The sequence below is a fragment of the Callospermophilus lateralis genome, chromosome 1, assembly GCF_048772815.1.
Source record: "Callospermophilus lateralis isolate mCalLat2 chromosome 1, mCalLat2.hap1, whole genome shotgun sequence".
NCBI classification, from domain to species: Eukaryota; Metazoa; Chordata; class Mammalia; order Rodentia; family Sciuridae; genus Callospermophilus; species Callospermophilus lateralis.
In genome coordinates this window covers 144,970,025-145,251,731 of record NC_135305.1, presented here as the reverse complement: position 1 = coordinate 145,251,731, position 281,707 = coordinate 144,970,025, and the positions used below count along the sequence as shown (strand labels likewise).

The 281,707-nt window shown below is 53.1% G+C and overlaps 5 protein-coding genes and 2 non-coding genes across 21 annotated transcripts; 3 read left to right on the top strand and 4 right to left on the bottom strand.

Annotated features, from left to right (window-relative positions):
* The first annotated feature begins 71,451 nt into the window (after positions 1 to 71,451).
* Positions 71,452 to 119,256, top strand: Fam222a (family with sequence similarity 222 member A). The gene is made up of 3 exons (XM_077105220.1): positions 71,452 to 71,951; positions 96,771 to 96,896; positions 116,894 to 119,256. The coding sequence occupies exons 2-3, from the start codon at positions 96,815 to 96,817 to the stop codon at positions 118,141 to 118,143; spliced, it is 1,332 nt and encodes a 443-aa protein (XP_076961335.1). The 5' UTR covers positions 71,452 to 71,951; positions 96,771 to 96,814; the 3' UTR covers positions 118,144 to 119,256.
* Positions 108,828 to 108,900, bottom strand: Trnaa-cgc (transfer RNA alanine (anticodon CGC)). The gene has a single exon. It is a non-coding gene; the product is annotated as a tRNA-Ala (tRNA).
* A 7,750-nt stretch (positions 119,257 to 127,006) lies between the features above and the next one.
* On the bottom strand, positions 127,007 to 151,216 carry Trpv4 (transient receptor potential cation channel subfamily V member 4). 2 transcript variants are annotated; one of them, XM_077105215.1, is made up of 15 exons: positions 150,817 to 151,216; positions 145,927 to 146,099; positions 141,478 to 141,630; positions 140,524 to 140,664; positions 139,585 to 139,883; positions 137,892 to 138,071; positions 136,190 to 136,348; positions 135,884 to 135,976; positions 135,594 to 135,667; positions 134,680 to 134,845; positions 134,485 to 134,551; positions 131,891 to 132,207; positions 129,807 to 129,934; positions 128,144 to 128,265; positions 127,007 to 127,666 (listed from the first exon to the last, which is right to left on the bottom strand). In XM_077105215.1, the coding sequence occupies exons 1-15, from the start codon at positions 151,200 to 151,202 to the stop codon at positions 127,509 to 127,511; spliced, it is 2,616 nt and encodes an 871-aa protein (XP_076961330.1). In that variant the 5' UTR covers positions 151,203 to 151,216; the 3' UTR covers positions 127,007 to 127,508. The 2 variants fall into 2 exon arrangements, with proteins under 2 accessions (XP_076961330.1, XP_076961332.1); XM_077105217.1 differs by lacking the exon at positions 135,884 to 135,976.
* Positions 151,217 to 164,853: 13,637 nt separating this feature from the next.
* On the top strand, positions 164,854 to 164,925 carry Trnag-acc (transfer RNA glycine (anticodon ACC)). Its single transcript has one exon. It is a non-coding gene; the product is annotated as a tRNA-Gly (tRNA).
* Positions 164,926 to 169,748: 4,823 nt separating this feature from the next.
* On the bottom strand, positions 169,749 to 194,336 carry Gltp (glycolipid transfer protein). The gene is made up of 5 exons (XM_077105214.1): positions 194,124 to 194,336; positions 177,204 to 177,262; positions 175,944 to 176,077; positions 172,931 to 173,081; positions 169,749 to 170,907 (listed from the first exon to the last, which is right to left on the bottom strand). The coding sequence occupies exons 1-5, from the start codon at positions 194,224 to 194,226 to the stop codon at positions 170,725 to 170,727; spliced, it is 630 nt and encodes a 209-aa protein (XP_076961329.1). The 5' UTR covers positions 194,227 to 194,336; the 3' UTR covers positions 169,749 to 170,724.
* A 13,421-nt stretch (positions 194,337 to 207,757) lies between these two features.
* On the top strand, positions 207,758 to 224,048 carry Tchp (trichoplein keratin filament binding). Its single transcript, XM_077105213.1, has 13 exons — positions 207,758 to 207,876; positions 208,635 to 208,828; positions 209,726 to 209,936; positions 210,521 to 210,577; positions 212,140 to 212,208; positions 212,470 to 212,643; positions 213,431 to 213,543; positions 213,727 to 213,793; positions 215,588 to 215,760; positions 217,370 to 217,451; positions 219,378 to 219,563; positions 220,069 to 220,212; positions 221,014 to 224,048. Exons 2-13 carry the CDS (start codon positions 208,635 to 208,637, stop codon positions 221,044 to 221,046), a joined length of 1,503 nt encoding a protein of 500 aa, XP_076961328.1. The 5' UTR covers positions 207,758 to 207,876; the 3' UTR covers positions 221,047 to 224,048.
* Positions 224,049 to 230,328: 6,280 nt separating this feature from the next.
* Positions 230,329 to 281,292, bottom strand: Git2 (GIT ArfGAP 2). 14 transcript variants are annotated; one of them, XM_077108844.1, is made up of 20 exons: positions 281,112 to 281,292; positions 276,904 to 277,037; positions 274,932 to 275,044; positions 274,218 to 274,323; positions 272,223 to 272,309; positions 271,982 to 272,112; positions 269,187 to 269,281; positions 261,392 to 261,437; positions 260,068 to 260,119; positions 256,772 to 256,844; positions 256,422 to 256,519; positions 254,794 to 254,905; positions 250,921 to 251,063; positions 248,816 to 248,965; positions 245,049 to 245,297; positions 243,271 to 243,360; positions 239,436 to 239,518; positions 238,696 to 238,884; positions 234,515 to 234,578; positions 230,329 to 233,606 (listed from the first exon to the last, which is right to left on the bottom strand). In XM_077108844.1, the coding sequence occupies exons 1-20, from the start codon at positions 281,161 to 281,163 to the stop codon at positions 233,394 to 233,396; spliced, it is 2,280 nt and encodes a 759-aa protein (XP_076964959.1). In that variant the 5' UTR covers positions 281,164 to 281,292; the 3' UTR covers positions 230,329 to 233,393. The 14 variants fall into 14 exon arrangements, with proteins under 14 accessions (XP_076964959.1, XP_076964961.1, XP_076964960.1 ...); XM_077108846.1 differs by having other exon boundaries at positions 248,861 to 248,965; XM_077108845.1 differs by having other exon boundaries at positions 260,068 to 260,116.
* Between the last annotated feature and the right edge of the window lie 415 nt (positions 281,293 to 281,707).

Sequence of the window (281,707 nt, the reverse complement as noted above, 5' to 3'; positions counted from 1 at the left end):
ACAGCCAGTGCTGCTGCCCCTCCCCACCCCCTGCAGAGATGGCACCTAGCCCACTGCCCTCTTGGCCAGGTCGGGGACAATTGGCAGTGGAGCTGCACTGCCTCTGCGGCCTGTGTTTCCAGGCCACCCCTGAGACTCAGGTTGCTGTGACCTCCCTGGCTCCGGCCCGGGTCTCTCGTTGGGAGACAGGGCTGCGGTGACCGTGCCCGATCTCTCCCAGAGAACGCTGCTCGCGAGCTGCCTGCTGGGAGGGCGCCCCTGGTCAGTGGCCGGGCGGGTCCTGCCTTCAGGGTGGCCTGGCGCCCATTGGTCCCTCTGCCTTGCGGGGGCGGTTCCATTCTCGTTGGTGGGGGCCTTGGCTCCCTTCCCCAGCCCCCCCTGGCGTCCGGCTAGTTCTGGTCAGGGCTTCGGTGGTCTCTTGGCACCACTTGCCAGTAGGGGCCGAGGGACTAGGCTCTGGGTCACCGCTTCCGTAGTGGGCGTCTTTAGCTGTAATATCAGAAAGTCGTTCCCCGTTGGGGGACAGCGAGGACACTAAAAAGAAAACACAGATGAACAAAAGTAAGAACAGCAAGGCCCCAAGTCGTCCCCACGCGGAGGTCTCCGAGGAGCGCCCTCCTCCTTTCCCGGGACACGCGTGGTGCTGCTCAATACGCCAGATCCCGCTGTGAGGGCCCCTTGGCGACCCCTGTGGCTGTTCAGGATTGACGACAGTTCACCTCCAGTGCCCAGGTGTGGCCACCTTGCCCCGGTTAACCCTGAGTGTCCAGAACCCTGTGCAGAGCCACTGTCTGGCTCTCACAACCCCGAGTTCTCTTTTACTCCAACACGCAGCCCAACGAGCTGCCCCGCCCACATCACGCCCCGTCCACGCCACGCCCACAGCACGCCACGCCCACATCACGCCCCGCCCTGCCCACGCCCTCCACACTCCGCCTTCCTGCCACGGCTTGCTCAAGACCCAGGCCACATCCTGCAGGACGTCCTTCTGCCCTGGCCGTCAGAATCGGACCCTCTGGAGCTCCCGCAGAGCTGACGGCCAGCTTTGCTGAGCACCTACCATGTGCCCAACCTGGGCCGCTGGTTCCTGGGCCTCATCCCTGGGACTCCTCAGTCCACTGAGGTGGTTACATTCTGTGCCCGTTCGGCTGGTGCGTCAACCCAGGCCCAGGGCAGTGACTTATCCAGGGTCACCAGGCCAGCACGTGGCAAAGCTGGACGTGAATGCAGGTCTGAGTACTTCAGATCTGCTCTCAGCCTGGATTCTGGGCTGTTTCCTTGGGGCAAAGAACCGTGACCTCCCAAGTCCCCCTTGTCCAGTTGACATGATTGAATGGCCACATTGATCCCAGTGGCACTGGCCCAGCTCACCCCCCCCCCCGCCCCCCTGGCCCTGCTGCCTTGCACACCCGGGCCCCCTGTGGCCCTGCCCACCCGATCACAGGCACGCGGACCCAACTGCCAAAGAGCATCAGGGGACTGTCATGCCAAAGAGCATCAGGGACTGCCTGGAGCCACCGCCTCCCACCACCAAGGGAGACCGCACAGCACAGCATCTTCTCAGAACTGAAACAAAGTGCCCTCGCCCCAGCGTCAATGTCAGTTGCTGGCATTAGAATCCAAAACACTGGGGTCAGGAGGACTCCTGGGCTGCCACATCCCCTTTCTTACCTTTGGTTCTGTCATAGCTGGGGTGTCACAGGAAGAGCATCCAAAGGCCAGCGACCCGTCCGTCTCAGGGCCTGGCATGGCACCTCGTGGCTGCGTGTCTCAGAGCAGGGATTTCTGCCCACCTCTGTGCCCTGGGTCTCAGTTTCCTCGAATGCCACATCCCAGGCAGGTGTCCTCAGACTCGATCCCGTGACAATCCCACGGCACAGGCACCGCAGGACCACGATGCCCGGTCCGAGGCCCCAGGCCAGGTGCGGGTTGGACTGACGATGCTGCAGGCTTTAGTGTTGGCGCCCGCGTGTCTCCTCCCGTGGCATCTTGGGTAGCAGCAGCCACCCGGCTGTTCCTCAGATGGTACGAATGGACCCACCAAGTGGGTAAAGTCCCCAAGTCCTGTGTCAGCCCAGCTGCATCTGCTGAGACGGGAGCTCCAACACCGCTGGGTTTCCACGCATCTTGGATGGTGGGCCTGACTCTCTCCCGCTCTGTGGAGAAGCAGACGGACAGACACCCCCTCAGACGGCTCCAGGTACTTGCCTGGCTTTGAACCCCTTGGGTCCAGCTGCCCACAGCAGGGTCTGACCAGAGCTGGCCTCTGTCACTGGGATACAAGGTGCTGGGCTGACTGGTGTGGGCAGAGGGGGAGGACCCTGGGACCTGGGGCCACTCACGCATCCTGAACACCTGGGGTGCTGGGTCAAGCCCGGGGAAAGGGCGAGCTATTAAATCAAGCTGGGGTCTTCCATCTGATGTATTTAATTTTGGGGGGGGTTATCTGGGATTGAACCCAGGGGCACTCGACCACTGAGCCCCATCCCCAGCCCTACTTTGTATTTTATTTAGAGACAGGGTCTCCCTGAGTTGCTCAGGGCCTCGCTTTTGCTGAGGCTAGTTTTGCACTCTGATCCTCCTGCCTCAGCCTCCCGGGCCGCTGGGGTGACAGGTGTGCACCACTGCACCCACTGTTTACCTTTTTCCCTCCACAGACCTCGTACTATGACAGACAGGCTTTTGGGGATGGACCCCATCTCCAGCCACCAGGTTCCTTCTCCTGGGGCTCTGGGCACAGGGACAGGAGCAGGGGCCTCAGCCGAAGGACAGCAGAGGGTTCCTCCTCCCAGACCACCCTCTTCCCTCCAAGCATTGGGAGGAGGCCGGAGGCCTGAGTGCAGGAATCTGCCAACAGAGCAAGGGACAAAGTGGCCACACGGCCTCTTGTGACTGTTCTGCCGGATGCCCATCCCGCTCCCTCTGGCTGCAAGATCAACTGCGACTGTTATACAATGTCTCAAATCTGATAAGGAAAGCGTCCATTTTGAGCCATTTGCAGAGTGTGGACGGAGGCCCAGGTGTCCCCCTGGATGCTGATAGGGCACCAAGGCTGTCCTGGGACGAGCCTGGCCTCCTGGGGCCCATTGGGCCTCCTTCTTGCACAGGGAAAGGAGCTGCCCGCTGCCCCACCACCTCCTACTCTTCAGCTCACAAACACCACTGGTCAGCACGTGCTAAATGCACACCTACTGTGTCCAGGGGCTGGGTGAGGCCCCAGGGAATTGAGGTGATAACTAGAGCTGCTCCTTCCCTCACAGGCATGTTAGCTCCTGGTCCTGGAGGCTTTCAGGCCAGTTCCCTCCACCTATACCCAGAGCCAGCCCAGGAGGAAAGTGTGTAAGTCCCCCAAAAGGAAGTCCCTGGTGTAGACCCTGAGTCTGGTCTGTGGACTCTAGAGTGCCCTTCCTGGGACACCCTGGCTGCCTTTGCCCCATATGGGTGGGTAAGCATTTGTCAGAGAAGATAGGCAAACAGGATGCGGATCAGGGAAGGAGAGGACAGGATGGCTTGCTGTGTGATCTGAGGCAACTCTCTTGCCTTCTCTGGGCCTGTTTCCCTATCCATAGAAACAATGATGTCTGTTGGCTGTGCCAGGACCTTTGCCCTCATGTCTTCTTTCAACCCTCCCAGGGGTTGGTATTTTGTAGGCTCTGGGCTCAGATGGATCTGATCCTGTCTCATAGTCCACCCGTTTCCGGCTGTGGGACCACATCCCCTCCCTGCGGTCTGTGATATGGGAAAACCTGTGAATGATGAGTGTCTGACGTGGACCCTGGAGCCTGGCACAGAGGGGGAGCTCCAGTAAATGAGGGCTGTCGCTATTCTCAGAGGAGGGGACACTGAGGCTCAGACAGGGGACATGACGGCTTCGAGATGGCTGAGCTGGAATTGGAGCCCAGGAGCGTCTGGCCCCAAAGCCCAGGGCCTTGCTGACCTGTGCTGCCCCGGGGGGTGAAGGTCTTTGGGAAGAGCCAGCCCTGCAGCCCCAGGGGCTCCGATGACAAGGTGCACTTGTCCCCACTGCCTCAGACACTGCGGTCCCCAGGCCCACAGCACCGGCCGGTCATTACCAGGGGCCTGGGGGGGTCGTGACCTTGGGGACAGAGGCTCCCCTGGAGCCCGGCGGCTGCCTTCTGTTGCCAAGGAGGCCACATCTGCTCCACGCCCTTTTGACTTTCCCGCATCTGCCTCCGAGGCAAGTCCACTATTTGAGAAGGGACGTCATCCATCAGGACTGTCCCTCAAGAGCCACCATGTCCCAAGCTCTGTGGGTGGGAAACCGAGGCACGGAGCCAGGAAGGGCCTGCCGTGGCCACTCAGCAGGTTTGCAGCAGAGCTGGGGCCTCAAGCCACGCGTGCCTGACGCCTGGGGTGCCGGGCTAAGCTCGGGAAAGGGCAGGGGCTCCTCATATGTCCCCACTGGCCCAGGAGAGGCCCGTGCCTACACTGTGACCTCAGGGAGCTCTGGGCAGAGCCGGCCCAGGAGGGTGGCAGGCAGGAGTCCCCTGGCTCTGCTGGGAAGTGGCGGGGTGGGATGGAGGAGGGGCAAGAATCGGACCCGGCTTCTCTCCATACTTCTACCTCATGGTGCAGGAGAGCCGGCAGGCTCCTGTGATGCTGTGTGGCACGGGGGCAGTGGCTTCCCGTCTCTGGTGCAGGAGAGCCGGCAGGCTCCTGTGATGCTGTGTGGCACGGGGGCAGTGGCTTCCCGTCTCTGGATCTCGCTTGCCGTTTCTGAGGCTGTCATTTCCCGCTCTGGGGCTGTGACCTGGTCTTGTTCCCCAGGGCCACGGCCACCACTCCGAGGAAGTCTACCTGTTCTGGGGTCTGGAGTCAGCAGGTGACCCAGAGAAGTCAGGCTGGGGAAGGCGCCCAGGTGGCCCATGGCTCCTGCCACTGTCGCCCCTGGGGGAGGGGGCACCTGCCACCCGTCCTGCTGTCTAGCTGTGGGTTCTGTGGTGCAGGACAGAACCCCGGGCCTCCACAGGCTGGGCAAGCCATCTACCTCTGAGCCACCCCCAGCCCCATATGTAGTTTTAAAACAGGATTCCAAAGTCTGAATGTTCTAGGACAATTTAGTTTTTATTTACACATTTATAGGTTCTTGCTGCCCTGGGGGATGGAACCCAGGGCCACTCTACCACAGAGCCACATTCCAGCCCCTTTTTATTTATTTTTTTTAACTTTGAAACGGAATCTTGCTGAATTGCCGAGGCCGACCTCGAGCTTGCGATCCTCCTGCCTGGGCCTCCGGAGTTGCTGGGATCCCAGGTGTGCAGCACGGCACGGGGCTAAGGTTTAGTTTTTAGGTGATGCCGAGCCAGAAAGGAAAGCCGGCTAAGAGAACCGGGTGTGGTGGCACCCGCCCCTGAAATGCCAGCGACTGGGGAGGCTGACGCAGGAGGACTGCAAGTGCGAAGCCCACCTGGGCCATGGAGGGAGACGCTGTCTACAATCAGGCAACGAGAAAGAGCTGGGCTGGGGCTGGGGCTCAGAGGCAGAGGCCCCCGGGTTCAGTCCCCAGGTCGGGCCGTGCTGCAGACTGTAAAGGGCCTGGGGTTGAGACTTCCTCGGAGACCCCCGGGGGCTGGGGGGGGGACCTGACCCCTCCCGGGTCCGCCCACCCCTGGGAGCCCTGAGTCGGCAGGCAGCAGGGGCGCCAGGGCCGGCCGCCGTCCCCAGGAGGCACAGATGGCATTTTTTTCCATCAGTGTCAGCGTTGGCTTCCTTCTGCTCTGATGAATAGACTCTAAAGAGGCAGTGACATTATTGGAGATAACAGAGGGAGCCGAAAGAGGGTCAGCCGCGAGGGAGGGACGGAGGTAAAGGGGAGGCCCGAGGGGGCGGGCGCCCTGGCTGGGGTCCCCTGTCCCGGACGGTGGCCCCTCCCCGGCCTGGCTCCCTGCACTGGGGCTGCCCTGGGCCCGGCTGGGCGGGGGAGGCCGACAGCTGTGCCAGGCCTGCGTCCCCGTCCCTCCCCGCTGCCCACTGACCATTCCGCCCTTTCAATTCGATTCAATTAGGGCTGCCGGTCGGAAGCTTGTCTCCTCCGATATCCAGCCTGACTGACAGGGGATTAGTGCTGTCTGTGGACACACACTCTCTGGCTGCTCGCTGCCGGCACAGCCCAGGGACCCGGGTGATTTATGGAGCTGGCCACAGGACTGTCCCTCTGGGAACTGCTTCCTTTGGAGGGTGGGCTGGGGACCCTGTTCTCTGATGTTCCTCTTCTTGATCCTGGGGCCTGAGGGCCGGAGGAGGGGGACCAGAAGAAGAGCACGAATAGAACTGAGTTCAAATTCCAACTCTCCCCCTGGGCAGCTGTGTGATATCAGGCAAGAAACATCACCTCTCTGAGCCTGTTTCTTCATCTAGAAAATGAAGGCGACTCATGGGGCATCGTGGGTTCAGAGTGGGGTGGCGGGCATTTAGCTCTGCCTTTGGGAAGGCTACATGGCAGTGCAGGAGCTACAAAATAAGTAGGGGGTCACTCCCATGGCGGGGGCTGGGGAGTCCTTTGGAGTGATGACCTGAAGTCCCCAGGCCTAAGAACTGTCCTCATTTGGGGACATGTGCTCATCTGCACCCCTTCCTCGCACCCTTTACCCGATCTTCGTTGGGGGAAGCATGGCCCTGGGGAAGGGTAGGTGTGGACATTTATCAAATCCAGTGCATTCAAAAATGGCCACTTTTGGGGCTGGGGTTGTGGCTCAGTGGTAGAGCACTCCCCTAGCACGGCAGGACCCGGGTTCGATCCTCAGCACCACATAAAAATAAAGGCATTGTGTTGTGTCCATCTACACCTAAAAAATAAATATCTTTTAAAAAAATGGCCACTACTTATAAATATGGGGTCGCCTGTGTCCTCCGTGCCACACTGCACACGGGTGACCTCATCGGTTCTCACAATAGTTGCCACTGGTCCTGCCTCCATCCTCCAGAAGAGAAAACTGAGGCTCAGACAGGGGCTGGGGCTTGGCCAGCGTCCCCCAGTCATGAAGAGGTGGACTGGGACTGAACCCGGGTCCCCGAGGTCAAACACCTGCTAATCCGTCGGACACTGCTGTGGGGCAGACACTTTGTCCCTGACAGCCCGAGACATGGGTATTCTGTCCCTCATTTTGCAGGAGGGAAAGTCGAGGCCCGAGGGGGGCATGGCCCAGTCTGTTGCGGGAGAGCCGGATGGAAACCCAGGGAGGTTTGCCTCGGTTCACGTCCATTTGTCATCTCCGTCTCCTGGTTTCTACCCCAGCTCACGTCTCAGGATTGTTCCAGATTTGTATTAAGTTGTAGGTGGACAGTGAAAGGTCATACCGACCGCCCAGGAGTGAGTGAGTCGCCCCTGCTGGTAAGGGAGATGCCACCTCGGGAGGAGAAAATAAAAATACGTAAAGAGTCACAAGAAGGGTGGGTCGTCGGAGCAGCCTGTGAGGAACCCAGGGTTTCTACTTGTCGCTGGATCCTTGTAACTCTCATTCTGGAGAGAAGTGCTCATGATCATCATCGCAATGACAACGCGTCAGTCATTGTCATGGTGACAATGATCCCGCAAATCCAGTCCCGTGTCGTGGGTCTTGCTGTTCCCACTTCACAGATGAGGACGATGAGGCTCAGAGAGATGAAGTGACGCGTCTGAGGCCAGGTCCTCTAATCCAAAGCAGGTTGCTGTCCTCTGGCCCTGGACGATCCCTCAGAGTGTCCTGAGCAGCAGGTGGTCTGACCTGAGTCGAAATTTTTTCCTGGGGAAGCTTCTCGTCCAAGGCCTGAGACTGACGGAGGCACTGGTCTCGGGGTCCCCGGGGGGTGAAGGGGACCCATCTCTGCCCTCCAGGGTCTGCAGATCGGAGCCAGCTGAGCAAACTGGCGGTCACCATGAGGAGCAGGCTGTTCCCAGGGAACCCCAGGAGGAAGAGGGGTGCAGGTCCCAGCCTGCAGCGGGATTGAGGAGGGCTTCCTGGAGGAGGGGGCAGTGGGCCAGGGCTGAGGGGGGCTGTCCCAGGGGCAGAGAAACTGGGAGCCACCAACGGCTCCGGGTCTAGATGGAGCCTGTCGTGCGAGGTGGCCTGGACCTGCCCGGAGCCGAGTCCATCCCCGGGGCCCCCGGTGGGTGTCAGGGTGGGAGGGTCCTCTGGCTGTGCTTGGTGCCTGGGGGGCAGCAGGGGAGACGCATTAGGAGGTGCGAGGCACCCTGGCTGCACGGGGGCATGAAGGTCACAAGGAGACGAGGTGACCAGCTGGGGGTCCCATTGGTCCTGTTGAGAGAGTGGGCAGGGCCATGTCCCAGCACCATCAGGAGGGGATGGGCTCGCGGTTCTGAGGCTGGACGCCCGCTCCCTCTGCGACACCCAGTGACGTCCTTCCTTGCCCACCCCTGGCTCAGAGGGACGGACGCCAGGAGAGTCGGGGAGTCCAGCGGCAGCCCCCCGCCGGCTTGGCATGTGGGCAGGGCAGCTGTCCCCGAGCGCCTCCCCAGAGGCTGTTCTCCCAAAGAAGGTGTGGATGCCAGCAGGTGCCTGTCACCCGCTCCCCGCGCCGAGTCCCAACTGTCAGAACAAGTGAAGTAGTCATCGCCTAGCTCCGCGCTCGAGACTTTATTGGCAGTTTCATTGTCACCCAAAACCCCTCTTTTTCTCGGCGGGCACGTTCCTCAGGTGGGGGCAGGCGAGGAGGCAGGGCGGGCTCCTGACTCGGGCTTTGGCTGGTGGTGGTGCCAGTGTCCCTGGCCTGGGGTCCCTGGGGACAGAAGACCCCCAGAGTGGGTTCCGCTCCAGGTGTGGCTGGCTCAGCGCCCCTCCAGGGGACAAAGGGAGGTGAGAGACAAGAGGGTGGGCCCCACAAGGGCCCTGGAAACACAGGAGCTGGACAGGGCAGCCCAGCCCTGCAGCCCTCCTGGTGGGCATCCTGGTGGGCATCCGGGAGGGCTCCCTGTGATGGATCAGAGCTCAGGGACGGGCACCCCAGGGCCAGCCTTCCCCCTGCAGGTCGGATGGGCAGGGGGCTTCCATTGGCTGAGGCTAAGCCTGGGAGAGCAGAACCTGCAGAGGTGGGTGCTGTCAAGATACTCTTATTTTTTAAGCATGTTTGTGGTGCTGGGATCGAACCCGGGGACACTCTCCCACTGAGCTACATTCCCATTCCTTTTTAATTTAATTTAATTTTTTTTTTTGAGACAGGAACTTGCTAAGTTGCTGAGGGCCTTGCTGAGTTGCCCCAGCTGGCCTCCAACTTGCAATCCTCCTGCCTCAGCCTCCCGAGTTGCTGAGATTACAGGTGTGCACCGCTGTGTCCAGGTGCAAGACCCTGACTTTACTGATGAGGAGATTGAGGATCCCAGGTGTGAGGTAGCCTGGCCCCGTGACCACAGTGGAGAGTTGGCAGGGCCCAGGTTTGACCTTGACCCTCCACGCCTGGCTGTGACCCCACCTCTCAGGTTAGTGGGAAGCCTGTGGATGATAACGTGTCACTGCGGCGCTGAGCACGTGGGGGAAAGCCATCTGTCTTTATTGTTGTCAGCCTGGGTGACATCCGGCTTCTCCGCCACTGTCCCAAGGACTCCCTGGATGTCCCTGGGTGGTGACATGGGGCGGCCCATGTGACTCCAAGGTCATGGAGTGAGCTCAGGGGTTGCTCTGGACCCCCCCAGGGGTTCGTCCTGCTCCAAGCTGTGGCCCTGCCTCTGCACCCCTTTCCTGCCCCCGGCAGGGCCACAGGCTCCTCTCCATGTCCGACCAGTGCCACTGGGAAACTGAGCCCCAGAGACCGGCCTCTTGCCAAGGGCCACGGAGCTGGCAGGCAGAAGAGTCTCTGGAGCCAGTGACATCAGGTTCCGGTGCCGACACCGGCCTCAGAGACGCCTTTGCCAAATCTCCTAAAGCATCAGTTTCCAAGATCAGACGAGATGGGACACATTCAGACCCAATCTCCTCTGGATAATGGGACCATAAAGGATTTTTCCCCGTAAGGTTGAAGGGGCCAAGTGACATTGCTCAGAAAACACTGGAACACGGAGAAGACAAGAATATGAGCGTCTAAAAGACTCCTCATCCATCTCAGACCCCAAGCCCTTTTGGGGTGCAAGAGGAAACGGAGGCCCAGAGAGGACAGGGGGGTCCTTGTCGCCACCCCTCCATGCAGATGCCCGTGCCTGGGCCTCTGGACGCCTGGTCCAGCCCTCCCGCCCCCCGGCTGCCTTCCACGCCCCTCTCCCTACATCTCCGGCCCCTGGTGGCTTCAAGAGCCGCGCCCCGGGCCCACAGCGAGGAGTGCCACTCTCCTCTCCCCGGCACACTGAAGGTTTTGAAAGTTAAAGTATTACCGTGGGCTTTGTTGTTGCCTAACTACGACAGACAAATTGAGAACCAGTTGTCAAAATGTCAGCGCACAACAGATCAACATGCAAAACGAGTCGCGGTGCTCGGTGGTGTATAATTAAACAAAAAATCCCTTTTAGAAATTTCAGCGAGCGTTGGTTCCACTTTATATTTGTCTGTGTGATTAATAAAGGCGGCTAATTTTCAGACTTTAAAAACAGCCAGAAAATAGCTCCTAATTACATATTAGGTTCCTCGCGGCCCCCGCTGAGCTCCGCCGGCATTGGTGGGCCGTAGAATTTGGCACAGCTTTAATTGCCTTCTGAGCATCATCTAATTTTAGTTAAATGTAATGTAATCAGCAGCAGATGTCTGAAATAAAATATGAATTATGAATATGATGAAATTTCATTCTTGAATAAAAAAGTAATTTGCTATTTAGTTCATTAAAGTCTTAGAGGTTTATTGGGAGCAGGTAGAGAGAGCCTGGTGAGGTTGTGTCTTCGGTGATATCCAGGAGAGAGACAGAGACCCCCCAAAGGGATGCAAAGCTTCATCCAGGGGCACCCAGTTACGATTCATTGCGCTGGGACCTGGGGGAGGCCTTGGGGGGCCCCTGAGTTCACCTGGACTCCCCCAGGCCCTTCGATGTGGGGCCAGAGCTTTGGGATTGAGAGCAGGGAGCCTTGGGGACTCTGAGCCCCAAACTGCCCCTGCTTCCTGCCAGGGACGGGTGCCACTGGCTTCTGACAGCAGGGAGCGGCGGTCAGCATGGCAGGCCCTGAGTGCTCGGGGATCTGGGCTCCGTGACCTTGGACCTGGGCCTCAGTTGCCCTTTCTATAAAATGGAGAAAATGGTGGAACCCGTCAGACACTCCAGGCGCCGGGAACATGGCAAAACCCCTGCTGAATGTCAGCAGCTGCTGAAGCTTCTCCTGTTGGTTTAGAGGTCACCCAGAATCTGTATTAAAATGCCTCCTTTGTCTTGTCTTGGAGATGCAGAGATTGCAAACTCTATTTTGTCTTTCAGCTGAGGCTCAGGGAGGAGAAAAATCCACCCGCTGCCGTCGCACAGCCAGTCAGTGCCAGACTTGGGGTCTGAGCCCAGGGCCATCCTTCCCCAGGGCTCTCTGCGGCATCCCCAGGTGCCGGGGAGTGAGCTGGCGGGGGGCCTGGGTGGGGTGTCCTGTCCCCAGCTGGAGGCATAGAGAGGCAAGAGAGGGGCAGGTGGTGGGCCGAAGGGCGAGGCTGGCCTCCTGGGCTCTGCCAAACGCTGCTCCAGGCAGGTTAGGGGATGGAGGCTGCCTCCGCAGCCCCCTGTCCACACCAACCAATAATTTCCTGCAATTATCTGGAAAAGATTAATTAGCAAACTGCTCTACTGACTGGAGGCTGCCCCAGCTGATCAATAACTTGAGAGTCTCCAGGGGGCCGGGGGGAGGAGCAGAACTGGGAAACGGGCAGGAGGTCCCACCCCAGGGTTCTGAGCCTCATGTCACCGCCCCGGGCACAGCCGGTCATCTTCCCAGGCCAGGCCTGAGTCTGCACCACCCCTGGTGACTCTGGTCCCTCTGCCTCGCTGGTCCCCGGTCTCCCCACGTGGACCGGGTGCCGGCTGCCCCAGCTCAGAGTCTGCTCCCGCTCCCTGAGATTCTGGGAGGAAAGACTTCCCCCTGGACTTGGCTTCCCTTTGTGGCGAGGCATCGTTCTGGGGACCAAGGAAGCCTGTCAGTCTCTGGCGGGGTGTCCCTTGGCCACTCTAGTACCTGCACAGAGCAGATGGGCAGTAAGTGAAAGTCGCTGTCACAGGAGCTTCTAGAACCCGACACACCAGCCCCAGCTTCCTGCAGCACCTGGCGTTTCCCCCTGGGCTGCTGTCCCCGCAGGGTCCAGAGAGTTTGGTCAAGGGTTCTGTGAACACAGGCCCAAACCAGCCAGAGAAGGTGAGGACCTTCCCTCAGGACCTCCCGACACCCCCCCCCCAGACTGAGGGGGCAGAAGTGGGGTCACCAGAGCCCAGCGGAGCTAGAGCCATGGTGGGGTGGCACTGGGCACTTGGTGGGGAGGGGGAGCTGTGGTCACCGAGGAACAAGATACTGCCAGGAGGCCACAGGGACATCAGCAGAGTGGGGAGGAGTCCCCGGAGCCCTCCCTCCTCCCGCCCAGCCTCCCACAGACAAGCCTGGTGGAATGAGAGGCCAGGGGCCCCCAGGGAGGGCCCAGAGCTGGGCAGGGAGGGGATTAGACGGTGGTCGGGTCACCACAGCCCCTCTTGGCTGGAGCTGGGATCAATGTTCTAGGGGGAGGCTTCGGGGTGGCAGCAGGCAGCAGGGGTCCAAGCGGGCCTGGGCCTCACCCAGGGTGCCCACGCTGGGGTCTCTCCTCAGGCTTCTTCCCTTCCCAGGGGCCTCCGCTGGCCCCTGAGAGACCCTCACCTTGCACTCAGGGCTCTGGAAACTGGTCTGCAGCAGATGCCGGGGACAGCTAGGAAGGCCCGGTGCCCACCCTGCGTGCTTGCTCTCCCCGGCTGGGATGACCTCAGGCTGCCGGGGAACACCAGCAGGTCCCTGCCTAAGGCATCTCCGTCCTCCCCTTCCGCCCTCCTCCTCCTCAGCCTCCGGTGGCGTCGGCCATTCATTAGACAGTGACTGGATCCCTGCCCGGTGCCAGGCCTGCATGGGGCCCTGGCCCAAGCTGCAGAGAAGCCGAGACTCATTTGTCCCGCCGTGAAACCTGTCTGAGCAGCCCCAGGTCAGGACACACGGTGGCCCACGAGGCTCAGGGAGGACCCCGACGCACCAGTGTCTGGAATTCGGTTGCTGATGGGGTGGGTAGCGACGGCCGGATGTGGGTCAGAAGAGAAAGAGCCCCCCGCTGTATTGTCAGCCTGGGACCTAAGAGGCTGTCCATCAAGGGCGGGGGCGGGGCTTGGCGTCCAAGACCCCAGTGCCAGAGCGGCCCAGGCCTGGGCGGAGGGATGGGGGCGGCCGGGCTGCGCAGGTGCCTGCCCCTCCGCTCACCCCTCTCGGGACCACCTCCCAGCCTGTCACCTCCCAGTGGGACCCCAGGGCGCCTGCTTGCCGCCCCCACCCCCCCCAGCCACTCCCAGGCCCCGGGTCAGCTGCCTGTCCCTGCTCCATTCATCAAGGGCATGACAGCTAAAATTCATTTGAAGATGAAGAAAGTGCCCGCTAATCCGTTCTGCGAGACATTGATAGACCAGCAGCTCGGGGAGGATTGCAGAGCTGTAATGAAATTAGGCTACAACTGCTGGCGGATTGCAGATAATTGCCCTTGTCTGTCACTAGGAATAACATCTCCCCAATCCAACACAATGATTGCTCAAGTTGCAGGAATTTCTTTTCTTTTCTTTCTTTCTCTCTTTTCTTTAAAGAAAAAAAAAAAGAGAGAGCGAGTCGAGGCCAATCCAGGGCGTGGAAGCTTTGCTTGGGCAGCCCCTGGATCAGAAGGGGGTGGGGGACACCACTAAGGCCTGATGACCTCCCTGCAGCCTCAGCCGGAGGGACGCAGGGGCAAGAGGAGGAGCTGAATCATAGTCCAAGACCTTCTCCCCTCAGCCTGAGTTGTCCTTGGATGTCCCCAGCAGCATCTTCCAGGTGGCAAGGACTTAGATGGAGAGTGGGGAACAGAGGAGACTGGGGGAGCAGGCACGGCTCTGGGTTTTCACGGGGCAGGGTCTGCTTGGAAAGAGGGTCCTGGGACTCATGCTCAAGCCGCACCTGCAGGGATGTTGGGCCGATGTTAATTCCCCATATAAGGGGATGGATTATGGGGGGTCCAGACACCTGGCTTAGGCACTCACAGGCTTCTTGGGCTGCAGGTGTGATCAGCAGGTCGTTGGCTCTCAGTCAGTTACACAGGCTGAAAAACAGCCCAGAGAGTCCAGTGTCAGCACCGGCTCGTTTGGATGTCAGCCTGACGGCCTTCTGGCAGATCAGCGGTACCGCAGGTGTGAGGTCAGCGTCACTGGATGATGTCAGAGAGCCCTGGGAAGTCAGCATCACGCGAGGTTCCGATGTCAGCAGCCTGCAAGGTCTGAGTGTCCTGCCCACAGGAGGTTGGAATTCCAACTTCACTTGACACAGGAGAAAACTTCAGTCCCCGGACGTGGTGGAGTGACTTGCCCAGGGTCCCCCAGCAAGAAGGAGCCTAGATGAAGTTCCATGGAGATCACACTTTGGTCTTGTTGACCCACCCTCTCCTCCAGCCTGCGTCCAGGGAGCTGGTGAGGACGTGCCCAGGTTCTGGGCTGCGCATCAGGAAGTCCCAGAATTCAGTGACCCCTGATCTCGAGTTGGTGTCATGGGTCCCAGCCATCGACAGAGCGACCGTCCCCCTGTTGGGGACTCACCATGGCCAGGCAAGGTGCTGTCAAGGAGGCCAGGCTGTAAGGAGAGTCCAGTGGGCTGCAGGTTCAGGGGGGAGGCAGGTCCCCCCTGAGGGCTCTTGTTTGAAAAGTCTTCCATAAGACGGCAGCCTCTGGGAGCGCGGGGTGGGCAGGGTGTGGGAGACAGCGCCCCCACGTGGACAGGAGGCCCAGGTTCTTCAGGTCCTTCCATCCATCAGATGGCACCTGCCCCTCCCCACATCCTGGGAGCCCCAAGACCATCACCCTGGACCAGGTACCTCCCGGGATCCTGAAGTCCCTTTCGGAGGCTCTGGAAGGTCAAAACGATTTTTATAATAACGCTGAGGCGCCATTCGCCTTTCCCGCTGTTGATATTCTGCATCCATGCTGCAAAAGTAATAGAGGGCCAGAACTCCTGACCTCGTGACGAACGCCAAGCCACCCAGCCGTCACAGAAATCATGTCCTTTTCCCCAACCCTCTCTCAGTTAAAAAAAAAAAAACACTTTCACTTAAGAACGTCCTCGATGAGAGGAAAAACGTTATTAATTTTCAAAAATCGCTACTGCTTTTAAATGTTCTGTGAGACAGAATGGAAAGCAGCCCCAGGAAACCCCTCCACCGTCCTGCTGGTGGCCCGAGGAAGGTGGCGGCCCCTGTCCTGAGCCACACCAGCCCCCGCCCCCCCGACTTTGTACGGAATGGCATTTTTTTTTTTTTAATTGAAAGAAGGACCCACAAACAAACTCCAGCCTTTCAGACTTGGATATCTGTCAGATATTTTCTCCGAAATGAACAAAGTTGCCTGTCAAATGACAGTATTTGTTGCCAACGATAAAATTTGACTTTCAAGCGAAAATTAGAATTTTGGAGATCTTGTATCTGCCACCGTGAGTTTGACAGCTTCCTACTTACATACTTTCCCCGAAGAGATGGGTGGTAATATTAGCGACGGTGGCTTTTTTTATACCGTATTTTGAAATCTGTCAGCATTTGGAAGAGCTGCAAACCTCGGGGGAAAAACAGCTCATAGTTTCCCCAATGACCAGTGCACCATGTCCCAGAGAGAATGACGGAGCCCATCAGGGGGCAAGATGGACGGGGGGGGGGGGGTGTCACTGAACGAGCTGTGGAGATCAATCGTGTGGTTTCAGAGGCCGCATTGTACCAAGCCACCAGGAAACTGCTACCGATAGAGTTTTGGTCTAGTATCAACAAGAATAGCCACACTTATCTAGAGGATAAGTGGGGGTCCTGTTCCTGTTCAAGCTGCAGATGAAGCCTGATAGTCTTCATGCAGGTCAACCAAACCCACGTGGCCCCGCAACGTGGAGGCAGGGCAGACAGGGGAGTCCAGCATGTTCTGCGAGGCCAGACATCTGCACAATTGTGAATCCATGCACGAACCCCCTTTTCCAGGGGCAGAAACTGAGTCTTAGAAGAGGCAGAGCTGACCAGGCCTTGGGTCCAATCCCAGTCCCCGCCGGACCTCCACGACCCCGTCTGGTCTTCCAGAATCTGAAGGGCAAAGGCGGATTCTTCTAATGTCCCCCGCCCGAGCATCTGGGAGGTGAGGCCAGCACAGAGCCAGACCTGACCCCTCAGCCCTGTGATGTTCCTGTCCAGGGTGGATGGGGGACAGGTCCTGGGTGGCTGGCAGCCAGGCCTAGGTCCCCAGGCCTGGCACGGAGATGACCAGGGCCGTTTGGGGTAATGGATGGCGGGTGGGTGGCGGCCGGGTGAATGAGTGTGCGGGCCCCGGCCCGTAATGCCTCACACGCCGGGTCTGGCACGGGTAATTTACTGCCACCGACATAACATATTTCACTTCCCATCGCCCCGATGAAGATTAGTTGTGTTTGAAAGTGGCTGAGTACACAGTCAATGCTGCTTAAACGTTTACAGTCAACTGAGCACAGATAATGCCCCCTCCGAACATGTGTCCGCGCCTCCTGCAGCTTGGGGAGGGGCTGGGAGAGGGGGCAGGGGGGTCCCCTCCCCAGGAAGGGGCTGCAGCTGCCACAGCAGAGAGCCAGGCAGCGGGGAGGGAGGGATGGGGAGCTGGGGACTGGGCTGAGATCTATGAATTCCTGGAACCCCCCCCCCCACCTTTTTCAGGTTATCTTTTTAAATCATTCATTCAACAAACATTTCCCTGGGACTGGCCAAGGACATCTGTGGCCTTTGGGTCCAGAGAGAGTTCAGAGCCATGATTTTATTTGATCCCAATAACATCCCTAGCAGGGAGGGTTTATCCCCAGTTTCCAAAGGAAAGGAAACGAAGGCTCAGAGAGGCTGAGTGGCTTTCCTGAGGTCACACAGCTGGTTCCAGGTGGGGTCAGGATTTGAACTCAGACCTGATGGAGTTTCTGAGTCTTGAATTCTCCTTGGTGGCCCTTGAGCTGTGGGCTGGGTTGGACTGGGTCGCTCAGTCCAGCAAGGACTCCAGGGCTCTTGAGCAAACCTGACACTCACACCTGGATCTCTCAAGCTCAGGTTGAGCAGCCTGGGTCAGCCCACCAGGCTGCATCCAGGATCAGAGGGGCCTCGTGCACCCTCCCGGGGACCTGCCAAGCCTGGTCCACACTCAGTGCCTTCCAACACCCCTCCCAGGCGCCTGGAGGGCCTCCCATCACTGACAGGTTTGTCCTGGGAAGATGGACGTTGGGGTGGGGGAATCAGAGACCCTTCCAGACCCCGGAAATAGACTCGGGCAGTCGGAGGAGGGGATTTGGGACCCCCAGTGTGGCCAGGAGGGGACGGACTTCTGGAGGACACAGTTCCCCAGCCTCGCCCAGTCCCTTCCCCGAGGAGGGGCTCGCTGGCTGCTAAGACGCAGGTGGCCTGGGTCCCCTGGGGTGGGACACGCAGCCAGCCTTGTTCCTGGGGGGTGGGTGAGTGGTCTGGGTCCCTCCCTTCTGCTCTGCTCTCCCCACGACTGAGACCCGGCCAAGGAGGCCGTGCTGGTGCCCACGTCCAGGGCCCGGGGTGGAGAACTGGAGAGCGGCCGAGGGTCACCTGAGGTGGGGCCTTCCGAGGCACATTGCCCTAGGGAGCCTGGTGGGCAGGGCAGCCCGTCCCAGGCCTTCCTCAGGGAGGACCCTGAGGCCCAGCTGGGAGGGGACACACCCAGGGGTTGGGCCAGGATCCAGCCCCAGGTGTGGGTCCCCCGGGAGGTCCTGGCCCTGTGGGGTGAGGGGACCTGTGTGTGTGGCCTGGCCGCACCCTTGAGAGGCAGCGTGTGTCTCGCACCCCGTGGGACACCGTCTCTGGACATCACGCCAGCGGAGGCCATAGGACACTGTTGTCTGGGGCGAACTGTCAGGGTGACAGGCTGTTGGTCCATGTCTCGGGGACTCTGGTGGATGACCCTGTTGTCTGTGTGACACAGTGTATTCGTATCAGTGTGACCCTGCTGCCTGGCCCCAGCGGGAGCAGGGATGCTGCCCAACAGTGTCCACGTGGTGCTGCCCGGAGCTGCGGTCCCCTCTGCTTCTGTGTCACGGCCGATCTCTGTCTGCAAGGAACTGCCCAGGTGACCCAGCCAGTCCTCAGGGCACCGTAGGTCACACTGTGTGACACGTACCCTGTGCACCCACACCGCCAGGGTCACACCGTTCACCCATTGTGTGTCTGTGTGACCCTGTTCATCTGTCTGTGTGACACCAACTGGGTGAACATTGTGTGTCTCTGTGACACAGTTTATCAGTCCATGACCCTGGGTGACTTGTGGGTGTCTGTGTGACTGTCCATCTGTCTCCATGGCCTGCTCATGTCTCTGCCACAATGTGCATTGTGCACCCCCGTAGACCACTCTCAGATGCAGATCCCTGTCCAGCCCCCCCCCCCATCACACAGCCAAAGCCTCATGTTCTAGAACAAGAACCCAGGACTGTCTGTGAGCCTGGCTGGTAACCCCTTGCTGTGTGACCTTAGGAATATTGCTGAACTTCTCTGGGCTGAGACATGAGATGACCTCAGCAAGGGCTTTGATGGTTTGGAAGGGTGGCAAGAAAATCAGTGTCCTGCAGTGGGGCGAGCTCCTCCGTGTACAGAGGCTGCCGCTGCTAGAAGTGATAAGATGGCAGCTGCCGTCCCAGCCCAGTGTCCAGTCAAACCCTGTCCACTGCCGCTCCTCGGGGGCGGAGACAGGTTCACAGAGGACACACGGCTTGTGTTGAGCCCAAATGGGGAGAGAGCGACGATGCTAGGACCAGACCCCCCCAGAATACCCTCTGGGTTCCCACCTGATCCAGTGTGGGCGGGGCGTGGCGGGCGTTACCTCCCCTCTTACAGATGGGGAAACTGAGGCTGGGGAGGGAACAGCCCCTAACCCTACTCCCCACTCCTCCCCGATCTCCTTACCATCCTGAGTGCAAACCACACGGCTGGTTGAGGGGAGGTTCCGACAGGCAAAGAGAGAGGCCCTTGGGGACAAAGGGCCCCTGTGGCCACACAATGGTGACAACCAAAGCCAGATGACGGGCACTGGGCTTCAGGAGCAGCCCCGGCCCACCTCGTCTCCTCTGCACAATGGGAGCCTGTGCAGCCAGGACCACAATGGCACCCTGTGTTGGAGGCCCCCTCCCCGCACCCTCCGGGACAGGAGAGGGTCACGCAGCCTGTGCCTGGCCTGGGAGCAAGGGCGGGGCGGGGCCAGCAGACACGGGGGGATGGACAGGCCACTCAGGTGGCATCTGGAAGGCCTCTCTCTTGGCCCAAGCACCCCACCCTCAGTAGCTTTCACCCTGCCTCAAGGTACAGCCATCTCTCGGCTCCCTGTCCCCAGCCAAGTCCGTCCCATCTCAGGGTCTCACTTGTCCATCTGTAGGATGGAGACGACAGACCTGGGCAGAGGGGCCACGAGGGTTCAGTACGGGAGGCACGTTGAGTGACATGTGGCAGTGGCGGGAGGTGTGTGCGTTCCTTTCATGACGGATGGATGGATGGATGGATGGGAGAATAGATGAATGAAGGGGACATGTGGTGGATGGGGGGATAATGGATGGTGGGTGGAAAGATGGGTGGGTGGACAGACAGGTGGACTGTGGGGGTGGGTGGAGGGATGAATGAATGAATGGATGAGAGATGAGTGGATGGGTGGGCGGGTGGATGAGTGGATGAGTGGGTGGGTGGAGGGATGAATGAATGAATGAGAGATGAGTGGATGGATCGGCAAGTGGATGAGTAGATGGGTGGGAGGGTGGATGGATGAATGGATGGGTGGATGGATGGTGATGGAGGTGTGGATGGTGGGTGGGTGGATGGATGGATAGATGATGGGTGGATGGATAGATGATGGGTGGATGGGTGGATGGTGGATGGGTGGGTGGATGTGTGGGTGGATGGTGGATGGATGGATGGATGGTGGATGGAGGTGTGGATGGTGAGTGGGTGGATGGTGAATGGGTGGGTAGATGGGTGGACGGTGGATGGATGGTGGATGGATGGATGGATGATGGTGGATGGATGGACGGTGGGTGGACGGTGGATGGACAGTGGATGGATGGTGGATGGATGGATGGATGGACGGTGGATGGACAGTGGATGGATGGTGGATGGTGGGTGGGTGGATGGTGGATGGGTGGATGGTGGATGGGTGGGTGGATGGTGGGTGGATGTGTGGGTGGATGGTGGATGGATGGACGGTGGATGGTGAGTGGATGGATGGGTGGATGGTGAATGGGTGGGTGGATGTGTGGGTGGATGGTGGATGGACGGTGGATGGACAGTGGATGGATGGTGGATGGATGGATGGATGGTGGATGGATGGATGGTGGATGGATGGATGGACGGTGGATGGATGGATGGTGGTGGATGGATGGACGGTGGATGGATGGATGATGGTGGGAGAGAGCTGACTGGAAGAATGGATGGGTGGGGGAACGTACGAGAGGAGGGTCTGGGTGGAGGGAGAGATGGCTGATTGGTCAGGAAGCCCCCCAGGGTGAGGCACCCTAATCAGAAAGAGGGTTCTGTGTCTTCTGAAGGGCAGGCAGGGGGCATGTCTCTGCTCCAAACCCCCAGCCCTGGGTCCCCACGGAGCCTGGTGCCAGAGATGTGCTGCAGCAGCCAAGGCAGTCCCCAGAGCCCTGGGGCTTCCGTCCCTCCAGGCCCCTCTAGTGAAAGGCACGGGGACTCCGGTCCCTCTCCACCTTGACAAGGGCGGCCTAGACAAGAGACTTGGCATCAGGCGGCCGTGGTCCGAGCGCCAGCCCTGGCCCTTACTGTCAGTGTACCTCTGGGCCACGTCTTCCCTTCCGGGAGACAGAGTCCTTGACCCTGTAACCTGGGGATCATCTCTCCAGGTGTTTGGGCAGCGGCAGGTGGTGGAGATGGTGCCCCTGGCACACAGTGGGCGCACAGCAGGCGCACAGTAGGTGCAGGGCTGGAGGGTGAGGCGGGGGTGGATCGTGGTGGCAGGGAGGGGACTCAGGGCCTGACTAATGGCCTCCGGAACCGTCCTACGGCCCCACCTCCCATCCTCTGGCCCCTAGTCGAAGAGGCCAAGGGACATTCCATCATTTAAAGAGCAGAAGCCGCAGACTCTCAACCCTCGGCCGCCTCTTAGGCTGAATTACTGAAAAGGGCTTTTTAATTAAAACCAAGAAGTTGGGGACAGGTTCATATCCGTGATTCAGGGCCGGGCTCCGCGGCCTCCCACGGTCTCATTTCTCTCTGCTCACGTCTCCCCTCGGCCTGATCTATATTGTGAAAATCCTGCGTGAAAAACGGGCCCAGCTGCTCCAGTGGAGCCGTAAATATCCGCCCTTCCTGGCTCTGGTCCCCTGTTTAGGGACACTTAGAGGCTTTTAAATGCTGCTTGAGACGCCCCGGAGAGGTCTCATTAAAAGTCGGTCTCACCTTTTCCCACTGCTGGGGTTAACGCTCCGGGGGCACCAGAGGGTGGCTGGGACGTGGTGGGGACCAGGTCAGGGGACCTCAGCTGTGCCGGCCGGGGACAGGTCCCTCCTCACAAGCCTGGGGCTCTTCCTGAGCCTTTGTCCTGTCCCTTTCTTCCTGTGAAGGTGTCACTGTCCTAAGCACCTGGCTGGATTCCTGGGGTGCCTTCCTGTCCCATCCTGGTGCTCCTCCAGCCGTGGGTACATTTCTTGGGACCCTGTCCTGGGCCCGGGCTGGGGTAGGGTCTGCTGTGACCCCCAAACGCTCCTGCGTTGGAGTCTGATCCCCAGCTCACCCGCTGACCGTATTTCGAGGTGGCCTTCGGGGCTAGTTTGGGTCACCCGGAATCCCAAGGACGGGGGCCCCCAGGGGGGCATTAGTAGCTTTATAAAAAGAGGAGGAGCGACCTGAGCGGGCACACTTGTGCCCCCGTGCCACGTTCCCATGTCACAAGGAGGACCTTGCCAAGTGCCGGAGCCGTGCGTTGGGCTTCCCAGCCTCCAGAGCAGGGGCCAGATGCCCCTCCACTCCTTACGTAGCCTCTCCCGGTCCCCAGAGTGGGTCAGGGTCCCTCCCTTACGTCTTGTCTTGATGGTAGTAGCAGTGCCACCCGGAGAGCCGTCTTCCTGCAGGTAGAGGCTGTGTCTTGCTCCCCACCATGTCCCCAACCCCAGCGTGGGGCCTGGGCGCTGTAAGCCCTTAGCAGGGGGACAGGCTGGTGAGCCGGGGGTCACTGGCAGCCCCGCCACCTCCTGGCTGGGTCCCGTGGCCCTGCCGAGCTCCGGTGAGACGGTCTGAAGAGCTGGGGGGGCCCCCGGACAGTCTGTCCCTTCACCTTAGGGACGGGATGTGCATCGGAGAGACTCTGGGCAGGGGACTGGCCACGGAGGTAGTGGGTTTAGTGAGACTAATTCGCAGACCCTCTAAAAGGTGTCGGAGAAGGACATGGATCAGGGTTTTCAGTGCGTTTGGTTTTGCAACGGGACCCACTCCAACTGCAGAACGTGTCTGGACATTTCCCCAAGAGGAGGCCCCCACGGCACCCAGACCCGCAGACGCACAGGTCCTCGAGCCGCCCTGCGTCATGGGTTCGCCCAGCGCCCGTCGAGGAAGCCATCCCCACAGTCACGTGTCTCACGGAGGGACGTTCTCAGGGGCCTCCTTTCTGAGGCTGAGTGACATTCCACGGTGGCTCGGTTTGCTTGTCCAGCCAGCAGTCAGGGGACACTTGGTTCCTGGAGGCCTGGCGTGGACAAGGGGAGACACCGAGGAGCGCCACGGCTGAGTCTGTGGGTTTTGTGACAGCGTTTTGGCAGATCCCAAGCTTCCCGGTGGCCTCCGGCTGGTGAGGAGGGGCTGTGCTGGGAGGTGGGGACGGGGTGGGGAGCCCAGAGGAGACGGGGGGGGCTGCTTTGGGGTTAGGGGTGGCCCCATCTCTGAGCCTCGACTTCCCCATCTGCTGAAGGTGCCATCGAGGAGCTTCCCAGAGCTGGGGGGGACACGCGGAAGGACAATTCGGAGGGAGAAGGCTCACGAAAGCCACTTGTCCTCACCAGGTGTGGGAAGGGGCTGGAAATGCAGGGTCAACTGTCGGGGGCCGCCAGGGCTCCTGCCTTCGGGAATGGTGTGGTAGGTGCCAGGCCCTCTGGGCACTGACCCTGTGGGTCTGCGAGGGAGGTGACCTTGGGATACCAGATGAGGAATCTGACGCAAAGTCACTTGCGGGGGTCCCAGGGCCCGGCCCCCAGCCTGCAGGGGTGACACCAGGACCAGGCTCTGATGCCGTGTGAGGGCCCCGGGGGCCGGGACGGCACTGGCTGATCCCCTGGCGTGGGCCCAGGGCCCAGGGCAGCTCCTGGCACAAAGCGGGCACTCGGTCACTTTTCTGAGAAGATGCCCATCTTCTCCTCTTCTGCTTTCTCTTCTGCGAGTGGCTGACGTCTGAGGGCTGAGCCTCTGAGAGCGGCTGGGGTGAGCGCCCCAGGGTGCCCGCTCTGCCTAGAGGTGACTTCCCTCTTTCCAGCTGCTGGGGCCAATCACTGGAGTCAGAAGTTCTCATCTCCCCGGGTCCTGAGGCCACCCGTGGGGGTGCCCCTCGGGGGAATCCCTCACTGATCCCAGGCTCCGGGTGCCTACGCGGATCTGGGTCCTGGTCCTTCTGCCACAGGGCCCCCCTGAGCAGCCTTGGTAAATCCCCCTCTGCCCAGCCCCGAGGGGCCACCTGCGTGACGGGGACGACCGTGCTGCTGCCCGGCATCGCTGTGGTGGGGGGACCAGGTACCTGCTGTACTTGTCCTGGGTGGGCGTCCCGTGGCTCAAATGCACCAAGCCTCAGTTTCCCCATCTATAAAATGGGAGCATAATGGTCCCCGGCCCGAGTGGTGTGAAGACCTCTGTGTGGTGGCCCCGCCATGCCTGGCTCATAGCACAACGCAGGGAAGGTGTGCAGAGGTGGCCTTGAGACCTGGGGGGTGGGGACAGGTCTGGGGATGTGCCATGCAGCGCACCAAGGCGGGAATGGTTTAGCGGGGAAACAGAGACAGACAGAACAGCACCGTCCTGTCTCCTCTAGGGGAAGCCAAGAGTGACTGACACAGACCCCAGACCCCCCGAGGCCAGGCCCGCGGGACCCCTCGCCCGTGGGGCCGGCAGGTGGGCGTGTGGGAGGGTGGTCCGTAGGTGCTGCCCGGGGCCGGGGTTGGAGCAAGTCCCCCATTTGTGTCACTTTCCAATCTGCCGCAAGGAATCAAAGGCTCTGACGGCCTGTTAGTGCCCACCCTCCAGGGACCACTCAATGTCCCCAGCTCTGTGACAATGGGCATAATTAAGGTGTCAGGGCGTCATTTACCCTTCCAGAGGCGGGCTGGCATCTTCAGCCTCTTCAATGAGATGCAGAGAGGGGGCAGAGGGGGCCGCGCACCAGGGGCCTGCAGGTCCTCTCCGGGACCAGGGGGCCATTTCTCCCAGGAGGCTTTGCTGACCCCAGGGAAAGGAGGCACCCAGGGGGCGGGTGGGTGGACGGGTCTCCGTGTGGCCTGGGAGGAGAGGAGCGGGAGGACCAAGGACAGGTGGGAGGGCTGCACCAGCTGGTTCCCGGGACCCAGCCCCACCCCACGGGGGCCTCGCTCTGTCCCTGAAGGAAGGCCACACGTGCCGCCTTGGCAGAGAGCAAAACCCAATAGATACTTAAACTGAGGCCTCGCGGAGGCCCCAGGGAGGCCTGGAGGGGGGCTGGTGGGTGTCCAGCCTCCGTGGGGGGAGGGCTGGACCAGATCCTGGTGAGGTGAGGAGTGATTGGTGGTGGGAAGGCACTGGAAAGATGTCCCAGGCTACTGGGTAGACAACAGGTGGCGGTGGGGTGGGGACAAGTTTGAGCCACCGGATGTGGGTACAGTCTTCATGAGGGACAGCGTAGCCCTACCTAGATCTGGGGCCATGGACAAGGAGACTTGGGAGACAGGACACGCTGGTCAGCGGGGCCGTTCCCCCCATTGCCACTGTATGAGTTTGCTCGAGCTGCTATAACAAAGAACCCCGCAGAAGGTGGTTTCAATCAACAGTGATTTATCCCCTCAAGGTCCTGGAAGCCAGAGTTGGAAATCAAGAGGCCAACAGGATCAGTCCCTCCTGGAGCCCCCGAGGTCAAAGCCATGTTGTGTTTCCCCTAGTCTCTGATGGTTGCTGCTAATCAATCCTTGGCATTCCTCAGCTTGAAGGTGCGTTTCCCCAGCCTCTGCCTCCGATGTCACGTGGCTCCGTCTCTGCATCTGTGCTCACATTTCCCTTCCCTTTTAAGGACACCAGTCATTGGATCAGAGCCCACCCTAATCTAGTATGACCTCATCTTAACCAGATCCCATCTGCGAAGACCTGTCTGAGCTCATGGGTGCTGCTGTAACAAAATGCCACAGACTGGGTAATTTATAAAGAACAGACGGTTTTTCCTTATGGTCCCGGGGTTGGGGAGTCCAACATCAAGGGGCTCCTCTGTGTGACGAGGGCTGCTCTCTGCGTCCAGCGTGGTGCCCTGCTGGTGTGCTCTCTGGAAGGAAAGAACACTCTGTCGTCACGTGGCACAAAGGGACAGGAGGACGAGGAAGCTCTTGATCCCACCGTGCGCCCTTTTGTAAAGGGGTCAGTCCTACTCAAGAGCCCTTGTGACCTCCACACACATCCTGAAGGTCACCTAACACCGTTGGCCGTGGGGATGAAGTTTCAACATGAATCTTGGAGGTAACACCGTCACTCAAACCCTATTTCCAAATAAGGTCACATTTACCAGGGGACCCGGCTTTGACATATCTTTGGAGGAGGCACAGTTCCACCCGCAGCAGCCACTGTCACCCGGGCTGTCACCCCATTGCTAGAAGCTTCTGAGAAGCACCCGTCTCAGCTCTTTGTCGCTCTGACAAATCCCGAGGAAAACCCCTTAGAGGAGGAGAGGTGTATTTGGCTCGCGGCTTTAGAGAGTCAGTGGGTGGCCAGTGGCTCCATAGCTCTGGACAGGACGAGAGGCCGAGGGGTGTGGTGCTGGCCCCAGAACTGGACCAGGGAAGGGAGCAGGCTGGAGGGGGAGGCTCAGCCTCTGCCCGTCCTGCCCTCCTTCCCTGGCATCCGGGTGGATCCAGCAAGGAGCCGTGGCATCTGGCGCCTGTGTAAACGGAGCGTAAATTAGCTTTAACAACCACATCTGGGGCCGCCAAACGGCTGTCTGCTTCCTGCCAGACCCTGGGTGGGCTGGGGTGGGTGGAGGGCCGAGGGTGGTCCGCGGCAGGCCCCAAACCCCCACCGCCAGCTTCACTTTCTCTCCAGAAGGTTCCAGGATAGAAATGTGGCTGTGCTCATGGCGCCCTGGGCCCCGGCTCAAGGATCTCTTCCTTGATTGGGGAATTGTTGGTGCGACACGGGGCCCTGGACAGGGCAGGCGTCCTGGGCACTGAGGCGCTTCCTGCCCAGAGGGGAAGGTGGCCGCGCAGCAGCTGGACCTGGCAGCCAACTGTGGTGGGTGTCCTAAGAGACTGAGGTCACCAGGAGATGGACCTCCTGGGGGAGGTGGCTTTGGGGACTCTCTCTCAGAGAACAGAAATCATGTCCATCGGGTTCATGCTGAATCCCGGCCCCCAGCAGGGCCGGACACACCACTGCTGCCCCCGCGGGGTCGTTGAGTGACTGTGGATTGAAGGATGGGCAGGTTCTCGACAGGCGGTCATCCCCACGAGGGCAGTCAACCTGGCTGAGGGCCCAGAGCCCTGAGGTGTCCACAGAAAGAGCCATTGGAGGAACCTCAGTTAGGAGAAGGAGCCCGTGGCTAGGAATCAGGCGGGTCTGAGGGCATCCTGGCCCCACCACAGGCACACTTGCTGTGCAAATCTTGGCAGATTTCTTAACCTCTCTGATCTGCTGCTTTCTCCTCTCCAGAGTGGACCCCCAAGTGACTTAGGTCTGCTAAATACATCTGGAGGTGGTTCTTCTCCCCCCGCTTTTTATTACAGAATTTTTTTAAACGTGCAGGAAAGTAGAACCCAGTCATCAACTCCCAGGCACCAATCACCCAACAACAACCAATATGTTTCCAACCTCCTTCGAAGACACGGAACCTGCTGTCTCAACTCTGTGCAGAGCGAGGACAGCGTGAAGCCCTGGCCACGCTGGGCCTCCACCCTCCCAGAGAGAAAGCAGGGTTATGAAGGTCCTGAGCCACGCTGCGGGGTCAAGGCCTCAGCCAGGGAAGGTTCTGGAAGGAGGCACCTCTAGGGCTGAATTCTAGGGAGGAGGTGCTCCAGGTGGAGAGGACGGTCCAAGGTGGACTTAGGGTCAGGGACTGGATGAAGATCCCCGAGCCCAGCCCCATGGGCGTGGTGGGAGGAGCAGGAACGGGGGCCAGGAGGGCCGGAGAGGCCACCCAGCCTCAGAGGCACAGGACAGGTGCCGCCGTCCCCCGGAGCAGTGGGCACCATGGGAGGGGTAGGTAGAGTGTCCCCTGGCCAAAGGGACTTTGCTGTTGTCACTCCGTGAAGGACTCTGAGATGGGGCTTTGTCCTTGATGATCTGAATAGGCTCCGTACCCTCACAAGGGGAGGGAGCCAGGAGGGCCAGAGCCGGGGACCAGGTGACAAGAGTGACCTGGGTCATAAGTCAAGGCAGGCGGGTGGCCGCTAGAGGCTGGGACCCAGGAGGGAGGCAGAGCCTTCAGGGGGAGCAGAGTTGGCACCTGGACCCGAGTCCCATCAGACCCACGGGGGCTTCTGTGACGGGTACCTTGGCACCAGGCCACGGGGTGCCAAAGAGCTGGTCAGTGTCCCGGTGGGCAGGCCCGTGGGGGTGTCCTGGAGGAGACTCCTGCCTCTGCCCCCTCCCCGGGCGGCTGCCAGCGAGCGTGGCTCTGCTGTAAGGTCTTTATCGGGAATGTCGCCTAATGCATTCAGATCAAACAATAGCGCCTCATGCATCATCCCTGCCAGAGGCCACCTCCGCTAGGACAAGCACAGTCCATTACCCTGACGGGCGCAGGCCGTGCACACAGCAGATAACAGGTCCCCGCTGTGCAGGGGCTGTGCAGGGGCACACGGGCGGGAGCTGTCACCGGCCCGGAGAGAGCCTGGGCAGCCAGGGCCTGGGTGACTGAGGTTCCGACCTGATAAAGCCGTAGATAGGACGTTGGCCGAGAGCCTGGCTCTGCGTCCCCTGGGAAGCGAGTCCACCTCCCTGAGCCTCCTTGCCCCGTTGTCTCCATTTGTAAAAGGAGAGTTGATGACACGTGTGGGCTGGGGCGAGGCTCAGAGGTAGGGCACCCCCCTGGCCTGCGCCAGGCTCTGGGTTCCATTCCCAGACGGCAAGGAGGGAGAGAACAGGACTTGTCCCTCACGGGGTTATTGGGGGCTAAGGAAAAGAACCCTCCACCGGCACCGTGGTGCCCACCTGTCATCCCAGCGCCTCGGGAGGCTGAGGCAGGAGGATCTCCAGTTCCAAGCCAGCCTCAGCAACAGCAAGGCCCTGAGCAACTCAGCGAGACCCCGTCTGTAAGTAAAATACAGAATCGGGCTGGGGATGGCGTCTTGATGGACAGGCTCCCACCGCGGGGGCAGGTGGCTCACTCCAGCACTCTGGGTGGGCCGTGCGCGGGTGGCCTGGTGGCTTTGCAGGAGGACTCAGGGCCCAGGAATGTTGGGGCTACGGGCACTGTGTCCAGGGGGCACATGGATGGGCAGTGCTCTTGCTGATCGCGTCCCCCCAAATTCATACGTCAATGCCCCGACCCCCTGGGACTTAAGGACGCAACTGCCTTTGGAGAAATAATCTAATGATCTTTCAAGAGCTAATGTCTTGGCTAGAATCTTTTTTTTTTTTTTCAAACTGGGGATTGAAAGCAGGACGCTCAACCACTGGGCCACATCCCCAGCCCTTTTTATATTTTATTTAGTGACAGAGTCTCACTGAGTTGCTTAGGGCCTCACTGAGTTTCTGAGGCTGGCTTTGAATTCGAGATCCTCCTGCCTCAGCCTCCCCAGCCGCCGGGATGACAGGGGTGAGATCTCCGAATGCTGTTGCACTGGAGTTCAGATGAGCAGAAGCTTTAGGGGGCGCGGCCTGGTTAGAGGAAGGGCGGTTCGTGCAGGGGCCACTGGGACCCCAGGCTCTGCCTCTTTCTTCCACTTCCCGACAGTCCCCAAGGTGAGCCGCTGTCCTTCACTGTGCTCTCTCCATCTACAGGGCCAAGGGACAGGGACTGGAACCATGAGTCAAAATAAACCTTTGCTCCTTTTAAGTCATAGTTATTTGTCACAGTGATGAAAAGCGAGCACAGCTAATGTCCCATGAGGTCTTGGGGTGGGCCCTCATCCAATATGGCTGGCATCCTCCTCCAGAGAAGATGCCAGAAGGTGGTCATCCCCAAGCCAGGGAGAGAGGCCCAGAAGGAGCGGCCCCTGCCACCTCCAGAACCGTGAGAGAATAGATCTACGGTTGCAGCCACAGCTGGCAGCCTAGGGGAGGGGTCACCCTGGCCGGCCCTCCCCCTGCTCATCCCTGCAGAGGATCTTTCTGACCCCTTGATCGGTCTCTTTCACGTCAGCCTGTTTCCTTCTCCTCTGTGCGCTGTGCTAGCCCTTCCTGCATTGAAATGCGGTTAGTGACGGCAGGAACATGGTCTGTCTGGTTCGCCACTGTCCCCGGGTCCACAGTGATGTTTCACTCACAGTCGGGCTCCGCGGGGTTTTGGTTAGTCTGCATCAGTGCAGGGGTGGCGTCTGACCACCAGATGCCCGGTGAGGAAGCTTTATCTCCCAGGCACATGGTAAACCCTTGAGAGCATTTGAAAGCATTCTCTCTGTTCCTTCATTGAACACTTACTATGCACAGTCCAGGTGTGTAGTAGGTGTTCAATAAATCATTATAAAGGAAGAAAAAGGTCTGGAGGGAAATCTGTCCGCATTCATTTGCTGTGGGTGGGGGGTTTTCCTCTGCTTTTCCCCTGGGAAGTTGGAGGCTGTGGATGTGCTTTAAGTTTATGGATTTCCCCACTCCAACCTCTGCTGGGAGAGGTGGCCCGCTGGGTGCTGGGTGCTGGGTGCTGGGTGCTGGGTGCTGGGGAGGCGGATTCCCATTACCTGGATCAGGAAATACAAAGGGCTGTCGGGTCCTCCCGGAGGAACTGGGAGAAGAGATGAATTAGATTATTTCTGAGTCACCGAGGATCAAATCCAGGACCAGGGAGAATCTGCGGGTGCCCCTGAAGGGGGCTGGTGACACGGGAGCCCAGGATGGGGACCCAGGAGGACCTTGGAGCCTGCTAGTTTCAGGTCGGCACTAAGAGCTTTTCATCATCAGCTCATGGAATCCGCACCCGCCAGGCGGCTGGGTGGGGGGTAACAGATGGGGCCTGTCCCCTGGGCTCAAGTCCCGGCCCCCACTTGCTGGCTGGGGGACGCTCTCATGCTGACCTCCCGCGGCGGCTGCACAAGGGCTGGGTGGGAGGCCTGGTGGCCTGAGTCGGAATCACAGCTCAGGCCGTTCACAGGACGTGCCTGTGCCCCCCCCCCCTCACCTCGTCACTGTCACACGGGGCTCTTTACGTAATGGAGAGCTTTGGGTCCCGTAACAGAAATGGCAGCTTGATCCTTGCTGATCCATTTTACAGACGACGGACAGGGACAGAACCGGCAGCTGGCACCAGCTCAAGGCTGGGGGCCCCTGTCGAGTCCAGATGGGCATCCGCCAGTCAGAGGGGGACGGGCCTGGGGAAGCCAGGGCAGGGCCAGTCCCCTCCTCTGGGCCCAGAAGTGGAGAGTCCCATGGCCATTGGTCCCTGGGCCCGAGCCCCAGAGGGACGGGGCGGGGTGATGGGGTGGTGCTGGGACCCAGAGGCAGGAAGGGGGCCTGGCCTCTAGGGTTTGATGAAAGACTCCAGTGAGTGTGTCTGACGGGACTCGTCCCCAGGGCGGGCGACAGGGGATCCCAAAGCCCAGCTGTGGCCCAGGGTCAGAGGCTGGGGGGCAGGGAGCACCCCCTGGAGCTCCTGGGCGGGAGGCCGGCTTCCTGGAGATGCCGCCATACATCACGCGGCCGCCTTCCCGCGGCACCGGCCGGGCTGACAGCAGCCATTTATCTGAATGTCACTGCAGTAAACTGGCGCAGGGCGGGGTGCGCAGGGCGGGGCTGGGGACCGGGAGGGGGCAGGGGTGCCCCTGGGAGTTTCCCAGAGGCCCGGGTCTTGGTGAGGTGTGTGGGGGGTCTTACAGGCTGCCGGGGGAGGAGGGGCCACCGTGTCACCAGGTGGCACCTGCTGGCACCTCCTGCCTTCTTGCTGGGACCCTGGGGGTGGGACTGGAGAGGACTTAGGGGGGGTCTGGGTGCTGTCCCCAGGAGCCACTGTGAGGGGAGGGAGGCGAAGCCGCAAACCCTCCTCAGTCCAGGCACAGAACCTGAAGTTTGGAGCCACAATCCTGGTGTCCTTTCCTAGGCAAAGAATATTTACCCCTCAAGAACACTTTCCGGGCTCCGGAGCCACGGGACATAGTCCCTGTGGTTCGCAAAATCACACAACCCAAAATAAAAACTCACCACCATCGGGTGCCGTGGTTCACACCTGTAATCTCAGCGGCTCGGAGGCTGAGGCAGGAGGATTACAGATTCAAAGTAAGCCTCAACAACTCAGTGAGACCCTGTCTCTAAATAAAACATAAAAAGGGCTAGGGATGTGGCCTAGTGGTTAAACACCCCTGCGTTCAATCTCTGGTACCAAAAATAAATAAATAAATAAATAAAAACCCACCAACCATTACCATCAGCTGTGTGACCTTGGGCAAGTGACTTGATCTCTCTGTGCCTCAGTCTTCCTTTGCAAATTGACAGTAATGGCCACTCCATGGAGCCATGTGAGGGTGAGGGAAGCTAACGGACCATAGCAAGTACCTGATAAGTCTTGTTGGTGTTGCTGTCATTACTAATGCTACAGTATATGGGGGTCCTAAGAGGCAATAACAGGGGGAGCTGAGAAAGACTTGAAGGACAATTGAGGTTTGTATGGGGGTAGGGGGTAAAAGCCTTTCAAGCAAAGGCAGAGGTAGCATGGGCAAAGGTCCTGGGGTAGGAAGGAGCAAGACTGCATTTAGGAGCTAAAGGGAAGTCAGAGGGTTGAGCTATGAGCATATTCCCTGGGCAAGTACCTAAGCCTTGGCTTCTCAGTCTGTTAAACAGTGTCACAGCAGGACCTCTGTTCTTGGAGGCTGTGAGAGTCAATGATAGGACGTGTTTAAATGGCATCGTATGAGTTCTCATTGACACTGGCTTATAGGATGGTTGTATTCCCAGTTCCAAATCCAGGGAGGCCCAATTCACTTTCTGACACCCCACTTTGGGGCTGGAAAGGACCCCAGGAACTTTCACTTTATAGGCAGAAGCAGAGAGGACTTGGGAGACCCACTGAAAGGGGAATAGCCTCCATGGGGTGGGGGGTGCGCGGTGGGATCAGAAGGGGAGGGGGCTGAGGCTGGGGCTGAACCCTGATTCCCAGGCAAACTTCGCGGCTGTGGGGTTTGGTGTGAAGGATCCCAACTGCAGGAGTCCAGTCTTCTCACCTGTGAAAGGGCCGGCAGCGGAGGCCAGGCAGGAGGGCAGGAGGGGAAAACAAGGCCGGCAGCCCCGTGTCGCCTGGTCTTCCAGCTTCTCAGGAGGAGATGGCACCTCCCCCTCGTGTTAGACATGGATACAAGCTCTGGAAAAGCACAGGAGAGTTCGCCGCCTCGGGTGCACGGAAATGCATTCAGTAGGTGCTCAGTAGTGGGGTCTCTTTCCCTAGGGGAAGCTCTGGCTCTTCCTCCTCTTCTGTCTGTCCCCAGTCCCCAGAGCTTCCCATCTTTCTGCCCCCACCTGCCTGCTTGGAGTCGCACCTCCCAAGACCAGGCGGGAACCCAGGACCAGACCCAGAACCCTCCAGGCCAGGAAGGGGAGAAGCCCACCCAGACCCGAGCCCCGCCCCCAAGACCCCAAGTCCCGCCCACCCCACCAGACCCGAGCCCCGCCCACCCAGACCCGAGCCCCGCCCACCCGGACCCGAGCCCCGCCCCCAGACCCGAGCCCCGCCCACCAAGACCCGAGCCCCGCCCGCCCAGACCCAAGCCCCGCCCGCCCAGACCCAAGCCCCGCCCACCCAGACCCCAAGCCACGCCCGCCACGCCCAGGCCCGAGCCCCGCCCACCCGGACCCGAGCCCCGCCCCCAGGCCCCAAGCCCCGCCCGCCCAGACCCGAGCCCCGCCCGCCCAGACCCGAGCCCCGCCCACCCACCCAGACCCAAGCCCCGCCCACCCACCAGACCCAAGCCCCGCCCACCCACCAGACCCAAGCCCCGCCCACCCCACCCCTCCTGTCGGCCCAGGGACCAGGATCAAGAGATACGCAGGTGGCACCTGTCGCTACTGTCACCGCTGCTACTGCTGCTCCCTCCTGACTGTGGCATGAGGAAACCCCAGGAGCCAGGTGACACAATTCCCTGGGGCCTGCAGCTGCCTCGGGGGAGGCGGCTGTGACTCAGAGGCGGACCCGGCTCAGACGCCTGCAAGGTGGGGGACGCAGGTCTGCTGGCCTGCCACTGAGCCTTCTGTGAGAACTTCCTGCCATCGAGACTTGGAGCAGGGAGGTTGAAACCTGGGGCAGAAGCCACTCCCGTCCTTCCCTGTCCCCTGGGTGACGGAAAGAGGATGGCTCTGCAGGCCTGAGAGCTGTGTGCCCATTCTGGTCTGCCACTTACTGCGTGTCCTCAGACAAGTCACTGACCCTCTCTGGGCCTCGGTTGCGTCATCTGTAAAATGGGAATAAACTGGTCACCAATGTTGAATGAAAACTTACATAAATTGCCTGGTTCATAAAGAGGGTTTAAAAAGGTGTTTTATCTGCCCTCATTTCAAAAAGGCTTAGAAGAGGCTTACAAACACCCACCACCAAGCAGGAAATACCCAGATAAGGGGATGGGGTGACTGGCCGGTAGGAGAAGGTCCATTCTGATTTCCGGCAGGGGACACTGTACACGGGATCAGAGTTTCCTGGCAGAGAAAGGGGACTGTAATCAGTCGCTTAAGAGAAGCAATGGACTTTTCTTAGGGTGACAGGTGAGTCGTTTCTGGGAGTCTTCAAAAATGAGCTTGTAGGAAGGAAAGTGTTCATTCGCTTTCCTCTCTACTCCCTCCTGTCCCCCCACACCTCTGCCCAGTTTCTGAAGATGAAAGCAGTCTCTACCGCTGTGCAGCCTCGGGGTGGAATCCTGGCTCTTCTGAGCCTCAGTCTCCTGCTCTGTAAAATGGAGCCATGATGAGACCCCCTGGCCAGGTCGCCCTGAGTAGTCCTGGAGGAATCTTCTGGAAAGAGCTTGCAGCAGTGCTTCGCACACAGTAAGTGCTCAATAAATGGCGGCTGCCATTCTTTACAGCAGGAGCTCAGCAAACGTGCAGCGCTGGCTCTCAGGAGGGGAGCCACGCATCCCCCCCCACCTCCCGCCCTCCCTCCCGCGCTTCTCGGCAGCCCCCCCCCCGCCCCCCCAGCGCACGGAAGCTGCGTGTGTGTTTAATCAATTCCACGGTTTGTGGCAGCCAAAAAGCCCAGGTTAATGGAACAGAGCCGGGTCCCCCGCGATTTCCAAACCCTCCTTGAAAGGCCTCGGCTTGCTCCCGAGCAGCCGCTGGGAAGCCGCAGCCTCCACTCCGGGAGGAGAAATTGAATAATTGATGCAATTTGAATAACACTAGGATTTGTAATGATATTGAAATGTAAAGATAAAAAGGGGCGGGAATGGGCGACGCGCGAGGAAGGGGAAAGTTGTTAATCGGCACTTAGGGCCGGCGTGGGGGGCTCCCTGCGAGCGGAGGCCTTGCAGAGGGGAGGCTGGGGAGGAGGGAGGCTGGGAGACCTCCACCCCACGAGGGGGAAAACCATCTTCATAAATAAGAGGCGGAAATTTCTCCCGACTCAGCAGCGCTAACAGTTAGAGAGTGGATAATTATTTAAATGCCAAATCATTCCGTTCATTAGAATCCCAAATCATCTCAGAAGAAACTGATTGCCCAGCGCAGAACCGCGGAGGGGGCGGGGCGGCAGGAAACCAGGTGAGCCCCTCCCCAGCCTCCATCCAGGCCAGGGCGGCAGGAGAGGGTGCAGGTACCTCCATTCCGGTGTAAAATTATAATGCACCAATTAAAAAATAATTAAAATGTGGGCTCAGATGCCACACAGAGCTGGTTCAAGTCCAGGGTCTGATACCTCCCCGCTGTGGACATTTACCATCTGCCTCTGAGCCCCAGTTTACCCAGCTGAAAAAATGGGCCGACATGAGGGTCTTCTTTGTAGGCAGTGAGTGTCAGCTGCTGTGACAGAGGTTCCCTAACTTACAGTGGGCAGGGCCACGCCCCCCCAAGCCCAGCATGTGTGGAACCCTGTGGTTAGGTTGACAATGACTTGAATACACCCGACCTACAAAGTACCCCGACTTAGCGGGCTCACCTTCAACACACTCAGACACTCACATCCGCCCACAGTTGGGCAAAGCCATCTAACATCACGTCTCTTTGGTGTAGCCAGATGTGGTGGTGCACAGCTGTAATCCCAGCAGCTCCGGAGGCTGAGGCAGGAGGATTGCAAGTTTGAGGCCAGTCTCAGCAACTTAGCAGGGCCTTGAGCAACTTAGTGAGACCCTGGCTCAAAATAAAAAATAAAAAGGGCGGAGAATGTGGCTCAGTGGCAGAGCTCCCCTGGGTCCAATTCCCAGTACCCATCATCATCATCATCATCATCATCATGGAAAAGTCCATAAAGTTTAAAAAAAAATGTTCAGTGGGACCTTTGTAAATTGGGGACCTTCTGTGTCTGTGGCAGAGGGGCCTCACCCACGGTGCCATCAGCTGCTGACATGGGTCCAGGAAGGAGGCAGCTGGGCTGGGGAGGCTGGGAGCCCAGGCTGAAGCCCTTCTCCCTCTTTCTTATGGGTGGGAGCTGAGGCAAGAGGCGGAGCTTAAAGCCCAAGCTGGGGACAGAGCCAGGGACCCCAAGCACACATGCAGCCTAAAAGCCTCTGCAAGTCCCCAATGCCCAGCAGGATGTGACTGCCCTCGGGGTGCCTGGAGGCCTCCCAGTGGACCCCAGCCAGGCCCCAGAGTGACATCCTGTCCCTGGATGTCACAGGGCCGGTCAGTCGGTGACAATTCAGTTATGCAACAGGCTCTGGGCTGGCTGGTGCCCCTCCCTGCACGGAGAGCCAGGCTGCGCCCCACTCACACACAAGTGGGGGTCCTGGGGCCAGGCTCTGCTGGGACAGGAGGTCCCCAAATGTGCAAGCAGGATGCACTCAGGAGCTCTCCATATGTCAAGGCCAGCAGCAGCAAGAGGACCGCAGGCTGTGCCCGGGCCACCCTGTCTGTGGGCGCGGTCCCCGTCAGGCCCTGTGCTGAGCATTGCCCCGTGACAGGGACAGAGGGCACACTGAGGCCCCGAGAGGGCAGGCAGAGCGTTCCTGCTGCCCCAGAGCTGGGGGGCCAGGGCCTAAAGCGCCTGCCTGCAGGAGGAGTCTCAGAGGAGTCTGGGGGCTCCCAAGTCCCCCCGGCTGCCAGCACGGTGGCTCTGGGGGGCAGGTCCAGGTGCACCCACAGAGCCATGGAGGGCTGCTGGGATTCTCAGCCTGCACCCCCGCTCTCCGCCTTCCCCTGAGCCTCAGTTCCTCCCTGGTCCCAGCCCAGTGCCCTGACCACCCTGCCCCACCCTCCCTGTGGCCTCCTGGTCACTGCAGGGAGCTGTTTGGGCGCCTCTTCTTCCCCAACTCCTTCCACGGGACTGCTTGGGGCCACTTGCCAAGTCTAAGAAACTTGGGGAACCAGCCACAGGACTCTGGTGGGCCCCCTGCTTGCTAAGGGTCACCCTAGGACCTACGGGCAGTGGTTGGGGTTGGGACCAGGCCCGCCCAGGTACCCTTAACTAGATTCGAGACATTAACTGAGTATTTGAGTGGCCCTTTCCCGGTGTGCAGCTCTATAGGCTGAGGCAGCGCCCCCTCCGTTCCCAGGGGATCCCTGCGGAAGCCCTGGAGCCAGAACCAGCCAGAGGTCGGGGAGCCTGTCCGCGGGGCTGTGTGAACTGGATCCATTCCTTCCCGTCTCTGAGTACAGATGGAGCCTTCAATCCTTCCTAGGATTATTAGGATTACCCCAGGGCCTGGCATACAGTAGGTGCTGAATAAGTGTTTAGTAGTATTTGCAAGGTGAGCTGCCCTTAGTGCTGCTGCAGACGGCGGGCTGTTTGTCACCACTGCAGACTCCCGGGCCCCCCCTGGCACAGTGGTCGGCTAGTCCTGGGCCTCGGAGCATGCACTTGTGACATGCTGAGTCCCAGCTGTCACTGCCCAGAGCCGAGGCTCAGTAGGTAGCCCTTGGGCTGAAGTGGGAAGAGAGAGAAGTGTTCGTTCTGGGGTGTCTGGGAGGAGTGAGGGGGATGCAGAGCGTGGCATGCAGTAGGTGTTTAATAAATGACATCCCCTTCCCCCACCCTGTGCCTTCGGGGGGCAGGGGGCGCTGAGGATCTCTCCTGCAGGGTAGGGGCAGGGTGGTGGCTTGTCCTGCCCCAGGGGAGCCTCGTCAGCAGGACCTGCCGCAGATCGATCTTTCCCCCCATTTTCGCGGGGCGTCAGCATCTCCTGGGAGGGCGGGAAATGCCGGCGTCAGCACGCGGCCCCCGCCAGACACCGCTGCTCTTTATTAATTAACTGCCAGATGTTAGTTTTGCATCTTTTATCAGAGGGAGCTTTGTCACGGGGACCTCCTCTGTCAGGCCATTAGGGAGAGGCAGGGAAGCATCCCGGGGGGGCCCCGTGATTGGCAGGAGCTGGGGGGGGCCAGAAACTAGACATGTGCCCCTCCCCCCTGGGGCACACAGCCCCGGCCGCAGCATCCCCTACCCTGGTGGCACCCCACGCCTCCTGGGAGGTGCACCTGGCAGCCACTGGGTCCTTCAAAGAAGGTCCAGGAAGCGGCTAGTCGTGGGCCAGTCCCCTGGGCCGCCGTGGGGAGCAGAGCACCCCCAGACCCACAGCCAGGACCCAGGGAGCCCAGATCCACAGCGTTATCAGAAACTGGGACCTGTGTCACGGAGGAAGGGCGCAGAGCAGGCTGAGGACCTGATTTAGATGGAGCAGTGTCCCTGGGGAGGGACATTTAACTGGAGTCCTGAAGAAGAAGCCAGGGGCAGAAGGCTCCACACAGAGGGCAAGGCGGGGCAAAGGCCCTGGGGTCCAGCCACGGCTTGAGAAGGACATGACACTCACCGGTACTTACAGAGTGCCAGGCAGGAGGCAGATGGGACAGGTCTTGGGGCGGCATGGGATGTTGAGGTGAGGAGGGAGGGGCCCAGGGGACTCTAAGAGTTCCTCACTGCAGCCACATCTCGGTGGCCTCCCGTCCTCGACACTCTGCAAGACTGGAACCACGAGTCATCTGCATTCAGCAGACACAGAAATGGAGGCCCAGAGACATGCAGTAGCATGCTCGAGGTCACCCAGCAGGAGAGGCGGGTCCTGCGTGGAACCTGTGTCTTTCCTATGAACAGCTGCCCACGCCTGTGTTGTCCTCCCCAGTGACATGGCCAAGGCCACAGGGCGGAGCAGAGGGGCCACAGCTGAGCTGACCGGGCAGAAGGTCAGTGGTCCCAGTCCCGGCTGCCCAGCCCACTGGCCCCAGGCCCTTGACTCATCGCGGGCACCGTGAATCCAGAGGGGGTCGGGTTTGTGTTGCTCCCAGTGCAGGGGCGCCCTCAGCCTGGTCATTACTTTCTTCCTGATGCACTCGCCATCTGATAAGCAGGAGATCACTTCTCCCCCAGGTCAGTTCCCGATTTGCATATAATAAATACCACCCCCAGGAAGCGTGCGCACACGTGAGGGTGGGGGGTGGGAAACGGGGCTCATGTCTTATTTATGAGAAATAAACAAGAGAGCAAGCTGCCGCATCAACCCACGTTTAATCTGGCTCTTACCCTCTTGACTCTAATCATGCAGGGCTGCGAGTGTGTGTGTGTGTGTGTGTGTGCACGCGTGTGTGTGCACAGGCTTCAGGGGATGCCCCCGCCAAGAGCTTCATCCCACCCCGGTCCAGGGTAATGGCTGGGGACATAGCCTGCCTTAAAGGACTTCTGACCCCAGGGACCCTGGGGACCCACCCATGCTCCTCCAGAGGTAGTCTGGAAATCCTGACTTAAGGTGTGGGAAGAAGGAGACGTTTGCTCACGCCAACACAACTTTAAAGAAGCGAAAGTTATTTTTTAAAAAAATATTACTGAAATACACCAGGTGAAGTGGTGCGCACCTGTCATCCCAGCGGCTTGGGAGGCTGAGGCAGGAGGATGGCGAGTTCAAAGCCAGCCTCAGCAAAAGTGAGGCCCTAAGCAACTCAGTGAGACCCTGTCTCTAAATAAAATACAAAATAGAGCTGGGGATGGGGCTCAGTGTTGAGTGCTCCAAGTTCAATCCCTGGACCAAAAAATACACACACACACACACACACACATCCAAAAAAAAAAAAAAAAACTGAAATAAGACTGAACCATTAAAAGTATTTGAAACAAGAAGAAATATACATGGCACATCATTAGCGGCAGTTCTGTTTGTGACATTGAACACCACGAATTTTTCAGCAAGATCGGGAAACAAAATTGGAGAAAAGGGGGAAAAAATAAAATCCACCAAACACTGCATTGGGAATTAAAGCCCTAAGCTCATCCTTGCCAGAGCCAAGACCTGGAAATCTGTCTGGAGTCCCAGTCTGGCTGTCCACTGGGTTCCTTGGTTCTTAAAGTTGCATGTGCTGGGGCTGAAATGCCCAAGTTGGCTCTTCCACTCACACACCTGATGCCTGGGTTCGGGGACTGGGGTGGCTGGGCTGCACATGTCCTGTGTCTCCATGTGGCCTCTCCCCCTCACCAGCTTGGGCTTCCTCACAACATGGCGGACTCAGCGTCATCAGGCCTCTGACTGAGTGGGTGGCTCCCACCAGAGGCATCCTTCCCAAGTCTCTGCTGTGTGTTCTGTTCTGGTGGGCTCCTTGGTTTTTAAAGAATACATTGATTTCGTGCAAACAGAAGTGATAGGTGTGTGGTGCAAAATCTCAAGAGAAAAATGCAAAGATTAGAGCAAAAAGAAGAAATTGCTCAAAATTCCAACAGCCACAATTAAACATTTAGTGAACCTCAGCCAACAATCTTTCTATGAGCCGGGGGTGGTAGTGCAAACCTGTAATCCCAGCGACTCCGGAGGCTGAGTCAGGAGGATTGCAAGTTCAAGGCCAGCAAAACAGACCCCACCTCAAAGTAAAAGTAAAAAGCACTGGGGAGGCATCTCAGTGGTAAAGTGCCCCTGGGTTCAATCCCCGAGACCCCCCACCAAAAAGTAATTTTTCTACAATAAAGTTAAATAAAGAAGAATGGATGGATGGATGGACAGACAAATGGGTGGGTGGGTGGATGGGTGATGGGTGGATGGATGGATGAATGGATGGGTGATGGGTGATGGGTGGAGGGATGGATGGGTGATGGGTGAATGGATGATGGGTAATGGGTGGATGGGTGGATGGATGGATGGACGGGTAGGTGATGGGTGGATGGGTGATGGACGGGTGGATGGATGGATGGGTGATGGGTGGATGGGTGGGTGGGTGATGGATGGATGGGTGATGGGTGATGGGTGATGGGTGGGTGGAGGGTGGGTGATGAGTGAATGGGTGATGGGTGATGGGTGATGGGTGGGTGGATGGTAGGTGGATGTAGTGAATAACTAAATGGAGAGAGGAAAAGATAGAAAGATGAAAATAATCTTGACTATTGTGCATTCTACGAGTTGGGGAAGGAGGCAAATAAGTTTCTGTGGAGGCCAGAAAAATGTCAGAGCCCTGCCTGCGAGACCCTTGCTCCTGCCTCTCAGTGCCTGACGAGATGTTGGAATCTTCTGGAAACGGACCACTTCCTTCAGTGAATCATCTAGAGGAGGTGTTTGGGAGCTCAGCGCCTCACAGGACCAGGACGGGTCACCCCCTACCAGGCTGCATACAGTCCCCTGCCTGGGTCTTCTCAGAACTCCAGCTCTTCCTCCTCCCTGTCCACAAGGTGAAGTCCAGCGATGACAACTATCGCCCCCACCACAGTGACCACAGCACTGTCATCACCACCATCGTTGCTACGGTTGCTATTGATATCGCTTCCACCGCCATTATCATTTCCTAGTATTGGGAAGTACCATGGATCGCAAGGTTGGGCCACCTCTGGCCACCTCGCAGGGCCTCTGTCACCCTGCAGGAAGGAGGCCTCGCATCAGCCCGAGAGGGTCTCTTGGCAGAGGCCAGTTCCAGGCACACTGTCAAAGGTGGCTGGGGACACAGAGCTCTCAAGACACAGGGCAGCGGGCCTCTTTCTGCCCCCGTTGACCCGTCCTCTATATTGACTTTGATCTGGACTGTGCCCTGGCCCCCGGGGTCCCACCTGTCCGGGGGGCTGGTGCAGGAGGCCGGGCCTCCGACGGACACCCCCAGACCCGAGGAGCAGGCTTTCTGGTGCGCATTGATCTCTCATCACCACCGGTGACAGTCGCGGTGAGCAGTTCACGATTACGAATCCTCGTTAACAGAGCAGCGGGAGATATTTCACTTGAAAAAGAAGAGAAAACGCAAAGGTGTCATCACGGGGGAGGCCGAGGGCTGAGACCGGCCTTCCAAGGGGACAGAGCAGAGGCTGCGGGAGTAGAGGAGCCAGGCGCTCAGGTGCCCCCCGTGGTCAGGGCCTCCTTCCCACACACAGCGAGGAGGAGAGCCGGACCTGGATGATGCTGTCCGTGGCGCCCTCTTAAAAAGCCGGTGAAACTGGACGTGCCCCTCATTCCGGCCTCCTGTCGGCTTTCCGTGACTATAACACATCTCCCGGAACATCAACAGGAAAGGTTTATCTGGGCTCACGGCTTCAGAGTGTTGGTCCCTGGTCTCTTTGGCCCTATGGACTTTGGGCCCCCTCCCGATGGCCAAGAAGCAAAAGAAAGACAGGAAGAGACCAAGGTCCACTGTCCTCATTGGGGCACATTCCTAATGACCCCAGAACTCCCAGTGGCCCCACCTTTTAAAGGTTCTCCCCCTCCCAATAATTCCAAGGGCTGGGGACCCTAGAGGCCTTGGGGGACACTTATCCAGACCATCGCAAGACTGAATAAGTGAAAATTATAATACGTCCATTTCAGAGGAGTACTAGGCAGCTAGGAAAAAGGAGGCAGCATTATGTGAGAAGAATGTAGGACCAGTTAGCGCAGTGGTGTGCTACCACCGATGTTCAGGAAACCATCTATGTGGTCCGTGTGCAGTTGTGGCGGGGGGTGGCTCGGTGGTAAAGTGCTTGCTCAGCATCCCGAGGCCCTGGGTTATGCCATCCTCAGTACCTTGAGAAAAACAAAGATATTTAAGGGTTTGTGCAAAGAGTTACACCAAAAAAACTATTCACAGTGGTATTCTCTGGCGAGCGAGATTGCAGAAGTTTTGATCTTCATTTCCTGTGCTTTTGTAATTTACTTGCCTTTTCTCTGGGTGTAATATTACTTTGATAATTTTAGAAGCTGAAACATAGTAAATGCTCGTTTGAAAAGGGATACATCACAATTTTCCTTTAGATCCTTCTCCGTTGCTGGAATATTTTTTTTTTCAACCAACCATTATGTCTGTAAATATGAATGCAATCCAGAGTTTAAAAACAAAAAACAGAAAAGCCTAGGCTTTGGTGTCAAGCCAACCTGATTCTTGTTTTCAGATCTTTCCTTGGCTCGCTGGGTGACGTTAGGCAAATCACTTGACCTCTCTGAGTACCGGTTTCCCGTGCAGTAAAATTGGATCTTAATGGGAAGTGAGAGCAAGCCTGCGGTGGAGAGTAGCTTTATCATGATAATCATTATCCTCCCCTCAAGGGAGAGAGCGAACCCTCGTATGTCATCCTCCTGGGTGAATTAACGCCATCCTCGCCACAGACTCTGAGGAGCTATTTAAAATGTTGTCGACGGGGGTCCCGAGGAAGTTTCTAGAAATGTAATTCAGTTAGAAGTGAAATCCTGGGTGGAGACCCTGGGGGTGGGGGACATTTTACAAGCGTTTGAACTTGACGTTTATACCCAGAGCTCTTCTGCACCCGGCCCCACCCCAACTTGGTGACAGTGACCTTCCTCTGGGGAGATCATCCCACCCCGTCCCCTGCACCAGAGGTGGCATGGCCCCAGGCATCCTCCAGCCACAGGGAGAGGTTCAGGGGCCAGATCGTGGCTACTAGGGGCCAACTGAAGAGAAAGAAAAGGTCCTTGTCCCCCTGGACTTGAGCCTGAGATATAGGTGCGGTCAGCCTAGAGCTGCCAGAGGCCACCCTCAGAGCCTAATGAAGCCAATACTGTCAAAGATGGATCTGAGGGACAGACCTGGTGACAACTGGAGAAAGCCCCTGATCACACTGTGCCTGAAGCTGTCTCTTTGAAGTTTTTTTTTCTTTCATGTAGGAATCATCATGTTCCAGCCATTTAGGTTTTCTGCCACTTGCCCCCCCAAAAGTTAAATGATGTATTTAGTTATAAAATCAGTTAGGAATCACGACAAAGGCACTTTGACAGATAGAAACATTTGAAATCAAAAGTTCGGGCTGATAGCCACTGTCTTATCTCAGGTCTGCATCCAACTTCTTCCTACTTGGCTTTGGTTGCCCAGTATCAAGAAGATCTCGATGCTCGGTGAGGGTCTGGTGTAGGGCTTCGGAGCCAGACTTCAGAGAAGGACCGTCTGAGTGGAAGTACTCAGAAGCTGTGGGTTGTGGGAGAAGTTGCTTGACCTCTCTGAGCCTCCGTTTCCTAGCGCTGATTTCACTGGATGGTTGGGAGAAGCTGAGGTGATCTCCGTGAAAACACTTAGCTAGCGCCTGACACCTGGTTTGGGAAGACTCTCATTAATATTCTGCCACAGTCACTCTCTCCGGAGCACCTGGGTGCCACCCTGGGCTGACAGCGTCACCAGAATGAAACCTGCTAAGTTGGCTTCATTGATAAGCATCCGGGGTCGGCGGGGAACACCTTAATAAGCACCCTGGCCACTGCGCACCTCTGGCTTCGGGCATTGCTGATAGTGACCTCCGACCGCGCTGGCCGGGGAGGGGAATCGCTAGAGAAGTTTTGGGGACATGAGTTGAGCTCCACCTGTGGACCGGGCCGGCCCTGAGCAGGAACAGGGGGCTGGGGGAGGCTGAGGTCCCCACCAACTCAGAGTGGGCACCCACACACCATCTTGCTAAGGACACTCTCTGCCAGTCTCCTGGGAACGGTTGTCATTTTTAAAAGAAGGTCCAAGGTCAACGCTTAGTACTACGGAGTGGTTTCTAAGGTGGACCCTTGGGCACCTTTGCATCTTCCCTGTCCCATGGGGGCAGAGTAAGGGGAAGGGACATGTCCCGCCCATCTCCCTATGGGGGGCTTCAGACCACGGCAACAGTACTGAAGAGGCCAGTTAAGCCGCGGACATGTGATCTCATTTCTTCTCACCTGGGGAGAGGTTTGGAGGTGGACAGTCCTGCCCATTATCCTCCCACATTCCCACACATTCACCAGGACTCCTAGTCCTGCTCCACCCACAGACTGGAGAGCCGGGGTGGGTACCAGGGACAGGGAGGCAGGTCAGTGGAGAGGTCTGCACAGACAGCCCGTGGTCCGTGCTGGGAGACGGCTTCAGGGAAGAGCAACCGTAGGCCCTGGAAGGTCCCAGCCACCTGGAACGGAGGAAGATCTCTTCACCGAGCATTTTCTGTGCCTAATGAGGATGGCAGCATTGATTAATGCCTGCTGGGTGGCGCACCTGGCTCAGCCCTCCCTGAATTTCTGCGGGGCGGTAGGGATCCTCACTTGGCCATTTTGATACGAAGCTTGAGGCTCAGAGGAGCAAAATCTCTCCCCCAAACGGCGGCCTGGCTGGGCTCGGAGGTCCTCCCGCCTCCTGCCACCCCTCTTCCCCAGGCCTCCCCAGACCTCCAAAGCGGTTCCTACCCATTTCACAGACAGGGAAACAGAGGTCCCCAGAGGCACCCTGGACCTAGCCCCTAGCATCAGGCTGACCAGGACCCCCCTGCCCAGTGCCGGGGACCTCCAGTCCTGGGGACTCCCCTGTCGCTGAGGAGACAGACTGGGTCCTCGGGGGTCCATTTCCGGCTCAGGGGACAGTGTGCCCCGTGGAGGAAGCAGGCTGCAGACCCCCCTCTTCCCCTGCAGCCCCCTGAATCTCTCCCCACCCCCCACAGGTGCCGCTGCGGTAGCAGATGAATCATTATGTCCTTCTCTTTAAGTGACATGGAAAATGCTTGAAAAATGAAAAGACACCCACACGTCATTTGTGTTCGATGTGTGTGTGTCGCTCTTGACAAAGTCCTCAAGGACTGTGAGTTGTGGGAGAAGTGGCTTGACCTCTCTGAGCCTAGGGATTTAACCTAGGACTCCCCAGCCTCAGGTTCAATTCAGGCCTCCCTCCTGGAGGCTGGCAAGGCTCACGGGGGCGAATGGGCCCTTCCTGCCCCACCCACCCCACACACCTCCCCTGGCCCTCTGCTCCTCCCCGGCCCGCCCACCTCTCTCTTCTCTCTTCCCCGAGAGCCCTGTGGGTGCCCTGCGCGGACAGGCCGTTTATAAAGGCGTGTTTACTGCAAAGTGATAGTACCTGGAGGCTGTTGAATTACTGATCCGTGTAGATCTAGGACGGGGCAGGCCTGGAAAGGACCTTTGGTCCAGACTTTGCTCCATGCCTCAGAGAAGGCAAGGGTTCCAGCCCTCCGGGGCTCAGCCCGTGCCCAGCCAAGGCCTGGGCAGTGGCCACAAGGGGTGGTGTGGGTTGGCAGTTAGACCCTGGCTCACTGGCCCCCGGGAACAGTAGTGGGAAGGGAGACTAGCTTTGCTCTGACCATTCCTGGTCTTGCTGCCCCACCGTGGCTGGTGCCTGCCTTCTCCCAGGCAGGGCGCCAGGCCTGGGGTCACAGAGATGGATGGATTTCTCCCAGTGCTTGGGCTAGGGGAGGTATATATGTCCTTATGCAGAGAGAAATGATAGCCAGACTCCAAGTGCAGAAGTGGGACTTCCAAGGCTACAACCGCAAAGACACTGCGGCCTCTGTCAATGCCCTCTTTGATCATTTGCTTCGCGGGGGGGGGGGGGGGGGGAGCCAGCCACCATATTGTGAGGACCCTCAAGCAGCCCCGAGGAGTCTCCTCACATGGGGAAAATGAAGAGTCACCTGGGGGACTGGATCCTCTAGCCCCCAGGTTAGGTTTCAGATGGCTGCAGCCCCGACCAGCATCATGACGGCAACCTCAGCAGACTCCAAGCCAGGGCCTCTCCAGTAAGCCACTCCAGCTGCTCAACCCACAGAAACGCTCAAGATACTAAATATTTATTATGTGAAGTCCCTCGTTTTCAGAGTGATAATTAACTCATGCAACCTCCAGGGGAAAGGATACATAAAAAAGCCTGATAAATAGGGAACACAGATCATCATGGTAAGAACATGTCTAGTCAGCCAGGCATGGTGGTACATGCCTGTAATCCCAGCAACTCAAGAGACGGAGGCAGGAGGATTGAAAGTTCAAGGCCAGCACTTGCAATTTAGCAAGGCCCTCGCAACTTAGCGAGATCCTGTGTCGAAATTTAAAAAAAACAAAATGGGCTAGGTATGTAGCTCAGTGGCCAAGTGCCCCTGGGTTCAATCCCTAGTTTGAAAAGAAAGGCCATAGAGTCACAAAATTATGTTTTATCTATCTATCATCTATGTATCTATGTATGTATGTATCTATCTAATATATAGATACACAGATTGATATAGATATGGATATAATGATGATATATTTTTTATATATGATATAATCACAATAAATGTGAATGAGTTAAATTCATTAATTAAAAGAACAAATATTATTTTCTTCTTTTTTCATAATAATCACATGAGATAGGCATTATTTTACCCATTTTACAGATAAAGAAGTTGAGGCTTAAAATAGGCAAGAAAGTTGCCCCACCCATCCCAATTCAAGAATGGTAGGATTGGGATTCAAACCTAGGCTCTTCCGACTGTACAGCCCAGACTTTTACCACCCTACTGTATTATTATTATTCCCTTTGGGTAGAAACAGAACCAGAGTCTCAGAAAGGGTGAGTGATTTGCCCAGGGTCACCCTGTAACTTGATTCAAAGGTAGAGACAGAGCCAGGCATCTGGCTTCTTGTCTGGTGTCTGCCCAATGGCCTTTTGAGTTCTGCAATCAAAGCACATAGATGTGTGTGTGTGTGGGGGGTCCTGTGTCTCTCTGCTGGTTTAGAATAGCTGAGCCCCTTGCGCATGGCCAGAGACGCCCTATGAGGCCAGTGGGTAGGGCCTCCTCCAGGGAGGATGCCTGCACAAAGCAATATGCAGGGGTGCAGGGCCAGGGGGGTGGCTCGATGCATTGAGCTGAGCTCCAGTAATTACATCAAGGCCAGCAGTGTAATTTGTATCTGGGTGATGAATGTCTGTGTTTTCGGGCCTGATTGCCCTATTTACATTTGGAATTTGCTGATCTATTATTAATGTCTCCTGGAGGCCAAGACCATGTTTATGCAGCTGGGGAGCCCCAAGCCCCTGGATCCAGGGGGATGAGCTCTTAGGTCCTGGCTCCCCAGAGCTCACACCACTCCCTCCTTGTGTGACCCTGGCCTTCCCACAGCTCTCTTCAACCTACTGGCAGGGAGGCTGGCCTGGACTGAGATCTTTACCACCTTGCCAAGACCTGTACACTCACTCTGATGTGCATACGCTCAGGCAGGGCAATTGCACACACACTCACAGGTACACAGGCACCCGCATCCTGTATGCCCACAGCACCTGCACGCTAACATGTTGTACATGAAATGCATGTGCATGGGTGTGCAAAGCCCATGTGTGCGTGCACAGCTAGGTGTGTACACGTGCACATGCACCCCAGCCTTACACCTGCGACGCTGGGAGCAGCCCAGCAGACTGCCAAGGACTGACCTGAGTGGTAATGGCTGGATCCATGGACATGGGCCCAGATGGCACTGCCCAACTCTGCCACTTACCAGCTGTGTGACCTGGAGCAGTTTACTTCACCACTCTGAGCACTTCATCTCTCCTTAGGTAAGATGGGGATGCTAACCTCACCCATCTCACAGGATGGTGCACGGTAAGCAGGAGACACTTACTTGCTTTGTCATTGCCTATTGTCACTTACGTGCCTTTAAGGTAGTGCTCCTTTTGTTGAAGGGATCAACATGCTCTTTTCCCATGTAACACACACACACAAGTGCACATGCATGCGTGCACACACACAGTCCCCGGCCTTTCCCTGCCCCCCTTCCACACCTTCGGGTCCATCGAGCTCCGCCCGCCGTCTCTTCCCTCTGAGCCCTCACACCTCTGGTCCACCTTGAGGCTGCAGTCAGGGGGACAGTGCTGCACGTGCAGTCCCCAGGCTAAGAATCAGAACCAAGCTGTGCCTCCCGTGGGCCTGTTGGCAGCAGGGCCCTGGGGTCATGCTAAGCCTCAGTTTCACGGGGGTGGGGTGGGGGGTGGGGTGGGGACTGCTCTTGGGCGGATGGCCACTAGTGGGGGCGCAGAGCGTAGGAGGTCAGCGTGCTCTTTCCCTGGGCTGAGCCCTGCTGGGAACAGGTTGTGGGGGAGTGACTGCACTGTCATGCAAATGAGCATGCAAATTAAGTTGATTCTCTGAGACAGGGAAGCCGGAGACCCCCTCCCCTCTCCACCCAGCTGTTTGCTTAAAGGCGCAGCAGCTGCATAAGAGCGCTGGGCAGGGAATCCGGAGACGTGTTCCAGGGATAGTAAGCACGAGGACAGTGTATTGCAATCATACCCCACTCGCACATGCAGGGACACCCGCACTCTTCTCTGGCGACTTCATGCAAACATGGGCATGCACCCATGAACATGCGGATGCCCCAGGCGCAGCCCCGCCGAAGAGCTGGAACTTGGAGGAGGTGTCACCGTGTAGCCTGGCCTGAGTCTCTGCACGTCTTTAAGCCTCAGTTTCCATCCTCGTAAATAAAATGCAAGGAGCCACAGCTGTCCCCTATTTGGTTGTAGTGAGGCTGAATGAGGCAATGGATGGCAGGCTATGACCACGGTGCTTGGTATACAGGAAGCACTTAATAAATGGCAGCCATATTATAAGTGAAACCAAGGGTACTCCACCATTGAGCTACATGCCTCCCCCAGGGGCCGCTTCTTATTTTGAGACAGGCTGGCCTGGAACTCGAGATCCTCCTGCCTCAGCCTCCTGAGGAGCTGGGATTACAAGCGTTGGCCACCTCGCCCCCCTTCCAATCCGTTTGGATCTCCTGTCAGGTCCTCGTAGGCAGGAAGTGGAGACAAAACTCAGGCTCAAGGTCACTCAGGACGCGAACTTGGGTCTGTTTGACTCTGGCCTTTAGTGTCTAAGCTCCGGTGTCTCCCGGGGAAGGAAAGCACAGAGACGTGGGTCTGCACACGGCCAGGCCGCCTGGCAGCAGAAGCCTCCCGGGCTCCTGGGGACCCTGGGAGGGAGCTCGTGGCCCGTGGAGCCACAGCAAGAATGCCCTTTGCGCCCTCCCGAAAAGGCCCCGCCGGGTTTCCCGCGACGCAGGGGAAGGTCGCTGCAAGCGCATTAAGTAAGGCCATCAATTTGTCATGAAGGTCTGGAAATGAACGGAGCCCTTATCATTTATGGATGGAATAATGAAGCCACGACTCTCAGCGGGCTCACCCAGGCCTGCGTTTGGATGCCAGGCGCTGCCAGCAGATGCGCTGGGGACCAATTTGGAGCCTTCGCTTGTCAACCCCTAACCCAGCGGCTCTCACACCAGCCCGGGGGCGCCGAGTCCCCGCCTGCCGCCAGGGAGCTGCCAGCTCTGCCATAGGGCTGCCCCGCCCCCGTGATGTCATAAAAGCCTTGGCCAATCCCAGGGCGACTCTGCCTGACGCCCCGCCCACGTGTGGGCGTGCCCACCTCCTCAGAGGTGGTGGGACGGGCTCCTTGGGACCAAAAGAGGCCCAGAGATGTGAAAGGAATTTGTGGGGAATTTGGCCCAACCTGGGTTCAAGTTGTGACTCTGTCATGCTTCGGCTGTGCGTCTCCGGGCTAGTCACTTCTCATCTCTGAGTCACATGCCTGTAATCCCCCTGGCTCAGGAGGCTGAGGCAGGAGGATTGCGTGTTCAAAGCCAGCCTCAAAAACTTAGCAAGGCCCTAAGTAACTCAGTGAGACCCTGTCTCTAAATAAAATACACAATAGGGCTGGGGATGGGGCTCGGTGGCCGAGTGTCCCTGAGTTCAATCCCTGGTACCCCCCTCTTCCCACAAATAAAAGGGTAAAACAGCCAGGTGTGGTAGCGTACCCCTGGAATACCAGCGACTCAGGGACTGAGGCAGAAGGATCCCAAGTTTGAGGCCAGCCTCAACAACTTAGCAAGGCCTTAAGTTTGTGAGACCATGCCTCAACAACAAAAAAAGAAAGAAAGAAGAAAATTAAAAAACGCCCCTGGGTTCAATCCCCTGCCCAAAACAAAACCATGGCCAAAATAATGTCTCCATGGGTTGTATGTGGGATCAAATTAAATAATAACTATAAAATACTCTGTGAGGGTGTGGCATGCAGTACGTACTCCACAGATCCAATATCTCATTGCTTTCTCCCAACGGAAAGGTCAGGCAGTACTTCAAAGTTCAGAGAGGCAATGAGACCTGACCAAGGCTGCACAGCAAGTGAGCACCTTCTTGCTTTCCTCTGGCTGGTCATCGGTCACTCAAGACGGGGCTCAGCCCATTTCCCAACAGAAGACTGAGGCCTCTGTCCCTTCCCTGCCCCCAGGTCAGTAGAGAAGAGAGATCATGGTAAAGGGGATCATAATTGGGAACCTCTCTAGAGCTCTGGCCGTGGACCGGACACCGGCCTAGGTGCCGGGCAGTCATGGTTCCATCTTGTTCTCCAAGCCACCATCAGAAGTGGGCATCATTGCTTTTCTTCCCATTTTAAAGGTGAGGAAGTTGAGGCTTTTGCTTGCTCAGCCCCTTGAGCTGAGCCACTCGGTTAACAAGTGGGATTTGCGGGAATTCCTGGGCCCCGGGGGTGCTCGGCCTGGGGAAGACGGTGAGTCAAAGACTGTTTGGACTGTGGGCTCCTGTCACATGGGGAGCTCTGGCTTGGATGTCCATCCTCCCTGAATGGGTTGGAGCCCCGTGTCTCACAGACGGGAAGACTGAGACGCAGCCACAGCGCTCCCTCCGCCCCTGTTTCCTGGGCTCCGGGCCATCCCGGGTGGACACCAGGGTTGGTGGGATCAGAGGTGGCCTGTGCCACCTGCCGGGGGAAAGGTCTGGACCCTCGCGCCTTCTCACCCCACCTACCCTCCGTCGCTATGGCAACCGCGCAGGTGAGCCTCATGGCTGCTAATCCTCTAATTACCAGCCACCTCTTCAATCGGCTGTAATTACTTTGGGGACACAGTTAACCTCTCATTAGGAACGCACGGCCGCTTTCTCCAAAAGCGCAGCAGTGACATGCCTAGTAATTTACCGCCCCGGCTCCCGGGGCCGCTTTGTGTTTAACTCGGGCACCATCGCATCCCTGTCATTACTCCAGCCTGGTTGTCATGACGATTAATCATTCAATCCCTCATCAGCAACTTTTGCCAAATGTCACCCGGCTCCCGATCAAAATCCATCCTGCGGCCCGACACTGGGGGACTAATGACTTGGAAATAGGCTTCCCGATTCCCGAGAGCGTTTCCCCCAAGACCCGCCGTCAGCCCCCTCCAGGAAAGGGAGAGGGGGAGCCGAGCCCCGGGGTACGCTGGGGGCTGGGGGCTCCCTGGGTGCCAGGTGCCTGAGGGACACGGGTAGGTTTCCCCTGGTGGAGACCCACTTCCTGGGAGGGGAAACTGAGGCTCCGGGGGAGCTGAGATTCTTACACTGGCTCCAGGACGGAGCTCCTCCTATTGGACCTTGGGAATCCTGAGCCTCTCCACACCAGCACTCCTCCAGCCGGAGTCTAGCATGGAGCTGGCCCAGGACGCTCAGGGCACAGAGCCTTAGGACAGCCCTGGCTTATTCACAGTAGGGAGCCCAGCCCGGGGGGAGCAGCTGACTGTCACAACACCTGTGCCTGAGCAACCTGCAGCCACACTGCCTCACAGCACCTCAGGATCTGGATGGAGGAGATGGAGATTGTTAGTCGTCAGGCCAAGAAATTATCTGCACTGAGAAATTCTTTTTTTTTTTTTTTTTTTTTGGTCCTGGGGATTGAACTCAGGGGCACTCAACCACTGAGCCCCCTCCCCAGCCCTATTTTGCATTTTATTTAGAGACAGGGTCTCACTGAGTTGCTTAAGGCCTCGCTTTTGCTGAGGCTGGCTTTGAACTGGAGATCCTCCTGCCTCAGCCTCCTGAGCCGCTGGGATGACAGGTGTGCGCCATGGTGCCCGGCTTCGCTGAGATCTTTGACCTAGGCTCCTGGGGCTTCATGCTGATGTCAGTGTGTGAATTGCTCCTCTAACACATTTCCCTCAGCTTCCCCCACATCCCTACTCTGTTGACGGGAACACAGAGGCCCAGAGAGTTCCAGAGCAAGGCAGGGTGGGGACCACAGGTTCCCGCAGGAGAGACCACCAGACAAGGAGGGTCGCGCAGGCTGCAGGCTGCGGGGTGCACCACCCCAGGTTTTTTTGAGGACAAGGACATGCCGGGCACCCCCCTCTAGGTCCTGCTAGATGAAGGGGGACATTTTTTTCCTCCTTCACAAAGGCCTCCGTCCCGGGTCCCCAGGCTCCTGAGGACACCCAGCCCCCGCCCTGCTGGAGGACTCTGTCTGAGGCTCCTCCCAGGACGGTCCCTGGCTGCGCCTCCAGCCTGTGTGAGACGTCATGACGGCACGTGTAAAGGGCATTCGCAGACTGTCACAGCAGCCACACGGTATTAGCACATGGCTCTGCCTTCATCCTGCAGTCACCACAGTCCCCGGGCTGAGCGCTTCCCAAGGGGTCATCTTGGAGGTCCAGGTTGCAGAAGTCTCCCGATGGGGACCCGGGGTGGGGACGATGGTGGGATCCGACTCCCAGAGGCCTGGAGATGCGCGTGGCTTTGTGGAGGCTCAGCAAAGAGCTGAGCGGACAGTTAGGAAACGTGAGCGGTTCACCTGGTTCCGCCGGACCTTCTGTAGGGGAGGAGCTGACCTTTATCTGGCATCGGATCCTGTGCCAGGTGCCCTTGAAGGTCACCTTGTGTATACCCCATGGCCACACCCAGAAATACTATTCCCCACTCCTTCACCGAGGCTCAGAGGGGAAGGTGTCCTGCCAGGGTCCTTTCAGCAACTGAGTGACAGCTGTAGGATCCAAATCAAGGCCTGAGCAGGGCGCCGTGGCCTACGCCTGTAACCTCAGTGACTCGGGAGGCTGAGGCAGGAGGATCACCAGTTCAAAGCCAGCCTCAGCAAAAGAGAGGCCCTAAGCAACTCAGGGAGACCCTGTCTCTAAATAAAATGCAAAATAGGGCTGGGGATGGGGCTCAGGGGTCGAGTGCCCCTGGGTTCAATCCCTGGTACCCACCCCCAGAAAAGAAAAATCAAATCAAGACCTGTGGTCCCCGAACTTGGCCTTTTCCATGTATGATGTTGCCGGCTTGGAAAATGCTTTGATTGGCTTTCTGCCAATAGATGATATAGCCTGGAAAGTAATTCCCTAAAACCTCCAGCCCACAGAAAGTTACTGGCCCCCAGCTCTGCTCAGCAGGGCTTCCAATGGCCCCCTGCAGTCCCAACGTAGCAGTAAGTGAGATGATAATAAATATTTTGCATTTCCATCCAAGTTCTCCTCTGATTCTTTGTAACAAACGGGGGGGGGGGGGGGGGGATGAGAACCATTAGGCCTATTTGAGAGAGTTCAGAACTAAGGCCCAGAGAGGGAAAGCAACTTGTCCAAGGCTCCACAGCAAGTCTGGCAAAGAAGCCGGATGAACTACCCTTGTCTCCTGGTTCATCCCCAGACCTGGTTATTTTCCACAAGCCCCTGAGAAAGATGTCCTGGAGCCTGTGCTGGGGGAGACGGAGCAGGCAGACACTCCCGGGGTGCTTCCTGCCCTCCCACCTGCCTGGTGGGCGGTGTGACCTCTGCTTTATCTAAAGGCCCCCAGACAGCAGGACGGGCAGCCTCTGACTGGTGAGCAAATCCCTGGCTGAGCGGGTCATATTTTATCCAGGACACCACCTGCCAGCTCATTTGCTCACAGATACAGGTGCTTCATCAGGGAGGAATTAGCGGTGACTTAGCCCAGAGACCTGGGCGGACAGAGGGGGTGGGGCCGCACGGGGGGGGGGGGGGGGGGGCGGTGCAGGAAGCGGGGTGCTGTGTGGGAGGTCCCCAGCTCCTGCCAGGCCCCCCTCACTTAGGGCTGCTCTGGAGCCAGAGCAGGAGTCGAGGCCCGAGGCCTCGCTGAGTCAGGGGAAGCCCATCCGGGTGCCCAGCCTCATCCAGATTCTGCAAGTTCCCCAAGGCTCCGCGCCAAGATCCCCGTTTCCTGAAGGTTCCCAAGTTTTCCTCTCACTGTGCCAAGGGTAATGATCTGTAAATGGACCAGCCCCAGGGCAAGTGTTGATGCCCACGACCTCAGATACGTGGCCTCCTTTAATCCAAACCAAGAAACAGCGCGCGTTTTTAAATGCCCATTTTACACATCGAGAAAACTGAGGCTCAGAAACACGGAGACACTGGCCACACGGAGTCTGGGACCCCAGTCTCTCTGATCTCAGATCTCTCCTCCCTAGCAGGACCTAGTGCCACCCCCAGGCCGGTCTCCAAACCCTAACCTTTGCTTTTTCAAAGATTATTTACTTGTTTATCTAATTTGCTTTTCTTTCTTTCTTCAAAAAAAAAATTTTTTTTTTCTTTCCTGTAGTGCTGGGGATGGAATCCAGGGCCTCACTCATGCCAGGCAAGTGCTCTCCCTCTGAGCTACACCCCTGCGTCCTTTTTATGTTTCATTTTGAGACAAGGGCTCACTAAGTTGCTGAGGCTGGCCTCCAACTTGATCCTCCTGCCTCAGCCTCCCAAGGACCTGGGATCACAGGCGTGTGCCACCATGCCTGGCTTCCAAATAATTTTTTAATTTCAGATTTGCATTATATAAACAGTACAGTTTCCAAACACTCCGCACCCAGTTCCCCCTGTTATTGACATCTTACAATGGAATGGTCCTTTGGTCATAGGAATGGACCCATCTTGATGTGCGCTTGGTTAGCCCAGGACACGTCTGCCCTCTGTACCTCCTTCTCCTTCCCCTCGGCCCTCCCTGGAGGATCTTTGTGTCATACTTGAGCTCATCCCCTCCTCGGCTGCACCTCCTAAAGGACTCTGGCTCAGTCCTTCCTTGGTTTATCAGCTTTTCCCAAAACAATCTGCTCTCAGGCCGTCTCATTCCATGGGGTCTCAACAGACAGTCCTCTTAAAGTCGTTTCTGGAAGCAAGGCATTTGAGGTCCCAGGGTCAGAGACGAGATCTGGACTGCAGGACGTGTCAGATCGTCTAAGGTGCTAATGATGGGAGTCGGCTAGATTAACCCCTGAGCCCCATCCCCAGCCCTTTATATATTTTATTTAGAGACAGGGTCTCATTGAGTTGCTTAGGGCCTCACTTTGCTGAGGCTGGCCTTGAACTTGCAATCCTCCTGCCTCGGCCTCCTGAGTCACTGGAATGACAGGCGTGTGGCCCGGCGAATGTAAGTGTCTGTACCCCTGGATTTCCCACAAGGCCCTGGGTCTGCAGCCCCTTAGTCGCCCCTCGTGCTGGGCTCCAGCAGGCCGGTGGGAAAATGACAGACACCTAGAGGGACCTGGGAAGAGGAAGGCGACAGCCCAGGATGGTCACCTCTCTTCATCCCTGCTCCCAGCTCCAGAGGGCTCCCGGCTGACAGAGGGCAGGACCCAGGAAGCCAAGAGCAGGGCGACTTGAGACCAGATGTGCCCGTGCACACGTCTGCGCCCGCCCTGGTGAGAGTGCGTGTGCGCACGTTTAAAGATAGAGCGTGTTTAATATAGCTGCCTGGGTCGCTTCCAGAAAATGATTTGAAGTAGTTGACATTAAAAAAAAAAAAAAAAAAAAAAAAAAGATGCTGCCTAGTTAAAATTATACCATTAAAATTAGAAATAAAATACAAGGTCTGAGTATAAAGGGAACTGAGAGCAGAGTGGTTGCTGGCTCTCACCTCTGTGGGGGGAGCCGGGGAAAGGCCGGTGCGCTCAGGCAGGGGTGAGCAGCGTGCACCCCAACGGGCTACGCTCTCCGCCTGGCTTCTCTCTGCTGTTCCTAGTCATACAAGATCCACCTGTTCCCCTGGAGGATATTTAAAAGAGCCAACTGATATGGCACACACCTGGCATCCCGGCTACTTGGGGAGGCTGAGGAGGGAGGATCGCCTGTTTGAGGCTAGCTTGGGCAAATTAACAAAAAGTAAAAAAGTGGTGGCATGCCCCTGGGTTAACTGTCCAGTATGATGTGTGTGTGTGTGTGGGGGGATTAATTATTTAAAAAGCACCTTTTTGCCAGGTATGGTGGCTGGTGCACGCAACTGTAATCACAGAACTTGGAGGCTGAGGCAGGAGGATTGCCAAGTTCAAAGCTAGCCTCAGCAACTTAGCAAGGCCCTGTCTCAAAATAAAAAATAAAATTAATGGGGCTGGGGATGTGGCTCAAGCAGTAGTGCGCTCGCCTGGCATGTGTGCGGCCCGGGTTCGATCCTCAGCACCACATACAAACAAAGATGTTGTGTCTGCCGAAAACTAAAAAATAAAATATTAAAATTCTCTCTCTCTCTCTCTCTCTCTCTCTCTCTCTCTCTCTCTCTCTCTAAAAAAAAAAAAAAAAGAAAGAAAAGAAAAATTAAATAAAAAAAAAACACAGTCTTGGGATGTGGCTCAATGGAGAGATGGATTCAATCTCAGGGTTCAATCCCCAATACCAAAAAATAAAAAGCACCTTCTATCTATTTATTTCTTTATTCCTTTTAGAACGTATTTGTTTTTTCCTACCAGCATTGGAGAAGACAAATGATATCAGAAAGCCTACCAAGGTAAATGAGAGCATTTATGTGTAAACTGATCCTGAGCTTCCTAGCAGCCATGGGAAAAGAGAAAACAGATTAGTTTTCCTTGTGTGATTTCAACTAGGCGGCTTTTTTTTTTTTTTTTTTTTTTTTTTTTTTAATGTTAAAAAGCAAAGCACAAAGGAAGTAAAACCATGAGCTTTTAAGAAAGAGATTGTCCTCGGGTGCTGCATCCTGAGCGGATGTTCTCTGGAGCCTTCTAGATTCCACGCCGCATGGAACGGTCTTGGCCAGTGTGATGGAGTAGCTTCTGGACAACAGACTGGCCTTCCCCCGATTCTCTCTCACACCAGCCCTCTGCTCAGGGCTCCAATCAGCCTGGGCGCTGGGGGCCAGTTCTGAGGAAAGAGTGACTGTATCGGACTTGATCCAGACTCCAAGCCTCGGTGATCCAAGGGCAGAGGCTGGATGTCCTCTGCAAGTTGCAGCAGATAAGACCCTGGCAGCCTTGGGAACCTCTCCCCGTGGCTCAGGACCCAACCAGCGAAGCCAGGCCTCTGATTTCCTTCTGGAAAGTCACAGTCAGGGCCGTTGCAAACCAGAGAAGGCCTCAGTCAAATCTGCTAGGGTGAGTTTTGATGCCAGTCAATCAAGACTCTCAAGTCCTGCCGGCTCAAAGGCACAAGCCTCCCGGGAGGCTGAGGCAGGAGGATGGCAAGTTCAAGGCCAGCCTCAGCCATTTAGCCAGGCCTTCGGCAACTGAGCGAGACCCTGTTTCAAAAATCAAAAAAACTCAGGTCCTGGGTCTGTCACTAGCTGTGTGACCCTGGGTAAGTCTCCGAGCCTCCTGAGGAGTCTCCTGATTTTAAGCTCCTAGTTTGATGTAGTTTTCATGCACCACCCCAGTCACAAGGGGGAACACTTCCCCCCAATCCCCCCCACCCCGGGTTCCCAGCTTTGCCTCTTTCTGACTTCCAGCCCTAAGAAAGGAAGTGGGCAGAGCCCTGGCTCCCCTGGAGGGCTGCCGAGGCACCAAGTGCCCCTGAGAATGACCTTGTCCACCCTTGCAGAGGGTGAGGGTCCCCCTTTGGCAAACCAGGGAAGAGATGCTCAGAGACGGGCAGGACCTGGCCAAGGTCACACAGCGCAGACCCGGGGAAAGCCGGGACTCCTCCTCCTCCTCCCCGGATCTCAGCGACGGAGCCGCTTGGAGGTCCTGCAAGATTCAGAGGGAGCCAGGAAGAAGCCACGGCGAAGAGGTCAAGCCACTGGGGACGAGGGGACACAGCTGGGCAGGGACACCCTGTCTACTCACTGGGGAAGAGCAGGGAGCCCGGAGCACCCCCCATTTCTCTGGACGACCTATGAGGGTCCATCTGCCCGCTGTCCCTGTGAGCAAGCCCCAGCTGACTTCAGGGTAGGGACAAACTCAGTCCCGCCCCCAGCAGGGGGACCTCAGGGGCGGGAGGAAGGGATCGTGTAGTTTCTGGAAACCCCTGATGTACCCACGGCTGGGCTGGGAGCCGCAAGACGGCAGCCTCCTGAGAGACGGAGGGGAGACCAGAGAGGCCCGGGGTGCGCCTGGGGCCGGAGGAATGGGCCCGGGGAGGAGGCCCCCAGGCCCTGGCCAGGGCTCAGAGGCCTGTTGGAGGGGGGCTGAGGGCGGCTGCCTACCAGGAGGGGACTTCAAAGAGTCCCCTGATCCCTGTGACATTTCCAGACCCAAGAGTTTGCTTCCTTATGCTGCAGATCAAAGCTCAGAGCTTTACAGATAACCCTCCGTAAAAGCCCAGGGGTTTGTAGAGTTAAACCATAAGTCAGGCATTTGGGGCAGGAGAGAGGACCAGGGACTAGCTAGCCCCCGGCCTGCTCTGTGTCACCGGATGTCCCCCACCTCAAACCCCCGGGAGGGCCAAGAGCTGGAAGGCCAGAGGGCAGGAGCCTGGGTGGCCTGGGTGGGACTTGAAGCCCCACAGCCACTCCCTGCAACGCCTTGACACACACCTCCTGGAGCTGGCCGTCCATTCATCAAACATTGGTCACTTGTTCACCCGTGTGGGTCAGCCAGTCAATCAACAAACGTCTCCTGATGCTGTTCCCGTGCAAGGCCCCTGACCAAGGCACGGCTGGGGTTAGAATCTCTGCATCCCCCACGGACAGCTGTTTCAGAGCCTGATCTGTAAAATGGGGTAGAGGGGGGTTTGCAGCGAGGGTGGGAATACCCAGTGCCTGGCACATAGTAGATGCTCAGTAAATGACTCTAATCCGTTTCGCTTTTCTTCCGGGAGATTCCCAAGAGGAGCTCAGCACCGGTGTAGGAGGAGCCAAGGGGGCAGCTGGGGAGGGCCCCTGGCCCCCATGGACGTGAGGTTGGGAGGTGGGGGAGACCCTAGGCCGCCTTCGGGGCCAAGGAGGTGAGCGCACTTGGGCTGGGACCAACCAGTTCTGGCTCAGTCCAGACTGGCTCTCCTGCTGCTCCCGTGGGTGCCAGAGGTGGGCAGCCCAGGGCCAGCGTCTCCCGGTGCCGCTCTGACACGGCCATCGGGGAAAGCAAATGAGCCCCCCGGAGCTGAGAGGCCGCTCTGTGTCGGGGGGATTCAGATGTCCTGCTGCCACGGAGCTGCCGCCCGCCCGGTGGCTCTCTGCAGACAGATGGGGTGGGGAGCCAGGAGAGACGGGGTGCGGGGAGCTCGGTTCCTTGCTCTGGTCATTCAGTGACTGGTGAGTCACTGGTCCAACCAGCCTTTAGCAGGCCTACCACAGCCAGGGGGCCCTGAGGCTCAGAGAGGTTGAGTGATTTTCTCAAGGCCACACAGCTAAGGCCTTTTGATTCCAGATCTTCCCGGTGAGCTGTTTATCTGGGGGCCCTCCCAAAGCTCCCGGGTTGCCCCCTTCTTGGTAAGTCACCCGCCCTCACTGAGCCTTAGTGTTCTCATCTGCAGAATGGGAGCCCTGGGGGGCTGAGCGAGCCCCGGGCACGTCCCTCAACCCCACCAGCAAACTCACAGCCACATCTCCCCCGACCTAAAGAGGGCAGGTGGCCTGGAAGCAGTGGTCTCTGGGGAAGGCACAGCCACAAACTTTGTCCCAATTAGGGCAGAGACAATGGGAGCCCCCGGGGCTGTCTGGCCTAGTTGGCAGCAGACCCCGGGGAACGGTGCCAGCTGCGTTGAGACCATCTCAGGATTCAGGAAAGACCGCCAGGGTGTCCTCCAAGCCAGAGTCGGGACCCGTCCATCCGTGGCCGGAGGGTGGCCTCAGACGCCAGGCCTGCGCCGGGCGCCTCTCGGGATGCCTCCGCTGGCTCCTCTCGTGGGCTCAGCACCTCAGGGCCCAGTTGCCAGGGGTCCCCCTGAGGATGGGGTCGGGGAGCGCCCACCGGGCCTCGGCATGTTGCAAGCAGTTCTTGAGGAGAACCCTGATGACCGGGGTCTGAGTTCCCCCATTTGGAAATCAAAGATGATGCAGCCCACCCCACAGGCAGGGCACGGGCCCTCCCTGACCCTCAGTTTCCTCTTCTGTAAAGTGGTCTGCATCTGACTTGCCCGTTAGTGGAAGAGTTAACCGCCCAGTCCTAACGGTAGTGCACAACTATTGAGCACTGACTGTGTGCTAGTGTTGGGGACTCTGCAGGGTGACTTTCCGTTCCCGGTGACCTGGGGAGGAGGTGGTTTCTGCCACTTTCTGGGTTTTACACCTGAGCAGACAGTGGTTCCGGGAGGTGAAGGACTCGTCCAAACACAGACCCAAGGCTTGGCCGGGGGAGGCCCCAGAGGTGAGCTGTGGTTTCCTCTCCCTTCTCCCTCACTCTCTCCGCCCTTTCTTCTAGCATCTTCTAGCTCCATCTGGACAATGACAATGGGGGGTCCTTTCCAAGTCCTCCTGGCCCCCCGGGTCCTGGCAGCGGGGCTGAGGTTGGCCTGAGGCTGCCATCTTTCTTAGGGCACCGGGGATGCCAGCTTATCATGTGACCCTGGGCGAGGGGCAGGTCCTCGGTGACAGGATCTGGCGTTCCCAAGAGCACCCCCGTCCCCGCCCTGGCGCACCAGCCCCCCAGAGCCGCTGAGCGGTTTCCTGCGGCCGCAGCCTCGTTCATCATTCCGAGGGGGCGTCGCTGCTGTGAGTTCCCCGGGGACAGCTCACCAGGGCCCCATCTGATTGAAATCCAGGCCCAGCCAACACTCGGCGTGGGAAATGGCCGCCTGGAACCCGGAATGAATAACACGGCGGGCAGGAGGCACAGATCTGCCGCTAATTACGGCACATCCTGACTAAATGGGGTGCGCAGAGAGAGAGCTCAGCTCAGAAGACGAATCGGCCGAGGGCTGCGCGGCCAGCCGCCCTCCTCCTCAGTCTCTCCTCAGAGGGGCACAGGACAGGGCCTTGGCTCAATCTACCGCTGGCTCAGCCTCCGCCACCCTCCGTCTGCGCCTCAGTTTCTCCTTCTGCAAATTGGGTGGATGTGGAGAGGCCAAGGGTGCTCTGAGCGGGTGGCACCGCCGCTGATGGTGACCAGCACTAGGCACTGGAGTGCTGTGGGTCATTGTCACTGCACGTGGTGGCAGAAGGCTCAGCCCTGGACAGGGCCCACGCTGTCCGCCCCCCCTCCCCCGCCCCCCCCCCCCCCCGCAGCCGCCTGTAAGTCCTGCTAGAGGTCTCTGTGCTGGCCGTCACAGATGCCACCTGGTCATTTCCTTGAGCAAAGCCACACCAGGATGGAGGGCCCAGGGGAGGCAGGGAGGAGGGAGAACCATCCTGGAAAAGTTTAAATCAATTAACTCCCTTCCAGAAAGCCGGCTGGGAGATGGAATGGAGAAAGGATGGCTCTTCTCCCCAGGACTAAATGACACAGCCCAGGCCCAGAGAGGAACCGGGACACAGGCTCGGGGGCCCTATTTTGGATGGCCTATGTGGCCTTGGGAAAGTCTCGGTCCTTCTCTGAGCCTCCGATTCCCCACTTAGAAGGAGATGGCATGAACCAGCGTCCGGAGTGGCTAATGGGTGGCACCCCTCCCCCACCCCTCCCTTGCCGGTGGCAGGCAACAGAGGTTGGGTTTACGACTTGGCCCCCAAGACCTGCGCTAGCATGGGGCCAATCCTCAGCACAGAGTTCTTATTGCTATTAGAGACCGGGCGTCCACCATGGCCCTGATGACAGAGACCAACATTCCCTGAGAGCCGCCAGCCGAGCTCTGTCCTGCCTGATCTCATCTATTAACTCTCTGCAACGTCGTGACCCTCAAACGAGGCAGTTATGGTGAACCTTATTTTAGAGAGGAGGAAGCCAAGATCAGAGAGGGGAAGAGACAGACCTAAGGTCACACAGCGAATTAATGATGGGGTCAGAATTTGAACCCACGCCCCTGTCTTACCTAAAATGATCCAGAGGAGTAAAGGCACCCCTGTCTTCTCTTACCATGGGAAGTCTGGGAAGAGCGCCACCATTTCTCCACGCGAAGGTCTGTGCCATTTATGCAGCACACGTTGTCCGCTCAGGGCTGTGATCATACTCATTTTCCAGATTGGGGACTGAGGCTCCAAGGGGCGGTGGGGGTCTAGCCAAGGTCATGTGGCTGATTATTTGGGAGGGGTGGGGTCAGATGGCTCCGGTCTTCATCTCCCACCCGTCCTTGTCCCTGTAAGAGCCCCGGGGGATGGTGCCCATTATCCTGGGAATCGGCGGCGCCCCGCCCAGGACCATGTGGACTGAGTGGCCGGTCCATCCTAGAGGAGCGCTGAGTTCAGGGCCCACCCCAGCCCTCCCACACCGCCAGGCTTCAGAGGCCTGAGCTGAATCCCTGTCCCCGTCCTTGGCTGACGCACCTACTCTGGCTACGTGACCTCTCCCCTCTGCTCTTGGCCCCGGATGACCCTCAGGGTTTCTGATCAGGGTCCAAATCCATCATTCCCGGGTGGACTGACCCAGTCCCGCACCCCCCATCCATCTTCCTAATGCAGCCTCGGCGAAGGGGGAGGGGCTGGCCTGAACGGGAGGGTACGGTCCCACTCCGGGAGTCCTCGCCCAGCGTCCCCAGGGCACCTCCACACCCCCACTCCCCACCTGCAGAGCACCACTGACCCCAGCAGACAAGAGACCCCCCCTAGGCAGAGGGCTGTCCTCGGTAGGCGCTGGGGTCTGGAGACGCTCCACCCAGTGCCTCCCTCTCTGAGCCCCCGACGGAGGGTTCTAGAAGCCGCAGAGGGAAACTGTCCTCAGGCCAGCAGCCACTGGCTCCTTGTGACCTGGAATCAATGTCTTCCACTCCCTGGGCCTCAGCTTCCCCATGGGTGACAGGAGAAGTTTGAGCCAGTAGCTCTCCAGCCTTTACGGTTGGAGTACCGTTGCTGGAACTGTAGAAACCTACCTTCTTTTCAAACAAGCTCCTAGTGTGAACGCCAATATGGAAAGGATGAACTGCGACCTGCCTGGGCTGAAGCCGGCTGCCCCGGGGTGGGGTGGACCCCAGAGCAGCTCTCTTTTCCTCTGCCCTTGGCCCAGCCACCAACCCAGGACCCCTGAGGCATCTTCTAGGACCCGAAGTTTCCTAGAGAGATTTTGAAAATACAGGAAGAGCTATTATCCGTCAGACCCTCCATCATGAAGGTGCTCAAACAGAAGGCAAAGTCAAAGATGCTTCCAACAAACACTTAGATACCCCCCGCCTGGGGCCCCCCGTCAACACGGAACTGTACTCACTTTGTCGGGTTAGGGCACCCTCTCAGCTCCCCCCCCATACGTGACTCAGGTCTGTGCTGGGAGCACGGAGTCCTCGTGCGAAGCTCTGGGAATGGGGCCGTCAAGACCAGCTGCTGTAACAAGCAGGCCCGGGCGTGTGGGCTGAACTCAAGAAGAGGTCGTTTCTCATGCTACGGTTCAAGGCCTGGGCCCCCGGTCAACAGGTGGGCAGCTTTCTCCCGCAGGTGATTCAGGGGTCCAGGCTCTGTCTGTCTTGTGGCCCTGCCCTTGAAGGGTGATCCTCCTCCTCCTGGAGTGGGTGGGGAGGCCGGGGGACAAGAGGCACCCCTTCAACCACGCTGTCCTGCCTTTCATTGGCAAGAGCACCCATTCCGCCCCGGGGCAAGGTGGCCGTCTCTGCCTTATCCACTGTGGCTGTAGGCCCTGTCCCCACATCCTGAATCATCTGTCATCCCCCAGGGGCTACTGCACGCCCAATCAGAGGGGGCCTGTCCAGCTCTTCAGAGGGGTTTAACTTTGCCCAACAAAAACATATTAAGCATCCCAGCAGCTTGGGAGGCTGAGGCAGGAGGATCAGGAGGAGTTCAAAGCCAGCCTCAGCAACTTAGCGAGGGCCTGATCAACTTAGCGAGTTGATAAAATGTCAAAAAGTGCTGGTGAGGTGGCTCAGTGGTTAAGCAACCCCGGGTTCAGTCCCTGGTACCACTAGATAAATAAATAAACATTAAGCTTTTACTAAATACCTTTGCATCTTTCTGCTCCATCAGGGTGGCTGCTGGACCCTGTCGTGAAAGAGACACAAGCTAGAAAAGAATTCGTTGGTCCCTCAGTTCTGCGTGTCCCCTCATTTCCTCCACATCGACTGGCCCATGAAGTTGGTGCTGTGATTCTTGCCATTTTACAGCACAGGAAGCTGAGGCTCAGAGAGGTAAGGTGACCAACCCGAGGTCACACAGGCGTTTGGTTTCACATCCCAGCCTATTGAACCGATTTCAGGCACACTGTGACGTTATCAGTGGTTTTGATGGCTGACCATATAGGCAGCAGGACTGGTCCTCATCACAAGGATGGTTTGAAAGGCGATAGGAAGGTCCTCTCCGTTAACAATGGCTTGATGGTATTTTAAGGCGTCTTTGAGTGATCATGGTTTACAAAACGGCTGCCAACAGTTCAGCAGATGCTGTCACTACTGGATCCCAGCCAGAAGGGGGCAAGGGCAGGGCACTTTCCTGCAGTACTCTGGGTCTGAGCCCAGGACTCAGGATCCAGTAGGTACCCCCGGGGGGCGGGGGGCGCTGGGCAGGAAGTAGGGACCCGGCCTATTGACCATGGAGGGCCCAATCAATGCTATCTCCTCAGGCCATGCCTAGGCAGCCATCGATTTCCCCGGCTGCTGTTAAGCCCCTGTTTATGTAACGCCTGAACTTTGCACAACTGAACCGTTTAGTGTGCGGAGAGGCCCGTTACCATGAACACCAGCCGTGCCTGGCAGCGGGGGCCGGGCTCCCTGTGTTACTGGCCGGCACTGAGTGCGTCTCAACCTTGATAAGTCAACGACTTTTTGTACCAAAGGAGATCTCCCAGGAGGGCTTGGAGGCACCCGGGAGGGCCCCGCTGCCCTTTCCAGGTCAGAGGGGAGGAGGGGTGGGCGGGGGCTTTAATCCCCTGGAAGCCTCCCTGCCACTCAGAGCCGGGAGGACCAGGCCCGGCTGGCCAGGGGACAGAGCCCGCCTTGGGCATCGGGTGGGGCGGGGACCACCCCGTCTCCAGCCCCTGTTCCTGGGGTGCTAAGGCCTCGGGCGCAGCCACTGCATGGCACAGAGACCCTCCAGGATTCAGAGCCAGGCTCCACCCGCTTGGGAGCTGTGACTTTGAGCAACGCCATGGACATCGGCCGGCGAGTCCACTCGTGGGCCTGCTGCCAGGTGGATAGGTCCTGTAGTCACAGCAGCTGGGGCCGTGCCTGGTCCCCAGCGGATGGTGGAGGGATGTGACTGGTATCGTGGGTCCATATATTTTACGATAATGGCTATTGGTTGTGTCTGCAGATGCCAACAGGCTTGGGAAGTGCTCTGCTCCTTATGGTCCTTGAGATGGGCAGGGCTGAGGGCAACAGCCCCGATTTTCAGAGCGGGGAAAGGGAATTGAGTTGTCTCGTCTGGGGGGGTCCCATGATCAGAGGGTGGCGCAGGCCGGAAGAACCACGCTTCCTAACTCCCAGCCGGAGGTTCTTTCAAACTCAAAAACACAAACAGAGGAATACCTCGCTTGAGTTGCGGGTTCTCAAGTCTCCAGTCCGAGATGCGTGACAGACATCACCAATCAAGGGCAGCACCGTCCCCCTGAGCTGTGTTTGAAATGGGGCTCACATAGAACTCTATGCCCCCTGCCAAAGGCTCTGGGTTCAAGTTCCACCTCTGGCCCCCACTCACTGTGTGACCTCAGACAAGTTCCTTCCCCTCTCTGGGCTTGCTGATTCCCCACAATGAAACAAGAGGGACATTTAATGTTTCCTGGATTCTCTGAAGGGGTCTCCCAGGGTGAAGGGGCCCCTCACTACTTCCAGGTTCCCACCCCTGTCTCCCTCTTGGATCCCCCCCTACCTTCTCCGACAACCTACTGTGTGTCAGTAAATGGGCAGGGTGTTCGGAACACCTTGCAGAGAAGAAATGACCAAGAGTCTCTTTCAGAACGGAGCCGAGACAAGGAGACCCCAAAATGAGCCGAGCCAGAAGGGCTCAAGAGGCAACGAGGGCCAGGGAGGAGGAGATGGCTGAGGGAAAGACCCCGGATGGGAGTAATCAGGGAGGGCTTAGGAAGGGAACAGTTTGTCCCCGGCCTTTAACTGGAAATGGCACAACAGCTCAAAACAGCCCAGAGAAGGCTGCAGTGGCTGGAGGGGGTGCGGGTGGGCTGTGGGTGGGAACCGTGGCAGGGGTCTGAACCTCCGGCTGCCTGGGCCTCCTCAGTCCCTCGCCACTGCCTTTCCTCCCTTGGTCTCCTGTCCCCAAGCCCCGGAGGCCCGCCCCCGCCCCCAGAGGGGCTCCAGGCTCTGGGGGGCAGGGCTGGTGGATGACAAGGTTACACGTGCCCCTTTTCTCTGGGAGCAGCATAAAGAGCTCTTTCTTTCCTGCTTATTAATAGCTCTGATTAAATTATCTCTGAGCAACCTGCGTGGTGTGCACCATGGGGGCCGGCTCCCTCCAGGCTCTGGCCTAGATTACCAGGGCAGGTGAGGTGACGGGGGCGGGGGAGGCTGGGCCAGGTCTGTCCCCCACCAGGAGCAAGCCCCGGCTTTCTTGGCTCTCCCGAGACCCTGCTCAGCCTCGGACCCCCACCCCCTGCTCTTGGGAACCTCTCTGGGTCCCTCCGTTGGAGTGCCAGGCCTTTGAAGGGGCAGGTCCCCTGCTGGGGACACACCTCTTTCCCCACATCACCTGTCCTCTGCTGGGTTAGGTCCCTGAATGACCCCTGGTTAGTTTCTTTGTCTACGTCCCCATGAAACCGAAGTTCTGTAAGACCTCTTTTTGGACCAGGTCGCTGTAGAATCCCCCTGTGTCTGACACCAAGTGGTTTCTTAGGAAATAGATGGACAAAGGAATTAGCAGACGTGGTTGGACAGTGCCAGGCCTCAGGGAGGGCGTGACTACTGGTCCCTAGGTGGGAGGGCGGGAAGCCAGGCGCCAGACCCCGCCGCCCAGAGCCGTGCCTATGTGGCAATCCAGCCTGCTTCACCGATGGGGGAAACTGGGCACAGAGAGGGGGCGTCACACGGCTGGTGACCCAGGCCATCGGATTCCACTCCCTCCTCTTCTTCATGTTCCTCCTCTGGAAGAAAAGAAGGTGGGGGTCAGGGAAGGCCTCCCAGAGGGAGCGAAGCCCTCACCTCAATCTGAGGGAGGCGCATCCTAGATGGTGGGCACCCCGTGCAAAGTGCCAGAGTCACACGGGAGCCTGGGTAGATGGTTCAGCAAGGTTGGTGTTGGGGGCACCAGGCGACGGTGAGGAATGAAGTATCCTCCGTCCCCCTATCCTTCTGGGGCCTCTTGACCCCTGTGGGAGTCAGTGATCGGGCTGCTTCATGGACTGTGGCAGATGCACATTAACAGTCTCCAATCACATAATGCAGAAGTACTTTTTTTTTTTTTTTTTGGCCCTCGACCACTGAGCCCCATCCCCATCCCTATTTGGTATTTTATTTAGAGACAGGGTCTCACTGAGCTGCTTAGGGTTTGAACTTGGGATCCTCCTGCCTCAGCCTCCTGAGCTGCTGGGATGACAGGTGTGCGTCACCACGCCCAGCCATGCAGAATTGCTGGACACAATCAAGAACAAAGGCATGGGGCTCTACCCTCAGGGAGGCAGGTGTCTTGAGGGGCTGTGAATGTGTGTTTGGGGGGGCATAAATGTCGGCCCCTGGTGGAGCCTCTTCTGGTGCATCCACTTGCCTGGGGGCTGGGGGAGGCAACTGGAAGACACCTCTCTACCCAGGTAGCTACCTTCCAACTAAAATCCCACCATTAGCACAAAGTGGACTCCCCAATCTTCAGAGAAGGGGGTCCTTCCAGATCTTGTGAACCCCTGGTTGTCAGCCCTGTCTACACTTTGAAATCTTGGGGAGACCTTTGGAAACGACTGACCCCCCCCCCCCCAGAAAGGCTGATAAGCAAACTGAAGTTCAGAAAAGAGGAGAATCTTGTCCTCTTAGTGGCTGTCACGGGATGCAATAAATCAAGGTCCCGGGAACTGGTGTTTGGGACCCAGTTCTGTCATTGTGTGACCTTGGGCAAATCAGGTGGCCTTCTTCTGATATGTGACTAGTAATCCTATGTCCCTCACAAGTTTGCTGTGAGAGTCAAAGGAGAAGGGAGTGTGTTGCGTAAATAGCAGGGAACACACACCCAGCACCTAGTAGGTGTCCGTCCAGTCACTGTGACCTACAACAGGAAAAAACAAAAAAATCCCAGACTTTGGAAAGATGAGGGTGAGACCCTGCCGGCTCTTTTTCTTTCCAGGTTTTGGTTGACAGTGTCCCTCCTCCTCCGGTCCCCAGCTTGAATCGGGTCCCCCTACCTGTCCACGCCCGGGGTCCACCCAGCGAGTCGCCAGGCAACCGGCCCTGACGTCAAGGCAGCTCTGGCAGCTGGCCCGGACCTGGAGCCGCTGGAGGTCGGGTCACATTTCCAGGTAAATCCCCGCCCCCAACCCCTCCCGCACTGAGGGTGGCCAGGGCGAGGGCCGGGAGCGGAGAAATAGAGCGGGCACCGGGGCCAGGAGCTGGAACCCGCATGCGTGGCGGCTCCTGGCCTAGATAAGGTGGTGGGTGGCCTACTTGGGCCGGCCTCCGAGGTCCCCGGCGGGTTCCAGGCAGGTGCGGGATGAGTCCTGAAAGTAGGCTAGGGCCCCATTGTAATCAGCACGTCCTGCTGGATACACTCCCCGGCCCTCCAAAATGGAAGAGCCCTGCTGGCATTTCTTAAGCACTTCTAGTGTCCTTTGCATGCAAGAATCCATTCCGACCTCAGACAAGTTTATACAGTAGGAATTAAGATATCCTATTCCCCCCCCCCCTCATTTTGCAGACAAGAAATGGAGACACGGAGCCATGAAGATAAATGGTCCAAGCTGACAGCTAGAATGGGCAGGGCTTGAGTCCCACTCAGGTTCTGTGGGATGCTGGGCGTCACCCCTGCCCCCAACTTGCTGGTGTGGTGGACTCTTAGCAACCCATAGATCTGCCACTCCCAGGACTCAGTGTCTCCATCTGTAAGTGGGAGCCAGTTTTATACAGGCCATGCATAGCCGTCAGGCAGACCAGGTCAGGACTTCCGCAGCCGCTTAGAAAGTGAAAACCACTGCAGAGTTTGACAGACCCAAATCTGGACCTCAGGTTGACGTGACTCTGTGCCTTGGTTTCCTAGTCTGTCAAGTGAAAGAAAATACCAGGGCCCTGCCAAGGTGATGGCACACATCCGTAGCCCAGGCACCCGAGGGGCTGAGGCAGAATGGATGGCTTGAGCCCCGTAGGCAGCTTGAGAGCAGCCTGGGCACCAAAGCAAAACTCCCTCTCAAAAAATGCAAAGAAAGAAAAGAGCAAAGAGTTCAAAAAGAAAAGAATCCAGGATGCATAGCTTATAAAGAGCTGAGCTAAAGAGCTCAGCTCACTGCATATTGTGTATGCAATTAATGCTCCACAGACCTCAGCTCTGAGGCCAAAAACCAACGCTGCCCAAATTGTGCCCTGATAAAAAAACACTTAAGGACACTTCGCATCTTAGGATCTCAGTTTCTTCTGTAAGTTGGGAGTATGATCACAATGCCTACCATATCAGTTTTCTCATCTGTAAAATGGGCGTGGTAATACCTATCTCAGACGATTGTGAGGAATAAGTATGTACCGTGCTATGTAAGTGTGGTAGCTACTGTTACTGACTGGTATTAGTGTCAGTGCTGGGGACTGAACGCAGGACCTTGCCCACCTATGCGGTACCATCGAGCTACCCTCCTGACATGTTTTGTGATTATTTTTAACACATTCCTCATAGGGTTGTTCCCAAGGTTAAATTAAACAATGCAGATAATGTACTTAGCATAGAGTCTTGCCTCAAATATGAGCTCTATAAATGGTAATTAGTTTTTCCATGCCAGGTTCCTTGACAAAGGGACTACAAGTACCAGCATGCCCTGAGCCCCTAGTCGGGTCCCCTCCACCCGGTGTTAGCGCGCTGCACGCCGGGAGTTGCAGTCCTCGAGAGGCAGGTCCCGCCTTGTCCCAGCTTGGGGGAGGAGGTTGGAGAGCCGCCCTGCCGGCCTTTGAATTTTGCCGCGAAAAGCGCGCGTGGCGCCCCTCGGCCCCGCCCCCTGGAGGACGCTGCGCCGCGTCACCGTGGTAACCGCCTCTTGGCCCCCGCTGATTGGGCTGGGATGCGGGGGGCGGGTCGGGGGCGAGACGCTGCGGCGGCCGCCGGCGCTCGCGCCTGTCAGTCGGGCCAGAGCGGAGCAGCGGGCAGCAGTGCCGGGCCGGCACCTCCGCCGAGAGGCTGCGCGCGCCGGCCGGGGGAGGCGGAGAGCCGGGCCCGCCGCCTGCGGGGCGCGGCGCGCGGCACCCGGCCCTGAAGCAAGGCGAGACGCCCGCGCGCACCAGGCGGCGCGAGGCTGCGGCCCCGGGAGCCCCCGCGCGGCGCCCCGGGCCATGGGCGCGTGAGAACCCGGCGCGCGCCGCCCCTGCTGCAGTTCGCGAGCTCGCACGCTCGGTGCAGAGTCCCCCGGGCCGTCTCCGCTTCCGCCCTGCGCCACCTGGACTTGCTATTCCTTGGCGCCGAGGCCCCTGAGGCTGCATCCGAGCCTCCGACACCCGCTGCCGCCCGCCACCGCTGCTCGCCGGCTTCCCCTCCCCCCACACCCGGGGCCGGGAGCCGGAGGAGGAGGGGCCCGTGCATTCTCGCCGCTGCTCTTTGCAACCTGCGGGGGCCGGTGCATGCCTGGCGAGGAACCGGGGCCGCTGCAGGTGCGTGCAATCCCGGGAGGAGACGACCCCACCCCCACCCCCCAGCGAACCCGGGGGCTGCGAGCGGCGGGCGGGCTGGCGAGCGAGAGGAAGCAACAAAGACAGGCTGCAGCTGGGGCTGGCGAGAGGGGCCGCGGCCGCCCGGCTCCCTGCGCGGACGAAGAGGGCGCCCTGGGAGCGGCGCGGGGCGAGCTGCAGAGGTGAGCGGGGCCCCGAGGGGAGGCGCAGCGCCTCCCGCCGGACGCGGCGAGCACAGACTCCGGCGAGGATGCGCAGCCTGAGCGCCCTTGCGGCCCGGGTCCCGGGCGAAAGCGACCCTCGCTGAGCAGAGAACCTCCCAGCCCCGACTTCGGACGGCGCGCTCCGGAGTCTGGATAGCTCTCACCGACAGCGTCCCTTCCCACCCGGAGAGAAGCATCGGTCCCCGAGCGGGGCTTCCTCGGGCAGCCTCTGCCACCTCTGCATGGCTGCAACCTGTCGAGTGGAGCATAGAGGCCGCTGAGATCGGGTGCCCTACGACCCCCTGGCTGATCGGGTGAGTTGCGAGGGGCGGGATTCCGGGCTAGAGCTGGGGGCACCTCTTGATATCAGGGCAGCCCGACTAGACCTAAAGGGGACCTATATTGTTGGGGGTGCTGCGCCCCTAGCCTGTCCCTTTCCCTTCCACCCACAACTTGTTTGAACTGGTCAGCTGACTTGAGTGGAGGCTGGGGTCCCCTGGTGTCCCCCGGGACTAAGGTAGTGCAGATGGCAGAGAGGAAAGGTCACTCCACCCATAAAGCTAACAGACAAAGGTAGTGGCTCCAATGTCTGAAAATTCCCTGGGAACTCCCGCGTCTTGGAGGAAATGAGGGGGCACCCAGGTTGGGACAGCATTGAGGGTCTCCACAGCATCGTCTGAGATCTTAAAAGGGAGGATCAGAAGGAAGGTATGAGGTCCTGGCCACGGTGGCTACACAGAAGATTTTGCCCTCTGTGGACGGACAGTAGGGTTCCCCCCATTCTGACAAGTGTTCCAATAAATAACTTGCAGAGAGACCTGGTGTTCAGTGGCCCTGGGAGGAGACGTCACTGCCCAGCCTCTGATGTCACTGGAGTGGTAATGGCAATGAGACTTGCCTTGACCCAAGGCTGGAGGAAGCAGGGCCAGATGCCTTTGGGTAGTGGAGAGGTAAAGGCTGACTCCCCCACCCTAGCAGTCTTCTGACCTAAATCCCCAGCCACCACATGAGGTGGGGGAGGGAGACCGTGCCAGCTGTCCCTGCTGATGCTCCTCCCTCCAAGGACAGGTATTTAGAACTTTGCCCATGTAGAGTGGCAGTGCCTGGGGGTTTGGGACTCCCAGATAGAGTGACTTCTGCTTTCAAACAAGGTGCTGAAGAGGACACCTCCCTGAACCCCACCATATACCTAGCCAGCAGGCTAAAGCTCCCGGGGTCCCTAGAGAGATGCGGGCCCTCAGCCTTCCAGCAGGCCACTTCCGCTCAGGAAAATGTGAATGCCTGCTCCCAGCCGGGGAAGGTGCAGAGGAGCCGCTGCCTGCCATGCTCCAAGTCCAGGGGATCCCCTGCTGTCCAACCCCAAGGGAAAGGGCTTGGCCCAGCCTGCCCCACGCTCCCTTTGGTGTTTAAGATGATTTCGACCAGCCTAGTGTGATTGATGCTCATTACGTGAACAGAGGACAGGTCAGTGTTAAGGTCTGCATCTGTCTCGGCCAGGGCCAGTTTAGATGAGCAGAGGGCACCCACCCTGTTTTCCCCTCCCACTGACACTGGCCCTGTGTTTGCAAAGCCCCGGAGAACCCCCAGCCAGCTTCCTGCTGGGGGCTCTGAGATTCTACCATGTCCCTTCCAGCAGTTACTGCCAGCGTCAGCTGTGGGTGCAACTGCTGTGACCACATTTCTAGGAAAAGGTTTGAAAACCGTGTCATTGCTTCAGCAGTGTGGGGCGGGGTGAGAGCCGAGAAGGGTATGTGGGGGGCCATTCTTAGAAGCGAGGCCCCTGTCTCCGTGCAGTGAGCATTTCCCCTGCTCTCCTACCAGATTAACAGATCTAATAAATAGACCTGTCGGAACTGCTTTTGGGGGCTTGGCAGGGAGATGGTATTTCCAGCTGAAATGGTGTCGTTAAACACACAAGCTTCAGAGGACAGAGGAGCAATAGCAGATTGGGGGAGATGTGGGCAGAAGGGCTGTTTGCACTGCCTCTCGACGCTTCCCAGTTTAGAAACAAACTCAGAGTGTGCGCCAGAGATCCACAAACAGGCAGGGGGAGGCCCTCCGTCGAGTGTTTACACTTCCTCAGCCAAGGCGGAGGGAAGGGCTGTCAGAATTGGGCAATTCCTTCTGTTCCCTTCCCTTGGCTCCCTGGGCTTGGCAGTCGGTGCCAGACGAGGAACGGGGTGGGGAGTACCGGCTTCTCCCGCGTCTCCCTGTGCGCCAGGCATTTTACTCCAGGATCTCCGTGAAGTGGCTTATGAGCTGTGGCCCATTTGATAGCTGAGGAAACTAAGGCTCAAATCAAGAAAGGGATGGTCTACAGGTGCTCATCCAGGTAGCTGCAGAGGTTTGGCCCTGAATTGCCCTGGCTCCAGATCTCCAGGACCTCCCCGCCCTCTTGCATGGGTCCAGGGAAGCTTCCCCTGCTTGCTGGAAAGGAGTCCGTGCAAGAATTAGGAGCTCTTGGTAATGGAGGGAGGCTGGCTCCACCAGGATGCCTTGTCCACACCAAAACCCAGGTTTCAATCCTGGTTCCCCCTGACCTGCAGGCCAGTGTTGGGCAGAATGGCAGCTTCTGTCCTGGCCTTGTAGGCGGCCTGCCCCCTAACCCTGGAGCCCTCTCCAGCCCTGGAGAGAGGAACGAGTGGCCCAGAGCCTCCCTGCCAGGGAGAGCTGGGAGAGCCCACCTAGGCCACTTTGTCATCTGCCTTTCTGGGTTCGTTTGGAGGGGGTGGTGAGGCCACCCTCAGCCATCCCAGGGACCCTGTTGGTGGGTGGAGCCGGTGGGGAGGCAGGGATGCAGACAGCAGGGACCCCAGACCTGAGTGGGAGGGGCCCCGTGGAGCGGGTGCCATATGAGTCTCCAAAAGGACCCCTAGGGCTGCTCCAGTCAGTGAGAGGGGCTGGGAGCAGCGGAGATGCCTGTGGGCCCTGAGCCTGCTGAGCTCAGTGGGGACGGGGTGGCCAGGAGGGGTGTCCTGGAGCTCGGGTCACAGGGGAGGTTTAAGCAGGGAAGGCTCCCTCCACAGGGACTGTCACCCTGGACACCTTTTGGGCCAGAAAGGGAGCTCTCCTCAGTCCTCTGGGCAGTCTCCTCTCAAGGTTGGCTTCCCATGCCGTCCCCAGTAATCCTTCTCACTTGGCTAATTCCGCATAAGCGCCTCCACGTTCCTCTGAGCCTCCAGGTTGCTCTGCACCAGGACCTGAACTGGGCCAGGCCCGTTTGCTTACACCCCTTGTAGAGAAACCTGAGGCTCCCTGGTGAGCAGTGGCTCCCAGGAACCCTGCCCCGCACTTGCTGACTGTGTGACCTTGGGTGAGGAGCAGCTGCTAACAGCACCCATTGCTGAGGGTTATGATGAGGATTCAACTGAGGGCTTAGTACAGGCTGCAGCATGCAGTAAGCGCTCCATAAATGCACAGCCTCATGGCTCCTCTTAGCTTTATCCTCAGAACAGGGCCTTGAATGACTGTTCCCAGTGAAAGGTGGTAGGCTTCAGCCCAAGGCAGGCACCTACCTTCCCTCTGGCCTGCTCTGCACCAGGGCACCTCCAGTCACCCGGGGGCCCCCACGTGGTGCGCACACGTGGCGCCCATCTGAGTTCTGGCGGGCCCCTCCCCAGGCTCCTCGGCCTCCCTTCCCTCCTGGCCCGAGGCGAGCCAGCAGCTCATATTCATGAACCGTAATTCAATCAGGCGGCGACTCCTCTGGGCCCGGGCGGGGGTGAGAACGAGGAGGCGCGCACAAAAGGGCCGCTTTATTACCTCCCGCGGGCCCGGGAATTGCGGCTCTCCCCCGGCAGCGGCCGGAGCCGCCTTTATTGTGTTAACCCATTTGCGTGTCAAGAGCTATTGTGCGCTTTCCCCGCCTGTGCGGGCGCCGGGGAGGAGGGCTGCGCGGCGCTGCCGGCCGGTCACCTCCGCGGGCGCCGCCCGCCGCCCTGATTGGTTGCTAAGTGATTTGCATCCAAGGTAATCACTTTTATCTCAGAAGGATGTCGACTATAATTATAAGCTACTGACATCTTTTGAAATCTGCCTAATGACTATTTTAGTCTGCCCGGGCTGGGGGTGGGGAGGCGGGTTCTGAGGGGGAGGGGGATGCTGAGGGGGGGATGGATTCCTTCCACCTGGACCATTGATTCCCCAGTTGCCAGAGACATCTGAGGCCCTGGAACAAAAGGCCAGGAGGCTGAAGGGGAGCTGGCATTCCTGTGGGCGGAGTTAGTGCCATTTTAGAGATGGGGAAGTGGAGGCCTTGGGAAGGAGCCACCTGCCAAGAAGACCCAGCCTACCTCGTGGGCTGCTCTCCTAGTTGGGGAACAGACGGGAACAGTGTGATGGTGCCTGGGTAGAGGGCAGTGGTCGGGTACCTCCCGGGGTGTGGGTATCCCCGTTTTACTAGGGAGGAAATGGGCACAGGGTAGGCATGTCACTGCCCAAGGTCACACAGCCAGCAGAATGAGGTCAGGGTGGAAGGGGTGGCATGGGCAGCCCCGGGGTCCAGCTACCCTGCCTCTTTCCTGCTTCCTGTTGTCCAGCCCGGCCATGGTACCCAGGTGCTGGCCATGGTCAGGTGGCAAAGCTCTGAGGGCCCACATCCTCCCTGCAGCCAGCTGGGCCCCTGGGCAGAACGGGCGTGGGGCTGGGAGGAGGGGAGGCTGCGGCTGGGTTCTGAGGACTGAGTGGATTTGCCCCCGTGGATGGATGAGGAAAGGCAGGGGGAGCTTGTCAAAGGGCAGAGGTCAAAAGGGTGACAAGCCAGGAGGTACTGGGTCCTTGAGTGCCAAGCTCAGGAGCGGATGTGGTCCAGAGGAGGAGGAGGACACCTCTCAGAGGCCAGGCCATTAAGTTGTGCTGGGGGAAGGGCTGCCCTATGCCTGGGTGCTGGGTGCTGTCGAGTCAGCAGGGGGCTTGGAACGCTCTCAGACCTGGGCTCCCACCCTGTCGATGCCTGTGTGTCCTCAGACAAGTTACCTCACCTCTCTGGTCCCTGGTTTCCTCGCTTGTTGAAGAGGGTGATTGCAGTCGCCTTATGGGTTTCCAGATGGGAAGACCTTGTGTGTCTAGTTCCTTTGAGCTCTGGGGACACAGAGGGACAGAGAGGAAGGGAGGGGCTCAGCAAGCTGGGTGACATGGGCTCAGACACAGGCCCTGGCCATCCCCCTGGCCCCACAGCAAGTCACTGTTCCAGCTGCAGCAGCTGTTTGGGGCCCTGGGAGCCCCTGCTATTGTGCAGAGAGCACAGGGGACAAAGGCCTGGGAGGTCAGGGGCCAGGCCATAGCTGGCTGTGAACAGGCTCCCCTGGACAGGGACTTAATGACACAGAACGTAATGACCCAGAATCCACGGGGAGAAGGGCCTCCCTTGGAGGAAGAGTGGCGGGGGAGGTCAGCCACCAGCTGTCTGCCCCGGGATTCACTGCCAGGGCAGGGACACCTGCCTCCAAAGTCCAGGCCTGAACTGGGCACTGGAGGAGGCTGAGATGGTGGTCCCCCCCAGGCCTGAATTTGGGGCCCCATCTCTGTGTGACCTCAGTCCCCCAGTTTGTCAGATGGGCCCAGGGTCCACCTGGGAGGGCTGTGAGGCGTGGCAGTGCAGAGAGGAAGTGGGCAGGAGCCAGGAATGGCTATTTCTGCTCTTTATGCGTGCATTCATTCAGAGGTTTGCTGCTCCGTGCCCGGCTCCCTGCCAGGTGCTGGGGACACAGAGATGAACCAGAGCCCCAGTTACTTTGAAAGGTGGCATGCACCGAGGGCGAGGCTACAGACAGAGTGGAGGGGGCAGATCCACCACAGAGGAGTCCACCGTGTGCGGCCAGGAGCAGGGACCCAGCAGGGATGTGGTCCCTGCCCTTGGGGACCCCGGACTCTCAAAGTAGGCTAGAAATTGGGAGGTGGAAGCCTACTACTACCTGGGTGACCATGCAGGCTCCCCGACGGGGGAGGCACTTGGAATGGCTGGCTTTGGGACTCCCTTTAAACACTTGCCTATTATGAGAATCACGGGACACTGTTGACATGTACTGTGGGCCACCGAGCTCCCTGCCCTGGCGTTTTGTTCTCATTTAATCCTCTAGCACTCTGCGGTGGGTGTGTTTATTCCTATTGTGTAAAGGAAGAAACGGAGGCTCAGCAAGATGAAGTTACCACCCAGATCCTGGGCCACATGACAAGGTCAACACACTCCCCTTCATTGTCCCCAGGACTTTGGCCTCTCTTCCTCCTCTGAGGGCACTGAACATTTTTTGTGGGGAGAGGCAGGTAACCAGGGATTGAACTCAGGGGCACTCAGCCACTGAGCCCCTCCCCAGCCCTATGTTGTATTTTATTTAGAGACAGGGTCTCCCTGAGTGGCTTAGGGCCTCACTGTAGCTGAAGCTGGCTTTGAACTCGCCATCCTCCTGCCTCAGCCTCCTGAGCTGCTGGAATGACAGGGGTGTGGCACTGCACCTAGTTTAGGGCACTGAACTTGAGAGGTGCTATTCTGGGAGGGTCCTTGAGCAGGCACTGAGGGAGACCTGTTTTGGGTCAGCTGTCTCCTTTGTGAGCTGCATGCCTTAGAATAAGTCACCCCCACCTGACCCCAGCCTCAGCCATGTCCTTCCGGAGACATCAGCTGATGGCAAGTCCAGGCAGGCGTGACCTCCCTGATACTGCTGTGCCCTTGACAGACATTGCCAATCAATTGCTGCCCTCTTCCCTCGCTGAGTTCCTCCCCTGACCTTGGGTTCTCTCCAGGGCTCTGGGCAGGCAGCACCAATCAATCAGCAAGGCCTATGAGCTGAAACTCTCGCCTGCCTGGCCTTGATGAGCTCCCGGGTCCCTCTGCCACCTTCATGTGGTTTGGAGGACCAGAGTAATCATAGCAAGGGAATCTGGGGAGGTCTCTAAGGATACGAGTGGTTCTTCAGCCACGAAAACCATTGAAGTATGAGAGTCAATTACCATTCTCCAGTTCTGACTCAGGTCTGTCCACGTGCAGATTTCTGGAGTTTATTTGCAGTTAGCATTCATTGAGCTGCTCCTGAGAGAGAGGTCCTTGATGGGCGCCCTCTGACTCCCCGTCTACAGAGCCTCTCGGCATCTCTAGCCCACGGAGAGATGAGGAAACCAAGGCTCAGCATGGTTAAGCAGAATAGGTTTGTGAACCCGCGGAGCGGCTGAACTGGCCTTCAAACTTGTCTCAGAGTCCCCAGCCTGGGGGTGGCAAGCCTGGACAAGGTGTCGGTCCTTGTGACGCCCTGAGGGCTGGTGGGCTTCTAGCAGACAGAGCTGGGCAGGGTGGCCTGGGTGGAGGTAAGAGCCCAAGAGGCAGAGCAGCAAGTGTTTCTGTCGAGGACCATCGTGTGGCCTGACGTGGCCAGGATGTGGCGAGAGGGGACTTTGGAAAGATCCACAGCTGTCCTTGGCATTTGGACTTTGCCCACTCACCATAAGGTGCCACAGCTGCTGTTTGAACAGAGGAGCCATGCGGTCCCTTCTGAGAATCTCTGAACCCAGGGTGGGGGGCGTGGGGCTACCTGCCTCTGACCTACTGGGATGTTAGCCTGGAACGCAGTAGGTAGGTGCCCCAAAAGTGTCTGTTCAAAAAGAATGAATGCTCCCCTGACTAAGATGCTCCTGACCTGCCTCCCCAGGGGCTCAGCTGCCAGGAGGGAGAGAGACCAGGGTTCCTTTCTCCAGGGACAGTGGAGCAGCAGGCCTGGTGGTGAGGGACACGCCGGTACCCTGGCAGGAGCTCCCCTCTCAGCACTCTGCTGCTCCCCGAGACCCTTCCAGACCTTCCTGTGGGCTGGCCACGCCTCACTGGCCACGCCTGGCGGGCAGCGTGGGCCCAGTGCTTAGGGGGATGAAAGATGAAGGTTCGTGACCATTTTTTAACTCAATAAAGGGAGAGACAAGCGGCAGGCTGCAGGCTGGAGATATAATTAGTTCGCAGCAGTGGCGCTTTCTTGATTTAGCTTCTGCGAGAACAAGACAAGGATGTTATACCCAATTAGCAGTAACATCCAGTCGGAGCCTCAATAGGTGAGATAACAAGCTATTTTTATGACTTTTCTTTCCCAGCTTGGAGGGGGCGGGGGAAGGGGGCATGAGGGCCTTATTTCTTTTCATCGGGGAACAATTATGAGCGATCTCAGGATTTCCCAAATCCAAATGATGCATTTGTTAACCCAAACAAGCAAGCCTCCCAGGGCAGCAGCGGCTGGGGTGGCCAGCGGGCATTTTGAGCCCAGGGGGTGCGGCCCCTCGTCCACTTTCTGGGAGCCCCGGGAGAAGGCTGCCATAGTTTGACTGGGGAGATTCAGCTACTCGGAGATTCTTAGTGCCTGCCTTGATGGCCCTACCTGCCTTCAAAGGGACGCAGGAGGCAGGATGGATTTTTCTAGGGGTGAGGGAGGAGCCAGTTCTGGCCCTTGGCGCCCTTCCTGGTACTGCCCTCAATCGCTTCTGCCAACTGGGCCAGAGGTTCTGGCTCTTCCACCCAGAACCTGCCAGGGCACTCTGCCTGGTGAGCCCCTATCATGGCGTGCGCTGCCTACCCACCCTCCTGCCTGTCCTGGGTCCCAGATCTGTCCCCTGGCAGGTCCCGAGTGTGATTAGCTGCACTCTCTCCACGCTCATTACCCCACAGCCGGGCACCCCGCGCCGGCCAAGTCCCCGCTGGGCAGGGAAGCCCTGCCAAGCCCCACCTCACTGCCTGGCTGTACCCGACTTGGGGCGAAGGCCAAGGGATGCCCAGAGAGGGGAGCTGGCCCGGCTGCTACCACACCCCCCCCCCCCCCGTGCCAGGACCCCATCCCCGCCCCCCCAGCAGGTTGGTCCTGAGGAATCTTGCGTCGGCCGCCTTGTCCCGTGCCGCCTCTGTCACTGCGGAGCTCATGGTTCAGATAACTGACAAATCCAGCCATGCAAAGTGGGAGTTTAATTGCAAACAGTTTTTATGGATCATGGGCCCATCTGTGCCACCATATGCAAGAGGGAAAAGTGCCCCCCTCCCCCCCCATCTCACTCTCAGACTAACTCCAAAAAAATATGGCAGCCTTTTCTGAGGGCTTCCAGAAGGCAGGATATTTTTTTTTTTTTTCTGGCTGGAGCCAAGCACAGAGCAAGTGCCTTCCCAGAAGTGAGACCTTCTCTGGGCCTGGGCCTGGCCGGCCTCAGCCTTTCCCAGGCACCTGGCTGATGCTCTTCCCGCGGCCTCAGCCTGGGGAGCAGCACTGGGTGGAGATGTATGAATGACCGGGGTTGGAGGAGGGGCACGTCTTGGCAGACCTCCCTCTGAGGCTGTAGCCTGGGTTCAACCCCCCGCAGTGCCGCGTGCCAGCCAGGTGACTTCAGACTGTCTCTCTCTCTGCCTCAGTTCCTCTCTCCGTCCGTCAGGGGTGAGAGCCGATGGAGTGCTGCCCTTGGGGTGCCTTTGTAGCTGTCCTCTCCCCCCCGCCATGAGGCTGGGGGCCTTGTGAGTGGGGGTCCTTGCTTTGTTCCCTGGGACATCCCAGGCCCCTGATGAGGACCCGCCATGGCTGTGGGAACACCTGAGGGAGTGAATGAGCGAGGGAGGGGACACGGGCCCTTGGCTGGCCAGCGATTCAGGGATCCTACTGCCTTTCTCTCTGGAGTCTGCGGGGTCGTGAACTCCATTCCCCCCGGGAGGAAAGCCAAAGCTCCGGGACAGTAAGGGACTCTCTCAAGGTCATGCAGCTGAGGAGAAGCCAGAGCTGGGACTGGAAGCCTGGTCTAAGTGACTTCTGGCTGCCCAGGTCCTGCCCTGCACATTACAGGTGAGGAGGGTCAGGCTCAAAGTTGGGGAGGGACTCGGCCCAGGTCACACAACAAGGAAACGGCAGTCAGGATTCGTGGGGGTCCTTCCTGTCCCTGTCGTACAGATGAGGAAACGAAGACCCTGTCACCACGGAGCCAGGCCAGACTTGCTCCGCCTCTCTCCTTTCCCTGCCCCCTCCCCTGGGCCTGGGCCTGGGCCTGGGGGCTTCACCATGAGCCTTATAAACTGGCAGCTTGGGAGTGCGGCAGCCAGGCCCTGGGCAGGAGTCCCTGTTCCCCACTTGGGCACTTGGTACAGCCCACCCACAGCAGGTGGCAGGCAGAGTGGGGCAGGGGCTGCATCCCCCGGCCCGGAGGAGCACAGGCCTATTCCCCGCCCGGTGGTGATCACCAGTTCCTGTTGTAATCATTAAAACTATTAGAAGGAAACGTTCGCTTGAAGCAAGTGTCAGGCTCCGAGTTGTGCTTTGTAAACGCTCACAATTAATGCCAATCAGGCCCGGAAAAAAGCCGGCCCGGAACCCTGTCTGTTTCGTCTCATTTGTCAGCTGGTGCGCGCCATGTTGCACATTTTCATACAATTGCTATAAACATAAAAGGGAAACTCCACAGTGTTCCCGGGCGCCCGGATGGTGCGCGCAGGCTTAATGACTTGGTGTTCCGCTGTGCACTTGGCCGCCCCGAGCAGGTGGCAGGGAGGGAGGGGGACTTTGTGTGGCAGGATGGGGACTCCTGGAGTCAGCCAGGGAGGTGAGCTGGGGGGGACCTGGGCCTCTTACCACACACTCTGCAGGCTGTGTGGCCCCCAGAGCCTAGGACATCTGGAAAGAGTCGGTAAGCTCTTCACATAGAATAGCGGGTCCACCAGGCCTGGCCGTGAGTCCCCTAGGATGTCCCCTAGGATGATCGCTCAGGGTTTGTTGCTGCCCCGTCACATCAGGCACCTACCAACAGGGCTTTGGTTTTCCCCTGTGCACTGGGGGGGCAGCCCAGGGGTCAGGATTTCAAGCCAGCGGGGGCCTGGGAGCATCACCGGATTGTCTTACATGGTTGCTGCCTAAACTCTTTGAGGGCAAACCGTCCCTCTGAGCTACAGGGAGCGCGAGTCCATAACCACCGTACCACCCTGCCTCATCCTCCCAGAGTAGCCGTGGGTTTAGGAGGAGATGAAAGAGCTACAAGTCCCAGCACACAGTAGGTGTTTAATAAACAGTAGCCCCTGTCGTCCCACTGCCTGGAGATGGCCTGAGGCAGAAGAGACCTCAGAGCCTCAGGGTCAGCACCAACAGACGTGGACCTTGCCCGGGTGGAGGGTGGGGATAGAGGGATCTAGAAAGGGGTACTGTCTCCCTTCCCAGGAGGCTGGGCCCACAGCCTTCTGGGGTGGGACTGAGGAAGGAGATGCTGAGGACATGGCTGGTCAGTCCCCAGGGCTTCCTGCCCACCATCCCTTTCCAAATTTCACACCAAGCCCCTCATCATCTCTCTGAACCCCCTGTCGGTCCAGAAGGTTGGCCACGTTGCTGTCACAGTCCCCACTGTACAGATGAGGAAACCGAGGTCCAAACCAAGTCACAGGTACACAGCTACCAGGTGGAGCTGGGGGCAGAGCCGCACCTAGGCTTGGCACCCCGGAGTCTTTCCTGCCTCGCTAACCTGGGCGTGAGGCCTCGCCACACATCTGTGGTCTCCCTTCTGAGCTTTCGGCTCTCTGTGGACAGGGTCCTCTGAGGCCAGCCTGGCCCGGCAAGGACACACTGGCCTTTGTGTAGGCTCCGGCCAGGCTGGGCAGCCAGCAGAGTAGGAGAGGGTGGTGTGGCCTGCTGGCTGGGACAAATGCACACAGCAGGAATAGAGGCCCCTTTGTGTGGCTCTTCGTGGGGGAGGGGGTGCTGCCAGCTGCCACCCCGTGTGACCGGGGAAGCCCGAGCCCTCTGTAAGGTCGCCCCCCAGCCCCAGGGGACCATCCAGGAAGCCTGTCCTCTCTGCCACTTCCTGCTCTTGTGTGTGGTCCTCTTGTTTGGCGGGCTGGCTGTGAGAGGAGCTTCAGGCGGCCACTCACCTGCTCTGCTGTGGGCCCACTGTGTGCCGGCAGGGACCAGGCACTCCGCAGGCCCTGATAGTGAGGTGCAGTAGTCGCTCCTACGGACTAAGACACCGAGGTCTTGTGCAGAGCGTGGCTCACAGTAGGCCTTCAACAAAGTCCCAGCAAAGATGTGGGCAGCCCCGGCCCCCACCTAGGGGGAGAAACAGGCCAGTGACCAGGACGCGTGTCCAGAGGGGGTCTGACACTTTCACAGTCTCTTGGGGCTCCTAGGGCCCGGTTGCAGATGAGGAGGGACCCTCAGAGAGCCAGGGACCCGCTGGGCTTCCGCAGCTCCTGAGCCCGAGAGCCCAAGGCCAAGGCCAAGGCCAAGGCAGGTGCACCTGGCCCTGGGAATCAGGGCCTCGGTGCTTTCAAAGCTGACAGTTTTCTTCCCCAAGAGACCTCGCAATGAGAATTTGAGGTAGGATTTTAGTTTTGTTGGTTTTTTTTCTTTTTAATGTTGGCAACCACTTTTTTTTCTTTTTTTTTTTTTTTTTAATGCAGCAACAGCAAAGAAAGACGTGTGTGGGCAGGGATTCCCGTGGTGCTTGGGCGAGGGGCATGTCGGGGGTCCCCGATGGCTCGTCTTCCCCATCCCCGGCCAGAAAGAGCCCTCAGAAGCCACTTGCACCCCCGGAGCCCCTCCTCACACCCCTTCCCTGCCTGAGGCAGGAGGCAGGGCCCGCGCCCGCGAGGGCACCACCCAAATAGCTATAATCAGCAGCCTCGCCAAGACTTCAAACTCACCCAATTATCCTGCGAGGGAAAAAAAACACAAAATGAAAACAAATTAACATGTTTGCATAGAAGCCGCCGCGGCAACACACACAGACGCGCACGCACGCTGGTGCTGGCGCGCGCCCCAGCCAGGCTGGGAGGCACCGCCGCCATCCTGTCCCCGGGCCTGGCACCCACCTGGACCACGCAAGCCCAGTGACCAGATTGGCCCTGAACTTGGGGCCACCGGTTTCCTGATTCTTTTCCTGCCGCGCTGGGGACGGAGCCAGGACCCGTGCGCGGGAGGCGAGTGGCCCTGCACGGAGCCCGTGCCCTGCCCTTCAATCGCTGCCTTTTTTCTACCTGACAAACTTGGGTGTAGGCTGGAGTCCCTCCGCGCTGAGCTGGAGCTAGGTGTACCGTGAGCCCCGCTATGCAGATGGAGACGCGGAAGCCCAGAGAGGCTAGTGGGCCCGCCCTGTGCTGCCCAGCCCGCAAAGAGAAGAGCTGGCAGGGGCGCAGCCTAGACGGTCCAGCGCCGGAGTCTCTACTGTGACAGTTGTGTCTTCTGGGTGGCTCCTTGTCTGTGGGTGATGTGCCAAAGCTACAGCCTGACCTTGGAGGCCCCTCCGTCCTGTGGCCCTCTCTCAATCACCCGGGAGCCCACTTCTGCCCTGCAGGTGGCCCTCCTCTGGTCACGGTCCTCATGTGGGGTCAACTCCTCGCTCCAGCCCGTCCTTACCAGGTGGCTTTGGGCTCTGGCTTCCCCTCGGTGCCCTGCTGGGTGCCTTTCAGCTCTGTACCAGGCACTGGAATACTCTTCAGAGGGGCTCAGGTGTCCCCTTTCCTGGCCTGGGGACAGCCCCTCTCCTCAGGGCTCTGTGAAGCTCCGTCTGGCCCAGGGTTGGGGGTGCTGGGCTCCTGCCTGTGCATCCCTACGTGTCTGACTCTTCTGTCCCCAGCCTGGCATGCTCAGGGACTCGGTGGGGTCTGGCGAGCGTGCCCCTCGGAGCCCTCTCCCTGCCCTTGCCTGAGCGTGCCTGGGGCCTTGTCCCTGGGGGTTGGAGAAAAACTGCAGCAATGGGCGGAGGCTTGGGTCCTGGAGCTCGAGGGTCCGCAGCCGCCCTGCCCCGTGCTCTGTGAGACTCTGGGCAGACCCCTTCAGCTTTCTCAGCCCCATGCTCTCACCTGTGATCCAGACCAGTGACAAACAGGCACCACGCCCTGCACAATCTGTTCTGGCCTCGTTCCCACCCTGGCCACCGAGGGAGGCGTGGCTGGAAGGACCATCGGGGACAGTCCCTCCTGGGGCTAGAGTAAGGCCAGCAGGATGCTATTGTGGTGGTGACCTCTGGGTGGCCCCTTTGACATCGGCCTGTTGGCCTAGAGTTATGCCAGCAGCCACTCAGGGCAGGGCAGTTGTCAAAGGTGACCCAATGCCCACCCCAGGAGGGGCCACCCCTGTCCTGTGGGACAAGTCCTCAGTTGGAACCCAGCCCACCCTCAGCCTGGCCATGTCCTGGCTCTAGAGCTCCAAAGACCCAGGTTCCCATCCAGACCCCAGGAGGTAGCCAGGGACAATCCCTTTTCTCTCCTCCCTGAGCCCCTGCTGCCCCCAAGAGGACAGGAGCCCTGAATAAACAAATATCGGGCTTAGTGCCTGGTGTGCTGAGGCACAGCACCCAGCGGCCCTGCCCAGGCCTCGTGAAGTGGAGGCCCTTTCCCTCTTCCAGAAGTTTCTGGACCCTGAGCCTCCGTGACACAGCCAGGGGCTGGGGTATGCACCACCTCCTGCCCCCTGCCCCACTGCAGGTAACCAGGGCTGAGAGGAGGCTCTTGCCCACCACTGAGAGCCCGGCCCACCGCCCGCCTTGATGAGTGCTCTCAGGTCTGGGGGGCCTGGGGTTCCCAGGGGGTGTGTGTGGGGGGGGTGTCAGGTCAAGCTGGAGGGAGGCCAAGAGCCAGACCAGGTGACCAGAAGAACTGTGAGCCCTGGGCCACACAAGGGGCCAGGAGGACAGAGGTCCCGACCCTTCCCTCTGTTGACCCCCTGGGATTTATCAAGCATCCGCTGGGGGAGCCGCGTGGCCTGGCTTCCTCGATGCCGGTCCCCTGGGTGAGCCGTGAGGCCTCTCTGGAGTCAGTGTGCTCACACAGGGCTTCGGTGGCAGTCACAGCAAGGTAAGGTTCAGTGCCAGGTGCCTGAGAGCCCCCCATCCTGAGAGTAGGACAGGGGCCGCTTCCAAAAGTGACTGTGGAGCTGGGCACCGTGGGGTGGCCCTCTCCGATCCACCCTTCTGAGGCTGTGGAAAAGAGGATTCTTCTTCCGTCCCATTATGAAAGTAGTATTCAGAAATGACAAGCTTTGCTTCATGTTGGGGACATGCTGCCAGGTGCTGGGCATTTGGGCAGTGTCTGGTCTCACCTTGGGTAAGTGACCAGCCTGGACAGGCGGGCTCCGTGTGCTGGAGTGACCAAGCCCATGTCTTCCCCGGGCTCGGGCACGTTCTGAAGTGGACTCGGAGCCACCTGCCCAGCAGCCCGGCCGTGGGTGCGGAGCAGCCGTTGTGTGCACACGTCTGAGCCTGTCTCTTCCACATCAGGTCATTTGTAACCGTCACCAGGCAGTCGGGCCGTCGCTGATCCAATCTTGGCTTTGTGCTGTCGCAGCCGTTTTTCTGCGCCGGGCTGATTTTCAAAGGAGGCCCATCTTCTGGCCCACTTTTCAGAAGCAGGGGGTGGACCGGGGAGCTGTGTGTGCGTGTGAGTACGGGTGAGCACGTGCATCCGCCCTCCTCCTCCTCTGAATGCCCAGAGTGGGATTTGGGGTGAGGTAGGCAGACAGGGTCCCCCCAGGCCTGCTGCCTCCACTGTCACCCCAGCCCCTACCACCTGGCCACTTGAGCACCTACTGTGTGCCCCGCTTGCTGACACAGCAGAGTCTGTGCTCTGGTGGAGGAGAGATACTCAGCCCCTCATCAATAAAATATTCAAGGTAACGACAGTGAATGAGCCACAATGGTGACGGAGTAATGGCTGGGCAGAGGCTGCCAGTCCACAGGGTGGTCAAGGAGGGCCTCTTGGAGGAGGTGATGTTTGAGATGAGGCATGAATGAGGAGATGGGGCTGGCATAGAGCGTGGAGGGTGGTGGTCAGTGGGCAGTGTTGGGGACAGTACAGCCATGCACTGACCACAGGTGGTTACTGAGCAAGTGCGGGGAGGCTGAACTGAGGTGCCCTGTGGGTATATAGTGCACCCTGGATTCCAGAGATGTAGTATGAAAAGAAGCACACAGAATGTCTCATTGATAACTGGGAACATCGATGACATCTTGAGGGGGTACTAATTTGGACCTATTGAGTTAAATAAGATACATTATTAGATTTAACTTTCTGCTAGAAAATTTCTGTGTGGGGTTCCTTCTACTGTGTATTTTCATTGGCCAGCACTGGCATCAAGACAGAAACGTAAGTGCAAAGGCCCTGGGGTGGGACTGAGGTTGTCCTATTAGAGGATCAGAAGACCCAGTGTGGCTGAGCAGAACTAGTAAGGAGACAGGGACAGTGCAGGTAGGGGGTGGGGACGGGGTTCCCATGGGGCCTCCGAGGATATTGTTACAAATGCCAGGAAGGGAGTTTTGAGTGGAGAGGGATGTGAGACACATATGACCCTCCAGGGTGGGGAAGGGCGTGGAGGCCAGGAGCCCCTGGTCTCTGGACAGCAGGGTTCTGTGGCAGAAAGCATTGCTTCCTGAAAAGCTCAACACTTCCTGGTGCTCCTGGGTTTCTGGGACTTACGTTCCTTCTCCTCCCACCTGTCCCCTCTCCTCCCCCGCAGCTGCTCCCTGTCACATCAGTGAATTTACCATGAGCACCAGCCTCCTGTCAGGTGGTCAGAGGTTGAATCCCTTTTGAAACGTCCCTAAAGATAACCAGAACACAAGTGTGCGTGTGCGCTGCAGAGAAACAACAAACACAGACAGGCGCAGAGAAGAAAAATGGAACCCCCAAGATGAATGGTCCCGCGGTGGGCAGCGGCAGACGGTCGGCCCTGCACCCCAGCACTTTGTAAACCGCGTGCTCTGTGGATGGGTGACACATGGAGGGGTCAGAGACACCCCGCCAGCTCACAGCCAGGGCGAGGGCTGGAGTCTGGCCCGTATTCGAGGGATGCGTGTTTGGCCCTCAGAGGTTTAGAGACAAAATTGGAGGAGACCACTCCAGGGCTGGCGCTGACCTTGAGCCTCTGTCCAAAGCCTGCATCCGTCTTTCTCCCAGCCCCAGAAGCGTCTGTTGGCCTTGGCTTTGGGCTACAAGTCAGAGCTAGCCCTTCCCAGCCTCTGTCCCACTGTCAGCTGTCTGTCCTCCGGACACTGCTGGACCTTTCCTCCCCAGGGCCCAGTCTCCCCTCCCCTGGGTGTCTGAACCCTTACCTTCCTGCCTTCATCAGCTCCCTGCCGTGGCCCTGGAGGCCGCTCCCGCCCTGCCTCTCCTCCCGGGTACGGCTGTCATTCTCCAGGTGGAGCGTGGGTTACGTGAGGTGGCATCTGTAGAGTGCGGAGCCCGTGGGGAACACTAAAAATAAAGATCAGCGCTCACTCTTGCTCTTACTACCATCCTGCCTCCTTCCCCGCTGCCTGGTTTAACCCTGAACTGTGGGTGCAGGGTGGGGGGGGTGGCTGGGACACTGAGCCCCTCCTGCTCTGTCTCACCTTTGCCCTCTGCACAAGGTGCTCCGTCTTTGGGGACCCCTTACACCTGGTCTCACCTGATTACACATTTGTTTTGGTCTCTGTTGACATGTTGCTCCCCCAGAAAGGTCCATGCCCTCCCAGAAATCTGGATGGGGGGGCCCCTTCCTGCCAAGCCCCCGCAGCCCCCATTGTGGCCTCACAGCACGGTATTTGGTTTTAATTCCCAGCTTCCTCCACCTTTTTGGGAAGGTGAAGATGGAGACTTGGCTGCCACTTTTCACGCAAGGGCCGAGACCAGGACTAGGAGAGGGGGTGCCTCTCTAAGCTTCCCACCTTGGGGTCTGGCTCCCGGAAAAGGTGCGTCTTAGGAGGTAACAGCTGGGTAGGAGGCTGAGATCTGGGTCCCCTCCCCCGCCAACCAGAACCTGCAAGCAGAGGCTCCTTATATGGGAATGAGGAGTCCCCGCTTCCACGCCAGTGGCCACGACTGCCCCCCAGCCCTGGAGGGGCTATCGAGCATTCCTATGAGACCCCGATTCCTATACCGAGTCTCTCCCTGCCCTAAGGCAGCACTGAGGGCTCGGGGGTCTCTGCCTCTGGAGTTGGGGGCTCCACCTGGATGAGGTGCTTTCAGCCCCTCACCTGGAAGGCGGGTCCTGCTGCAGCCCAAGCCGTCCCGGTGCCTCCCCACTCCTTTCTGTCCATCCTCCGTGTGCTCCCCATGGGGTGCTCCCGTCATCTTTGCTCCCTCCTCCCTCCTTCCTGCTCGCCAGCTGAGAATGATCCCACGTGATGCTAGAAATGGCTACCCTTTGCCACGAGGACCTGGCCCTGTGTGTACAAGTTCCTGGTCAGAAGTCAGCCTCCTTTCCAGATACAGAAACTGAGGCTCGGAGATGATGGAGGGATGTGCCCCAAACAAGAGTTCAGGGATAAAGCTGGGGTTGAGGCAGAGGAGCGGGCTCAGGCGTCTGGCTCCAAAGCCCGGGACTGGATGCTGTCACCCTCCTTGTGAGGCAGCTGGGGTGTCCCCCCCTTGACACCCCTGGGCCGGGCCGATAGTCCCATCATGGCCCCCGTCTCCTTCCCGCCTTCCGACGGCTCTCACCCCATCAGGATCTGTGACTGCCCAGCATGTGCACAGGACCTGGCACACAGTAGGTGCTTGTCAGGCCACCATCACATCCCCGGCTAGTTCCCATGATGAGCGAGGTCCCCGTGCTCCCGGACCCACCCCTTCTTGGCATGGTGGCTGGGAGCTGGCCGTGGTGCTGAAGGGCTGTGGGACAGCCGCCCACCCCCCAGAGCCAGCCCTGTGTCCCATCCTTCCTGAGCCCACCTACCCGTCAGGAGCTGTGTTTCTGGAACCTACAAAGCACAGGCACTGGGTCAGCCTTGGGAGCCGGTGCAGGCAGGGTCAGGAGGCCACATGAGGAGGAATCCGCCCCGGCCCCGTCCTAACACACTCCCCTGCACATGGATCTTAGGAGCCCTGAGGACCCTGGGCTTCCGTGGACGCTCAGGTGGATTCTTAAGGGGGAGGGACTGCACAAGCCATGGCCAGTAAGCGAGCCTCACCCCCCGGGGATGCCCCACTGAGGACCCAGGCTGCGGCCAGAATTCAGGATTGCCACCATAGTGTTTGCTCATCTCTCTGGCCCGGAGCCGCCAGCACCTCTAGCTCTAGTGCCCAGCCCAGACCCAGGCCGCGGTGGGCCTTGGGGGCTTGGATGCAGCAGTAACTTGTGGGGAGATGAGGCCTCGGGTTGAAGGGCACAGTGCTCCCCCACACCAACCTTAAAAGAGAGTAAAAAATCCCCTTCTGGTGCTGCGGCCCAAATAGCGGTGGGAAATAATCACTTTTCACAGGCCCCTTATCCACGGCCAAGCCCTGCAGTGCCCGTGTGACTTGAAGATTCCCCGGCTGGAGAGATCAGGAGAGGGGTTAAAGAAAATTACCCTGGCCTCCTCCATGCTAATGTAATCTCTAACCAGATCTGCCTAGCCGCAGCTCAAATTGCTTTTTAGATTAACATTTAATTATTAACAGGGTCCCCTGGCAGGCCTGGGGCTCTCAGAACAGGGATGGGGGAGGGAGCCACAGGAGGGAGTGGGGGTGGGGTGGGCTTCAGCTCTGGCTGCCTTGCAGAGACAGGGTGAGTGGGGCGGGGAGAGGGGAGGGAGGAAGGAGAGGGTGAGGGGTCAGGCCAGGAGCAAGACAGACAGACAGACGGCTGGAAAGGAGGAGAGAGACATAGGGGCAGGGTTGGAGCCAGAAAGAGGAAGAAGTAGAGGGTGATCTTCCCATCGTGGGAACCCCAGAGGGGGCGGGGAAGGGACTGTGCACCGAGATTCCCAATGACTTTTTTTTGGGGGGGTGGGTACTGGGGATTGACCACTGAGCCACACCCCAACCCTATTTTGTATTTTATTTAGAGACAGGGTCTCACTGAGTTGCTTAGCGCCTCACTGTTGATGAGGCTGGCTTTGAACTGGCGATCCTCCTGCCTCAGCCTCCTGAGCCTCTGGGATGACAGGTGTGCACCACCGTGCCTGGCCCAGTGACATTATTGGGCCAGGATCCTGCACCCTTTCTTCCTTGGCACGGGAAGGCTGGTTTCTGGCCCTTTGCTGTTCAGACAGGGCTGTGCTTTCTGAAGGTTTGTGCTGGTTCAGCTCATGGTACAAGGACCCCACCAGAGATGTGACCCCCTCGGGTCATATGGCCAGGGCTGACCCAGATCCTGCCTGTGTTCTCCTCCCAGGCTCAGGCCCCCCACAGCACTTCAGGATCTACCCTAAGTTTGGGGACAGCTGGTGGCCAGGCCAGGGGATGGAGGCGGGTGGGTGCAGGTTGGGAGGCCCTCGGGCCTAGGCCGAATTTCTCTTTCACTCAAATCCTCACTGGCCACTCGGCTTCCTGTACGAGCCTCTGGGTTGTCCCGACTTCTTGTCCCATCTTCACTTCCAATTCTAAGCCTCTCAAAGGTAGGGACCGCAGCCACGTGTGGTGACCCACGTCTGTAACCCCAGTGACTCGGGAGTCTGCAGCAGGAGGCTCACAAGTTTGAGACCAGCCTGGACAACTTAGTGAGACCCTGTCTCAAAAAACTAAAAAGGGGCTGGGGATGTGGCTGGGGTAGAGCACCCCGGGTTCAGTCTCCAGTACCACCAAAAATTAAAAAGGAAGGAAGAAGGGCACTACGTTTAGAATCCTGAGGGTACGCCCGTGCTGTGGGTCGCGTCTGAGAGCCCAGTGGTGACATCCTCAGTGTCGGCTGGCTCTCTGCCCACCCAGGGTCAGTTAGGGAGGCAGAGACTCAGATGATGTGGTTTCCTCAAGGTCACTCGGCCAATAGGAACCCCCATGCTGGCTAGTGACACAGGACCTCTGGGGCCAGCTCTCCTCTCTGGGCTCCGAGTCCTGTGGGACACCAGGAGGGGCCTGGTTCGACCTTCCTGTCAGCCATAGCCGGTCTTTGGCCTGGCTGTGGAGCCTGGCTGCTCTGGGGACAAGGGGGAGGGGGAGGGCTGAAAGTGAAGGCCACAGCCTTGTCCTGCTGCCTGCTCCAAGGACAGCCCAGCCTGGCTGGGAGACCAGTCGCTAATCTGTGGACCTAAGGGCAAGTCCCGCCCACCCAGTGCCCCGGGACAATGCGGGGGGCGGGAGGGAAAGTCCGTTTTCACCTGGAGCTGGATTGAGCCGTGGAGGGTCAGTTCTCCTGGGGTACTGCCCTGGGGCCCTCTGGCAGGACACTCTTGGCTTCCACGATGCATGGCACGGCTTGGCCTCCAGAGGTGCTTGGCGAGTGTCTGCCACCTCAGTGGAGGGGTGAGTGAGCGTGTGCATGGGTGTGGAAGAGCCAGGGCCTGGGCCTTGCTGTCTTAGGATTTTTTCGGGGAGGGGTGGGATGCTGGGGGTTGACCCAGGGTCGCTCCACCGCTGAGCTACGGCCCCCAGGCCTTTCATTTTATTTTGAGACAGGGTCTCACCAAGTTGCTGAGGCTGGCCTCGAACTGGTGACCCTCCTGCCCGAGCCTCCTGAATCAGTGAGATTACGGGCCTGTGCCACCTGCCCTCGGCTTCCTCTCAGTTCGGCCGTGCCCAGCGCACTGTGCCCTGGCTACCTCAGAGCTGTGTGACCTTGTACAGATTGCTTCCCTGGTCTGGGCCCATTTCCTCATCTGTGAAATGGGGCTAAAGATGGACACCTCCCCCCCTGCAGAGCCTGCTATGGGGATGCAGCCAGAAGAGGGCCCCGCGCATGTGGGGCGTGGCCCAGGGGGGACATTGGGAAATGCTCGCTGTCCGTATTAGTACCAAGGTGCACATTGCTATTTCTGAACTTCCCCCTCCCGCTGGTTGGGGGGCTCCCGGACACCCCCTGCAGCCAGACAGGCAGAGAGAGGTGACAAAAGACAGTCAGGACCAAAGGCCCCAATTCCCTGTTCTTTTAATAAAAATCAAGATGGCCCGCAGACACCCCTCTCTCGCTCATTGTTCTGCCAAGGCAGGCAGCAGACCGTCCCTCCTTGGACGTGGGAAGTTCCTTCCTTTCTTCCCCGTCCCCTGTCACATTTCCTTTATCTAAATCCTCAGCTATGAAAGGGCGTATCGACCGCTGGGGGCGTTATCTGGTGGAGGGGACCTTTTCCTCGGTGTCTCCGCGATAAGTCGTCTTATCAGCCCCCGTGTCAGGGACGGTGCCAAAGCATTCTAATCATTGAGGCTTGCGACGTTTTTCCTCCCTCCCTCTCACCCCGCTTTTTATTATTAAAGCCACAAAAGACCTTGAGCTTATAAACAGTCTGATGTGCAGATAGGATCTCAAAATGAGCAGCTCTCTGGATGGTCCCCAGCAAAGCTGGGGGAGAAATGAACCCATGTGGGGAAACTGGGAGACTGGCAATCTGCAGTTGGGATGGTGCCAGGCAGTGAGGGGGATAGGGTGGGGTCAAAAAGATCATGAGGGCTTTAAGCGCCCACCCAGTCCTGTCTCTGGCTTGCTGTGTGGCCTTGTACAGAAGGCTTGGCTTCTCTGGGCCTCAGTTACTTCACGTGCAAATGATCAATTCATTGATGGAGCCATTCAGTCGACACCTGTTTATTAAATGATTACTCTCTGCCAGGTGCAGGGGACAGGAAAACAAATAAGACACGCACAGTCCAGTAGCCAGAAACAGATGTGAAAACTGGCCATTACAACGGGGTGTGATTAGGGCTGTTTTGGGAGGACCCAGAAGGGGGGGGGAGCCGAGCCAGGATGGGTCTGAGCGGCAGTGCAGTCCACCCAGGGACCACACAGGTGACTGTCTGGAGGCCTGGGTGGCTGGCAGAGGCCAGGGAGACAGGTGGGCAGGCCTAGGGCCCTGCGTGCCCAGTGGAGACGGTCAGGCTGGGTTTGAGGCCCAGGAGAAGTTCCGGCTTGTCTGGCTTGTAGGTGTCGGGATGTCGGTGTCCACTGGTGTTCCGTTGGGACTGCCCTGGAAAGGCCAGCTGAGGCCTCCTCCCAGAAATCCCTCTGGCCCCTGAGCTGTTGCCTGGTCCCCATCGCTGTCTGCACTGCCTGGGCGTCCACTGCCCACTGGCAGCCCCCAGACAACCAGAGCCCCTAGGGTGCGGCCTGAGCATGCTGCGGGGTGGTCCCTGCAGCACTGGGGCCGGGTCTGGAGAGGGACTGAGTTTCTGGCACCTGGTGAACAGCTGCAGGTAGAAAGAAAATGACCTGGGGGTCCAGAGGGACCCTGGAGTGACTTCAACAAGCCAGAGAGGGGCAGTAGCCCTCCTGGGGTCGCTGAAGGGCTGGGATGGAGGACACTCCGTTTCCAGCCCAGGTCCACGGCCAGCGCCTTCCTCCCCCGCCCAGCACTGCCCACCGTGGGCGGCAGCAGAGCCTCCTGGTGAAGGGCAGGCTCCCCGTGCTGCTCTGGGTGCCCTGGGCTGGGCATTGTCCCTCTCTGGTCTGCGTTTCCCATTTGTTAGAAGGGCGGGCGCAGGCTGGCTTGCTCGGGCTCTCCCCCAGCGCCTGCACAGGAGGGCAAGAGGTGGCCACCTCTTGGAGCGGAGGTGGCTGCCCAGCCTCCCTGTGGACCTCCTCCCTGCAGGTGCCCAGGAGGGTGTTGCCGCCCGGGAGCTGTGCAGGGCCCCGAGTGGGTGCAGAAGCCCAGCTCTGGGTAGGGCGGAGCGTGCCTGGCTGTGTCCTCCAGGCCTGTGTCCAGGGACACCGGAGCAGTGGCCCAAGCCAGGCCTGCTCCCGCCACCTGCTCACGTCCCAGGTCCCAGAGGGAGCGGTGCCACAGTCAAGGACTTTCCTCCGCCATCAGCCCACTTCAGTCCCTTTTGAAACCGTGTCATTGCTGCCTGATTGTAATGGCATATTTTAAAATTACCAGAAATCACAGCCGGGAAGTGGATACTGCGGCTCTGAGGGCCTCGCTGGCGATCCGGAGGGGGAGGCTCCCCCCCTCCCCCACGCCACCCCCACTCTCTGTCTCTTTTTTTTTTTGAGACAGTAATAGGAGAAAATTGGTTTTGAAACTGAATAAAAGTCCCTTTCAGAGGAAATCATTTCTTTCAGGGTACCTTGGCTGAAAGTAAAATAGAACATAATGAAAGGTGGTTACTGATTGTCTTTCACGTACCAAGAGGCCGGGGACAGACGGAGGCTGCCACCGTCTCGGGGAAATACAAGATTGGAATAATTGCGCCCTAACAAGGAGCTTGTTGTGAAATTAGTATCTTAAGAAAGTGGCGAGAAAAGGCTTCTCCTCATGAATACTTCATTATTAGAAGAAAGCGGCGGGATTTGGGGCTCAGACACCTGTTTAGTATTAAATAACTCCCCTCTCTCCCTGCGGCGCCCCCTCCCCTCCTTTCCTTCTCTTTTCAAACCAACATGAGGGTGGAGGTGACCTGGCCCAGCTGCTAGGGACCTAGCCTGGGAGGGGGTGGCCTGCCTGGGTGGCCCTAGGGGTGTCCTAGGTTGAGCTCACACCTGGACCCGCCTTCTCCACAGCAGGGACGGAGGGAGGGAGGGAGGACGGGGCCTGGCAGGAGAACGTCCACCTCTCCTGGTGGCCCACCAGGGAGGCCTGTCCACACCCCGCTCCTCAGGGGCTCCGGGAACGTGCCTCAGCCTCCAGTGTCCAGTGTCCAGCCCGTCTGGCCGCCACCTCCCGGGTAAGACTGCCTGGCAGAGCAGGGCTGCCGTGGGTGACCCTTCCCTTCCCGTTGGGGTGAGGCCCTCTGGCAGAGGGTGACAGAGATTGGGCTCAGAGCAGCCTTGGGGGCCTGTGGAGCCACCAGGTACCCCCCAGCCTCCAACATCCAAAGATCTCCACTCCGGTGGCCCTGGGAGAATCCCCCAGGTAGGGACCAGACCAACACTTGGACCAAGTGGGACGGTGAGAGCCCCTGGGGTTTCCTGGGCAGCCCTGGGTAGATTCCAGAGATGAGCAGATGCAGGGAGCGTCCCTCCCCTGGGTCAGCGGACACGCAGGGTCACGTGCAGCTGGAGTCCACCACCAGCCAGGACAGGACAGCCTGCCTTGGGACACACAGGGCAAGGATCTGCCCCATCTGGGGGCTGTCGGGGCAGCCCGCTAGAGGAGGGGACCTGCAGAGGCACATCTGCCTCGTCCTGGAGGGAGACACCACCCAGGAGGCCAGGGTGCTTTGTGTCAGCCCCTGAGGCCGCAGGAGAGCTTCCAGGTGCGCGGCCTGGTCTCACTTGCCCATGGGGAAGGGATGTCTGCCTTGAGTCTCCGCCGTCTTGCAGGATGCTGGGAGGGTGGTGGAGGTGGGCGGGGGGTTGTCCTCCAATGACAAGCACCTCGTCTCCTCCCCACAGGGACCCTGCTGCAGAGCGCACCTGGCGGGGACCCCGGCACAGCCATGCTGGCCTGTCTGCAGAGGACCCAGAACCCTCCCGGCCAACACCTGGCCTGCCCAAGCAGGAGCCTGGAGCTGCGCAAGTGTGAGTGTCCTCTCCCAGCCTCCGCGCCCTCTTCCTCTGCCTGCTCTGAGTCCACGGGCTTGCTTTCTGTTCCTCGGGCTTCCATGAAGCAGGTCCTGGCCTAGGAATGCCATTTGCCCCCCTGATGCCAGCCAACCCCCTCTTTTTGGGGATTGAATTCAGGGGGCACGCGACCCCTGAGCCATGTCCCCAGCCCTACTTTGTACTTTATTTAGAGACAGGGTCTCACTGAGTTGCTTAGGGTCTTGCTGTTGCTGAGGCTGGCTTTGAACCGGTGATCCTCCTGCCTCAGCCTCCCGAGCTGCTGGGATAACAGGCATGAGCCACTGTGCCCATCTACCCAACCCCATCTTAAAGCCTGTGTGTTCTCTGAGGCCTCTAGGCCTTTGCCCATGCTCTGCTGCCCCCTGTGGGGGGTCTCCCTCCCCACAGTGACACCCACTCCCACGGGGCATGGCCTAATCTCCCTCCCTGAAGACTCTCTTCCCCGCACCCGCACCGAGGCCCAACCTCGTTCTGGGACCCACCGCCCAGCACGTCTGTGTGGCTCTCTCTCATTTTCCTGCATTAACAGAAGGTAGCACAGCTTTGCAGCCAGAATCATCCTGGACAGGAGCCCAGCCCCGGGCCTCTCTCATTGGCTGTGTGGTCTTGAGCATGTCCTTTCCCTGGGTCTGGCTTTGTCAATGTATCAATTAGAGAGCTGAACGTAGTGACCTTCAGGGGGTCTGTCCTCCTTGATCATGGAGCACCAGGTTACTAAACTCTCTGACACTTTTTAGCCTCTACAGGGTTTTTTTTTTTTTTTTTTAATTTTTGAAGTACCTGGAAACAATTCAAAACAGGGAGATTTGCATAAAGAGCTGGATTTCTAGTGTTTCCTGAAAAACATCAGAGGATCTGGTAACATAGGCCTGTGCAGCTGCTGGTTAGAGCTCAGCTGCTGCCTCTTGCCATTCATCTCCAGCTCGCCACAGTCCCCACCGCGCCCTATCGCTTCTCCTAGAGCTAGAGTTGGTTGCCACATGACGCTTTACATTTTTCTTGTATCTGTTCATCTCTAGATGAGGTGACCTTCTTGTCCAGTATTCACAAGGAAGGAAGGGGTGTGCAGACAGAGCTTCCCTCTGCCAGAGGTGGCCAGTGCCATCCGCTTCCTGCGTGTCCTCCCAGATGTGCCGTGTCCCAGCAGATGTGTGTGCGTGAATGTTTTACACATCGTCTTGCACCCTGCTTCTTCTTTTTTTAATACTTTTTTTTAGTTGTAGATGAACACAGTACCTTTATTATTTTATGTGGTGCTGAGGATCGAACCCAGGACCTTATATGTGTGAGGCAAGTGCTCCGCCACCGAGCCCCAGCCCCAGCTCTGCACCCCACTTCATTCTTATATGTCCGCTTCTAAAAAGCTTCTTCATTCTTTTGCTGCATAGTTCTCCCTGGCAAGGGTGGACCATAGTTTATTTGGCCAGTCTTCTATGTAGACGTGCCCCACCCATTGCCATTTTGAAGAATGTGGCAATAAACCCCTGTGTCACAGGCTGTGAATGCACTGCACATACTGGGGTGGAGGTGTGTGCCTTTATGATTTTGGCAGATGTGGTCTGATATCTTTAGATGTCATTCCCACAGACACTCATCTCCTCGGTCCATGTTTTCAACTGGGGGTTGTCTTGTCCTTTCTTATTGATTTGTAGGAGCTCTTTGTATATTATGGAATTAGACCTCTGTCTTGTCATTTGTCTTTGGTTCCACCACGGAGGAATTTTCTTTAAGAAGTGAGATCTGTCAGTATTTCCTTTTATGGCTTCTGGATTTTGCATCACATTTACCAAGTCCTTCCTCCAGCTAAAATAGTAACAATAATTATTGTTAGGACAATATAATAATAGTAATAATAATTATTATCATTATTATTTGAGAGGAGGTTTCAAACTTGTGGGCTTAAGTGATCCCCCCACCTCAGCCTCCCGAGTATCTGGGATGCAGGTGCATACCACCATGCCCAACTTGAGATTATTATTAAAAAAAAAAAAGGAAGAATCCCCTCAAGTTTTCTTCTAGTTCTGAGCCCCATCCCCAGCCCTATTTTGTATTTTACTTAGAGACAGCGTCTCACTGAGTTGCTTAGGGCCTCGCTGTTGCTGAGGCTGGCTTTGAAATCGTGGTCCTCCTGCCTCAGCCTCCTGAGATATTGGGATTACAGGTGTGCGCCACCGTGTCCGGCTCTCTTATGTTTTTTTTTTTTTTTTAAATATAAGATCTATATATTTTCAAAAGCTTCATCTATTTTTTTTTAAAGAATGATACTCAAGGGGCTGGGGATGTGGCTCAAGCGGTAGCGCACTCGCCTGGCATGCGTGCGGCCCGGGTTCGATCCTCAGAACCACATACAAACAAAGATGTTGTGTCCGCCAAAAACTAAAGAAATAAATATTAAAAATTCAAAAAAAAAAAAAGAATGATACTCAAGAAGAGTCATCAGAGGGTATTGATGAGAAAGGGACTGGAACAAGCAAATGCTGAAGAGACTGTTTTGTTGTTGTTGTTTTTTAAAGAGAGAGAGAGAGAGAGAGAATTTTTTTAATATTTATTTTTTAGTTTTCGGCGGACACAACATCTTTGTTTGTACATGGTGCTGAGGATCGAACCCAGGCCGCACGCATGCCAGGCGAGTGCGCTACCGCTTGAGCCATATCCCCAGCCCACTTCGTCCATTTTTTATGGTATTTTAAAAAAATACCTGGTCTCTGTTTTGTGATTTATCTGGTATGAAGGGTGTGACGTGGATCTCACTGGATTCAGATATCAGTGCGACGCTGTTTTAATTACTGTGGTGTTATAATATGTTTGAACAACTGAGCGGCTTTATTAAGATAGGATTCACATACCATTTACCCATTTGAGGTGTCACAACTCCGTGGTTTTAGTATGCATCGAATGGTGGACATCAACACTATTTTGGAACATTTTTATAACAAGAAGAAACTCCATGCCCATGGACAGCTTCCCCTTGTCCCCCACCTGCCCCCTCTTGCTCTACAGATTTCCCAATTCTGAACTTTCCTAAGTGTGAACTCAGATTGTTTGTGGTCTTTTTGGCTCCTGGCTTCTTTGACTTAGGGTGATGGGTTTTTTTTAAATATTTATTTTTTTAGTTTTAGGTGGACACAATATCTTTATTTTACATTTATGTGGTGCTGAGGATCGGACCCAGTGCCTCATGCATGCTGGGCGAACGCTCTACCACTGAGCCCCAGCCCCAGCCCCAAGGGTGATGTTTTTAAGACTCACCCAGGTTGAGTGGGTAGATAATACATTTTTAAAATTATTTATTTTATGTGGTGCTGAGGATCACCCAGGGCTTCACACGTGCTAGGTGAGCGCTCTACCGCTGAGACCCAGCCCCAGCCCTATAATACATTATAATATATGGTGGAGCTTGTTGCTCCCTGTTATTCCCACCTCCGAATCTCCTGCTGTATTTATTTTCCCATCTAGACTTTGGAATCCATTTACCGAGGAAAAAACCAAAAATCCTGTTTTTTACTGGTATTACATTATACTTACAGATGAATCTGGGAAGAAATGTCCATTTTACAAGGCCATCTTTTCCTCCAAGAATGTGCTACGCCTTTCGGTTTTATTTGGAATTCCTTTTAATGTTTGCCTCATTTAGATCTTGCACATTTTCTGGTTATGTTCACTTCTGCATAGGTTTAGCTTTTTTTGATTAATTTTCTTCTTCCATAAGTGGAGGCTGTTTCTATGAAGGCTGTTAACTTCGGCCACTTTACTGAATTCTTTTTATTGTTTATAATGGCTTTTCAATTTTGTCTCTGGGGTTTTCAGGGTATCACTGCAAATGATAAATTTGCCTACTGCTTTGTTCTATCCCTTCATTTCTTTGTTTTATTTAATAGGGTTGGCTGCTACCCCTGGAACAGTGAAAGTAATGGTGGTAATGGACATTCTTACTTTGCAGTTCTAGATGTGTCTCCCTTGAGGAAATGTGACTTTGGGCAGGTATTTTATTGGATGAAGTAAGTCTTCATCCTGTCCTGTTTTGTCAAGGTGTATTAAAATCAAAAGCATATGTTGAACTTTGCCAAATGATTTTTTCATTTTATGAAAATGAACATGCGGTTTCTTTAATCTATTAATATGAAGGATACTACTAGAGTTTTTCATATTGAACCATCCTTGCATTCCTGGTTGAACTCCACTTGGTCATGGGACCTTTATTTTTATTTTTTATTTTTTTATAAAATACTTGCTGGGTTGGGCTTGTTATTTTACACAAATTTTTTGCTTCAGTTTTATCAGAGATTGTTATTTTTCTGAAGTGATTTTTTGTTGGGTTTTGGTGTCTGCAGTCTTTTCCCTGTGCTTTGGGACAACTTGAATAGACATGAGATGATCTGTTCTTTAAAGGTTGGTTGGTTCCCCCATGAAAGTGTCTGGAGTAGTGCATTTATTTCGGTGGGTTGGTAGCTCCTTGTTGATGCCTTCTATGTCTTCTGCAATAATTGGTTAGTTTTAGTTGTCCTACTGCCTCTTGAATGAACTTGGTAAATCATGTTTGTCTTAAAAACTATCTATTTTATTCAGGTATGTATGTGTGTATGCATGTATGTCTTTTTGTAGTCCTAGGGACTGAACCCAGTCCCTTGCACATGCTACTACTAAACTACATCCTCAGCCCTTTTTATTTTGAGACAGGGTCTCACTAAGTTGCCTAGGCTGGCCCGGGGCTTGCAGTCCTCCTGCCTCAGCCTCCCCAGTGGCTGGGATCATGGGCGTGCACCACCATTCCCCACTCGAGTTTTCAAATTTGTTTGCATGAGACTAAACAAAGTAATTTTTTTCAGTTCTTTTAAGTGGTGATTTTACCCTTCTCTCTTTCGTTCTTCCTTATTTTTAGTACTGGGTGTCAAACTGAGGACCTTGCACATGCTAGGCAAGCCCTTTATCTCTGGACTACATCCCCAGCCCCATCTTAATTCCTTTATTGTGTATTTTGTGCTTTGTTCTCATTTTTCTTGATTGGGTCAGTTAGCTAATGATATTATCCATATCCCTTCCCCAAAGATCCATCTTCAGGATTTTTTTTTTTTTAGTAATTATCTTTTTTTTGTTTGTAATTCATAAATTTATACTTTTAGCTCTATTAAGACTTTCCTTCTGTTTTCTTTTAAATTTTATTAAGTCACTTAAAACTTTATAGTTATAAACAGAAAAAAAACAAAACAGGAAAAATTAAGGCTGTCTCGGAGCCCTTTAGCCATGTCCTGTAGGTTCTCATACGTAATGTTTTCAATTTCATCGTTTTCTAGATACTTCAACATTTTGGTTTAAGACTCATTTGAGCCCCACACGTCTGTTTAGGTAGTAGATGCTTTTCAACGTCTCTGATTTCCAGCATTTTCTTTTATTTTGTATTATGAACAAAGAGTCTTATCTATTTCTGCTTGTTTGGAACTTTATGGAAGTTTTCTGTGTGAGTAAGTGTTATTTAGTGCTTAACTATCAGGGCCTTAGATCCATATTGTATTTTATGCTTTTTGCCCTGGATTCAGTATTATCCATTAAAATGGCATCCTGGCCAGGTGTGGTGCTGTAGGCCTGTAACCCCAGCTACTCAGTAGGCTGAGACAGGAGGAGAGCAAGTTTGGGGCCAGGATTGGCAACTTGGTGAGACCCTGCCTCAAAATAAAAAATGAAAAGGGGGCTGGGGATGTAGCTCAGTGGTGGAGCACCTCTGGGTTCAATCCCTGGTACTAAAGGCGGAAACAAAAAATAGGAACCTCTACTGTTTTATTACATTTTTCTTGAAATCATTGCCAATCCTTTTATCTCAGCCTTTCTGAATTAAGTGTGACTTGTGTACTATAGAATGGGATTCAACTTTGTGATCCAATCTAAGTACCTTTTCCCCTTTATATATATATATTATTTTTTAGGTGTAGATGGACACAAATAACAATGCCTTTATTTTTATGTGGTGCTGAGGATCAAACCCGGGTCCCGTCCATGCCTGGTGAGCGCTCTACCGCTGAGCCACAATCCCAGCCCTTTTCCCCCTTTTAATAGGAGAGTTTAGCCCATTTACATTTATTGCTGTGACAGATGTCTGGTCCTAAGTCAATCATCATGTACTTTGAGTTCAGAAGCTTCTCACTTCGTGATCTGTGTTCTCTGCTTGGTTTCGTGTACCTCCCCGCCATAGGGCAGGTTGGTGCTTTTGTTCTGGTAGCGTGATTTTAAATAACTTTCCCTGAGACAGACAAAATGATGAAATCAGTGTCCTGCATTTTCCTCTTGACTTTGTGTTTTTAAACCTCTGTTACCTGACCTCAGCTTGAAAGGATCCCGTTTGATCCTGGCTGCTAAAGATGAAGGTATCATCTACTTTGCCACCCCCCTGGAGCCCCGGCCTTTCCCTTTGGTGTCAGTGGTGCCATTACTGCCTTATTCTCAGGGCTTAGAAAGTGGGCAGTTGGCTACATCCCCACACCTGCCTCCATCTCAGTCTCCTTGATGAATAAGCTCGGTGCTTGCCGCGGCTCCGTGTGACATCCTGTTGTTCCAAGTGGGCCCTCCCGTGTGTAGCCGAAGCCTCCTGTGAACACCACTCCCGCCCATGTGGAATGTTCTGTTTCTCGTCTTTCTACTTGAACAGGTAAAAAGAAGAAGTTGTTGGTGGGTCACTTGGTTTCCTTGAGGATTTTGTATTCCTCGTTCTACTGCCTTCATGTTGCAAGGGAGAAGTTGAAGCTGATTTTTCCTCCTTGAACTCGATTTGGATCTTTCTGTACCTTTCACGGCCAGTTACTTCACTAGGATACTCTTGGGGTTAATCACCTTGGAGTCTGTTTCCTGTGGAACATGGTACTGTGCCCCTTGAGCCTGTGAACCCGGGGCTTGTACTATTCCGTTGAAGACCCTGGTTATATGCTGGCTGTCTTTCACTTGTCTTCCCTGGGGGACCCCCTTCTGAGTAAGCCTAACTCCCACTTCCTTTTCATTTTAACTCATTTTTTTAAATGTATTTTGATTAGGTCCTATGCTGGTCCAATATTAATTACTTTTCCTTTGGGGGAAGTGAGTTTTTCCCAGCCCTGCTATGTGCAGGAGGTTCGGGTTGAGGAAAGGCCAGAGCCATGTCCTGGAGTTCTCCTCAGGACTATGTGTGAAACTCATTCATTCCTTATTTCCCTCCAGTCGCCTCAGAGACAAATAGGTTCCCACAAACATGGCTTCTCTGTGTGATTTCTTGTGCAGCCCCCTCCTCTGTTCCAAGCCAATTGGGTCTGTCACCAGCCAATCCACCCCTACTTTTGCTGCTACCAATAAAGGGTTTAGGTTTTATATCTCGGGGTGACTTCTTTTTGAAGCCTGTAGCTGCAGGGTCTTTCCGCTGCTGGTTCCCGCAGCCTCACCTGACCTCTGTTGCTGTTTGGAGCTTATTCACCTTGTTGGTTTAGGGGTTTATCAGTATTTTGCCGCAGGGCTTAAAGAATGACGTTTGACTATATGTTTGCTGATGAGCATTGAGGTTATTTCTAGTCTCTCAGATTGAGTCCAGGGTGCTCTACCACTGAACTCCATCCCCAGCCCTTTCTATATTTTATTCCGAGACAGGTTCTCACCAAATTGCTGAGGCTGGCCTCAAACTCTCAAACTGTTGATCTTCCTGCCTCAGCCTCCCTTATTGCTGGGATTACACATGTAGACCACACCCAGCTTCTCTCAGTACTCTAAACATCTTTGTGCACAATAATTGTGCAAAAAAAAAAAATAATAATTCTCCCAGGAGGAACTCCCTGCCTCCAAGAGTCATCGCGTTTCACCCTGGTTGCTGCCGTCCGGCTGTCAGGGCCTCCCCACCTTGCCTTGCCTTTTGCTTCTGGAAGCTGGAGACAGGAGCTGAGCCTCGTGACTTGGGCTGGACCTTCCCTTCTGCTCCCAGGCTGGAACCAGAGAGCGTGAAGGGTCACCACCCCGAGCTCGGGTCCTTTCTCATCTCTGCGCTGATTGGAAAAGACAGACTCTGCCTGTAATTGAAAAGCACAGGAAAGAGGGAGGGAGGAAGGGAGAGACGCAAATTGAATCCAGCGCCCCGCTGCCGGTCAGTGCCTGGACACTGGGCGGAGGAGGCTCCTGCCCCTTTCTTCTGGGCATGACCCTGGGGTGGATGGAGACCTCTTGCCCTGGGCAGAACCAGGCAGGCAGGAAGGGCCAGCCCTGCCGCTTCCCACCAAGGGAGAACAGTCTACCAGGCCTTGGGCAGGTCGGTCGGCCTCCTGGGGCCTGTGTTCCCCCTTCAGAGGGTCAGGCCATCAGAGGGTCAGATAGGGTGAAGCAGACAAGCCACCCAGCTGTGCCCATCTGTGGTGACAATGGCTAAAGGTCAGCTGGAGAAGGGGGCACTCTGAGACCCCGTCCTCCTTTTCCTATAAAATGGGGATCAGAGCAGTGGACCACACAGAGCTCCCGAGGACCAGCTTCCAGGCATGCCCAGAGCATGGCGAACCAGACCCGGCCGCAGGTCACACCTCTGGGAGCTGAAGGTGCCTCATCTGTGTGGCCAGGAGCCTATTCCAGGTGACCAAAGAAAGTGACCTGGAGAAAAAGAAGGAAAAATTCAGAGACAGGGGAAGTCCCTTCCCTCCCTACCTCAGGCCTCACGCTCCTCCCAGCTGGCCAGAGGCCCGGGGTCCCAGGCAGGGTCTACCCACCCCTGGGACAGAAAATGATTGATTTCAGCTGCTTCAGAACTTCCCACTGATAAATATTTGGCTTTCTCATCGTGGTGTTAATACACAAACTGTGAGTCACCACTGCTGAAAGACAGGCTGCGCAGAGCCCCAGGGAGGCACAGGGGCCGTGGACGGGGATCCAGGGACTGGTCTCTTCCGCATCCAAGGGGGCTGGGGGTGGGGCAGCCGCCCAAGAGGCAGGTGGGAGCTTCCTCTGTCCTCTGCTGCACTCAGGCGGTGGTGCGGCCCTCCAGCCTCAGTTGCTCCTCAGTAGGTGGGGGGCGCACACCTGCCTCCCCCCGGTGACCCCCAGGGCACGGGCTTGCAGGCTGAGACAGGTCTAGGGGTCAAATCTTGGCTGTGCTGAATGGGCACCTGCATGGTCTTGGGCAGGTGAGCGGCTGGGCCTCAGTTTCCTCGGCCATGATGTGAGGACAGGCACGGAAAGGAGAGCCCGCGGGCAGCCAGCCCCAGTGCGTGTCTACCCACCCCCAGGGCTGGGAGCCCAGCCCAATGCCCGCACTCAACAGGGGGACGTGGGGCTCCCTGACCCATCTCTCATCCTCAGTGATTAGACCAAGGCCAGCTCATGCCCAGCGCCCACCCTCCCCTGACCCCTGCCCTACAGGCCCCCGAAGCCCCCAGCTGGAGCTACTGCCCAAGGGAACCAGAGCCCCTGAGCATCTGAGCAGGGCCAATGCTTCCAGCTACACTAATAAAATATGGAAGAAAGGGGGCCATTTGAATTCCAGTAAAATTCAGAACAAACCTTGGCCTCTGCAGCAGATTTGATGATGTAACTGCTACCAAGTGCAGCCCGAGGGCCCCACCCAGCCCCACTGCAGGAGGAGGGCCGAACCCCCACCTGTGACCTCACAACTGAAAATAAGCTCTGAGCCAAGCCCACCGAGAGGGCAGGCAGCCTCCCTCATCTGCCACAGTGTCGAGCCACATCCACTAACCAGTACACCTGAGCAGAGATCCACGTCACTGCCTGTCCACACCGCAGGAGTCCCAGCCAGCACAGCAAGACAGGAAAAGTGAATTAAAAGATGGAAGGATCAGCCGGGCAAGGTGGTGCACACCTGTCATCCCAGCAGCCTGGGAGGCTGAGGCAGGAGGATCGCCAATTCAAAGCCAGCCTCAGTAACAGTGAGGCCCTAAGCAACTCAGTGAGACCCTGTCTCTAAATAGGATACAAAATAGGGATCAGAAAACTATTTGCCTAGGGAACCCAAGAGAATGAGACTTCAGCCAGATCATGAGACCAACATACGAACACAATCGCACTGTACCACAGAGGTGGGCACACATTCCGTGCAGAGTACATACTTTCAGCCTTGCAGGGCATTTAGTCTCTGGTAGGATGTATTAAAGCTTTGGGGTCCAGCAGGAGACAGGCATAGACTCCATAAATGAACTGTGGGTGTGGCTGTGTTCTAATAAAACTTTATTGACACAAACTGGTTGCAGGCTGGAGTTGGAGTTTCTATTCTTTCCACCAAGTCATGCAATCTCTCCACTCTGAAATTCAGGAACATTTTCACAACCCCCAGAACTATTAAGTGGTCACTCCCCATTTCTCCCCAGCCCCCTCAGCCCCAGGCAACCTTTGAGTCTCTACAAAATTGTCTGTTCTGGACACTTCTACACTCATTCCTTTATCATTTCCAAAGTTCATCCACATCATGGTGTGTATCAGCTCGTCCTTCCTTCTTATTGATGAATAATTCTGTTATATGGTTATGCCATGTTTTATTTATCAGTTGATGGACTCTTTTGCTGTTTGTTTTACTTTCGTGGCTGTTGTGAATTACGCTGGGAACATTTGTGTACAGGTTTCCTATGGATGTATGTCTTCATTTATCTTGTGTATGTACCTAGGAGTGGATCCGCCAGCTCACGCGGTCACAGTTGACTTTCTGAGCAGGCGCCAGGTCTTCTCCAGAATGGCTGCCCCTTTGCCTTCCCAGCACAGGAGGAGCTGTTTCTGCACACCTTCACCCACACGCGGTATCCTCTGCCCTTTGTTTTATGCCATCTTAGTGGGTGTGAGGTGGCGTCTCAGTGTGGTTTGAATTCACGTTTCCCTAATGGCTGAGGAGGTTGAACCCAGGGGCACTCACTTGACCACGGAGCCGCATCCCCAGTCCTTTTTACTTCTTCATTCAGAGACAGAGTCTTGTGAAGTTGCTGAGGCTGGCCTTGAACTTGTGATCCTCCTGTCTCAGCCTCTTGAGTGGCTGGGATCACAGGTGTGGGCCACCATCCCTGACTGGTCGCCCCTTTTTAATTCAGGTCTCTTTCTTATCAGGTTATAGAAGGTCTTCATATCTTCTAGATACAAGTCCTAGATCACACACCTGATTCCTAAATATTCTCTCCCGTTCTGGGGTGATCTTCTGCATTTTCTTCGTGGTACCCTCCGAAGCACAAGTCTTTAATTTGGATGACGTTGAAATGTCACTGGTCACTTGGGTTTTTAGCATTTTATCTAAGAAGGCTTTGTATGATCCAAGGTCCTGAAGATGAACCCCAGTGGACCCCGTGTTTTCTCCCAAGAGTTTTCCAGGTTCAGATCCTCCCTTTAGGTCTTTGATAGACTTGGGGTTAACTTGTGGGTGTGGTGTAGGAAGGCAGCCCACTTCCTTCTGTTACGCGTGGACACAGTCGTCCCAGCACCCTTCCTAAACCTTGGCACACATCGCCGTGAGGGTGACGGTTTATTTCTGGGTTCTCTGTTCCAGTGTTCTCCGTTCCTGTCTCTATGTCTTGATGAGTGAGATTCTGCAGTCAGTTTGAAGGTGAGAAGGTGTGATTCCTCCGACTTTGTTGTGGGTCCCGTGAATTTTAGGATCAGTTTGTCGATTTCTGCTAAGAGGCCTGGTGAGGTTCAAAGAGGGGTTGCCCTGGGTCTGTAGATGAACCAAGCCTTCCAATTCACGTCGACAAGGCATCCTCCCACTTATTTAAGTTTTCAGATAACATCTTGCTCTTCTTTTGTTGAAATTCATTTGTACTTTATTATTTTTGATGCTATTGTAAATGAAATTGGTTCTTTCTTTTTTTTCTTTTTGGACTGGGGATCAAATTCAGGGCCCTGTGCATGCTGGGCAAGAGCTCTGCTACTGAGTCACAGCCCCAGCCCCGGGATTATTTCTTTTCTTTTTGGTGGTGCTGGGGATTGAACCCAGGGCCTTGTGCATGCGAGGCAAGCGCTCTACCGACTGAGCTACATCCCCAGCCCATTTCCTTAATTTCATTTTTTAATTGCTCGGTGCGAGTGTGTAGACGATGCAGTTCATCTTTGTGTCGTGACCTTGTGTCCTGCAGCCTCGTGGGACTTGTGTATTCGAATGGTGTTTGCACCTGTGGCTAGAGATGGCCTTCCTCCTTCCCTTCTCATAGGAGGGTCCTTCCTTGCTTTTCATCTGATCGCCCTGGCAACGGAAGCCCCCTGCGGCACACGTGGGACACCAGGTGTCTCTGTCTCCCTCCTCATTCCGGAGGCCACATTCAGACTTTGACCATTAGGTATGAAGTCGGCCGTGGGGTTCTCCCAGGGTGTCGGTGTCTGTGACTTGGAAGGATGTGGAGGGGGACATGCTTTTGCTGCCTCCACTGAAGTGACCGTGTGGTAGCTGCCCTTTATTTCTGTGGATCTGGTGTTACCTTCATTGATTTTTTGATGTTGAATCAACCTTACATTCCTGGGACAAGTCCCACTTGGTCACGGTGTGTAGTTCTTTCTATGTGACTGGATCTGGTTTGCTGGTACGTTGTGGATTTTTCTCTCTCACAACGCAGAGAGGTTTTATGTATATATACAGTTTTTTGTGGGGGGGAGAGGGCCTTCTGTTTGGGTATTAAGGTAGTAATGCTGGGTTCACAGGGTCACTTTAAGAGTGTTTCCTCTTCTCTTTGGGGGAAGAGTTTATAAAGAACTGGTGATAATTCTTCTTTAAACCCTTGATAGAATTCGCCAGCGAACCCATCCTGGCCGGGGCTTTGCGTGGTGGTGGGTAGTGTTTTGATTTCTAATTCATGCTCTTGCTATTAGGTCTGTTCTGATTTCCTGTCTCTCAAGTCAGCTTTGGTAGTTTAGGCCTAGGAATGTGTCCATTTCATCTAAGTTCCTGGTATAACATTTAAAATTGTGATAAAATAAGTCAGCAGAAGACGTAAATGGCATTTGTACAGAAAAATAAAAGTTTATTCAATGGTATTTTTAAAAGGCCTAAATAAACTTAGACGTGTGCCATGCTCAGGGACAGAGATCCAAGATAGAAAAATGTTCAATGTAACCCCTACATTTGTTATTGTTGTTGTTGTTTTGGTAACAGGAATTAAACCAGGGGCACTTACTCACTGAGCCACATTTCCAGCCTTTTTAGATTTTATTTAGAGACAGGGTCTTGATAAAGTTACTTAGGGCCTCACTAAGTTGCTGAGGCTGGCTTTGAACTCACAATCCTCCCGCCTCAGCCTCCTGAGCTGCTGGGATGACAGGTGTGCACCACGGCGCCCGGCCTCTGAGCCCTATGTCTTAGCTGTGCGTGTGTGTGTGTGTGTGTGTGTGTGTGTGACTTGAAAAGCTCACTCTGAAGTTGAGAAGGAAAGACCTAAAGTCCAGCGTGGCACTCTTGACAAGGTACGGGCTGGGTGTTGGGCTTTACTGCCGTGGCTGAAGGGGGGACAGAGCAGGACCCACAGCCACAGTGAGCTCCGTCTAGGAGTAAGTGGGCCCCACAGGTCACGGGAATGCACCCCAGTGCTGAGACAACTGGTTGTCCTTCGGGAATAAGTGACAGTGGAGCCTCCCTCGCACCGTACACACGCAGAAACCCCAGCCAGACAGCAGACCTCCCCCTTGTGGAAGGACAAGGGTGGAGAGTGTCATCCCCAGGGTGGGGCGTGCGTCCAAGAGGAGAGAGAGGCCACAACTAAAGGACGCGTCAGACCACATGAACACTCGAGAGAGGCCACACATCGAGAGGTGTCCACAACACTGCCACGGACTGCCTCCCGGGAAAGAGCCCCAGAAAGAGAAGGATGGACCCAGAGGTGGCTGGAGCCTGAGGCCGGGTGGGCGGGGAAGACAGAGGTGCCAGGCCCACACAGGCGTGGAGGGAGACGGGGTGACATATGGCCAAGGGGGCAGAGACCAGGCAGCATGGATCCCTGATCACTGGGAAAGGGGGAGGGGGATCTCCACAACCGAGCCCAGGCGAGGGCTGAAAGTCAGGCCAAGAAGGACAGGAGCACCCCCAGGCTCCCCTACAGGGTCCCTCGGCCACCCCAGGGCTCTGGCTGGCCTCGGGGTGAGGAGGCGTGTGTGGGTGTGAGCGGGTGTCTGGGCACCCCTGCAGCCTCTGTGTGTGCAGGGTCCCTGAATGTCCGGGCACATGTCTGGGCAGCGGCCTCTGCTGAGCACCTTCTGTATACCAGCCTTCTGACACACACGCTCATTCGATCTTCTCTCCTTCCCCAGGGGAGCAGAGGGCTGTGGTCACTTCCCAGAGGTCCCCTTCTGGTAACTGGAACACCTGGATTCAAACCAGGTCTGACCCTCAGACCACTACCCAGGTCAGAGGGCTGGGTGGGCAGTCCCTGGGACATCCAAGGGCTGAGGAGCCGCCCTGCCACTCCAGCAGCGGCCAGAGAACAGCTGCGTCTGCCCTGGCCAGGCAGCCCCCCTCCCCCTCCCGGGCGACCTCATTAGGGATTCTGCTGGTGCCACCAGCTAATTAGTGTCACATTAATTGAGCATTCAGGAGGCTGCCACCTCCAAGGGCGGAGTGTCACCACGAAGGGGAATGCAGATGTGGGGCCGCTTCTCCCTGGGGGCTGGGGCCAGGCCCTGTGCCCAGGGGCCCCTTCTGTCCTGAAGCCTGAGACACTCTCGCTCCCCCGTTTCAAATAACACCCCGTGTGTCTTGGCGAGCCTTCATGGAGGAGGCAACAGGTCTGAACACCTACTATGTGCCACACACACCTGTTATTGTCTCCTCCTGTGGGAAAGTGACAGGCAGCCCCGCTACACCCAAGGACCTGAGGTCACCCAGGGAACTGCTGCTCCGGGGTCACGCTCTGTGAGCCAGTGGGAGCCAGGGGGCCACAGAGCCATCCAAGAGGTGGCTCCGGAGCCTGCAGCTCGCCACTCCCAGTCCTGGGACCTTGGGCTAGGGACTTGTCCCCTCTGAGCCTCAGTCTGCTTCTCTGTCACTTGGGGCCAGCTCCAGAACGTGCCTCGCAGGGTCAAGAGGGCTGGACAGAGCACGCCTCTCCCTGGAGGGACAGACCCAGGTCCATGGCAGGTACCTCGGTCCCCAGGGGACAGCGGGGCCAGGAATGCTGCTTGCCCTTGGTGAGCAGGTTCAGCAGCCCTGTGACACAGCCACCCCTTCGTCCTTCTTGCAGATGAGGACTGGAGGCTCCCCTGCCCAAGGTGACCCAGAGCAAGTGGCAGAACCGTGACTGGACTCCAACGGAGCTCAGCTTCTCACCACCCACCCCCTCCCCCTCAGCCTCCAGCAGGCAGCCATGCAGCCAGCCCCCTCCCCTTCTCCCTGTGGCGACATTAAATCCCACTCAGAGGGCTGGTTTTAATTGGCTTAATATACTTGTTAATAACCGCGTCTATTTAACGCACCTGTAAAAGGCCCATAACATTAACTTAATGGCGGTGACGATCCGCGGCACTTCCAGCCAGCCTTTTACATTTCCTGACAAGCCCTTAATGGGGGCCTCGGTGGGCAGAGACGGTCGGGGCCTGGTTCACAGCCGGGCACCTTGGTTTCTGCACACCCCAGTCCTCGTTCTTTCTCTCTCCAAGTCACAGTGCGCCCTCCAGGGGCCTGAAGGGGAGGTGGCACCGAGGGAGGTCTGAGCCCCGCAGCCCAAGGTGGTGGTGGTGGTGGCTTCAGTAAAACCAACACCAGCAACACCCACGGTGCCCATGGGCCTAGGGACCAAGCCAGGCCAGCCCTTTACGCTCCCCAGGAAGCCCCCGCCCCCAGCAAGGTCAGCAGCAGCACTGACCCATTTTACACAAGAGAAAACTGAGGCTCAGAGAGGGGGCATTCACACGACCGAGGTCACACAGCAAGTGCGTAGCTGAGCTGGGATTTGAACCAGGTCTGTGACTAGAAGTCTGCATGCCACCCCACCCCTCAGGTGTCGTAAGGCCATCTGCCACAGCCTCTCCTCTGCCCTGGGCAGAAGGGGCAGCTGGAGTGGCCAGCAGGCTGCTCGATGCCAAGGGTTAAGGAGGATGTTTGGAAGAGGGCCAGATGCAGAGGTTAAGAGCATCCCCTCCCCCAGGACCCAGGGGGATGTCCCCCATCCTGAGTCAGTAGTGGTCATAGCTGGCCACTGGTGATGACAGAGAGGCAAAGATGAAATTCCCTTCCGCCTTGGGATGCTCTGCCGCTCCTCGGGTGGCCCCTGTTGGCCCGGGGGGCTGTTTCCTTCAAGTCCCGGTTCCACCTTGGAGAGGGAGGGAGGGAGACCAACGCCTCTCTCCACCCACCTGCCCCACCTGAGCCTGGGAAAGCTCACTCTGGTACCCATCCAGTCCCTGCTGCTAGCCGACTGGGGGGCCCCTCCCCCATCACCAGCCGGGTCCTGTGACCTGGCTCTTCCCCAGCCCGGGCTCCTCCATGGGGTCCACGCCCAGGTCCCCACAGTGCCCCGAGGTCCCCACACCTCTAGTCTGCCTCCAGCCGTCACCCCAGTCGCATGGGCTTTACAGCGGGCTGTGGAAGTCACGTCACTTCTAGGCTCTTCAGTGGAATCCAGTGGCCCCGCCAGTTCACGATCAAGTCAGAGGGCCAGGCTCCGCTCTGCGGGAGTCACATCAGTCACTCGTCCTTCCTGCTCGGTCCGTTGGCGGGATGGATGCTGTCCCCCACCCCCAGATGCCAGCTCCACCAGGCAGGGGGGTTTCATCGGCTTTGATGGGTGCTGGTCCCCGAGGCCCAGTATGCTGCCCGCATGCAGGGGGAGCAGGAGATGGCAGGTGGGGCCTGGGGGACAGCTGCTGGGGCACAGGGAGCGGCGGGATGGTGTACCTGGTCGTGGCCTCGCCATTCGTTCACCGTGGTGTCCTTGAGCATCTGCTTCTTCCTGGGAGCACTGGGGACTCAGCGGTGCACAGCAAGCCAGCACAGGAGTCTGGAGGGTGTGGGGGACCGCTGGGGTCTGTCCAGGCAGGACTCTGCTCCAGGCCGCCAGCGGGGCGGGGCAGGGCAGGGCAGGGGCCTGGGCAGCAGTGACAGCTGCCTGACTGGGGGGCTTCCAGCGGGTCACCTTCCTGCCTCCGCCAGCCCCTGGGCTGACTCTGGTCCTTTTAATTCCGTTGAAGAGTGAGGCTCAGGAGTCACCCGGCTCTCCGTGGGCCCTGCCTGGGTTGGGCAGGGTGACTGTGGCCCAGAGGACATGGGTCCCAGCTCCGCTCTGCTGGCTGTGTGGGAAACCTGGTGTCCTTGGCTCATCTGTAAAGTGGAGACCCTGGGTGTCATCTCTTCTGTGTGGCAGGTGACTCCAGAGCTCGGAGGCTTAAAACGGCAGCCATCCTCTGCTCTCTCCCTTGCCTTGAGTGGCTTGGCGTCTCTCAGGAGGGTACGGTCAGCACGTCACCCAGCGCTGCCCTCTGACCTGGAGACCAGAGGCCTCCACTCATCTCCCTGTGGGCCTTCCCCTAAGCAAGTGATGCAGGCAGAGCCACAGGCAGCCACGACATCTCTTGTGACCAAGCCCCGGCAGCCACACGCCCCCATCCTCCGTGTTCCGGCCACACGGTTCACCAGCCCTGCTTGGCGTGGGTCCGGGGTGCCACACGAGCGCGTGAATTCAGGGGTCAGAATCACTGGGCAGTGGTGGGTCTCGGGGGTCAGTTCCCGAATGCCAGGACCTGTTTCCTATCTGTGACCCCCCAGAGCTGCCAAGTCCTCCAAACAAGAGCCACCAAGAAGAGTCCTGGGCACAGAGGCTGGCATCTGTACGTGCCTGCCAAATGGCACCATGTCCTGGCACCACGGTCATCTCCCACAGGAGCCAGAGGGTCCGCACCCCCCTGCAGGAGCCCAGCTGGGCAGGTGGGCAGGATGTCCCTTCCTTGAATGAGTGGAGGCCGGGAACACTGGTCGCTTCCTTCCCCCTTCTTAAGGTCTTAAACACCTAATTTATTCCATCCATTAGATAGATTTTGTAGATTTAATCATTTTCACAGTTGGTGGCTCATTGGATACTCAAGATAAACTCCAAATGGAAGTATAATGGTGAGGACAAATGAGTTTTCACACCACAACAGCAGAAACTTGCTTGGGAAGAGACTTTAAGAGGAACGAAAATACATACAGATATAATTTTTTCCCCGGCAGCTGGTTTTGCTGACTCTAGTCGGGTTACCACAGCTAATTTCACCAGTTTTGTTCATCTGTAAAATTGCATAAAAGTGACATTTTTGTGCTCATTATAGCAACTGCTGATTTATGGCTGGCAAATGAAGAACGGGTCCCTTTTTTGAGGGACTCTCCGAGCGGCGCTAAGTGTCCATGAAATTGCTTGTATAATGTAGTTTAAATCCAATCTCGGAGAAAGATTCCCCCGTTGGCCAAAGTGACATTTCCATTCTCCACACTGAGTTTATTTGAGGCCACTTAGGAGGGGGCTGCCCCAGGCAGGGTCGGGATGGGGACCCACCGTGGGCTCACCTGCCCTGCCCGGGTTAGGACAGAAGGACACGGCCCCAGCCCCTGCGCGGTGTGTGATGCCACTTCCTTCCCTTCCTGCTGCCGGACTCCGCCCATGGCTGCCCGCTGCCCCCAGGCAGGGCTTCTCCATCCCGCTCCCACTGACATTTGGAGCTCGGGGGTCCTGGTGTGTGTGGGGGGGTCTGTGCTGTGCATTGTGGGACATGTGTCTACCCACCAGACGCCAGCAGCACCTCCACCCCCTGCTGTGACAACCAGACACCTCTCCAGATGTCACCAGTGTACCCCTGCAGCGAGACCCACTGCCCCCTGTGAGAGCCCCTCCCTGGCACCTCTCCGTCCCTCCTCCCACACAAGCCTTCTCTGGCCTTTGCGCTCATCCTAGGTTACTTACGGTACCCACCCGGGATGTCCTCCCTCGCCTCTGGACCTCTGCCCTGCCATGTCCACCCCCCCATCTCCATCCCCTCCCTCCTCACCCCTGCCACTGTGGCTTCAGCCCTTCACTGGGATGCCATTCCCTCTGGAGAGCTGCCTGCCCCCCTGGCTGGGTCCACTCCCTTAGCCCATGCGCCTCCAGGGCCAGCATTTCACTCAGATCAACTGGGAGCCGGCAAGCAGGGGAGGCTCCGGGAGGACCAGTGAGGAGGCCGGCAGTGGCAGGGTCTGCAGCAACAGCCCCGCCTGCGCCACCTGGAAGGGCAGCACGAGCCCCTTGCTCTGCAGAGGGGTATTAACAGCACCAGGTTCCGCTAAAACTGCCCCCTCACAGGTAGCCTTAACAGTAGCATTGCACTATCTTACAGATGAGGAAACCAAGGTCCAGAGTGGTGACCTCATTCCTCCAGGTCACCATGCAGACCCATTCCACAGGCGGGGAAACTGAGGCTCGGCTGGGTAGCCAGCTTGCCCAGGGCCACACAGTCCCATCCAACCCCAGAGCCCAGGGTCTTTCCATCTCATGCAGCCCCTGTCCCTACTACCTCGGCCCTGGGAGGCTGTGAGCTGCACTCAGAGATGTCTCGGGACCCAGAAGGGGCTGTAGAGGGGTGGGGAGCTCCACCCATCATGACCCGCTCCCCTGGGGCAGGGCCAGTTGTGCCCACCCACTGCTAATAGCAGTGAAGGAGTGACGGGGCCCAGATGAATCTCACCAACAGCGTTAAGTGACACAGGCACTAGACACCAGCGACACCAGGTGCAGTGTGGGGCTCCAACTCATCATAGACGGAAACCAGAAAAGAGCAGCCTGTCCTGTTAGGGCTCAGGAAGACTTGGGTGTGGCTGGGGACTTCAGGGGACGCAGGAATCTCTGGGATCCTGGCAGTGCCACCTGTCACCTGGGTGTGCTCCATTTGTGACAGTCCGCCAAGCCCATGAGGCCTGCACTTTCGGTACATCACAGCTTTAATTTTGGAAGGAGTGAACAGACAGGGCAAGGGGGCTGGGCGGCCCCTGGCTGTCGTGGGCAGCAGGAGGGTGCAGTCTCTGGGCCTCACCTGTGCCTTTGTCCCCGCAGGTGAGACGGTGGCCAGCTCCATGCATTCCTCCCGCTACCCGAGCCCGGCCGAGCTGGACGCCTACGCCGAGAAGGTGGCCAACAGCCCGCTGTCCATCAAGATCTTCCCCACCAACATCCGGGTGCCGCAGCACAAGCACCTCAGCCGCACGGTCAACGGCTACGACACCAGCGGCCAGCGCTACAGCCCCTACCCACCGCACAGCAGCGGCTACCAGGGCCTGCTGGCCATCGTCAAGGCCGCCGTGTCCTCCTCCAGCGGGGCCGCACCCGCCGGGCCGGCCAAGGGCGTGCTCAAGAGCGCAGAAGGCAAGCGGACCAAGCTGTCGCCTGCCACCGTGCAGGTGGGCATTGCGCCCTACCCAGCCCCCAGCACTCTGGGGCCCCTCGCCTACCCCAAGCCCCCCGAGGCGCCTGCCCCGCCACCCAGCCTGCCCGCAGCGGCCACCACGGCCTCGGTGATCCCCCTGCCCGGCCGCGGGCTGCCCCTGCCGCCCTCCAACCTGCCCTCCATCCACAGCATCCTCTACCAGCTCAACCAGCAGTGCCAGGCCCCCGGCGCTGCACCCGCCGCCTGTCAGGGTGTGGCCGTCCCCCACCCGAGCCCGGCCAAGCACGGCCCGGTGCCCAGCTTCCCCAGCATGGCCTACTCGGCCACCGCGGGGCTGCCCGACTGCCGCAAGGGCGCCGAGCTGGGCCCGGGAGCCACGCCGGCCCTGACCTTGGCGGGGGCCACCAAGCCCGCAGGCTACGCCGACGGCGGCCTGGACTACCTGCTGTGGCCCCAGAAGCCGCCCCCGCCGCCGCAGCCCCTGCGCGCCTACAGCAGCAGCAGCGCGGCGGCCAGCAAGTCCCCCGAGGCGTGCGGCGGGCGGGCCTACGAGGGGCTGCCCGCCGGCTTCGCCGTGGGCCAGTACTTTGCCGCCCCCTGGAACAGCGTGCTGGTGACCCCCACCAGCGACTGCTACAACCCGGCGGCCGCCGCGGCGGTGGCGGTGACTGAGCTGGGGCCCGGGACGGCGCGCGAGCTGGCGGGGCCCGCGGCCGACGGCCTCTCGGGCCTGCCCAGCAAGAGCGTGTGCAACACGTCGGTGCTGAGCAGCAGCCTGCAGTCCCTGGAGTACCTCATCAACGACATCCGGCCGCCCTGCATCAAGGAGCAGATGCTGGGCAAGGGCTACGAGACGGTGGCCGTGCCCCGGCTGCTCGACCACCAGCACGCCCACATCCGCCTGCCCGTCTACAGATAAGGCCGCCCGGCGCATGCGCGGACTGACGGACGGACGGGGCGGGACGCAGGCTGCAGTCGGGTCAGGGGCGGGGTCAGGAGCCGGCCCTGCGCCCGCAGAGTCCGCAGGGAAGCCCGGCCCGCTGCTGCCTCGGTGCCGCGCACCCGGAGAGGCAGGATGACCTCGGAGGCCCCACCCCATCGGCCACCCCAGGACACGGGGAGGGGCCGGGGATGGCCGGGGATGTCCATGCCTCCCTCCACCCAGGCCGGCAGAGGCAGGGGGAGAGAAGCCACCTCCACGCAGGAATGGCTCTTTCTGGGTCTCTAGAAGAGGGGCTCAGACGACCAGGGTGGGGTGCAGGAGGAAATGGGGTGCTCCAGAGTCTCTTCCCACAGTCTCCTGGAAAAAGGAGCAAAGGGGGGCTTTAGGAAGTCATGGGATCCAAAGGGTCCCCCTGCCACTTGATCCAGGTGAAGACCACTCCCACCCCAGAGTCCCACCTCAGTCCCTCCTCCCTCAGACTCCCCCCCCCCCGATTTCTTCTTAATAGAATTGCAGCCCCCCCCCCCCCCCCCCCGACACACACACCATTCTCTGTACCCTGGACCGACATCTACCCCCTTCCCTCCAATACATCTTATAGGGCTGCTGGGCACAGTTGTGCAAGCTGAGCACTGCACAGGGGACCTCCTTCGAGGACACCACCTGCATCTTAGATTTGTATATTTATCACAGTTTTCTGCATCCTGAGGAAGAGGCACCATGGGGGCTGGCGAGAGGGACCCCACTTACCTTCTTTGGAGGGGAGTTTCCCGGGAACCAGCGAGGGGGCAGCCTACTGATTGTATTTGGGAGAGCCCATCCAACTCCTTTCTGGCAGACTGGCCTCCAGGGCCTGGCCCCCTCAATCATGGGGGGAAGGGGGGCAGGGGTCCCCAGTAAGTCCCCAAGGCCTGAAGTCCCACACGTCTCAGCCCTCCTGGCGCTCGGCCCGGTACTGTATCTCTCCAAGGCCTGTTCAAGCACTAAGTGCATTTACGAATCTCTGAGAATGTTTTTTTTTTATACTAAAATTGACCATTATATTCTACTGTGAGAAGTGCGCTCCGCACTATATTGTTTTAAAAATGAAGAGAAAGAAAAAAAAAAGAGGAAAACGCAGAGTGGTGTCTGCGCCGTCCGCTTGCTTTGGAGCTCTGGGTTGTGCTGGCTCTTTCTTCCTGCCCTTGGGGATGAAGGGGGCTGTGTCCTCCCTGGGGAACAGCCCAGGGAACTCCTGCCATGCCTGGAGCTGGTTTGGGGAGCCTCAAAACCACCTTGCAAGCCGGGAGGTGTCTGAGAGTGAGAAGCTGAGGCTCAGAGACATGCAGTGATCTGCCCAAGGTCACACAGCAAGTCTGCACGTCTTGCTTCTGCTTCCCCAGGCTCTTCTCCCCTGGGCTTAGCAGCCCAACATCTGGGCCAGGAAAACTCAGAACCTCCCCCAGTCTGAAGCCAGGCATCCCTCTTCTGTGTGGGGCCCTGTGGCCAACTAGTAAGTTCAATGCAGAGGAGGGAGCGTCCACCTCCCCAAGACCAGGCCCCCAAGTCTGGCAGCACAAGGAGCCAGTCCCCAGGAGGGTACTGGGCTCCAGACACCGGGTTCTCCAGCAGCTGCCCAGCCTCCGTGGAGGGGGAAACAGAGGCTTTGGGAGGAAGCAGCTGCTTTGGGTAAGACCCAGGCCCTTGGAAGCCGGTCAGTGAGGCAGCCCAGCACCCAGCCAAGAGGCAGAGCTGGGGGGGCCTGGGAAGGAGCATGATAGTGCATGATTAGCCTCGGCCCCGGATGCCAAAGGACTTTAGAGCCACTCATTTGTATCTCACAACCACCCTTGACATCGCACCCATTTACACATGGGACACAGAGGACCTGTGGCCACCATCAGGGCCAGCCCAGTGCCAGCTTGTTCTCTGGTTCACCCAGAACCCACCCATCCCGGGCCCACCTGGAGAAGGGCAGAGGCAAGACCGCAGCTGAGCTCATGGCCAGGTCCCTTGCATCCGAAGGTCTGGGCAGCCCACCCACTTACATCTTGGAAAACCTCCTGGCCTTGCCAGGGTCTGTACCTGCCCCGACATGGACTCCCTGGGTGCCTCAGTCTCCCCATCTGAACCCTCTGGCACGGGTGCTGTTCCAGCATGTCTAGTCCTGCCCGGTATTTCTACAGTCCCTGGGGATTAGAGGGCAGGACGTTGTTGCTGTCACCAGCACAGCCCACGGCTCGTGCAAACAGCCGGGGCACCGGGCTCAGAGCTGAACAGCACCTAATCCTCTCAGTCACTCAGCACGGCATGCTGCACGGTCGTGCTTTACACGCGAGGTCCCGAGGGCTGGAGAGGGGCCGTCACTTTGTCCAGCTGAGGGCAAGGACGGAGAAGCAGCTGGCAGAGGACACAGGCCTGTCCAGTTCCCAGCCTGAGCTCTCGATTGCCACGCTCTGCAGACGACGTAAATTCCCAGCCCCTGCCCGTGGCCGGTTCAGCTCCAGAAGCCAGGCCCATGGGTCCGCAGCCCGGGCACCCCAACATCAGGCTGATGAAGGGGCTCCCTGGCCCAACCCTCCTACGGAGCCGCACCCTTCTGTGTCAACCCCCACGTCCTCCTCCCCAGGGAACCCTCCTGGGCTCACAGCCTCGGTAGCCAGGGGTGCCCGCACCTAACGTCACTATTCCTAACATGTCCCAACTCGGCCACCAGGAGATGGCCCGGTCTTCTGGCAATCAGAGCTGCCCCAGAGCAGAGGGGGCCCCAGGAGCAGATGGCAGTGGAGGGACCTGAGTCAGCAGGCACCCACTTTTCCAGGGTGGCTCCCTGTTTTCTGGACTCGGATCCATGTCTTAGACCTGTCCCCCAGGAAGCCAGGACAAGTTCAGACTCCCGAACTTGACCTCCAAAAAGCAAGACCTTGAACTAGCGCCGTTTGGCCTCAACTCCAAGCCGGAGACCCAGGAGCTCCCGTGAGGTCCCACGGGGCTGCGTGGCCTCTGAGCCGCCAGGAGCTCTCCGAGGGGCGTGGCCCGCTCCCAGGGGCGTGGCCCGCTCCGGCCCGACCCCTGGAAGGTGAGGCTACAGCAGGTGATTTTCTCTTTAAATCGCCACATCACCAGCTTACCAGAGTGGCAGCGGGGTGGGGGGAGGCAACAAAACTGTCCTCGGCATCCCGCCACCACCACACGTGACCCTGGATAACTTGGGGGACCTCTTAGAGCCTCAATTTCTAGATCTATCAGAGGCAGAGGTGGCCCCTGAATTAGTACAGTGAGAAGGGTCTCCCCAAGGGCACTGGGGCTGAGTGGCCAGACCGAGCTAGTCTGCCCCCGTGAGCAATGTGGCTTGGGCGAAGTGATGGGGACCCTAGCCACCTCTTTGTCAACTGCAACCTGAGGCTGATCAACACATGAACCCAACCCACCATGGCTACAATATCTTTTTTTTTTTTTTTGTACTGAGGATTGAACCCAGGGTGCTCTACCACTGAGCCACACCCCCAGCCCTTTTTATTTCAAGTCAGGGTCTCACTACTTTGCTGAGGCTGGCCTTGAACTTGCCATCCTCCTGCTTCAGCCTCCCGAGTAGCTGCAATTACAGGTGTGAGCCACCAGGGGGAACCTGACAACCTTACAATTTTTGGACTTTACAGGGGTGCAAGAGCCGCAGGCGTTCAGTGGAAACTACTTTGAATTCTGACTCTCCTCCCCCAGTAGACTTGAGGAAACGGAGTTCCTTCTCTTCGGGACTCAGTTTCCCCAGTTGCAAGGATGGGGTTTATTTCTGGGACTGCCACATCCTAACTGGTCTTCATCCACCACCTTAAGGGAGGCACCAAGCAGGGGAAGACCCTCGGGGAGAGTGAGGAAACCCACCATTGAGAAGTGGGGGGTGAATACCCCTATTTTGAAAAAGAAAAAAAAACTGAGGTTCAGAGAGAGGAGGCAACTTGTCCAAGGACACACAGCAGTTTGATCCTCCAGAGGCGAGTTTAGGCCACCTTCTGTCCTTCTTGGGGATGGGGGTATTTCCTGGGTCTCACAGACTCAGCTCACCTAAGAAGGAGCTCAGGAAGCTTCTTTCTGACGAGGTCCCCAAGTTCCAAGTTCCCCTCAGGTCTCTTCTGCCGAGGCCCCCAGGTGTGACCGCAGCGACCCCTGGTGGCCAATCTCCAGATCTCAGCAGCCCCGCCCGATGGCGGAAGGGCAGATCCGTGGGAGTGCGGGTGCCTTTGCACGTGGTGCTGAGAGCAAGCAAGACCCTCTGACCTCACGATCCGACCCCTGCTCCCCCACTAAGGACCTCAGGGTGCTGAGAGCTGTGCTCTGGGTTGAGTCCCAGCTCCACCCACCCTAACACAAGGCCCTCTGTAGAGAAATGGCAAGTGGACACGTTTGGAGAGGCCATCGACACTCAAAAACAATCCTACCACCCCCAGAAAATTCATATTAAGGCACTCTCGGTGCATATCAGGCCTCACTTTCTTCAACTGTAAAATGGAGGTAAAAATTCTGAGCTTGCATCTGTATGATTTTAGCTAATAGAAAGTCCTGATTCAATTTATTCTCTCAAGTAATCATAAGAAGATATAAAGTCAGGTGGCCAAAAGATGGCTAAATTCAGGAGCTCATTAATGTCATCAAGGGCCCAAGTTCTTTTCATTCTTCTGTTTTGCGGATCCTCCTCATGGCCACAACATAACTGCTGCAGTTCCAGGCATCACATCACATCAGACCTGACAATTTCGAGGAAAGAAAACAAGTTTCTTTTCCTTTATTCTTTGACTTTCCCAGAGTTTCCCCTCTCCTAGTAGACGTGTCCTCTTCTCTCATGGATCAGAACTGAGACATGAATGCCAGCACCAAGCACAGCACCTAACACAAGGCAGGTGCCTGATCGGGGTTCATCGGCTTCCTCCTTTCTGAGATTCCCTTGAGAATACAACACCTCCTGGGCTGGAGCTCCCTGGTCGGGGGGGGGGGGGTCCCCACTGCCCACGCCTCTCCCATCCCATCCTGTGCTCCATCACCACCCTCGTTTTTTGTCTCTATCTCAAAATCCTGGGATGAGCCTTTGTTCTCCATTGTCCCCAGTGACCTTGGATTCCTAAAAACCAAAGGCAGGAGGCGTTGGGTTCACACAGAAATTCTTCTGCCAAGAAGCCAAACGTTAATCACAGCCTGAACAGAATGATCCCCGTACCCCGGGAATCTGGGCGAGGCGTGGGGACTGACTGCCCACCGCACAGGACCACATCCAGGAACGTCAGAGGCACCGCTCAGCGTGGCTGTTCATCATCACGGCTTTTGATCAAATAAAAAAAAAAAAATCCGCAGCATTCCTCTAACACAATCCTAACAGCAGCGAGTCAACAGAGGGCGCGTGAGGAGGAACGCTTGGCAGCATGACCTGGGAATCCCCGAGTCTGTCTCTCCGGATGGGACCCCTTTGTTTTTGACTCGGGCACCACTGATGATCTCCCAGGGTGCTTTAAACTCAGGAGGGAAAAACCCTCCTGTCAAGCCCGACACACAAGTGCCTCATCATTATCAGACACACCCACGCGCACTTAATGAGAGACCCTTGTGGACGGCAGCCAGGGGCGCATTCAAAGGCAAAGGGCACAGAAGACAAGCTGGCAGGGACTTGGGAAAGGTGGCAGGTGACAGCCAGGGTCTTGGCCACAGAAGTGACGGGGCCGTCACCTGTCACCCCTCACCTCCCCAGCGTGCCTGGGCTCGAATCCCGCCAGTGTCGATTACCAGTGGGATGTCCCTGCTCTGCTGGGGCGGGGGAGGCAGGCATGTCCACTAACATCCCAACAGTCACACAGGTCACATGATCAAGCGCAGGGGCGGGAGACTAGGCTGTGACCCAGCCAGAGGGCAGCACCAAGGTGGGACTTTTAGGGGTGGGAGTGAAAAGAGGAGTGGGAGACTGGGGCTGCTGATGCCACCTAGAGCGGTTAGTACCATTTCGACTTTCCCTAGGGAGCCTCGTCCGGCTGCTTTCTGTGCCTGCAGGATACGAAAAGCCAGTTCCACCCCAGCTCTAGAGGTGACCAAGTAACTCAAGTCTGACCAGACAAAATTCTGCTTCCCGGGAAACAGTGACTGGTTCAGAATAGACACGTGGGTGAGGGATGTGGCTGGCAAGCACTCTCGAAACAGAGTCCAGTCCTCAGCACCCACACATACACACAAAAAGTAAACACGGGACCCCAGCGGGTCTGGTAAGAGGCAGAGAACAAAGCTGACCAAGGAAGAAATAGACACAGGTGATAAATTAGTCCTGATGACCTCATTCAAGCCCCTAGATCCAGCCCTACCTGAAGCTACACATGCCTTGATGCTAATTTGTATTCAGATTCCTTGTCAAATGCAAAAACAAAACAAACAAAGTGACTGACTAATGCCTGTGGGCAGGGATAGAGACTGTATTAAGAGTTCCAACTTTATAGTGTCACTCTGGCTTAAATGAGCTTATATATGTAGAAGCACTAAGGTCAAGCCTGAGACACCTGAGGAGTTCATACAGTGCAAGTGGGTTTTTATCAGCTATTAGAAAATACATGAGTGAGCAATTAAGAAGGGGACAATGGGGAGGAGTCATGGAGGAGGAGAGGAGTCCACACCTGGACTCAAATCTGCATTTACCCTGAATGGGTCATTGCACCTCTCTGTGACTTGTTCATAAAGGGAATGAAACCTCTTATTCCCTACCTGCCAGGATTATTCAAAAGACTGACTGAATGAGGCGTAGTGGCACACGCCTGTCATCCCAGTGGCTTGGGAGGCTGAGGCAGGAGGATAGTCAGTTCAAAGCCAGCCTCAGCAAAAGTGAGGCCCTAAGCAACTCAGTGAGACCTGTCTCTAAAGAAAATACAAAATAGGGCTGGGGGTGGGGCTCAGTGTGTGAGTGCCCCTGAATTCAATCCCTGGGACCCCTCCCCATTAAACACAAAACTTTCCTTGAGGGCACTACTTAATCTCGAGAAACAGAGCTTGCATCAAACAGCTCTTATAACTGAAAAGAAAAAGAAATTCAAATGTTTTAAACCACTCTGTTCTTCCAGAAGTTCAAAGCCAAAAGATCTTTCACTATTTAAAACAGAGATTATTTAAAGAAAATTTAAAATAAAACCCAGAAGCACCAAACTGAGACCTTGACATAATCAGGAGACACGGATAATTGAAAAAAAAAATAGGTTTTTAAAATGCAATTTTGGAACAATGTGTCACCTGAAGATATTTTGGCATATAACCAGTACATGTCTACAATGGGAAAGGGCATTTTAAAGATCTTACTGGACTTAAATCTCAAAGACTTGAAAACTTTTAAATTCTCTTAAAAGCTATTGAGTCATAGATAATTAAAACTAAAATCCTCAAATTTTTTTAATTTGAAAAAAGTTGATATATGGCTAAAAGTGCATTCATAGGAAAATTCATAGCCCAAATTATTTCACTGTAAAAGCACAAATTTTGCACTGAAGAAGTCACTGTATCTCGGGGTTGGGAGGCCTTTTGACCCTGTGGGTAGGCCCAGGTCATGGGCCCCTAAAAAAGTAACCTATTGATGGCTCCACAGTGAGCCTCAGACCTTCTTGGTGACAGTGAGGGCAGACACTGTTGGTTGGCCAGGCAATCTGGGCATTGTCCTGCATCACAGAGCTCAGGCCTGTCCAGGGTCACCTCCTTCCTCCATTTGCCATCTGCTTCTTTAGGCCAGTTGCTACTTGCTGTCTGGCACCTGGCTGGAGCATGAAACAGATGGCAAACTCTGGCCAACAGCAGGAGAGGGGAGAGGAGCTGAGGAACTGTGGGGAAAGTTTCCTTCTCTATAGACAGAGAGAAAGGGGGAGCCAGCTCCCCTCCTTCCTATGGATACAATTGGATCTGGGGCTCCACCTTGGTCCCCGAGGGAAGCCAGTGTGAGGGAATTCCCGTCCCTCTTCTCTAGCATCCACCTTCCAGGAAAGACCCAGGCCGCCATCTTGTCTTCTGACCAACCCAGGGCAAGCGTCCAGCACCAACAACTCAGGCAGGAGAGTGTTCCCTTCCCAGGGATTGAGGAAAAAGGAAACTGGAGTTCTTTATTTTTTTTGGGGGGGGGCGGTAGGTGGGGATTGAACCACTGAGCCCCATCCCCAGCCCTATTTTGTGTTTTATTTAGAGACAGGGTCTCCCTGAGTTGCTTAGGGCCTCACTTTTGCTGAGGCTGGCTTTGAACTTGCGATCCTCCTGCCTCAGCCTCCCGAGTGGCTGGGATGACAGCTGTGTGCCCCATGATGACAGGTGTGTGCCCCATGCCCGGCCATGAAATCTCCTTTCTGTCCCAGGGTCCTTCCATGCTCCTCGGACTCAGAGCCCAGGGGTCCCTACCTGGATCCTTCCTGAAGCCTGACCCTGACTCGTCTGTCACCTCCAGAGCATGACCTACCACTGTCACCATTCTGGTCCGGGCTCCCGGTGATCTGGGGAGGATGGGCCAGGGGGGCCGCCCCACTCCCCTGGCCACGGAACCTGTTCCCTGGAGGAGAGCCTCGGCCGGCCGCCCCGGGCAGGGGGATGAGAGCTGGGTCCTTGGGGAGCTGGTCCCTTCCCCCCGAGCTTGGTACCTTTGTCCCTAGCTGCCCAACCACCACTCAGTCTCACCCCCATCTCGCAGGTCACCACGACCACCACCGCACCATGGCCGGTCCAGTCCCATACCGCTGATACCTAATGCCACCTGATCCCTCCAGCAGGGCAGCGTCTACTCTCCTGCTCCCTAGTGTCACCCCCGGGCCGGTCACCGTCGCCCCACGCCCGCCACTGGGCCCGCCATCTCCACCATCAGTGAGTGGACGTTTATTGAGCACCGACAAATCCCAGACCCTAGAACACACAGAGGGCTCCGCCCCACCCCAGGGCCCGACCCCCGCGGTAGGTGCTGGTGCGTGGAGGGTGGGGCTGGGGGCGTGGGCGGTGGGCGTGGCCGGCAGTGCACCTGCAGCCAGGTGCTGAGGCCTCAGGGTTCCGGTGCAGGACAGGGTTGGGGGGGTGGCACATGGCTTTCCTGAGAGGACAGCAATAAATAATGGAGAGGGGAACAGGTCTGCCCCTCTGGGTGGAGGTGACTCCATGGGAGTGAGACAGGCGGCCAGGAGCCCGTCCCCAGGGGCAGGCAGAGGGGGACAGGAGCCTGGGGACCAGAGGGTCCTGGGGCCTCCCAGCATCTCCATCAGCCCTCGCCTCTAGGAGTCATGGGAGGGTGTGGGGACACCTGGGAGGAGCTGAAATGCAGGTGGACAAGGGCAGGTGAAGGGCGGGATCGGGCTGCAGGTGGGAGACCCCAACCCCGCCCGCGGCCCCTAGAGGGGTGCATCGTCAGTCCTCCACTTGGGGGGATAACTCTGCTGGTGGCTGTCGCAGCTGGGGTTCCCCAGGTTGTCCAGAGGCACCACCACCTCATCCGGGCTCGAGTTCTTGTTCAGCTCCACCACGCGGGGCACCACGGAGGACCAGCGATCTGGGCAGGAGGCACAGCGGGGGAGCGGGGGAGCTCGGTGGGGCTCGGCACGTGTATGGAGCACCTACGTGAACTGGGCACTCCCGATCTCACGGGGGATTATTATGCCCATCTTATAGGAGGTAGAAACTGAGGCTCAGAGAGGTCAAGGCTGTGATGGAGGATTGCACAGGAATGCAAAGAGGAACCAGGCTCCAAGTCCAGGTCAGAACGCCAAGTGCCCAAACTCCAGGTTTGGTGGAAAACAAGGGTTCTCCACCCTGGGGCTGGCCCAGGGGCTCATCTTGCCTCCCGGGGCCAGTTTGCATCTGGGTGTAGGGAGAGCCAGGATGAAGCCACAAAGACCGGGCAAAGCAGCAGAAGAAACCCACCGGCAGCCCATCCCACAGCCCCATCCTGTAGACCCTGAGTCCAAGCTGGGGCCAGGGCCCTCTGGGCACATTGTGACAAGCCTGGCGGGCCCTCGGCCTTGCTCACCCCTGCGCAGGCGGCCCACGGTGTGCGAGAAGCCGTAGTACTGGTAGGTCTCGCTCTTGCCTGGATCCTCATTGATGATGCCCAAGTTCTGGTTCCAGTGAGACCAGTTCACCTCGTCCACCCTGGTGGGGCCGAAGAAGAGGGTTGGGGAGACCCGCCCCAGACTTGGCAGCACCCCTCCTGCTGTTTTTCCGACTGTGGAGAGGCACATGCCTGACTGGGTTCCCATCATTGTAAGCGCACAGTTGGGCACATTCCCGGGGCTCTGGCACCAGTGCTCCTACCTACTTCCCAGACCTTCCCACCGCTCCAAACAGAAGCTCTCCGCCTAGTCAGCAGTAACTCCCCGTGACCCCTCCCCGAGCCCCTGGCAGCCCTGGGTCTGCTGCGCGGCCGCTGCCCCCCACCCCAGCACCCTGCCTTCGCTCTCTGGTTTGCCCCAGTTCCCAGCCCGCTCTGTGGCCTCTGCTGAGCATGCGCACGGGCCCTGGGCGGGGCCTTCCTACCTAATCCGCTGTCTGTTTTACGGTGTTTGCCTCCTCTGGGAGCTTCCTACAAGTGCCATCATACAACCTGTGGCCTTTTGTGTCTGGCCTCTTTATCTGGCATTATGTTTTCCAGACACATTCACGCTGTAACAGGTATTTGAACTTCACTCTTTTTGAAGGCCAAATAATATTCCAGTGTGTGAATGTACCACATTTTGTTCATTCATTCATTCATAGATAGACATGCTGCTTGATATTTTTACTTCTTATTGGAAAACTCTGGTAAAGTCAGATTACAACCTCTTGGGTCAAATTAACCCAAATGGGTTTTTTTTTTTTTAACATCATTTTAAAAATTATTTCTCATACAATCTCTATTTTTTTATTTTTATTTTTTAGCAACTACCACGTCAGAACTTGGCAAAGAAGATGCATTTCTGGTTCCTCCTGTTTTACCGATGAGGAACTGGAGGCAGTTTGGGCGGCTTCTGCCAGGTCACAAAGCTGGTAAGTTAAAGGGTCAGGATTTGAACTTTGGGTTCAGCCTCAGCAGAACTGAGCAGCTGACTTAGGAGGTAGTTGCCTTTGTCCCCATATCACGGATGAGGAAACTGACTCTGCCTGATTCCAAATATCGCCCTTAGCTTCTCTGCTGTCAGTCACCAAGGAACGAGTCATTTTAGAAGAAAATACCACGGTGGGGGGCTCCCCGAGGAAGCCCGCATTCTGCGTCCCCTGGAGTAGGGGCCGCTCTCCACGTCCCTGGAGGATGCCCACTCCCGGGTTTCCCCGCTAAGCCCTGGCGCTGAAGTCCCCCGGTTGTTTGTGGATTGGGGACGGTGCCCTGAGGTCAGACGAGGCTGGGTCTCTGCTGTCCTGCCCCCGCGAGGGTCAGAGGTGCCCTCGGCATCCAGACCATGCCCGGCGTCTGATGCTGACCAGCACCTCCCACAGGCTGCACAGCTGGCCAGGGAGGTGGCACCATCATGGTCCCCAATCCACAGATAAGAACCTGAGGCCAAGGGAAGCCAACCAGTTTGCCCAAGTTCACGGGGTGGGACCCTCGGGGGGCGCTGAGCAGGGCCCCTATGGCTCCGGAGGTCTCAGTGGAGGAAGAGGCCGCGGGAGCCTCGACCTCCCAGGACCACTGGGCTCTCCCGCCCGCGCCGCCTCACCTGAAGCACCACCTGCGGTCGGGAGTGCCATCGGAGCTCTTGCCCACGGTCACCATCTCCCCGGAGCGGAAGGCCTTCCTCAGGAACACGGGGAAGGAGCGCTCGATGTCCAGGATGGTGGTGGCCCACTGCGGAGAGGGAGGCGGGGGCGGGATGCAGGGGGGCCAGCCAGCCGCACCCACTGCCCTAAAGGCAGAAAAGGGGGTGACAGGCCACGGTGGGCAGAGAACTAAGCCTTCCAGTCCCTACTGTCCCTAGGAAGGAGCTTTGTAAACTCAAACACCTAAAGTGGCCGGGGCGCAGTGGCGCACGCCTGTCATCCCAGCGGCTGGGGAGGCTGAGGCAGGAGGATCGCCAGTGCAAAGCCAGCCTCAGCAACAGCGAGGCCCTAAGCAACTCAGGGAAACCCTGTCTCTAAATAAAGTACAAATAGGGCTGAGGATGGGGCTCAGGGGTCGAGTGCCCCTGGGTTCAATCCCCAGTACCCCCCTCCACCCGGCAACCCAATACCCAGCACAGGCAGGAAGGCCCCGCCCAGGGCCCGTGCGCATGCTCAGCAGAGGCCACAGGGAGGGCTGGGAACTGGGCAAACCAGAGCGCGAGTGCAGGGTGCAGGGTGCAGGGGTGGGGGGGGGCGGGCAGCGGCCGCTTAGCGGAGCCAGGGCTGCCCACTGCTCACAGAGGGTCAGAGCTTTTTGAATTTTTATATGGAGTCTCTTCATTTTTAAAATGTTGCATTCACCTTTTTTTTTTTTAAATATGGAAAAAATGAACCTTGGGTGGTGGGATCCAGTTCCCATCTCATGGGTTACACTCGGCGGGGAAACTGAGGCCCAGTGGAGTTCATGGTTGGGTCAAAGTTCCGGGGTGGGCCCCACCACGTCCCCTCACACTCAGACCCAAGAGGACAGACGACCTTGGTCTTTGCTTCTTAGTTTTTTTGGTACCAGGGATGGAAGGCCGGGCACCTGACCACTGGGCCACACCCCAGCCCTTTGATTTATTTTTAAATTTTGAGACAGGGTCTCCCTAAGTTGCTGAAACTGGCCTCGGACTTGTGATCCCCTGCCTCAGCTGGAATCACAGCCAGCTGCTGACCGTGGTGTTTAGACTTTTTTTAAAATACCTTTATTTTATTCATTTATTCATTTTTATGCGGTGCTGAGGATCAAACCCAGGGCCTGGCACATGCTAGGTGAGCGCTCTACCACTGAACCCCAGCCCCTGACCATGGTCCCAGTGTTTCGGGGGCTGTTTCCTTGAAGCCCTGAGTCAATGTGAATGTGGGTGCTCTGGGGCTTTTGGATTTTTTTTTTTTAATTTTAGGGTTAGGTGAATTCGTGGGGGTGGGACCCCCCTGTTGGCATTAGTGGCTCTTTAAGGAGAGACCCCAACTTGCATGCTTGCTCTATCTCGCCCCGTGGTGACCTCCGCCATGTCATGACCCAGCAGGAAGGCCCTCACCAGGCACAGCGCCATGCTCTTGGACTTGCCAGACTCCAGAGCTGTGAGCCAAATTTAATTCTATTCTTTATAAATTACCCCGTCTCAGGTATTTTGCTGTAGCAACAGAAAAAGAACTAAAAGACTCTGAGAATTTCCTGTGCAACAGAGATCACTCAGCCATGGTGGATGGAGACAATTGGGTCCTGAGAGCTACAGGATGTATATCTCTAACCACAGCTGGTGGTCAGATAAGAAGTCCCCTTAAAATTCACTAGGTTACCAGAAGGTGGCCCACGCCTGTCATCCCCGTGGCTCAGGAGGCTGAGGCAGGAGGATGGCGAGTTCAAAGCCAGCCTCAGCAACCGGTGAGGCACTAAGCAGCTCAGTGTGACCCTGTCTCTAAATAAAATACAGAATAGGGCTGGGGATGGCGCTCAGTGGTTGAGTGCCCCGAGTTCAATCCGGGTAGCCTCCCCCCAAAACAGAAATTCTCTAGGTGGCCCTCGGAAGTGGGCAGTGGCCTTTGGTGCCCATTTTACAGGCAGTGAAACAGAGGTGGGAGGAGATGCCAAGGCCCCCCAGAGAGGGAGCTGGGGAATCCTGTCTCCCCGGGGGCAGGGCAGGGTCCGGGGCCCCACCTGCAGCTTCCAGATGTGCTTGCTCTCCTTGGAGACCTGGCCCACCGTCTCCCCCATGAGGGCGATGAGCATGTTCAGCAGCAGCACGAAGGTGAGGATGATGTAGGTGACGAGCAGGATGATGAAGACCACGGGGTACTTGGTGCTGCTCAGCATCTCCAGGTCGCCCATGCCGATGGTCAGCTTGAAGAGGTCCAGGAGGAAGGTGCTGAAGGTCTCGCTGTCGCGGCACGACGGGTACGTGGGCACCGTGCAGTTGGTCTGGTCCTCGTCGCACACCTTCATGTTGGCACACGGGTTCAGGAGGGAGACCAGAGCTGCAGGGGGGACAGGGGTGGCCTCTGCTGAGTGGGAGGGACGGAGTCAAGGCCGGGGGAGGGAGAGCGCCGGCCCCAGGTCACCCAGCAGGTTGGCCAAGCCAGTAGCTGGCTGGGCCCACGAGGCTGCAAAGCCTCTGTCCTTCCCACAGACCCCCCTTATAAGGACAGAGCTTTCAGGATCTAGGCCAGGGCTTCTTCACCAGGGGCAGTCTCCTCTCCAGGGACATTGGACAATGTCTAGAGACACGGTCGGTGGCTGCAGCCGGGAGAGGGGGTGCTCCTGGCATCTAGTGGACAGAGGCAGAGGTGCTCTTGAACACCCACAGGGAGCAGTTCAGCTCCTCACGAGAGGATGGTGTCTGGCCCAAGAAACGCCAATGTAGCCTGTCATTCACTGGGTCTTGGATCCACTCCGAGGGGCACACTGTCCCTCCACACCAACCCAGGTGCAGATCCACGGTGTCCCAGAAACCTGGCTTCACAATCCTTGCTCAACAAAGCTCAGCAGCAACAACCTGACCCTAAACCAGCCAGGGCAGGGCTTCCAATTCATAGGCTAATGTTATTTAATTGTACTGTTAAAATGGGGTTGAGAAGGATTCTGAGACCTGGTCTAAGATGCATCAGAAAAATGACTCTGTGATCCATTAGCAATGTCTGCCATGGGCACAAAAATGGGAAGCAGTAGTACATGGGCATCGTTTATGTCATGTCGGCCTCAGACTTGGGATCCAGTGACCCTAGACAGAAGCAGCCTCGGGACCTAGCTGATCACTAAACTGCTACCTGAGCCCCCATTGCTTCTGCCTCCGTTTCGATAATTAGGACTTCGGTGGGGCTGGACCCCCAACCTGAAGCCCAACCTGCTGCTAAACATTGACACGGCTAGTTCTTCCCGCCCCTTCTCTGTCCCAACCTCCACAGCCAGGGCTGTCCAGCTCCGCTTTCCCCAAATAATCCACACAGAGCTTCAGGAGCATCTGGGATAAAATGTCTCCACCATCAGGTGCCTGCTGCCAGGCAGGTCCCCCCACGAAGCTGCTCAGAATTTAGTGTAGCCTGGTCCAGCCTGAGTTGGCCACTCCCCATGGGATATGGGGCATTGAGAGCAGATCAGCCACTTCTCGGGGACCAGCCAGTGACTCGGTCAGTTTCCCCATCCTGGGCCCCTCCTGCATGGCCTGTGCCAGTGAAGTCCCCGTGTGCCTCGGTTGGGCATCATGACATCACCGAGAGGCACGCTGAAGGAAGCTGATGCTGGACTTGTATCCACGCCCCTTCAGTGTGGCCTATGGCCCCCCCATCAATGACTGGAGTCTAGCCAGGTACAGTGTAATCCCAGCAGCTTGGAGGCTGAGACAGGAGGATCACAAGTTCAAGGCCAGTCTCAGCAATTTAACAGGACCCTGTCTCCAAATAAAAAAAAATATATATATATTTTTAAAAGGGCTGCGGATGTGACTCAGTGGTAAAGGGCCTCTGGGCTCCATTCCCAGTACTGAAAAAATAAGTGGAGCCAATTTCTCCACCTCCTGACTCAGAGCTGACCTTGGAGTTGCTTAACACAGGGAGACAGCTGGGATGCCAAGCCAGGCACTGGCCTTGAACACATCTGGCTCAGTTTCTTGGGCCCTGAGACCACCCCCATCAACAAGCCCACCCTGGCTGGAGGACAAGTGACCATGTGGAAAAGCAACAGTCCCACAAGCAAGGCCACCCTGGCTACCCCTGTCTGTCGGCAGCCGGCCTTCCAGGCGACCAGAGACGCAGGGGCCCACGAGACCGGCCAAGCCCGCCCCAGTCAGCACCACCACCCAGCTGACCCACAGACTCGGGAGCAGATGGCTGTCGTTTGAAGCCACTACGTTTCTTGTGTCTCCCGTTTTATCACTAGCTTTTTTTCTTTTTTAAGAGAGAGAGAGAGAGAGAGAATTTTAATATTTATTTTTTAGTAATCGGCGGACACAACATCTTTGTTTGTACGTGGTGCTGAGGATCGAACCCTGGCCGCACGCATGCCAGGTGAGCGCGCTACCGCTTGAGCCACATCCCCAGCCCCTATCACTAGCTTTTGAAGTTGGTCAAATTATCTAACCTTCCTGAGCCTCAGGTTCCTTATCTGTGAAATGGGAGAATGAGGACAGCGGTCTCACAGGCTTGTCGGGAGGACGGGACTCGGCCCCCGAGCCAGCGGGCAGTGAGAACTCGACAAGCCGGTGATGGCTGCCTTTCCAGCCCTGGCCACCCCCTCCCCCCAGGGTTCCCAGAACTCACCTGAAGCGTAGCCGATCATGAAGAGCAAGTAGACCAGCAGGAAGCGGAACAGGTCTTTGAAGAGGATCTAAAGCCCCCCGTGGGATCACGGAGGCAAAGAGGAGACAATGTTGATCTGCAGGCCCCTGAGACTTGCATGTGGTCTGTCTGACTCCACCAGGGACACCCAAGCCCAGGGGACCCTCCGCCCCATACCTTCTGGATCATGATGCTGTAGGTCCCCGTCAGCTTCAGCCCACGGGTGAAGTACAGGGCGTTCATCCAGCCCAGGACCAGGGCAAAGACCATCACAGCCAGGTAGGCCTCGATCCCCGCCAGGTAGAGGGCCGCGGACACAATCACCAGCACAGAGTAGATGAAGCTACAGAGACCACAAGGGGGCCAGAGGGATGGGGACAATGAGGCCCTGCAGGGGGAGATGTATCTCCAAGCCCTCCACTGTACCACGACATCCCAATGTCTTCTAGATCCTCAAAAGAAAAGCAGAATGGATTAGCTGGGTTCCCGAATGTTGAATGCTCTGCTAACAAAACATTAGTTAATTAGCCATGAATCGCACGTGTGATGCCCCCGAGGCCCTAAGAGATCCCCAGGTGATGACTTTGGAATTGCTAGAGAAAGATTTGGTGGTGTTCAGTGGAGATTTTTGTGGCTGAGTGGATTTCACTGTCTTGTAGCTCTGGGTGGGTGGGGAGGGGAAAAGACTAGCAGAGCTGCAGCGACCCTCAGATCCTGTGCCCTATGCAGACATCACTAATCAATGACAGCTCTCTTTCCCACGAAACCCAGACAGTTTCACACCCCTTCTGAGACCCAACACTCCAGGAAGACATTAGCAATCCATCACTGGCAAAAGAGGCCAAAATTTTTCCATGATTTTGGTACATATGGTAACCCCTTCAGATTCCAATCTGTGAATGGTACTGAGTCACTGGCGGTATGTCTTTAACCAGAAGACTCCACTGCCTGACATTGCTTTGTCCAGTTTGGATTAGTGCTGCCCAGCTGAATGAATTCCCTCCTAATAGGGTTACCTCTTCCCCCGGTCTGGATGGCCCCACAGCCCAACCCCACGGTCCCCACCCAGACGCTGTCCTCCCGGGACTCACTAGAGCAGCTGGAAGGAGCCATCGATGAAGAGAGAATTCACGCCAGGACATTTCTTCATGAACAAGTCTTTGATCTGAAAGAGGGGAGGGAGGGGGCCCGTGGCAGGTGGGTCAGGGAAGAAGGTAGAGGACCGGAGAGAGGGAGGGACAGAAGAGAGGGAGGCGGAGCATGTGACAGAGAAGGGACATGGGCTCTTGGTTGCAGAAGAGAAGGTGGAATTGGAGAAGGAGGTGGAAGAGGAGCAGGAGGAGGAGGCTGGGCGGGCTGGTGGCGCGGGGCCAGCACTCACGTTGGTGAAGAAGAACAGGACCCCCGTGAAGAGTGTGACGACCTCCCCCGCCAGTCTCAGGTAGTCCATGGTGGTGCGGTAAGGGTAGGGCGGCTGGGAGCAGGGCACAGGGTCCTCACCCGCCCTCCACCTGGATCCCGCGCCACCTCCTCCCTCTGCGTTCCCACAGGTCTCCCATCGCAGAGCCACCCACGTAGGGGCACCTCCTCTGCCTCTCGCTAACCCTCCCCAGGTCCTTCCCCCAGGGAGCCCAGGTGGCTGGAGCCGCAGCCCCGCCCCCGCTCTGCCTGACTCCCGGGCACTCACAGTGCCCTCTAGTGGCTGGTAGTAGGCAGTGAGGGTAAAGATGACCATGGCACACAGATAGGAGACCACGTTGATGTAGAAGGAGACAGCCCCGAATTTGCGCCACTTGTCCCGCAGCAGCTCATTGATGGGTTCCACGGCCAGCATCTCATGGCGGTTCTGTGAGAGGCAAGAGGGTCGTGGCCACCTTCTGATGCGGGGGATCCGCACGGGCTGACTCCAGTATGCCCTCCTCCACCCTCGGCCCCAGAGCACTTCCCCTCCCCTCCCCACCCATTCTTCAGCTCTGCTCAGGATCTGGGTGCAACTGGACAGGTCTTCAGAATCCACCCCAAACTCCTGGGCTCAGCATTCAAGGCTCTGCCCACTCCTGCCTCAACTTACCCTTCCCACCCCAGTCTATAGACCAGAGCTGGGAAGCTCCTTAAAGAACATGTATCCTGGCTGGGCACGGTGAGGCGCCCCTGCAATCCCAGTGACCTCGGGAGGCCAAGGCTACAGGGCTGCAAATTCCAAGCCGGCCTCAGCAACTTAGCCCTAAGCCACTTAGTGAGACCCTGTCTCAAAACAAAAAATTTAAAAAAGGACTGAAGATGTGGCTCAGCAGTAGAGTGGCCCAGGGTTCAACTCCCAGTACCAAAAAAAAAAAAAAAAAAAAAAAGAGCAACTGTCTTCCAATTTTTATCTGTGAATGGTATAATGAGTCAATGGCAGCAAAAATCCCGTCTGCTGCTTGTTAAAAATCAAAGTAAAAATTCCTGAGCTCCATCCTCAGAAATTCTGATTCAGGGATCAGGACTGGGACATTGAGCTAAATGATGCTGAGTGATTAACTCATCACAATACTCCAATTCGCAGTCCAGGGCAGACATCAATAGTTGATCCCTGCACTTGCCTGGTAGGCACTACCCATCAATCAGAGTTTGCATCAGAGATGCTAAACCTGCAAACCCCAATATAAATCAAGTTGACCCCTAAGTTTAAGAATGAGGTCCTGCAAGGGAAGCCAAACTCACAGAGCCTAGTAAGCCACAGGGCAGAACTGGAAGGGAGGTCATTTGTACCCATTCTCAGCTGCCCCATTTGATTATCATCCTTTCTAATGACTTGAGTTTCTTCCTAACTGTGGATCTGTGTGACAATAAAGCCATAAAGATGCAATTGTAGCATTTTCCTCATAGTTAGAGGCTGTAAACCCAAACAATCAGCAGTAGAAAAAAGGTTCATTAGAAGGGGTGCATTTCCGTTCAGCAACGATGCTGTGCGAGAATATCTAACAGCGCAGAATGATGTTCGCGAAATACTTCTAAGTGAAAGAGAAGGGCTTTCAGCACTTCATAGGACGCCCGCTAACGATAATGGCTGACACATCATGGTTCATCTCTGCCAGGCTGTTCTAACATGAACCCATTTGATCCTCCCCAAAACCCTATCGGATAGACATGATGCCTCTCTTCAGTTTGCAAATGAGGAAGCTGCACCTGGAGAGGTTCAGTCGTTCATCCTGAGTCCCACAACCTGGAGGTGACACAGCCAGGATCCCAACCCAGCCCCCCAGCCCCACAAGCCTTGGTTACTTGGCTAAATGCTAGACACCATTCTGGGCTCTTCGTCGGCACCAACAGACCTGCCACTCTGGGTCACAGCCACCCCCCCCCCGCTCCCCCTGTGGCCCAGCCCCTGCCCCTGCCCCGGCGCCCACCTCGATCTTGCTGTTGTACACCAGGATCTCCAGCACGGAGACCTCCTCTCCACACGTGTCCAGGGAAGAGAGGTCGTACAGCGAGGAATACACGGGCCCGTAGGCCCAGTCCTTGAACTTGCGGGACAGGTGCCGCGTGTCCTCGTCTGTCACCTCTCTCCGGATGATGTGCTGAAAGATCTGCCCGGGAGCAGGATGTGGAGTCAGAGGGCCCAGGGGAGGGCCCCCGATGCTCAGCCCTTGGAGTCAGAAGGACCCTGAGGCCAGGCTCACGGAGCACCCTCCTCACCATCTTGGTGTGCAGATGAGCCAACAGGCTTGGAGAAACAGGGCTTCCCCTGAGGCCACACACTCCGAGAGCCCAGGCTGGCCTTAAACATGGAGGTGACTGTAATGAGCACCCTCCGCACGGCCTTGGAGCAGCAGCAACTCCATCTTGTTAACAGACCGATCAGAAGCACGTTGATCCTATTACCACCCCTTTATCTTTGGTTCACACACAGGGAAACTGAGGCACGAAGAGGGAGTAGGAATTTCCCAAGGTCACACAGTGTTGTACCAGGACAAAGCCAGAATCTAAACACAGGCCTGCTCTGCTGCCTCAAGACCTTGGTTTAAGCGGAGCGCGGTGGTGCACACCTGTCATCCCAGCAGCTGGGGAGGCTGAGGCAGGAGGATCTCGAGTTCAAAGCCAGCCTCAGCAAACGCAAGGAGCTAAGCAACTCAGTGAGACCTGTCTCTAAATAAAATGCAAAATAGGGCTGGGGATGGGGCTCAGTCATCCAGTGCCCCGAGTTCATTCCCCAGTACCCCGCCAAAAAAAAACACCTGGTTTAACTGTGACTTTAGTATTTTTGCTGTATTTTTAAGAGTCCCGTCCCTACCATTTAGGAATACCTGATAACCTGTCCCCAGCTCCTTGTGGATGGTCTTTTTTACTGGCACAGTGACACTCACCCAGAGGGCACTCTTATTAGCCCCATTTGATAGACAAGGAGACTGAGGCTCAGAGAGGGGAGGGGAGGTGCCTAAGGCTGCGCACTGGCAAGAGGCAGAGCCGGGTCTGGACCAAGTGTTCCTAACTGACTCCAGGGTACTCCAGGCTTGGCTTTCAGTCCTGGTGATGGAGCCCCCCAGGGGACAATTTGGCAATATCTGCAGGCATCTTAGGTTGTCACAAGTGTGACGAGGGAGGGTGTGCCACCAGCATCTAGTCCGTCAAGGCCAGGATGCAGCTAAGCATCCTGCAATGCACAGGACAGCCCCACAGCAAGGAGCCCTGGAGCCCGCGGGTCCCAAATGTCTGCAGCATAGAGGTCAGGGTCTTGCTGAGTTATTAAGGCTGGCCTCAAATTTGTGATCCTCCCACCTTGGCCTCTGAGTTGCTGGGATTACAGGTGCGTACCACGACACCCAGCTCTGGGAACTCATTTTTAAACCAGCAGCTTATCCTGGCTGGTGAGAGTAGGGAGGTGAGCATCTAGTGAGGTGGGAAGAGGTGAGAGGCTCTGAGATGAACTTGAGCAGCCTGGCTGGACAGTAGGGAGCCTCAGCAGGTTCTTGAGCTAAGACTCTGCAGGCTGGGGTTGGCATGATGACTGCCGGTCACACCCTCGTGTGTGCGTGCGTGAGTGTGCATGCGTGTGTGTGTGTGTGTGTGTGTGTGGAGGGTCAAGAGTCAGCTCCCACTCACCCCAATCTTGCCCGTCTTGGCAGCCATCATGAGGGGCGACAGGCCATCGTTGTTGAGCACGGCCTCCAGGTTGCTGTCAGGGAAGAGGCGGGCACACTTGAGCAGCAGCAGGTCGTACATCTTGGTGACAAACTTGGTGTTCTCGCGGGTGTTGTCAGCGATGGCCACGAGCGCGTGCAGCACGGTGTTGCCCCGCGAGTCCTGCCGCCGCATGTCCGCCTTCTTGTGCGGGTTCTCGGTCAGGTAGTTGACGATGTGGGGCTGGTTGGTGCAGGCAGCCAGGGACAGCGGCAGCTCCCCTGCAGGCCGGGACGCACGGTCAGGGAGAGGAGCTCGCGCGGAATCCTGCCTGCAGACACTGGGTGACAGGACCCCCGGGCGCGGATGGACACAGCGCCTACAGTCACGTCACCGTGTCCCGGGCCACTGCGGCTTTCCGGGGTGATGCCAGGGAGGTGGGTGTGGCTATTGGGGGGCGTGGCCACAGGGTTTGGAGGCTGCAGGGGATTGGACGGTGGCACTCCCTGTGGGACTCGGTCTCTGACCCCCACATAACGCGTGCCTGCATGTAAGAGTGACATTATGGAAGACATGGGTTTGGGGTCCCCCCATCCGGCCATTGGCTCCAAGATAAGATTAAGGGGCACACGCAATAAGGTGCGGGTGCTGACACCTGGTCACAGTCCGAGGGTCCTCCTGATGCCACTCCCCAGAGGGGGAAGCTGAGGCGCAGGGAGAGGAGGCCACGTGGCTGGGGAGTAGCAGATGGAGGATTTGAACCCAGGTCCCTGACTCCACACTGTGGTCTTGGGAGCAGGACCCACACGCAGCCCTTGGCCAGCCCAGCTCTGAACATCCTCAGGGCTCTGGACACCAACTGGCATTCTTTGTCCCCAAGCTCCTCCCAGGATCCCCGCGCCCCACCAGGCCCTGCCTCACCGAAGTAGAAGTAGCCGCCCTCGTCCTTGGGCTGGAAGAAGCGGCCGCGGGCCTGCGCGTGCACATCGGCTCCCTGGGCCACCAGCAGCTCCACGTAGTGTTTGCAGCGACGCTCGATGGCAATGTGCAGGGCGGTCTGGCCTGGGGAAGGGGTGACAGTCATCCGGGGCTCCAGCAAGGCGGAGGCCCCAGCAGGCCTGGTGGGGGTATAGAGTGGGCCAGCCACCAGCGCCTCAGATGTCCCCCAGCTGTGGAATTTTGTGCGCACGAAGCCCCAGATCTGTATTGGAGCAGGATTTTTTTAAAAATATTTTTTAGATATTGATGGGCCTTTATTTTATTCATTTATTTATATGCGGTGCTGAGACTGGAACCCAGTGCCCCACACATGCTAGGCAAGCACTCTACCCCTGAGCCATGACCCCAGCCCATTATAGCAGAATTTTAAATTCCAAGGAGGCCCAACTTGTGGGATCCCCAGGTCTAGAACTTTCCAGGCGCTGCATGCTGCTTTCATCCAAGAGGAAACAGCATCTTGGCCTCACTGAATTTTGGGCTTGGGATAGCAAATCCACGGACTTGGAATCTTAATGCCCAGGATCCTGAAGGCCAGCTTCCATTCACAGCTCGGAGCTGAGATCCAAAAAGCGTGGACAGGTGTGGCCTTGGCCTCTGGGATCCGCTGGTCACTGACTCCTCCCGCAGAGCCCGGGAGGTCAGGCCCCCACACTGTGCAAGTGCGGGATCCCAGGCTCCCGGATCGCTGGGCGTCCTGCCGCCCAGTCTGGCTCCGGGTCTTTGATTTTGCGACAAAGACCATCAGAGTGAAGGGTTGGGACAGGTCACTCACTCAACAGGCAGCTCCGGGGCACAGTGCAGCCACTTGAGACCCAACAGCCCTCCGAGGGGTCAGATCGGGTGCTGGGCCGTCACCCCTGTCCCCAGCCCCCGCACCTCGGTAGTAGATGTCCCTGAAGGGCGAGTTGATGAACTCCCGCATGTTGCCCGTGCGCTCCGCGATGTCCAGGAGCACCGGGATCGTGTCGTTGCGGCCATTGCTCAGGTTCAGCAGGGCCTTGGGCAGGCACGTCTTCCCCGTGGACGGCTCTGGGGAGAGAGTACGGGTGAGGCGGCCTCAGCCCGGGCCCTGAACGCTGGGCAGCGGGCAGCGCTCACAGGCCCCCACCCTGAGACTATTCCTCGCCCATGTGCTGGGGACACGGGACGGCTCTATCTGCCCGTCGCTGGTACCGAGGGCATCAGATACTCATGCAAGTAGAAACGCTTTGAAATGTAGGAGGCCACAGTCATATGTGTGGGGATTTTTCGAAAGGGTTTTTTAATCAAATCTATAGGAATGCAGGGTTAGACAAAGTCAAGCAGGCTGGGGGTGCCGCTGCCCGGTGCAGCACTGGCCTTGCATGTACCCCTGGGTTCCATCCCCAGCCCTGAGGGTAATGTCAGCCATGTTTTTTTTTTTTTTTTTTTTTTTACGGCAGGACTTCTCAGAGCCTTTATTATGCTAATGGAGACTGTGCACCTCTGAAAGCAAGCACATCAGACAGCCTTTGCCCACCTTCTGGAACACAGAATCCTTTTCCCATTAAGTTTTTGTTTTTGTTCTTGGGGTTGGTTGGTTTGTTTTGGTACTGAGGATTGAGCTCAGGGGCGCTTAACCACTGAGCCGCATCCCCGGCCCTTTTTTATATTTTATTTAGAGACAGGGCCTCACTGAGTTGCTGAGGCCGGCTTTGAACTCGCGATCCTCCTGCCTCAGCCTCCTGAGCCACAGGGACCAGCCTCCCATGAAGCATTTACACTCGTGCTTCTCCAGAGGAGCTGGGGGCTAGGGGGTCCCCAGAGTGTGGAGTGGATGCACAGGGGATGTGAAACTGCCTTCCCAGGAGCGGGAGCGCTTCTTGGGGTTCTGTGGATGCAGCAGGAAACTGACAGCCTCATCCAGTCTCCACTTGGTTCCACGGGTCCTTAACGCCTCTCCCTCCGCTTCTTTCCCTTTTATGTTTACAGGGATTGATTTATATCTCAAAAGAATGTATCCAGGACAACAGAACCCTGCAAATTAGGCACGGGGCAGAGCCGGGCTGGGGCACAGGAAGGCCCCGAGCACAGGGGACACAGGTTGAGGGGGCCATTCTGCAGCCAGACACCTCAGGATTTGTGACAAGACAGTGGTGTGAACCTCTCTCCGCTTAGTCTCCTTTGTAGTTAAATTGAGGCTGTGAAAGGAAATCGATGAGCTCATCAATACTCATTGATGAGCTCACTACCAGGCAGATAGGATCCCTCCAACGTGACTGTCCTAGTTAGTCTCCCAAGGGAGGGACTTTAGATGCCAGGAAGCATGAGGCGAACTCGAAGCCTTGTGCAGACCCCAAGTACTGCCCCAGCACCCCCCAGGAGCCTCAGCCCCCAGCCCAGAGGCAACACCAAATAACTATTTCTTGAATGAACAACTAACTGTAGTTGAGGAGCCGCCCCCAAAGCTGGCCAAGGCTTTGGGGGATTCTGCAGACACAGACACCCCCCCCCACAGTTCAGGCCTTGGGGCATCAGCTCATTTTGTCAACAAGGGGTGGTACCCCCACCCAGTCCAAAACTGTGATGTCATCTTAATCTCTGCCCTCCCGTCTCTCCTCTGTCTCTCCCATGCCCAAGACCTCTCCCTGGTTGTCCCCCAGTCCCTCTGTCCTTCCTTCATCCACTCTCCACATGCCAGCTGCAGTGGTCACCTCAGAGGTATAACTGATCACAGCGAGCCACAGGGCCTTTGAACATGCTCTCCCTGCACCCTCTCCGATCTGAAACACTCCCTCTCTTCTTCTCACCTGGTTAATACAATTCATTCACGTAGATCAAGTGTCACCTCCTCCAGGAAACTCTCCTAGATTTTCCTAGACTAGCTCAAGCCCTCCCACACAGCCTCTTATTGACACCCTTTACAGTTTGCAATGGTGTGTTTATTTCTGTGGTTGCCTGGCCCATGCCAGTTTCCCCTAGGAGTCTGGGAGCAACTTAAAGGCAGGGTCACTTGTGCCTCACTGTCCGCTCATCACTGTTGGTCCCAACCTAGCACCGTGCCTGATGCTTCATGGGAACCCAAGGGCCATTGGCTGAGTTAATAAACATCCAACGAAGGCAGGGAGCTGAGCGCGCCACATAGCCAAACCACAGGTGGCCCAAAGTGGAACCAGACCCTGGATTTGGGCTTGTGCCCCCAGACACGGGCTAGAGTGGGGCTGGGGACCGCCAGCCTGGGAGTCCTGGGCAGAGAGGCAGGAGCAGGACGTGCAGTTCCGGGGTCCGACCACCAGATGGCGAAGTGGTTCTGCCCGGGGCTGGGGGTGGGGCGCAGCAGCTGGAGCCGGGGCCAAAACCGGGAATGGCCCAATGGGAGCTTGTGAAGGGCGCAGGGGTGGGAGTGCGGGTGGTCTCAGCCTCCCCGGGAAACGAGATGAGCTCATCCGCCTCCAGCCAGAAGAACAGGCAGGGACGGCCAGGTTCCTGGAGCCTGAGGTTTACACAACCCGGGGCCTGTTTACCAAAATGGGCTGGCCATCGTAAACTCCCCAGCCGTCCAGGGCCTGACGGCGCCTTAGCAAGCCGGGGCCCTGCACCTCATTAGCAGCGTGGGCCCCGAGTCAGTCTCCCCTCCCCCAACACACAGGGACCCCTGCAACTGCAGGTCCCTGCCCCCCAAGCCCAGCAGGTGCCCCCCCAGCTCCTGCACCCACACACCTGCCCGGGGTTTCAGGACCACCAGAGATGCCACCCAGCCCGGGAGGCCTGGCCAGGTCCAGCTGGTGGGGCGGTGCCATTGGAAGCCTCCATCCCTCAGGACCCCCCTGCCCTACAGTCCACCCCACCCCACTCTGCCAGTCCAGTGCAGTAGACCGAGGGTGGGGTGGGTGGCAGGGAAGGACCCTTGGCCTCCCAGACTCCAAGCTTGCGCCCCCAATCAAGGGCACCTTGGCTAGCCCAGCAGCAAGGACGAGTACCTTTGAGAGCAGTCCAGAAATTCTCTACTGATGGCCACAAAGACATTGTGTTGGATTGTTTTCGGGTTAAGAATCAAATTGAGCCAGGCCTGGTGGCTCAGGCCTGTCATCCCAGCGGCTCAGGAGGCTGAGGCAGGAGGATCGCCACTTCAAAGCCAGCCTCAGCCAAAGCGAGGCCCTAAGCAACTCAGTGAGACCCTGTCTCTAAATAAAATACAAAATAGGGCTGGGGAGGGGGCTCAGTAATTGGGTTCACCCTGGGTTCAATCCCTGGTACCCTATCCCCCCCACCCCCCAAAAAAGAATCAAACTGATAAATGTCTATGTGGAAAATGAACCATAGACTCTAGCCCCCCCTTTTTTATGTTGTTGTTTGGTTTTGGGTTTGGTCTTGCACATGCTAGGCAAGCACTGGACCTCTGAGCTACATCCCCCAGCACTTCTTAATACTCTGTTTCGAGACAAGGTCTTGCGAAGTCACTGAGGCTGGCCTCCAACCTGCGATCCTCCTGCCTCAGCCTCCTGAGTAGCTGGGCTCACAGGCCTGCACCACCATGTCCAGTGGTCACCCTGTTCTGCGACTTCATATGCTTAAAGTACCTGAAGTCTTCAAATATGTCCTCTTTTGACCTTCCGGAAGCTTCCTTAGACCTAAGCCACAGACCACTCATGGCCAGCCTTTCTGAGACGGTCCCTTCTTTACGGGAAGTGCCATGATTTTGACACTTTGTACCGGTCTGCGGGGTCATCTGGCCAGTTAATCATGGCTCCTGGCAGCCAGCGCATGGGGTGCAGCCGAGTTGGGCGGAGGGGCTCACAGGCCTAATTCACAGCGAAGGCCGGGGCAGTGGAGGAGCTGGTTCCTAGACGGGCGGAGGCTGCTAGAATAGGGAAGGGGAGCTGGGGCTCGGGCCTGGGGAGGGGTGCTCCTGGGCGGGTGGGGCAGGGGCAGAGGCACCTGTTGGCCCTGCCCAACCCTCAAAGGCCCTCTGAGAGGGAGCAGGGCTCCAGGACTCCAGCCACCTGGGCTCAGCCCTTGGAGGGTGATCTCTCCTCCGAGGCCAGGACTGTGCTACCACTTTACAGCTGGAGAAACTGAGGCGTAGAGCAGCCACGCACCCCCGTGAGTACTGGAGTGATATTTGAACCCTGTGGGTAGACGCCGCTGCACTCACCCTTTCCAAAGTAAGGACTGACCGAGTGCATGAGTGGAGGTAGCCAAGGCCCAGAGAGGGTAACACAGCAAAGGGCACACAGGAGCAGACTTGCTGCCCCGGGCTCTTCAGGAGTGCAGAGGAGAGGCAGAGGGGAAAGGAGATCCCCAAAGCCAGGCCTCCCTCCACCTCTGCTGGCCACCCCCCGCCCGTCTTCTCCCGGGGGTGCTCACCCCGGAACTCCTCATCCGTCAGGCGCTTCTTGTGGGTCAGCAGGAAGGGGAGCAGCCCGTCCAGATCCGCGGTGGAGCCCCGGGACACGATGTCGAAGAGGATGGGCCGGTTGAAGACTTTAAGGATCGGGGGCGGCTGGGGGGCAGGAGCTTTGGGGCTCTGCGGCTGCTTCCTGCAGGAGACAGGAAATGAGGAGAAGCGCTTCCTGGGCCTGACCCACTGCCCTGACCCCAGGAGGCCCCACTGCCCTGATCCCGGGAGATGTTCATTCAGTCATTCAACAAACGCAAGTGGACACCTGTTGTGTGCTGGGTTCTGGGGTTGGTGGGAGCTGAAGTCCAGGGGACATGGAAACCCCAAGGGATATTTTACTCAGCAGACCATAGGTAGACCTACTATGTACTGGGGAAACAGATGAGCAGAAACACACAACCCGCCTACCCACCCACCCATCCATTCCCACAGCTGTCACTAAGACAGACTGACAGAGCAGGAACACAGGAAGACCAAACTGAACCATGAAGCATCTCCTTCATTCACTCCAACACTCCTTCATTTATTCATTCAACAAACGTTTGAGACAAGGGAGGCCTTGCTCTTGCTCGCCGGTACTTAGCCCAGGGCCCACCACACAGTAAGCACTCAATAAATGTTAGCTGAGATGACCTTTCTTAAAAAGCCTGCTGTGTCTGCAGCTTGTGTGTGCACGGGAGAGAAGCTGCGCCAAGAGGCAGGCAGACAAAGGACTCAGCCCAGAGAGGGCTAGCAGAGAGAAGGGGTCAGAGAGAAAGTAGGAGGAGAACAGATGCTAAACTGAGTGCAGTGGGTCGTGCCTGTCATCCCAGCAACTCGTCGGGAGGCTGAGGCAGGAGGACTGCAAGTTCGAGGCCAGCCTCAGCAAGTTGGTGAGACCCTAAGCAACTTAGCAAGGCCCTGTCTCAAAGTAAAAAATAAAAAGGACCGGGGATGTGGCTTAGGGGTTAGACACCTCGGGGTTCAATTTCTGGTACCCCCCCCAAAAAAAAACCCCCGATGCTAAGAGGAGAGCTTGGAGACGTTCACTCAGTCACTCAACAAATGGCACGGGGGCACCTGTTGTGAGCTGGGTTCTGGGGGAAGGGCCAGGCGGGGACGCAGTGAAGAGGAACCCCTTCCCTGTGCGTTCTCACCCGCACTCGGCCCCGGAATCTGTGAATGGAGAGAAGGACAGAGATGGAGGCAGAGGGTCTGGGGGCGGGTAGGAGCGAGGAGGGGTAGAGGCCTGATCCACAGAACTGAGGCCGTGAGGGGAGCGGCCTGCTGCTGGGGAGACCTGTCTGCACCCAGCCCGTGTCACCAACAGAAGGGGGCAGAAGCTCCCCCCCTTCCCTCTGACGGTGCCCACAGCGGGCTCTGGGGAAGGGGTCTCCGGCACCAGCCATGGGTGAGGGGCTTCTTGGGCCTGGCCCAGAGGCTGTCACCCCTCTGAACTTGGACCTTTGATTCCCAGAATAAAAAGAACACTGTCCCCCCAGACCTCAGGGGGTGGCCTGTGGGGTCTCAGCCGCTCAGACACCCCGGTTCCCCCTAACGCCTCCCAGGTGGGAGAGGGCAGGAGGCTGGATGGGGGTCCAAGGGAGGGAAAGAGGGGACCCTGAGCCACCGGCATCCAGCAGGGTCTCAGGGCGTGGGGAGCAGGGACGCTCTGCTGCCTGGGCGCCAGTGTCCCCCCTGAGCAGAAGTCCTGTAGATCACCCTGCAGGGGCTCTGGTCCGTGGACCCCAGGGCCCCCAACTCCCCCAACTCGACCGGGGTCTCCCGTCTCATTGACTCGCCCTCCCCCGCCCCTCTGGACTGAGAGGCTGTTCCCGCAGGGGTGGAATCTAGGCTGCCTCACCTCAAGTGCCCCAGGGCTAATCCCGCGGCTTAGCACATAGTAGGTGCTTAAGAAACACCACTAAATGAATCCAGGGCTCGGTGAATAAAGAGAGGGCTGGTCCCAACGGAGCAAGGACTGGGAAGAGTGAAGGGGCCTGAGATCAGCGGCAGCTGGACACACACAGGGCACCAAGAAGGGCTGGCAGGGTGACAGGGGACACTAGGGGCAGCAGGGCAGGACCCAGGGAGGATCGTAAACTGCACTTGGGAGCAGGAGCAGAGGTGGCTGTGGCACCCGCTGTTCCCACTGGGGCTTCTTTCCATGCTCCTGCTGGGCTTCCTGCGGCCCTGAGAAAGGGTTAACTCCCCAGGCTTCCAGGGTGGTGGGGTGGGTGAGGTGGGAGAGGTAGGGGGATTGAACCCAGAGGCGCTTTGCCACTGAGCTACACCTAAGTTTCAGAGGTTGGCCTCAAACTTGTGATCCTCCTGCCTCGGCCTCCTGGCTCCCTGGGATTACAGGAATGAGCCACCGTGCCTAATGAGGCTTCCAACTCTTGGTGAGCCCCAGAAAGCCAGTGGAGGGCCAGGAATAAAGGTGATGCAGCGGGCACAGCTGGGTTTGTGCCAGGAGAAGAAAGTGGGTGGATAGATGGATGGAAAGGTAGATGGGTGGAAAGATGGGTGAGTGAATGAAAAATTGAATGACTCAGTGACCAACAAATGACAAACAGCTGGAAATGAATCAGTGTTTGCAAGAGAAAGAGAAAGGGGGAAAGAGGGAGGGAGGAGAAGGGGAGGGCAGGAAGGAAGGAAGGGAGGGAGGCAGCTCTGGGCATCAGAAGTGCAGTGAGGAGATGGTTTCTGAGTGGTTGGAAGCTGATGGCTGGGGGCTAGAAGGGGCGCGGGAGGGCTTGGCGGGAGAGCCGCCTGCTGTGCCAGAGCCCTGGGTTTGAGCCCCGTATCACCCAGAATAAGAAGGAAAGGAAAAGAAAGGGAGGGCCGGGGAGGGGCGGGGAGGGAGAAATAAAGAGAGGAAAAGGAGGCAGTGGTGGACTGCAGGATGTAGAGACATTTGGCTAAGCAGGTGGCAGAGGAATGGCAGGCTGGCTGTGTGGGTAGGTGGCTAGACAGACATAACGAACCGACGAGTAGATTGATATTTGAGTGGATGACGGATAGATGGACTGGACAAGTGGAAAGATGGGTGTCGGGGTGGATGGGTGGATGGATGGTGGGTGGGTGGGTGAGTGGATGGTGAGTGGATGGATGGATGTTGGGTGGATGGATGGATGGTGAATGGATGAATGGTGGTGGGTGGATGGATGGATGGTGGATGGTTGATGATGGATGATGGGTGGATGGTGGATGGATGGATGATGGGTGGATGGTGGATGGATGGATGATGGGTGGATGGTGGATGGATGGATGATGGGTGGATGGTGGATGGATGGATGATGGGTGGATGGTGGATGGATGGATGATGGGTGGATGGTGGATGGATGGATGATGGGTGGATGGTGGATGGATGGATGATGGGTGGATGGTGGATGGATGGATGATGGGTGGATGGTGGATGGATGGATGATGGGTGGATGGTGGATGGATGGATGATGGGTGGATGGTGGATGGATGGTGGATGGTGGATGGATGGTGAATGCTGGATGGATGGTGGGTGGGTGGGCAGATGGGTGGATGGATGGATGGATAGATGGTGGATGGGTGGATGGTAGATGGATGGATCCTGGGTGGATGGATGGATGGATGGATGGTGCATGGATGGATGGTGGATGGATGGATGATGGATGGATGGTGGATAGATGGTAGATGGATGGGTGGATGATGGATGGTGGATGGATGGATGGATGGTGGATGGATGGATGGATGGTGGGTGGTGGATGGTGGATGGATGGATGGATGGATGGTGGATGGATGGATGGATGGGTGGATGATGGATGGTGGATGGATGGATGGATGGTGGATGGATGGATGGATGGATGGTGGGTGGATGGATGGATGGGTGGATGGATGGATGGATGGTGGATGGATGGATGGATGGTGGATGGATGGATGGATGGGTGGATGATGGATGGTGGATGGATGGATGGATGGTGGATGGATGCATGGATGGTAGATGGTGGATAGATGGATGGATGGATGGATGGTGGATGGTGGATGGATGGTGGATGCTGGATGGATGGATGGATGGTGGGTGGGTGGATGGTGGATGGATGGATGGTGGGTGAATGGTTGAATGGGTGCATGGATGGATGGATGGTGAGTGGTTGGTGGATGGATGGATGGATGAATGGTGGGTGGGTGGATGGATGATGGATGGTAGTGGATGGATGGATGATGGGTGGATGGTGGATGGTAGTGGATGGATGGATGAATGGTGGATGGTGGATGGATGGATGGATGGTGGGTGAATGGTTGAATGGGTGCATGGATGGATGGATGGTGAGTGGTTGGTGGATGGATGGATGGATGAATGGTGGGTGGGTGGATGGATGATGGATGGTAGTGGATGGATGGATGATGGGTGGATGGTGGATGGTAGTGGATGGATGGATGAATGGTGGATGCTGGATGGATGGATGGATGGTGGGTGGGTGGATGGTGGATGGATGGATGGTGGGTGAATGGTTGAATGGGTGCATGGATGGATGGATGGTGAGTGGTTGGTGGATGGATGGATGGTGAGTGGTTGGTGGATGGATGGATGATGGATGGTAGTGGATGGATGAATGGTGGGTGGGTGGATGGATGGTGGATGGTGAGTGGGTGGATGAAACTGAACAAACAGAAGCCTGGTTGTGTGGGTGGGTGGACAGGCAGCGGGGGACTGGAGGTGGGGGTAGGTGAGTGTAAATATGGATGAATGAACGCAGAGTGAGCCAGGAGGAGCTGGAGGACAGATGAGGAACGACCGCAGGCGCTGCTGGAAGAGGGCGGCCAGTGGCTGGACAGAGGGACACGTGGAGGGATGGACCCGGGAGGGGAGGAGCCGTGGCCAGGCAGCCAGCAGTACTCACTCCATGACCTTCCTCCTCCACCGCCTGTTGTCGCTGGGGTGGTGACGATAGGTGCCGTAGTCGAAGAGCGAGTCCATGGGCGCCTTCTTGGGCCCGGGGACCACCGAGGCCTCGTACAGCGTGGACTCCAGCAGGTCGATGGGGTTGGGCACGCCCTTGCGGAAGGCGCCCTGGAACTTCATGCGCAGGTTGGGTCGCCCGTCGCCGGGGCCCGCGGGGCGAGCCGTGTCGGCAGGCGACGGGGACGGGGAGCCGTCCTCCCCCTCGAACAGGTTGGCCAGCGAGGACAGGGGGAAGGCCTCGCCCCCGGAGGTGCCGCTCTCCTCCCCGGGGGGCTCGGCCGGGTCCCCAGGCCCTGCGCGGGGACTGTCGCCGGGATCTGCCATGCTGGCCCCGACCCGCGGTCAGCGCTGGGCCTGCGGGGGAGGGAGAGGAGTCAGGGAGGCCAGCGGGGGCTCTAGGAGGCCGCCGCCCCCGGGCGCGCAGCACTGCCGCCAGCACTTCAAAGCCACCGTTGTAATGACAGGGGCTGGGTGACCACTCCCAGATGTGGTCAGCGGCCAGCGCCAGGCGGGATCCGCAACAGGGGCCTCTTTCAGGAACCTGAGACGCGGTCTGCCTCGGCCCAGCTACCCCGGGCGCCGGCTGGAGGAGGACGGGCCTCGGGCCCCCCTGGACACCCAGCCTGGCACCGGGGTCTACTCTGAGCCACCTGAGAGCCCCACAGAGCAGAGCCCCACCCTGGACCTTGGCCTCCGCACAGCATGAAGCAGCGCAGCACGGCCTCAGTTTCCTCACCTGTAAAATGGGGGCATCTGAGCCTCAGGGGAGAAGATGCTGGCCAGGGCCCCACACAGACAGCCACCCGCCCCCATGCGCTGGGCACTTTGGCCCAGCAGGTGCCCAGAACAGCCACTGTGCGTGGCCCAGTGGTCCTCCGTTTCCTCCTCTGGCACCAATGTTGTGATCCCAAGGCCCAGACTCAGGTGGGCCTCCCCAGCAAGGGGGCTCCCGGGGCTGGCCATGCCCTCTCCTCTGCTGGCCGACCCCAGCCCTCTGTGCTCCCACACAAGGAGACTGAGGCTGCCAGAGGGGACAGTCACATGACTGGTCAGTGGGGTGGGGACTCTCTCAGGCTCCCAGCCCCAGGGCTCAGCCAGGAGCAAGGGCAGGGCAGGGAGGCCCTGGGTGGCTGTGGCTCCCGCTCTCTGCAGTCCAGTGATGGCCAGGCAGCTGGGCACTGAGGACCGAGTTCCAGAACTCTTCCCATTCCACCTGGGAGGCTGGGACAGGTCTGAAGAGTGGCCTCTCGTGTGTCCCCATCTCCCCCACCGCCCGTCACGTGTGGAAAGGGACACATTGGTTCCCACCTTATTTGTTTTGTGGCTTCTAGGAGGAAAACCTTGGACCAGAGAGGGAAAGACACCACAGGAAGACACACAGGGCCGGAGCCAGCTCCCCACTGGACCTCGACAGGGAGGGAGAGCCTGGACTTGGAGTCATTTGGGTCTGGGTTCTAATCTCAGTTCTGCTAGTTAATGGAACATGGCCCTGGGCTTGTGGCTTGAGCCACCGAGCCTCGTTTCCTCTCTGGAGAATGGGTACAACTGTAGCAAGTGAGATCAGGCACAGCCACACCCGTCTTTGGGCCTTAGTTTTTTCACCTGTAAAAAGGGGGTCACCACACCCCCTCCTGGGGTCCTTGGGCTTGAGAGGCACCCACCCCAGAGAACCTCTGAGATGTTAGGTCTCCTGCCAGGCAGGAGAGCCAGGCCCAGGACCCCCACGACACGGGAGAAATGCGGGGACGCGTTTGGTCGTCCCAACTGTTCAGGGAGAGAGAGCTACTGGCATCTAGTGCATTGAGGCCAGGGATGTCACAAAGCATCTTCCAATACACAGGACAGCCCTGAGCCACAGAAAGAAAGACACAGGCCGAAACGCCAACAGGACTAAGGTTCTGAAACCCTGCCCTAGGTGTGGATTTCCCATTTTATGGATGTGGAAACTGGTTCAGAGAGGTCAAGTGACTTGCCTAAGGCCACACAGCACATTAGGGACAAGAGCGAGATTCAAATGCAGACAGTTGGCTGCAGAGTGCAAGATACCCTGATCTCTCCGTTTACTGGACATGGCCTGGATGCTGGGCACCATGGGAAGCCCCTACTGTGACCCATTTGAGCTTCCCAACCACCTCAGAAGGTAATGATCCTAAACACCAGCCCTGCTAATGTCTGAGCCTGTGTTCTTCCCCTTTGAAGTGGAGGTCGCAATGACAGCTCCCATCCTTGCAGGGCTTTTGTGACATCCAGTAGGTCCAGCGTCTGGTGAGCGCTATGAACACTCAACCAACGCTGCCTCTTGTCCTATTGACTCATCAGCACCCGAGGACAGGGTCTGCCTCCCCCCAGGCCCCTCCCTCATGGAACCCCAGCCAGGAGGCCAGCCGGGGCGCAGGAGGACCTGAGACGGCTGAACCTCCTGGGCCCTTCCACCCAGCCCCCCCAGCAGAGTGAGCGCAGCAGTGAGCGGGTGCACACACACACACACACACACACACACACACACAGCCGCTCTGCTGCTCTGTGGCCATTTCCTGTCTCTGTGGCCTGTCCTCTGTGGCCAGCTCTCTCCCTGTCCCAATTTGCCCTGAAGGCTGTTATTACACATTCCAGGCCCAGGCCAGCGGGGAGGGGGCACCAGGAGAGTGGCTGGGCGGGGACAGCCTGGGTCTCTTCTGCGCTTGTGTCTTTGTGTGTGTGTGTGTGTGTATGTGTACGCGCGTGTGCCCCAGGGTGGGAAGGCACCCCGGGGGCTGTGGGCTCACCAGCACCTCCCATGGGAGGGGCTCTGCAGCCACAGCACCAGAGGCCACCGCGTAGCCCTGGGAGCGCCACCAGGAGGTGGGGCAAGAGTGACAGACCCCACCTGCCCACAGCTCCGCAGCTGTGTCCTTGGGAGCAGCGGTTTTCCAATGTTTTTGTTTCAAGTGTGCAAAACCCTTTTTTTTGAACGCAAGCACCAGATGGGAGGGGACAGTGACGGGCGCTGCGGGCACCCGGGCAGAGGGGAGGGCTGGGCTCTCAGGCCCCGGCGGGATTGAAGCCCCCTCCTGTTATTTGACAAAAGTGTGTTTGGTGCCCTGTGTGCCAGGCCTGGTGCCAGGCCCCGGAGCACACTCCTGTGCAAACCTGGGAAGATCCCAGGGCTGACCTGTGGGGAGACCGAGGAACTGGGCAAGGCCACCCCCCGCAGGGTCACCACCAGGGGTGCTGAGCACTGCACTGGCCAGAGTGGCCCCGCAGAGGCGTGGGGGTCCCGAGCAGGGGGCAGGAACTGGTGCCCAGCCAGAGCCCCCGTCTTCCTATGAGCCCCAGAAAGGGGGCCCAGGCTTTCCGAGGACATGGTGACCTCACAGGTCCCAGGCACCCTGGGCGAGCTTGAGCAGGTCACTTGGCCTTCCTGAGCCCTGTCCTCTCCTGCCCCAGGGACCCTCAGGGCGCTGTGTTGGTCCCAGCAGGGTTGGCACTGCAGATCCAGGACGATCCCCAGGGGGGCCCGGGCGCCCCTCCCCCATTCCCGCCCTGCAGGAAGGAGGTGGCTCCGCCTGACCCCACGGAAACCCTGGCACCGATCTGCCAAATCCCAAGCTCCTGACGAAGGACCCAGGAAAGCGGCTTAAGTCGGGGCAGGTTTGGGCACGCAGGGCGGCACCGCAGGGATGCCTCTCAGCTCCCTCCCTCCAGGATCAGTTCAGCCCAACAGGCAGCCATTGGGCACCACCTGTTTGCAAGGCACAGGGCGTGGGGCGGGGGCAGGAGGCAAGATGGACACAAGACAGGGGGTTCAGAAATCTCAACCTAGGAGGGAAGGCGGCAACCTGGACGGGGCTGCCTCACAGCCTGGCCTCCCCTCTGTCCCGCCCCATCTTTAGTGGTGGACGGAGGTGGGAGACGCGGGGCATGGACCCCAGGGCCTTGCGCATGCTAGGCAAGCGCCAGCCCTTCCATGTTTACACTTTTTTTTGGTACTGGGGGTTGAACCCAGGGGTGCTGAGCCACATCCTCAGCCTTTTTCATTTTTTGTTCTGAGACCGGGTCTCACCAAGTTGCTTAGGGCCTCGCCAAGTTGCTGAGGCTGGCCTCCAACTTCTGATCCTCCTGCCTCAGCCTCCTGAGTCACTGGGATTCAATTTTTAAACTTCCTCTATTCCCTCATCCATCTTCCTTCTTCCCCTCTAGTTCTAGGGCCAGGACGTGGGCACCGCTCCGTGCCCCCTGTGCGCCTGGCCTTCAGCACCATGAGGAGGTGGACCAGGGCAGGGATGAATGCCGTTGTCTTGGTGGCACTAATCCTGATGTGTCGGGGAGCCCATGAGGAGCGGGGGTCCTGGGGTGACACCTGAGCAGGATGAAAGGGCCGATGGGGTGCCAGGGACAAAGGTGGGAAGGGAGCAGGACGGGGGGCACCGAGGACCAGTGTGGCCGGGGCAGGAGCTCGGCTCCTCACTGATCCGTGGGGTCCCGGCTTCCTGCAGGACCGTGGGCCCCCACCTCCAGCTTGGCCTTGGAGTGGGTGACGTGGGTGGGAAAGGGACCGGGGGGACAGGGACCCCAGGGTTTGTGGGGTCAGAGAGACACCTGATGTGTCCCCATTGCCTTCCAGGGAGGCAAAGCCACCGTCCAGTGCAGGGCACTGGCTCTACAGCCTGGGTGGCCCCGGGTCGTGGGTGTGCACCTGGGGAGGGGCAGGGGAGGGGCTGGGGGAAGACTGGGGGGCTGGGGGGACGCCAGGTGGCCAGGCGGGTGACTCTGAGGCCTTCCTGTGACCGGCCATCCCCACCTGCAGCAGCCTGTGGGAGGTTAAGTGTCCCCTGGGCCCAGAGCGCTCTCTGGCCTCCTCAGCCCTCTTGCCACAGTGTCACAGACGGGGACGGGGACGAGGCAGGTGTGACTGCCAGGGCTGGACAGAGCCGGGGGTGAACTTGGCAGCCGCCGCTGGGGCTGGATCCAGGCCCCTTGGCTGGTGAGACCCGGTGGCCGCCAGGCTGCCCGCGACTCCAGGGCCCTGCAGGCGGCGGCAGGGCACCGGGCCATGGCCGCCACCTTCCCAGCCGTGTTTACCCAGCAGGTCTCGCCCTGCCCGCTTCCTGCCTGAACACTGGCCGCCTGTCCCCGCACACAGAGCCCCAGTGTCCTGCGGGGTCGCCGCCACCCACCAGGGTGTCCCCCTCGGTGCTCACGCCACCCAGGCGGGGCAGGTGGGGTGACTCAGCACCAGGCCCCCCGGAGGGCAAGGCCCTGGAGGTGGGTTCTGAGTGGGGTCCAGGCGCCCCCAGAGGACCCCAGGCAGGGGGGTGGGAGGCTGGGGAGGCTCAGAGGTGAGGAGCAGGCATGTCCTGCAGGATCCAGGCCCTGAATGCCCAGAACAGGCAGGAAGCAGACTCGTCACCAGAGGTGGGACGCAGTGCCGTGGGCTGGGGGTACGGGCTCCTTTCTGGGTGAGGAAAGGTTCTGGAGTTGGACGGTGGCCCACTCCACACACGCGGAGGGACCGCGTCAGACACTTTAAAAAGCCCATTTGTGTCCTATGTGATCACCAAGGAGCCTTCCAGCCAGATGCTGTGGGACACACCTGTCATCCCCACAGCTTGGGAGGCTGAGGCAGGAGGATCAGGGGGTCGAGGCCAGCCTCAGCCACTTAGTGAGGCCCTGAGCCACTCAGCGAGACCCTGTCTCTAAATAAAATATAGAAAGGATGGGGCTGGGGCCCAGTGGTTGGGCACCAACAAACAAGGAACCCAAGGACCTTTCCAGGCCCAGTGACCCTGGGCCAGCCACCTCCCACCTCAAGCCTCAGTTTCTGCCAGGTCCCCGGATGCTCCAGGATGAAACCCCGTGAAGGTTCAGCACAGGGTCCGCCTGAGGATACGAAGCCCCTGCCCGGGAGGCTCAGGGTCCTTCTTCCCTTGTCCCCCCACCAGACCCCAGCCCAGGTTCCACCCTCTCAGACTCAGCCTCAGCCTCAGCCTCTCCTGGAGGATCACCCCAGCCCCCAGAGAAACCCAAACGATAATTTTTTTAAATTTTTACATCACTGGAGATTGAACCCGGGGGGCACTGAACCACTGAGCCACACCCCTACCCCCTATTGTTTTTTATTTAGAGACAGGGTCTCACTGAGTTGCTTAGGGCCTCCCTAAGTGGCTGAGGCTGGCTTTGAACTGGCGATCCTCCTGCCTCAGCCTCCTGAGCCGCTGGGATCACAGGCGTGCGCCACAGGCCCCAGCCCAAGAGATGATTCTGTAATTTTGAAACATCACCTGATCTATATTCTGCTCCCTACCTGCCTCCTCCGGGCCTCAGTTTCCTCCCCTGTAAAATGGGTGTGATAATTACTACCATCCGGGAAGGGGTGGCCCATCTTCGCTCCCTAATTATTTGGAATATTGAACACTTAAATTGAAAAATAAGATTGCAGCTCCCACTTACTCCACAGGCTGTCGGATTCAAGAGTCTGACCTCCCGTCTGGCATACAGTGAGCAGGAGCTGGGCTCGGGGCAGGGAGCCCCGGGCACAGACGGCCACTTCGGACCCTCCCTGCCATCCTGTGCCAACGGGGGCTGCTTGGAACTGGGCCTGTGCTTGGGCAGCCCCTAGGCACCCTCCGTGGTCACGCAGTGCTCACCGGGCAGCTGGGGCCAGCCTCCATTCCCAGAGGAATCAACCGAGTCCCGGGAGAAAGCCAGAGGGGGCTGATGATGTTCCCCAACACCTCGCGCCTGCTCAGGGCCGCTACCTTGCTCATCAGACCCAGGCAGGACGCTGTCCCCTTCCACAGAGAAGCAGACTGAGGGCAGAGACCAGCCGAGGTCACCCGTGAGGGAAGGGGGGGTTGTGAGGGATGAGCTCCGAGTCTTGTCTGAACCTTGGTTTTGTCCCTGGGTAGCTGTGTGACCTCAGGTGGGTCACTTCACCCCTCTGAGCCCCCAAACTCCTCCTCTCTACAAAAGAGCTCATCACAGTTACCCAGCACGGGGTCACCTGGCACTGGGTGTAGAGCGGTGTCACTCAGGAAAGTATCAGAGGGACACAGACTCTGTCCCCCAGGCCTAGAATGCGGCCTGGCAGATAAGGAGGCAAAGACCGACTTCGTCATCCTCCCCCGGCCCAGGCCTCCAGCTGAGCCTCTACCCAGGGCACCTGGCTGACTTTCTCCTTCCTGGCCCCGAATGGGCGGTTTATTGAGCACCTACTACATACAGGGTTCCCTGACCTGATCCAACGGCTCCCCCGAGGGCCACGGCCATCACGAGTCCATTTCACAGATGAGAAAACTGAGGCTCGGCAAGGCCAGGCCACGGCCCAGCCCACTGGTCTCAGAGCCGCGGCCTGTGCCTGAGAGGCGGTTCCTTCTGCGGCCTGCCTTGCTGGTCTGTCTGTCCCTCCTCCTCCTCTCCCCCTCCTCAGGCGACAGGGGTCCCCACCCCAGGGCAGCTGCACGGTGCCCGCCGTCCCACGCACACACACACACGCACGCACGCACGCACACACACGCACACACACACGCACACATGCACACACACGCACACACGCGCGCACACACACGCACACACACGCACACACATGCACACACACACACACACACACGCACGCCGGAGCAGTCGTTCCAGAAGGTGGTCAGCTCTCCTGGTCAACTGGGTGGAGCCCAGGCCACGGCACTGTCGGGGAAAAACAGGCACCAGGGACACTGAGGAGCCCTTTGTCCCGGGCAGGCAGGGCGGAGGGCAGCCGTTACTCACCCCCCCAAGAAAAATATGAGTGCTCCCGTTAGGCTCAGGATCCGCGCCCCTGCCACCTCTGAGGCCTTTCCAACACCCTGACCTCATCTAGAGCAGACCCACAAGGGCCGTCTGTGTGCCCAGCACGTCTTGAGGGACCCTCCCTTACCAACGAGGAAACATGCTCAGAGAGGCATTGTGACTTCCTTGGGGTCACACAGCCAGCAGTGCCCAGAACTTGGAGCAAAAAGAAGAAGCTGATGGTCAGGAAGGAACTCAGGGGTGGAATGGAAGTTAGAGTCATAGTGAAAGTGATGGCCAATCCCCCTTCCTCATTCCTTCCCGGCCAGACCACAGGATCCAAATGGCTCAGTGGCTAACTCATGGGACACAAGGGGACTTGAGGCAGTGGGAGCCAGGCCAGTCCAGGGGAGTGGTATCCAAAACAATCTAAGTGCCCTCAATCTGGCATAAGTCTGACTTCCAGGAAACTTTGGGTGGCAGCCCCAGGAACAGAGAGGTCAAGCCACCTCCTGAGGTCACACAGCAGTGAGTGGCTGATCTAGAAGGTAAACCAAGGTGGGATCACACTCCAAGATGGCAGGAAGCTTTTCTGGGCTTTTCTGGGATCCAATGGGACCAGAGTCACTTGCATCTGACTTCCAGATATTCTTTTGCTATGATCCAGGCAACTTGGTAAACTACTTCCTCCTCTGAGACTCAGGTCCCTCACTGTCAAAGGGGTCTCAGCTTTCTGCCCAGACATCTCCAGTGGGGGTGGGGCTGTGTCACCTGCTCACAGGTGACAGATGTTGCTTATAAACTGAAGAATCAACGTTGGGCTGGAGATTGTCCCGAACCACCCCCACGGAGCCAGGCACTCTCCCGTCCCCACTGCACAGAGGAGAAACTGAGGCCGAAGTGTAAGGAAATTTATCACCACGATTAGCCCCTGGGCCGCTGGACTCTGGCCCTCGCTTTTAAGCATTAAAATCCAGAAAGCAGGCAACGCCGGATCCCTGGCGCTCAGTCGGCACCCTGGGGTCTTTCATGGGCTGAAGGAATCATCCTCTGTCCAAATGCAAGTCTAGCTCTGCCCCTGCTGGTGCCTGGCACAGAGGGATCTAGGAGGATGCCCACCCGGGAAGACACACACCTCGCTGGTGCGGCCGGGGCCAAGGAGAGCCAGCTCAGGGTGACGAGAAGGCCTGAGCTTCAGCCCATCTCTGTGCCTTGGGCATCCTCGTAAAGAGGGGACCCAGAGTTTAGCAGATGAGGAAACCGAGGCTCAGACAGACCAGTCACTTACCCCAAGCTCCCCCGACTTTGGAATCAGACCAACGGGACTCAGGTCCCAGCTCTGCCGCTTTCTAGCTGAGACGCTCAGCCACCTACTTCATCCCACAGAGACAAAGTTCCTCCCTCTGAAAAATGGGTACAATAACGGTTTTGTATCCAAGTGTACTCAAAGGGCTTGGCTCAGTGCCTGATGCACAAAAAAATTCGAGCTCCCATTAAATATCTACCAGCCCAGCCCAGGTCTGGCCAAAGAGATTTGCATCTAGAGTTCCATCGGTGGCCACAGGGGCCCCGGGACCACAGGACCTCCAGAGGTCGGAATTAATCTTTAACCGAATTTAATTCTGCTCCAAATCAATGATGCAGAGCATTCTCCAGGGCCCTCTGGCCTGAAATAAATGTCCCCTGGCTCCCTAGACCCCGGAGAACACAAAGAAAGTTGTTCTCTGGATCCGTAAAACCGGAAAGAGAGTCAAATAAGGAGAGACAGAGGCACACGGCGGGGGTCAGACGCCCGCCCATGCTGGGGGGACCCCGTCCCCTAGGAGCACAAGAAGGAGTTCAAAGGCTCAGAAGTATTTGTTCAGGGGCTGGGGACGGAGTTCCTCAGCTCCATCCCCAATACCTACCCCCCCCAAAAAAGGATTTGTTCAATCAATCACAAAGGGGATATCTACAGAGTCCCTACTGCGTGCCAGGCCCAGTGTTTCCATTCCACATCCAGGACGTCTCTGCCCTCCAATACCAGGCTCTCCCACTGGGTGACAGGTAAAGCCGTGTCTTGGCTGGTGCATTTCCTCTACCTCAATGCCCTTTCCTCTAGCTCTGCTTCTGCTCTCTAAGGCACAGCGCAGTCACCAACTTGATCAAACGTTCCTTGGCCCTCCTGGGTCTGCCCCCTCCCTGCAGCAGTACCTTCTGCCCCACTCATTCAGCAGCGCGCACTGACCAAGCACCTACTGCACACACGCACGCTCATCCCATCCGGGGCTCAGGGAGGGACGGCTCTTTCTCCATTTGTACCTTCTGGGGTACAGCTAGGCTGGGGTCCGGGCACCTGGGTGCTCCAGGGCCCAGCCCCGCTGGCCCGACCCTCAGGGAGGACTGGCTAGCACCAGGTCAGGCCCGAGGAGCCTCTGAGGTCCTGCCAGAGGAAGGTGTCTGCATTTCCTGTGGAATTCCAGGCATGTTCTCAACAGCCAGTGTCCGTCCCGGGACGTCCTCTTCTCAAGGGGCCATTCATTCCCCTGGTGGACTCCCTTCCCACACCTCCCACCCTGGTTTCCCAGAACGAGCCAGATCGGCCATGATGGCCTTTGGGATTCTCCCTGGGACTCGCCAGAAAGGTGGGAAGGAGGGGTCCCCCGGCCTTCCAGGTCCTCACCATCCTGCACACAAAGAGGCCAGAGGAAGGACAGGAAATGACAGATTGTCTTGTCACCTTCTCCACTACAAACACGTGACAAGAACAATGGGCAGCCCTGAGCCTGATGGCCAGGCTTCTCACAGGACACTGCTCCTGGTATTAGTCGGAAGGGAGGTCAGACAGCTGAGGGACCATCCCAAGGTCACACAGGAGGGACTGCAGGGCGCACCTGGAGCCCACACAGGCGGGCTCCTCACGTGGCAGGTGACAGGGCTCTGTGCCTTTCAACGCCTCTCCCTGAAGAGACCAGCCCCTCACCTTTCTCAGGACAGGGCTGAGTGACCCCCTGCCCTGACCCCCAAGCCAGGTGGCAATGATTAACTCCTGACGGTCCCCAAACCAAGCTCCCACATGACATTTCCTTAGAATCTCAGGGGTTCGCGGCCCCCTCCCCCAGCAGAGGCCCTTGGTTTAGTAGCGGAGCCAGAAAAACCACAGGGTCCACCTCCTTGGGGTCACTTCCTGGGCACCCTGTGAGCGCCACTCTGCGCAGAGCTGGCTTGGGGACAGGACACCTAGTGTGGCGAGGAGGGCTTTGGAGCCAGTCCCCGGGTACAAGTTCACCTGGCTCTACCCCCACCCTGGAGCGAGCCTGGGTTTCCTCATCTGCAAAATGGGAAGGACAGAGGGCCTGTCTGGGGCCAGACTGGGGCAGTCGGTCCCTCCATCAGCGCACGGTGCTTGGCGTCCTGGGCACGCAGCGGGTGGGTGGTCTCCCTGTCCTCAGGGGAAGACACGCTGACCGCAGTCTCCAGGGTGAAGCTGGGGGTTAAAGATTTTCCTGCCTCTGGGGGGACAGGGCCGTCTTTCGGGTACTCAGTAACCAAGAAGTGGCCTTTGGAAGGTCCTTGTTTCTAGTTTCTTCCAACTTGCTCAGAGCCAAGGGCCAACTGCAGCTCCCCCTGCACCCCACGCCCCGCCCCCCCGCAGAGCGGGATCCCGCCCGAGTGGGCCACGGGGGCCTTTGGTTTGGGGACTTGGGGACCCGACCCCCACGACCCCAGTGATTCGCCCGAGGCCCGCGAGGAGATGCGTGGCCCAAGGACATCCAGCCGCGCGCCCGCGGGACCCGCGCCTCCCCTCTCCTCCCGCGCGCCCCGGGGGGACTTCGGGGTCCTCGGGGGCCCGATCGGCCACGGAACGGTCCCCAGAGGCGCGAGGGGACCTCCGCCGGGCCGAGCCCCCCGGGCCCCGACGCACTCACCTCCGGGACGGCTGGGCGCCGGCGGCCGGGAGCGCGGCTTCCTGAGTCCGGGCCGCGGAGAGCCCGCCCGCCTCCCGGCTCAGGTTCCAGGCCGCCGCCCCGGGCCACCACGCCCCCGAGCCGCCACCGCGCCCCCGAGCCGCCACCGCGCCCCCGCGCCGCCACCGCGCCCCGCGCCGCCACCGCGCCCCGCGCCGCCACCGCGCCCCGCGCCCCGCCGCCCCCGGCGCCGGCGGCCAGCGCCCTCCCGGCCCCGCTGCAGCCCCCCGGCCTCGGGAGGGCGCCGGCCTCAGTTTCCCCCCCTGGGGGGACACCAGCTGGTCCGGGCGCCGCCGGCCGCTGGCTCGGTGACGGCGGCGGCCCGGGGAGCGCTTCCTGGGCGGCTCTGCTGTCATTCAGCCCAGAGGATGGCCGGCGTGGGTCCCTGTCCCCAGCCAGCTCCGGCCGACAGCGGAGGCACCTGATTGACAGGCTTGTCCCTCCCGTCGTTAGCCAGCCTGTAGCCCGAGCCTGGCTCGGAGGGGACGCTCAACGCCTGTCTTTTGTTTGGCGGGGGGCGGTGGCAAAAGTGACCCCCATCTACCCAGCCCTGGTCCGCTGGAGCACCCCCGCGGGCGTGGGAAAACCCAGGGGTGCTGGCCCTGGGTCAGGCTCCCTGAGCCCAAACCGTGCTCCACCCCCCGCGGCCGGGGGCCCTGGGCAGGTCCTTCCCCGGGGCCCAGGTTTCCACACGGGCCAGCGGGGACTGGAAGTCCACTCCTCCCAGGCACAGCCCCGCTGTGGGGAGCATCAGGTGTGAGCAGAGGCCAGGGACACCCTAGCCATCTTCCTGGAGGGGGGCTGCAGACAGCAATGTCCCCCAGGAGACTCGGCCGCTGGAAAGTGGGGTTTTAGAATTGTTGGAGACAGACAGACAGACAGACCCAAACCCTGACCAGAAGCGATGCTTTCAAGCCACCAGGGTGAAACATCTGCAAAGGAACCTTGATAGTCAACTCCCACGTGCGGGAGGAGGGGCGTGGCCCAGGAAGCCCCCCCCCACTCACACCAACCAGGCTGTGAGGTTGGGGCTGTGTGCCCGAGCTGCAGATGGGACACTGATGGAGATGACAGTGGCCCCTCCACAAGTGGCGGCCTCCCTGGTGGGGGTGGGGGGGGGAGCCCAATGGAAGCCTTCCCTCCCGGGTGGCCCCCAGAGCGAGCCAGCAGGAGGTGAGGAATGTCTGCAGGGCCCCTGGCGCCCCCCTGCAGCTGGGCCGCTGGGGGGCCTTCCCCAGGTGGAGCTGGGGCCAGGGCTGGGGCTGAGCCAGGTTGGAGACCAGAGCATCTGGGGCCAGGGTTGGAACTTGCTCCTCTCCCAGGTGGGAGGACACACTGGGCCACTGAGACCCCCCCCACACACATGCCAGAAGACGTCCAGGGCTGGAGGCCAGAGGTCAGCCCCTGGTTTGGAGGCCTGAATTTCAACGTCTCCCTGCCTGCGGGGGATTACCTGGGAGCTGTAGGAGGAGCCGCCTCTCAGACCCCCTCTCTCAGACCCCCTCTGAACATTGCCCTTCACTTCCATGAAGCAGGGGACACAGCTGCCCTGTTCCACGACCAGGACCAGCACCTGGAACTCAGCAGATGCTCTCAGAGGTGCTGGGAGAGCTGGGCCTGATGGCGCCGGCTTGGAATCCCAACCCCTGGGAGGCTGAAGAGGACCCCAAGTTGGAGGCCAGCTTCAGCGATTTAGTGAGACCCTGTTTTTTTTTTTAAAAAAAGGTTCTTTTTTAAAAGGGGGTGGAATGTAACTTAGCGGTGAGCACCCTGGGATTCAATCCCCAGTGTCCCCTGACCCCAAGTGCTTGTCCATGAAGCTGTGGGGAGGCGAAAATGTGGCATTCTCCTTTATTCTGTATAGTTTCACTTTTTTTTTTTTTAATTGAACCCAGGGCTTCTTAACCACTAAGCCACAGCTCCAATCTATTTTTATGTTTTATTTTGAGACTAAATTGCTTAGGGCCTCGCTAAATTGCTGAAGCTGGCCTCCAACTTAGGATCCTCCTGCCTCAGCCTCCCCAACCACTAGAATTACAGTGCTTCCACGCCCGGCAGAATTTCAGTTTGCAAGAGGCAGAGTTCTGGCGATGGTCAGTGGTGATAGTAGCACAACATGAATATACTAACTACCACTGAACTGTGCACTTAAAAATGCTCAAAATGGCCGGGTTCAATGGAGCATGTCTGTCATCCCAGCATCTCGGGAAGCTGAGGCAAGAGGATCGATCGCAGGTTCAAGGCCAGCCTGGGCAACTTAGTGTCAAAATAAAAAAATAAAAAGGGCTGGGGATGTGGCTCAATGGTAAAGCACTTGCCTACCACGCACGAGGCCCTGGGTTCCATCCCCAGCACCCACACACACACACCCACACACACACACACACACACAACGGGTAAGATAAAGTTTTTACCACAATAAAAAAAAGTGGGGGGAAATTGGGTTCTTTGGAATCTTTCTGCCGTTCAACTTATAGGCAATGTCCACAGGAGGCAAATCCATAGCTTTAGGTGCAGGGTGATGGCCAAAGAGTTGGGGGTTTTATTTTTGGGTGATGTGTTCTGAAATCGACTGTGGTGATGTTCGCTCTCATCCCAATATACTACACAGCACTGAATGACCACCCTGGGTGGGTGAGTTGCGTATCTCAATAAAGCTGTTATAAAGGATTAAAAAGAAGAACATGGTCTCTGGGGTCAAAATGTTCAAGGTGTGTTTCTGCTAGACTTCTAAGCTGTGTGTCCTTGGACAGGTGACCCTGCCTCTCTGAACCTGTCTCCTGAGCCTCATCTGTAAAATGAGGGATGGGGCCTCTGCTGTGGGAGGGGGCCTCCTGCCCATTTTGCAGAGGGGCAAACGGAGCATCCTTGGTCCAAAGAGGTAGCTGCGGCTGGCGGTGCAGTTTGAACTCGAGCTCTTCTGAATTCCAACCACACCCTCCAGCCACTAGAGCAACACCCGCCCACACCTGCCTGGATGAGATGGAGAGGGGCCTGGGGGAGGAATTTTAGTCGTGCCTTGGATGGGCTCCAGCCACGCAAAAGGAGGTAATTGGGCACAGAGGGCTGGGGAAGTACTGGAGCTAACTCGTGGGCACTTATGGAGTGCTTGCTGTGTGCCAGGTACTGTGCAGGGTTGGTCTTCCAGGAGAGGAACATGCTCAGAGAGGTGAAGACACCTTCCCAGGGTCACACAGCTGAGAAGGGGCAGGGTCCTCTGAAGCCTGCCTGAGGGGACAGCAGTCCCCCCCCCCCCCCCACCTCCGCTTTTCCAAGAATCCCTGGAGTCGGGACAGGAGGAGGCTGGAGACAGTGAGCTAGTTTGTATACCTTGGTTCCTGCAAAGAGTTGGCTTCTCTCCGAGTCTGGAGGCCCCACCCTGCCCAGGACCCACCTTCAATGAGGCTCTTCTGGAATCTCCCTGGGGCAGAAACCTGAGGCCAGGTGCCTTTCTCCTCGGATGACCGTTGCCATGGGTACAGCCACTCTGGTAGCTCAGGGGCTGGCAGTGATTCCGAGTCTCTGGGCAGCTGGCCTGGCCGCCTGTGGGTGTGGCTGAGCCACAGCCGGGCACTTCAGAAAGGCTGCATCCTGAGCTGTGCCCCTGCGAAGGGGGTGTGGGGACAGGGCCTGGCCTGGTCCCCGAGGGCCAGGGGCTTCTCCTGGTCTCTGGGTGGGCAGCGGGGCCCAGGGAGGCCCGGGCTATGGTGCATGGGATTGCAAAAGCTTAATGAGCCCTTTCTGGAGAGAGAGTGACTTCCGCAGGGGTGAGGGGGCCCCTCCCCACCTCAGCCCCCCCAAAACTAAGGCACAGCGCATTTCCTTCCCTGATTTATGGCGTTCCTCCCACCCGGACCCTATTCAGCTTCTGTGTCTTACAGGGTCCCTGCGCCCAGCTGAGGAGCTCCTTCACAGGCGGTCAGCAAACAGGCTGATTGACTTTGACTTTCAGAGAATCCCCCAGGTCCAGGGCTGATAAACAGTTTATCTAGCTGCCCTATAGCCAGCCCCTGGGGGTCAAGGTGCTAAGAAGCTGGCCACTTTTCCCCTTCAAGGCAGAGTGTTGTTTTCTTGGGGTCATGAAAACAGCCAGGGGTTGCTCACAAGGCCAAGAGGTGTCCCCGGTAGCCAGTCAGAGCATCTAATGCCCTGATGTTAAAGTTGAGGAAATTTGAGGCTCAGAGGGGAGAAGTAATTTACCCAGAGTCACACAGCAGATCTGGGCTGAGGGAGGGCAGAGGGAGGAGTAGCAGCCAGACTGCAGGATGTTTTCTGGAACATTCTTTATCATTGTGTGTGACAGGGGCCTCCCTGTATCTTTAAGAACAAGGAGTGGGGCTGGGTGCAGCTGGGTGGCAAAGTGCTTGTCCAGTGTGTGTCAGGCCCTGGGTTCCATCCCCGATGACTGCGTGTGGCCAGGCTGTGACTGTTGCATTGGGACGTTCAGATATGCTGCTTCCTCTCCTGCTCCAGGGCCTTTGCACCTCCACAGTGGGTTGTCCTCTGGCCAGGTGGTAGCATCATAATAAATAAAGATATCAGTAAAAGCCACTTGATGAACACCTCCCCGTGTCGGGCATCCCACACACACTGCTTTATGTCACCCTGGAAGGCAGAGGTGGTCTCCTCGAATTTATAGATGCAGAAACTGAAGCTCAGAGAGGCGCACTGACATTTGCTGGGTCACACAGGTACGAAGTTACAGAATCTGAGCTGGAATCCAAAAACTGTCAGGCGGTGGCGGGCAGGGAGCAGTGGCAACAGTAGTGATACAAGTGACAAGACACACCAGGGACCCTCATACAGAGCTGGCCTGAAGGAGAAACCCAGAGAGGGTCTGCAAACTTTCCCAAATGTTCACGCAGGACTCCTCTTTGGCCCTCGGGGAAACAAGTTGGGCAGGCGGGAAGGGCACAGGCTCCCGACCCGGTCGCTGTCCCACTGGGGGCGTGGGCTGCGGGCCAGGGGGCGGGGCGGGGGCGGGGCCTGACTGGGGCTCCGGCTCGGCGGGGTGGGGGGAGGGGGTGGAGCCAGCGCGTACAGCGCCACCTACCGGGCCCCGGGGGAGCTGCAGGCGCTCAGGGAGCCGGGAGCCTGCGTAAAGCAGAGGACCTCGCCACAGCCACCCAAGCCGAAAGGAGCCTTCCTCCCGTTCCCGCTGAACCTCCAGCCAGCGACAACGGGACGATGACTCAGCTAAGCGCCTGCCTGGGCAGTTTCATTGGCTGGGCGAGCTAGGCTCTGTGAGCATCCCCCCCGCTGTGTGCACCCCCACCCACTGTGTGCACCCCCACCCACTGTGTGCGCCAGGAAACTGAGGCTCAGAGGTCAGCGATTTGTGCAGGACCACCTGGGTGGCGATCAGCAGCGCCGACACAGCCGACCTCAGACTGGATCGCGGCACCGAAGCCCCCATCGCAGAAATCTAAGCTTGCAATTCTATTTAACACCAAGTTTCTAACCTCCAATTGCTTGGTAAATCCTGTAGTAACGGGGGTGGGTGGGGGGCCAGCCTTAGGGAGGCCGGGTGAGGCCGCTGTTAGGAAAACAGGCTCCTCACCTACAAAAGATGCTTTATAATGGTTTGAAATAGCGTCCTGGGCCAAAGATATTTTTTGGTTGTAGATGGACACAACACAGCTCAGTGAGTTTTCATGGAATTAATCAATAAGCAAATACGTGAATCGATCTTGGCCAGACTTTTGGGCTAAATCTGGTTTCTGTGAAGCATGGGGCTCATCCTGGGAATGCGCGGGCTGATAAGCTACACTACAGGCTGGGTCACCCTGGGCCAGTCCCTGCCCCTGGAGCAGAACCACGGCACTGGGGAGTTCATTTTCCTCTTGGGATGAGTGGATGGGTTCCCGGTGCCCACAGCCCAGGAGGAAGTGAAGTGGAGACTCTCGGCTGTGTTTCTTTCTTCCTGGCCCCGGGCAGGACTCAGTTCCGCTTTGACAAGGATAAAACGGGAAGGCCCAGATGCACACGTCTTTGTCTCAGAGGTCCAAACCCCAAATGCTCCCAGAGACTCAGTGGGTGACAGGCATGAAGGAGGTGACCCTCCTGTGAACAAAGTCCCCCTCTGCATTGTATTATGTATCAGGGATATGAAGAAAAGAGAGAATCATTTTAATTTGCTAGCACAACTTTGAATCTCTAGGAAACCCAAAGGGAGAAACCCTAAAAAGCCATCAGGGCTGAGGAAAAGAGCAGCCTTCCTAGGATCAGCCTTGAAGGCAGGATTTTCAGGGTCAAGCTCAGGGTCAAGGCAGGGCGTGCTGCCTGCTGTGGGCCAAGTCATCAGGTCTCTGCTGATGTCTTGGAGTGTCCCCTCCCTCTCCCCTCCGTGGAGGCCTCTTGCAAGCTGGACTCAGCAACCTGCCTGTCGGGGTGTGGCCCTGTCATCTGCCCTGGGCTCCCTCTAGGGCAGACCTTCTGCATCACCAGTTGACCTACTGGCCCATCCTGCCCACTCCACCGTCAGCTCTTTGGAGATGGATACTTCCCACTTCATCAGCATCAGCCGGTGACAGAGTGCCAGTAACCACTGGCCACCGGGTTGGTGAAGCACAGAGATAGGTGGGGTTGGAGTCCAGCTGGAAAGTGAGCCCCCAGGCCCTGCTCTGTCTCCCCAAGGGGGCCTCTTCTCTCAGCTCCTGCCAGGAAGGCCGGTTCTTCAAAGGAGGCTAGGTTGGGAGGACAGCTCAGGGGTAGAGTGCTTACCTAGCAAGTGTGGGCCCTGGGTTCGAGTTTCAGCACCCCAAAAGAAAGAAAAAAGAAACCCAAGATTTTTATGTGAAATCCCTCAGTTTTTTCAATGTGGCAAAAAGTTCCATTTTTTTAAAACCATGGAAGACAGTAAACAGGTCCTTGGCAGGATTTGGTAGCAGGGTCCCCAGGTGTAATCTCTGATGCAAAAAATGAATGAACCATGGATTGCTGAGTGCAGTGGTGCACGCCTGTTATCCCAGAGGCTTGGGAGACTGAGGCAGGAGGGTCCCAGGTTCGAAGCCAGCCTCAGCACCTTAGCAAGGTCCCTAAGCAACTTAGCAAGACCCTGTCTCTAAATAAAAATAAAAAAGGGCTGGGGATGTGGCTCAGTGGTTAAGCGACCCTGGGTTCAATCACTGGTACTAAACAAATAAACAACAACAACAACAAAAACTGAAACAACACACAGATGTGATTCCAAAATAGACATTTGTTTATTAAGGATCATTTAGTTTCTGCATACAAATCACCAATTGTTCCTCATTGGGTTTTTAAACACACATCACTTGTTCTGGGGTTGCTTTGTTTGTCCCCACTTTAAAAAATAGAGTTCTTTTTAGCGCCAAAAAGGACAGTTAAGGCAGCAGGGTGTTTCCTGGGGTCTCATGGGCTGGAGGGCTCCCATCTCCCCCTCCAGAAATTCATGTGGTAGGTAGTTTCTCAGGTTGGAAAACCTGTCCCTGAAGAAAATAATCGTGCAGAAGAATGCAGATACAGTCATCTGTGGTCAACTGTGTGTGCCCAACAGCTGGAAAAGAAACACCCTCTTGGTCATCAAAGACTTGCTGGTTGGTTTCGGCTACTTAAAAAAAAAAAAAAAAAAACTGGAGGAAAGAAGCCAGTCAGAGTGCAGGGTTCCTTAGTGATGTGCTGTGAGGTCGCTGCACACACCAGACAAGGACACACACCAGTTTGCTTTTTCAAACAACGCAGTAGGGACCCTGCATAATTCCCTATCAACTCTTCTTGGCCCTTAAAATACCCATAGCTGGGTTCAGCGACTTCCTCCAAGGACACCTGCTTCTCCATAAAGAGAGGCATCCACCCTCGCCCAGGAGCTGTGCTCCTGGAGGGGAAAGAACCAAAAACCAAAAACCCTAGGACTTGATTGATTAGAACGGTTAATGGATTTTTTTCACACTGACACAGGGGTCCAGTGGGTCTACCTGCGGTGAAATCCAAAGGAGATTTGGAAGGAGGATCATGAATTATTGCTTCATTAGAATAGATCCCCCCCCAAAAAAATGACTTTTAAAAGCAGGGCCGACGCCTGCAGGCCCCAGCTGGGCTGAGGGGCTCTGGGGACGCAGAGGGCCCACGGCTTGATTCACAGTGATCGGGTGGCGGGTGGCCGGTGGCGCTGGCCGGCGGCCATGGGCCGGCGCCGCCTACACCTTGTAGTTGAGCTCGGCGTTCATCTTGGTGTACATTTCGTAGATGACGTCGATGGTGGCCGTGTAGTTGACCAGGAAGAGGCGGATCTTCTCCAGGCACTCCTCCTCTGTCACGTTCTGTCCCTTGGAGAGGGCCTTCAGGAAGTCCGACTTGTAGGGCGCTGCGTACAGCGCGGCCTTGAGTGGGCGAGAGGGGCACCGGGTTAGTGGGGCACAGCCGGGACCCCAGGCCCGCGCTGAGATCTGGCCGGGTTCCCCAGGTCCATGCGGGGCAGGGTCTGTGCTGTCTGTGGTGTTGGGAGGGAAAGGAAAAGGGAGGTGTGTTTTCCCTTCTACCCCCGTGAGGGACAGCAGGAAGGACACCAACTAGGGGGACGGACAGACAGACCTGGACGCACACTCCAGCTTGTGCCGCCGACTAGCTGTGAGCCTTGAGCAAGTTACTTAGCCTCTCTGAGCCTCAGTTTCCTTGTCTGTAAAGTGGGGATAATAATGGCATCCACCTGAGTCACTTCCGTCAAGATGGGGGAGATCATGCCAAGTGCTCGGCAGAGCACCAGGCACAGGGGCTGGCGCCGGGCACACGTGAGCTTGGGGCTCGCATGCTCTGGAAAAGGGGACCGGCTGCTTGGGGAAGCCCACTGAGTGGGCACAGGCTGCTAATCCAGGCTGCAGTCTTTCTTTTGTCCTCAGCGGGTGACACTTCCCCAAATTTTAGAACAGAAAGCAGCAGCAGTTGCAAGCTCAATTTTTTTTTCTTAAGAGAGAGAATTTTTAATATTTATTTTTTAGTTTTCGGCGGACACCACATCTTTGTTAGTACGTGGTGCTGAGGATCGAACCTGGGCCGCACGCATGCCAGGCGAGTGCGCTACTTCCCCAAATTTTAGGACTTAGAAAGTGCACTTGAAAAGCACTGAGAAGCCAGGAGCAGTGGCACACGCCTGTGATCCCAGTGACTCGGGAGGCTGAGGCAGGAGGATCCTGAGTTCAAGGCCAGCCTCAGCAACTTAGCAAGACTCTGTCTCAATGTAAAAAATTTAAAAAGGGTCAGGGATATAGCCGAGCGTAGAGCAGCCCTGGGTTCAATCCCCAATACTAGAGAAATTTAAAACAATAATAAAAAATAAAAAATATGAGGATACTGAAGCTCCAGGACTTCCAGCCCCATTTTATTTGTTTTTAAGAGCTGGGGCCTGGCTGTGTGGCCTAGGTTGGTCTCAGACTCCTGGGCTCAAGTGATCTTCTCGCTTAGCCTCCTGAGCCACCACACCAGTCCCCACTCCTGCTCCGTGGGCTAGGACTTGACTTATGGGAGCACCACCGACCTCGCCTGTGAGCTGGGGTAAGAGCAGTCCCCGTGTCCCGGAGCATCGGGGGCTGCGGTCAGACAGCTCCCTGAGACAGGCATGCAGGCCATTTGTCCTCTGTGGGGACAAGGCACCGAGGGGAGGGTGGTCTCTCAGGGTGCCCCTGGGAACTGGCCCTGTCCCAAGCCATGCCAGGGGACTGTGCCAGAGGTGACATTTCCTGCCTGGACCTCGCCTGGCTCCTGACCCAACTGCTCTCAGCATGTGCCTCTCGGGGATGAGTCTGGCCACCACTCCCTGGTTTTGGGGCAGTGAGGATGAACAGGCAGTTAACTGGGGCAGGAAGCTAGCCACTAGCCACGGCAGGCTGCAAGGCCTCGCTGAGACGGAGGGTCAGCAAGAGGCAGGTGGCCAGCAGCAGCCTGCAGGGGACATTCCCCCAGTGGGCGTCTCTGCTGGTAACCCTAAGGACCCTGCGCTAGCCAGGCTGGCGCTGGAGCTCTGGTTCCAGGAGCCCTGTCAACATCACCCCAGCGCAGGCCACCAAGAACCCCGTGGGCCAGTGTCCTTCCAGCAGAGGCCTCAGTGGGGACAGGGGCTGTTGCTCCTTCCTTTCCAGGGTGGGGAATCCAGATTGAACCTGGGGGCAGTAAGGCCAGGCCACCCGCAGTCCTCAGGGGCTCTGCTGTCAGGCCGCACGGGCACAGCACCTGCAAACGCCACCCCCAGGGCCATGAGCAGGGCTGGCCAAGTGGGCGGGAAGGGACCCTCAGTGCGGCAGCTTGCCCCAGAAAGGGCACCCCAAGGGGCAAGCGCAGGCCCCAGGGGAAGCCTGGGGGTGGAGCTGCAGTGGGTGGTCCCCCGCTCCCCAGTCCTGGAGGGCGGCTCACCTGGAAGATCTTCTGCACAATCCAGCCGTGGTACTTCTTGAGGGCCATCTCGTAGGCCTTGGTGGCATTGACGCGGATGAGGTTGGGGTGGTTCTCGTCCCGCTCGCCATCACAGATGCTCTGGAGGAAGACCTGGATGAAGCGAAGGCCTCTGTGGCCCAGAGAGGGTGGCTCTTTAGGACCCGTGTCCACAGCCAGCGCTCCCTGCCATGGTGGGGCTCCTGCATCTGAGCCCAGCACCTCCTGTGAGCCACGTGTTCATGGGGCACTGCCCTCGGCCCAGCCTCACTCCTGCCATGAGGACATGGCTGCCAGGCGCAGCCTGGTCCCTCCCGAGCACCTTGCCCGGCTGTGAGACCCCCAGGGTGGGGTCTGAGCCTGTCCTCTCCGTGTCCATGTCCACGTGACCTCTCACAGGTTGGCACGTGCCAGGCAGCTGTCGGGGCCTGAGGGTGAAGTGCTGGCCCTCAGGGGGAACACGTCAGGGGGGCTGCAGAGCCAGCCCCCGCCCCTGGGGCTCAAGGCTATCCCACGCCCCTGGGACCCTTCTGAACCTGCCACACTGCACGACGGCTGCCCAGCCCATGCTCCCGTCACGTCTGCACGATTCAGTGGCCACAACAGACCTCCTCAGAGCCAGGAGAAGGGGGTACCAGTCCTTTAGTGTCATCTCCCGCCCGTACCCCATCCCCCAGGAGGCTGAGTGGGGTGCCATTAGCCACTTCACAGAGAACTCTGAGGTTCCTCCAAAGGCTCCCAAGCCAGGACCCTCCCAGCCTGCGTCACCCCCAGCTGGGCCCCTGCCTCTGCTGCCCCTCCCTGTGCCAGTAGGTCTCCAGATGGTCCACTCCACTCGTCCCTGCAGGATGGTGGGGGTCAGCTAGAGTGCAGGGCCCTCACAGGGCAGGAGTGCTGGGTTTAGGCACCGAAGAGACCCTCACTCCTCACCCTTGAGGTGAGGCAGACCCTCCAGGTTCAGCCCAGAGCCCACCAGGGATCGGCCTGGAGCCCGGAGCTGAGGATGGCTAGGACGTGGCCTGCCCTGGACAGCAGTTGCTCTGGAGCCCTGGTTCCCCCTCCCCTGACAATCAGGATGGTGTCCCCGAAGGCCCCCTGACCCACTGTGACTGCTCCTGCCCCCGGGTGGCTCCTCAAGAGCCCCCTAGGCTTGTGTTCCTACCCAAGCTGGTCTGGGCTTCTCAGGCTGCGGCCTCACGCCCACCCCGAGGCCTGTGTGCCAGGTCTGCAGCAAGGCTGTGCCCTCCTCCGTGGGACCCTCCTGCCCAGCCTGGGACACTCCACGTGGCTCCGTCCTCCAGGAAGCACCCCCTGCCCTGTCTCTGATATTCTGCTGCTCAGATCTGCCCGCCATTGACTCCCCCAGACAGCGATGCCAAAGGAGGCCGCAGAACGCTCCTGGTTCACCCCCTTGGCCGGCTGCTGACCACCAGTGCCCCTTGGCCTGGCCTAGCTCACATCTAACAATCAGGACATCTCCTCCAGCTTGCTCCTCCCCAGAAACCACAGCACCTGCGAGGTGGATGGACCCGAGTCTCTAGTGACCAAGGCAGGCAGCTTGGCAGGGACACTTCCTAAAATGTGCTATAGGGTGCCGTCTGCAGACCTGCTCCTGCCCAGCTTCACCCTCCCTGCTGCATTTCACCAAGATGACAGTGTGATGGGGCTGGGGGTGGCAGGAGGGCTCCAGGGGACAGTGGAGAGAATGGGGCGGGCTCCCTCCCAGCTCTTGGTCCAGGCCTCCAAGGGAGGACAACCCTGGGGACACCTGCGGGGCCAGGAATGGGCCTCTGGCCTCATAGCCGCTGCTGGTGCTGCACAGGTACAGGAGAATCCTGGAGCTGGTGGAGACCCAGGGGTTCAGAGCACAGTGTGTGCGGGCCCCAGTGCAGAGGATGCCCATGTGCAAATCAGACAGAAACCCTTCTCTTCAAGACTGTTGTTTCTCTGAGTGTGGTGGTGAGCACCATGATCCCAGGGACTCAGGAGGCTGCAGCAGGATGATCACAAGTCGCAGGCCAGCCTGGACAGCTTGTTTTTGGTACTGGGAATGGGACCCAGGGGTACTTAACCACCAAGTGACATTCCTGGCCCTTTTAAAATTTTTTTCTTTTGAGACAGGGTCTCACTAAGTTGCTTAGGACCTTGCTAAGTTGCTGAGGCTGGCTTTGAACTTGTGATCCTCCTGTCTCAGTCTCCTGAGTCACTAGAATCACAGGTGCATGCCACTGTGCCCCAGCTGGCCTGGGCAACTTAACAAGCCCGCCTCAAAACAACAACGACAAAAAAAGGTAGTGGGGAGGGGGTAGAGCTCAGTGGTAGAGCACCCTGGGTTTAATCCCTAGGACATCCCCCGCCACACAAACACGGCTGTTATTTCTGTCAAGAAACTAACATAGAAACCCACCTTGTGCATTATGTGACCAACCATGAACAGGACACCTCTGTGTGGTGCACAATCTGTGCAACTGTGCTTGGAAGACCTGGGTGTGCAACTTGGCCTCCAAATGTCCCTGGAGCCTCCTCTGCAACACGGGGAGGCAGCACACCTAACCCACAGCCTATGAAACTCAACCCGAGTAGGAAGAGCTTAGCCTAGTGCCTGAGGATGGAACAGACGCTTGCCATTCTGCTCTAGGGACTAGAACAAGGATGTGTCACCACTGGACAGGCTCTGGCCCTTGGGAGGCTTTTTCTTGGCCATTAATAAGCATCACACGGGCTGGGCTGTGGCTCAGCAGTAAAGTGCTTGCCTAGCACGTGCAAGGCCCTGGTTTGATCCTCAGAACCACATAAAAATAAATAAGTAAAATAAAGGTATTGTGTCCAACTACAACTAAAAAATAAAATGTAAAAAAAAAAAAATTAAAAAGTCTTTCAACTTAAAAAAAAAATAAGCATCCCACTAGAAGCGGGTGTGGACCCCACGCGGGTGTGGCAGGGCTTCCCCCCTGCACAGGACCGAGCCCTGGGCCCGCCTCTGCCCCGCCATCACCTTTTCAGCCACATCAGTGCCAGCGTGGCCCCCACTTTGGGCCATTCTGCTCCATACATTTCCTTCTCCACCTCCAAGATGTTCTGCAGGGTCCGGAACTTGGCTGGGTTGGTGTCATACACAGCTTTGATTTTCTGAAATGGAACACACGGGGTTTTCCACTTGGAAAAGCTGCTCACAGCCAGCCATGTTGCTGCTGGGAGGAGTGCCTGTGGGAGCGGCAGGACTCCAGCACCAACTCCCCTGGGCACTCCTGTCTACTGTGTGCGCTCTGCATTCCAGGCAGAGTCTCACGTGGTCCAGTGGCAACCCTGAAGTTGCCATCAGTATCCCAATCTGCAGATGAGGACACTGAGGCTCAGAGAGGGCCAGTGACATGCCCAAGGCCACACAGTATGCAGGTGGAGCAGGCCCCAGCTTGCCTGGCGCTAGAGTCCACCTCCTCCAACCACCACTGACCCTGCCCCAGACACCAGGTGCTTCAAGTTTCGCTTCTGTGAGAGAGTAGACATGGGCTCGTAGGATTCTGAACTGGAGCCAGGTCGGGCTGGGTGGGAATCCCAGCTCTGCCACTTTCTTTTATTTTTGGTACCAGGGATTGAGCCCAGGGACACTTACCCCCTGAGCCACACCCCCAGCCCTTTCTTATATTTTATTTAGAGTCAGGGTCTCGCTGAGTTGCTTAGAGTCTTGCTATGTTGCTGAGGCTGGCTTGGAACTCATGATCCTCCTGCCTCAGCCTCCCAAGCTGCTGGAATTGCAGATGTGCGATATCACGCCCAGCTGTCACTTTCTAAGTGACCTTGAGTGAGCCTTTGACTCCTGGTCCTCAGCTTCCTCATTTGTCAGAAGTCCTCAAAGGGCCACTGGTTCACGTGGTAAGCCCCAAGGCTGTGTGGGCCCTGAGTGGACCCTCGAGGGGAGGGGCTCTGTAGCTGGGGGATGGCACCAGAAGGCCCAGGGCCAGGGAAGGAGAGAGCTGGGCCAGTGCCACCTGTGGACTTTGGCATTGACTTGTTTGGTGGAGGTGGCAATATCCTCCTGCCTAAGCCCTGCCCAGCTGCCGCTAGGTGGCGCCATTACAGAGGAGGACCAGGAACTTCAGGCTCCAGTGCATGATCTTGGGGCCAAGCCTGTCTTCCATGACAGCTCCCTGTCCCTGGACTGGGGAGCCTGCAGCTGGGAGCAGGGTGCTGGCGACGGGAGCAGGTTTAGATTACTGTGGGTGCTGTAGCTGCAGCTGCCAGGCCAAGTACATACCGTGATGTTGCCACTTATGTCTGCCTTGATGGGTGTAAACACGGGGGACCCAAGGCAATCTGGGGGAAAAATGACAAGAGAGATTTAGATTCCCAACAGGGGTAATGTCCAGGACCGCTGTGGGCCACAGAGGAGTGGAGGTCTGAGGAGAGGCCACCGTGTTTAGGGGCAGGCAGAGTTGTTCACAGGAATCAGAGATGTTCTTGGACAAGTCCATCTGGGGAGTGCTGGGACCAGATGGTCACGAGAGCAGGACTTTTCAGAGCCTTTAAATGGAGGCTGAAGGGCTCAGAAGCGCATCCTTCGTCCACCCCACTCTGCCTCGCCCAGCACCTCCCACTAGAACTTTCTGCCATCCGGGCCCCGTCCTGCTGCACTGTTCAGCGTGGCACCCACATGACTTGGGCTTGACTCAGCTCTGCACCTATAGGGGTGGGGCACATCCCCTCAGCTTTCTGAGCCCACATTTCCTGTCTAGCAGGTGATACAACAGACCCCAGGGACTTGAAGCCCCCGATGTGCACTTCGTCCCCCTAGAAGCGCCCTGTGCTTCACAGCAGGCTTCTGGCTCTTCCTGGCAGAGCCTGGCCCAGCAGTGACCCCGCCAAGCTCATGGAACACAGACCTACAAACTGCCCCTTGGGAAACACGAGACGCCTGCTGCCTGCCTCCCTTCCACCCCTGTCCCCTGGTAGGCTGTCCCAGGGCCAGGGCCAGGACACAGATCAAAGAACCTGTGGGCCCACAGGTTCTTCACCACAAGGCTCAACACAGACCTTGCTCTTGGGCCTGATGTAGGCAGCTGCCTGTCCTCTCCTTCCATCACCAGGCTGACACACAGCTGGGGACCAAGGCCCCTGAGCAGCACAGAGGTGGGTGCCAAACTGTGGGCAGGACCCTCAATATAGGCACCGACTGACCTCCCGGGTGGGGCTGGGGAAAGTACTTCTACAGGCCAATTCCAGCCAAGGTGACCCAGCACACCTGGCTGGCCATCTGGAATGTTCTAATTGCACCGGATGCTTTAAATGAAACACCCTGTCATGAGGGCTAGGGGTGCCGATGGATGGCGCTGGAATTGTCACCCGGCCACTCCTCAGCTGAGCACATCTCCTCCCCTCTGTGTTTCTCTGTCTCCTAGTGTGTCAAAGGGGGCAACTACAGTGCTTATTTCATAGGGTTGTCATAGGAATTAAAAATAGTGCGTCAGCTGGGACAGGGCTCAGTGGTGGAGCCCATGCTTGGCATGTGCAAAGCCCTGGGGTTCCATCCTTAGCATGAATGTGCATGTGTGAGCCGTGTCACACACTACATATATGTAAATAAATAACACATCAAACACCCTGAAGGCTCCGTGAGGTGAACCCTGGATAAATGGGCTTTAATCATTTTCATGACTTCATATCATCATGATCAGAGTCAGGATCCTTAGTCCAGGGGCAAAGCTGCCCACCAAGGGCCAGCCGGCACCTCCCCTAGGTGGCCACATCCGAGGGTGGAATTCTCAGTGGCAGAATGCTTGCCTAGCCCGTGGGAAGCCTGAGTTCCATCCCCAGCACTGCGAACAAACAGGACACAGGGCAGGGGCTGCTCAGGTGCTGTGCCAGGGGTTCAGGCCGCCCAGACGGCCTGCCAAGGGCTCTAGTGCAGTAACCACTCCATCCCACCCTGTGTCCCTGCCTGAAGCACCACTGAACTCGTCCTGGGTCATGCAATCTGTTAGTCCCAGGAGATGCTCCCTCTTTAACAATGCGAGAGAACCGGGATTTTCTTTCCTCTGCTAGTGAATCTTGATAGTGCGGCCGGGGATCACCAATTCCAACTCGCATGCCTGTCATCCTAGCAGCTCGGGAGACTGAGGTAGGAGGATTGCAAGTTCAAAGACAGTCTCAGCCACTCAGGGAGGCCCTCAGCAACTCAGTGAGAGCCTGTCTTGATATAAAAAATCAGTTGTCCAAAGATTCGCAGGGGACTCATGGTTGGCCGGAGGAATGCACAGACAGGTGCAGCAAATTATGGTAGAACCTAGGGCTGGGGATGTAGCTCAGGGGCAGAGCCCTTGTCTAGCATGCTCACGGCTCTGGGTTCAATCCCAAGTACCATAAATAATAAATGAAATCTAAAATTATGGCAGAATCTAGGTGGTAAGTGTATGAATATTCACTGTGAAATTCTTTCGCCTTTGCTGGATGCTTGAAATTTTTCATAGAAAATATTGGAAATGAAGATCAGGTTTGGGGCTTTCTGCTCAAAGTCACACTTCTTTCTTCTATATTTTTCTTGCAAGTACCTTTCACCATCCAGCGATCATAGTTACACTTTCAATGCTTTGCTTACCGGCTGTCTTGCCCACCATACGGAGCTCTGAGAGGCCTGGCACCCAGCTCAGTCAGTGACCCCACCAGGTGCGGGGATGATGTCTGTGCAGTGACCGAGGGAAGGACTGTGGGAAACGTGGAACCTACCGGGCTATTCCCTGCGAGGCGCCTTAGACCCCCCCAGATGGTGAAGGACTCATGAAGGTGGGGACCTCAGTTTCCCTGCCTGTCACAGGAGGACCCTGCAAGACATCCCAGACGCTCTGAGGAGGCGGCATCCCTAGGTCAAGCCAGTGCTCGGAGCCCGGCTGTGATTGCTGACACTGCCCCAGGATGATCTATGCAGTTTTCAAATGCCAAGACTGGAAACCAGGGCTTGGGGACAGGGCAGCAGCAATCAAGGGGGTGGCTTCTTAGCTATTCTCAATGACTCAGGTTGCTCCACGTTAGATGCAGAAAAAAATGTTCTCAGCATCCTGGTCTTTGAAAAATGGCTTTGGTGCCCTTCTGGTGGCCCTGCCCTGATGGCGGGGAGAAAGGCTTTTTGTCTGGGGTTCTCCTGACAGTGCGCTCCAGGGTCACGGGGCCGCTGTGGTCAGCAGGAGCCGGGACCTGACAGTAGGCCTTATTGTGTGGTGGCGGGGCCCAGGACCAGGGCTGCTCAGCTGTGGGGGAAGGACGGCGTGCTGAAGGGCACTTCTGAGGCAGGGGACCCGCAGAGGCAGAGAGGGGGTTCAGACAGACCTCAGCAGAGAAGAGGGGGAGGGTAGGGGCTGGGAATGGGTCCCCAGCATCCACAGGAAGGGGCCATGCACAGAGGGGACCGCAGGCAGGAGCGGTGCTCCCCTGCACATCTCCAGCTCCGCGGTCTCCACGCATGCGCAGTGTGCAATGGCCACCGCAAGCATCCCTACGTGGCTTCTGGTGATCAGAAGCCAAGGGCCTGGTGCCCTACAGCCAGCCAGTCAAGGGCTCAAAACCTGACTCTGGTGTGGCTTTGGCCAAATGACTTGACCCTCTGGGCTCCGCCCTTCACTTCCTATCGCCCAGAAGTGCTGCCCAAATGGCACCAAGCCCAGAGAAGCCAACTGACTTGCTCAGGGCCACACAGGAGCACCAGGAACTCGGACCCATTACAGAGCCAAGGCTGCTTCCAGTACACCCTCGTCTTTCTTTCTAGAGTGTTCCCATCTACTTGTGTAAAAAGTGAAAAAGAAAAGAACTCTCACAGACATCAGAGGAGGGTTTAATTCCCAAGCAGCAGTGGCCTTTTGGACAGGTTGAACTTGGTGCTGCTCAGACAGAGAAGGGCACACTTCTAGTAAGGCTGCCTAGTGCTCCTGCAGCCTTACCTTTCCAACAGAGAGCAGCCTGCCACAAAATGACCTTTCTTGTTTTACCAGTTTTTAAGTTACCCTAAACTTGTTTTAATCGTTGTTAGCAAACAGGCTCTTTAAAATGTCACCAGAACCTGTCTGCCTGGAGGGAGGGAGGGGGCTGGGCTGGTTTTCTAGTTCATCATCCCACCTGGGGCGGGGGTGGGGAGGTTGTTACCAGCCAGTTATGATCCCACCATCTTATTTCCTGGAACCAGCTCAGATGGGCACAATACAGTAAAGATGGGATTATTGGCAACACCTCGCCCCTGCTTTTTGGTGGACATATTTTTTCCTCCTAAGCATGCTACTTAATGCTGAAGGCATAAGGAAAAGACCAATAAATTTGATTATAAAATAAAGACTATGAGGCAGGGGGAATCCTACCACTAATCAAAGCCAGACAGTAAACCAGGGTGGGAGGTAGCATCTGTGTAACAAATAGAACAGATAAAAAACCATTATTCCTAGTGTGCAAAGCGGTTTTACAAATTCATAAGGAAAAAAATATATAACAATGAGTAATTCACAGAAGAAATGAAAAAGATGCTTAATCTCAATAATAAAAAAGAAAATTAAAATAGGGTAATATTTTTCATCTACCAATTTTTTTTTTTTTGTACTGGGTCTTTAATCCAAGGGCACTTTACTGTAAGTTACATCCCCAGTCTTTTTATCTTGAGACAGGGTCTTGCTAAGTTGCTTAGGGCCTCGATACATCACCAAGGCTGGCCTCGAACTTTCAATCCTCCTGCATCAGCCTCCTGAGTTGCTGGAAAGACAGGCATGTGGCATGGTGCCTGGCTCATCTACCAAATAACTTTATGAATGTACCAACCTTCTCTGTTCACCTGTTCTGGATGGAATTTGTCAAAATATAACACAAATGTCCCTGCTTTCAAACAACAGTGTTTGTAACTTTCTTTTTCTATTCTTTCTTCCTTTCTCTTTTCTTTTTTTGGTATTAGGGATTGAACCCAGGGGCGTTTAACCACTGAGCCACATCCCCGGTCCTTCAGATGTTTTATTTTGAGACAGGGTCTTGCTAAGTTGCTTAGGGCCCAAGTTTGCTGAGGCTGGTTTTTTTTTTTTTTTTTTTTTTAATGAATATTTATTTTTTAGTTTTCGGCGGACACAACATCTTTGTTTTGTATGTGGTGCTGAGGATCGAACCCGGGCCCCATGCATGGCAAGCAGGCGCGCTACCGCTTGAGCCACATCCCCAGCCCCCTGAGGCTGGTTTTGAACTTGGGATTCTCCTGCCTCAGGAGCTTGGGATTTCCCAGGTATCTGGGATTTTTCAGCCTGCACCATGGCACCCAGCCTCTTTGGGTACTTTTAAAACCTTCTCCCGATGGTTGGGGGCTATTCCACCTGCTCTGTGTGCAGCTCTTCTATTCTGATAGACACTTGAAAGACAAATAGCCCACAGTGTCAGAATCACCTGCAGAATAGGAGACAGACACCCAGGAATCCAGGGGAAGGACTTGTGCATGATGTCCAGGACTACTCTGGCTGCCCAGGGGCCATTCAGGGCCTCCTGCCTGGGTCTCTGCCACAGTTCAGATGGGGTGACACTGCCCAAAAAGCAGAATTCCCCATAAGCTAACAGTTACCAAATGCCACCTGGAATCAGACTCATTTCCTTTTTTTCTAGCCTCGGCAGAGTTGGAAAGCACAGTTCTTGTGCTCTGAGCGAGGCCACAGTGCAGCTGTGGGTCCAGCCCTCTGGCAGAGCGCTTGCCTAGCACATTTGAGGCCCTGGGTTCCTGCCTGGGTTCCTGCCTTGCAAAAACAAACCCACCAAACAAAACCACCGCCAGCACATATGTGGAAATTTCCATCCAAGCTGCCCACAGTGTCTTCCTCTTTTATAACAGGTGAGACCCCCTGTGGGCCAGCAAGGTGCCCTGGCCCACCCTCTCACTGGATCTCAGGAGTAATTTCATTGAGAAACAGATGCACAGTTTTGGAGATGCACCATGTGACTCAGGATGGGAACACACCTAACCCCAACCCATAAATGCTTATTTCAAAAAAGGAGGAGCAGAGGCCTGTGTCGCAATGCCCCCGGGTGTGGGAGGCTCCAGTCCACACTCAGTTGTTTTTTTTTTTCATAGCTGGATAATAAAGTTCAGTTGTTAAAGACACAGGGAGATTAACTTTACAGGCTCTGGGTTACAAGGATCATAATAGGAGGCTCTCAAATTCCAGCTGATGGAGATGAATCATTTATCAATTTCAGGGTAGGGGTTGTCCAGGCTCAGGTCACAGTAAGGATAAGAACCCTGGAAATGTCCATGTTCCTAAAACTGGTTTGTGCTTGAATTTTACTGTTTAAAAACGTGTTTATAAAACCCTTCACAATATTGCTTTTAAAAGTCACCCCAGGTGGGGCTGGGGTTGGGGCTCAGTGATAGAGCACTTGCCTCACACGTGTGAGGCACTGGGTTCGATTCTCAGCACCACATATAAATAAATGAATAAAATAAAAGTCCATCAACAACTAAAAATAAAATATTTAAAAAAAGGCATCCCATGACATGCTAAATCTTTGTCCACAATGACCGACTTTTTTGGCAAAAACCAGCCATGAACTGGGAATGCAACTGGGAAAAATCCCTTCTACTTGCTGTGAAATTAGTTAACCTCTCTAAGCCACAGTTCCCTCGTTTGTAAAACGAGGCTGACAATGACCTTACCTCACAGGGTTGTTGTGAGGTTTAAATGAGTTTTTATAGTAAAGGGCTTAGCACAGTTTCTGGCACCCAGTAAATACTCAATAAAAACAAGATATTATTATTTATGCTTATTATTATACATTATGTTATCAGCTTCATCCTTCCCAAAGGTAAGGCTTCTCTTTAGGGAAGGAATCCAGAAGACAATGATTAAGAAATCAAAGGAGGGCTGGGGGGGCAGCTCAGCTGGCACAGTACCTGTCTCACATGCAGAGGCCCTGGGTTCAACCCCCAGCACCACAAACAAACAAATCAAAGGTGACCTAGCTAGCGTTAAAGAGCTGGCCTAGCATGTCCCAAGCCCTGGGTTCAGTCCCCAGCACTGCATTAGAAAAAAGGAAAGAAAGAAAGAGAAAGCGGAGGAGAAGGGAAAGGAAGGAGGAGGGGGAGACGGATTGACTGATAAGGGCCAAGTCGCCCAGTCATAAAATCATGACTTCAGGTGTATTCAGACCATTAAAAAGGGATTTCAGAAGGGCCTGTAGCCGGGAAGTTTGAGTTGCTGCTAACTGCCTGGCGGACACAAGGTTTTATAGGACCCTGGGGAGGGCCATCCACAGTAAGGACTTTGAAATGCTCAGATACAGTTAACACTCCATCCAAAAAAGGAAAAAAGACCTTGATACAAGTAACACTGTAAGAATGTAACAAAAGGACTCCCTGTCCATCCACCCAGGCCATTCCCAAGCTTAGACAATGAAACCCAAGCCATCATTTCCATTCTAATTAGCCCTTTGAAATAAGCATATTGTCTTATGGCCAGGCCTCCTATCTGGTTCCTCCCCCACAAACCCAGCAGACAGGGGACAGGCCCTGTTCTGCCCCAGAAGCCTTCCCCTAGCCTCCTGTGTTCTGATCCAGGGCTGGTCTCCCTGTCACGGGCTGGACCTGCTTCAAAGCCCCCAGGCCCCTTCTAGTGTCATCAAATCCCCTGCCTCTCTGAACCTGTTTCCTCTTCTGCAAAATGGTGCCAGTTCCTCATATTTCTTTTTCTTTTTTCCCTTCTCAGCTGTGGATGGACACAACACCTTTATTTTGTTGACTTATTTTTATGTGGTGCTGAAGATGGAACCCAGGGCCTCCCCCAGGCTAGGTGAGCACTCTACCACCGAGCCCCAACCCAGCCCTCCTCATATTTCTTAAGGTCCTTGATCTTGGGGCCACACTTGCTGACCAGGGGTCCTGCAGCAGATGTCACCAAGCTCTTGGTCATGCATTCTTCCCATTCCTTTTCAGCCTGACAACAGCTGGCCACCTACACTCTGCGGGATCGCCAGATGCATTGCTAGGTCCCCCAGGGCCTGACTTCTGCCCCCAAGGGAGTCGTCATGGGGCGGAGATGGGGCAGATGCTCTGCAGACCAGAATGGAAGCCAGATTTCCTTCCTGCCTTTCCCTCGGTTCCCGAAGCAGAGGCTGGACATCGGGCCTTGACCCCAAGGCCAGGCTTCCTGGAACGCAGAAAGACCTAACCCCATCATCAAGGGACACAATGGGTGTGCGCGGTTGGTCTGCACGCTGCGCTGGCCTCCCCGTGTTGTGGAGGAGAATGCTGCAGAAATTCCCAGCATGGAGCAGCCCGTGGCAGGCCTGAGCCCTGACAGCTGGTCACAAGACTCAGAGGTGGCTCCTTTTTGGCAGATCCCTGTGTGCAAGAGGTCCAGTTTCTAGGGTGACTGGCCTACCTGTGCAAAGAGGGGGTGAGTCCAGGCCTTCAGCACCAACACCATCTGTGATGCCGCCTCCATGGACCCCCTGGGGGGTCTCGCTGTAGGCTAGTTGGGGGAACACTTGTGCCTGAACGCACAGTTTCAGTCCCACGAAACCAAGGTCAGGCTGGCTCAGCTGGATGTGAACGTCCACGTTTCTCTCCACTCAACTGTCCAGCGTGCTCAAGGCATGGATATCAAAGAAAAGTAGATTCAAAATGACTTTTCCCCTGAGCGCAAAAACAGCCACACAGAGGCTGTTAGGTGGATTGACAGGAAAACATAACTGGGTCAGCGGTGGCTCCCTCCCGGCTTGCTGAGTGGACTCAGGCCAGGTAAGATCATGAGGTGCACCACCAGCACCCTGTAGTTGCTCCTTGAGCTCCTGGAGCCTCACCAATCGCGCCCCTGCAAATGCACCTGCAGCCGATGCCAGGAGGCCAGGAGGCCATAGGCAGTTCCTGAACTGTGCAAACCATCGCACAAAGTGTCTGCTTGACCTGGTCTCTCCGCGAGGGTCCCTCCCAGGCCACAGTCCACGTCGCCTTCCTCTAGAACCCAGCTAGTTCCTCTAGAACTCAACCACAACGGGCACTAGCCTGCTGTACTGGGAAGGTGAATATGATTTCACTTGTCTGTCTTGGGCTATTCTATACAACGATAAAACTCAATGTATATTTGCGTTAACATAAAAAATAACAAAACAGCTGGGCATGGTGGTGCACGCCTGTAATCCCAGAGGCTCAGAGGCTCAGGCAGTAGGATTGCAAGTTCAGAGCCAACCTCAGCAAAAGCAAGGCACTAAGCAACTCAGAGAGACCCTGCCTCTAAATAAAGTACAAAAAAGGGCTGGGGATGTGGCTCAGTGGCTGAGTGCCTTCAATATCTGGTACCCCCCCCCGAAAAAAAAAACATATCGGGGATGTGGCAATGAACCTGAGTTTCAGAAGTGCTTATTGCAATAGGGGCAGCTTCTTACAGGACAAGGGGTAATAAGGGGCTGCTTCCCAGGCAGGAAATGGTGCTGGGAAAACTGGAAATCCATATGCAGCAAAATGAAATTAAACCACTATTTCTCACCATGCACAAAGCTCAACTTGAAGCGGATCAAGGAACTAGGAATTAGACCAGAGACCCTGCACCTAATAGAAGAAAAAGTAGGTCCAAATCTTCATCGTGTCAAGATTAGGTCCTGACTTCCTTAACCAGACTCCTAAAGCGCAAGAAATAAAATCAAGAATTGATAAATGGGATGGAGGGCTGGGGTGGTAGCTCAGTGGTAGAGCATTGCCTAGCATGTGTGAGGCCCCGGGTTTGATTCTCAGCACCACATGTAAGTAAATAAAATAAAGGTCCACTGACAATTAAAACTATTTAAAAAAATAAATAAAATAAATGGGATGGATTCAAACTAAAAAGCTTCTTCTCAGCAGAGGAGAACATCTTTACTACACGCACCTCAGATACAGCACTTAATCTCCAGGATATATAATGAACTCAAAAAACTTAACTCAAAAAAAAAAAAAATATAACCCAATCAATAAATGGACTAAGAAACTGTGAATAGACACTTCTCAGAAGATGATTAACAAATATACAAAAAAAACGTTCAACTTCTCTAGCAATTAGAGAAATGCAAATCAAAACTACTCTAAGATTTCATCTTACTCCAATCAGAATGGCAATTATCAAGAACACAGGTAGGGCTGGGACGTAGCTCAGTTGGTAGAGAGCTTGCCTCGCATGCACAAGGCCCTGGGTTCAGTCCCCTGCACCACACACACACACACACACACACTCACACACACAAATAATACAAGCAATAACAACTGTTGGTGGGGATGTGGGGGAAAAGGAACACTCATACATGGCTGGTGGCACTGGCACTGCAGATTGGTGCAACCACTATGGAAAGCAGTTCGGAGATTCCATGTCCCAATTAAAGGAAAGCTGACCTGTTTTCGACTCCTTCCACAAAGGGACTTCCACACCTCCGCCATTCCTATTTGCATTCAAATAAACAGGAGTGGCAGACCCAGACAGGCAGGCTGCCAGCCTCAGAGGAAATGTGCATATCTGCTCTGGCTCCCAGGCCACTTGCCATGTGGCAAAGTTACCATGGTGCCAGCAGAGCCCCGGATTTCCACAGCCGCCGAGCACCTGGAGAGAAGCCAGGACAATAGGCAGGCCTTGGCAAGAGCACTACGCGAGAAGTCAGAAGGCTGGATCCAAGCCTGGTTATGCAGACGCTCCCTGGCTGTGTGGCCGTGGGCAAGTCACCTTGACTCTGGCTTAAGAGTTTTGGGGCAGTAAGAGAGGAAAATAACTCTGAGCTTCTAGGTTGCCACACACACATACCCCCCACCCCATGAAGTAAGCATTGAACCAAAAATTATAGCAAACCAATCTCTTTGGGCTCACTCTAAGACTATTTAATGAGTGCCACATACCTGTATAGTTGGATTTTTAAAAAATTATATATAATTTTCATCAACAATTTATATATATATATATATATATATATATATATATATATATATATAAATTGTTGATGAACCTTTATTTTATTCATTTATTTACTTGCAATGCTGAGACTCGGACCCATTGCCTCACACATGCTAGGCAAGTGCTCTACCCCTGAGCCACAACCCCAGCCCCTCTATGACTGAATTCTATGGACATCCAATTTAATTGTGCTAGGAGGCATTAATGAAGAAAAATCATGCCTAGAATTTGGATCTCAAGAACTGAAATAATCCAATAATCTAATCAGTAAATAGGCAGATGGTTTACACAGATACTTCTTAAAAGAAAAAAGTACAAATGACTAACAAATATATGAAAAGGTCCAACATTCTTAGCAACGAGGGAAATGCAAGTCAACACTACCCTGAGATTCCATCTCCCTCTGGTCAGGATGGCAGCCATCAAGAAAACAAACAACAAATGCTGAATAGGATGTTGGGGAAAGGAATACTCATACATTATTGGTGGGACTGCAAATCAGTACAACCACTTTGGAAAGCAATGTGGAGATTCCTGAAAACTAGGAAAGGAGCCTCCCTATGACCCAGCGATGCCACTCTTTGGTATTTATCCCAAAGAACTAAATCAACATGCTAGAGCCATACGTACATCCCATCGCTTACAGAAGAGCAATTTACAACAGCCAAGTTATGAAACCAACCTAATCTGTCTATCAGCAGACAAGTGGATGAAGAAAATGTGGTGTATACACACCACGGAGTTTTACTCAGCCATAAAGAGCAATGAAATTCTGTCATTTGAGGTCAATGGATGGAACTAGAGACCATCATGCTAAGTGAAATAAGCCAGACTCAGAAAGCCTAGGGTCAGATGTTTCCTCTCCTATGTGGAAGCTAGAGAGAGAGAGGAATAAAAAGGGGACATCATAAAAATATAAAGGAGACCAGTTATGACAAACAAAAATATTTCCAGGAGGGGAGGAAAAGACAAAATCTACCAAAGTGTGCCATGTCCATTTATGAAACTGCCGTAATGAATCCTGCTCCTGTGTATGATGATAACATACTAATTTAAAATAATAGTAATAGACGGGAGACAGTAAGTAGAACAAAGGGATCAGGAAGAGGGAGGAGGGGAAGAAAAGGGGAAGTACAGGAAGCCAGACAGATGAGACCGCTATGTGCATGTATGGACGTGGTATCATGAATCCCCCCGTTATGTAGAGTTATAATGCACCAATAAAAATAGAAAAAAGAAATGGCATTATACACGTCTAATGATTCTTGACTATAAAAGAATAAAAGGTGGGGGGGAACAGAACAGAGAGTAGGGGAAATCTCTGCTCTTCCACCTCTGGTCTCTCCCCTAGATGGTGAGAGCAAATGCGGTCATCTCCCGCACCAACTCTGATCTGCAGTGGTTGCTGAGGAGGATGCTGAGGCTGGGTGAAGCTCAGAGGAAGAGAGCTTGTCCAAAATGACACCAGACTGTAAGAAAAGAAAAAGAAAGATGCCAAGGCTTCGTCTGAGCTCAAAGGGGAAAACGGTATCATGACTGATTAATAATTCTAGCATGAAGACAGGCTATAAAAGGGGTTATATATTTTAATTCAGTCATGTGTTTAATTTAATCCTGTGTTTTAATTTGGAAAGAGAATGGAAAAGCAGTTTCAGCAGAAATCTAGAAGAATGGGAATGGAACCAAAGGTCTTCATTCAGCAAATGTGTTAGCTTGCCAAGTGCTGGCCCCGAGGAACTCAAGAATGGGATGGCTTCTGCGAGTCCGGGAGGTCAGGGAAGGCTTTCTGGGTGAACTGACCATGAGCTAATTCCTTAAGGGTACGTGGAACCCAGCCAAGTGACAGGTGGGCTAGGAGTGGAACTGGGCCCCGACAGAAGGACCAACAAGGGGAAAGCCCCAGAGACACAGCACAGTGCCACTGTGGGCCTTGGGGAGCCACCGAGGCTGCTAGGCAGGGAGTGACAAGACCAAATGGCATCAGTCTCCCCGCCTCTGCCCTCCAAGTGTTAATGCTCTAGAACAACCATATGATTGACCTAAAAAATGAGAAAGTCAGCCTTGCAAACTGATCAGTTAGGTGAGATCTGATTACTGGGTCAAGATAGAAGCTGGACAAATGGCTGGCCTCTAAGAGAATGTAGTAAAACTTGTACAACTCAAGAGATTTGAGCTAGCGATATGGAGGAAGGACAAGCCCAAAATGATGATGCTCTAAATCAGAGGAGCAGAGGCTGATCTGCAGCCCACACCCACTGAGGGAGGAAGAATCAGTATTCGTCAAGCCCAAGCAATTGTGTCATAAACCACACCTGGCAAAGACTGAAGGGATGTGGCTGCTCCAACAGGTTAAAGCCTCCCCACTCTTGGATGCAGCAATTTCACTTAGAAAAATGAGAATCAGGGCTGGGGTTCTGGCTCAGTGGCAGAGCGCTTGCCTGGCATGTGTGAGGCATTGGGTTCAATCTTCAGTACCACATAAAAATAAATAAATAAAAATTAAAGGTGTTATGTCCATCTACACCTAAAAAAATTATACATACACACACACACACACACACACATATGATGAAAAACATCTTTTAACAGTTCTTAAGAACTGTGGAAAAGCATAACCCACAAAGATGTTCATTGCAGCATTGTTTACTAGATCAAAAAATATAAAACAATGTGAATGTCCAATACTAGGGGATTGGTTGAATAAATCATGGCCACATGGAATCCTAAGCAGCTATGAAAAATGATGACTAAAAAAAAAAAATAAATAAAAAAATAAAAAAAAAAAAAGAAAAAGAAAAATGATGACTGACATGAAAAGATGGTCACGTTGTTTCATTAGATGTAAAAAAAATGGTTATACATATTTTCAAAGATGAATGAGTCTGGAAGGAAAATACTCTAAAATGCCAGCAGTCTCTCTTTAAAAACCTTATTTCACATGGTACTACCATATGATCCAGCTACACCACTCCCAAGTATGTATCCTAAGTCATCAAACTATAGTGAGATAAGTTTATAGCAGCACAATTCACAATAGCCAAATGCGGAGCCAGCCTAGGTGTCCATCAAAAGATGGATGGAAAGAGAAACTCTGGTGTACATACACAATGGAGTTTTTGTTCAGTCATAAAGAAAAATAAAATTATGTCATTTGCAAGAAAATGGATGGAACTAGAGACCATTATGTTAAAGAAACAAGTCAATCTCAGGTCAAGGGCCATAGGTTTTCTCTCATATGTGGGAGCTAAAGAGGAATAAGGAAAAGAAAGGTAGAAGCAGATCTCATAAAAATTAAATCAGTAGAGGAAAGGGACCAGGGGGTGGGAGGTGGAGAGGGAGGGGTGAGTTCTGGGGAGTGATATTGATCAGATTATATTATTATATGTGTGCGTGTATGAATATGCAACAACAAATCCCATCAGTACGTGCAACTACAGTGCACCAAAAAAAATGTGGGAAAAGAAAAAAAATCAACCCCTTATTTCAGAAGGTTGTGATAGGATTAACTAATCAACAAATGACAGACATGATTTGTTTGTGCTTGATTTTCCTTCAATTAACAGATCTTCCTTGCAGAATTGAATACTTTTTAAAAACACAGTTTGGGGGCCCTTTGTGGTTTACATCTGTATCTAGAGTAACAGTTCCCCACCGGGGATGATTCTGGCTCCCTTGAGATAGTTTTGGTTGTCACAACTTCAGGGAGAGGTCTGGACAGCTGCTCAACATCTCACAATGAACACGACAGCCCCACCACCAAGAATCATCTAGCCCCCAAAGTGGGCAGTGCCATCGTGGAGACACCCTGATTGGAAGGAAACCACACAGCAGTGTTTTTCAGACTCCTCACATCCACCGCTCTAGTCCTGCTCCAACTAAGAGAGATCTGTACCACTCAGCCCATCCAGGTGGCCAGAGGCTCCCTGGATCTAGACAAAGCCCTGCATTAGGGCTGACAGCAGATCTCAATGGAACCCTGAGCCCTGGAGAGAACCCTTCTGAGACCCGTGTCTTAAATTCACGTGAGAACGTTGGTCCCCAGAAGCAGCATAATAGTTCAAAATGGATTATCACTGCTTCTTCTTCAAGAGCACTAAACGTTATCCTCCTGGGTGGACAGTAAGCAGCTCTGGTGGGCACAGTGCCCTGTAGTGGTTAACACTTTGTGGGCAAAACCCACTGAGGCTTCTGTCTAAATGATGCTTCTGTTCACAGCTGTGGAGACAGCCAGAGTCACAACAAAGACAACAATCCTTTGAGACCAGGGAAAGGGAGGTAGAGATGCTCTTCTGTCCTGCCTCCAGCTGCTGCCTGCCCCTTTCCTCCCAAACCAGCCAGACAACTGTATCCCAAAAAGGTGCCCCTACATGCAGAACCCACAGATGTGCAACCTGTTGAAGAAGAGGAAGGAACAGGATCCTAGCCCGCCTCACCATGCTGACATTTAGGGCTGGATCATTCCTTGTGGTGGGAACTGTTCTGTGCCCTGTAGTAGGTTCAACAGCACCCCTGTAGCACCCACAGCATCCAGTAACACTCCTGAGTTAAGACAAACAAAAATATTTCCAGACATTGCCAGATGTCCCCTAAGGGGAAAAATCATCCTCAAAATCTGGTTTAAACAGATTCTGAATCCTCCAGGGTAAGCTAGCTCTGACCTGCAAATATTCAGAGGACACAACTGTCACAAAAATAAACAACTCCTCAAGGCTCAAACCAGTTAGCTCCCAAGCCGCTGCCTGGAGATGCAGTATTACCTCAAGCTAAGTTACAGATAATAAGGAAGTTTTGACCATTCGACAGTACTAACTGAGCACCTATTATGTACCAGGTACTGTTCTGGGCACTGGGGACATGGCAGTGGATGTAAAAGGCTGAGACTCTGCTCTCAGGTTGTTTACCCAGATCTGAGAATCAAAAAAGCCAGGCAAGTGCACTCATCCGATTAATTACCTGCTATGAGAAGGAACCAAAATTACTTCCAGGAACTTAGAGACACATAATTATTCCTCACACAAGGAGCAGTTTGGCCTCTGTGCTTTACACACACCCTCACTTGGCTAGCCTAGGAGATCAGCATCCTCATTTCACAGATGGGGATGCTGAGATTCACAAGGCTAGGAGGAACCCGGGATACAAATCTGCATAACCACCCCTGTGGGAAGTAGTGCCCACAGTAAGCCCTGACCACCCATGGGGGCAAGGTAAGAGGCTGCCTAGGTGCCAAATCTCTTCAGTCCAAATTAGTCTGAAGGTTTTGCCTCCTTGAGGATTTCAGCTGGACTCTGCCCTGGAGGCTGGTATCTTCCTGTAAGGATACCAAGTGAATCAGCAGGGCAGGCACTGGGAGAGTCCCCATGGAAGAGAAGAAAGCAGAGGCTCGGGTTGCACCCTTTACTGGGAATGAAAGGCAAAGGGCAGGAGCAGTTGATATTAGCTTCTAGTTCCCGTTTTCCATCCAGGGCCTGTGCTGGGGGGAATCGAGGGAAGGAACGACGGTCTACAACTGGCTTAGGGACCACCTCCATCATGATATAAGGAGAAGGTTCTTCCTCTTTCAGGGCCCAAAATGAGGAAGGGATTTGTACCAAGCAACCTGAGTCTGACATCACCCCATAACCCAGCAACCACTTTCCTAGCCCTGTCCTGAATGGAGGAAAAACTGGTGCTTTCCCCTAGAAAAAGGCCCAGAGTTTTGAAACTCCATCTTCAAATTCCCCTCTCCCCAGCTCCCTGCCCTGCCCCACCCTTGAAGGTGGGGTGGAGGTCTTTGGAATGGAGGAATTCTGAGAGAAAAGTGCACAGGTCCCACGAGGGAGAGGCTGAAGAGAGGGATTATGCATTTTAAAGGGAGGAGTTGAGGACCATTCTAAAGGGGAAGAAAGATGGGGGGAGGGACGAAGGGATTGGGGGCTGCAAGAGTAAAGGATGCGTGGAGGCAGATGGAAAAGGGAGCCCACTGAGCAGAGGTGCCTGAGTTCGGGGAACCTAGGAAAGATGAACAGCTGAGGACAGGGAAGGACTGAGATGCATCTGAAGGACAGGGAGGAATGTCGGGTGTCTGGGGTGCATGGGCAGAGATGGGGTCTGTGACATGTCAGGAGAGATGATTTAGGAGCAGTCTGGGAGAGGGAGAACTGGGGATGCTTGGAAGGAAAGGGGATGGCGGAGGTAGGAGACAGGACTCGGGACGCCCTGGGTAAGCTCGGCGGCAAAGAGTCGGTTGTGTCTGGGAGCGCTCTGGGCCAGCTCCCACCCTCACCCCGGCTCACCGAAGAAGGGCGGCAGGTGGGACACCGCCTCCAGGAAGGGCCCGGTCTCTATCTGCTTGTCCGCGGGCAGCGGCTTCAGCAGGTGCTCCGCCAGCAGCGCCATTTCGGGGTCGAGGCCCGCGGTGATGCCCCAGCCGGCGCCGCGGGCGTCCACGCCGCCCCCCGGGCCGCCGCCGTCAGCGCCGGGGCCGTCACTGCCGCCTGCCGCAGGCTCCGGGGACGCCAGCGTCGCCACTTCCGCCCGCGCCGCGCCCTCGTAGCCGAGCGCTCAGCGCCGCCCGCCGGCGGAGCGACTAAGCTGCCCGGCTCGCCGCCCCGCCCCTCCCACAAACGTCCAATCCGCGCTCGCCGCCGCGCCCGCCCGTCCAATCCGCGCTTGCCTCCGAGGAACTCCGTGCCGCCATTGGCTGGGAGGCGGGGCAGCATGGAAGCGCGGGACTCGCAGGGTCCTGGTCCGCCCAGGTGAGCCGCTCCCAGGTGAGACTTTCCCAGGTGTGCCTCCCGCTAGGCTCCTCAATCCTGGCTGGCCGGTTCGTTGCGGGGCCTCGCTCGCAATCCACCCACTTTCCTGGTCACAGTCCAAACCACAGCTAGTGCCCCTCAGGACCTCCTGCTTCTCCCCCAAATGGGCCCGTCCTCCAAACAGCGGCCGATGACCTTGTTGGATACTCCTGGGGGTATGTGGTTCTTTTAAGCTATTACCAGTGGAGACTCTTGACTGCTGGGTTCTTCATTTTCTATGACTTTACACCTGTTGGATGATGCTAAGGTCACAAGCTACCTCCGCCCCTTCCCAACAGATTCCTGTTTCCCCCAATCCGGAGTCCAGTCTCATCTCAAAAGTCTGATGTTACCTGTTGGACTCAGCTCAGTTTATACCTTAACCTGATTAGGCGCTTTCCCCCTCAAACTAACACTGATCACCCAAACAGCCCAAGGTCTATGCTTCTTAGAACCTGGGTCAGAAATCATCTCCACTGCAATCCACTAAGATGTTCCTGTCCTAAAACTCAATGCACACCTTATCCAAGAATCCCAACACACTGTTGTTGGATGAATTTATTCATTCCAGAATAATTATTCATTGCACCCCTAACTATGTGTAATATACTGTAAAAGGGATTGAGGATAAACTGATGAACGATATATAAAAATCCCTGCCCTCTTGGAGCTGGCATTGTAGTTGGGGACACAGTACAATTCAATATGCAAATAAATAAGACAATTTCAGACACCAATGAGTACAAGTGAAGAAAACAAAACGATGTGGAATAACAGAATGACTAAAGGGTACAGGCTGGGATAGGACATAGGTCTGTAGGTGCAGTACCTCTGAAGAGGTGACATTTGAGCTGAGACCTAAAGGAGAAGTAGGAAGTAGCCAGGCCAAACACCATGCGTGGTTTTGCATGAGCAAAAACGTTAAGGTGACAAAAGATCTTGGTGTGTACAATGGACCAGAGAGAACAGAGGAGGGAAGAGCCAGGGAGTAAGCAAGAGATGAGTGGAATCATAGGAGTTGAGGTTAGGGAGGTGAACAGGGGCTAGGGAGTGGTGAAGATTTTGCATGGGCTGGGGATGTGGCTCAAGCGGTAGTGCGCTTGCCTGGCATGCTTGCGGCCCGGGTTTGATCCTCAGCACCATATACAAAACAAAGATGTTGTGTCCGCCGATAACTAAAAAATAAACATTAAAAAAAATTCTCTCACTCTTTCTTTAAAAAAAAAAAAGATTTTGCATGTTGTGATAAGGGCCATAAGAAATCACTAGTGCCAGAAAAAAACATCTGTACAACCTTATTAAATATCTTTAATTTAACCTTTTAGGGAGCAGATGAGAGAAGAGATTGTTTCAAATCACAGGCTTGACCCAGGCAGGAGGGACAAAGCCATCATCATCTCTTGCACATAACTCAAGCCATGACATGTTCCACCAAGTCAGATCTCTCACTGATAGGAGCCCAAGCCACCAACTTTGGCTTGTTCCCACCCCACCCAACTTCACCACCATGGGCATCCTGTGATATCATCTCCTCAAAGCCTCCTCAGCCTGCCCTGCACCTTGCACCCCAACTCAGTGCCAGAACCCCACCCGTCTTTCAGACGCCTCCATCAATTCCACAGAGATATCACAACCTACACAGGGGCCTCTGGCATCAGGCAACATCCTGATTTCTCAACTTCTCCATCTAGCTAAGACATTGAGAAATGATGGCTGAGAGAAGGAGCACCCTGACATAGAATATGAGCCTGATGTACTGAGATGGTCCCTTGCTCTGGGTTAGTGATGTAGTTTGGAAGGTTAACCATTTTTCTATTTATTCATCCAAAACACATTTTAACTGCTCTGGAATGGAGTTTCGCCTTCCCATAACTTATTCCAGATATTGTGCTAGAACCAGGGGCCATTCTGGTAGCATAAATGGATGCTGTGAACTGGGTTCTCCACTTGGAGAAGTGGAGGTCCCACACCCATATAAAAGGACTTATGGTGCACAGAATCCACAGTTTGCATCTAATCTAAGATACACAACCTGAACCTAACTGTGAGGAAACATCAAACAAATCCAAACTAAAGGACAGTGTACAAAATAACCGCCCTGTCCTCTTCAAAAGGGTCAAGGTCATTGGGCACCATTTAATTTTTTATTTCCACCAGTCATCATCTTGGGTTGTTAGCTTTTCAAATGCTTCAAGCATGAAATCTAGATTTGTAGGTAAAAAAAAAAATCACTTGGATTTTTTAATGTTGGCAACAAAATCAAAATTTTGGAAAACACTTATGTAAACTCATAAAATGTTTATTTTTTTGTCACAATTTCAAGCTTGCAGAAAAGTTTTATATATATATCATATAAATAACTCTTTTCCCCTGAACCAGTTTGTATACCAAAAAACTTCAATATGTATTTCCTTCAAACAAGGATACTCTCCTGCAGAATTATAACTCATCTATCAATGCAGGAAATTAACACTGATCTATTAGTACCATCTAATCTTCAAGACTTTATTCAAAGTTTGACATTTGTCCCAATAATGTACTATATATCATATATCCCAATTTACGATCACATGTTGCATGCAGTTGTCCTGTCTCTCGAGTCTCCTTCAAATCTGGAACATTCTTTGGTCTCTTCCTGGACTCCAATGACCTTGACACTGTTGAAGAGGACAGGGCGGTTATTTTGTACACTGTCCTTTAGTTTGGATTTGTCTGATGTTTCCTCCCAATTAGGTTCAGGTTGTGTATCTTGGATTAGATGCAAACTGTGAATTCTGTGCATCACAGAATAGTGCAGGAAGGAGGCTTGTCCTTCTTGCATCATGACAGATGACACATGATCTCAATTGATCCCATTATTGAAGATCTAACATTGACCACTTGCATGAGGTGGTGTCTTCCATATTTCTCCACTCTAAAGCTGTTCTTCTTCTTTTTTTTTTTTTAATGGAGGTTTGAACTTAGGGATGCTTTACCACTCAGCCACATACCCAGACCTTTTAATTTTTGTTTATTTTGAGACAGGATCTCACTAAGTTTCCCAGGTTGGCCTTGAGCTTGTGATCTTCCTGCCTCAACCTCCTGAGTCACTGGGATTATAGGTGTGTGCCTCTGAACCAGGCAGGCTATTCGCTTCCTTTGTGAAATCAATAAATATTTCACAGGGAGGTACTGTGAGATTTGGTAAATATTCTGTCATTCATGAATCTTTGCATCTATTTATTTCTACTAGTGTAGACTTGTGATTCTGTGGTCATAATTCATTACTGGTATGATTTATTTGAGTGTTCAAATTATCCCAGGTTGGGCTGGGACAATCAAGCTGGCTTCTGAGTCCATTCAAAGTGTCCCCCATCGTTCTTTTAAGTACATCCTTATTCTCTGGCATAAGAAGTTCCAGGCTTGTGATTCTCCTCCATAATCCAAAAATCAGTCATTTCTCCAAAAAATACCTAGTTCCTTTCAGTGGCATATGGCATTTAGAAACCAAGATCTACATGTGCTTATTGTTGTCAGGATGTCACTGCTCCTGGACCCTCTCAGTGGGTAGTCTTACACACACACACACACATTTATATCTGTATTTTCTGTATTTGTTTCTGTGGTCATCCCTCTATACCGAAAACCGTGTTTTTTTTTGCTCTGATAGATCCATTTTCCAATCAAATTCCACAGCGTTCATTCTGTCTTCTCCCTTTCCCTAGCTGTAGATCCCAATCGTGAGAAACTCGGTGTTCTCATTGTTTTTTTTATATGTTCAATTATTGACCAACGCTGACATGGAACAATTTCCTGTCATGGCCGCCACCCCGCTCCCCAACAAGGGTGCCCTTTATGCCCCATTGAAGCCCTGATGCTTGCATCCCCCCTGATGCCACCCTTCTTCTCCCATTCAGTCTCTGACCTCTCTTTGGATCAGCGTGACCCGTCTCCCCACCCTCATTGCTGATGCTTGGCTTTCTTGGACCCGAGCTTTTGGTTTGAACTGCTTAAGAATAGAAGGTAGGGGCTGGGATCGTGGCTCAGCGGTAGAACGCTCTCCTAGCACGGGCGAGACCCGGGTTCCATTCTCAGAACCACATAAAAAAATAAATAAATAAAGGCATTGTGTTGTGTCCATCTATACCTAAAAAATAAATATTAAAAAAAGAATAGAAGGGGAAAAAGGAGGGGAAGTGGGGAGAGGGGAGGAAAAAGAAAGAGCCACATAAACCTTTAGCAAGTTGGCTTTAGCCACAGCCATCATTCCTACCCCCAGCTTAACAGAATAGGATGGACATTCCCCTCTGAGCCAAGAGGACGGAAGATTACATAAAAAACACCATAAAGTGTCGTGGGGTAAAGTACTACCAGATATGGAGGAGCCCCTTCATCTTTTTGGTTTATTGGGCCACCCTGCCTCTCTGTGAGTTGCAAACTCCCTCCCAAGCTGATGGGCAGGACCAACTGGTTCCTGTGAAACGAATTCCAGGGGTGAGTTATTCAACCCACGAAGTGTGTCGTTTTCCCAAGCTGGCTCCACCCAGCATTAATAGCCTCTTCCCAAACTGAATCATCAAATCCCGTCTCTCCCCAACAGCATCTGGTGGGATGCATGAAGAAGGCCAAGTTCAAGCGCACGGTCTATTTGACATTTCATCCTAAACCGGGGAGCCTCTCTACGTGCAGCACAGTAATAACAATACTAGCAGCCAACAGTTATAAACAGTTACTCTGTTTAAAGTACAGCATGTTTATTTTCTAACCATGTGGCCTTGAGCAAGTCATTTCCTGTGGCTGCTGTAACAAATAACTACCTCTTGGTGGGCGTTTAAAACCACCAACATTGGTTATCTCACAGTTCTGGAGGCCAAAAGTTCAAAATCAGTATCACTGGGATGAACTCTGGGTCTGCTAGACCACACCCTCTTAGGATAGTCTGCAGAAGAATTTATCCCTTCCCTCTTCCAACTTCTAGGGGCTCTAGGTATCCTGCGGCTTGTGGCTACCTCACACCAATCTCTGCCTCCATCTTTCCTCAGCTCTCCCCTTGTGGACATCTGAAGTCTCCCTCTCCTCTCTGTCAACACACCTCTCAGGATGGTGTGTTAACCAGTTTTCTGACAGCATAATAAATACCAGAGATAATCAATTTATGAGGTGAAAAGTTCAGCTAGGTATGGTGTAAAAGTTTAGCCATCCACCTGCAATCCCAGATACTCTGGAGGCGGAGGCAGGAGGATTCTGGATTCGAAGCCAGGCTGGATCATTTAGTGAGACCCTGTCTCAAAATAAAATTTTAAAAAGGGCTGGGGACACAGCACAGGGTTGGGGTAGAAAGCTTGCCTAGCACCTGCAAAGCCCTGAGTTCAATCCTCAGTACTACACGAAAGAAAAGGAGGTTTGTTTTGGCTTATAATTTTGGAGGTCCATTCCATGATTGCTTGGTCCCGTTGCTTTGGATCCATGGTGTACATCATGGTGGGAGTGGGTATTGGACCAAACCATTCACCTACCTCATGGCCAGAGAGTGAAAGAGACTAAAAGGGACTAGGGTCCCATCGCTCCTTTCAAGGGCTTGCCCCAGTGACTGAAGACCTCCTATTAGGCCCCACCTCCGGAAGGTTCCAATACCTCCCAGTAGTGCTACAGGCTGGGGACCAAGCCTTGAACACATGGCCTTTTGGGGACATTCCAGATCAACTCTAACAAATGGCAGTGAGTGCCCACCCAGGTAATCCAGGACCAAGATCCTTAACTGAGTCACAACTTGCAAAAGCCTCGTTTTTAAATAAGGTGACAACGAGAGGCTCCGTCGATTAGGATCTGGTACTTCCAGGAGCTATTCATCAGCCTACGGCCCCTCCCTTCTCTGAGCTTCCGTAGGTCGTCTCACTTGTAAAGTGTGGATGGTCTCAGGGTGATGCCAGGTTTCCTGGGTAAATCTGAACTGGGCCGTTGGCATGCCAGCAGCCGGGCAGCCCTGGATGAATGGTGTGGTTATTATGAATCGATTTCTTGAGTTATTTCTACCGGGGACTGGCAATGGTAGGGGTAATTGATTCCAGTGATATCACCTCTCTGGCTGCCAGGTTTTCAGCAGGATTAAATGTGCCAAATGGGCTTTGTTGAGCCAACTCCCCTGGGTGTGAAGAGCCGCCGTGCCAACCCTCCTGGCTGTTCTGCGGGCCCGTCTGCCGCCTCTCCCTAATTAACACCAAGGCGACACCAGCCAACAGGGCTTGCTGCCATCCTGGGAAGCAATTCGGCAGGCAGCAGCCAAATATTTGAACATTATTTTTTTCAGTGTTTTTAGATGAAAATAGTATTTTGGTCACTTAAACAGCACAGAGTAGTGGAGAAGGGGACGCGCCACCTCGTTCTCCTATCTGCACAGGCAGGCCTCATGGGATGAGAACATTGCTTCCTTGTGGTGGGCGGGCCAGTGCCAGGTGACCAAGCTGTAACCAGGTGGACCTGTCTTTGGAACTTCTTTCTACTGGCCAATGCCCCTGTGGCCCTCGTCTCACCTGTGTCCAGTTTATTCCTGACCAGGTAATATTCCTCTTTGTGTCCAATGTGTGTCTCCTAGATAGCTGCTCTCTAGGAGAGCCTGACTGGGAGGACAGGCAGGTTTGGTTGTGCCAGGCAGGTAAGAAGCAAGAGGGGCCAGAGAAAAAGTGGAAACAGCTTTTGTGAGTTCAGGGTCCCAGAGAGGAGCGGGCACCAGGACTCACAGGGTCAGTGGGAAGGTGGAGCCAGCCAGGATCTGTGGGCTTCACCTGTGGGTGAGGGGCAAGAGAAAGAGACGGTGGGGAATCTGGGGTGACCACTTTTTACTCAGAGTCCAGGGTTACACAGTAGTTTTCTGAGGCAGTTCTAATTGGTGCGTTTAGAGCAAACAGAGTTCCAAGAGGTCACACTCGAGAGGTGGTCACTTTGGCAAAGCTGTGCAGCCCATGCAGAAGAAGGGGATCTGTGGGGTTAGACCTGGGAACTGGGCACCAGGTGCTGGCGGTATCAAGCAAAGACAAGAGGAGTGGAGAGCTGGAAATGGTGCCAAGGGTGACCAAGCCCTGTTCCATTTAAATCCACAATGGACCCTAGCAACAAAAATAAGAATCCACAAGACTGTGCAGGCCTTCCCAGGGGCGCGCTCCACCCCGCCCTGTTGCGTCCTGCCAGCGAATCCCAAATCTAGGTAACGCCCAGGAGACCTCGCGTGAGCTCTCCAAGGTCACCCTCTGCGACAGCAGCCTGCTGCGTCGTGCAACCGTGCAGCCGCTGTGGCTCAACTTCCACGGCACCAGACGGTGCTGCAGGGCAGGAACCTCAGCATCCACGGCTACCGAGGTCACCTTTGGCTCTTCAGAAATGCAGGCACAGACAACGGGCTTCTGGTTAACCTAACTGAGCTCTTCGTGCCATCTCTCAATGTGGATGGACAGCCTATTTTTTTTTTTTTTTTGCCAACATCACTCTGCCAGTGTGTATACCCTGAAAGAGCGATGCCTGCAGGTTGTCCGAAGCCTAGTCAAGCCGGAGAACTCAGGAGACTGGCCATCCCCAGGGCCCCTCTATGAAGATCTGGAAGACCACCCTAGTGTGGGGAAAGACCAGGAGCGCACTGAAAACCAGTGATTGGAAGAAGAGACTGAAAAATTTAACTGCAATTAGCATTCCTGCATCTCAGCTTTTGATCACACTGAGGAGGCTTGATCTAGATACAGGACCGGTCACTTATTGTCCATTTCAAAATCTCTCATTTTTTTTTTTTTTTTTTTTGGAGTAAAATGAGTTCCCATTCCCTGTAAACTGACTTCACCAGGCTCTGTGATGTTAGGAAAGAATGTCAGGGAGGGTCACTTAGCACCTGCTCTTTGGAGAAGCACTCACCAGGAGAAAAGACTTGCATTTTTGCCTCCTAATGAGTCACGGAAGTTTCAGTGTAAGGATGTTTGTATAAGAAATTCAGTGAGAATTGCAGCATGACTTTTAATTTTAAGAAAGTGGCAGTACCTGGTGTTTTTTTTTTTTTTTTTTTTTTTTTTTAATTGGGTATTGAGCTCAGGGACACTGCACCACTGAGCCACATCCCCAGCTCTAGTTTGTATTTTTATTTAGAAATCTACAGGGTCTCCCTGATTTGCTTAGCACCTTGCCATTGCTGAGGCTGGCTTTGAACTTGCGATCTCTCCTGCCTCAGCCTCCTGAGCTGCTGGGATGACAGGCCTGCACCACCATGGCTCTGGCACCAGTGTCTGCTTTTAAGGGATACACATTGTAGTTGGGGGATGTGTCCACCTCCCACTTTTGCAAGACTGCGATGTCCTGGAGACAGGGACAGTTTTTCTCCACTTTGAGACCCCAGTGCCTTGGACGCTGTGCACCAGCTGACTTCCTTCGGTCTCCACTCAAATTCAAAACTTAGTTCAGACTGACTTCTTGGCAATTAATAGGTTTTTAAAAATAATCCTCGGCTGGGATTGTGGCTCAGCAGTGGAGCGCTTGCCTAGCACGGTCGGGACCCAGGTTCGATCCTCAGCACCACATAGAAACAAAGGCATTGTGTTGTGTCCATCTACACCTAAAAAATACATATTAAAAAAATAATAATCCTCCAGGAGAGCTTTTCAACTATGTATTTCCTTTCAGCCTCTTACAGGTCTGTACAGTTTTGTATCCTACTTTTTAAATTCAACTTTATAACTTAAATATTCGTCCACACTATCGTAGCTGGGCATAAACATTAGCATAGTCTTTCTTTATAATTAACGCTTGGGATTTCTTGGCATCATTAGTTCTTTGGGGCACAATCCTATGTTCTACAACCAGAATGAAGCAAATGGGACAAGGGTGAAGTGTTTCCCAGTGCCCTTTATCTGTCACCTAATCTTAGTGCCCTCTTTCAGCTTTCAACAAGTAAATTGACTTTTTTTTTTTTTTTTTAAAAAAGCATGTTGTAGTAGTTTTCATTCAGTGGCACACCTTTAAATAATCTATTTTTTTTTTTTTTGTTGAAATGTGGGGTGAGGGAAATACGTGGAAGGGGAGGGTCCCTGTGCGGCTGTGGGCGGTGTCGGTGTCTGGTGGGACTGAAAAGAGACTGGAGGAAGTCAGCCGGTGCCACCGTTGTTTAATGTTGCTTGTATTTTTTTAAACCTGTCTTTGTGGGAAAATGAGATTTCACATTCTTCTTGTGAAAACACTCAAGTTGAGTACCATGTTTTTGTGTGTGTGTGTGTGTGTGTGTGTTGTCCAAGGCAGATTGAAAACGTGTAGCATGAGTAATATATGTTTTTCATTTGGAATCCTGTGAAAGTATTAAGTGTATTGTTCTTAAGAGAGAGAAAAAAATAAGAATCCACTGCAGTTCCCCTTGATGATGTGGTATATGTCACTCAAGAATTACACTCTGAAGCTGGGTGCGTGCGATGGCACATGCCTGTCATCCCAGCCACTTGAGAGGCTGAGGTAGCAGGATCTCCAGTTCAAAGCCAGCCTCAGAAAAGAATACGAATATCAAGAAATGTTAGATTATATCAGCTATTTTATCCAATAAATAGATTTCAGCAGATGGAGGCAGGTGGAGTTATGTCTAGGCTCCGAGTAAAAGGTTCTGGAATGGAATTCCATGTGTGGCCCTCCTCCTATGCAGACAGAAGCCAGCCTGTTAGAACAAATTCTGATGAGCGCGTCCGATTTCCGGTTGAGGCGTCACCTGGGTAGTGCTGGGCACACACCTGAAGATCACCGGGCTTTCCTGCACGCTGGGGTGGGGAGGGGTTGAGTGCCGTGGGCTGGGAGCCTTGTCTGCTGCGGGGAGCGTGTGCCAGGCACATGTGGATGGGTGAGAAGGTGCCCTCCTGCAGGGGTGGTGAACTACGTCAGAGAGACAATGACCCCAAGTGACCCACGATGAAGCTGGAATAGTGACTTCAAAAGCTGTCCACCTTACACGGCCAAAGGGACTGTGCAGATGTGACAAAGGTTGAAGTCCTTGACCTGCGGAGGGAAACCAGGATGATCCCAGGGGGTACGTGGATCTTGAAAGCACAGCAGCATTCCCACAATGTTGAAAGCGAGCCCTGCCACTGAAGAAGAGCCAGGGGGTACTTCCCTTTCTACCTTTGAGGATGAAGCGGCCACACCCTGAGCCACCGAGGAGTCCGGAAAGGAGGCAGGGGTGAGGGGGTGGGGGTGGACCTCTTTTCTCTTGGATCCGTCAGCAAAGGATGCCGCAGCTCTGCCAACTCCTTGATCTCATTATTTGCCCAGGCTGGCCTTGAACTTGTGATCCTCCTGCCTCAGCTTCCTGAGCAGCTGGAATCACAGGTTGTGCCACCACACCCAGCTTGCCAATCTTTTCATTCTTAAAAAAAAAAAAAAAAAATTACACAAGTAACAGTGAGCATTGTAAAACTAAAAACCCAGTGAGAAATAAAAATGAAAATCACCCCTCCTCCTGCTCCTGTGCCTAGCCACTGTTTTCAGCAAGTGCCGTCTTATACTTCTTTCCTAGGATATTTACACTTATCGGAATCAGGACGGGATTCTGGATAATATTGTCATGATCAAAACACAAAGCCAGCAGCCCTATGGCCAATCTTTGAGCCCAGTTGCGTCTGCATCTCGGTCTTCTGAGAGGGCAGAGCCCAAAGGTGAAGAGTTAAGCTGGGTGGTGGATGTTGAAATGCTGAGAAAACCCACTGTAGGTAAACACATCTTGGCAATGCCACCTGCTAATTGAGGCTCTTGTGTGGCCTCCCGTGCTGTCACATTTCAGCTGATGGAGGGCCACTGTCATGTCATTACCTCCTTCCCCGGTTTTCTCCTCCCGTGCTGGACGATGAGACACACAAGTCCAAGAGCAGCTTCCTGCAGCCGTCTAAGGGCCATAGTCATTGGCCGGTCATGAAATATTGAACATTGCTGACTCCTTAGATGGCACCCAGCTGGTCCACATTTGCAGGCCTCTTTTAAGAGTTTCAAGTGGAAGTTTGAAGTTTGAAGAGTTGCAGGTTGCAGGACACAAACCCATGAAACCCCTGGGAAAACAGACTGAAGAGGGGGGTCATAAGCTTCACCAACTGGGTGTTAGTCTTGGCTTTCTTGGTCCGCGCCCTGTGATCTGGAGAGAGCTGCTTCACCTCTCAGCACCTCAGTGTTCTCATCTATAACAGGGGAGCAGGGACCCCTGCCTCCCATGTAGGAGGGAGGCTTAAACAAGGTAATGTGTCTAAAAGCATCCTGCACCTAGTAGGTCTTCAAGATATGCTCGTTCCTGTTCTTTTTTTCTTGCTTTCATCACATTTCCTTTTTTATTTTCGAGAAGGGCGGGAGGAAGAGTGCAAAGACAGGGACCTACTCACTTTTCCATTCTTGACACGTGTTTGTTGCCCATTACGCACCACACATTGGGGACACAGAAGGGACATGGTAATGGAGAGGGCCCAGGCTCTGGAACCAGAGGAGCTGGGTTCAAATCCTGACTCAGCGACCTTTCAGCTGCGGGTTTCTCAGGCAAGTAATGGCACCTCTCTGAGGCTCAGTTGAGGCTAAAATGGGAACAATAAAATATTTCACGGCATGTGTGCGAGGAACGAAGGAAAAGGTACTTGTAAAGGTATATGAGCTTCAGGCTTCATCAGTATAATCTTGAGGCTGATAAGTTGGACTGGCTGTGTGGGGTGGTCAGTGAGGATGGCCAGCCAGCAGAAGAGGCCCAGAGGCCATGACCTGGGGCCTTTAGGCTCAGGCTGCTTGGGAATGGCCGCCCTCTGGTAGGCCAGTCGAGCCCGGGGCCCTTGAGTCTCCCTTAGGGGAGCTTTTCCTGTCCTGTAGGCAACTGTGTGGATGAGGAAACAGGCCCAGAGAGAGACCCAGAATCAGGAGGTGAAGCCCGGTCTCTCCCATTCACATGAAGTCCCTACCCTGCTCCCCGGGGCCTGGCAACAGACACGCGCTGTGTTCCTTGCTGCACTGATCAAGCGGGCAGCTGTCTCCCTCGTGCACTGGGGATACAACAGGTGAGAATGGCCATGAGCTTGGCCCAGGATCAGGGCAACCTTGGGGAGTCTGGAGCCCAGAGCAGGTCTGCTCCTCAGGAAACCTCATCAACCAAAGGGAGGTGGGATGGGGGGCTCCTGTTTGTGGGCCCGTAGGTCTGACCCCGTGAGTGCTCCATCTTTATTTACTGTCCCAAGGGCCACCCACAAAGCAGCACAATTGTTAACGCTATTCCAGAGACAAGGAAACTGAGGACAGAGAGGACGAGATCTGTCCAGGACCATGCAAGTAGCAAGGTGTAAGTTGAACATGAGCTTGAACACATGAGCTACACCCCCCAGCCCTACTTTCTATTATTTTTAATGGAATAGCTGCTACCTAAAATAATTCATGTGAGTTATAAAACATAGGAAGCATATGAGTAGAATGAACTAGAACGAAAGCTCCTGATCCAGTCTAAGACTACCATGGGAAGTTATCAGTAACTTGTAACTTTTAGGGTGGCAGTTCTTCATCCCAGCTGCACACTGAATACCCCTGGGGAACTGGGAACAATACTGACACTCTCAGAAAGCCTGGTTCGCTTCGCGTTTGGTCTGGGCATTTGGATTTTTTTAAAAAAGGCAAGTGGATTTTTAGAAGCCCCCCCTGTGCAGCCATGTTTAGGGGCCCCTGTCAACCTTACTATTTTTCAGCACTGGGGATTGAATCCAGGGCTGCCCTCCCACCGCGCTACACCCCTAACCCTCTGTATTTTTTATTTTGAGACAAGGGAGTCTACCTAACTGCTGAGGCTGGCCTTGAACTTGTGATCCTCCTGTCTCAGCCTCTCTGGCCACTGGGAGGTGCACTAGCGTGCACCACCATCCCTGACTTTGAGGACCGCTGCCACATTCTCCTCTTCTATCTTATAGCCTTGGTTTCCGCACGCTCCTCTTCACCTTCATCCCACCCACGTAACCACCACGCTGGGGTTTCGAGTGGACTAACGAGGTTTGTCGCTGATCTCCCGCCCACCACAAGGGGGCGTCAGAAGAAAAAAAACGCAGTCTTCTTTTCCTTCGCGCCTCCAATATCGCGCGGAGGTGGCTTGGCCCTTGTGGCGTTCCGTTGCCCAGAACGTTACCCAGGCAACGAGCCGGAAAACGGCCGGCCTTGCTGCAGCGCGGGCTGGAAGGGAACCCTCGGAACTGGCCCGGCCTGGTCGGGGCATGTGGGAGCTCGGGCCGGGTGACTCTTCGGAAACTTTGGGGCACAGGAGAACGTGAGTCGGGAGGCTGGGCTGGTCCGGGGGAGCCCGCTGTAGGCCGGGTCCCGCAGGACCCTCCGCAGGCGGCGCCGCGCGGGCAGGAACCCGGGCGGGGAATCGCGACGCGAGCCCCGGGTGCCTGGGGGCCGGCCCTCTCTCTGCGGCTGGCGCGCTGGATGTGACCCTTTGTAGCTGCTTTTGCTAGATGTGGGTGTTGGAAGCTGAGAGGGGATGTGGTTTGTTAAGGGAAACCGCCCGGCCTGGGGGTCTGGAATCTGAAGCTGCTGACTCGGTGCAAAAGCTTCTTCTCCACGGCGGCTTTACAGGACCGAGGAGAGTGCGTTAGACCTGCCCCCGTCTCAGGACAGGCCATACGTGGGTAGCAGCAGGCCACATGGGACCCACGGATGAAGATTATGTGCCCCTAGCACCTGGAGGACGATGCCTGGTCTGTACACAGCTCCCCAGACAGTTCAAGCTCTGTGCACACCCTCTGCCCGGGAGGCAGCTCTTGGCTCAGGAGGAATGGTGACCAGAGACTACCCTTTGCTTTCCAGGCTCCAGCATTGTTGCCAGGCAACTTGATTTCCTCCGTGCATCTGTTTCTTCAGGGTCCCACATGGTAGCCCGAAATACTTCCAGGTGCTACACCCAGGCTTAGCTCTTCCTGGGCTCTACCAGAACTAAGGCATGTTGGAACCAATAAGCAGTCTGTGGCAGTGGACCGAGCCTGTGCATTTGGCTCATTTTCCTGCCATTGCTGTTCCCCATAGATGGCGCTCCCCACGCTGCCCTCCTACTGGTGCAGCCGAAGGCTTCTGGATCAGCAGGCAACTCGGCAGCGACAGAGAGAACAAGAAGCCCGGCTCCGGCAGCAGTGGGACCAGAACAGCCATTATTTCCAGAGGTCTGACATCTATACCTCCAAACAGGCAGAATGGAGCTCCAAAGCTTCCTACCTGCGGAGGTAACTGTCCAGTAGATGGAGGTGAGGGGTGGCACTTATTGGTCAGGGGATGTGACCTTAAGGGCCAGGGGAGTGTGGTTTGATGGCATGTTTTCTTGAGATTTGCCCAACAGCATGGATGACCCATGTGGTGATATATTTTTTAAGCTGGAAATTGGGAAAAAAAAAATCAGCATTGAGGTAATGCATTTGCACTGGAAAAGATAAAATGATATAGAAGTGGACATATGGTAGAATCTGGAATTCTACCCACATCCCAGAGAGAAACATAGTCAACAGTCTGGTACATATCCTTCCATATTTTTCCCTTTTGTGTTTAAGTACATACACAGACACAGCCCATTTTATAGAATAACCGTAAAAACATGGAGATTAAAAGCATAAGATTTAGAGTCGGACCTTGGAAAGCCTGGCTGTGTCATTGTTGTATGAATAAGCCTCAGTTTCCTCATCAGTTATTTTATTTAGTTATTTTGAAAGTTGCCCAGGCTGGCCTCAAACTTGAGATCCTCCTTTCTCAACTTGGCTAGGATTACAAATGTGCTCCTCCACGCCTGGCTGGTTATGATTAAAATGAGGCCCAAACCAAACCTACTTCATAAGGACTCAAGTGATAAATAATGTAAAAACTCCCATGTGTATATTACCTGGCACATAGTAATTGCTCAAAAAATTAGCTATTACTACTATCACATGTGTATATACGTCCATTATGTTTTCTTTTTGCAAAAACAAAATATGCATCTTGTTCTGTGACCTGCTCTCTTCACCTTGGCTTAGAGCACCTTCCTGTGTCGTTGTTGTGTGTGCCTCAGTCTCTCCTCCCACATGGTGGAGTAGAGCATGCCACCTGAGGCTGTAGCACGATTGATGTTTCATGGGCCTCTTCTTACCCAGCATGCATGCCTACCAGCGAGAGAAGATGAAGGAGGAGAAGAGGAAGAGTCTGGAAGCGCGTCGAGACAGACTCCGGCAGCTTATGCTGGAGGAACAGGACCTGCTGGTCAGGGAACTGGAAGAGCTGAGGCTGAGCATGAACTTGCGGGAACGAAGAATCCGGGAGCGGCATGGGAATCTGAAATCTGCCCAAGAAGAACAGAGGAAACTGGTAACTGTCATAGCCCTTAGGAGACTGTGGAGGAGTAGGGGCATCCCCACCTGTCAGTGTAGTGACATGGGGTCAGTCACTCCTGGGAGCTCTGGTCTGATGAGATGCCGGTTACCTCCAGAGCCAGCCTGGAAGAGTGCCCCCTCCATTCTTGTGCAGGGAGCATTCTTCTCTTTGGCCCCTTAAAAGATGACAGCTGATTCCTCTTTCCTAATTCCAGTTCTGTGGTTCCACAAAGGTCTGGGACTGCTGTATTTTATCTTCCAAAGCAGTTGTGGAATAGTGAGCCCCAGTCTGCTCATAGCTTGCTGTGTATTTGGGACCCCCTAGAAAGAACCCATCTGTGGCATCAGATTTTGGCCCCTTTCATCACCACAGTATTCGTAACTTGTCAGAGTCGTCCATTCTGCTTGGAAGCCTGGCTCCCAGTGCTGTAGGTGCTGGTCGTGTGGATTTGAATGATGGGTGCGGTGACATCTCATAAGCAGGAGGACATCTTGGCCTGAGCTGACTTCCATTGTGCATCATTCAGAATATGAATGGATTGGAAAAGCGACATCAGACTTCCCCTTTTGTGTTTTCAGATTGCTGAACAACTTTTGTATGAACACTGGAAAAAGAACAACCCAAAACTCCGAGAGGTAATCCACTGATTTACCTGAGTAGATAAAATTATGAAGCCAGATTTAAAATTTTTTTACCATGCGTCTTGTTCTGAGTTGAAATGGGAGGGAATCTCCAGCTCCTAAAAAGAGCACCGGGTCGGAAACCTGGTCAGATGAGCAGTTCATTCGTTTGTTTTAATACGTGCGTGTTTTGCTGCTGGGGTGTGATCCTTGCCCTTAAGGAGCTTGCTGGCCAGTGGGGGAGCCCGTGGGCAGCTTGTTCAGTGCAGGCTATAGGGAACTGGGCAGGTGGTTGTGGGAGCCCCCTGTTCAGGGGTTGAGGAGGCATCCTAGAGGAGGTAGTAGGGTGGTGGGGTCCTAACTCGACAGTATCAATGTGAGGGAAGAACTTCTAGTAGAGGTGACGGCGAGAATCAGGCCTGAGTTCTGAGAACAGAGTAAGTCCAGGGGCTGAAAGAGGCTGGGACATCACACTAGAAGCGGCAGTCCCCAAGAGATGAGGCTGGTGAGGCAGACAGAGTCAGACAGTCCCCGACAGTCCCCTGGAGGCCCTGGGGATACCCAGAGCGCTTTACCAGGGCCCAGAGGAGGGTGTTGAAGGGGCTGTTGCGTAGCCCAGTTGGGGGATGCTGAAGGCCTGAACTGGGATGGCAGGAGACAGGTGGATGAAACTGCAGGACCTGGTGACAGGGAGAAAGGGTGGCATCATTTAGCAGAGACTGGCTGAAGGAAGTTGATCTCAGTGATGAGTGATATTCATTTACTTCAACTTAATGCTTTGAGCACATTTGGCACTTTTACTTCATTTGTAGTCACACTTACAAGTTGGCGGTTGCTAAGGGATGGAGTTTCTGGGCGCTTTTGAGTGTTGTGTGGTTAGCATTAACCTGTGGGAAGACTCCTCTCCGTGGCTGTCTGTCAGCTTAGTGGGTGAAGTCATGTCCTCAGAAAAGTTATTGGCAACATTCAGTTCATCACAGTGCTCACAGTGTTGGGGGAAGAATTTAAACTTTATAAATAATTTCAAATGAAAGAGTGTCACATTCCTTTTCTAATCCAGAAGATTCTCTAAGCCCTTATCTCTGGTAACCCCAGACTTGTTGGACCTGCTTGTTGCATCATTTGATAGAGGGAGCACCTGTTTTCACAGTTATTACTTTGCAGAGGAAGTTTTGGGGACCAAGCTCATGGTGGGCTCCCAGGGTCTGCCCCCATCCAGCTGTCTCTCAGAGCCTGGGAATCTGGCACTTGAGGCCAACAGAGGTGGCTTTTGAAATTTTATTTCTACTCAGTGTTTGCGGGCTTGCTTGCTTCTCTGCCCCACTGAGAAGAGTTTCTGTTACTTTGTTTCAATGCTGGAGTTTGGTTTGGAAGCACCTGGTCCTTTGGTTTTCTAATTGACCAGCATTCAGCCTATGTCAGAGCCCCCCATGCACCTTACCAAGCCACTCAGGCCCCGTAGAAGTCATGATCATGTTCCAGCGGGTGGCATGGAAGGTACCAAAAAATGTTCCCAGCAGTAGTATGTGTCACATAAGCCAATGAGGAAATTAATATTGTCCCCCTCTTATCCTTAGATTGAGTTGGACCTTCACAAGAAGCATGTGATAAACTCTTGGGAAACACAGAAAGAAGAAAAAAAACAGGTGTAGTATGTGACTCTGGAAATAGCCACATGTGTGGTGGTTGAGAGTGTCTTTGTCTCTGGATTTTCTTCCTGTTTTATGTTATTGACTTAGTGACGAGGTGCAGGCCAGGTGATCAGGGCTAATGGGTGGAAAGTGACACATGTGTCTTTAAGGGCATTTTTTGTTGCTGGAGTTTGTTTTGATAAAATTCATATTATAAAGACCCAGGGGGCTGCATGTCACAAGTGTTGGCTCTCAGATTAATGTGGCTTCTTGCAGGAGGAAGCCACCAAAGAGCAAGAGAACAGACGCTATGAAAATGAATACGAAATAGCTCGGAGGGAGGCAATGGAGCGGCTGAGAGCCGAGGAGGAGCGGAGGCACCTGGAGGATAAGCTGCAGGCGGAGGCGCTGTGTCGGCAGATGGAGGAGCTGAAGCTGAAGGAGATGGAGGTGAGTGTGAAACGGGCCTAGGTCACAGGTCCTCAGATAGCTGGGCGGGCGATTCCGGGCAGTGCAACCGCAGACGGTGCTCCCTTCCCATGTACTCCCATCCAGGTCCTCTGTGCTCTGGAGTCGTGTGCCTAGATTCTAGAACATTAGCCAACCTGAGATAACACCGTTCTCCTAGATGCATAGCCATCTCTGGGAGTCTTAGAATGTGGGGTTTCCCATGCGTTAAGCAGACATGACTCAGTTGGATGAGGTAGCACACGGCTTTTCGCTGGTAGCTGGTCTTGGGTCTCGGGGGTCTGGGAGCCTGTCTTTTGAGGATGCTGTGCTAAGTACTCCGAGGGGCCTGGATCTTCCCCTTCATATGCAGTGAGGCCCCATATCCTTTGACCTCCTGTCCTCTTCCTTTTCCTTGCCTAAATGTTTTAATGACTGGATGCTTACTGCCCACCACAAATTCTGGATGTGAGAGTAGAGCCTGAGCAAGGTCCTCACCCCTGGCCTCATGGGGTTGCTGGTCAGGTGGGGAAGCAGCTGTTAAGGTACATTAAGTGTGGACAGCACAGAAAGTTCAAGGGGCCAGAAAAGACCCTTGCAGGAAGTGATTCAGTTGACATGGAACCAGTGGACAAGTTAAGCTGAGAAAGGGGCTGAACCCCAGGGATGGAGGGGATTGTGAGCCATGGGGGCCAGGCCATGCTTGTGTAGTTCCTGCCAAAAATGGAGAGGAGAAATCGCAGACGATTTGGTTGCCATGATCTCATTGGCTTTACCCTTAAAACTGCAGGCAACCAAACTGAAGAAGGAGCAGGAGAATCTTCTGAAGCAACGGTGGGAACTGGAGAGGCTGGAGGAAGAGAGGAGGCAGATGGCAGCCTTCCGGCGGAAGGCAGAGTTGGGGTGCGTGTGGGGAACCCTGCCCTGGTCCAGGCAGGCAGCCTCTTACATCCACAGACTCACACTGGGGTCCCTGGAACCCATCCTCTCCATCCACTAGAGGATGTCACCTGAGTGAGCAGATGTCTCTTCTCCATTCTATTGTTTGCAAAGTACTGAAGGCAGCCCACGGTTTGTCATTCATAGGCGTTTTTTGAGACATCAGTACAACGCACAGCTCAACCGACGCACCCAGCAGATCAAACAGGAGCTGGTGAGTCTGAGTGGATGTCTTGGCGTTTTCCACCCTTTTTTGAAAAATATCTTCCGCTGCTCAGTAGACACTTGCATTCTCTTAAGAATTTTTTTAAAAAATGAGGGGTGGGGAATGGGGAGATGTTGGTCAAAGGATACGTACTTCCCATTTTGTTTAGTTTTTTTTTTTTTTTTCTGCAGTACTGGGGAGTGAACCCAGTGGTGCTCTGCCACTGAGTGACAGCCCCAGTCCTTATTATTTTTTTGAGACAGAGTCTTTCCCAGTCTGGTTTCAAATGTGATCCTCCTGCCTCAGCCTCCTTAGGATTAAGAGATTAGGAGCATTAGGGGCATATGCCAGCACGCCTGGCTCTAGTGAGAGAATGAATCTAATGAACAGTTTGGGGATTATAGCTCAGAATACTGTTGCTGTGATTTGAAATCTGAGGATGCAGCGTAGGATTAGGGCATAGGTTTGACGTGCATGAGATCCAATGTTCAGTTCTCAGCACCACCTAGAAAAAAAATATTTGTCAAAAAAGTAGTGTTCTCACCACAGGAAAAGGTAACTATGAGGTTATGTATGTTAATAGCTTGGTTGTAGTAATTATTTAACATGTATATATGTATCAAAACATCAAATTATATTTCAAGGACTGGGCTTGGTGGCACATACCTGTAATCCCAGCTGCTCAGCAGGCTGAGGTAGGAGAATCACAAGTGTGAGGCCGGCCTCAACAACTTAATGAGACCCTGTCTCAAAATGGAAAGTTAAAAAGTGCTGAGGATGTGGCTCAGTGGTAAAGCGTGCCTCGTCAATTCTCAATACCAAAAAAACCCCACAAAAATTATATTTCAGTGAAACTATTGTTTAAAACAACAACAACAAAAGAAAACCTAAACAGCACAAAGATTCCTCCTGTGCTGCCCCTCCCCTGGGATGTCCATTTGGTGCCTGTTTGTCTAGATACACATACCTATAAAGAGTTGGGTGCTTTTTTCCTTTGGCTGTTTTTGAATACAATTGAGGTTGCTTTCTTTTAGCATATTCAGTAGTACATACGTAACTTTAAAAAGAGCAGTGTATTTAGATTAAGCGTGGCTTTTTTATTGTAGCTGCTCAGTGGTTCCTTTTAGGTTCTTTACGGAGCCCCCCATGAGCAAGGGAGTCGGCCCAGCGTTCCACACCCTCCCGGCCTTCTCTGTCAGGGCAGCTTGTTGGGACGCAGAGTCACCCCTGTGCATGCTGCCCCCGTGCGGGGCATGGGCCGCCTCCGGCTCTTCCCTCCTGCGTTGGAGCTGCAGGAGCGGTGCGTGCACAGCCTTGGTGTTTGTGTCACTGTACTCGATATTCTTAAAAGTGGAATTGCTGCCAAATTATGTTCTAAAAAGCCGTGCTGTCCCTATGTCCAAGGGCTTGTGATGGCACAGGGTGGTGGAGAGGGGCTCTGCTTTTAGGCAGCAATTCCACTTCTGCGAACATGAACTACAGTGACAGATGCACAAAGAAACGCGCACACTGCTCCCTGCAGCTTCAGTGTGAGAGAGAATGACCCGGTGCCCCTGGGCAGGGGATGGCCTATTGCACGGCTGGACCAGGGCACCCACACTGACTGAACCGCCCCTCCTGGTTACCCGTGATGTCTTCTGGAAACAGTCCAGCATCTTCCCTTCTCTGTCTTGAGAATGTGGAGTCTCCCTCTGCAGCTTGTGGGGAAGGGATGGGGGAGGGGACGCATCCCTGTGGGAGAGAAGCTCAGGGGCCGCAACTGGGCTCTGGCCAGGCGCCCACCGCTGTACCTGCTTCCTCTAGGAGGCAGACAGGCGCATCCTGCAGGCCCTGCTGGAGAAGGAGGACGAGGCCCAGCGCATGCACCTGGCCAGGCGGGAGCAGGCCCTGGCTGACGTGACCTGGATGAAGCAGGTCATCGAGGAGCAGCTGCAGCTCGAGAGGACACGGGAGGCAGAGCTGCAGATGCTGTTGAGGTGAGAGGTGGCAGCTGCCTGGGCTTATGTTCCTGCTCTCTGCTCTAGGACCTTGAAATGTCTGTTAGGTCACCAAAGGGCCACCTTTGGGTGTGTGTGTGTGTATGTGTATGTGTGTGAGCGTGTATTGAACCCAGGGGTGCTGGGAGCTACACTCCCAGCCTTTCTTACTTTCTATTTATTTATTTGGATTGTTAATAGGCCTTTATTTATTTATATGTGGTGCTGAGAATTGAACCCAGTGCTTCACACATGCCAGGCAAGTGTGCTACCGCAGAGCCCCAGCCCCTTTACTTTTTATTTTGAGGTGGGTGTGTTAAGTTGCCCAGGCTGGCCTCCAACTTGCAGTCCTCCTGCCTCTGCCTCCTGAACTGCTGGGATCACAGGTGTGTGCGTGCCATTGTGCCTGCCTCCACTGTCTTCTTTGAAGCATTAGTCCCTGTTAATTTGGCCATTCCCTTGTGGGCATGTTTCCCTGAAATTATTAGGATTTAAAGTAATGATGTGTTCATTTTAAATCTTAGAAATCTGAAAGGAAATTGTTATAGATTATGGAAATGTTGAATGCTTCTTGAGTCTATAAAAATGGGCCTGAGTCTGTATGTGTGTATGCATGAATAGTGCATCATATGTGATATACGTCAAACTTCACACCTGTGCCGTATACACATACGTACAGACGTGTATGTACACACACACCTCTTTTTGAGATGAGGCCGTGCTGTGTTGCTTCAAACTATAGGGCTCAAGCAATCCTCTTATCTCAGCCCAAGTAGCTCAGGCTATAGGTGTGTACTACCACACCTGGCTTTGAAGCCTAAAAATCAAGCTAGTAAATTGAAATAACTTAATAATATGCAGCATGCACTGAGCACTTCCTGGGTGCCAGACACTGTGCTGAGTGCTTCACAGCCCCCCTGTTCCTGGATCCCAACCTCCAGCTGAGTTGCAGGTATGGGGACATGGATGCTAGAGGAGGTCATTTGTGGGAAGCCATCCATGAAATCCATGACCACCTTCTCAGGGTGTGGAAGCCGGGGAAGGAACTGTCCGTGGTTCTCCCCCAGTAATAGATGGCCCAGGGCACTTGACCTTTTCCTTCGCTCTGCTAGAAAGTTCCTCGTGTAGAACTGAGATGGGCATATCCCGTGAGGAACTGGACAGCTCACCTTCATCCTGTTTTGGTGAAGAAAATTCTATGGAAGGCCTTTGATGTTTCCTGATGTAAATAAAGCAGGCTTGGACTCCATCTTTGTCCAGAAGTTCGATCATGGTCAGCTTGCCCGCCCTGTCCCCTCTTTTGAAACTACTTTCTGTGTTTTTTTTGCTGTTTATTTCTCTTAGCTTTTATTTCTCAGCCAGCCCATTCCACCCAGAGGAGCCCTATTCCCACTGCCCACATGGATGTGGGTGGGAGTCATTTGCCTGCACCAGGATGAGCCAGCTGTGACCCCAGATGTAGGGTGACAGGGCTTGCTTGGGTACGGTGGTGCTCTCCCGTCTCCATGTCCTGATGGTCTTGTTCATGTTAGACGGCTGCAGTGCAGGTCAGCACTAGAGCTTTCTGTACGTGGTGTGAAGCCTCTGTCATCCGCTTGTGTTTGCCCAGGGAGGAGGCCAAAGAGATGTGGGAGAAGAGAGAAGCAGAGTGGGCCCGGGAGCAGAGCGCACGGGACAGGCTGATGACCGAGGTAATCCTAGCTGCGAGGGGCTTACCTGGCCACTGGTCCTGGCAGTGTCTGGAGTCGGCCGGCATATAATGATCCTGCCAGCGTACTGGGAATAGTCTCTGGCTATTTTAAGTGGGCTTTAAAAAGCATTGTAAAAGTCATACAGGCTTATTAGAAATTCAGAAGTACAGAAAAACACAATTGAAAAGTCGGGGCAGAGCGTCCCCGCCCCCGCCCCCCAGCCACGGCCGCTTGGCTCCTTCCACTCTCCTGTTTCTGTGCAGGGCGTCTTGCCTGCATAGGTCGTTTTTTTTGTTTTATTTTTAAATTTTTTGGTAAATACTGTGCTACTTGATTTCCAGTTTCGACCTACTAGTTCATCTGCTAAGTGTCATGTTGATGGCGTTGTCACGAGGTGCACCCTGGTTGGCTTTCCTTTTTCCTCTGTGGACATTCTGTTGTTTTCTAACTTTGAGTCACGATAAAGAATGCTGTGTGGAGCACCTGTGGGAGGCTCTCCCTGCTGTGGGTGTTTTCCCTGGGTGGGTCACCAGAAGCCCACCAGAGAGCATGCGTGGAAGGTACACCCATCATGGGTACTCTTCCTGCATCAAAGGTATTTTTCTTTTTTAAGTCAATGAATTTTTCTTTAAGGTATTTCCCATTGTGGTTCCTTTGCTGTCCATCTCAAGGATGCCCTTTTTTTTAATTGTCGGTGGACCTTTATTTAATTTTTTTATTTATATGCAGTGTTGAGAATTGGACCCAGTGCCTTGAACATGCTAGGCAAGTGCTCTACCCTCAGCCCCAGCCCCAGCCCCAGCCCCAGGATGCCCTTTTAAAAGAACTGATGCTTAATCCAGTCGTCCCATCAGCCTGCCATTCTTTTTTGGCGGATGGCTTCTGTTTGAACTTCAATCGTGGACATACTGAGAGGCTCTCCCACTTCTCCCTCCAGGATATTTGGGATCTGATTTCTTCAAGTCATTGACTTTAGGATCTCTTTTGGGGTGAAGGGATCTACCTGGTTCTCAATTGCTGACCCCTCTGGACATCAGTGTTCACATCATCCTCATCGCTTTCATCACCCCCAGGAGCAGTACAGATGTGGATATGCCAATACCTAGATAAAAAAAATAGAGGTCTCTCTTACTTTCCATCAATTGCCTAGTAGTTCCTTCCCATTGACCCAGCAAATAGTCCTGGGAGTAAAGCTAAACTACAGAGGAAAACACTTGAAAGTGGTTCAGAATGCAAGGTCGCACCTTGTGCCTGCCAGCATGCCACATTTTTAATCCTTGGGAAATTGGGTCGCAGTTGGTGATTTTTCATTTGTGAGTACTAAATATTCTCCAGTGGCTCTGATTTTCTCCATTTAAATTCTCCTCTTGATTGTGGCCACTTCATGTGTCCTTGCAGAGAGTAGAGCTGGTGTGTGGGTGTGGTGGCTTCCTGGTCACTGAGTCTCGGCTGTGGCCTTGGCCTGTGGCGGGACGTGACGTTGTTCTGGGGTCCAGTCTCCAACACAGCAGTCCTCTGGTTTGTGCTGCATGGAGAAGTCGATTTGAATCCAAGCTTAGGCTGACCAGGTTGTCCCTGGTCATCTGTGTGGCTTCTTTCTTTCTTTATTTCAGAGCCCGTGAGTTGTGTGGGCCTGTTTCTGTTCGTTTCCCTGGTCTGGGGAACAGGCTCCAGCCAAACTCTTTGGGAGTCTCTGGCACCGAGCCTGCATCTGTGTGTGAGGAGAGGGTGGGAAATACCCTTGTACCTGGCAAACATGGCCAGCACTGGTCTGGCTGGACCCGTGGCTGGGCCTGAGTCCTCCATCTGGGTTAAGGTGGGGTCTGAGGATTAGGCTGGGTCTTGAGGCAGCTGCAGCCTCTCTGGGGCTCGTAGAACGACAGGTGTCTTGAGATTCAAATCCTCCTCTTCCTCTCCTGAGGATAGGTTCTGATGGGGAGGCAACAACAGATACAAGAAAAGATTGAACAGAACCGACGGGCCCAAGAGGAATCCCTCAGACACAGGGAGCAACTCATTCAGAATCTCGAGGAGGCAAGAGAGTCGGCCCGCCGAGCGAGAGAGGAGAGTGAAGAACTGAAGTCAGCCAGGAAGCAGGAGTTGGAGGCCCAGGTGGGGCTGACGTTGAGGGCAGTAGCATCTCTGCCAGGAGCCTGAGGCAGCAGGCCCTGCCCGGGTTCTGCATCCATGGGACAGAATCTAGAGACCCTTGACTTGGTCCGTTGCCCGCCCACTCTGGCTGTTGAGTTCCAGCAGAAGCCTGGTGGCTGGGGTTCACTCCTGCAGTCCCTCATCTCTGGTGGGCACCAGGTGACATCCTGTTTCTTTGTGCTGTCTTCATCTGGAAGCAGCTGGCTTACTGGACTAAGGTCTCTATTTGGTACCTGATGTCTAACCCAGAACATTCTCCTAGACACACAGCCTGTGCAGAATGTTTACCAGGCCCATAGCCCCACACAGATGGCTTTTTCCATCCCCTGAGGCCCATTCCCTTTTCCTGGCATTTGCCATCATTGTTCCTTAGCTCTGACCCGCAGCCGGGTAGGACCACAGGCTTTCTCTCCCAGCGCTCTCACCTCTGGGCCTTTCCTCCGGTGACTTTGTTCTTGGTGCCCAGGTGGCAGAGCGCCAGCTGCGGGCATGGGAAGAGGACCAGCAGGCGGAGGAGGAAGAGGCGGAGACCAGGCAGGCAGAGCAGCTCTCTGACGCTCTGTTGCAGCAGGAGGCGAAGATCATGGCCAAGCAGGGCTACCGGCCCAAGGTAGGAGCCTGCCAGGCGTGGGCCACTGAGCCCTGTGCTTGCCCTGTCCTCCCTGTCCCTGGGTCTTCCCCGGTCCTCCTCACTGATCTCTCTCCTGACTGGTCAGCGTCTGATGGTCTCTTTCAGTCCTTGGTTGGGCCCAGCAGTCCTCTAGGTGATTTTTCTATGGCTCCTGCTGCTGCATCCCAAAGACAGGGTCTGGACTGGGGGCTGTGTGCCTGTCCACCCTGTTTGGGGACAAAACACAATCTAAAGAGCTGTGGCCACAGGTGGTGAGAGGAGACAGTGGGGCCAAGTTGTACCTGCTCAGTGGGCCAGGTGACCAGGAGACCCCTGCTGGCCTCTTCCCTCTGGCTGATCTCTCTTCCCCTCCCTCCTGTCTCTTGCTGCACTTGAGTGACCCCTATGGACAGCACCTGCTTTGAGGGAGCTGACTAAGGGAGGGCACTGCCTGCCTTTCCTGGGGCCACCCAGGCCTCTGATACTCTAAGGGGCACCCCCGTGGACACCTGCTGCAAAGATAGAGGACTGTCTGCTTCATGGTCAGACAGAACTGATGCGACAGAGTTGGCGCAGGCCCTCATCTGCAAAGGGCTTGGAGGCAGGGGTGGGCGGGGATCGGGGAGGAGGACCAGGGTTTCACGGAGCACAGGAATGGCAGCTTCTAGAGGGCCTTCTTTAAGGGCTCAGGTCAGAGCTCTTTCAGCTGTAGGTAAAAACCAGCTCTAATTAAAATGAGACTACTTCCCATCTTCCAGAGACGGCTGATCTCATGGTCTCCTGCCTGCTTTCTTCCCTCAGGCCTACGGACACCCCAGAATTGCTTGGGACTAACTTTGCTGGTACTGTAGGCACAGAGAAGAGTGGTGCTGAGTTCCTTGACCCGCGGCTGCCAGACAGTTCTCCAGTGTTTGGCTCTGCTCAGGGTTCAAGGCAACACCGGGAGTCGAGCTCTGCAGCTCAGGTGTGTGGTCAAGGGCAATTGAAGGGTCCAGTGTCCCCCGGCGTGGATGTGCAGAACCCCGGTGTGAGGCCCTCTCCCGCCTTTCTCATCCAAGAGCCTCTCACAGCTCCCGTTCACGGTACTCTTGTAAAGTATTCATAAATAACTTAAGGTTCTGGATCAATACTAAGAGGTACAAGTCGTATTTCATAACAGGATATGTGGTTTCTCGGCTGCCTCGTGTCAACTCCAGAGAAGACTAGCCAGGGCGTTGCACATGCTAGGCAAGCACTCTGCCACGGGCCGAATCCCCAACCCCATACTTTCAAATTGTCATTTAAATTTAACTGTTGTATTGAAAACAAACTTACAGGTCTTGGTGCAGTTTATTTCAAGGTTTATGAATTTAGTAGCCTGAAAGGAGCACATCTTTTATATTTGGGAAGCAAAGAACTAGGAATAATTAGGACCTTCCAACAGTCTGACGGTCTCTGGATCTTTTTGGAAAAGTGGTGAGAAATGAGTCTTCCTCCTTCAGGGAAGTGTTTTGTGAGAATTTCTGCAGAGTGTGTATGCAGGGCAGCGATCATAGCGTGTGTTGCTGACCCTGCAAAAGAACCCCAAACGGTCCCCTGGCTGACTGGTCTTTTAAAGGCAGGGCCCTGACCCTCTAGTGTCTGGGGAAGGTCTCCGTTTCACGCAGCCACCTGGGATTTTTGTGCCCAGAGAAAGGGGCTGAACCTGAAGAAACCAGATGGACTCAGACCACGGACCCGTCCCCCGCTTCTCCCACTGTGTGTCAGTGTGACATAGTCCCAGATTTCTCTCTACAGTCGCTGCAGTTCCTTGTAGTAATGATGGTATTTTTATGACTGGTATTTTCCCCATACTCTTCCTCTGAGATGTCGTTTTCATGACGTTGTATTCAAGGTTCCATGGTTCAGGAAATGGCAACTAACTATTGGCTATTTTTCTGGTTATTAAACACCAGAGTTTAGTGAGATATTTCTGAGTCTCGGGTCACATTTCCTCTCCCTTCCATCATGTTGTGAAAACAAGTTGAGCTGCAGACTGCATCCTGAACCCGATGTTCGTCCTGTGTCTTGGGTTCTCCAGGAGTGACCCCCGAGCCCCGCTCGTGTCGTGCTTGCTCGTCTTTATCCCCAGATGTTCATTAATTGTGACATAAAGCCCTGCTTGACAGCGCACCTATCACTGCACAGTGCGTTGCTCGTGGTGGCTCTTTACAGATTAAACCCACCTCTCCCGCAGGTCTGGATGTTTTCTGTGACTGATCATTTATTGGTCATATTCATTTTTCTTGTCACAGGACTGTGTTCTCCCTTCATGTTTTCCTTGGGAACTGCAGAAAGTTATTAGCGATCATATGCTGAGTTCCCATAGAGACCTGATCTGGACAGAATTCCTGGTAAATAGGTCTTTGAACTGAACAAAGCTTTTATTATTTTTGAAGCCTGGCGGTCATCTTCCTCATTATTATTATAATTCTGTCACATTGGCTCTTCCTAATATATTTAAATATTTCTTCACTAAACTGGACTAAAATATCTATTTTGTAAATCTGGACGTTCCACCGTCTTCCTGTCCCTGTCATCTCCTGCACCTCTTACTGCATATGGGTTAGGGTTGTGACTATAGCTGTGCATAGTCAGATACCACCCGGTGACAGGGACGCCTGTGAGGAAAGTGTCACGCAGTCTCATTGCTGGCCAACAGTACTCATCCAAACTAGTTGGCTACCCGCCGAGGCTCTGCTGCCTTGCCTCGGGTGTGCAGTTGCCGCTGACCCACACCTCAGTTATGTGGTGCGTGACTGTATATTGATTTTATTGTTTTAAAGTACCTTTTTTTCCTAATTAAAATTAATGATTTCTAGTGCTGAGAATGTAGCTCAGTAGTCGAGCACTTACCTAGCATTCTCGAGGCTTTGGTCCCCAGCACTGCAAGATAAATAGATAAATAGAGAAAGAAATAAAGACTTCTAGGTTATTCTTCAGATTCTGCTAAAGGTCGATTCCTTCTATACAGGATGGCGCTGAAGCCATTAGTGACACGAAGCGATTCTTGCAGCGCTCTAGAAATGGCGGCCTTTCTCTCTGCTCCTCATTCAGCACACATCTCTCTAGGGATGGTTGAGTGCTGGGTCTGGGCAAGGGACAAAGCTGAACAAGAACACTGACACTGGAATGGGTCACGGATGAGCAGACACGACTGGCAGGCATAGAGCCAGTTGCAACTCCTAGGATTGAGAAGGCCATTTGTGCAATAAGTACACCCGGCACCAGCAGATTCTCAATGGATACAATGAATTTTTATCACCTGGATTTTTTAGGTAGTTGTCAGTGAAATCAACCTTTAGCAGAATCTGAAGAATAACCTAAAAGTCTTTATTCTTCATCTATCTGTTTATTTATTTATACGGCATTTTGGGACTGGGGGTATAGCTTAGTTGGTAGAGCACTTGCCTCACATTGCACAAGGCTCTGGGTTCAATCCCCAGCACCACCAAAAAAAAAGTAAAAAAGAAAAATATATGGTAGGCATCTTTTTTCTTTTCTTTTTTTTAAGCAAGTGCTGGGGGTTGAACCTAGGGCCTCGCACATGCTAAGCACGTGCCCTACCATAGCGCTACGCTCCATCCCAGGGCATCACCTTAAAACCGTGTGACACCTGTGAAACCATGGCGTTACGCTTCCCAGTGGTCTTGACCGACTCAGCATGAAGCCACATGGAGTTGACACTGCAGTGTCTTCCTTCTAGAGAGGCATTCACTTTGTGACCTAATGTTGTGATCACCCCAAACACTGTACCTACTTCAGAGGATGGATGCATGTGATTTTTTTTTTTAAACATGTAGCTGCGGTTTCTATATTTTCACTCCTATATGTAGTTGATTGTGTAAATACACTTTCTTTATTCTCATTTGTTTGACTTTGGTTTTTTCCTATTAAAAACTTTTCTAAGCCAGGTGCAGTGGCACATGTTTGTAATCCCAACAGCTCGGGAAGCTGAGGCAGGAAGATCCTGAGTTCAAAGCCAGCCTCAACAACTCAGGGAGACCCCGTCTCTATATAAAATACAAAAACAGGTTGGGGATGTGGCTCAGTGGTTAAGCGCCCCTGGGTTCAATCCCCAGTACTTCCCCCCGCCCCCCCAAAAAAACCATAACCTTTTTCTAAACCTCTGCACATAACTTCTAGTGCCAGGTGATCTTGAAGCTGGGAGTGGACCTCTTTCAGCTTCATCGCTGTTCTGGAATGACGAAGAGTCTTGGTTCAGGACGCGGACTGCCTTCTAGCTGCTTCGGTACCCTTTCCTCATCTTACTTTGCTTAGCCAAGCAGAAAGACTACAGCTCCCTTTTGTTTATTTTTCCCTAAACACTGGGTCTCCATTTCTGTACAGAAACATTCATGGTGGAGTGAGGTTGGTGAGAGATTGCCTGAGCGGTGTAGTACGGTGGACTGGGCCACTGACCTGTGGCTCCTGGGACAGACACTGCACTGAGTGGTTGCCCCACCAACTCGGGTTTCCAGTTCATCCAGATGTTTCTTGATCCTTCTGTTGCTGACACCAGTGGGGTCCTTTTGCAGTTTGAGCTTCTGCCATTTGTAACCAAAGAGTGCCAGCCTTTAGCCCCAGGCCTCTCCACCTCCCAGCCCCTTCCAGGTGAAGCAGGTGGGCCCCCCTTCCAGGCCCCTCCGAGTCAGTAACTCCTGCATCACCACCACACTGGGTGCTGCCCGCTGTGTCCCGGAGCCTCCACTCCCAGAACTCACCAAATGAGCCAGATTCCCATCCCTAAAGCCCCAGCCAGGGCCCTTCTCCCAAGTATATTCTCAGAGAAGTGACTGGTGACACTGTCCTGCCAGCTGCACAAGCCATGGACCTACAGCCGAGTTCTGCTACTGACCTGGAGTCTGAGTTCATCTTCACTCCTCTTGTCACCTCCTTTTGTGGTGACTTCTGTTTACCCTATCTCTTCTTCATTCTGCAACCAGAGATCTTTTACAAACGTATCTGAAATGAAAGTCAATCGCCGTCTTGAGCGCCCTCCCATGATGCCTAGGGCCAGTACCGGGCCCACCCTGGCCTACACGGCCTGTAGTGCCTGCCTCTGTAGAAGGCTGCCTGGGACCAGGCCCGAGGAACAGGGAAAACACTGGGGCAAAGACCTTGCTCACTGCGTTGGTTCGGGTTGCAGACCCTGCTGACCCGGATGTCTAAGACGAGGAGGCTTCTGGGTTTGGGATGTTATGCACACCTTGAATTAGGATGGAGAGCTTCCAAACTCAAGTTCTGGAGACCTTCCTGCTCAGCTAGGTTAAAAGGTGTTCAAAAGTAGTTATTTTCATAATTCCATTTTTAAGGAAGTAGTGCTACCATGTGGTTATTTCCCCTCCACGTGTGTGTGTGTGTAGGTGTGTGTATTGTGGATCAACCTTTATTTGTATGCTGAGAATTGAACCCAGTGCCTCACACATGCTAGGCAAGTGCTCTAACACGGAGCCACAGCCCCAGCCCACCAAGTGTTTATTTCTAACAGTATAAATGCTAATTTTCATCTGGGATGCTTTTCTGTATTTTTCTAGAGAACATCTATAGCTTTTGAACTCAAGGAAAATGATATTTTAAAAATAAACTGGGGCTAGGAGGTAGCTCAGTGGTAGAGCACTTGCCTAGTATGGGTAAGGTCCTGGGTTGTGGGTGGGCACACACACACACACACACACACACACACACACACACACAGGTGCTGAGGCCTGTAGTTGTACCAGTCTCAATATCCTGATTCTGATTTTGTGTAATAGTCAGGTGTGGCCATGGTGGGAAATTGAGGGAACAGGCTCCTATTATTTGAAAGTAAAAAAAAAAAGTGTAGGGAAGGTTTCTTGAGAAAGATTGGCAAATAGGACTATGTTAAAAAGGTTTATCTTCAAGATACCTAAGAGGAAGAAAATCGACCTCAGAATAAGGATGTTTGTAACACAGAAATTTACCAGGGGATATGTTAATGTTCAGGACATTTAAAAAACTCCGACGAATAATCTTTTTCTTAAAATAACCTAATAGAAGACTGAGTGTACAACCCAACAGGTACTTCACCAAAGAGGAAATCAAAAAGGCTAAAAACATGGAAAAACAGGTAACCGTATCTTCAACCAGAGAACGTTAATTAAAACTACAGCAAGGGCCCCAGGGTACAGCGCTCGTCTGGCTTGCACAAGGGCCAGGGTTCAGTCCCCAGTATTGCAGCGAAACAAAACACTGCAGTGGGGTAGATCCCACTAGTAAGCCCACCGTGTCAGCCCAATGAAGGTGGCTGTTACCCCAGTACTGGGTAGGGCGTGGCGCATTGGGATTCTTCATGCTGCTGGACCAAGATTTTGAAAGCCTGTGAAGACTGTGAGCTTTGGAGATGCACAGCCTGACCCCGAGGCCCCCTCCTAGGTGTATACCCTACAGAGATGTATTTCCACATGTGCTGAGTTACAGATGTCAAACAGTTTTACTCAAGAGTCGGAAATGCTCGTGTGTTCATTCAGTGGATACCAAGCAGCATTGAGCACGAACCACACAGTGTCCCGACTGAATCTTACGACATTGAGAGCAAAGAGAAGGCATCCTGAGGGAACGGGCATGTTTCAAAAACAGGGGAAAGTACGCTTTTAAATTGGGGACACACGAGGTCTAGGGGAAGGAGGGCCCATGGCCATCTTCTGTTTCCTTACCTGGTAGTTGGCACACAAGTGGCCACTCTGTCATTCTGCAGACATGTCAAGACTTTCAGAAAGGGGTGTACAAACGTGAGCCACAGAGAAGGTGAGGCAAAGGACCATCTGTGGGTTCCATCCTGAGGCCCAGGTGTAGCAGCCTAGTGACCACTCTCTGGGCCCAGTCCCTCATCTGAATTGACTGCAGAAACTCGAGGGTGTGAAGTGCAGGGAATACAGAGCTCAGAAGCCCTCATTATTCCCGCCAAGACGATGCCTCCCCGCAGGAAGTGACCTGCCAGTGGTGGACTGGATCATGGCCCTGCTGCTGGACTCGGGCAGGACTTTCACTGTCTCAATCAGAAGCAGGTCAGACTCACGCCTCTTTCTCCAGTTCTGGGTCAGAGGCTCCCTCTACTGAGGGGAGGCGCCTGTCCTGGAGGGAGCCCTCTCCCCCCAGCAGGCACAGGGCTGCTCCCTCAGTCACTGAGCTGTGGCAATCTGTGGGGTCCTTGTATCGTTCCTGCCCTCTAACTGGGCAACCACCACGGAAAGATCAGGGCCTGGTTGAGCAATGGTTCCTGAATATCTTGGTTTAAAACAAATAGAAAAGATGAGAAATATTTGTGAAAAAATAGAAAGAACAGACCCAACCGCCCAAGCGGTTAAGCCTCCTCCTAAAGCAAGTGGAGACCCCGAGCTAGGGGCGGGCTGGGCAGAGGCTGCATCTTAGCTCAGCTCCACACTCCCCCCAGAAGCAGTGCGAACGAGGTGGGGACCACAGGCTCTGGTCTGGCCCTCCTAACCGCTGGGCCTCGGCCAAGGTCTCTCGCCCCTCCTAGTTCCCGGAGGTCTGCCATCCTCATCTGGGACGTCCACTGTGCACGTAGAGCCCTGGCGTTCAGAGCACAGGCTCAGAGCTCTGCCCGGCTCTGTCGCTTCCTGGCTGTCTGGCTGAGTCTCAGCTTCCCCATCTGCAAACTACCAAATAGGTCCCAGGGAAAGGCTGGCTTGAGAGGGGGACAGCCAGGCAGTTAAGGGGAGAAAGAGGCCACTGTAGTCTGATGGGTGCATCTGCAAGACCAAGTCAGATTTAAAACTTCCCTGTCTGTGAGGTGTTGGGGCCAGAGAGAGGGCTTATAGGACCATGCCCGGGGAAGAGGCAAAGCCAGGTGAGTGGTGATTATCTGGGCTTCCAAAAGGGAGAGACAGTGGCACGCAGGCCAGGGTGGGGCTGTGGGGCCCAGAGGGCAAGGTGTTGGAAGGGGTGAAGAGAGGGATTTTGGAGGAGGAAGAGGCACCATGGTCCTTGGAGAGTAGCTGCACTGGGGAGAGAAATGGGGCTAAATGGTTTGGGACCTGGGCAGAGAGGGGGCACCTGGGCTGTGATGTGCCCAGCAGGGGCCTGGGGCAGAGACAGACGTTGTGGGTGGATGGGAGGGTGAGGTGAGAGTCCATGCGACCTCTGACCTCCAGTGGCTCTTCCTTCCAGACCTAGTTTGTGGTGTGACCTGTACAACTGTGAAGTGGATGGACGGCCTGTATCTGGGTGGCTCTGGCTTCCGGCCAAGAGGAGCCAAAGTCAGTTGGCAGCAGTGGGGACCTCAAGAGTGTAGTTCACCAAGACTGGCTCCTGGACAGTCTCATGTACCTTGACTGCTGGGTACCAAGCAGGTCCCTCCTTGGCTGGTCACCAAATGTCTCTGTTTGGTGGGGTGGTGAGGTGGCCTGTGGGGTGGCCTGTGCACAGCCTCGTGCATGGAGATACTTTGGTCAGTGTCTTGACCAGGTGGACAGAGGCCTTGGTCTGTCCTGCTAGTTGGCCACTCCATACTGGAGAGGTCCAGGTGCCAGCAATTGAGGGATGCAGCCTCCCGCTGGAGGGTCACAGGGATTTGGACTCAGGCTGACAGGGCCCCTTGTCGAATTGTGGCCTTAGCTGCCCACCTGCCTCCTCTGGGCTAGAGGGGAAGGGCCCTGAGGCTGCTGCAGGAAACCAGTCCACCCGGCATCCCCACCCCAGGAGGCCACGTTCTCTGCCATTCCTTGGTTAAGGTAGTGACTTGGCAAAAACGAGAAAATAGGGACAGGCAGACACCCCCGCCTCCCCTGGGCTGTGGGCGATTCCCTGCTCCTCCCAGGGCGTGGGGAGGAAGCAGGTGGAGGTGACATCCCGAGTGGCGACCTGCAGTGAGCGCAGCTCAGACCGAAGGAAACCCATGTTCAAGGCAGAGGCGGGTGATATGGTGGGGCCGGGAAGAGGCCCACAGCAGCAGCAGCCTCTTGGCCCCAGAGGGCAGAAACACCTGTTCCCAGGCCCCTGCGGCTCAGGCTAGGAGGCGCGGCCAGCCACCTCCGCAGGAAGCTCTGCTCCGAGGGCCTCCTGGGTGGGAGCCTCCAGCCCGGTGGTTCCGGGACCTCCACAGCGACCATGCTCCACTTCTCCAGATTGCCTCCTTGGAAAACGTCCCCAAGATGGTAGCCCTTACCCCGCTCCTTTCTCCTGTCCGGAAGGAGCATCTCAAGTCACCTGTCCAGAGGACAACTGGCTGGCCCTGCGGAACCCAGGTGTTAAGTCTCTGCCTGATGTAAGTTACAGCAGACCCCTGTGAACCTGCGCAAGGCCTTCCTCTGAAAGTGAAAACTGACTGGTGGCCTCAAGAGATGAACTAATCCCTCTACCTGATCGCCTGTTGGGAAAAGGACAAGGCATCCATGCTGGGCTGGCTTTGGTGGACCTAAAAGTTAGAAATTTTAAGGAGAAAATACATCATGAAAGATTCCTGGAACTGGGATCCCCCTCCCCGAGCACAGAGAGGTTTATTAGGAAAACAGATACATATTGAGAGCACAATGCAGCTATCCCCAGAGGGAGAGACAGCCTGGAACCAGGACCTTGATGCCTTAGTCCAGGCTCCTCTGGAGGCTGAGGTGGGAGGATGATTTGAGCCCAGGAATTAGAGGCCAGCCTGGGCACCATAGCAAGACCCTTTCTCAATAAAACAAACAACCCACCCCCACCCCAAAACAATAGAGCAAGGGAGAAACCATGAAAATTGATGCAGGATATGCTTTTCTTTGGTGGTACTGGGGATTGGATCCAGGATCTTGTGATATTAGGCAAATGCAGTACCACTGAGCTATATCCCCGTCCTTTTTATTTTGAGTCAGGGTCTTGCTAAGTCATCCACGATGGCCTGGAACTTGTGATTCTCCTGCCTCACCCTCATGAGTTGCTGGGGTATAGGTGTGTGCCACTGTGCTTGGCTAGAATTTTTTTTAAGAAAGCTATTTGCTAATAAGAACAGAGGAAGAAAAATCTGGTCATTATTGACACTGTCTTTAAAGACGGCGTTATGTGAGAACAACTCTCTCCACGCTTCTGGGAATATTTGGAGATACCAGTAACTGGCAGAAAGCACAGCATGACCACAAGACATTTATAGATAAGCCTGTTTATTGCATAACTAGCAGGCACAAATCCCAAAACGATTTTACAACATGTGAAGGGTACAATAATTACAGGAATAGGATGTACAGTAAAAATGAGAAGTAAGCACAGTCATGAGGGACACAGAGAAAACACATTTGAATAAAAGGCATCTCATTTTTTTCCTATGCAGCATTTTCTTTTGTAAGAACAAAGGTCAGCTTCAACCAGGACAAGGAGGAAAACAAAGTCCTACTATAGGGAAGCTCACGGGTGCTGTCGAGGGTAAAAACATGCTAGTTTCACTGAGTTCTGCGACTGAAGTCGCCTGGGGAACCGGGTAGCAGCTCCCAAGTTGTGCGCTTCTAGTTCCAATTTCATGAAATGCTGTACTTGATCTTTGGGCCCAATCCATTGTTCTTTGGCAAATAAGAACTATCTGCATTCCCAGCTGGAAGATGATTTCAGTGCAAGGAGCGGGGGCTTGGGGGTGGAGCTGCTTCCTCCTGCTTAGCACAAGTGCTTGTTCATAAAGTGCAACTCTGTCCTGTTGGCTTCAGGGAGGCGGGGTGCACAGGTGGGGAGGGAGAGTTGAGAATAAGGGCGAAGAAACACTTCAGGATGCAGACATGACTCGTGAAAGGCTGTGGAATCCATGTGCAAAAAAAAGGGCAGGACAAGTGCGCAGACAAGGTGCAGTTTGCCAACAGGAACAGAGAACTCTGGCGCTAGGAACAGAGGAACAGAGGTCTCACACAAGGGAACGTCATGAGGAGGGAAACTTGGGGCTCTCCTACCACTGCCTGTCACTGCACTTGGGAGCCTCTGTCCAGGGTCTGGCACTGGGGGTCACTGAGCCAGCTCTCCAGGTGGTATTCTTTGTTGGTCCCACAATCCTCGACTCTCTCTAGGGTATAAAGACAACTGCTGCAGGTCCCGAGTGTTCAAGGGAAGTCACCACTTCACTTCCTGCAGACGACTTGTCCCACAATCTCTACGGAGACCTGTTCTCCCTGGGAGCCAAGGGTACCAGTTCAGCAGGCCACTGGGTCTTTCCCAAATCTGGGAGCAGCAGGTATTTGCAAGCCCATGAAGCACACAGAGGGGGTCAGCCAGCACTGGAGCTCAAGACGGGAGGCCCCTTCTAGAAGGCATCTGCTGAGCATCCAGCACTCCTGTGGCACTTAGGGCTGTGCAGACAGTAAGCAAGAAGTCTTCAGAGACGTGAACCCTTTTCCTGTGCTGTTCACACTGCAGCGAACCAAAGGTGTCCACAGGCCATGATGTAGCAAACCCCAAAGCACCATAGTGACACTGCTTCCAGGACAGCATAGGTCAAGGGGTAAGTGTGGGAGTTGGTTCTGTGAAAACAGCCCCGGTCAGCACGCGAGGTGACTTGTACTTTAATCACTTGACTTCCTCAGGTATGATCACCATGGCACAGAATGTATAGGTAAAAAGAGGGCAGATGGCAACATCAGAGGGTGGGACCGCCACCTTCTGGGTCAGGCTCAGAGGCCAGGGAAAGCCAGGAACTCCCGTTTCAAGTTTATAGCCCCGGGTAGAGGCCGTAAGCCCGCAGCTCACCTGTGAGTAGCCGCCTGTGGATGTGTCTGGATTGGCTGTCAACATTTCTAATTGGAGAGATGGCACCAAAAAAATCCAGATTTCTGGTGCCTCTTGTGGCACAAAAAAAGCTCTGGCAACACCAGGCCCACTTTCCTACTGGTGATAAGTGCGGTGGGGGAGCAGCTGTCCCTGTCTGGGTGGCCAGGGGTCCCGCTGTCCCTCTTCAGGCCTCTGCTGTGCTCTGGCCCACTGCATTCACGGGTACTTCAGGTAGGTCACTGACGAGTCACCCCCACAGGAACTGCTGCACAGAGCGGGCTCTTGAGCCGCAGCATGTTCTAAACTTCAGCTGCTCCTTTCCTAGGAGCATGCGAAGGAAGTCCTTTCCTTTTTTCCTTTTTTCGGTGGTGCTGGGGATAAAACCTGCATGTGCTCCGCCACTGGGCCCTGCCAGGAATTCTTGAGAGCTGGCGTCTAAGTGCCAGTGAGGTGAAGGGGGAGACGCTGACTCAGATGACATTCACCTTAAGGAGGTCCCCACAGAGGATGGGACACGTGAAGCTGCTCATGTGAGGAAGCTGTCGGCGGGAAAGGAGAACCAAGGTGTGGATGAAAGGGACATGCAGTGTCAGTCTGTGGCAGTGACATCTGAGTAGGTGGAACAAAGTTAGTTATGGCTTGTTAAACTGATGCTTGTCTTTGCCGCACGTTCTGAATGAGCCGTGTGGTTTGGGGTAAGGCAGAGTACTTGATGATGGGTGACAATGGGTAGTGCTCCTTCCTGAACATGGCCACATGGGACACGGTGTGGAAGGTGAATGCTTTATCTGACTGTAAGGAGACTTCAGAATAATGGTAAAATATAAACAAATAGAAAATAAAGACAAAAAATTAAATAACAGAACATTCAGACATGATAAAACAGACACAGGCAATTCCTTGTTCCCTCCTACATGAGGTTGTTAACACTAATTTAGAACATGGCAAAGTCCTTTCTCTACATACATGCTTGGAGATACCCCAAACTTAAGATACCCCAAACTTGAACTTGTTTTGCAGTTGGTTGGGAAAATCCACTTATTGCACGATGCTTGATAGGGAAACAGGTGGTATTCACTTTTTTTTTTTTTTGATCCAACTCTCTCAAGAAAACGTTTTACTAAAAAATCTCACTTATGATCTTACCTACAGGTAGGGAGCTTAAAGGGATTTTAACGAATTTTGAACAATGAAAGTACTTTTGGATGTGTATGATCATGGTCTCACAGTCACCAACAACACAACGGGACATCAGAAACTAAATGGGCAAACAGGCACGAAATAAGGCAAGTGGGTTAAATTAATAGTTGAAAATTTGTTAGAAAACATGCAAAAATAATACTGAGTTTTCTTTTAAAAAGTTTTAAATCGTCGTTAAATGTTTTTGTAAAAATCTGGAGTTCCATGTCTAAATTTGAATCAGACTTTTAAAAGTCTAGAAAAAAGAAAGGACAACACTCCACTGTTCAGTTGTTGTTCTCTTTGGTGGTGATGGTGACCAGCTGCTTGGCGGCCTTGGCGATGTCGTAGGCACACTGGATGACCTGCTGCGTGACCAGCTGGACGTCCGTGGGTGAGCCTGAGTCCCCAGGGAGGGCCTTCTTGCACTCTGACTGGAGCCGGTAGGCGCTGGATGTCAGCAGGCGAAGGGAGGTTCTCACCATGTCAGATTTGGGTTTCTAAACAGAAAAACCACAGCCGGTCACCAGGGACTGCATGTTAGGCACCCACCAGCAAGGGACAAACAGGCCTGGAAACCCCTCTGGCTTTTCCATCTGGCCAGAGGCACATTGATTGGTTGTTCACTTCTTAACAGGGTTCTTTTTTTTTTTTTTTTTTTCAATTTATTTTTAGTTGTAGTTGGACACAATATCTTTAATTAATTTATTTATTTTTATGTGGTTCTGAGGATCGAACCCAGGTCCCGCCCGTGCTAGGCGAGCACTCTACTGCTGAGCCCCAGCCCCAGCCCTTAAACAGGGTTCTTTAAACGCTATAAGCCCCGCAACCCCTGGAGCAGAAGATGCGGAACCGCCTTGACTCCAGGAGTTAAGTGCGCGCAGGGTGATTTTAGTAGTGTGGGCTGTTCTGAGATTGTTTTAAAAATATTAACTCGTGCAGTGACAGATTCCAGATAAAACTTTATTCTGTTAATGGGCTGCCTTGACTTCTATATCCTTGTCTTATTAAAATCAGTATTTATGTAGAATGAAAATAGTCCAAAACACAATGTGACTGCATATTTAAAAATTCTACAGGTTACAAAATGGTTAACATGACATGAAGATCATAAAAAATTTCTTGCAGTGCAATTAAAAGGATATAGCTGGGCACTGGGGTGCACACTTGTCATACCAGCGGCTCAGGAGGCTGAGGCAGGAGGATCGCGAGTTCAAATCCAGCCTCATCAACTTAGCCAGGCCCTAAGCAACTCAGTGAGACCCTGTCTCTAAATAAAAAATAATAGGAGCTATGGATGTGGCTCAGTGGTTGAGTGCCCCTGAGTTCAATCCCTGGTACCAAAAAAAACAAAACCAAAACCAAAAACAAAAAAACATCTAAAGCAAGTGAGTAGAAAGTGACTTACTTTGGGGAATAATGCTGCCATTTCTGTAACAGCTACATGTATCCTCTCTGAGCAGGGGATATAACTGCAAAATAGTGAAGAGGTTATTCAAAGACTGTCAAAATGATCTGGAGGCAGACAATTCTCAGGGACCAGAGAGGTTCCATGTACATTTCTTTGACAACGCCGCCCAGCATCCTAAACCAACAGAAGGCACAAGGTTATAAAGCGGGGTCTCTGTCCTCTGGTGAAAGTTCAGTCAACCTGTAAAAATAGTCTCCAATTGTGAAATGTGGCAACATATACTACTGGCCAGGAGAAGCCAGAAAACAGGATAAAAGCCATTTATACCTCAAGTTCATCCTTTACTCCTTGAATGTTTCCTCTCCCTTATTTCTAGAAAGAGAAACAAGGATTTCCATGCCCAAATCTACAAAGGTCAAAAATAAAGGACTGAGACAAATTCCTTAAAGTTATAATCGGAGCTCCTACTTCAGTATCCAAGGCCTTTCATCAGTGGGCCCTTCTAAATCCCTTTCACTCACATCCATCTGAATTGTTAGGGATGCGTATCTTTCACTTTGGATAAAGAGAAAACACTGAGGTCTGCCTCATATACCATTCAGACATTCATCTACTTTGTCATGAAGTCACCATGTGCTTGTCTCTGATAAAATGCTATTACATACTTTCTCGTATTTTGATGAGCTCTAAGAAAATAGCACACACCCCATCTGCCACCCTCACCCTTTCTTCCTTGCTGTCTGGCTGCCTGGCCTTCCAGGGCTAGAGACTCACTTGACATTCCCTGTCGCCTTAGAGACTGGAATTTTATCACACCCACTTTTCGAATGAGAAAGCTGCACCCCAGAGAGGAAGACAGGTCCAGATCCCACAGAGGTCAGAGGAGGACTGAGCTCAGACCCGCTGGCCACAGATCCACATCATCCTTATGGCAAGACTCTTTCCAGCCGTGAACAGTGATCTGACTTCTTGGGATGAGAAAGGAAAGACTTAAGACTGTTTTTACCTAGGATTCTTTTTTTTTTAGTACTCTGGCAAGCAACAGATGAGGCCAGTTTCGTATCTTAAAAAAAATGTTAAGTTTGCCTCCCGAGGAGTGTACCACTGCAGTATGCACAAGGACAAATACAGCTGTGGTGGCTCAGCAGGCGAGCATGTGCTGAGCATGAACAGGGTCCTAGGTTTAATCCCAGCACGGAAGAAAAAAGAAGCAAAACAAAATTGATGAGGTTGAGTGACGGTTGTTAGATACGACACTGCCACTGAGCCTGGGCTTGTGTCTCTGAGGACTGATCCACAGCGCAGGAGCAATGCTGGGTATGAGAGAAGCACTTTTGGAGCAATGCTTAGTATTTTAAGAGACACTGCCACAGATGGGTGTGGCTAGAAGAACCCAGGGAGCTGGCTTTTGAATAAAGATGATATAAGCAATCTCTGTTTCTCCTTTGTAAGACATTTAGTATCAAAACTATTTTAATTAAGACTGCCTACACCAGTTATGGTGGTGCACGCCTGTAATCCCAGCGGCTCCGGAGGCTGAGGCAGGAGGATCATGAGTTCAAAGCCAGCCTCAGCAACTTAGTGAGGCACTTAGCGACTCAGCAAGATCCTGTCTCTAAATAAAATATAAAAAAGGGCTGGGGATGTGGCTCAGTGGTTAAATGTCCCTAGGTTCAATACCAGGTATCCCTACCCCCCAGAAAAGAAAGATTATTTTAATTACGTCAAGAAAATGGTTTATATATCTAAACATGCCTTCAAATTGAAAATCCTGACTTTAATTTTTCTTTTCTTCCTGGTACTGGGGATTGAACCCTGGGGTTCTTTACCACTGAGCCACATCTCCAGCCCTTTTTTATTTTTAATTTTGAGACAGGGTTTCACTAAGTTTCTTAAGCCTTCACTAAGTTGCTGAAGCTGGCTTAACTTACAATCCTCCTGCCTCAGTCTCCTGCATTTCTGGGATTACAGGTGTGCACCACCATGCCTGGCCTTCTATTTTTGAGAACAATTAGAACCATATATGATACACCAACAAACAAAAATGCCAATGAATAAGGAGTTAACTTGCAAATGTGAAGGGACAACAGCCTCCCTGGTCCTATGGGAAGAGCCACATCCACAGCAATAATTTCTGTCACTCAAGAATGTTCCCAATAATATCCCCGCAGCTGAGAACCACACCTAGAGTTTTATGCTTTGCCGGTTAGGGTTTCATTTTGAGAAACACAATTCGCCCCTGGGACATCCTTGACAAGCTACACGCACAACAGGCAGGCACATATGAGTGAGGAGGTCGTCTTCCTGTGTCTGAGGGAGTTTATGTTCACAGTATCAGATTGGTATCTTTCAAAAAAAATAGATAAAAGCTTCTGTACATGATCTGTTTGAATCCCCGTGTGCACGAACATGTGCGTGTCAAAGAGAGAAGAGCTAAAGGGGAAGTGGGACTTGCAGGCCCAGGAGATAGCACTAGGCAGCAGGAGGTCAGGGGCTGAGGGGAGCTTGCTGGGCCCAGGGAACCGGGAGAGAGCCTCAAAGTGGCTGCAAGGTCTACCTGAGATGAGGTGAGCAACAAATTGGCAAAAGGAGAAACCACCAAAAAAGGATTAGGTTTCATTAGTACAGCACCAGGCTGCAAATGGAAGCGTCTTGGATACAGGAGTAGCCAGAGACCTTAACAGAACACGCAATGGTTTATAAAGTATGAATTCTTTAGACCTTAAACCCAAAGCATAAGTTAATGATTAAAATCTCTGCATCATTCTCTCATGGTCTTAAAATAAAAAGAGATCAGATCCTGAAATGTGTTGAATGGATTTGTACATCTTCACAAAAAGAACCAAGCACCATATTGAAATCTCTGAAGCCAGAAATGGCCTCAGGGCAGATATTTATATTTTTAACAACTACTAAAGAAAGCAATACGATGTAAGCACATTTTTAGTTAGAAATACCAGCACAGCACTTCTGAACTGGAGGAAACCAAAAGTGGAGAACACTGATAAATGGGGTTGGGGGACTGGGGAAGGAGTCGTTTTTGTGTCATGATTACTTGGAACACTGTCAAGACTGTGCCGTGGGAGGCTGCAGGTCACTTCACTCTACAAGACAGGGTTACTCACTGCCAAGACTGTAGCCCCAGGCAAAGGGACTGTGTGCTTGTAACACGTGAAGTGCAAGCACCTGGGAAAGCAGGAAGCCAGACAGCTCGGTGGCTTCTGCAAAAGGAAGCTGAGGAAAGACAGGTTCCTCTTTTTCTCGAGGAGCTTGCAGCAGCCCACCCAGGAAGGAAAGCTCTTATCTTTCAATAAACACACTGTTCTTTTCTTCTCCAGTGGGAAATAGTGCTACTGGGAGAAGTGTGAGCTGCATAAAAAAGAGAAAAAAGGCAGAGAAAGGGGAGGTGGCCCAGCAGTGTCAGGGGCACAGGGGAGAGTCACAGGTAGGCTGTGGTGAAGAAGAGGAAGAAGAGGAAGGAGCAGTGCTGTTCCTCGCAGGGGTCAGGAGGACTTCTCTGCATCCTCAGCTCTGCTGACCTAATGCATGAGACTGTTCTTGGGATTGAAGAATTTCTGCTATTTTCTCAAACCTGGTGGGAAGCTGCTAAACAATGTTTATGAGTGTGTCTGTCTAATCCCGCCTGTGGAGGGAAACTAGGACATTATGCAAAACAGTTCACAACCACCAGAATTCTCAGAAAACAAAAGGATCAGCTACTCAGTAGGAGCCAGTAATCTTACAAGTGTACATATGCACACACAGGAGAGCCAGGTAAGAGGTAAGAAATCAGGTCCCTCTCGGGACACTGCTGGGCTGGGTAACCTTGCCCCTAGTGGAGGGCGACTTTGGAGCAGCAGAGGCCAGAAGAATCAATGGAAGGTCTGGAGGCAGCTTCTTCCCCTCTCCATCAACAATCAGGACTGCTGCCCCAGTACACTGACTGCAGCTTTATTTCTGGAGGCATTTATTTTCAGAGAGTTTGATAACGTGTTGAAAAACAAACAAGCAAACAAAAAACAAAACCCCCAAACCAAACCTACACTTTTTTGCTGAGTTTCCAACTACCTTAAAGTCACAAGGTAGAAGCAATTTCCTTTTAGGGCTCCCTGTGTCCCTCTTGTCCCTTTCGGAGCATGAACACACACCCTCCCAGCGCAGGACTCTAGCCCGCTCACCTGTCATGTTTATTTTCCTGGGCCGCTCGCAGGAGCTCCTGTATGTTTTTGGTGATCTGTTCAGTCTTGCGGATAACATCCTCGGTGCTGGGGAGCGTGGGGCTTGGGGCCATGTGGGGCTCTGGTGGATCTGGCATTGAGCACTCGCCTGGCCACACCATACTCCTTTGCCTTCCCTTTCGGCTTGACCTGTGAACAGTGAGGATGTGGCTAGACAGGACAGGCGCATATTAGCTGCTTCAGTTTCCAGGAGCTGCCTCTTGTGCACTGGCTGAACACACAGGCAGGTGGATTTTGTGGTTTCTTTCATCTGTTTGCAGAAACAGGGGAGGCTCCACTTCATCCTGTCAGCTCACCTAGAGGCTACTTCCTTCTGCCCTTAGACCGGAAGCCAGGACCCAGGCAGATGGGTACAGAGGGACAGGGAGGGAATACCTGGGGGGTGTGGCATTAGAATCCCTGCAGAGCCAACTCCTTAGGTACTGTCAACTTAACACTGAAGTAAAGCACAGAGCAGATACCCAGACATGTCTAACCAGCTGGTAAAAGGACAAAAAGCCCCTGTGGCAATAATGTGAATTAAAACCTATAAACTGTGAGTCTGTGCCTGAGTATCAGTTTTGAAAATAGGCACAAGACCTACAGTTTTGAAAATAGGCACAAGGGATGCAGACGGCCAAGGCCTGCCAGTCGCTGGTCCATGAGAGCCCACCCCCAGCACACTCTTCCCTTAGATGTACCCTGTGTCATCTGGCTCCGTGTCATTGGGAGTGTTGTCATAGTCACTCTCAGGTGTGCTGTTCTGCTTCTCCAGCCTGGAAGCCTACAGGAAAGAATAGGAGACCCCCATTAGTATAGAACACAGGACACTTTGGTGTCTACCTAGGGAATCAATTACCTGTGAGTCTATGTGGCCTTCACACCTACACCTCATTTGGGACAGGAGCCAACTCTTTACTGAAATTTAGTAAAAATGAACAGTGGATTCAGAAATGTTTTCTTTCTCCACAAACAGTTCCACAAACTAAGCTGACACAGATACACAAGACTGTCTCATTTAGTTCTCAAAGGAATATGAAATTCATAATATAATGGATTCAGTCAATAAGCAAACATGCCAGCATTTATATGACCGCAGACTTTCAGTGCTGGAAGTTACGGGCAGATGATCTGATGGTTTAACACCAGAAGAGAAAATGAAGGGCCAAAAAAGACGGCTGACCTACCCAAGGACATGGAGGCTCCTGAGAAACAGGACCAAGAGCCCAGGCCCCCATATCCTGCTACAGGAATTTCCAACCTTCCATGCCTGCGCTCAGATAGCTGTTGCTGCTCTCCAAGAGTTGCCTTCAAAGATGGTTTTTATGAGCCACCTGAGAAAACTGGCATTATTAGTTTACACCCACATGTTGTTTGTGAACCAAAATGGATAACCCAGTTTGACATTTGGTTTTAAACCAATTTTGTTTCCAAAACTATCTGCCCCTTAAAATATAGAGATTTGGTGTAGTTGTAGAGATGAAAAAATGGAATGCAGATTTAAAGGAGGAATCTTGGAAATGTTCTAAGAAAAAATGGCAGCACCACTAAATACAGTGCACTCCAGGGTGACAAAATGTGAAGGGGACTGGATCATACGCCTTAGAAGGGGTCTGTGTTAGTTCCAGGATGTTTAGTGAAAGCTAATTTCCCTTGGAATGCTTTTCTCCATAACGTTTGAGGACTTCTTTATCTAACAAAAATTGATGTAAGCTATTCAAATCTTAAACTGATTACCTTACAAAATGCAAGTACGAACTACTTCCAGCTATATACTCCGAGTTTCATTCAAGTTAATCAAAACATATGACTGAGAAATTTTATTGATGCTGCAATAAAATGTGACTGTATGCTTGAACACGTGCAGACTTGTACCTTCATCCAAAGCATAGCTACTGGAGAGTAAGTTAAGCCAGGCACAGTAGTGCACACTCATAATCCCAGCTATTCAGGAGGCCTAGACAGTAGGATCACAAGTTCAAGGCCAGCCTGGAAACTTAGTGAGACCCTGTCTCAAAATAAAATTAAAAAAGGCTGCAGATGTAGCTCAATGGTAGAGTTTTTGCCTAGCATGTATGAGGCCCTGGGTTCAAACCCCAGTAAAAGAGGAGGAGGAGGATGAGGAAGAGGAAGATGATGATGAGGAGGAAGATGATGAGGAGGAGGAAGGTGAGGAGGAGGAGGAAGATGAGGAGGAGGATGGGGATGGGGAGGATGAGGAAGATGATGATGAGGATGAGGATGATGAGGAAGATGAGGAGGATGAGGAGGATGAGGAGGAGGATGATGATGAGGAGGAAGATGAGGAGGAGGATGAGGAGGAGAAGGAGGAAGATGAGGAGGATGAGGAGGAGGATGAGGATGATGATGAGGAGGAGGAGGAGGAGGAAGATGAGGAGGAAGATAAGGAGGGGGAGGAGGAAGATGAGGAGGAAGATAAGGAGGGGGAGGAGGAGGAGGAAGATGAGGAGGAGGAGGAGGAGGATGAGGAGGAGGAAGATGAGGAGGAGGAGGAGGAGGAGGAGGAGGAGGAGGAGAAGTTGTTGTTCATCCAGAGCTGCTCTAGTGGAAAGAATAAAATAAAATTAAATCCAGAAAAATCACACTTTTTATAATGGATCTTTTTGACTTCCTTGATGTAAATTTGATAGTTACAGATCAAATACTTTATCCACAATGATCAACAGTACCAAGTTTCGTTTAAACATTTTAGAGGAGTAATGACTCACATACCCACTAAATGTCCTCAGGAAATGTTCCTCAAGTATAGAAACCACCACGCACGGGGAAATCAGTTACTTACGCATTATGTCCTTCATCGTTGTCAACAAAAGCAAACAGGTTTCAATGTAGCCATTTAATTTTATGAGAATTATTGTGAACATGCAGAGCCAAGAGCCATTGGTTAAGTGTTGCTCTCTCAAAGCTGTTAATAGAAAAGTTATCTTATAGCTGGTGCTGGTTCAGTTTATTGAAGAGATTTACAGTTCTCTCTGAATAAAGACATGTCATGAATATCTAAACCTAGGATGAAGCTGTCATGAACAACTAGGTGGTCGGTTTAAATGACCTCACTGTTAATTTTGTATAAAACTGTCTCTCACCAAGCAGTGTTTGCAATGATTTCTGAAACTACCAAAAAAAAAGCACAAACATTTTCTAAACCCACAAAATTTCACAGTGGATGAAAGAGAAAGAGGTTTACTTGACTCTTACAAAATTTCAAATGAGATATTTCATTACTATTTTGCTGTCTTTTAGTTTTTTACAGGAATAACAACATTACAAATCAATTTCAGGACTGCTCAGAAGACTTTGAGTATGATGAATCAAGAATTCTTTTTTTAAGTTGTAAATGGATCTTTTATTTTATCTGTTTATTTATATGCAGAGCTGAGGATCGAAACCAGGGCCTCACACATGCCAGGCAAGTGCTGTATCACTGAGCCACAACCCCAGCCCCTCAAGAATTATTTTTAATACATAACTTCAAAAGTACAATAAGGAATTTCAAAAGGGCCTTAGCTAGTTGCACGCCACTGACAGTGGACAGAAGCTTCTCCATCGTTCCTGGGTATAAGGGAATGGACAAAGGCTCAGTGTAAATTCCACAAATAGGCTCACTGACACCTTCGGTCATTTCACCTTTTCTACAGTATCCTTTACTGAAAAAAAGACTGAGCCAGAATCTGAATGCAGGTCTTCAAACTTGGGCTCTGTTCAGGGCTTCCCCAGGTGAGTACCTGCTGCAGTCATGTTCTCTTAGTACATGAAAAAAAGATTTTTTTTTTTTTTAAACTAACAGAGCCTTTGGGAACAGGGACTATGCTGCTTATAACTGATTTACCGAAAGGATGGGTAAAAAGAGATGCTGAATACATGCTGCCTGGCTGTACTAAGAGGCGCTTACCTGGATCATGTTCTGCTCTTGGGAATGTAAACTACACACCAGCGGCCTGGGTCCGACCAACCAGCACAGGTGAACAGCTATCTGCTAACAGCTACCTGTACCCTCCCTGGATGCTAAGTGTTACAATTCTGGTTTAGGATGTAGGGTCTGTAAACCTCGGTTTGTAAAGTATAGTGCTGACATAAAATATACCAGCAGTTTAAAGTTTTCATGCCGGTCCAAATGGAACAGTTTTAATCTGTTAACAACAGCTCTGAATAAATTGGACAGATGTGCCCTATTATAATATTTAACCAGCAGCCAGCTAATTCTATGATTATTTAAAAAGACAGTATGCTCAGAATAAATGTTGTAGGGTGATTTGCGAACTGTTAAACATGACGTGAAAGTGAGCAATGTGAAGTTAGACAAGAGGGAGGCCGCCTCTCCACGGTATTCGTGCATGTACGTGTGCGTGAGTGCGCGTGCCCGCTGCGCTGTGGGAAACCAGGAGGGAAGCCAGCACTGCCTCATGCAGGACAGAGGGTAGTTAGCAGGGGACAGGGACAGGAGGGCCAGCGCCCAAGCACAAAGCGCCCAGGAGCACTGTCCCTCCTCCAGAGCAGACCATTCAGAGTGTACTTAACCCTTCGGGTGCTTTCGTCCCTTGACCAGGAAAGTGTGGAGGGGAAGGAAGGCAGAGATGAAGAGGAGGTCACAAGCGCACTCCTCCCGATCTGGAAGGGGAAAGAGAAACACACTCGGGAAAACACAAAACAAACAAACCCAACCGCCTTCCCTGGCTTCAGGAAAAGAGTCCTAGAAGACAACATCCTATGTGAGGTGAGTCCTGAACTCTAGGTGACAGCCCAAGGCCATGCCCCAGAGGTGTGGAATCCCCTGGTGGAACACCTCCTAGAAATTACTCTGAATTTAAAGGACTACTTTTTTCTGTATGGGAAAAGAAGACCTCGCATTTGTGTCACATTTGCCAACAATTATTTCTAATGGATTGTCGAAACCGAATGTGTCTTTCAATCAGGACTAATATGAATGAAATGAGAGACTACATACATGACTGTAAGTGGTCCACGCCATTACTCTAACCTTGACACTGCAATCACAGAGCTTCTGCAATAATATGACTTCCTTACCTTCTTAACTTTTCTAAAATAGGAAAGTACACTGTGAAAGCTAACAAAGGCTGCTTTTCCTCATTTTTTTCCAGTTATATAGAAATAAGTTCAACAGCATTCCTTTACACTAAATGTATCAAATCAATTGCCTTAGAGTTTTAAACTCAAACAACTTCAAGCTGAATAATGGACTCAATTATATATAACAACATTGCCATTTTACCACTGTGCAATTTAACACAATTAAACTAGGGTTTAATTTACTAGACTGTATCCTTTACTTTGCATTTACTCTTGATTTTTGGAACTCCTATATGTTTTGAATGAAGAAATTATAACTGGATGTTCAAAATGATAAATATTAGTTTCCAAAGAAAGCAATGTGTAAAGTTCAAAACTTCTGTAAAGTTTTTTTTTTTTTTTTTTTTTGGCAGTTCTGGGGAATCAAACTGAGGTCCTCACGCATGCCAGGCAAACACTCTACCACTGAGCCACATCCCCAAACCCCAAACCTGGATTTTTTTTTTTTTTAAATAAATTTATCCGAAAGACAAATAACTTTTGTAAACCTCAAAACACAATACTTATCTCATTGCAAAATGAGACTGTCAGACCTCTGATATAGAATATAGTCTTTGGAATTCAACAGTTTTAAAGTGGATGAAGAGTTCTTATAATAATTAAGTTTGAGGAGAGGACAAGGCCACACTTCTGGTGGGAAGGGGAGGAGCAGGATGCAGAGCCTCACAACCAAGGTGCAGGGAGCCTGTGAGCCAGTGGACAGGCTGCAGAGCCTGGGGTCTTCTGCACTTGGTTGGTGTACTGGCCAAGGTGCCATCTGCTCATGAGCAGCCAAAAAGGCATCTTTACTCCTCAGGCTCCAGAGATAAAGAGGCTCGACCCTGTCTACCGCAAAGATGACACCTCTGCTAGTGACCTTTACCATTTGCTTTTGTTTTTGCAAGTGGGGAAGGAAGGAAGCTTTACACAAAAGGTTCCAACAGGAACTGACTGGGAAATGTATCATGGAAATGAGGAGGAAAGGGGAGTGGGAGCTGAGCAAGAGCCCAAATCCCCAGCTGGACCAGAAAACTTTTAGTCCATGGTCCTGGGTGCTGTGGGAACACCGCACCCACCCGTGGTGGACACATTCACACAGCAAACACAAAGCCCACTCTCAGAGCCCAGCTTGGCCAAGCAGAGGCACAAAAATCTGTGGGTTCAGAAGAAGGAACAGAGCAGTCAGGCTATGCAGAGGGAACAGTGGAAGTGCCAGCGGTGCTACTTACGTGTGCAGGGAAGGGCTGGAGTCTTGTTCTGCTTTCCTCAGGGTGATTTGCTTCTCCCATTGGGAGATATGGTTTCTGACCTGATCCCGTCTCATACATGGACATGGGCCTACTGCCCCGGGCAGACGGACGTCGCTTTAAGGAAGAGTGGTTGGAAGTGTCTGGGTACTCAGAACCAGTTTGCACCTGATATACATTGGTTGTGGCCTGTTTCCTGAGGTTCGAATTCTCACTCTGGAGTGTTTGAAGCTGAAAGAAATGTTTAGCAGAGGGACTGTGTTTTTCCATAGCAAGCAGACAAAGCAAACATCAAGTGAAAGATCAGATCTAAACAATAAGAACAAAAAGGACTAGCTGGGTTCAAAGTAAAAGGCAACCACAAACAAGGACTTTTTCTTCCAGAATAAGTGAAATGCATTCAACTTACTTCATCATGCAGCTAATTGAATGGTTTAATTTCTGAATGTGGAAAAGTTGCAATCTGGGCTTTTTAAAAACTAATCACCTCACTACTTAAAATCTGTGATAGCAGGGCTGGGACATGTTTGCAGGCAAGCTGTACTTTGAATTATTTTAAGGTTGGTTCAGCCAAGAGCTTGAGACCATTAGAACATCACTGAGGTAACTTGCTTTCAAATGAGCCCTGAGCAATTGCCAATGCCAAAAATGACAGCAGACACCATGGAAGCAGCACAAAGGTAACTAGAGTTGCTCTGCAAAGCAAGAAAGACAGGGAGGCTCTGCTTACGAAAAATCAGATCAGCTACTGCTTTCCAAGAAGCCGACGAGAAAAATCATGATCAACAAGTTTTTATTATATAATAATACTTTTGATATTCCAAACAATTCAGCACTTTTTAAAAAAAGTCAGAGGGAACTGGATTATGGTTAAGTTTTCTTTGTGATATGTCAACATAGCAAACTGGAAACCTATGGGACCGTTAGCCTCTTCATAGGAAGGAATGCTCCACGTAGCACACTCGCTCGCTTCTTGGTCATCGGTCATCATTCGGCTGGGGCTGGAGTATTTGGCCTTTCTCTCCTTTGTCTTTGTGACCCAAAAACCACGAGCATGGTGGGGCTGGCTTTGAACATGCTAAGCTGCCTGGCACCACCCCGTTCTAGTTAGACACTGTCACTGGAGACCCCAAATGCTCTCTCCACTCCTCACATGCAGGCTGCTTCATGGTTAGGGGATCAGCAAGGAATCCTGGGGCTCTTTAGTATCTGGCAGTTTAAACAAATAACCGTGGCCATCCCGCACAAGGTCCTTCCCCTCTGGTGCGCCTTCATCCTCCACGACATTTTATAAGCAGGGTGTAGAACAAGTTCAGCTGTCTACTCTTTAACAGAGACTGTAAAATCTGACCAAATTCCCTTCCAGTGCCAGGGTTAAAGTCCATAAGCAACTGTCTCTGCATCAGAAGATCCTTACTCTTCCAATAGCAACCCATGCAGTGCTAGGAGGAGTTACTTTCAATTTCTATTTAGAAAGCACCGATCTGGGAAAAACACACCAATAGTGGCTGCTCCTCTTCATTAATTAGCATCCTTTCCAAGCAACTGTTAAATGTGAAAGATCAGATAAAAATCATGCTATTTTGTCAACTCAATAAAGAAAAAATTTCGCCTAGATTTAAAATAAAACAGATTCCACACCTTGGTATTAGTAGTGCCAAACCTCTGTGATAGTGTGGCTAACTGGCACAGGAAGGCCATTCCTTCTCAGCCTCCTTGAAGTACAAGCCATGGAGTGACAGACTGCTTCTACACCACAAAGTCTTTGAGGGTGTAACTTGTATTGCAATCTTCTTTCCAACATGAGACATTTGCAAGGTGATAAGCAGCTACGGGAAAGCCCTACATTCTGGGGTACAGCCAGGCTTGAGGCACCTGTCAGAACTACTTATTGAAGAACCTGTGACCTGAGTAGTCAAGGTCCAAAGAATGATCAGCATAAGGACTCATGTCCCAAACATGACTTCGAGTGTTTGCCTATGTGAAAAGCCTCTGTTAAGAGTTTTCACAGACTGGGCCTTGAAATCAGATAATTTATCTAACACTGTTCATGCCTGGGAAACATCCAGCTTAGATTTTGCTGGAATGTGTTTTGAGATGAGCATGTTTCTGGTTTTAATTAAAAAAAATTTAGTGCTCTGTATTTAGAGAGATGTCCTTGGATAAATTTGATGAAGTTTATCTTAGTAAGAATCAGGCTCCATTTTTTGTTTGGAAGGAGTACGGCAGGAAATAAAAAGTTGAAGATAATTGAACAGTTTCAGAAATCAAAAGCATTTCTAAGAATTGAAGAGATAATCAATGAGTAATAGCAAGTAATTCCACTCTGCATTTCTTAAAGAAGCTCAAGACATTTGTTCTCAGAGATAACAAAGTTATCTCTGGTGATTTCAATAAATACCAAAAGGAACATTATAGAATAAAAAAGGTGATGCTTGGAAGACTGAATGTCAATGTTAGGAATGTTTTAGAAAAAGTAATCTCAAGAAAATTATTAGTCTGATTAATGGGACAAACTATAATCAATTAAACAAATCTTATTTCAGAAAAGGCAAGAGGAAGTGCAAGTCTTGCGTGTTATAGCAAAGGGGCTCCTGGTCTGTCTCAGTCACAGCTGCTCCCCAGCCCACATTGCTGGGAGGTACAGAACAGTGTCTGTGTTTAAAGGCAAACTGATCTGCAAGTATTTTCACTCCCTGCACTGTAGGTTATCAGAGCCACTTATTTCCAAAGTTATCAAAAAACGTCCCCAAACTCAACACCAAAAGAATCCTAGATCAAACCCCAGAGAAGGTACACAGCAGCTTACTTCCCTTGCGAGGATTGAGTTGTAGGCCTTCCTTTAGGAAGCCACTGAAAAGCACCCAGCCAAAATGAAATGCACCTTGTGACCAAGTCTTGAAAATAAATCTGCAACATTATTCCTTAATGACAGTAAAAGACAGATTATAGTCTGTTTTTAATAGTTTCTATTTAAGGGAAGCATTAAAATGTCATTTTTTGAAGAGAACTGGATGATGGGAGCAATACCCATGAAGTCTGGGCAACATGGAACTTTTCCATTTCCTTCTCTTGGCCTCCTTGTAAAGAATTACATGTGTGAGCTCCCTCTTCAGTGAATGCTTTGCTACTATTGGCCAGACTCCTTTAGAGATTAGGGTACTCATGTGGTTCTGATTCTCTCAAAAGGTAAGGAATGAGAAAATTCTGAACTGATGGGATCATCTCTTTCTAGTACGTAGTTCTTGCTGGTACATGGAGTGAGTGTGTTCTTTTATTTAATGAGAACCTACTCTGTGGCAGGCTCTCCTCTAGGCTCTGAGGATGCTGCAAATAAGGCAGGGATCTGGGGGAGGACTGCCAGGCTGGGGTGGGCTGGGACTAACATGTGGACAAACATATACATCTGTCCAGGGTTTTGGCCTGCTCTATCTCCATGGTGTGAGCACTCTATAGGACCAGCAATACAAAGAATCACACCCATGCAGAGGATCCAGATACTGAAGAAGCAAAGACTAGGTGTTAGGATTCTCCTACTTGGGGAATTTTCTCTGGACGTACTCCTAATGAGAGCTATTTCGTTTCAAATATGCAAACACATCCTGCTTCCGAAAAGACAGCTTGGCCCCAAGATTTCTAGGTCTGTTACAGTAACTGTTTTCCTTCCCTCTGATCAAGCATGGTGCCTGGGATTCTTCCTTATACTATGGGATTAAAGAGTCAACCATCCTGTCATATTGACATGTTACCTTTTTCTGCATAATTCTCAGCTCGTCACTCAAGTTGTTATTCACCTTCATTAGCTGTTGTATCTTGGCCTCAGAAGCCACTAGAGCGTTTTTGACCTCCATAAATTCCTGTACAGTGACTGGTCCATCTGATAAATCTGAATCTAGGCTCTAAAAATAAATTGGGGAAAATGTTCACAATCTGAGATGATGATAACATTAAAGACTAACAGCTAAAGAATGTCCAATTCTGGCCATGCCAACTGAATTGCAAAATTAAACCAAATCAAGGCTTCTGAGAGAAATGTAAAACTGAAACACAAAAGTAGGGTCACTGTGATACTCAAAAATTTTTCAAGTCAGTATTTTCTAATGGAGCAGTCAGGGGGGCTACTTTGACTGTCTGAGGGGGTTTGTCCTGTCTTGCATACGTTTCTCTTACTCTGTCATTTTCTTCTTTTTTTTAAACATTTAACTTTTAGTTGTAGGTGGACACAATACCTTTATTTTATTTTTCTGTGGTGCTGAGGATTGAACCCAGTGCCTCACCCATGCTAAGCAAGTGCTTTACCACTGAGCCACAACCCAGCCCTGTCATTTTCTTTTTTATCCATTCTTTCATTAATTCATTCATTCCAACACTTTTTATTGAACATAGGCAATTTCTAGGTGCTTGGGATGTATCAGAAAAGAAAATAAGACAAAGATTCCTGCTTCCATGGTGTTTACATCCCAGCCAGCCACATGACAGAGGGAAAAAAATAAGTAAATATACAGTATGATTGAAGGTGATTAGTGCTGTAGAAACAGACAAAATGGAGCATGGCAGGGTGCAGGAGCTGAAGTAGGGGTGCAGGTGGGCTGCACATCAGGGAGCTGAGGTAAGCCTTTGAGTAGAGCCTGAGCAGGCGAGGAACCAGTCAGATGGTGTCTGGAGGGAGAGCTTCCAGCTGGCAGCAGAGCTCAGCTAGAGGAAGCAGGTGTGGGAGGTGGAGGGGTGGGAGCCTGCTGGTCAACAGAGGGCCCGTCCTGGAGGGTCCCATCATGGCCTTGGCTTTCACTGAGGGAACTGGCAGCTTTTGGACAGTCTGGGAGAGGTGTTCTCTCCATCTGCCAATGGCATTACAATTCTCAGTCATGGAAGACAGAAGTCTCCAGACACATGTTCTGTAAGTCTATCTTCCCTCTTTGAACTTCCAGACCCTTCCTGTCTACTTTCCTATTCATGCATTCTCAGTGTCTGCAGAAGATCTCTGAGGGCCAGTCCTGGGAATTCACCAGTGACTGGACTACCCAGGATCCTGTGGTCCTCTCCTCCAGCTCACACTCTGGTGCCTCAGTATCTCCCCCTAGGACTCTCCTAGCCTAGGTGCTGAGGCATCTCCCATCACCCCATTTGGACTTCTTCAGGAGCATCCTAACTGGGTTGTCTCTCTGCCCTCTGACCTTTGTCCTCCTACCTGCCTAAAGCTTCCAAGGCTCTGAACTGCCCAGGAGGCCTTGGTTCTTCAGTCTGGGTGTCACATTCCTCCTGCTGCAGCTCTGAGTCCCGTTCTTTTAGACTGTCCTCTCTTGTGAGCAGCTTTCCTGCAGACACCCCAGATCCACTTTCTCTCTGCTCAGCATCCTGCCCAGCCTGGCTCATGCCCCTCCTGGGTCTTAGGTGCATGCCAGGAACAAAGCCTCCTCAGCGCTCCTCAGCACTAGATCTCTCCTCTCCCTCCCTCGGCTTTGCTCCTGTTTGGCCTGACACTTGTTGCTTTGTCATTTTACTGCAGTGATTACTCCTCCCAGGCAGCACCATCCTCATGGGACAGAAACTAGGACTTGTCTGGGAGAGTTATGATCCTGAGAAGGCTCTTAGTAAACGCCCGCCTCACAAGCTTCCTCAAGTCACGACAGCAGCGAAGCTGTGACTCGGTACTTGGCTAAGGGAAAAAGGACCCTGTTCTAGAGCCATTGACCTTGTGTCACCTTCGCTTGGCCTGAGCTGAGAGCGAACCTGACTTTACCTCTACAGCACCTCTGGTAGGGCTCGCCCTCGCCTGACAAGGTAGGCAGTTCTGCAGGAGGAAGGTATGTAAAACAAACATATCTGCCCTACTGCGTCAGGCATGTCCTCTCACCTTCTGCCGGTTTGCCTTGCTTGCTGTGGTTTCCAAATCTGTGTCTTCATCAGATGCCACACTGTCATAGTCTGGCTGGTCATTGTCTTGACTCTCAATACTATGCTGGTTATTGATTGTTTTCAGTATGAGCTCCACATTGTCTATTAAGAGAAGCAAATAATTTACTTCAGGCTCAAAACATTTTTTTTAAAAACTGTTTTTTAGTTGTAGATGGACACAATACCTTTATTTATTTATATGTGGTGCTGAGGATCGAACCCAGTGCCTCACACATGCAAGGCAAGCGCTCTACCACTGAGTCACAACCCCAGCCTCTCAGAACATTTTTTCCCTTCCAAAAAATTACTGGGATGACTTTTTGGCTTAGCCATTTAAAGGTCTGAAAAAAAATAGCAGAATGGTAACATTATGTTTATACCAATAGAGGGACCGCAGAGAAAATGATCCACCTCATGGGCAGATTCATGAGGGCCTCAAGCATTCATCTGATCTAGGGGCCCAAGGTGGGCAAATTAGGGAAGCTTAGGAAGGAAGTGCCGGGTTGAGGAGGCGGATGCCCAGGCGTGGCTCCAGACCATAAAGATGTAAAATAATGTAATATGATTTGATTCCACTTGCAACATGTTCACAAGGTAAAACTGAAAGTAAACTGTTAAACTAGAGCCTGGAAACTAGGTGCTCAAAACACTGGCAGTTAGTCACCAGAATCCAAGGAAGGGGCAGGGAGAGAGTGGACCCAGTAGACAGCCATGTATGCACTATTAGGAGTGTTGATTCCATGGGGAGGGGCAGGGATGATCTAGAGGTTTTGACATATTTTGAATAAAAAAATCTCATCTCACAGACTACCCAGGTCTTTCCTGTTTCTCTCAGGCAACTCAGGCTCACCTCTGACTACTAATGTTTTAATCCAGATATCCTGAGGGTTGGTATCTGGGCAACGGATTATAGTTTCTTAAGAGAACCAGGTTCTATTTTAATTTTTTAAATTAATATTTAAAAACTCATAAATATATGTGATTACAGAAGTAATAAAGATTCAACATAGAAGCCAGATGTGGTGGTGTATACCTATAATCCCAGCAACTTGGGAGGCCGAGACAGGAAGATCAGAAGTTTAAGGCCAGCCTTAGCACCTTAGCAAGGCCCTAAGCAACTTAGCAGGACCCTGTCTCAAAGTAAATAAATAACTAAATAATAAACAGATAGCTAGATAAAAGGGACTGGGGGTGTAGCAGTGTTAAGGCTTCAATCCCCAGTACCCAATACTATAAAAAGACTCAAAGAATTGGAAACCAGTGAACAAAGAGGACAGAAATTACTTATGGTCATCATTACATGCTGATTTCTCTCTTTCATGTCTGTTTTCTACATATGATGCACACAGTCAATTCTTGTTAATCTCAGTAGTTAAGTTCTAGAAAGCTGCTGTGAACACTGAGCCAACACCAAACCACTGGCTCCCATGGGAAAGACAGGCTTAGGGCCTTGTGAGCCTCTGGTCACATTTTCACCAACTGATCCACACACAGTCTTGTTTTGTGTGTTTATCTTATTTAATACACACTGTTGAGTCGTAACACTGAACCTCTGACCACCAGCACTCTAAGTCCTTCTAGGACAATACTCACTGAGCATCATTTTCTCTGGAAGGCACATCTTGGCCTCCTCCTTTTAATGTTTTTCAGTGCTGGGATGGAAACCAGAGTCTCACATGTGGTAGGCAAGTGCTCTACCTCAGAGCTACATCCCAACCCCAACTATCTAAGCCTCCTTGTCCTTAGAACACTAGATAGCACCCTTGGCACTATGCTTAAGGCCTACTTTTTTTGTTGTTACCAAGGATTGAATCCAGAGGCACTTAACCAATGAGCCACATCCTTAGCCCTTTTTATTTTGAGACAGGATCTCACTGAGTTGCTTAGGGCCTTGTTAAGTTGCCGAGCCTGGCTTTGAACTCACGATCCTCCTGTCTCAGCCTCCCTAGCCGCTGAGATAATAGGTACCTGGCACTATATTTAAAAAAAGAAATAATAATTTTTATGTGGTACTAAGGATTGAACCCAGTGCCTCACTCATGCTAGGTGAGCACTCTACCACTGAGCCATAACCCCAGTCCCCATCCAGACTATTTTTTAAAAGCAAAACCACCGGTTACACATCCACCACCACACACATACACACACACACACACACACACACACACAAAAAAAAAAAAAAGCACAAAAATGTGAAGAATATGGCATGAAACAGGAGGCAAGGAGTTGCCTGGCTCCACCTCAGCCAGGAGTGTGTTTTATTTTTATTTATTTATTTATTTATTTATTTTTAAAGAAAGAGAGAGACAGAGAGAGAGATAGAGAGAGAGAATTTTAATATTTATTTATTTTTTAGTTTTCAGCGGACACAACATCTTTTGTTTGTATGTGGTGCTGAGGATTGAACCCGGGCCGCACGCATGCCAGGCGAGCGCGTTACCGCTTGAGCCACATCCCCAGCCCTAGGAGTGTGTTTTAGATGTTTGAAGTTTTTTGCCACTCAGCATATGTTTGAGAATGACCTTGAGGTGCTTCAAGTAGTTAATTTGGGGGTTACAAATAAAGATGAATTTGCAAATATGGACTGTGCAGACGAAGATCAATTGTGTGTGTATTAATTAACATGTGGTATACACTTGCACATATGTATGCATATAAATGTTTTCCTTACAAAACTGGGATTATACTAAACCTTTAAATATTTATCCCTTTATTCCACAGTCTCTACAAAAAAGATGTTTGTATACCATTCAAATATGTAACTAATCACTCTCTACTGATGATTATTTAGACTGTTAAGTTGGGTGTCATACATAACATACATATAACATTTCTGATTATTTCCCTTCAATTAAGTGTAGGCACATTTTCAGACTTCAAATTTATGCAAACTCTTGGCACTGCACCTTCACCAAAACTGAATACACCTTTTTAGAATGTCTTTATTCTTGGGTGACCTGATAAAATCAAACTCCTGAATAAGCAAGAGGAAAGAACAAAATGTTGTTGGATAATAATTCTTATCTTTGGTGAATGTGATACTGGATAGAAACTTAATTTTTATGGTACATACCTTTTTGTTTAAATGCCTTACAATAAGAAAAGTATAATTTCTATAATTACAGGCAGCAGCAACACACAGTAATGGGCTGCAGAGGAAGCAGCTCCTAAGTGCAGAGACAGGCCCTGAGTTACTGCGTGAGACCTGACAGGGCACTCTGGAAACAGATGGTCAGTGTTCTCTTCATAATTTTGAATCATAAACTTCTCACTGCAGACATTTAAAACTGACAGCAACACATTTTAATTTTAGAACTTTAATTTTTAGAACTCAGTTTTGGAGATAAGCAGTAATAGATGAGATGTCATTTAATTAGAAGAGTTTCATTTCTTATATCCTTAGTAAGATTTAAGTTAAACTCTTGGGTTAATTTCTGGGTACATTTTTATAGGTAAAGTAAGTGACTCCAAAAGAAAAAAATCATACTTAAGGTAAATATGAAATAGTTAATAATTTTTAAATACCGTTAATTCACTGGGGCTGAACTTCTTATCATACTGTATTACCAATAAAACTTATAAGATTGCAAGCTATGTGTCAATGACTGCTTTGATTCATTCACAATGTAAATTTTTTTAAAAAACTATGTTTTGGTTGTCGATGGACCTTTATTTTATTTACTTATACATGATGCTGAGAACTGAATGCAGTACCTCACACATGCTAGGCAAGCACTCTTCCACTGAGCCACAGCCCCAGCCCACAATGTAAAATTTAACCCCTGAGTCTTACAAGGCCCCAAAAGCACACAGTTAGAGGTGAGATGCTTACCTTTTGAACCAGAGAGAGGACTGCCCTGCTGTCTCCTCTTGGCATCACTGAGAATGTCGATGACCAGTGTGGCAAACTCATGGGCATTAAACCGAGCTAATTTCTGTCTGCCCTAAGGGTGAGAAGATAATTGGAAATATTCCCCACTGTAAAAATATAGACATGAACAGCTATCCCAAACTAGTCAGACTACTGACAGGATTCTGGAAAAATCTTCCAGCCCAATCAAAGCATAATCAATCATAGCCATAATCAAATCAAAACATTAGTATTTTCCATGAGACTACGTTAAAACCATTTATATAAAAAACATTTACATTTAAATTCTCATAATACATATTTGTTTTTGTGAACAAGAATACAATGGGTTTAGCTGGGGATGCAGCTCAGTAGTAGAGCACTTGCCTAGCATGCTCGAGGCCTTGGTTTCAGTCCCCAGGACCACTTGCCTACCTACCTACCTACCTACCTAAACAAATAAAATGGTTCCACTTAATGCTTTTCTTCCACTGACGATTTAGTTTTGAAGTAGAGTAGTGGAAAATCAGTTTGAAGGAAAATTTCTAAATTTCAAGATATAGTTGTGGTCCAGATGTGGGGGCTCTATCTTTATTTATAGTCACTAATCATAAACACTGAAACACCTTCCTCATTTACTCACTGCTTCTCCTCTTGATGGATGCTGAAACAATTTTTAATGCTCTACATTTATATATATAGTGATTTGATGAAAATTATTGTGTGTAAATATATTTTAATTTTACTAAGATATTTTCCCAAATGAAGAATTCCTCTGTAAAAGGATATGCTTAATTTTGAGTCTTGTGAGAAACTGGTAAACAAACTGCTTATTTCTAAAGTCTACAGCAACTTTAAATCCTATCTGTAGCATGACCAAGCTCATCCCACATTGCCAACTCAGAGGATCTTCATTATACATTTGGCTAATCTGCCTTTGGCCTGCTTGCTTCAATTACTAGTAGGGTTAAAGATTTCTTCATAAGCCATTTCTGTTTCTTCTGTGAATTGTTTTATATTCTTTCCTAATCAGCTATTTACATCTATTTACATCTTGTAGGAATGCTCTACCATTGAGCTACATTCTGAGACCACCTACCCGCCGACCCCCCCCCCCCCCGCCTTTTTTTTGGTATTGGGGATTGAACTCAGGGGCACTCAACCACTGAGCCCCATCCCCATCCCTGTTTTGTATTTTATTTAGAGACAGGGTCTCACTGAGTTTCTTAGTGCCTTGCGATTACTGAGGCTGGCTTTGAACTCGTGATTCTCCTGTCTTAGCCTCTGGAGCCACTGGGATCACAGGTGTGTGCCACTGCACCCAGCCCCAGCCCTAGCCCTTTTTGAGACAGGCTCTCACTAAGTCGCTGAGGCTGGCTTTGAACTTTTGATCCTCCTGCCTCAGCCTCCGGAGTTGCTGGGATCACAGTTATGCACTACTGCAACTGGCTCTTAGGGCGTTGTGAATTGTGTGTTTATGCATAAAAAGGACATTCAATTTTAATCAATCAAAAAACACTTAAGATACTCATCCTGGAAATATCAAACACCATGACATCAGCCATTCCCCAAATAATACCACTAATTATTTTTTAAACTGAGCTACTTGCCTGGTTTCGTGTTGATGAATACTCAGGATTGACCGGAAGAAAGGGGACGACAGTTGTCTCCGTTACCAGGGTGCTGTGGTTTTGCGTGGCAAGCCAGACTAGCCAGAGGAAAGAGCCAGAGACAGAATCTCATCACACCTGGTGTGCCACTGCTCTGCTGGGAGGCACGGCTCACGCGTTACTAGGGAGACTTAGGGAAGCACACTCTGAAGCCAACACACGCAAAGGTACACGTCGACACACGAGTTATCAGGACAGTAGAAATTGGGCAAGTAAAACACTGAGGCTGGCAGCTTGTCACTGCCCACTGATAATAGAAGCTTAGTAGATAAAGGCACATGTTAAGTCACCTGCATCAGTCTCTCGCCTGTCAACTTCATCGTACACATCCATGGCAAGTTCTTCAAACAAATGATTACTTAGCTGAAAGTAAAAATATCAGGGACACAAGGGACAACGATTAACACCAGGAGGACGAGAGGGGACTGTGACTTATTCACCCTTTTATCTCCAATGTCTAAGCCAGGGCCTTGCAAATGCCCGGTTACACAGACAACTTGCCACAATTGTACAGAGCCTCTAGAAGCATCTGCTTCCCGCAGCAGCCTCACTACTCTATGACACCCAGCAGGGTCGCTGCTACAAGAAGGTTAGAGGTGGCTAATCTCGCGCTCAGAGGTGGACCCAGTCCTCTACTCTCCTTGGGGAGCCCCTATGAGTGTCTTCCATCTTGACAACATTTGTCATTTCCCCAAAATGTAAGGGCTCCTAACCCCCCGGGAGGATTAAGAGGTAAAAACATGCCCTTTGACAGGATAATCTGCACCACTGCACAAAAACTCCAACCAGAATGGGGTGAGGCCTCTTGGCTGTCTTGCTGGGAACAGTCCTCCAACCCCAGGGCCGATTGTCCCTGACAAAACACCACCTGACTCATCAATACTCTGAGCAGTGTCAGCTCACAACACAATCACCATAGGCTGAGGGGCCTTACTGGCTGTAGGGTCAGGGAGGACAATCAAGGTCTTTCCAATTCAGATGAGGTTAGACCCCTGACAGGTGGCACTGGCTGTCTCCGCACTTTCTACCTCAGGAAACTCACTCTGGCACTTGGCAGTTGTGACTCTTCCCTGCTCTGTGAGGGCAGATGCTCAATTTGTTACATTGCCAACCATCCTCCTCACATCCTGAAGCAGTACCAGATACTCGGCAGGGGCTCAGGAACATCCACTCACTAACTGACCTGAAGGTCTTCTGTGCAGCAATTTAAAATGCCTCCCACAGACACCTCGCAGGAAGGAATAGTGAAAGGTATATGATACATTGTTGAGTGAAAAAAGCAGGAGACAAAAGTGTGATACACATGAAATAAGACTTGAAAGAAATACACCAAAACACTGAGCCTGAGTCCACTTACAGGGACTGAGGGTGATTCTCCCCTCTATTTTCAATACCTCTAGCATGGTCACGCTGTAGTTACATTAAAAATAAACCCTGAAAGCCTGCTGTTAAATAGGAAAATGAAGGGTTGGGAGCTTGAACTTGCTTGATAAACACTCATCTCTTCCTCCAAAGGACTACAGGCTTTATCATTATTGCTATCATTAACAACGACAGCACTGGTCAACACTGACTAAGGGCTCACATTCCAGGCACTGTGCTAACAGCATCCTATTTAATACTTAAAACACCTCCATGAAGATAGGGTTTGCTATTGTCCCATTTTACAAACAAAGAAACTGAGGCATAGAAGTTAGTAGCTTGCCTAAAGTCAAAAGCTAATAAGTGCCAGACCTGGGATTCAGGTTTAAGTCTACCAAAATGTTAACATTTACTAATTCAGGAAAATACTGATCTTTGTTTTTCATTAGGGAGGGAGGGAGGTAAAGAGAAAGAAAGAAGAGAGGATAGTAGGGAGGAAAATGAAAGGGGGAAAAAGGGAGGGGAAAGAAGGAAGAAATGAGGAGGGAGGGAGGAAAGGAGAGAAGGAACAAATGGTGACCCGGTCCAGTTAAGAGCAGCACCTGGGAGGAGCCGGCAGGGCAGGGTCCACAGGCAAGAGGAGCAGCAACCCTTCCTGAGCAGCTCTGCTGAGCACTGCCTCCCTCTTCTGGGGAAGGACACCGAGGCACTGGGAGGCTATGGCACCTTGCCTTGCAGAGAAGTGAACCTGACCCACCTGACTCACAGACCAAGTTCACGAGAGCTCTACTATGTTCCCTCCAAGCTATTTACTTAGTGCCTGTGCGTGCAGGATATTAGATACAACTTTAGCTTTCATGCAGCTTCTAGCTGAGCAAATGCAAGAGAGTCAAAGGGAATCTGGGGTTTATCTAGGTTTAAATTAGTTTCAATAAAAATTTGCTCTTATATTATGAACAATTAAAAGGAAAGCACAAAATACTTGGTGCTGACTTCAAAGCATATCATCTTAATACATGGTCTCTTTAAGAAAGGCAGTAAAACACACAGACACACAAAACTGTAGATATAGAACACAGAGACGCCAAACAAATTGCATAAAACACATTTATTTCATAATACAGTTAAGTACTAGTAAGGAAAGGTTCATTTTCTGTAATATTTAATACTTAATGTTATATGAGGTTCTAGAAAAGGGTCTTCTCTGAGAAGGGGAATGGGAGGAAGTCACAAATAGGGAAGCTGCAGTTTCAGAGCTGGGCTTTGGGAAGGCTGCTGCCCATGCTGGGGAGGTGGTCAGACTCCAGCTCCTTGAATGAGAAAGGTAGGGGAGCCGTGCGGGGCAGACACGTGGGCAACAGAAGGCCTCAGAAGAGGACACTCTTGGTCTCAGAGTGTGAAAAAACACACACACACACGCACACACACACACACACACACACACACACACACACGGGACCAGGGCAGAGTCTGAAAGGTGAGTTGGAAGATGCCCTTCAAGGTTATGAAAAGAAGTTAAGAGTCTGATTCAGAGAGTAATGAGAGGAGGTGAAGAGTAGAGTCTGGGGTTAAAATAGCTGGGAGGCTCCCCTTGAGGCAGCTGGACCAGGGGAAATGGTTCCCAGAGAAGTCAGTCTCCAGGGGACCTGACTACGGCTGGCTGGGCCAGCTGCAAACACACACACTGATCATAGTGAGGTTGTGACCCGTGGGGCTCCACGAGCTGTCAGGACACAGTGGGTCTGGACCACCAGCTTTGAAAAACGAATCTGAAAACCTCTGATGAATGGCATAGGATGGGTGAGAGAGTCACTATCGTGGCATTGAGTGAACCTGCAAACTCACCAGCAGGCCAGCACCAGATTTTGTCATTCCCTGGCATCCAGCACGGCTAGACAAAACTCCAGGAAGTATGCCCACTTACTCATTTACATGAGAGAACTAGGCAACTTTCACAAGGAGAAACAACTTCCTAATGTCACAGGCCCTGTCTTTAGTTCTCAATATGACAGAAAAATGGGGATATCTGAAGCAGAGCCTATGAACTAGATATACTGAACTAGATGTACTTTCGGTCTTGCTACATACTCAATGGTCTGCTTCTAATTTATCATCTGAAAGTATGAAATAAAGTGATCTGATGCAGTGGGTAACTTGAACTGAGAACAGGTATTGGCAGAATACACTGATTCCCACACCGGGTTCACAGTAAAGAGATACTCACAGACTGAAGTTTCTTCTTAGCAGCTTTTGCCAATTCAGACAAATCCAGGCTGCTAAGAAAATGTACAAAACTAATAAGCAAATAAATAGAACCATGTTTGTGAGCTCTGTTGATTAAGATACCCAAGGGATGAAAATATTAGTTATAGTTCATGGACACACTGAGTCAAGCATTCTATGGCCCAAAAGAGTTCGTGAGGAAACCGAAACAACATGTCAGAGTGATTCATTTCAGAAGTACAGTAGTCATATCATATATGATAAAGAGAAAAAAATCACCCACCAACTAAATGACAAAAGCTACTGTCAAGTTAATTTCCAGGTCCTTATTATGTGAGGAGTCATAATTATTATCTTTTTGGTACTAGGGATTTAACCCAGGGGTGCTTAACCACTGAGCTATATTCCCAGCCCTTTTTATTTCTTAGAGACAGAGTCTCATGAAGTAGCCTAGAGCCTGGCCTCAAATTTTCAATCTTGTCTCAGTGTCTGGAGTCACTGGGGTTACAGGCATGTGACACCATGCCCAGCTATAATTTTTGAAGTACTAAAAAAAAAAAAAAAAGAAAAGAAAAGGCAAGATAGAAGAAAATACGAAAATATGAAAAACTGGAATGGCAAGATTACATCTGGAACAGCAGTTAATCATTTCATAACTCTTGACAGCATTTGTGCAAAGGTAACTGGCTAATAGGGCTTAAGGTTCATCCCTGTAATAAACAAACTCATCTGATGTTACAAATCAGGGGTCGGCAAATTATGGCCTTCTTTTTGCTTAGCCCATGAGTTAAGAATGCTTTTTTATATTTTTAAATGATTGGGGGATTAAAAAAAAAGGAAGAACAACATTCATAAGATATGAAAATTATATGAAATTCAAATTCCAGTGCCTGGAAAAAAATTTTCTTAGAATAGACATGCCCATTCATTTAGTGTCCCCAGATGCTTTCATCTAAAATAGCAGAGTTGAGGGGTTGCAACAGAAGCTGCAAGGGGACCTTGATAAAGTTTGCCGACCCCGGTTATAGAAAAAGAATATCATCTCTATGGGTACAAAAATATTTTGTGAATATGATCTATCACAACTGTGTAAAACAGTGACACTGACTCCAATTTCCTTATCAGTAAATTTGTTACTTGTGCTCTTTTGAACTAAAGTTTGATAGGTGGTTTACTTACAGACGTCTTATTTCCAAATTGTATAGCCATAAAAGAGAAAAATGTATGGGCTTTGTTAAACACAAAAAATATGATATATTTAAATACTTTATTACCGAGGAAATACTGGGGGCAGGTACAACTGATTGATCTTTTGAGGGTCTTACCTGTCTGCCATTTGAGGTATTATAAAGTGCTGTCCGTTTTTGTGATCTGAAACAAAAACCAAAGTTTTGGTCATATAAAATATGAATAGGACCTATAAAGGAATACCACCATTATTTTCTCAATGTAAGCTTCACAATTAGCATTTTTTTGTAATTATGAATCATGTGGGGAAAAGATGTTGCCGGATTGGCTATAAATTCCTGAGGACATGGGTGGTATGGAGGATACAGTCTTGTTTTCCTTGGTGTGCAGGTCTAGACACCCAGTAGAAGACAATGCTCACTCTAAACCTTACCCTTGTTCAACCCGGGGTGAGCGATGGTCCTGAGCTGTGGAGGAATGCTGAGGGGGTAGAATTAGCTCATAGCAGGCTTCTACAACCTCACTGTGTGGGACCCTGGTGCTTCAGTGAGCTTTGATAGCTTCTTCAAATTATTGAAGACAGGGCTTGGGCAGGTGGCCTTTGCAGATTCAGAGAGAAATTCCATCTCCCAAGATGCTGACTGACTTGGTCCTATTCTAGCTTTGGAGGATGCTGATCCACATTCCAAAAAATAAAGCTGTTATAGGCATCTACACAAGCTTTTGTGTAAATTGTATTTTTCTTGAGTAAATACCTAGGAAGGGACTGCTAGGTTATATGGTAAATGTGTGTTTAATAGGGTAAGAAGCCACTAGACTTTTTCCCAGAATAGCTCTTTTATTGTTTGTGTGGTGCTAGAGATTGAACCCAGAGCCACTCTACTGCTGAGCTACATATCCAGCCCTCTTAAAAATTTATTTTATTTTGAAATGGGTTCTTACTAAGATGCCCAGGTTGGCCTTGAATTTGTGATCATCCTGTCTGAGTTGTTGGGACTGCAGGCATGTGCCACTACACAGGGCTAGCTCTATCATTCTGTATTCCAAACAGCAACCTATGAGAGTTATGGTTGCTCCAGCTCTTTCCCACCACTTGTATTGTCAATTTTAGGTTTACTTTGTTTTAAAAATTTTAGTCATTCTAATAAGTATGCTGTGGGACCACGTTGTGGTCTTCATTTGCATTTCCCAATTGGCTAATGATTCTGAGCTTATGTTCATGTGCTTATTTCTTTGCCACCTACATACTGTCTTTGCCCAAGTTTCTCTCCTTTCTCCTGGTGTCTGTGTTCTTAAGGCTGGAACTGCCTCAGCTTCCAAAGTACTGGGACTGCAGGTATGTGCTACCACATCTGTCTCTGCCCAAGTTTTTATTGGGTTTTTTTTTTTTTTCTTACTATTGAGTTTTTTTTTTTTTTAAGAGAGAGAGAGAATTTGTTAATATTTATTTTTTAGTTTTCGGTGGACACAACATCTTTATTTTATTTTTATGTGGTGCTGAGGATCGAACCCAGTGCCCCGGGCACGTCAGGCAAGCGCGCTACCACTTGAGCCACATCCCCAGCCCCTTACTATTGAGTTTTAAGAGTGCTTTAAATATTCTAGATACAAGTTCTTTCATTTTGTTTGTGGGGTGGGAAAAAATTCTGGGCTTACACATCCTATCCCTTAGATACATATTCTTAATTGAATATGTGATTTCCAAATATTTTCTTCCAGACTGTGGCTTGTTTTTTTCATTCTCTCAACCACAGTTTTGTCAGAGTAAGTGTTCAATTTTGATAAAGCCTTCCACAGTGAGCTATATTCCCAGCCTATTTTTTTTAAAATTTTGCTAATGCATTTATTAGGACATTACAGCTATACATAGTAGTGTGGTACATTTTGACATATCCATAGATGCATATATCACAATTTGCTCCCTTTCATCCTAGTACTTCTTCTTTCCCTTCCCTCTTCCACCTGATCCCCTTCCTTTATTCTACTGAACTTCCTTCCACTTATTTGTTTTTTTAATTGATACATTGTACATAAAAGTAGAATTCATCGTGATAAATTCATACATGCATATAACATAGTTTATTCAATTTCACTCCATGGTTCCTCCCTTTCCCATCCCTCCTCCTCCCTCTCTCTCCTTCTTCCTCCATTCTATTTTCTGCCTTCTATTTTCATGAGATCCCTTCTTAAAAACTCCTTATTTCTCTCTAGCTTCTACACATAAGAGAAAACATCTCACTCTTGAGTTTCTTATTTCACTTGGGATGATATTCTATAGTTCCATTCATTTATCAGCAAATGCCATTATACCATTCTTCTTCTTCTTTTTGTTGTAGTTCTGGGGATTGAACCCAGGGTCTTGCGCACACTAGGCAAGGCTCTACCACTGAGCCACATTCCCAGCTCAAGTTCATACTTCTTTATGGCTGAATAAACTCTATTGTGAATATACAGGAGACATTTTCTTTATCCATTCGCCTGTTTTTGGGCCCTTAGGCTGGTTCCATAACTTGTCCATTGTGAATTGTGCTGTTATGAACACTGGTATGCATGTTTCAGTTATATAGTTATATAGCCTATGTTAATTTCAGTTCTTTTGGATAAATACCCAGGAGTGGGACAGCTGGGTCATACAGTGGTTCTAATTCCAATCTTCTGAGGAATCTCCATACTGCTTTCCAAAGTGGTTGTACTAATCTTCAGACCTAACAACAATACAGAAGTGTAGCTTTCTCCACATCCTTGCCAGCAATTATTGCAATTTGTGTTCTTGATGATTGCCATGTTAACTGGAGTGAGAGGAAATCTCAATGCAGTTTTGGTTTGCACTTCCCTGATTGCTAAGAAGCTACAGTAATCAAAACAGCCTGGTATTGGCATAAAAATAACCATGAAGACCAGTAGAATAGAAGACAGAGACAAATCCACAGAGATAGTCATCTGATTCTTTTTTTTTTAATACCTTTATTTTGTTTATTTTTTATGTGGTGCTAAGAATTGAACCCAGTGCCGCACACATGCTAGGCAAGTGCTCTACCCCTGAGCCACAATGCTGGCCCCCATCATCTGATTCTTGACAAAGTGTTAAAAATATAGGTTGGAGAAAAGATAGCCTTTTAAACAAATGGTGCTGAGAAAACGGATATCCATGTGTAAAGAACTCGCTCTCTCAACCTGCACCAAAGATCAATTCAAAGAGGATAAACACCGAGGAATTAGACCAGAAATAATGGAACTGCAGTTGGAAAAAAACTAACGCAATGGTCAGGCACCATTCTTCCTGAATAAGACTCCTAAAACTCAAGAAATAAAACTGCGAATCAGTACATTGGATGGTCTCAAATTAAAAAGCAAAGGAAACAAGATGGTGGTAACAGATCTTCCAGAATGAAAACAAATCTTTGCCAGCTATTTTTCTGACAAGGGATTAATATCCAAAATATATTAAGAACTCAAAAAAAAAAAAAAACCCTCCAAATAACCCAATCAATAAGTGGGCAAATTAGCAGATATTTCTCCAAAGAATAAATATAAATGGCCAACGAATACATGAAAAAATGTTCAACATCTCTGGTTCCTATTTCTTACTAATCTTTTAATGTTTGATTTTATTTTATTTTAGCGATATTCCCATCTGTATATTCTTTCCTTTTTTGCTAGTATGGCTAGACATTTATCAATTTTACTGATCTTTTCAAAGAATCAGCTTTCGGTCTCATTAATTTTTCTGCTTTCTTTCCTCTTTTGATTTCATGGATTTATGCTCTTTATCATTTCTTTCTTTCTGCTTGCTTTGGGTTTACTTTATTCATCTTTTTCTAGTTTCTTCAGGGGGAAACTTTTGATAGACCTTTCTTCTTTTCTAATGCAAGAATTAAAGGTTATAAAATATTTTTCTAAAGCATTATTTTTGTTGTATTCCACAGATTTTGATAGGTGATGTAGTTGAAAATATTTTCTGATTTCCCTCAAGACTTCTTTTTAGACACATGGATTATTTAGAAACATGTTGTTCAATTTCCAAGCACCTGAGATTTTACAGTTTTATTTTCATTATCCCTTTCCAGCTTAATTCCATTATGATCAGCAAATATATTTCGTAGTATTTTAAATCTTTTAGATTTGCTAAGTTTTGTTTTATGACCTAGGATATGATTTCCCCTCTTAAATGTTCAATGTATACTTGGAAAGTGTGGGTATTCTGATGTTGGTTTCAGAATTCTAAGAATGTCAATTAGATTGAGTTGATCTTTCATTTGGTTTAGATTTATATCCTTACTGACTTTCTACCCACTAGTTCTACTTATTGTTCAGTCTCTAACAATGTTTGTGGATCTGTCCTTTTCTATCAGCTCTATTGAGGTCTGCTTCATATAACTGGAAGCTCTGTTGCTGGTTATGGACAATTTAGACTTACGTCTTGGTGAACTGACCCTTTGATCATCATTTTATGTTCTTTCTATCTCTGCTAATTTTCCTTGCTCTGAGGTCTACTTTGTCTGACATGAATACATTCTCTCTAGCCGTCTTTGACTTATGGTTTGTATGGAATGTTTTTGTGCATCTTTTGGCATTTAATTTTATCATTATATTTAGAGCAGGTTTCTTGTACACAGCATATAGCTCAATCTTTTTTTTTAAAAAAAAACTGGTGTTTTTAGAACATTAATGTAATTATTGCTATATCTGGATTTACGCCTATCATTTTATTATTTATTTTGCTTGATTCTCAGATTTCTGTTTTCCCCTTTCAATTTTTTTTTATGGCGGGTAGGGTGTAGGAGTGGGGATTTTGCTATGTATGTTGCCCAGGCTGGTCTTGAACTCCTGGGCTTAAGCAATCCTCCCAGCTCATCCTTCTAAGTAGCTGGGATTATAGGATAGCCATACACCACCATGCCTGGGTTAAATATTTTCAATCAAAATATCTTTTGACCATCCGAATAATTTCTAACATTCCATTTTAGTTTATCTTTACAGTTTTTGACAACTTTTCTCTTTTAAGTGGTTGTGCTAGGAATTACAATATATTTACTTAATTTCTCACAGGCTACTAGGAAATAATATTTTACTATTTTAAGTACAATGTAGAAATATTATCATCATATTTCTTTATTCTTTCCCTTTTCCTACTGTAGCACGATACTGACATATTCTATACATCTACCTGCTAATCATGTCTTTCAACTCTCACATGTATCTTACAGAATTTAAGAGAAAAACACAATCCATTATATTACCTTGGTACTTATTTCTGCTGATTTTTTTCATTCTTAAAGTTCCAAGATGTCTTTGGTATCATTTCCACCCCAAAAATATTCCCTAGAATTTCTGTTAGCACAAAAAATTATTACTTTACTTCACCTTAGAATGTCTTTATTTTGACTTCAAAAGGTCATTTGCATTGGATGTAGAGTTCTGGATTGACAGTTTTGGTTTTTTTTTTTTTCTTTTTTGGTACTGGTGACTGAACCAAGGAGTGCTGTCCCATTGAGCTACATCCCCCAGTCCTTTTAATTTTTATTTTGAGGAAGGGCCCCACTAAATTGCTGAGGCTGGCCTTGAACTCGTGATCCTTCTCTCTAAGCCTCCCAAGCTGCTGGGATTACAGGTGAGCACTATAACATCAAGCAACAGTTTCTTTCTCTTAGAGCTTTAAAAATATTTCTGCATTTTCTTCTCATCTTCATGGTTTCTGATGAGAATAAGGATGATGTTCAAAAAGTTTGGTGTTGTGGGACATTCTGATTACAGATACTTAATTGGTGAAATCTATGCAAATATTCCCAAATCTAAAAGCTTCCAAAATCAAAAACATTTCTGTCCCATATAGTTTGGATGAGGGATGCTTAAGCTTTAAAGTGTATTGGATTTTTTTTTTTTTTTTTTTTCTGGCTGCAGTCAAGAAAGTTCCTCTAAAATCTTAGCTTTCTGCAGTTTGGTTTTGAAGTTCCAAACATGGCTTTCTTTCAGTTCATCATCTTGGGGGTTTGTTGAGGCTCTTGAATCTGTAAGTGTCTTTGACAAATTTTTAGAGTTTTTGGCCAATATTTCGTCAAATATTTTTTCTGAACAACAGTCTTTCTCATCTCTATTTGGGAGTCCAATGATACCAATGTCAGATCTTCTGGTACTTTTTGATTCGTCTCTGAGGCTCTGTTCAGGTTTTTCTCCTTCCCACTGCTTTTCCAATTGCTCAAACTGGATAATTTCTAGTAATTTATTTTCAGTTTTCTGACTTTTTTTTTTTTTTTATATCTCTCAGCTGCTATTAAGCCTACTCAGTGAGTTCTCTTATCTTTTTAGAGCATGGTTTTATTAGCTTCTTTAATAGGTGATAATTTCAACACCTACGTCACCTTGAGGTTGCTGTCAATTGACTGCTTTCCTGAGATTTGGTTCTTCATCAGTTCAGTCTCTACAGATGGTACTTGGATATTTTTAATATTAAGTTGTGAGACTCTGGGCCTTCTTTAAACTCTATGGAGAATGTAAACATTTTGTTTAAGCGGGCAGAGCAGGTTGGGTTCTGCCTGTGGGGCAGGGTGAGAGAATTGGGAGAAAAAGAAGAGCAATCTAGACTTCCTAATGCCTCTATCAGACATTTAGGCAACTGTGTAGCTACAGGCTTGCTCCTGGGATGGGAAGGAACAGAAAAAGGAAAGAGGAAAAAAACCCAGGGGAATCCCCTACTCTCAGGCTTGTATGAGTCCCATTTACTGATCCTTAGACCAGAAAGAGAGGGCTTCTTTGCAGTCATTATGCAGTTCCAGGTCTCAGGTTGCCACTCACTCATATCAGAAGTAAAACAAACAGGACCCTCAATACCAGCTTGATGGCATTTCAAGTTCCTTAATCCACCACTTGGATTTTACTTACTCTTCGGAGTCCTTAGAGAGCTGCCCTGAGCATTTGGTCCAGGGTTTTTAGTGCCAATCCCCAGGAGACAGGATGGGGTGTGACTACTCCATCTTATTCAGTGGTGAAACTGCACCAGGGGCTCTTAACTCTACTGTACAATCAGGGTGGATAACCACAATGGACATGTATGTGGACATTATGATCAGGTGTTGGCAAACTATGCACAGCTCTGAACAGTAAATATTTTAGGCTCTGTGGTGTCCTGTGACAATACATCCTATTCAACTCTGCCATTGTTGTGTGAAAGCAGCCATATACAAGATGTGAGTTGGTCCGTCTAGTTTGCAATTAAACTTTTTTTTTTCCGGCAGGGTGGGTGGGTACTAGGGATTGAACTCAGGGTTACTCAACCACTGAGCCACATCCCCAGCCCTATTTTGCATTTTATTTAGAGACAGGGTCTCACTGAGTTGCTTAGCGCCTTGCTTTTGCTGAGACTGGCTTTGAATTCACGATCCTCCTGCCTCAGCCTCCCGAGTTGCTGGGATTACAGGTATGCACCACCATGCCTGGCTTGCAATTAAACTTTAATGAAACAGGTGATAGGCTGGGTTTGGTTTACAGACCATGGTTTGCAGATTCCTGTTCCCTATCACAAATAAGATGACTAGATACAGGTAAAATCACATTTGGACTTTTTTTCTATCCTTAGCAGAATTCTTCAAATCAGTACAAAAGTTGTTGCTTTGTTCTTCCTTTGCTAGTTCCATGATGTTCAAGAATTGTGGAGCACATTCAACACTGGGAGGATTATGCTCTTTGATTCTGGAGAAGCCACTTCTCCAGAGCTAAAAGGAAGTTTTACAAACTAAAAGTTCAAGGGGATTTAACCAACTTTGTATCTTTTACATAGAGCTGAAAATTCAACCATCATCTTTTCCTATAAAGAAATTACTCCCAATTTTCTGAAGGACATTAAAGAAGAGGAGGTCATAAAAAATAGTGTCCTGTCTTGTTTTCCCAGAACCTTCCAGAGTGGAGGTGTGGCGAGGTCATTAGCCTTTCACTTACCAGGTTTCCTGCCGCAGAGATAGAAGGCCAGTCTGTCTGTTAGCTCGTACTGTATTTCCACAAGGCGTTCTGCCAGCTCATGGTGCCCTCCTTGCCTACCAAGAGAAAACAAAGTACCATTGATATCACTCAGGATTCACTGGCTGGAGAGTAGGAAAGTACAAAGACATCCCCTGAGACACCTGAGCAGCTTAGCAAACATGACTTTTTAGAATAATCAACTTTTTTTTTGGTGAGGTAGATAACTGTTAAGATCTACTTTGAGTCCTATTTTTATAAATTGTTTATAAAACAATTTGAACTACCCATTTCCTTTATTAATGCACAAAACAGAATACTTAATGGGAAATTCAAAGACTCATGAGAGATTTAAAGAAAGCGGTTCCAAAAAATTAATTTGAATGTTTCTAGAAACATACAATGTCCAGACCTCACCCTTGGAAATTCTGAATCATAGGCTGGGATGGGCCTGGGCATCAATATTTTGAAGAAGGCCTTTCCCTTGGATGATTCTGAGGCAGCCAGTCTACCTCTGGATGAGTCTAGAAACCACTTCTAGAGCTACAATTTAGGCAGAGACAAACCAACCAAATGCAAAGCTCAGACCTAAGCTACTTTTATCTTTTTCTTCCTTTGCCTTTCTTCATTCATGAAATAAATATTGAAGCTACTTGGAACCTTTTAGTAACAACACTTATAAATAAATTATTAGATTGAAAGACTATTATATGTGAGGTTTGTCTGAGGAAATTCCAAAGTAAATGATAAAGTACTTAGTGCAGACTCTTTCCCTCTTCAAAGATCAAATCTAGTTTCAACCAGTTTCTTTTCCTACTATTCAAAAAACTATAAAATACTCTAACTTACCACACATCTTTGATTTATTTTTACCATTCCATGTCTTTTGTTTCACTTTTTAAAAATTTGTTCTTTTGTTAGAAATACGTGACAGTAGAGTGTGTTTTGACATATTGTACCTACAAGGACTATAACTTATCCTAATCAGAATCCCATTCTTGTGGTTGAACATGACGTGGAGTTTCACTGGTCGTGTATTCATGTATGAACATAGGAAAGTTATGTCCAATTCATTCTACTGTCTTTCCTATTCCCATGCCCCTCCCTTCCCTTCATTCCCCTTTTTCTAATCCAATGAACTTATGTTCTCTCCCCACCTTTATTGTGTGTGAGCATGCACATATCAGTCAGAACATTCGGCCTTGATTTTTTTTTTTTTTGGCATCAGCTGATGTCAATTAGCACGATAGCCTCCAGATCCATCCATCTACTGGCAAATGCCATAATTTCATTCTTCCTTATGGCAGAATAATATTCCCTTGTCTATATGTACCACATTTTCTTTAACTATTCATCTGTTGAGGGGCACCTACATCACATGTTTTTTTCTCATTTTAAAAAATCTGTAAATCACAAAACATTCTATAACTGATGGTATGTGATAATTTAACTGGCAGAGCTTTTTTCTTTTTTAGTGCCATATGAAGTAATGATGCACTGTAGAATCAATGAAGTTGCAGGTCTGGTGAAGTATTGTATTGCTGTGGTCATTCTCACGTGTGCTTGGATGTCTTCAGTAGAGTCTCCAGCTGTGCTGAATGTGCCTGTCTGCCCATCTCCAGACCTTGACTCTGCCTTCCCCTCCCCTGGATCGATGTAGTTCCTCATTTGCATGCCCACAAATAACCCATTCTTTAACTAAAGGAATTTCCTAATCTTTTGGGCCACAATGAGGAAAACTTAAATATGCTCTTTAAGACCTATTGTCCATTTTGCCAATGAATCACATATTATTTTGCCTCAGTGAACTCTTTCAGGTACTTATAAATCATCTCTTCCAAGAGAGAATAAATTTGGGAGGACAGAGTTTATTCATTTATCCTCATTTATTCTCTATGTATGGCACTTTGCAGTTAATAAAAGAAATTTGAAAAAAGAAGGAAAGATGATTGATCTTCTATCATTTAAATGATACTCAAAGCTAACTGATGGATTACTTGTTTTTCAGCCTTTCATAACCTTTAAATAAAGAAAAATTACAAGGATTTTACAGTGAGAACTCAGATGTTCTATCTAAAAATTACAACTAAACATTTATTACATTTGTTTTATTACATATGCATCCATAAATTTGCTTTTAAGTTCAAGCAATGATTAAGAATATTAAAAAATTGAGACAGGTATGGTGGTGCAAGCCTGCAATCCCAGCTATATGGGAGGCTGAGGCAGGAGGATCCCAAGTTTGAGGTCAGTCTCAGCAACTTAACAAGACCCTATCTTAAAATACAATAGAAAAAGGGCTGAGGGTGTAGCTCTGTGATAGAGTGCCCCTGCGTTCAATCCCCAGTACTGCAAAATAAAACAAAGAGTGGGTCTCTAATTCATGATACCTGATTTGCACTCTAATTATGGCTCAAATAGCAGGCATGGTAAAGGACCAAGTTAAAGACTAGAAGCTAAGCACATGAGTTTTATGATTCTACACTTCCCTGATTTTTCCAGGCTACTCTAGAATGTGTTTGAAATGCCTTTTTTTTTCCTGCAAAATAATAGAATATAAATCTTCAAAGGGGCTAAACATTAATCATACACAACTCATGACTCATACCGAACACACAGAGAAGTGTCAAGAATCTGTTTCTTTTATTTTTTTTAGTAGCTGACGGACCTTTATTTTATGTATTTATATGTGGTGCTGATAATAGAACTCAGGGCCTCACACATGCCAGGCAAGTGCACTACCGCTGAGCCCCAGCCCAAGAATCCCAGTTTCTTACCTTGCATAATCAACAGGAGTTTTCCCACTAGAATCATGCGTGCCCGGGTCTGCTCCATATACTGCCAATAATTCAGCCTGTAAAATCTGCCCTGCTTTGGAGGCGACATGGAGTGGGGTGTTTCCTTTTTCCTAAGAATAATTAATAAAAAGTTGTCAGAAAAGCAAATTAGACAAACTAAAGGCTATTTGAATACAACTCAGTTTCAATTTAATATCTGAAGCAATTCACGTTTTCTTACAGGATGAAAGAAATTGGCTTGGGCTCCTAAAGACAACAGTCTCAGACAGGTTTCAAGATTTCCAGTTCTCACACTTGAATGGAGTTGCTGAAAAACACATAAATAAAAGAGAATTTTCAAAAGCACCAGGAATGAGATAGTAGAGCAGCTGGTAGACTATTTTAACATACACAGCTTTAATAACACATAATCTTTATTTGGCTCAGTACCCTTTGCTGGTTACAACCATTCCTGAATTGGAGGGAGATCAGGTTGACCTGCCCAAATGCAAGACTCATTCAAACAAGTGGCAAAACCAGAACCTGAGTGAGAGACAATATGAGGAGGATGGTTGCATTGGCTTTGAAGTCTGACAGATCTGAATTTCAATCTCTTGCCCCTTCAACCTGTAGGACTTTGAGAAAGTTCCTTAAGTAAGCTGACCCTCAGTTTCCTCATCTTTTAAAATAGTGATAACAGCCAGCCATGGTAGTACATGCCTGTAATCCTAGACAGAGGTTTGGGAGGCTGAGGAAGGAGGATTGAGTGTTTGAAGCCAGCCTTGGCAACTCAGTGAGGATGTAGGCAACCTAGTGAGAACCTGTCTCAAAATAAAAAATAAAAAGGGTTGGGAATGTGGGGTTCAATCCCTGGTACCAAAAAAAAAAAAAAAAAAAAAGGAGTGATAATAATGCTACCTATTGACAAGGTTATTGTAAGGATTCAATGATATAATAAAGTGCTTGAAGAGTTCAGATGCCGTTATTAAAATAATAATTATTAGTTGCTGTCATTGTTACTGAACCTAGGGATTCAAATCCTATGCTATGCAAGTTACAGGACTCTGCCTTACACTGTACCCTCTCCACAATGCTATTCCTGACTTATACACAATGATTTCCAGAAGTCTCTCAGGGTGGGAAATAGGGCTGTGGCACACCAAATTCTGTACTATTGCAGAAAAGTTCATCACCAGTAAGAAGATGAGCTGACTTCCTTAAAGGCTCTAAGATTCAATAACCCTCATCATAGGAATGGAAAAACTACTCTAGCACTCCATTCAAATACCTTTATTTTTTTTGAAAAGCTGGTTAAAAAGAAAACCCCCTGAGTCTTATTAACTAGAGGAAGTAACAATTATACACTTCTATGCAAAATTTAATATTCTGAACTGTGATCATCGCCCCTGCTCCATGCAGTGAGATTTGTCAGAAACAACGTTTTGGGAATACAGATGTGCATTTCTTATGGCATCCCTCAAAAACATGCTGAAGCCACATAAAGAAAACCATCCACTCATTCCACAAGTATAATGAACGATTCTGTGTGCTACAGCTTTGGGTCACACCCTATTTTCTGAAGACCATTCTTACTGCTCAACCTGGAAATCCAAGGAAGTTAGCCCTGTCTTTACTATGCTTTTCTAATACTTATTAGAAATAATGGTTTAAAAATTTTTCAGTCCCTTCTAGAAACAAATTTTGAGATGGTTCTAATTCCAAACATAAATAAAAATTTATCAAAATACAGTTTAAAAACCATATTGAGAAAACAAACAGCTTTGCATATACTTATTTCTCCCCTTTACCTTTGTACCCCATTACAATAAATGGCTTCCACTCGAATTAAAATTAGAGATGAATCTAGGCGTGGTGGGGCAAGCCTATAATCCCAGCAGCTCTGGAGGCTGAGGCAGGAAGATCACAAGTTCAAAGCCAGCTGCAGCAACAACTTAGCAGGCCCCAAGCAACTTAGTGAGATCTTGTCTCAAAATAAAACACAAAAAGGTCTAGAGATGTGGCTCTGGGTTCAATGTTGAATCCCCAGTATTAAAAAAAAAAAAAAAAAAAAATTAGAGATGAAACTGATTACAAAAAAAAGCTGATACTGATTATTTAATGTACAAAAATGAGTTTTTCTTTTTTCCCTTTTGAGCCCCCCCCCCCCGCCTTCCAAAAATAACAATATGCTGTCTCATCCAGATCTCTTAGGGACTTTCAAAAGGTTGTGACCCACCTTACTAAGATCTTTGGCAGTCACACTATCATCATCCCGGCAGGGTAAGCGGTGGACAAAGGCTAACATCTGATACTTGGCTCTGATGAATTCTGCTTTATTGGGACTGGTTCATAAACAAAAAAGAAAACAGTTCATTCACAGTGCAGATACAACATTCCCCAGTCTTTATACTGTAAAAAGAGAGGAAGTGGCCCACATCCCCCACTAAGTGAACAATGCTGAAATAAGTTTCAGGAGCAAGACCTGAAGTCTGAAAACACACATTAGTCATAATGACTGGGACTGCAGAATACCTGCTTTTTATAGCATTTTTCTTCTCTGTGTAATTTTCTCAATTGATTGCAACCCTAGGAGGAAGTGGCATTTAGTCTCATCTTATAGGTGAGGCCTACGGCAGACTGGTGCCCAGCACATAGATTTCTGATCTGCTTGCCTCTTGCTTGAGTGCTGAGGTTTCAATTTGATTACATCTATAGCCTCCAAGTCGTGGTCTCCAACTGGAGTAACCATTAACTCCTGTCCAGTAATCATGCAAAACAGACGGTCCCCACCTGCCTCATTCTGAGTTTCTACCAGCAAAGAGCTCATGTGCAACTGTGGTAACTACCTCCTGCACTGCCCTGGTGGAGGCTGATCAAAAATAGCTGTACTCCATTTAGTGGGTCCCATTTGTTATAAAGAAGTAGAAGTATTTATAAACATTCCACTCACTGCACTTTATCCTGTGGATTAGCTTTACGTCTTCCACTCGTAATGGAGGCAGGGTCCAGTAAAGAATGCTCCCATATAGAATTTGCACCATTGTTATATAAGGTCTCAACCATCTAAAATCAAGCAGTATGAAATCATATTTTAATTTTTTTACATAAATATTAGAAGAGAATCAGTGACAAGTAGAAAACAAAGCTCCTATACATATACTAAGATGTTTTGATTATTACTCATGTTATTGTTTTCTGATTTTAGAATGAGAAAGATGAACCTGTATTCGGGATCCAGTTTTGACCAGCAGGGCAGTCAAATCTTTAAATGGATTTGACTGTACTGTAGTCATATATTGAGGGATGAGGAACATTTTAGGGCAGTGTTTCCCAAGCCTGAACAAATACTATTTTACCCACATATTAGCTATACTAGTCACAACATTTTTCTTTAAATTTGCTCATTTTCAAAACTTAGATTGATAATTATGGTATGATGTGTTAGTTGCAGTTTTCTTATATACACTAACATAACACAACTATACAAATACATATTGGATTATGACCTACATCTGTCTTGAGTACCACTGATGGCTTATGTTCCATATTTTGGGAATTGTTGTTTTAGAATCAACCCTGGCATTTTAATTAAAATACTCAACTCTGAACTTAATTCAGATTCTATAACATAGTATGGCTTTGTAAATGCAGACCTGGGAACAGTATGCAATCCCTTTCATAGGACAATGGGCTATTGGAAACTTCTAAGCAAAAAATAATCCACACCTCCCAATTTCATCTCAAAGCAGACTCCTAAAATGTTTCCATCTTCTTTTTATATTCATAGAGATATTTTCACGTCAGAGATCCAAACCTACTTGTTTGTGCCCCTTGGTTCGTGCAAGCAAGTTTAAGGGCTATGCAGCTGCCACAGATTTAGTGATGTGTACTCAAGACAAACGAAGGCAAAAAGCACACTTAATCCTAAGTTCCAGGAGAACCTGAAGAATGTGTACCCCAAATAAAAGTACATGTAACATGACATCAGACCCCAAATAAGACAAAGAGCCCACTTAACACTCAATAGAGTGTTAGGCATGCAATCAAAACACATTAACTTAATTTGGTCTGATTAGTATTGACAGCTTCAAAAAATGTAAATAAGATACTTCAGAAATTTCTAAAGAACCCCAGTCCTCCTATTAAAGCAAAAAAAAAAAAAAGTTCTAAAGATATTAGCAGGTACTCAGTCAGGATTAGGTACAGTAATGAAAAGTTTTTCAGGCAGCAGCTTTTGGAAACAAAAGATGGGTTATTTAAAAACAATTTCTGGGGATAATCTAGAAGGTCAGCAGTGAAATATTACTAGAAAATTTTAATTTTTATCTGTCTATAATTGAGCTTTTGGAACAAGATTTATGTTAGGAGTGGAAAAAATTTTAAATGATAAATTCAATATGGAGAGTACTTATACTCTATATCAATGGGCAAAAACCTCTATTGGATTATGATCCAAACATTTTATAAGATTTAAGAAGTATACTAGGAAAAATAGCCATAGTGGCACAAGCCTGCTACCCCAGCTACTTGGGTTGGTGGGGCAGGGGGATTGAAAGTTCCAGGCCAGCCTGGGCAACTTGGCAAAATCCCCAGGTTAAAAAAAAAATATATGTGTGTGTGTATGTATGTATGTGTATTTATTTATTTATTATTTTTAAAAAAATATTTGTTAGTTATAGGTGGATACAATTATTATTTCATTTTTATGTGGTGCTGAAGATAGAACCCAGTGCCTCACGCATGCTAGGCCAGCGCTCTACCACAGAGCCACAACCCCAGCCCTGTATGTCTAGTTATATATACACACACATATATACATATATATACACATATATATACATATACACATAAACATATATTTTAGTTGAGAAATTTTATTTGCTAAAACATAAATTACAAACTGTGTTCTTCTTACCCCTTACCTGAAGCAGTGTTGGAGGCCACGGTGTGTGTTTCAGATGCCTTACTTGGGAGATATGACGCCCTAGACTCCGATGGACACTGCAACACTCATCACATATAAAAGTTCCCCTATTTACTGATGCCCAGGAAGGATCTGGAAAGATAATGAAATCTCAGTGACAAGAATACCAGCTGGTAGCTATACGACAGAATGGCAAAAGATATCTGATGTTTGGTTTTTCAGAAAAGCAAACCATTTTTGTTGTTTTAGCACGCTTGTCAACATATCGTGCTGGTAATCACACCCAATGACACTACCTACCTGGCTGATGAAGCACAATGTTAACTGACAACAAAGGGCCCTAAATGAACAGTTTCCTTCTTTCTGGTTCAGGGCTACAATCTATAACCCTAATGTGGATCTATCATCTTAGCTGGATGCTCTTTCATTCAACATAAGAAAAGCAAATTGAGAGTACAGATGAATCTCCGCAAAGAGCAAGATAATATAATTTTGACAGTGAATTATCCACACAGCGGTACCTAAAATAAATGAAATGACTACTGTCCTAATGCACTGCTACAAATCAACATGTCTACAAGTTAATGGAAAGCTGTGAGTGACAGGATTACTGAGTTGCTAGGGTTCTAAGGACAGGGAAATTTGGCCTCCTCTCATAGAAAATATTCTATGGTATCCATTAGTTGTTTATAACAAACTACTGAGTCCAAGCTTGCAAGTGATCCGAAAGAATAGAAGTTGCTTCACGGAGACAAAGATATAAGATAAAAATAAGTAATATATTTGATGTGTGTATTAATATTTTTTCTTTGAAATTCCACAGAGCTTCAATAGACATCCTTTCAAACAACAAGTAATACATACTTAGTAAGCAGGATGGATCTGCATAAGTAAACTGAACATCCAAAATAAAGACAAAACCCCAAATAAAGACAAACCTCTACCTTTCAAAAGATTCACAATAGGGCGACAACAGGTGACATCCAAGCTGTCTGGTCTAAGGATTCTATTTTAAAATTCTTCAATGTCCTCAAAAACCTCTAAAATGTATACACATCATCTTTACCATTTTTAACAGTTTATTCAAACCCTTTCAAACCATATAATAAAGTTATGGAGGGGGCTGGGGATATAGCTCAGTTGGCAGAGTGCTTGCCTAGCATGCACAGGCCCTGGGTTCAATCCTTGGTCCCAACAACAAAAAAAAAAAAAAAAAAAAAGAAAGAAAGAAAAGTTATGGGATTCCAATCAAAGACAAATACTGGCTCGTGTGGTGGTTAGGAGGACTGGCTGTGGAGGCACACATTCATGGTTTGAACCCCCATAACTGTCATTTCTTGCACAACGACCTCAGGCAAGTTACTTGAGTACCCTCACCATGGGTGAGGTGGGAATAAAACACATCTCCAGGGTGTGAGAATATAAAGTAGCTCTCCTATGGTAAGTATTCAAAAATATTAGCTGTTGTAACTTTTCTAAATTATTTTATAATTATCATTCAAATATTTTAAAGAACTCACTGAAATTCATGATCCCTGGAAAAAGTTTTTTGACTTGAAATACTTGTAACATCGAATGTTTCACACAAATACTGTGCCACTGTAATAGAAATTTCAGCAGTTTTTAGGCAACTTAAAGCTTTGATATATTTAAAATGAACTAGATTCACTAAAAAACAATATTTAAGAAGACATGCTTGCTGGGTGCATTGGCACATACATGCCTATAATCCCACCGACTTTGGGGGGTTGAGGCGGAAGGATCACAAATTCAAAGCCAGCCTCAACAACTTGGTGAGACCCTGTCTCAAAATATAAAATAAAAAGGTCTGAGGATGTGGTTCAGTGAGTAAGCACCCCTGGGGTGAATCCCTGGTACCAAAAAAAAAAAAAAAAAAAAAAAAAAAAAGGATATTATTGTAATTAAATGTTCACCATGAAAGAAACAAAGAAATTAAATACAACAATTCAGCAAAGTGTAACTGTGTCAGTACCACTATGCTATTCTAAAGAGCAAAAACCAGAAACATCAAGATGAAAGATCCCTATGAAGATACATCACACAACACTGCTAAGGACACAACAGGCTGAGAGCAGAGCTTTGGTTTTCACATATCATTCAGAGGATTCACAGTATTCTTGGAGGAAATTAAACAGGAACAAGATAACAACTAATTTGGTTTTTGAGTACTTCTTTAAACATCATGGATCAGAAAACCCACAGAAAGAATATCAGAATATTAACAACCTAGAAAAATTAAAACTGAATTTGTAGTAATGAGGTTGGATAAAACCCTTCCAGTTTATCTGGATGCCAGGGCTTAACTTAGGCTCCATGGTCACTATAAATTGACTTTGAAAATGTCTGCATCCTCCCTGACAACTTAGGTAAATTCTGTGGGAAAGAGTAAGTATAGGTACATTTTTCCAGGGAGAAGGCCTTAGTGCTCATCAGACTGTCAAAAGGGTCCCCTAATCCTATAGGTAACTCTTTCACCAGGGCATGTAGAAAAGGGAGCACAATCCCTAGCTGTTCAAATTCACAGAACACTTCAAGGTAGCCTCATTATGTTCAAAACAGGAAGGAAATGACTCAAGCCTCTGTAGGTTTGGTATTCAAGGCAACTAAAACGATACAATGGAAGAAAAAATGTTCTGAAATGCACAAGATGCTGCAAAAATACAAGATAGTATTTAGAGTGGCTACAGAAGAGCAATTTGCTTTTGCCCCATATACTCCATCAGGAACCAAACAATATGCATCTCAAGAGGAAGTTTGAAGCCAGACACATGTGAATCAAACTGATCACAGAAAGCTCAACTGAAAACACACAAGAAAAGAAGGAAGTGGAACAAATTAACATTTTTAGAGAAAATGACAGTCTGTATAAACTTGATGTATAAATCCTCTTCTTAACATCCTCCATTCCCATCTTCAAAGGAAATTGGAAACATCACCTGTACTATGCAACTCATGAAATAACCATATAAGGTTGAGTTATCACAATACAATTTAAAACCAGTCTTTGCTTTCAAGTGACAAGATGAAAATTGGAACAGTTGCAAAGCCACTGGTTTTCAAAGATTTACTTAAGATTGCTAATCGGACCCTATGGAACCAAAAAAAAAAAAAAAAAAATCATCTGGCATTTGAATTATTTCAAACTCAAAGTAGCTAAATCCAAGGACCAAAACCAACATATAATAATCAATTGAGTTCCAATTACTAAAACAGATCCGATTTTTAAATCTCAATAGTATGTGTTGGGAGAAGGGTTTGGGCCCTAGTGCTCATATATGCTTATATTACCAGTGACTGTGTGGGTGTCTGGTAACTGTAATGCATGTACCATTTAGAAATTCCTCGCTAGTTTTAGGGGACTGCAAGGGTTCTGAACTGAATAACAGAAAAAAAAAAAAAAAAGAAAGAAAGAAAGAAAAAACAGTAGCAGCAGCTCAGATGAAAGGATTCTTAGAAGAATCACTGAATCTCCCTAAACGTAGAGCATGGTACTCATCAGGTTATTCTCATCAGCAAAATGAGGAAATCAAGCCTTGGACAAAGTGAAGTCACCAGTCCAAGGTCATTCAGAGGCAAAATCCAGCGTGAACCTAGGCCCTTGGGATCTCCAAACTTGAGTCTCGCACTGACTCCTAAGAGCTGGTAGTGTGTGCAAGACCTCGACCTGCAGATTCTTCCCGTGGAGCGGCTGCCGGGATGTCAGGAGCAGAGACGTCATCCATCCAGACCCTCTGGCAAGTGTCCAAGAGCTGAGCTGGGAGTGTCGCCCACCCTGGGCTGGCGGGGCGGGGGTCTGGCGAGGGGTGACACCTGCAGCCTCTGGGGGCCGCAGCCGGGAGGACGCTCGCATTACTTCTGTAATCGGGTCTTCCTGTGGATTGCCCAAACCCTTTCCTGTCGGGGGAGCGGCCGCGAACCCCGCCGCCGGCCGGTCCCGGACAAGGGGGCGAAGGGGAAGGGAGGGAAGGGAGGGAGCGGAGGGCGGCGGCCCCACGGCCGCCCGGCTGACAGGCCCGGGGCAGGTCTGGTTCCAAGGCCACCCACCCCGGGGCCCCGCTCGCTACGACCTCGGCGGCGGGATGCGAGATTCCATCTCTGGAACTCGCCGGCCTCGAGGGGGCGGCTCCGGGACAGGGGTCCCGGCCAGGGGAGCATAGGGGAGCGGGCCCGGCCGGTGCGACTCACCCGGCCCGCTGCAGTCAGCGCACAAGTCGCTGCTCCGGAGCCTCTTCGACATGGCTCCCGCCTCCACCTGCCGGGAACCAGGGGCCCGGGAACCGCGAAGGCAGCGGCGGCGGCGGCGGCGCTTCCGCTCTAACGGGTCCCCTCAGCAGCGCTGGCGGCGGGCGCCTCTCCCCTCAGCGCCTCGCAGCCGCGGCGCAGCACGCAAGCGCGGGGAGGGGCTCTTCTGCGACTGGCAGGTCATGTGACCGGAAAGGGCAGTCTTCCTTGTCGCCATCTCAATTAAGGGCAGGTAACTGCCCCAGCATCCTCTATCCTGCTCCAAAATCCTCTTGCATTTGGGTCATCCTTTCTGGAAAAGATTCTCTTCCTCTCAGCACTGATTAATACCAGTCGAATCAGCAAAATCTCATGATTAGAACTCTGTATCCACGACCTCCCTGAAGCATTAAGTGGTTAAGTCAGGTTCAACCATTCATTCCTGTAGTCAAGAAATATGTATATTCCACACACTGTTCCAGGCACTGGAGAAAAGTCGGTAAGCAAAGAAAATAGCACTTTTGGTCCTAATGGAGCTTACGTTCTACTAAGGGTAGCTT

Coding starts and splice junctions, on each gene's coding strand:
- Trpv4 (XM_077105215.1), bottom strand. CDS start 151,202: ATGGCAGATCCCGGCGACAGTCCCCGCGCAGGGCCTGGGGACCCGGCC. Junction 135,668..135,883: donor TCCTGTTCTTCTTCACCAAC/GTGAGTGCTGGC, acceptor CCCCTCTTTCAG/ATCAAAGACTTGTTCATGAA. Junction 134,552..134,679: donor ACAGCATCATGATCCAGAAG/GTATGGGGCGGA, acceptor GGGGGGCTTTAG/ATCCTCTTCAAAGACCTGTT.
- Gltp (XM_077105214.1), bottom strand. CDS start 194,226: ATGGCGCTGCTGGCGGAGCACCTGCTGAAGCCGCTGCCCGCGGACAAG. Junction 176,078..177,203: donor ACATAAGTGGCAACATCACG/GTATGTACTTGG, acceptor GTTCCATTTCAG/AAAATCAAAGCTGTGTATGA. Junction 170,908..172,930: donor TTGTGCAGAAGATCTTCCAG/GTGAGCCGCCCT, acceptor CGCCCACTCAAG/GCCGCGCTGTACGCAGCGCC.
- Fam222a (XM_077105220.1), top strand. CDS start 96,815: ATGCTGGCCTGTCTGCAGAGGACCCAGAACCCTCCCGGCCAACACCTG. Junction 96,897..116,893: donor GAGCCTGGAGCTGCGCAAGT/GTGAGTGTCCTC, acceptor TTGTCCCCGCAG/GTGAGACGGTGGCCAGCTCC.
- Tchp (XM_077105213.1), top strand. CDS start 208,635: ATGGCGCTCCCCACGCTGCCCTCCTACTGGTGCAGCCGAAGGCTTCTG. Junction 208,829..209,725: donor AAAGCTTCCTACCTGCGGAG/GTAACTGTCCAG, acceptor CTTCTTACCCAG/CATGCATGCCTACCAGCGAG. Junction 212,209..212,469: donor AGAAAGAAGAAAAAAAACAG/GTGTAGTATGTG, acceptor GGCTTCTTGCAG/GAGGAAGCCACCAAAGAGCA.
- Git2 (XM_077108844.1), bottom strand. CDS start 281,163: ATGTCGAAGAGGCTCCGGAGCAGCGACTTGTGCGCTGACTGCAGCGGG. Junction 269,282..271,981: donor ACTCCTGTTGATTATGCAAG/GTAAGAAACTGG, acceptor TTCTCTTGGTAG/GCAAGGAGGGCACCATGAGC. Junction 248,966..250,920: donor GCAAGGCAAACCGGCAGAAG/GTGAGAGGACAT, acceptor ATTTATTTTTAG/AGCCTAGATTCAGATTTATC.